Below are 211,877 nucleotides of genomic sequence, written 5' to 3' on the forward strand. Positions count from 1 at the left end.
TTCCATTATATAGGCGTTATATAATGATCCCACATGAGTTCTGAGGGCATTAATAATTCCTTCATAGCAAGAGCATTCACATGAACTGCTTGATGAAGATGAAGTGCATCATCTTCAACTCAAATTCAGTTGATCATGGTTTGTTGGTCATGGTTTATTTCTGGGAAATAAAGCTAGGTAGAGGGCACAGTTCTCCTAGAAATCCTTCTAGTGCCCTCTTCTCAAACTGATTGCAGGATTTTCTAAGGGGAACAAAATACTAAAGAGTCCATTATGTACATGATGCATGTCTTTTATATTTATGCTGTAAGGGTGCTATGTAATCTGGTTAATGAATTAACCGATTTTCTGGGTTTGCAGTATACATTGAACCAAAAACTAACCAAATACGTAGGGTTCAAAAGGTATATTGAGTTACTGGGAAAAAAACATCTAACCAAGATTAAGACTAGCATAATAATAATAAGCATATTATACAAATGTATCTGTGACTTGTTTCAGAGTATTGTGTCAAAATAGCCGAGATAGATCTTCCTTTCTGATAAGTGCTGCAGCTCAAAAAAACCTATGCCTTTTAACAAAATAGGTTAGGTGGAATAGGTTATACCAAATTCATTTTAAATTTTGGCTACCACAAGACAAACGTGGCTTTCCTGCCTTGACACACATTTATTGTGACTTGAGAAAATGACTGATGAAAACCCCTAGCATTCCTGGTCAGGCCAGTTGAACAGGAGGCACAATTAATGTTTGATGTGACTAGCTACAAGTTGTAAAAATTTCACCTCATGTTGAATGGAAAAAAAGGGATTGGGTAACCCTTTTGTCTTTATGATGTTTTGCCAAGATATAAAGAAAATGTCACCACACCTTTGTACCCAGCTATGAAACTGGGAGCAGCAACAGAGTGGGAAAGTGCAACTCCCTGCAACCTTCTTTCTCTCCCTGATTCACTTTTTAACACCCTGCAGTCAAAATCAAGAACATCATTTTTTTGGCTTTAAATGTGGAGATAAATACATTGCAATTCATTAAATTATTCATTGTTCTAATTACAGAATCCTAAATATTATGAATGAATAGCAATATTTGCTACCTAACTCTCAGAAACTCTTGAAATGACTTAAAGATGTCTTGTTTAACTCAATTTAACTCAGTGCCTAACATGCTAAACTGAAATATGTTGGCCAGGTTTTTTTGTTGAGCAACCTTCTACACATTTCTTTCCCCATATCCCCTCCCCAAAGGGAAAATAACTTTCCCTATATTTATTACACTGTATACTTTTTTCTTCTCTTTTGTGGGAAGGAGTGGATTGGGATAATAGGCCAATTCACTTAAAAGCTGTAATCTGAAGAATTCTCTTACCTGGAATATATCCGATCAAAATCTAAGAAAACAAGTTTTGAGTTGAATTCTCAGAGAGTAAACACTTGGATTCCAAATCATTTATTTTGCAGTGGCAATGTTCTGGAGTAAGTAATTATATCATTTTAAGAACACAATGAAAATTATTTAGACACCTGCATCTCCAAAGTGAATGCCTGATATTTCTGGTGTTTCTGTATATTTATTCCACAGAAATCAACAGAGGCTTTATTCTACAATAGTATGGGTGACACCAAAGTTAAACCTTAGGTTTCTACCTTCAGCATCAGAATCTACAAAAAAAAATAAATCTTATTCCTCAAAGTCAGTCCACTGATCTGTTTTTTGTTTTGTTTTTTTAATTTTGACTGCTATCCTTATCTTGACTTGTACAGCTAACTTGCTGGCACACTGAAAAGTACTGGTGACCTCATTCTATTGCCACAGCTTGCTAACCTGGCTTTTCATATAGTGAGAATTGTTTTAGTTTTGATTTAGAATAGCAAAGAGCTGTCGGTAACATGAAATCACATTTTACACATGAAATAAATGACCCTATCTATTCCTTCTATTGGACTTCTCTAACCATTGTGACAGCAATTTATAATGATTAAATTTATTTCCCTGCAGTTATTTTTCTAGTACTGCTTAGTGAACAAAATGCTTTCTATTTCATTTTCTTTATTCGCCTGTCCTATTATTTTTGCTTTCTCTTGTTCTTCAGAACTTGCAGTCATCCTGGGAACTATAAAGTTGCTTTAAAAAAAAAGGTTGAATTTGACATTCTGTTTTTAAATTTTCTAGTTATATTCTTTTTTGTTTATTTGACTCAACATTTTTGAGAGGAGAAGTTATTCAGAAACTATTTCTCTCTTTTTTCTTTCTGTCTCATTCAGACTTTCATTGACTCATGTTCAGGATTGCTGGGGTCCCTGCAGATGGACCTAGACAGGGCCTTTCAGAAAGTGGCTTTAAACCTTCCCTCACCCTTGCAAAAGACAGACTCTTCCTTTAGTGACAGCATTCGAAGTCCGTACCAAGTTCCGTCGTTTTTCTCTCTCGCTTTATTCCCCTTGTCCTAAATCCACAGGGTCACTTCCTTTCCATCCCGCGACGCACAGGCCGTCCGGATCAAGTGGTCCTAAACATTTCACAATTATGCTACAGAACTGTTGAACTGTTAAGAACCACTGCACCCAGCAGGCTGAGAGAGCTCGGAGAGAGCTGGGCTGAAGAAAGGGGGAGCGATCTGCCGCCCGCCGACCCACCCCTCCTCCCGCCGCCAAACAAAAATTCCGCGTCTTTCACTAACCGTGGTTCGCGTTTCTTGTACGACCTGCTAAGCCAGACGAAAAAGAAAGGGGAGGAAAGCAAGCGGGCGGCGTGGAGAAAGGGCGGGTGCATAAAGACACCACAGACAAACCTGCCTAGGACTCAACTCCGCGCAAGCAGCGCCACTTACAAAGTGCCAAGAAAATCTGGGCCAGAGGCGCGCGCGCTCTGCCCCTCTGCCCCATTCCCGCGCCGAGGACCGGCCAGGCAAGCAGGGGGTGCTGGGTGCGAGCCCGGCGGAGCTTCTTTAAATATCCTTGCTAGAGCGTCGAAGGCGAGGCTGGCCGCCCTGTCAGGCAGGGAGAGGTAGGTGCGCGCCCAGTCGGCTCTTCTCGCTCCCTCTTCGCCGTCCCGAGCTGCGCTCGGGGTGCCTCGACCTGCTCCTCCTCTTATATACCCGCCCGACTCCTTCGCCGTCGCCTGCAGGGGCAAGCAAGAATGCGGCCCGCGCCCCTGCCGCGACCAGTTTTTCCAGGCGGCCTTTGCAACGACAGCAAGCGGGGTGGGGGTGGCGGGGAGGTGTGGAAGGGTGCTGACGGGGTGTGTGTGTGTGTGTGTGTGTGTGTGTGTGCGCGCGCGCGCGTGTGGTTTTTTTTTTTTTTTCCCCTCACAGCGCTCATCTGGGTCGGCGTTAAACGTAAGCAGAGAACGGGCCGGAGGCAAACCTGTTCTGTGGCGCGTTTGGGCGCCTCCTGCCCTCACCCAGGTGCGCTCTGAAAAGCCTCGTCATTGGGAAAAGAGCAACAGCGACAAGAACAAACGAAAAACACAAAACCGCTCAACAGGTTGGGCCGAGGCCGCCTGAAATCATAGGGGAAGCAGGGGCGGAACAGCGAGTTTCCAGAAAAGCCGGGCTTCCTCCGCCTTGGCTATCTCGCGCGCGGCAGTGGTGCGCCCTTGCCAGTATGCCGGAGAGCGAGAATCCCGTTTCCAAGTCTGCGAGGAGCGCTCTGGCTGGGTGAAAACGCGATAAATAAAACGCTCAAGCCAGTCGCAGGAGTGTTGGGGGGGGGGGTGAGACACTTAATGGGAAGGTCACAGCAGTTCCACGGAGACTGGCCAATTGATGAAATTTGCAGTTTGGTGGCATGCTGCATTGTGACCTCGGAAAGGGCCTGCCTTGCTCAGTCCAAGTCCCACTGGTAAGTAGAGAAGTCGCAGTTGGCAAATCACTTATGAACGTGGCTTGCACAATTTTCCAGGAGCTGCTTCTCCACCTTAATATAAGAAAATCTTCACCCCACTCTGCCTCCACGCACAGTGATATATGCAGCATGGAGCCTTCTCCATAGGTCCAGTGTTAGCTTCCTTCACAAAGGAGCAGTTTACGTGGAGAATGAGACAGAGTCCTTTTGGAAATGAGTTAATTAATCAAGCCAAAGCTAGCCACCTTTCTGGATCCTTTCTTCTATTGTCAATATGGTGGAAAGGTGAAATTTGTGACATATCACTGATTGGCAACCTTGTATGCCAGAATCCTTTTTTCTGCTATTACATCGCTACAAAAGGACAGGTGGCAGCCCTGAAGATGTTGGAAACAAAATTAGCAGAGTTCTCTAGTATACAAAAATATCCATATCTTACCATCTTGAATCCATACACGTATATAAAAGTCAGGTAGTTAAATAGGGAGAGCCCAGAATAAATCTGTACTTGACCATGGAAATTACTAGGTAACTTCAGGCAAGTCACTGTCTTTTGAAAAATAATGGCAACTTAAGTGCATTCACATCAACACAGAGTGATGACATAGGCTAGATTTTCATAACATACAAGGTTAAAGGTGTTGATTGGTTTGTAATTCAGTATGATGCAGCTAGCCTGAGCCACTCAAGCAGTCTTTCTATTAGTTTCACTGGGCCAGAGAAGGTTGAGAGCATTTCAAGTCATGCAGGCATTTCAACTCTTCTGGAAGTTGACTCAGTGGGTGGAACAAGCATTAAGAGTCATTCAGCCCTTCCTGGGTTCAAAATGTGGCTGGTGTATTAAAAAAAAAAATCACCCTAGCTGTCAAGCCTGGCTATAGTTCATCCTATTAGCCAACACTCAAATAATAACATGCTCTTGCAGAAAATAATACATTCAGCAGCTGAACATGAATTGTCTTCAGTATGAACCACAATTCTATGGAGTCCCTTTCTATCAGAAGCACAAAGACTTTCACACATGTACAATTGTACTGAATGCATGAAAAGGTGGCTGACATAACCTGATTGTGATCAGCAGAGGGCTGATTAGCACATTGGATTTGAGAATGTTCCAATATGGTAAATGAAAGTTCTCTCAATTTCCATATTTTTCTTTGTTCATCCTACATGCAAGCTTTATAAAACATTATCATTCATTTTTAAGCATTTTATGGTTCTTCTTCCTGACACTGAAACTGTTTTGGAGTAATTACTATACTACAGATATAATGATCCAGCATATAGCATGACAATGGAGACATCTCTTTAGGAAATTCCCTATAGGGCAGTGTTTCCCAAACTTGACAATTTTAAGGCATGAGGACTTCAACTCCCAGAATTCCACAGCCAGCAACGCTGGCTGTGGAATTCTGGGAGTTGAAGTCCACATGCCTTAAAATTGTCAAGTTTGGGAAACACTGCTATAGGGCAACACGATCAGACTATGAGTAATGGTTTTTGCCAAAGCTTTTGGTAATCTCATAGGCATATCTTGAATAATTGACCTGTTTCCTGAACACAGATATTAGCTTGATTTGTTTTTGTGTTCACTTTGGTTAGCCTTTGCACTTGCCTGAAACTGGCACTATCCAGACAACTTAAATCCAGAGAAAGGCAGAAGATGTGTGTTATGAAAAGACAAAAGACTCAAGTGTTGTAATCTGTTACTATCATAGAAAAAGGCCTTTAGATTTTTTTTTTTTTTATTCAGCCACCAAACTAATTTAACTACCCTTGGTTATAATGCCCCTTGAAGTGAGAATAAGGATGGAGAGTCATGTGTTCTCCCTTAGGCAGAAAAATTGGCATTTACACAAATCACAAAATTATAAGCAAACAATTGACGGAAAGAGGTAGTTTGTGTTATACAGCATTGCCTGTTTTGCAGATGAAAAGTTTATTCCTGGTACCTCTTAAAAGCACAGCTGGGGAAGATGCACAAGTAGTTTGGGTAAAAGTAAATAAAGTGGAGATGGCAGAGAGCCTCTAACTGGGTTAGAGGAATTATTATGGTTGTGTTCCAAATTGGGCAAAGCATGAATCCAGGACAGGGAGTAAACAGATTTCATTCACCAGAGACAGGATGGGATGGTGGTAACTCACCTTATCCCAGATTAAAACCTTCTATAAGTTTCTGGCCTGGATTTGCCATTCTGCTGAAGTTTTAATACAACTGGCACATTTAAAATGAGAAGTGTAAAACAAGAATTTTTTTAGAGGAATGTTAACGTGCATAAAAATGTCTTGATGGAGAAGTCGGGGGGACGATGGAGGAAGAACATTCAGTTTTAGGGAGGATATTGGATTTAGCAATCAATAGATCTGTCCTGGACTCAGAATAGTTCTTGCAATCTGACCATTGTGAGTATATAGCAACACAGCCCTATGGATGAGTGGGGAGATTATGGGGTCAGTGGTACTCAAGCACTGATCGGGCAGTCAAGGAAAAGATCTGAAATGGGAAGAATGGTGGCAAGTTTCAATCAAATGCAAGCACAAAATATTACTTGGAGTTTTGCTAAGTCCAACAAAGCCTGAGCAGATGGTTGCTATAAAGATAGGATGGGGTGGGGTGGGACAGGATGGAATAGGATAGGATAGTTGCTTATAAAATGTTATGCCAGGCTCAGATTAACAATTCTGATTTGGTTTGGAAGGCAAGGAATCACTGTCCTTAAGGGGATAAATGGGAAAGCGTTAAGATGAGTATTTCATGATAGAATGTAATTCTATTCTCATTTGATAAGCCAGTAGATCAGCCTGTTCCCCATTTCTATAGATGGTTTAAATAAGTCCAGCATGATCATATATTAAAGGTAGTTTATGTCATCTCAGGATGAGTCTGTCTGCATAGAATATTTTCTAGAAAAATTCTGGATAGTTTTTCCCATTTAGTCTACAGTCTTCACTAAATAAACCATAATGGCATTGGTAGAACTGCTGCCCAGTAGGCATACAATGAAAAGGACAAGAATATCATCTGTGTTTTGATTGCAAAATGACATTTGAATAGTAGGCATTGCAGTTATAGAGTTTGGTTGTTACAGTGTATGTTGGATTTTTTAAATACAATTTTGTCTGCAAATGTGCACAGGATTGAATGGACTTGCTTTCAGTATGGCATACCTGATCCAGATTTTAAAAATGAAATTAATAATTTCCCTATTATCAGTTTCTGGGAAGAAGAGATCAACATTTTCATCCTCTTTTGTTAATTCCACTCTAGCTGAGCTCTCTAGTTAATTTGACAGCCCCAAAACATCAGTGAACACAATCTTGTCCAGTTGGTTTCCCTCCATTCCATTTAGTTTTATAGAGGGCTGCTGAGCTTGAATATCCCTATTTATGTAAGCAGGAGCACATTTCTATTGCTTTGGAGCACAAATAAAACTGACAGTATTCCAGATTGGAAGTACCTTATTCTCAGTAATACATGGAGGCATTGTAGGTATACTCAGAGAAAAGATGTTTCTAATGGGAAAGAGGTTCAGGAGGACAGGTTAAAGTACTGTATGCACTGTGAATCTCAGGAGTGTGGTAAGTCATACTGTGATATTATTCTCATTCAGAGAATAATAACCAATTCATGCTTTTAACTATATACCAGCATCATGGTAGATGTAAAAGAAGTTGTCGTCCTGACTCTTTAAGGTCTGCCTTACAGCCATTATAGTGGGAAGAGTCTTATAGCTACCAATTCAGGTCTTCAAGATACCTTTGGAGTTCCAATAGGTCCTATTCAGGCCTGGAAATTCTTAATCTTATTACTTTGTCTGCCCTAGTCTGAAATGCTGTTTTATTCAGGGCACCCTTTGCCAATAAAACTATAGATGCTAATGAAACTTACTACTTCTGGATTTTCTATAGCCTATCATAATTTTTTTTTTAATTTCCTCAACTGTCCAATTCTCAGAGATTGCCTGGACAAGTCCATATTACCCATGCTTTTAATCAACCAATGTGCAAAGTTGCTTTTGAGAATATATTATTGTGGTTGACCATTGCCACTGCCAACAACTATTTGGTGATCTTAAATCCCTACAGGCTCCAACAATAACCTTGAAGTGGAATTGTTGAGTCCCTGAGTCAACGGCGAATGAAGAGCACACATTCTGTAATTCCAACAGCCTTTATTCTCAGTAGTTCTCCCTCCGACACAACTCTGAGGCTCGCAGGCCTCTCTGTCTCCTTTAATAGAATCCCCGGGCAAAAAGGTAACAATCTGGCGCGCTTCCGCGCCTCGCGCATGCGCACACAGCTGGTGCCACTCAGTCTGGTCCCGGGCAGCTTGCAGCAGCTTGGGACCATTGCAACGTCCCGAGCCTGCCTTTGCAGGCTCAGGACACAACTGGAATGGCAACAGAACATAAGATAAATCCTTTGTAAAGTAGTGTGAAAGTACTTTTAGTTTCCCATCTACTCAGACCAAATGGGAAAGAATAGGTTTAAATTAAAGAATGTAGGTATTGGTCATACATCAGGAAAATATTTGTCTTAGATTTATAGCTTTTGGCAGTATATATAGTCTCCCGCCCCCACTTTCCAGACATCACTTTGCCACACAGAATTCACTGTGTCTAATAAACTAAGTTTTACATGCTGTATATCAAAAGACAAAAGAAAATACTGTCTTGGGATTCTCTGGTCCAGAGGGGTGTGTGTGTGTGTGTGTGTGTGTGTTTGTGTGTGTGTGTAGGATGAAGAGTATATTTGCAAGAGGAGTTGTGCAGAATTATCACTCCAGGGCCTTTGGGTTTGCCTGTTGGCTACAGCAGCTCCGGCTTCATAAAGTAAGCTAAGTAACCATTCATCATAGCCAATAGTCCCCTGACTCCTGTGGCTTATCCTTAAAAAATTACTATAGCTCTTTGAACTGATGTCATTTTAAAATAATTGCCCCAATATCTGCTCTTCAGCTTATAAAGATGTGTTGATGGGATGCCTGATATATGCCAAGATAATGTAATAGTGATAGAATTACTTAACTCTTTTAGCCAATAGTCAAATCTGGATTATGGGAGCATTTGGAGGGTGCTCCACCAAAGGGCAATTTATCCGATTAGAAAATGCCAGGGTCATCATTTCAGTCACAAAACACTCTTTCTCCAAAATGCAAGCAATCAAGGTCACGCCCCAATCCACTCTATTTCCCTTGGGAAGTTCTCTTTTCTGTCCTACTTTATATTTGGCTGTTTTCTGAGGTGGGCAAATTTCCTTTTAAAACATTAGGCTGAAGCCATCAAAGTTTATTATTATTATTATTTTCTAAAAATGCATAAGAGACCTAGAGGTATATTGTACTTGTAAATAAAGTTCACGCTAGAAGTTGGCACTTCGTTTGCAGCATGGCCAGATTCCACCTAATTTTATTTTTAATTAAAATAATCTATTTAAAAAGTCAGATGGGAGAAGGAATTTAGGGGATGGCAGAGGATTTGTTGGTGAGGCATTGACTGTCATGGGCACCAGGTGTCCCATCTCTGAATTAGGAAATACTCAGATCTCTTCTTGGATCTCCAAGGTGCTATGATTTTATGACTCTATCAAGCCATTTTTTCCCCAGTTTAGCAAAAAAAATTCTACATCTGGTGCTACTATTAGTTATACTGAGCAGCCAATTAGAGTGGCTGAGTAAGAGAAAAATGACCAAGATTCTTCATGCTAGATTCCCAGACTGCCTTCTTCACTTGATGGCCTTAGATATGCTGAGTTGATAATCCCCATGTTAGCAGAGAATACTGGGAGCTGTAGCTCCAAAACATCTGGAGAGTGTCAAGTAAACAAAAGTGGAATAATAGTTCAAGAAACACATATTAAGAAGAGAAATACAGGTGAGGCACTACCTTATGCAAGCAAAACTATGCACACATTTTCAATAATTGAGTCTGCACCTATATATTGTTTACTTTGCTATTTTCAATTATATACCGTCACTGTCCTGGACAGTTTAAATTGTGTCTTCAAAGACACCTCCTTGTTTGGCTTTCTTTTGAAACTATTTTAAGATTTTATTTTTATTATTTTTTTTTTATTAAAAAGTTTTATAAATTTTACAGAAAATAAAAGACAATACAGAAACAAAAAAACAACATATACAAATAAAAAACAAACATTACCCAACAAAAAACCCCCTTCCCCCACCCCTACCCAAACCCCCCCTTCCCCCCCCCCAGGGCCTCCCAGAGCAGAATATAGGCTTAATTAAAAAAAAATAAAAAAAAATTATATTTAAAAAAAAGAATATAAAATGAAAAATATATGTATATATAATTAAAAATTATGAGAAAACTATATAATATTTTTATATCAAGTTTAAATTGTATGAATTTTATCCATTTATCCCAAACAGCAAGAAATTTCTCTTGCGTTTGTCCCTTTTATTTTAAGATTTTATTTGTATTATTTGCTACATAGAGTATATTATTTATAATACGTATTTTTATATATACATTTTTTTATAAATAACTCAAAGCAGCAAGAATATCCAACACATCTTCTTCCTCATTTTCTCCATAATAGCAAAGACAGGATTTGAACTTACGGTTTCCTGCTTTACTAGCTTGGTGCCTTAACCACTAGACCAAACTGGCCTTTGCTATACTTTCTGGACTAAGACTAGCCAATTAATGGATGTTGAAAATGTAGCAGATCAGGAGGATTTGATACTAAAGTTATCAGAGAGTTGATATCCCAGCTGAACTTAGTTTATTTGTATGGTTTGGAGCGCAAACTATAAGTTATAATGTATGTTCAATAGAGAATATATAGTATGTAGCTCAGGTTGGTACAGGGTTGAATAGGCTGTTTGGAGCAAACCCTACACTCAGTAGCACTGATCATATTATCTAGTCAGGGAATGAAATATCTGTAAGCAAATAAACAAGCTCAAAGAGCAAGCAGGACTTTAATATATGTTCAAACAAAATCATGGAAAAAGCCAAGCCTTATTCAGGATAAAACAAGTCTGTGAAATAAAATTCAGGATTATCAAGTCTGTTAGATTCTTGCATATCAGTAGATTTCTCTGTGAAACCATGTAGTCAATCCAGATTACAGCAAGACTTTGGTTACTGTTTTTTGTTATCACAATCCTTGCAGCATCATTTTACTATTTAGATGATGGGTAGGGAGATCAATTCTAAAGAAAATTTCAAAACCAATCTTTGTTGATAAAACACAAGAAAAAAAACATGTCTGAGTGTATTTTCTTGGTTGAAAGTATGCAGAGAGTTGTTAGTCTTATTTTTAGTTATGCATCTTTTAACATCCTCTTCTGCTGTCTACATGTTCCAATCTCCAAATGCCCAATGAAAAAGTTTCTTTCTTGATATCTTTTGTTTGGCTTGAGTGATCTTGTGAGAAGCCACCAAAATTGCAAAGCACTCAACAAATTATTATTCAACAGAAAACAAGAGATTCAGATGAGTATGTTGCATGAAAAGCCACTGCTCCAGGCAGCATGGTTGCTTTTAAGTAAAATGCCATATTGTCTCAAACGACACACACATACACACACACAAACACTTCCTGCTGAACAGATAATTTCCAAATATTTTATTGAACACCATAGCAGCAAAGTCATGACATTTTAAAGGTAATAAGCACATAGTTTCTACTATATTTGGCCTGTAAGTACTTTACAGACTAAAGCATTTGAAATAGGAACACACAATGCCTACTTGAGAAACATGAAATTTTTTATCAAAAATGTATTAAGTTGTTTTCAAATTCATATAGTTACACCACCATATCAGATTCTCTAGAAGGCTGATTAATTTTTACTTCACTACCTATAGAAACTTGCAAATTTACTCATCTGCTTAACATTCTGATATACTTTTGATTTCTGAATTATCTAGGTTTCCCCTCATCTCCTGCTGTAGAAATCTCTAAATTTATGCTAAGATTTGCTTTACATCAGGGGTGCCAAACTCAATTTCATTGAGGGCTGCATCAGCATTGCGGTTGCCCTCGGGGGGGGGGGGGTGGGTATGGCCAAGGTGGATGTGGCCTGGGTGTGGATGGAGTAGGTGTGGCCTATTGGGTGGGATGGCCAGCTCTACATCGTTTGATTCAAGGGGCCTGGGCAGGAGTGGGACAGATCTGAGGGTCTCTGGCAGAAGGGGGTGGGACCAGGGCAAGTGCCAAGGCATGGTCTACTGGAGGAGCCGAGCTGCCTGTTGAAACCCTTCCGCTGGAGCCCATCAAGCCGGATGTAAAGGGCAATGGTGCATTTCTTTATTCCTCACAAAGGGTGACACCTCCCCAGCATGCACCCAGGAGGCGGGGTTGATGCAGCAGGGGCTGGTTCCTTGCTGTTTCCAGATGGCCTTGTGGAGCTAAGACTGAATGCGCTTCAGCATAGATGGCCACCACAAAATTGTACATTGGCTCCTGGCTGACCTGGGCCAGGGCCAAGGCAGTGGGGGCCATTCCCTCACTGTTTCCAGGATGGCTTTGCAGGCCACATGGAACTACTTCGCGGGCCGCATCCGGCCCCCGGGCCTTGTGTTTTGACATGTCTGCTTTACATGTATCAAACTGAACATGCCGCAAAGCACCACAGAATATCCTTACCGCACAGTACGAGATTTCTTGTGCTGCATTCCAGACAGATCTTTTTTCCAGGATAGGCCATTTCATAGCCAACCAGTTTTTCAATTTTTTTTCAATGTTTCAAAGGTAGTGAGGATGTTCTCAGTTCTTACTCACCTAGGATCTGAATGAAGTTTAGATTCCCCTCTTCCTACCCCGCCCCCATTTTTCCCCCTCTTTGTTAAAACCTCTCAGTTTTTCCACACTTGCTTTTATCTTTCCTCATTATTTCTAGGTGATCTTCACAGAAATTCCAGTCCTCTTGGCACCCATCTTCAGTTCATATATCAAAAAGGTTATTTGTTGAGAAATCTACTATTCAATTTCTAATGCAATGGCAAATACTTGATCATGTGGTTTCCTAGAATGCTAAAGGTGGAGTTATGCACTTTAAGTAATTCTAAATTTTATTAAATAAGGGCTGATCATTGAATTACAGCAAAGAGCTCAAGAGATCTCAGTGGCAAGGAGCATTGCTCTGAGTGCAGAATAGCCCCTCTGAGTCTGGAGTCCTCCCATCATTCCCAGTCGGTACTGCCCATGGTGACTAGGGATTGTGGGAACAATAGCCCTGTATATTGCAGTAATCAAAATTGAACAGCAGCAGCAGCAGCAGCAGCAACAGCAGCAAAGGTTTCAAGTCGTAGTTTTAACAGTGGATACTACAGTTTGATTCATTACATCCTGAAAGCAAAATGCAATCTGACAGGCTACTATGGGAGTACAGATTGGATCTATGATACCCTTGTACATTATAGGCATTATATTTCTTTTAATAAGGATTTGTGTTTTTTTTTAAAAGACAGATATAAAAAAATAAATTTCCATTCTAAGTTAATCCTAAACATTATAAGCATTCAATTGTAGCAGAGTTTGCATGAACAGTGCCTTTCTTTTTCACAGTCATCAAGGAACATCATGTATCTAAAGAAAACAGAGAGAGGGAGAGAAGATTAATTGTCTTGGGTATTACTATAAAACAACACCTCCCTAACCTTAATATCTGCCTAAAAGTAACTACGGATAATCTTTGACTTACAACCATACATTTAATCACTGAAAGAAGTAACACACTTACAACCATTGCTGAATCCCCTGAGTCATGTGATCAAAATTCAGGCGCCTAGCAATTGGCAAGTATTTTTGACAGTTGCACTGTCCCAGGATCAGGTGATCACTATTTGCAACTTTCCCAGTCAGCTTCTGACAAGCAACGTCAATGGCAGAAACCAGATTCACTTAATGAGCACATGATTCATTTAACAATTGCAGTGATTCGCTTTACAACTGTGGCAAGAAAGTTTGTGAAATGGGGCACAACTCAATTAACAACCGCCTTGCTTAGCAATGGAAATTATATATATAAAACCTTCGTTGATTGTTTCATATTCCACAACTGTTGTCAAAATATCTGTGCAAAATAATTCCAGTGTAAAAAATGTTGCTGACAATTTGGTTGCTGGAATAGACAGCTATTAAAATGCTGATATTTATGTATATATCAACATAATATCTTGCACTATGCAAACATATATGCTAGGGACTTTGCGCACGAGGGCTTGAAGACTATTTCGTATCCAGAGAAGATTAGAAAGCATTTCATCATGCCTCTGAAGCAATGTTTAAACTTGTTCCACATTATGGAAGGAGCCATTTTTCTAATAACCTGAAACCCCAATGGGTATTTTGCAGACTTTGTTAAATGGCTATAAAGAAAAAGAGAGTTATCAGCAAGTGTGCCCTGAAGAGGGAGTTTCAGCCAATCACAGATCCACAGCATGAGTACCAGCACAATACACTTTTTAAAATCCCTGTTCATTTCATTTTATTCAGAATTTAAATCTGTTTGGGTACATTATTAGAAAGTTTAACTAATACCTAGGAAAACAAACATGATGCCATGGTTGCCCTTCTAAAAAGCTGATGAGTATAGTTGATTTGATTCTAGGGACCTCCTGTCTGAAACTCATCTCTGAAATTGGTGATTTCCAAACTGACCATCTTGGGCAACTGGGACAATACATATGCTATACTAGGATTCAGAGTTGCAAGTGGGAAAGAAGCTACTTGTATTATTTTGTACAGATTAGAAAAAAGAAGTATCCCAAAGTCTGTTTCAAGAAGGAGAGTAATCTTGCTGAATCTTGTTTTTTTTTTAAAAAAAAAACCTTAGAGAGACACCATCCATGACATAAGAAAGCAAACTAGATTATTCCAAAATGTTTTAAACCCCCACACTATCCCCAAATTGTCTGTTTCCAGATAATGCTCAGAAATAGTTTTTTCCATCCATTATTGTTTGAAGAATACAATGTACAGAATTCCTACCCAACACAGTCAATTCCAATAGCTCTAGTGCCAGCAAATCTGGAGCATACAAATTTGAGCAAGGTTGATTTGGAAACCAACTGACGGACAAATGGATGGATGGATGGATGGATGGATGGATGGATGAATGGGACAGAGAGAGGGGAGGGAGAGAGAGAATCTTGTGATCTTTGGTTGGGAAAATGTTAAAAAAGCAGCAATTTCATATGGGATTTGGGAATGAAGAATAAAAAAGTGTGTGCTTTTATAAAAAAATATGTGGTGCACCCAGTTAAATCCTGGCTACTTAATTTAGGAATCTGTTCTCATTCAAAATTATTCTGCTTATAAATTGACCACAGATACCCATGATTTCTGAGCTCTTACAAAGAAATACATCCTGAAGCATGGTTAACTTTGAAGATCCTACTGCTCAAGTAAAAATCAACTGTTCTTATAAATACTTTGTCTCCTGACTTTGAATTTTTTCAGTCCTTTAATTTGTGTAGATATAAAGAATAATATCTCAGAGCCATAAGACTAGTCTGAAAGCATCCTCATGGAGTTCATTGCAAACATAAATGTCCTTTCTAGAGATGGGCTGTGAAACAGGAGGAAAAAGTAAAGTTGAAGTAAAAAAAAAAAAGTCTGCATTACACTGATTGGTTATTTTCGCACAAAAAACTCTTTCCCTTAATTTCCAGAGCAACTTAAAAATAATTTCATTTCATTTTTTTCAAACTGAGATGATTACTAAGCTCAGAAGAATGGCTGCTATAATTTGTTGTAGAAAAACAAAATAAAGAATCTTTGGGCACCCTAAAGACTAATATTCATTTTGATCTACTTTTTCATGGACCAAAGCTTATAAAGTACTTGAGGATAACAAGGAAACAGATAAAAGTAAAAAGTTATATGAAACTTTTGGAAGTAATAAAACAAAGCCTGAAGATTTGAGAAAGGCAAGACTGAGAAACAAACTAGTTGCTATTAATTCATTCATGCACATGTCTGTAATTGAAACTACGAAGCGCTTGCAGGTTAACCAAATAATGTACTATGAGTGGTATTTATATTACATTTGTCTTTACTGAAACTGAAAGGTGCCTAAAAACATTCTGCTGGTTCAAGTGTTTTTAACTTTCAGCCAGTTCTGCATTCAAATCACTCTTCAAGCAGAGAAACAAGTATATTTGCTGATGGCTACTGTAAAAATCAGTGGCAAAATGACAAACTCAAACCAGAGGACCATGACCTCTCTCATCCCATTTTCCACATCGTGCTGCATGACCAAATGAGGTACAACGATGAATGCACATTTTTAAAAAACTTACCACATTCAGGATGCCAACTTATTGAAAAACTCGATAACTTTTGCATGCCCTGCAGCCTTGGCCTATTAAAAAAAAGATTGCAATGCCAATAAGCACCAACACATTTACATACACTAAGGAGCACAGTGGCTAAAGTGTTTGGAACTTTGGGCAGAAGGTTAGCAAGCCTTCTGCCCAAAGAGCTGCCATGGGGCAGGGTTGAGCTCTTCTTCCTCACTCCAGCTTCTGCTAGGGACATGAAAGTAACCCACAACTGGGTGTCCCCAAGGCAATGGTGATGTCACTGGCTAATCCTTTCCACCCAGAAGCACCAAGTGCAAAATGGATATATACAGTATACCTTCCATACCCATAGCAATAGCAATACCACTTAGACTTATACACTGCCCCATAGTGCTTTACTAGCACTCTCTGGGCAGTGTACAATGTCAGCATATTTCCCCCACCAATCTGCATCCTCATTTTACCAACCTGGGGAGGACGGAAGGCTCAGTCAACCTTGAGCCCTGTCAGGATCAAACTTCAGGCTGTGGGCAGAGTTTGCCTGCTATACTGCATTCTAACTACTGAACCACCAGGGCTCCTCAATATTACAATATGTTCCTATAAGCATCATCCTGTTTTATTGTCCAGTCAAGGCTCTGCTCCAAAATTCTTCAATACTTAATACCTTACCAAGAACAATTTGACATTCTTGAAACTTTAGAAAGATGGGATCAATGTTTCTAAAGTTTAAAATTATACTGTTTATCTATACCATATCCAATATTCAAGGACTGCTTGAAAAATACCCATTGTTTGAAAGAAAAAAAAGTGAGTGGTTTTATTTTTCTTGATAATCTGATTTTCTATTCATGTTTATAGCTGTTTATTTCTTCTGAGACTTTATTACATAATATGCTACTTTTAAATAATGGGCTAGAAGTCTCTTTCAGCTGAGCTGGCAGGAAACACATGAAAAATTGATAAATAAGCTATATATACTACACACGCTTAATTAGAAGTGTTAATTCCATTAATTGCATTAACGCTATGGCTAGACAGCAGTTCTTTCCCTCTACACACATGCACTACACTACACACATACAGAGACATACACTGAAATTGTATAGATATTTGCATAAAATTCGTGGCAATTACCCATTTGAGCAATGTAATTCTTACTTGCTGGCCCAGCTACTTCTCTTTATTTGGAGGCAGCGCTATCAAACTGAATTTGCCAGTCGCCCTTGAGAGTTAACTATGCGGAACAGATGTAACACATGTACAATTGGTTTTGCAAAAACTCTCACAATGTGATTCCCCATTAAAACTTCTGAAAAAGCCTCTTAATAGGCTTTGAGCATGACCTTGCAATATTTCCTGCATCTAGAACTGAAATCTGAATACAATACATACATAGTCTTTCTTACCACGTTAGCTGGAGTGTTTCCATCATAACCAGTTTGATTCAGATCTATCCCAGCTAAATGCCATGCCATCAGACCATCAAGATCTCCATGAAAAGCAAGACTGCAAAAAAAAAATTTACTATTCTAAATATTCTGTGTTCAGAGAAGTACAGCTTACTTTACAAATATACAGCAAAAACCCAAGCTTTTATAGAATGATAGTTCACTTTACATTCAGGTACTCCTAGCCATTCTTGCCTTAGTCCCCAGGGTAGACACGGTAGAAGCCTGGATGCTTTACTAGGATAAAAGGGAATGGAGAGGAGCAGTGAATAAGGTTAGTATAAATTATCTTTACCTTTGAGTATATGATTTTAATTTCTTTAGCATACTATTTCTTACTCCCTTTCTGTGATGATTATGATGATGATATCCATTTAACCAAGTCCAACTCTTGGTCATTCTATGGGCCAGGTCTCTTCACATCTTCCAATCTTGAATTATTTCTTTGCTCTGGCTGGCATTAGCTTTGATAATGCCCAGCCATCCTGTTCTTTGACACCCTGGCTTTCTTTTCCTGCTCATCCTTCCAAACAAACATAATTGCCTTCTCCAGTGAAACCCTTTTCTGTACTTTGCTTAATAATGCTAGTCCTAATAAAGAATAGGGTGATGGGTATGAATGTATTTATATATGACACAGCAATTTTTTTCCTTCTGAGGAGGAACATTATTATCTTCAAAGGAAGCATAAACCTAAAATAGTTCACTCCTGGATGGATTTTAGCAATAGTTTCTTGTGATTGCATCAATTGGGCCCTTCACTCACATATTTTACTATTCATGCTTATCCATCTTGTGCAATATGATAATAGGGTCAAGATATTCTTGTTCCCTGAACCCTATTAAGGCTATAATATCTGAGCTTTAAAAATCTGGACAATCACTAGATGGCAACAAAGAGTTATTTCCATAGACCTACCCCCTTGGCAGCCATCTAGTGAACATCCAAATATGCCCAAATATGAAACCCTATTCCTCAGAATATTAATATTAATAGCTACATTGTTTTTTTTGGAGAACAACACTTTTCTTAAAAGGGTGAGAAACAAAAGATTTGGAAAAGATGCCAGAAAAAGGAAGACAAGATTACAAAAGTCCAAATAGCTGAACAAGCAATGCTGCTTGATGAATCAGCTGCATAAATTAACAAGGGCGTTTGGGAAGAAGTTTTCGACAGGCTGGTTTCACCCAGAAGGTGTGCCCATGACCAAAGGGAAAGAGGCACAGGCAGTTTCATATTTCACAACATCACAGCTATCCCATAAAATGCAGTTTAAAGGGGATGTCCTGCACCGAAGTTGCTTCAAATTTAAGGTTTTTGTTTCAAAATTCAATACTCAAATACAACATGAGAACAAAACTGTCAGATATATTATTATTTAATATTAAAAATGATCATATAATCTCCAGCCTCCTGAAAGACACTTGCCTCAAGTTTCCAAACTAGAGGCTAAGGAGGTGTTGCAAAAGAGCAGGTAGGCAGGACATGTAAAGTGCCTTACGTGCTACACCTCACTTAAGGGCTGCTCCTATTATTAGGCAAAGTGAAGCAGCCACCTATGGCAAGAGATTCTGGAGGACAGGAGAAGCCCTGTCCCCTAGCGAGTTCAGCTAAACCCTTGAATGGAGCTTCATGTACCACATGTCTATCCTGGGTCAAATAAAATAAGAATTTATAGTGGTTACCATAACTAGAAAAATACAATTTCTTTTTGTTTTAAACAATGTATTTTCTACAGACATTGTGGGATCTTTTCTTCAGTCAACATTCAATGGGCAGAGATCTGGTAGTAAGTTGGGGTTCTAGTTTCATGCAGTAGCTTAGAATGCTCTTTTCAAAGATGCAACTAATATAATATTTTAGAAGCTGGACCTTTGAAAAGGTCTGAAGCCCAATTTCATTACTCAATGTGAATTACAAAATTTTTACTTCAATAATGGCAGAGAGACTGAAAAGATAGTTGAGTTTATACATCCAGATCAAAACGGCTTTTTATCGAAGAGACAAATTAAAAATAATTTAAGGGTGATAATGGACGTATTAGAATATTATGAATTACACCCAGGGAAACAATTAGCATTAGTGTTTTTAGACGCCCAAAAAGCGTTTGATAATGTTTCCTGGCAATTTATGGTTCAACAATTACAAATAATGGATTTTGGAAAGAACTTTATAAATATGATAAAAACAATATATAGTAATCAGACAGCAAAAGTGATAGTGAATGGAGATTATACTGAGAGCTTTGAGATAAGAAAAGACACGAGACAAGGGTGTCCATTAGCTCCATTATTATTTATCTTTACTTTGGAAATACTAAATAGAAGGATAAGACAGGATACAGAAATTAAAGGATTGAAAATAAAAGATGAAACATATAAGTTACAAGCATTTGCTGATGATCTAGTGTTTATCTTGGAAGAACCTTTAGAGATGATTCCTAAACTATGGGGAAAGATAGAAGAATATGGAGAAATGGCAGGACTAAAAATAAATAAAGAAAAAACTAAAGTAATAGTAAAGAACCTCACAGATAAACAGAAAAGGCAAATACCAGAGAAAACAGAGGTACAAATAGTGAAAAAAGTTAAATATTTAGGTATTCATCTTTCAGCTAAGTATTCATCAATAAAAGAAGACAATTATATAAAATTATTGAAGCAAATAAAGCTAGACTTGGAAAGATGGAAAAATCTCCAGCTGTCAATATTAGGAAGAATTGCTACAGTAAAAATGAATGTGTTGCCGAAGATTTTATTTCTATTTCAAACAATTCCAATAAAACTTGAGAGAAAATTCTTTCAAGATTTAAATTCGTTGGTTTTGAACTTTATTTGGCAGGGGAAAAAAGCTAGAATTAAGATGAAAACATTACAAGATGCTAAGGAAAATGGAGGTTTTGGGTTGCCGGAATGGACGTTGTATTATCAAGCATCTGTGTTAACATGGGTGAAAGAGTGGATAACACTCAGAAATAAAAGGTTATTGTATTTAGAGGGACATGATTTACAATTGGGGTGGCATGCTTTCTTATGGTACGGGAAAAACAGAGTCCATAAGTACTTTCAAAATCATTTTATAAGAAATGCCTTGTTAACAGTATGGGAAAAAATTAAAGCTAAAATATATTCAAAAATTCCAGAATGGTTATCAACAATGGAGGCATTTATACATCCGAACCTGGTAGACTGTGAAAAGGTCTGAAGCACCAATCCTGTGCAAAGATGCATGGAAACAAATTCCAATGAACACAAAGCAAGAGGCAAAGCAGACTCTACTTCAAGCTACAATCTAATTCCAGACAGAACTTCTCACCAGTCCTCCTTTCCTTCACTTTTCATTCATTACCATATCAACCATATGTTGCCTCCCTGTTGTTTTCTTTCTGCTGGGGGTTTCAGGTATTTTTTTTTTCTCTGTTAGCTTTCATCCACCCTCTTGTCTATTTCCTTCTACAACTTCTGCCTTTGAATTATCCTTACAGTATTTTGGAGGATGATGTCTATGGAGATTCTCAGTCAGTCAGTCATGGTTGTCCCAAAGGTGCTTTTTTCAAGAGGCAACTGGACTTTCTTGTTTTTCTTTGAAGACATTTTGCTTCTCATCCAAGAAGCTTCTTCAGCTCTGACAGGATGGTGGGAATTGCCTCGTGAAAAAAGCACCTTTGGAGGATGATCTTTCACAAAACAAGGAGGGAGTCTCTTTATACTATTTCTTCTGCTGATTTTTCCCCTTTCTCTTTTTATCCTAGGATCCATTTTCAAGTTCTGTATTTCTCAATTGGTTAATTGGTCCTTAACCACCAATAGTTTTCCAAACTCTTAAGGATGCCTTTCTTCATCCATTCTTGTAAATCCCTTGGATCATTTTTATGTTAAAGGTACCAGCCAATGTCTCTGCTTCCTTATTTGTCAAAAATCCTTGACAGAATATCCTCTTACAATCTGTTCTTCATTTGCCTTCTAATATTTTTTTCAAACTATATCCATAAGAATTTTAAGCAGGGCTACAAATAAACCAGAAGTTTCTCACATTATGAACAACATTCTGAATGGCCAGGTCTGGGTGTTTTATATCAGTTTTAGTCCCTTTGGTTCTATGGCAGTATCAGGCACACTTGACCATTAGGGACTATTATCCATATTCTTTGGATATCATTGGCATTGCCTCATGCTTAGATTACCGTGGTAAATTCCTGGCAGTTTTTCTCAATCCCTCTATCTCTCCCTGATCTTCATTCTTAACAATATTGATTGGGATATCTTGATTCTTCCATGTTATTCTCATGTCTTAGTGCAATATAGGATTCTCCACTGGCTCCCTATTCAGGTCAGAGCCCAGTATAAATTATTAGTAATTATGTTTACAGCTTTCCAGGATTATACAGTACAATACAGAATTCACAATACCTGACTCAACAGTAGTACCTGTTAGAGGGTTCTTGGTGTTTTAGTAGATAACCACATAAGTATGAGCCAGCAGTGTGCTGTAGCTGCCAAAAAAGCCAATGCAGTCCTAGGCTGCATCAACAAAGGTATAGCATCAAGATCACAAGAAGTTATAATACCACTCTATATTGTACTAATAAGTCCACACTTGGAATATTGCATCCAGTTCTGGTCAACACAAAGATACTGAGGCCCTAGAAAGAGTGCAGAGAAGAGCAACAAAGATGACAGGGGGTCTGGACGCTAAACCATTCGATGAATGACTAAGGAAACTATGTTTAGCCTAACAAAGAGAAGGCTTAGGAGTGACATGATAGCCATCTTCCAATACTTGAAAGGCTGTCACAGAATAGGAGATTTATTTATTCTCTAAAGCACGTCAGGGTAGGACAAGAAACAATTTGGAACTAAGGAGAAATTTTCTGTCAGTGAAAACAATTAGTCAATGGAACAGCTTGCCTCCCAAAGTTCAGGGATGTCACTGAAAGTTTTCAAGAAAAAAAAGAAAGACAACTATTTGTCTAGGACAGAATACAGAGTCCTGCCTAGAAAGGGGGTTGGACTAGAAAACCTCCAAGATTATTTCTAGCCCTATCATTCTGTATCCTTCAGTATTTACTGCCCTTTTTTCTCCCTACAATTCTGTTTGTTCTTTATATTTCTCTGAGCAGAGCCTTATTGTGATACTTCCATAGAGGGTTATGGTTTCAAGTTATGAGCCTGGCTCTGTAACGCTCGAATCAGCTCCCTTCATCTTTATAGAAATCTGATGGCCTTTAAAATATTTTTTATTTATTTGGTGGATTAGTATAAGGTCTAGTTGTTCCACTTTAACCATTATATAGCTGATAATTCCAGATTAATTCTAGGTTAATTTTAAATTATTATTAGTGTATATATACTCAGGGCATTCATTTAAATATATTTATTGTTATGTTGGTTGTTTTAGTGCTTTTTTTTTTTTGCTTTGTTTTCTTTGCACTGTTCCCTGATAAAGACACATACATTAATATTATGGCTGTTATTTCTAAGTAAAAGAGGTAGGTTTGTAATGGACAAGATTAAACTACAAACCAGAAAGCTGACAGAGTACCATTGCCTCTGCTGAATAGTTTTTTGACCAACTACTTCTCAAAACCATTATGTGCAATATGAGAATAATTCCCAGTAACATATGTGATACAAGAATGCAGGTGAAATATTTTAAACACTTGGACATGTTTTACAGGTACTTAGTATTTACTATAAATGTTTATTAAGATTATTATTACAATTAAACTATAAAGTAGATTTGATTTGTCACAAGTTCTAGGTATATGTAATCACCTAAACTGTTAAACTGTTGATATAACAATTTATCAATCAGTTTATCAATCAGAATAAAAAAGTGTATAAACATGCAAAAGTTCATCAAATTGCCAAATCAATTACAAAGCACCCAATCTGATACATGGAGTTGACTTGGCAATTTAATTCAAAGATTTGATTTTAAGACAATATAACTGAATCACCACTTTAAATTAAATCTTCACATAGCTCTAGAGAATTTTCAGTCTAACTCACCTCACGCTAACATGCTAACCTTGGAAGAAAGATCAAATAAGACAGAAAAAATAAAGTTATTATTTTTTATGTTGAATGTGTCACCTCACCTTAGATTTGAGAAAAGTCAATGACATGTCACAAGAAGCAGCAAGGATTTCCCACAAGAGTTACAGAGAATTGGCAATTTCATATCTTTCCTGCCTCTAAGGTCACTTCTCAATCCAGAACTGTTCATAAAAATATGTAAGCCTTTGGGAGCATCAACCATTGGAAAGTAGTGGAATCAACCTACTGAAACACCCCAGGAATGAAAATAACAGTATATGGAGCCAAGAATAACCCCCATAGTTGGTAAATTTCATGGAAGGATGCCTGCCATTTTTAAAATATATCCTTTTGCACCAGATGAGAAAAGCTACGCTCAACTGGAAAACCAGGACTGAAAAAAAAACCTTTTATTTGCTTTGTTTTATGAGTGAGTGACTGGAAAGCTGTAAAAGAATACCTCTTCTCCATTGTTTGTTCTGAAGCAAATGGAAAGAAAGGCTGATACTTAAAGTGAGCCTCTGAAGAATCTAGTTAAGATAATGGGACTCTTTTGCAGATGCTCCATTATTAAGGAGTGGCCATAGATCAACCATACAATTGCATACTTTGTGTTGGTGAGATTGCAACTTCAATGAGTGAGGAAACAAGGCCAATGTTAGGCTAAGTAAAGCAGCTGCCTTACCTTAGTTAGATATCGAGGGCAGATTGTAGCATGGAGGCAGTGAGGGTAGAGCTACAGCTGTATCATGGAACCTGCATTGTACCTCATTAAGCTAGCCTGCTGCCCTCAAGTGATATTAAAGAGAGAGAGTGTCATCTTGTTTTTTGTCTTGGGCATAAAACGTGTTAGACTTGTAAAATAGCAAATTGCTTTCCAAAGGTCTGAAACTATGTCCTACAGTGGTATCCAGTTTTTGGTTGCTGCCATTTTCATCAACACAACTAAGATTCCATGGTCCCACCAATCTTATTGAATTACAACTCCCAGCAGCCTTCATGACCATCTATGCTGGATAGTCTTTTGGAAGAGATACATCAGTAATATCAAGAGAGACACAAGTTCTGCACTGCTGAGATACAGGATTCTGACATATTCCACTGTCATCAAAAATCCAAAGTCAGTATAGGAACCAAGCAGTTGAAAAAGCAAAACTTACAGAAAGATAGCGAAGAACAGGTAGGTGCAGTCCTAGTGGTTCATGAAGACTTTCAGAATAGGAACTATGTACCATTCACTCCAAAGAAGGAATGCAGAAAAATCTGAGCATTTAATGGAAGGAAACAGAGAGTTTAATATGTCTAGAGACTACTTCCAAATAGAGAATACTTTATGTTCTTCACATTAATTACATCATTAATTACAATGAGTGTTTTACTAGATTTCTATAACGTTCATTCTATGTCTAAAGAAGTTATGGCCCTTCTCAAACTAGGATGCTCTTGCTGCTGTGCCTCCTATCTTCGTCACCTTGTCTTTAGACTCCTTTGATTCACTTTACATGAGGCATCTTTGAAAGCAGCTCAAAAGCTGCAACTGGTTCAATATGCAATAGCTCAGCTACTTGGAGGAAAAAGCACAATGGGTTTAGAAGCATTGCCTCAATCCCTCAGCACTCAACTGCTGACAGATTTCTAGGACTAATCCAAGGTGCTGTTTTAATTTATAAATCCCTACTGATGCCTGTGCTCTCAATTTGTGGGAGGTAAAAGTAGTATCCGAGAGCCACATCTTCACATTAGTGGTCTTCACACTATGACATGCCTTGCCTCTCAGGTGCAAAGAGACTCCCACCTTGCTTGTTTTTCACAAAGCAGCCAAGATTGCCTTCCTCTAAAGGGCTTCTGGTGCAAACAGTGAACCTGAACTATTATGGGAATAATATTTTTATGAGTTTATCATTCTATTTTTGGCCATAATGATATTATTGTAACTTGCCTTGAGTTGTTGGAAGTAGGGGTGTAGAGATATGACTGTATAAATAAATGAATGAATAAATAATAAATAAAATATCCTCATAGAAGGCCATCACCACTTCTAAGGTCAATACGTTAATGGAGCTTATACATTTCCTTCCTGTCCTCCTATCCTGGTTGAAAGCAGGAACAAGAATCCAATTTTGCAGCACAAATATTCTCATGATTCTGTGTGATTTTTTATAACAGTTTCCATACCAAAAGATTACATCATTCACAGTTAAATTGTGGCTTCATAATTTAATTTTTTTCTTATTTTCTTACACATCAAGATATCACCATTAAAAAGAATGGAATTGGTTAGTACAAGTCATTTATTTAACCATTCCAATCTCCTAATGGTTCACATATTGGGTTAATGATGTTTCTGGCATGGAAAAATTGCCTTTTAGATTTCAGCCCTTTCTTTCATTATGAGTCAGGAAATTTACTTAAACTGTTTCATCAGATGCATCACTAATTATGTCCTTTCCACCATTTTAGATATACATAAGATTAGTAATATGCTGAAAGATATAAGTCTTCAACTAAACTTTAGATATCCAACAGACCCATTTTTAAATAAATTTAAGAAAAAGGCTGAGATGGAAGTTTATTAATTCATCTATAAACCTAAGGTCTTTATGGATCAATTTTTCAAAGCAAAAATGGCAAAATGTAAATCATTATTTAAGCTTGATTAAAAGACATAGCATAGCAGCAGCATTAGAGAACTGTATGTTTGATCAAACACAATCTTAAAAACTTGCAGAGACTTAGGGGACTTGGAGAAGTGCTCTATTTAGGTTTTAACACAACCTAGGGAACTAAACCATATGGCGTATCCCAAGGAGCATAGCATTCAGTCCTACAAATACTGCTCCAAATGGTCTTGTTTTATGAGATAAAAGAGAAAAATGTAAACTACATGACTAGAAAATAATATCAAGAGCATTTAACTGTAAGTAAATAAATTTAGTTTTTCTTCTACTCTCACTTCTTACTTTTTGGAGTGCAGTCCTCTACACAATTCAAAGCTAGATAGATGATAGTCTTGGCCAAGAAAAAAATAAGACACACTTTGATCACAAGCCTTTGGGGGGGTTTTTTTGGAGGGGGAGATGTCCATGACAGTTAGAACAATTAAGCAGTGGAACAACCTGCCTCCAGAAGCTGTGAATGCTCCAACACTGAAAGTTTTTAAGAAGAGACTGGACGGCCATTTGTCTGAAATGGTATAGGGTTTCCTACCTGAGCAAAGGGTTGGACTAGATTACCTCCAAGGTCCCTTCCAACTTTATTATTATTATTGATCATCACACAGTCAGCCAGATGTTTAGACTGGATTTGGCATTTTTGTCTACCTATCGAGTCCTTACCAAGGACCTGGGATAGGCAGATGTGGATGTTTGATGGTATTACAGATATCGTCGCAGGATGGAAGCAATTCCTAGTAAGGTCACCTTTTGCAATTGACTAATGGCGAATTTGTTAGTGCCAATGGTGTTCAAATGGTGCTCCAGTTGTTTTGGGATTGCACCCAAGGCGCCTATTACTATTGGCACTATCCTTGCTTGCCTTAACCTGCCTCTAGAATCTGTGAATGCTCCAACACTGAAAGTTTTTAAGAAGAGACTAGACAGCCATTTGTCTGAAATGGTATAGGGTTTCCTGCCTGAGCAAGGGATTGGACTAGATGACCTCCAAGGTCCCTTCCAACTTTATTATTATTGTTGTTGTTGTTGAAATCATGCTTTGATAACTTTGGGATGAAACATCCTAGCCCAATTTGGACAGCGTAACCTCCCAGATTATTGGAGCCAATATGCTGACTCTGTAAACTGCTTAGAGAGGGCTGTAAAGTAGGGATCCCCAACCCCCGGTCGGTGGACCAGTACCGGGCGGCGGCATGCCAGCAACCGGGCCACACAAACAAGCAAAGCTACGAGATACAGGCAGCACACAAAACCACATATCTTCTGGTCCACGGAAAAACCTATCTCCACGGAACCGGTTCCTGGTGCCCAAAAGGTTGGGGACCTCTGCTGTAAAGCACTATGAAGCACTATATAATACTAATTGCTATTGCTATTGATAGCCAGCAAAAATTAAAATAAATAAAAAATTAAAATATTTTTTAAAATAATAAATTAATAAAAAATGACGAAACAAAGAACTCAGAGTTTGAGGCAGACTTGATGAACCACTAGATCTTTTTCTGCCATCAGTTTTCTATGTTTCTATAACATAGATTAACACCATGGACAGCATGGTCATTACTGATAATTCTGGAAGTGGAAGTCCAATCATCTGGAGGCCAGCTAAGTTTAAGAAGCCAACCATGGCTGGTGTCTGTTAAAAGAAGTACAGTTTGTGATCTACCAGTTGAAACATAGCCCATCATTTTTATCACCTGTCCATCAAAAGCTTTGTAATAGGACTTTTTTGCCTACCTAGGCTTGGAAAACCGAGTAGATTTAAACACCTTGCAAGATACTATACCTGGTGGTGGCTTAGTAGTTGAGTCACTTTTTTCAGGAAATCTTGCATACCTTCCCACCTTAAATCCTCCCAACAAGTACATTAAATCTTGATGGGGGATTCAGATGTTTACAGCTGAAAACTATCTCCCAGATATTATCCCTCTGAGTTGGTGAAAAACCTTGATAAGCCAAGTAGAGATTTTACATGCAATTCCACCTGGAGCACATTCATGCAATGAGTCTGCCTGCCTATATCTTTTTATGCATTTCCTATAAAACCTAGTACAGATTCAGACTATAAAAATATACTCCATATTTTATTTTACGAGAAAGATAATCTGGTATAAGAGGCATGGTCAAAGTTCTGTCAGAAGCCTATTTTTTTTCCTAACAGCTATAATCATAAATGAACAGCATTTTAGCCTGGAGAAGGGCTCCATTAAGAGGCTTGGAGTAAAGCATTTTTGGATTTCATTATCCAATTTTTATATATATAGGAGAAACAAGAAGTATGGAAAGGAAAAAAGAATTTGATTACTTCTCTCCATCTAAAAATATTCTTATGTTTTCACATTTTATTCAGAGAAGCAACACAGAGATGAAAAGGTCAAGACTCACCTTCTTTTTTCCTAAGTATGGAAATAAGGATGTCAGTTAAATCTGATCTCTGGTCAAATATGTTATTGCATAATCATTTTTAAAATGGATACTTATGTTCCTGCTATATACTTTCTTTCCCAAAACATGAAATCTGGTTTGGCAGTTGAAATGAGAACAACTGTAAGTCAGCTCACATCACACCTTAGCAATACAATATATTAAGGAGGTCACAAATTTAAGTGATACCCATGCATTCTGTCCAAAGATTTTTTTTCAATACTTGTTTTTCACAAATGGAATCTATAGATATGCAAAATAAATAGGAATAGCCAAATGATGCTTTGGGTCCCAAAACACGCCATGAGAGAATTTCTATTTTTTTTCCTCACACACACTGCAGAAATACCATTTGCAGAATTATCTCTGAATATTCCCTACCATTTTTTAAAAGAAAGATATCTACCATTAATGCTTAATAATGGGAAATATAGAACATCATAGACTAATTAGGATTACTATAGTATTGCTCTTCTGATCTCTGATCCAAACTTTACTGGAAAAGCAGACAAATATGGTGCAATTACTAATGGCAAAGTTCCCCTCTGAGATACTAGTGGAGAATTCCTCCTTTTCCATGAGGAATTAAGTGGCATGGTCCTTCCAATGTGGTTGGGCCCAAATAGGACAGAGAATGTCAAAAGCTGTGTCTGCCAGGCATCTAAAAATTACAGAAATTGAAGTATAAATTTAGAAGGTACCAGATTGTAGAAGTCAGTCTATGGAAGTGTTTGGCTATAAAAGCCACTATAAAAGTTGTAACCAAAATTATTTTTAATGTGAAATCAGGAGAAATTATTAAATGCACAACATATAAACATATTAAATATATTTAAGTAAATGCATATTAAAGTTAATTACATTAAAGTTAATGATCCTGCTTAGTCCAAAAGGAAGAGTTTAAAAGATAAAAAAACTTATATTAGAGATAAGCACCCAATATAAGATCCAACTTCCCTCATCTTTGCATACTAAATTTCCAAGGTTAGTTATAATAAATATGTACACAGATATGTGTGCATATGCACCTGCCAGATATAATCCTTCTGGGACCAGAAGGATGAAGTCACCCGCATATATACAAACACAGAGACACTGTATACTACTCATTAAAATTAATTAAGTACTCCATTTGATAAAATTGATTCCCCCATCTGCACATACCAACTGTTCTCTCACATATAAATAATTTTCAGAAACAGAAGTGTGTATGCGCATACACACGCAGCCAAGAGCATCCATGTAGAGTGAGAGCAGATTTCAAGATGGTGACCTCAACTACATGACTAAGATCCCATATCTTTTCACAAATAGTGCTCAAATGGTGCACATAAATAGGGGTGTGTTTCAATTACATGATTATGGCTGCCATCTTGGTGCTTCTCTGCAGATACCCCTGCTTTTTGTCTATTCTGACAAAAGCAACAAGCACTTATAGATACTAATGCAGTAAACAATATATTAATCACATGACCTGAATTCACACATGGTAAGAACTCTTAACCAATCATATTTAGCATGTTATATGATTGAAACTGATAGATTTTGACTTGATTATGTTTTTTATGAAAATATAGTCAGATACTGTATAGGCAATTTTGGGGACTACTCCTACATATGTATTCAAGTGAAATAGCCACATTTTAACATACGTTTAACATACTTGCCAGGTTATCCCACCTTCCTTACATAGATAAACTGAACTGTATGGAAAAACACCATATGAGATAGAATCACTGCTCAAAATTTTCTGTATATCCAAGATATTTCAGTGGAGTTTGGACTGGACAAATATGTTGCCTTTACCATCAACAGGAGTAAAACAGTGAAAATTGAATGAATATCGATGCCCTTTAGAATAATATATAAAGTCTGGATGAGTAAAATCACTACAAATACCTGGGCATACTTCAAACTGACAACATCACGCATACCAAAGACAAAAAGAAGGTTAGAAGTGAATACATCATGAGAATGAAGAGATCTTAGTACAAACTCAATGAAGGAAATTCCATCAAGGCAATTAACATCTTGGCAATTCTAATCATTAGATAGACAGCTGGAATAGTGGACTAGACTCAAGCAAAACTGGATAGGGAGACCAGAAAAATAATCACGTCATGCCCTTCATCCATGCAGCAATGTCGACAGACTCTACTTACTAAGAAAAACAGGTTACCGTACCATGGAATTTGCAAGTACAGATAAAAGGGCATTAAAAGAATATCTGCAGGACTTTCAGTTCTTCAGTCTTAAATTAAATTTTAAAGTTACCATCGGCATTGACAAAAGCAACATAAATCTATTGCAAAAATCCCTCACTTTCAATTTGGCCTACAAGAAAGACCAAATGAAGAACTGAAAAGATATGACAAAGCAAAATATTACATAGCTAATAGTAGGCAAAGCAAATAACAACAAGTCCTGGCAATAGTTAAGAGAAGGAAAGTTGAAGAAACAGATAAAGGGCTAATTTGGGCAGTATAAAACCAGACCTTAAGAACATATAAAGCCAGAACTGAGAAGACAGCAACAGACAGCAAATTCCACCTCTGCAAAGAAGCTGAAAAAACATTGGGCCACCTAGTTTGCTGCTGTAATAAGATCACATGAACTTACTACAAACAATAGCATAACAAAGTAACAACAATGGTGCATTGGAACATCTGCAAGAAATATCATTTGTTTGCAAGCTGGTGGGATTAAAACTTAGGAAAAGTAATAGAAAATGAAGAAGCTAAAGTGCTGTGTAATTTTAGAATTCAGTCAAATAAGCATCTGCTACATAAGAGTTAAACATTATTAATAACAAAGAAAAAAGTCTGGATAGTGGATGTTGCAATACCTGGAGAGAGCAGGAGAAAAGAGAAAGAAATGGAGAAAATCACAAAATACAAAAATCTGCAAACAGAAGTAGAATGACTGTGGCAAAAGAAAAAGAAAGATAGTATCAAAGCAAGATACAATTCCAAAGCTATAGGAACACAGTTTGAACACCATCAGCATCAATTGCAGAAGGCAGCTTTATTTGGAACAGCTTACTTCCTGCAGTGATACCTTTTGCACCATCCAACTATAACATCTACCTATCGCAGGTCCTTGGGACGAACTTGATAGGAAGATAAAAATGCCAAATCCAGTCTGAACCTCTGGCTGACTGTGCAATGAACCATAATAAATAAAAGCCTTCATGGAGAAATGAAACAATGATTTGCTTAGAAAAGCAATCTAAGCAAACAAAATGTCTCAATAAAATTGTTTTATGCAGTTATCATTTTTCTGATTGTTGAATGCAGCCCCAAAGCACTTTGCTGTCATCTGTGACTAACCTGTTAAACTGGATTTTCCCATGCAGAAAAGGCTAAGTGGGTTAATCTATTTCCTAAAGAATATAAAGTTTTTTTTAAGCCACTCCTCTTAATAATCTTGACAACTAAACAAGATTTTACAAAGCACATTTCAAGCCTGTCATCCTTGGGAATTAATACTACATTAATTGGCTTTATGGAATTGCTGTTTGGAAAGTACAAAACAGAAGTAGTCTTATATTCAAAGATTATGTCACTCCTGTGCCTCAGTATATTTGAAAGTTAACAGTAGCTAATTAGCTTTTCTCTAAGTTCTTTTTCTTATCTTCAGCAACTTGATCATCTAAGTCAGAGATGGCAGAAGGTAACTGGGATCATATGTCATTTTGCAATAGTTCAGACAAAGAATTTTTGACTAATTTAATAGAAGGTAAAAATGAAATTTAAAAGAGTTCTCCTCTTTGGTAGTCCAAATACTGTACAAATTAATTACCTCTAAATATCCTTTTTAACTAGGAGTTAAATCTCTTCTATGGAGATTCTTTGGTTAAATTAATTCTGCTTCCCAATGAATTTGTTGCTTTTGAATACAACTTTGTGTAGGCTTAGAAACCAATTTTAGAAATAATCCTTCCAGAGTACATATAATAATAATAATAATAATAATAATAATAATAATACTCTCCCAGTGAGACACTACCTTGACGTGGTTGTGGGGCTTGTGTACTCTGAGGAAGATGAGAGCTATGCCAGAGGTTCAACCATACTGGACAGGTCCCATCAGAGGAGTCAGACAAAGAGTGTCTCTCCCATAAAAAATATGGTGAGATGTAAATTTCAGAATGCCATACCGGCTCGGATGTTGCCCGGGTTAAGAAGGTCCGCGCTAGATATTGGAGTTCCTGGATAGCTGGTGAAAAATGGGTTACAGGACTCAGGACTGTTGGCTGAGCAACCAGGGCCAGCAGCTGCAGAACTACTGGAAGAAAAGGTGTTTACCCGTCGCAGATACACAGTGATTGAAAACAAAGAAATAATGATCTGTTACTACAGATCAAGTCCAACAAGAAGAGGATATCTAAAACGAATGCACCAGTTCTGGAAAGAACAACATCCTGAATCAGAAATAACAGAACAGAGACTAGCAGATCAATGCCGATTTATAATACGAAATAAAGTATTCAAAGAAACAGAATTGGATGAATTGCAAAGGTTTACCCAGGGCAAAGAAATCAAAGCCTTACAAGAAGTAATTCAGAATGTAGAGGCAAACCAGGGGGAGTTGGCAGTGAAGGAATCCAGCAGAGATATACAACTATTCTCATTTGGAAACCAGGCACCTCTTCCTCAGAAAGAACAAAACCCTCTAACTAAAGAAATAAAAGAATTGAAACAAAGAATAACTGAGCATCTAGAACAGCACAAAAACAACAGAATAAGGCTGCCTGGATTGAAGCTTGTTCCAAAGAAACAGCTAGCACAAGCATTAAAAGATCCAAATACTGCAATATCAAGTATAAGCACCAATTCACTGCAAGAAACAAACCAACTAATGTACAGCACAGCTGCAGTTATAACTGAATACCTGGGATGCAAAATCAACAAAGAAGAAAAGCAAACAAACAGTGCACCACAAAAAATGGAAGGTTAGACTAGAAAATAAGATCAGCAAGTTAAGATCACATGCAAGCAAGCTAGAACAGATGAAAGAAAAGAAGCTGAAGAACAAGAAGACCAAAGAATACCTAATCAAGAAATACCACTTAGAAACAAGGAAGATCAAGGAAGCACTGGAAATAATAAAGCAACAAATAACAGCTATAGCCAGGAAAATCAGTAGATATGAAGCTCGAATTGCAAACTATAGGCAGAACCTCCAATTTCAATCCAATCAGAAACGTTTCTACCAATCCATCAATGGAGAAACTGCAAGGAATCAGTCAGTACCTGACAAGGAAGAAACAGTGCAGTTCTGGAAGCAGATATGGGATAACCCAAAGAAATACAACAAGGATGCGGCTTGGTTAAAAGAGGTGGATGCAAATAAAACAGAAGTTGAAATGAAAGAACTAGTAATAACAACAAAAATGGTAGAAAAAAGAGCAAGGAAAATCAAAAATTGGTCAGCACCAGGTGAAGATGAACTGCATGGGTTTTGGTTGAAACATCTAACTGTTATACACCCACTCATTGCCAAGCAGTTCAACAATATACTACAAGGAGGAGAAATTGAAAAGTGGCTAACAACTGGGAAAACCTACCTAATAATGAAAAATCCAGCAAAAGGGGCAACACCAGGTAACTACAGGCCAATTACCTGCTTACCAACAACTTTCAAATTACTAACTGGTGTGGTAGCTGATGCAGTACAACAGCATCTAGTTGAAAACAATCTCTTTCCACCTGAGCAGAAAGGAAACCGCCCCAATAGCAGAGGAACAAAAGATCAACTCCTAATAGACAAAATGATCTTGGAAAACTGCAAGAGAAGGAAGACCAACCTGAATGTGGCATGGATTGACTACAAAAAGGCATTTGACTCTCTGCCACATGACTGGATAATCAAGTGCCTAGAAATAACAGGAGTCAGTAGAAACATCAGAAAATTTGTGCAAAGATTGATGGCACAATGGAAGACACAGTTGCAGATCAATGGTGAGAGACTGGGAGAGGTTAATATCAAGAGAGGAATATTTCAAGGAGATTCATTATCACCATTACTATTTGTTATTGCACTGTTTCCTCTGTCAACAATACTGAATAACTCAGGACATGGCTATCAAACATCAAAAACATCTGCCAGACTATCCCATCTCCTTTACATGGATGATCTGAAGCTGTATGGAAAAACATCATCTGAAATAGAATCGCTGCTCAACACTGTCCGTACATATAGCCAAGATATTGTAATGGAGTTTGGCTTGGACAAATGTGCCACACTTACTATCAAACAAGGAAAAATAGTGAAAACTGAAGGAATCAAGATGCCCCACGAAAATAACATTAAGAGTCTGGATGAGGAAGAGTACTACAAATACTTGGGTATCCTTCAAGCTGACAACATCAAGCACACTGAAGTCAAGAAAAAGATTAGAGGTGAATACATCAAGAGAGTGAAGAAGATCTTAAAGTCCAAACTCAATGGAGGAAATACCATAAAGGCAATCAACACCTGGGCAATCCCAGTCATTAGGTACACAGCTGGAATAGTGGACTGGACTCAAGCAGAACTAAAAGCAATGGATAGGAAGACCAGAAAAATAATGACAATGAATCATGCCCTTCATCCACGCAGTGATATTGACAGACTTTATCTACCAAGGCAAATAGGTGGGCGTGGAATGCTACAAGTACATCAGATGGTTGAAGAAGAAAAAATGGCTTTGGAAGAATATCTGAAGAACAATGATGAAGATGCACTGAAATTAGTATATCAGGAAGGCTTACTGACTACTGGAGAGACCAAACTGGCCTACAAGAAAGACCAAATGAAGAACAGAATAGAGGCATGGGAAGACAAAGCACTACATGGCCAGTACATTAAAAAAAATAGCTGCGAAAGCAGATAATAACAAGACCTGGCAATGACTAAGAGCAGGAAAATTGAAGAGACCGAGGGACTAATTCTGGCTGCACAAGGCCAAGCCTTAAGGACAAACGCATATAAAGTCAAAATTGAGAAGACAGCAACAGACAGTAAGTGCCGCCTATGCAAAGAAGCTGAAGAAACAGTTGACCACCTGGTAAGCTGTTGCAAGAAGATTACACAGACTGACTACAAGCAGCGGCATGACAAAGTAGCAACAATGGTGCATTGGAAGATCTGCAAAAAATATCATTTGCCTGTAAGCAAAAACTGGTGGGATCATAAAATAGAGAAAGTCATAGAAAATGATAAAATTAAACTGCTCTGGGACTTCAGAATTCAAACAGACAAGCACCTGCAACATAACACCCCAGACTTAACAATTGTCGATAAGAAAGACAAAAAAGTCTGGATAGTGGACGTGGCAGTGCCTGGAGACAGCAGAATAGACAAGAAAGAACTGGAGAAGATAACAAAATACAAAGACCTACAAATAGAAATAGAAAGACTGTGGCAAAAGCAAGCAAGGGTAGTACCAAATACTAATAATACTAATAATAATACTAATAACAATAATAATAATAATAAAGTTGGAAGGGACCTTGGAGGTCATCGAGTCGAACCGCTGCTCAGGCAGGAGCCCTACACCATTTCGGACAAATGGCTGTCCAGTCTCCTCTTAAAACTTCCAGTATTGGAGCATTCACCGCTTCTGAAGGCAGGTTGTTCCATTGGTTAATTGTTCTAACTGTCAGGAAGTTTCTCCTTAGTTCTAAGTTGCTTCTCTCCTTGATCAGTTTCCATCGATTGCTTCTTGTCCTGCCTTCAGGCGCCTTGGAAAATAGCTTGACTCCCTCTTCTTTGTGGCAGCCCCTGAGATATTGGAACACTGCTATCATGTTCCCCCTCGTCCTTCTCTTCGTTAAACTAGACATACCCAATTCCAGCAACCGTTCCTTATATGTTTTAGCCTCCAGTCCCCTAATCATCTTTGTTGCTCTTCTCTGTACTCTTTCTAAAATCTCTAGAATTTTTTACATCGTGGTGAACAAAACTGGATGCAGTATTCCAAGTGTGGCCTTACCAAGGCATTGTACAGTGGTATTAATACTTCACGAGATCTTGATTCTATCCCTCTGTTAATGCAGCCCAGCACTGTGTTGGCTTTTTTGGTAGCTGCAGCACACTGTAATGAGCCACTACAGAGTTCCTCTGCTAAAACATGGGCAGATTTTGGAAACTGCTAGATTATAAGTAAAGTATGTGTTTCTGTGAGCAGAAGATCAGCTGCGTGACACTTGGAAGTTTCCCTGTATTTCAAATTCCCTCAGCTCTGAAGTCAAGGAAATAAGTGGAAGAACTACTAAAGAACTCCTTATCTGCTGGGCTGATCAGTCTTCTTTTAGCACACTGTGCAACCAATCACCTCACAGCATTAACTTAACTGTAACTTACTTGCAAAATACCTGTTTGTCCTTGGCATTTTGATTATCAATATCATATATGGCAAGTTTAAAAAAGGCTGATGCATGACATCTAATAACAAGGTAAGGAAAAAAATTAGGCCAATGAGCACATCAAGAATATTGACAGCACTCTTTTACAAATATTCACAGAAAATGGCTGTCACGAGAAGGGTCATAAGCAGACAGAGAAGTAACCTTTTGAAGTTAGCTTTGTTTACAAGATGTGTGTTTGTAATGCACTTTAAGGCCTTTTTTTAGTGGGCAATGATCTGGTATAAGATAGAGGAGCAAGGAAACAGTGAGGAACACTGGGTATTCTGATGCTAATGAATAAGATTTAGCCATGCAGTAGATATTAGAGATGTGCAACCTACAGGTGAATGCTGCTTTTATTTTTGTCTCAAGCAGCAAAAAGTCTGGAATTAAAGCAGTACATATATTAATGCAGTGATTTTCAAATCTGACAACTTAAAAATGTATGGCCTTCAGCTCCCAGCATTCCCCACCATCCCTCCAACCCTTAAATGTGCAAATTTAATAAGACTCTCTCATTTTTTTTGTCACCAATATTCTCTTTCATGCACACTTGCCTCATCTAATTATTCAGAACCAGATATATGAGGATGTCATTACTCTAATTCAGAGTGTAAGTCTCGCTTTCTGTTATTACTATTAGTTAGCCATTTTAAAAAAATGAGAAACTACTGCCTCTATAATAGCCTCCCCCTGGTGCAGAAAGGCATTAACAGTCTCATGGATCCAGGTGGTCATTTCTCCACCTTTACAGGAAAGGTGGTCAGGGATCCAATCTACACATGTCAGAGGACAATCTAACCCCTTCCTTGGAGGTCATGGGCCAAAAGGAGTCTCAGATAATAGTCTTCTGTCAATATTTTAGCAAATCTGAGCAACTTTGCCAGCAAAAATGCTATGTAATAAGTGGATCACAATGGTTGGGTGGGAGATACAAAGTCACTGGATAACACCTCACGAACACAGTAAGAGAGAAGTGAGCCTGGTTTGCCTCCTGCATCACATAGTGTAGGCTCAAGTATGAGCATATACCTGTGCTTGATTGGATTCATTTTTAGTCTTCTTCCACCAGGGCTCCAGGCATTGTTTCAAGTGTTTCATTTTCCAGTACACCACAATAAAGCATTATGTCAATCTGAACTGTCATCCAAAAATAAAGTTGTATAGAGACAAAAGAGTCCAGTGCCTAACTTGCTTCGAGTTGTCAAGTTCTGAACCAGATCACCTACTAAGGAGCCGGTAAACTCCCCAAGAACTCCAAGCTGTTCCTGCTGTCCTATGGAAGTCATCAGTGACTTTCCCTCAAAACTAAAACAATTTGGGATCTGAACATGACAATAGGGTAGCTTATAAAAGAAATATATCAGTGAATTGGTAAAATGAGAATTAAGAAATTCCTTTACAATATTAATATGAACACTGCACTTGCTACCATTTTATTTATTTATTTTATATAATTTCAAGTAAGTCTTAATTCCTGGCAACTGCCTGAACAAATCCTTGCTGTTTTCTTGTTAAGATTTTCAGAAGTCGTTTGTCACTGTCTTCTTCCTAAAGCTGAGAAAGAGTGACTGTTCCAAGGTCACCCATCTGGCTTTGTACCTAAAGCAGGACTAGAATTCACAGTCTTCTGATTTCTAACCCACTGCCTTTAACTGCTCAGTATCACAAATTTTATTATTTACTATTAAAATAAGATTCTGCCCTTTTTCAGATTGTTTGATTGATAGGAAGTTGGATAGAATTCTGACTCAGGCAAAATAAAGTTGAATCAGAAAAATATGAAACAATAGAAAATGTCAGATCAAGAATGAGAAAACAAATTATATTGGTGCTTAATGCTAAATCCAGCGCATTATTTCTAATTCCTATAATTCTTCCACTATTGGCAGGAAGATCTGAGTCCACAGGAACTGTTTCATTTAAAGTTCTGCAAAACTCATTATTTGTTAGGACTGAACAGGATGAAGATACAGCATTTTGTTTTTCTTTGCCAGCTATTACACAAGAATGAACTATATGTATTTGCCCTAGTTTCTGGATTACTATAGATCTATTACTGATTTAGAGGATAAGTAAATTTATACATCCAGTGACTCTCTTGGCATATCCATCAAAACATTTGAAATGCTCCTAGCTCTCTTCTCTGATCTCAAAGTTTTGACTGGGAGAGAATTCTCTTATACCTCCAATAACTGCACAGTGATTAAATGTATGCCAAAACCTCTGGGAAGACATATCAGGGGTCATAAAAGAACAACCTTACTCATAAAAACCAATATTTTAATTTTTTTAAAAAAAATCACATATTCAGCTGTTAGTTACCAAATGTACAGTTTTTGAATGGAGATAAATCAGTTGATGGAGATATATATTTGCTTAGTTCAGAGTCATACTTGCCTGCAGAGTTCTGTCCCAACATTCACAAGTTCTTGGCTGGAAAGGTGAGCTCCAGTTTTGTGGAGTAACTCAATCACTTTGTGATTCCTTTAGAAAAGAGGGGAAGAAGAAAGTTTTATTCTTCATCCTATTTGTGCTTTAATAAGAGCATCTAAACCACCTTCAATCCGTTGATAAGCAGGATTTCCCACGCTGGATTTCCTTACAATGGGACCCTGCAAATCACATCTAACTAAATATAACTAAAGGGAAAACTAAAGGGAAAAAATTGAAAACTGTGCTGGGAGGGCACCTTCTTGGATTTCTGAAGGTCATGGTGACTAATGGCTGTTTCCCCAACCACCTGGACCAGAAGATCAGATGAGCACTCTTGTGTTGTGATTTTTATGATTGGAATGTATTGTTTACTTATAACTACTGTTTATTTATAACTATTGTTGCTTATAATTATAGGCAACTATTGTTGCTTATAACTATTGTTTTAATCTTTGTTGGCTGCCCTGTTATGACATTAGGAGCCATATCAATCTATATAAATAAAATAAGAATTCTGGGAGTTGCAGTCCCAGTACCACTGGGAGGCTAATTTACATCCATGCCTCCACGTTAAACTGCCACAACCCAACTGAGAATTTTCAACTCAAAATATCCAGGTTTCAATCACCATTAATCTAAAAACAGCATCAAAGTTGCTCACAGAGATACATGACCAGTGCAAACCCAAAACACTTTGCTGAAAGATTATGTGGTATTTAATACCATATTTCCACATATCATCAAGAACAATTCTTCAAAAGATGTTATAGTCCAAACAGGAATCAAGTCCTGTTTTCTTGTATCACCCAGACTTTAGTAGTTTTGCACCCTTTATTCTTCTGGCTACTTCTGTTATGTACTAAAGTCATCTTCATTTTTATCTTCACAGTCTGCCTTATTACACACATCACCATTTCTTCCAACTATAACTTGTTCTCAATTATTTGTTACAGCCTCCCCTGCGGGCTCTGCAACAATTTGGATGCAATTCCTAAAAGATGTACAATCATAGCACCTGTTTGCAAAGCAACCACATCTCTTCCCATGGTCCTGTGACAGTTGCAGAGATCAGGGTATGATCCCAGAAGAACATGTGGATGTTTTAAAGGTTTGGAAACAGATGCTACGTTCCCACTCTTGCATGTTGCAATATCTTTTTTGGTAGCAGTCCAAAGCAATGGATAAGTCACCTCAGACGTTTAAAAAAAAATCACAAAAATTAAATTAGCCCATATAATTGATCAGTGATGTGGGAGAAAAAGCTAGATAAATTAAGAAGCTGGAGGAAGAGAAAGAAAATATAGCAGAGAGCCAACATTAATACAGTAAATATTTGTATGGAAATGCTACCATAATTCAGAGACTATTTCCATGCTCATGAATAAGACTATTTCAACTCAGCTCTTCCTTAGAAACTGCTGAAACAAAGTCATTGCTGCCTGCTTAGACTGCCAGTTGTTTTCCAATGGCTCATGGGCCAAAGCATTTCAGTGCCAATCCTATTTTGAATAGGATTTGAAAGCTGGAGGACACTTCCAGCTTTTGAACTTTTCAATCAATATTAACAAAACTAAAAATAATAAATCACAAATCAAAATAGAGCATCCCTCCCCTCCCCAATTAGGCATCATTGAATATTTTTAATTCTAAAAATTAGCAAGCATTTCATTTTGTTAAAACTACCATTTGTGGCTTGAGAACCATGCTAAGTGATCTCCCATGCATATACCAACTCTCTTTCTTCCACACTTTTCCACTCATCAAAGAGACCCTTGAAAAATACTTCAGACATAGGTTTGGGCTTTTTCGTGAGCAAGGTAATCTAGTGGCCCACTCCTAAAGATGATATAACACCTACATTTCTGTCTAAAAGTAGGACCAAATCTCTGAAGAATGAAACAGGGATTCCTTCTGTATCTCAAGTAGATTAGGAAGCAAATCGCAAGATACCAGTCACATGTTTTCAGGGATAAAAAAGTTTAAAGCACCTTCCACCTAACTTAGGTTATTAGATATGTATCTAAGGCAGGAACTGGATTTTTTTTCTTAAGATTTATTGTTTCTCAATAAGCTACACACATTTTTTTTGAAAAATATTTTTGCATTTCATTTATTGTACTATTAAAATCACACTATCAAAGCAATTGCCCTTCTCCCGCAAAGCAGTATTATTAAGTCCTCATTGCTCAGCACAGATGTATTATTAACTATAGCAATTACAGATTACGTTTGCGTATTATCTTAAACACTTTATTTCAAATATTCCATGAGAAACAAAATATCACCTTAAATATTTTCCCCTTTTTCGGTTAGTAGGTAACTTTTCAAATGTACCATTTATATGAATAAATGTTTGTGGAAATTGAAGATAACCTATGCATGAATTAGGTCATACCATTTTGGGGGAGGGTAGAAGCAAGAGAATTGTGAATCACACTAAACTGCAGGAGTCCTCTTTGTGGGTTCCTAGGTACTTGGAATAAAATTCTCTGAATTTCATCCAGGTGTAAATCCTAGTGAGTGCCACAAGATTTTTTCCTGAGGAAACATCCATATGATTTTTTGCACTGTCAGTTCTTAATGCCTCAAATTGCACAGGCTCATAGGCGCCTTTCTGTACCATCAAGTTACTTTGTAATGCACATGCATAGCTGAAGACAATGTGGAACCGCTGATTACACTCCTTGAGTATCCGAAAACTCTTTTGAAGACATCAAGGGCTACAAATAACTTGTTTAATATTCAAATTAAAATCAGAAGCAGACAGACAACTCACCTGACACAGAAATGTCTAATGACTGGGTGGAATTCTTACTGAGTTGCAGATAATTACTATATACAGGTAAGTCAGTGCCTTGAATAGGTAAACTGCAAGCTCTGTCTCATTCTTTGTAACACAAATGCTGAATTTTCTGAGGTAATCACAATATGTCCCATTGATTTCAGCACGTGTTCTTGGCCTAGATCCTGGATTATTTCAGATGACAACTAGTAGGCAGGGCTTTAGGCAAAATATCAACTTCAGTCTCAGCTTCTCATTTACATTATGGGACTGAACAGAAAAAGTAAAGTAAAAAGTAAAGGCCCACTTGGGTTTAGCCCACAAATGGGAGGTTGTTGGAAGCCCCTGGATGTTGCTCCTCAGAGCAGAATAAAAATAGAACAGAGATACTTTACATTAGTCATAGATTGATCCACTTAAGAAGTGCTATCGGAAATCCTTCTCACTCAGTAAGCCAGAGAATAAATCAGAAATCTTTTACATGCAAAGCTATAACCCCACCTTAAACACTCCAAAGCATTATTATACATGATAAAGATGATTATAGTTATTATGCTGTGAGCAAGTATGAAGATTTCCTAATGCTGACAGCTGACATTCTTATTTTTACATTTTTTTTTTTTTGCAGGCTTACTTGGAAATGCAAGCAAATCTTTATAGGAATGAGAATAGCAAGGATATTTCCTTTCCTTCAGGAATTTAAAGACATGCAAATGTTAAACCGAGGCTTCAACATGATGGACTTTATTTAATTCTTTAATTTTGTTCTCTGGTAAGAAATAATGAATTGACCTTTTACATAGTCTTGACAAAGTTCAAACACAGGAAGCAACAGAGCAAGAAAACTCTGCCCTTAAAAGAGCCAGAACAAGATGCCTATTTGCAGATGACTAATAGCTTTACCATTTTTCTTTGCCCAGTTAGGGTTAAGAAATCATAGAAGGCATAAATATTGTCAGATGTTAACCTGAACTTTTTTTACTAGGTATTATGCCTGAAAAGACTAATAAGCAGAAATTATATTTAATCTTACACATCACCACAGCAGTGAGAATAATATTTGCACAATACTGGAAGAATGAAGGATTGCCATCAGAAGAAGAAATAATCAGGAAAATATTGGAATGTGCAGAGATGGACAGATTAACTATGAGGTTGAAAGATAAAGAAGATACAGACTATTATCAAACTTGGGACCTATTTTATTGTTGGCTAGAGGAAAGAATGAAGCATTAGGAATTGAACATGCATTAGCATAGCAAACTCCAGACAACTCATTGATTGGAAAAATTAACATATGTTTATGGGGAAAAAACCAATAAAATTTTTATAAAAAAATATTGTCAGATGTTTATTTTGCTTCCCCATAAAATATCCAACATTTCAAACAGGAATATTGATGTTTAAGGCCCACACAAGCTGTTTCTATCACACTTATGAACACAAAAAGCAATACATAGTTGTACCTTAAATCTCATGATTCCTTTTTATTACTAAAGTTTATTTATTTACTTATTTGAGACGAAAATGTGGTGGGAAATTGAACACAAAATAAACATGCTTTACGAGTGACTGGGCACATATGTGGGGCTGCATATTAGTATGCAAGTAATTTTCTCTCACATAAAGTCTTAAAACTATCAGAACACTTCTGCTGAATGAAAGCAACATCTCTGTACAACATTATTTTTGCTTCAGTTGCAGTAATAATATGTAATGCTACCAGGTTTAAATCATCCCCTGCCATTTTAAGATTTGCTGCAAAGTCTTCCAGCATAAAGGAGCCTAAAGCAATCATTCCAGACTCTACAAAATGATGACTAGTAAGTCCCTTCTAACAAGAGCATAATCTTGAACCCAAATGCATTCTGTTTTTCCAGTCCCCCTTTTGGCAGCTTTCAAAAGATCAAGCTCCCTTTCTTATGGGAGTGGTAAAGCAAAAGAATCTGAATAACAAACTCATGTGAAATTCCTCAGGCAGCCCTGGGTGTGGTTAAAACACACACATAGGAACATTGCTGTTACTTTAAAGAACATTTTGCACAGGCATGCTGAGCAAGTGCTACCTTTGCTCAGTTGCAAGTGTTTTTCACTTGCACTAGAAATTCTTAGGAAATTCCTCTCCTGTGTTCTGGTATTTGTAGGACCTGATTAGCCATCATATGGTCCCAGATCATTTGGAACAGATGCCAAATATCTTAGGAAAATACTAAGCCAAGAGTGTGAGGTACTGACCAGTTTTAGCCATGTGGACTGGTGATGATGGAAATTGTTATCCAACAATTCTGGAACTCATCAGAAACCTACACTACAGCAGGCATTTTTCTTAATCCTTAAAGAGAAAGCTTTACTAGTGAGTGTTGTACAAGGATGAGCCACGGGGAAAGCTGCTATAAGCAAACATTTAGATCTCTTGCATCAAACTCTTTCCATAGATGTGAAGAGGTATGCTCTGCATACACATACTTAATTTTAATAAATGGTTTATATAGAAATATATACAGTATCTGCAAAAACTAGACTTTCTTGTTCAATTGCTAGGATAGAGACAATGAAATAAATAGTTAAGACAATTAGAATTAAAAGGAGAAAAAATAGATTGTAGTTTACATAGAGGGGCATAACATGTACAGAGTGCTAAAATCCATTAAAATGCTCAGAAAAAGTCCCTTCCTGATTTTGAGTTAGCAAAAATTTGTTGCACCTGTCAAGTAATAGTTGCAGGTGTTAGTCAAGCCAGGAAAAGATATAGTTACTTTAAAGAACAGCATATACATACTATGTTCATTTGCATGCACACTCTAAAATATATTTTTGAAATTGATTTCAAAGTTATAAACAGCTTCTGATGAGTGAAATTCCATACAGCAATGTATTTGCCAAAACATCATCCCAATAGACACTAAACATTTTTTCACCACATAGAAACTAATAATGAACATATGAAGTCTCTTTACTCGTTGTGTTCCTCTCCTCTATAGCAATAGCAATACATACAATGCGTAACAAAACCGAAGAGTAAACAAGAACAATCAGGGCTTTATATTTACTGATCTTTTACTATACTATCCTATTAGAAAGTTTTCCGTCTTTATTGCTTGGGTTACGGCACACGACTAAAAACATCTCTTTCATTTCCAACCATGAAAGTTGATTTGGAAAAGACAAGTTTTGTAAAGGAATAAACTGTGGTTGAGAACAGCCCTTTAGCATTTAATACTTATCTGTCCCCAAACCAGTAAATAACAATAAAACTGGGCTTCAATTCATTCAGCTGGTTATGTCTTAAATTTTTCAGGGTGCTTGATTTAAATTGCATTTTAGTAAGATACCTGAACTTGATAGCATTCATCAGTGGAGTAGCTCCTAATCGGTCTTTTGCATATACAGTTGCACCAGACTTCAACAGATGTCTGACTACCTTCAAATTGCCTTCACAGGATGCAACATGAAGTGGAGTACGACCATCATAATCACCAGAGCTCAAGTTTCCACCCTACAATAAAGTTGTTTAAAATGTATATAAAATTGTATCTGTCTTTAAAGTCTTCTTAAAATATTTACTGTATATCCATATCTTTTTCTGGTTTATCAGGAATTGGACTTATCACAAACAAGAAATGTTTCTATCACTGTATTATTCATTTGTTTAGTATTATTTCATTCATTCTCATGAACTTTAGGACCAATGGAGAAGACTTACCTAAAACTACATTCTGAATATCAATCCAGAACTTGTGTGTGGATCTTTATCCATTAATACAATTTCACGTAACAATCTAATGACTAGAAGTAATATAATATTAACAATTGGGGCAAACTATAACAAAGAGGCAAACTCACTTTTGAATTTTCCAGAACAACTGCATTATTAAGCAAATATGTGGGATGCAGGAAGAATAAGATAAGAATTTCCCATCTGCAATTGTGAAATATTAAGATTACCTGAGGGATGTACTGTTAATGGAATTTTAATTAGACTGCAAGGAGCAAAAGAGGAAGTTTGCTGCTTTCTATTCAAAAATATAAAAGTGTAGCTTTTTCTTAAACAGTTTCCAGTTTTAATCAGCTGTAACTTTGGGGTTCTTTCTAATAAATGCACAAGACTTCCTGAAATTGATTATAGATAATCTAACATGTCTGGATTTTCATTTTCCTTCTGAATCCAAATTCTGGAGACCATAACCTCTTGGGAAAACACAGTTCAAATTAACTGGTAAGCAAAAATTGTTTCACGCTCCAAAACAGTCATATAAAAAGAAATGAAATAAGAGGCAATTACCAAATCCTGTAAGACTTTTAGGGCAGTTAAGTCACCATTTTTTGCAGCCACACATGCCAAAGAAGGAGTCAAAGCATCCCTTACAGCTGTTAGTTCCTGAGAAAAAGAAATAAAAGTATTAGTTACATGTATTTCCTCTAACCACGCTTGCATATAGCTGGACTTTTTTTTATCAGAGATGCTTGTTTGGGGAATCGCTTTCTAAGCAATGCCAGCTTTCTCGCTCTAGTACACAGAGGTCTGGGGTTCAATACTGTCTGTGCAAAATGAGCATATGGACAAGATGACCCTTTTTATTTTTAAAGTTTTATGAAATTGCAGTATCCTCTCCATCAGTTCTGTACTTCAATCACTCCAGCAATCTTCAAACATATTTTTATCAAGCATTATAATTATAATATATATATTTTTAATCTATTAGAGAAGAGTTATAAAAATGAAATTAAATAAAAGACATGAATGAAAGAGCCTAATAAAAATTGCAGATTGTCTTAATGTGCTGAATATACAACTGATTAGAAGAAAACATGATGACCCTCTCTTCTAGTGTCAGAGGCAACGGTTGGTGAGCACAAACAAGAGGGGATGTATTGCACACATAAATAGGTATCTATTTCCATTCAATATCTGGTTGATCCAGTTAGGAAGAGACATCTAGACTAGATAGACTTTTGGTGTGATATAGGTGGGAAATATATCTCTTCTACTTGTTGCGTTCCAAAGCTGAACTGGGCCTGCTTCATTTGACAGTCTCATTTGACACACTTGAGCATTGGATATTGTTATCTAGGATATATTCTTTGGACATCATTGTCAATGCTCTTTATTTGTTTAAAAGGGTTTCATTTTGTTTTGTTTCCTTGTTCTTTGACAGTATTATTCACTGGATTAAAGTCCTAGGAAGGGGTTGTCCCTCAGGGATCAAATATGGGTGCTATTTTGTTTATCTTTCCCTTTGGGTGCCCTAATTATGAATCACGGTTTCCAATATCAATGTTTACATTGATGATACCGAACTCTATCAGTCTTTTATGGCTCTTGATGATGTGTAGTCAACCACCCTGAAATGTTTTATCTTCATAGAGCAGTGGTTCTCAAACTTTCTAATGCCGTGACCCCATAATATAGTTCCCCATGTTGTGGTGACCCCCAAATGGGTGTGGCCACCAATAAGAGGGAGTAGGACAGCTAGGGAAAGAGAAAAAAATGGTGGACAGCGTGGTTTGGCGACCCCCGTGAAATGGTCATTCGACCCCAAATGGGGTCCCGACCCACAGGTTGAGAACCACTGTCATAGAGCATAACAGTGCCATTTGTGCTTGTTCTGAACCTTTTATATTATTCTCACATCTTAGTACCATATAGGGTTCTTCACTGGCTGCCAAGTGAAAGCAGTCTCAAGTTTAAATTAATACTACTTTTATTTAAGGCCCTCCAGTCACAAACTCTCCAGTATCAGTCTGCTTTTATTTCCTCCTACAGTCTTCTTTGTTAGTTATGTTCCAAACAGTAGGGTCTTATTTTGGTTTCTTACTTCAGGGGTGCAGGTTCAGGTTTCGGGATGTGGTCCCATGACTTGGGGCCTGCTTCCTTCATCCCTTTATGTCTGTGGAAATCAGATACTCCTTAAAGAGGTTTAAATATTAAATTATTTCATTTGTGAGTTAATCTGCTTGTTCCACCCTATCTGACAGTTCTAGATTAGTACCTTTTAAAAATGATTATGGATGTACGTACATTCAGCTTTATTCTACGGCATTATTTTAAATCTGCTGTGGTTATATTCATCATTTTAGAGTTAATATTTGTTTATTGTACTGAAGCTAAATTCCAAGATAATGTTATTGGATTGGTTGCTATTACTTTTTAAAATGTGTACTGTTTCTTGGTAAAAGAAAGTAGTAATAGGGAAGAGAATCTTTTCACCATGGTATTTAATTTACAACTGGTTAAACTGTTCTGCAGTGTCCTCTTTGCTTAAACAAGTGCCATTTGAACAAGTACCTCTTTGCAGCTGATCAACAGATATTTTGCAATCTCTTGTATAAACTTGCAATCTTTGAGAGTTATCTGAGTTCCAATGGGCACAACAGTCATTTCTCCTCTCAGATTCTTATTCAGCATCTGCATAAAGAAAAGCAAGTCTGAAATCCAAATAAATAAATCTAAGATAACTGAAGGACCATCTACTCCAATCCGAGTTGACTATTCAGGAAGATCCTTCCAGGAGAAGTTCCTTGTGGTGCCACAGTTTGTGTGGTGATGGTGAGAATGCTGAGACTGAGTTCTAGTCAATCTGTTTGTGTATAATGAATTAAATTACAATCCCTAGATTTTATGTAACAAGGAAACTTTAAGAAATTAAGAAAGAAGAAAAAAGAGATGATGCAAAATCACACTACTCAAACTTATTTCATATTTTATACATAGTATTAAGTATAAGATTATGTGTTACCTGGTTTATTTAATGTGCACAATGTGAACACTCACAACAGCTGTTCACTTTTTATGTGTTAATGCTAATTTGAAAGATTCCTTTGCTCAAATCTTGTAGATACTATTGCCTATCTTATAATCATAAACTCAGTCATAGAAGAATAAAAATCATGTTAAATAGCTTGCTACTATTACGTTAACTAAGGCAGGAGAAGTACTAGTAGAAATATGGGAGAACGTGGGTTAAGCATAGAGAGATGGCATTATGGGCATGAAGGAACTGCCTGAATGTACACTGTGCACTGTGCTCACAACCAAGAAGTTTCAGGGGTATGTTGAAGGAAGACTAATGATACAGAAAAAATCAAATCTCCTTCTTCTGGAAAGATAGAGATAGAAGGGAGAAATGGTTTCCTGAGAAGAGGAGAGGACAACATGTTAAGAGGCCAAGAGGAGGGCTATGAAATATTAGAGATAATAAAGAATGAGACACCAAGGCATAGAAAGCCAAGTTTGCATCACGACAAGTCCTCAGAACCTTACTGAACCTTACAGAAACCTGTAGAAATGTACAAAATTTATAATACATGACAATCCCCAAGTTTCCAAGCAGGTATATAAATCTGAATCCTTAAAAGCACACAAAATGGTAAGTAATTTACATGTGTGCTGGATCTATGGACTGGATCTATCACAGACCACATGAGAAAGATATTTTGGATAGAATAAAAAAGTACTAAGATCTGTGTTTGGATGGAAATTTATGTATGATCAGGGGCCTTGATCAGTACATATATCCTGCTTCCTGACCTGCTCTTAGCAAGGTTAGTAATGTTAGAAAGGTTACTCAATCTCCTTCTTGCTAGTTCTTGCTAAGATAATAGACATGAATTAGTAGTGTTCTGATATGGATTTGGTAAGTGGGGTGTTTTCTCCTAGTTCGCTTATTTGGATTTCAAGTAGTTCTTACTTAATAATCACAATTTGGACCGGCAACTCCATCACTAATCAACATGATAGTTAAGTAAAACATCATGTAACAATGCTAGAATTACAATGTCATTTTGGCTGCAGTTGTTAATCAAATCATTCATGGTCATCAAGTATGACATCAACTTGAGACTAATGCTGGCAACTTAGTGGACCAGAGGAATGCTTTGGATATAATTTACTTGGATTTCAGTAAGGCATTTGATAAAGTAAAGCACAACCTACTACTTTATAAGATAGGAGAATGTGGGTTAAACAGAATCATCACCAGATGGATTAGTAACTGGCTGACCAACTACACTCAAAGTGTAGTCCTCAATGGAACTGCATCTACATGGAGGGAAGTATGCATTGGGGTACTCCCAATACTCTTCAACATCTTCATCAAAGATTTAGATGTGGGGATAGATGGGAAACTCATCAGATTTGCAGATGACACCAATCTGGCAGGAATAGCCAACACTCCAGAAGATAGGCTTAAGATACAGAAGGGTTTTGAAAATTGGGTGCTATCTAATAAAATGAAATTCAATGGTGAAAAAAGTAAAGTTCTACATTTAGGCAAGAAAAACCAAATGCACAGGTACAGTATAGGTGGTACGTGGCTCAACAGTAGTAACTGTGCTAGGGATCTTGGAGTCCTAGTGGACAATTACATAAATATGAGCCAGCAGTGTGCTGCAGCTACCAAAAAAGCCAACACAGTTCTAGGCTGCATTAACAGAGAGATAGAATTAAGATCATGTGAAGTATTAATACCACTTTATAATGCCTTGGTAAGGCCACATTTGGAATACTGCATCCAGTTCTGGTCACCACAATGTAAAAAAGATGTTGAGACTCTGGAAAGAGTACAGAGAAGAGTAACAAAGATGATCAGAGGACTGGAGGCTGAAACATATAAAGAACAGTTGCTGGAATTGGGTATGTCTAGTTTAATGAAGAGAAGGACTAGGGGTAACATGATAGCAGTGTTTCAATATCTCAGGGGTTGCCACAAAGAAGAGAGAATCAACCAAAGCACCTGAAGGCAGGACAAAGAAGAGATGGATCAAAACTAATCAAGGAGAGAAGCAACTTAGAACTAAAAAGAAATTCCCTACTCCAACATTGGAAGTTTTTAAGAGATTGGACAACCACTTGTCTGAAATGGTATAGGTTTCCTGCCTGAGCAGGGGGTTGGACTAGATGACCTCCAAGGTCCCTTCCAACTCTGTTATTCTGTTAACCCAACTGACTAGAGTTAAGTTCAAGGACCAGTTGTAAAACTACTTTTTCAATGCTGTTGGAAGTTCAAATGGTCACTAAACACAGCAGTCGTCAACCGAGGACTACCTGTATTGTATGAAATGACCCAAGTATGTGTGAAGTATACATATTTGTTGTGCGTGAATTAAGGTTCCATGTCAATTTGTCTCAAGAATCTAACCCTAACAAAGACAAAAGGCCACTGTCAACCACTGTGATCTGAGAGCCTTTAACCTGTAAGATGCCATAGCTGAGCCCAGTCTGGTTCTGACAATAACACTGATAATTATTTAGAAACTGAGGAAGAGGAGAGGTTCTGGGATCATATTGGGGAAAGACTTAAAACAAAATTAAAACAGTGCTGCACATACATGCAGAATGCTTGTGTAATGCAGAATTGTTCCCTGATTAGAGAGAATATGGAAATATACATGCCTAGTGATGCCTATCTATCTAGAAGCATGGCTGTACAAAGTTAAAGAAAGCAAGAGTACTGTGGGAAAGACTATCTCACTTTTAATACTGTTTAGGCATGTCTGAAAAAGAATAAAATAAAAAAAACATTGTAGGTGTGGGAATTTTTTAATTCCAAGGAATTAAAGAGAAGTTTAATTCCAGGGAAGTTAGGCCTCAATTTTTTAATATATATAAGGATTCTTCCTAAGCAACAGGATAACTTTTAGCAAGGGACATGTGTAGCTGTTCTCTCTATACCATCTTTCAACTATCATTGAGTTAGCAGCATTCCTAACACTAGTTACTAAAAACATATACATATTTTTCCCACAGTTCACCAAGTATCCATAGGTTATAGGAAACACCTTGCAGTAGAATATGTAGAATTCTATTGTTTCATGGGTAAAAAGTCTGCAGTATTTTCTTGGTTTGCTATTTTTTATGCTAAACTTTGACCTACAAGCATCTATGTACATCATAAACCACACTGTGGGCATACTGAGGAAGATTCTTTATTATAATGGGTCTCTCTCCCATTAGCAGCAGCTAAATTAAGAATAGGTAATATCTTTTTACCTATATTATACTGTACTATATTGTACTATTTTTTCACCCTCTGGGAGTTACAAGAAACATAATGAATGGGCAGCAATTAAATATTAAAGACTTTCTTTCACTATGGGATAGAACTTTTTAAAAAGTTCAGCAGGATTTTTCACTGTTTTGTCTATGAAGTTCAGCAGGCAACAACTGTTTCTGAGGATCACTCAAGAGAATGGAAGTGAACTGCTTCGCTTATTTTTTATTTTGGGGCCAAGGCTAACTTGAGATTTTTGATAGAGAAGGAGAATATTATGTCAATATCATCATCATCATCATATTTGACAGAGGATGAGAATATTATGTCAACATCATGATCATGATGATTATCATCATCGTCATCATCATCAAATTATCAATATTAACCTTGCTGTTGCTATCCAATTCCTATTTATTTTTATTAATATGAATCTTGAATGGACTTACTCATGCACACTGACTCCATTGGGTGTATTTTCACACACATTAATAATCAAACAAATTATCTCTATGTTTTGACCCTGCTTAGAGGGTTTTTTAATTTATTTTTTAAACCAACAAAACAAAACATAACACACATACACACACAGTATCCCCCCCCCCTTTTTTAACAGCGATTTCGTAACGGTAATCTTCTATTATTTACATTCCCCCCCCTTATTTTTCTTTAGGATATTTGTCTTTATTGTCCCATTGTTTCTTATTTGCATTTTTCTTCCTTTATACATATTATTATTATACACACATTTTCCACTTTTGACCTTTCCACATTTATTCTCCTCTATTATTTCTAGTCTCCAACCAATCATACCACTTGTTCCATATTAGATAGTACTCTGTGTCTTCCTTTTCTTTTATCTCTTTTGTTAATTTGTCCATCTCAGCACAGTCCAGGATTTTTCTTATCACTTCTTCCTCTGATGGTATATTCTCATTTTTCCAGAACTGTGCATATGCTATTCTTGCTGCCATTGTTATATGTAAAATTAACTACCGTATTTCTTTACTATATTTTCTGTTTAAAATACCCAGCAAAAAGATCTCTGGTTTCCAGTCTACGGGTTGGTCTATTATTTCTTCGATCCATCCTTTTATTATAGTCCAGTATTTTTTCGCAACTGGGCATGTCCACCATAAATGATAATATGTTCCATGTACTTTTTTACATTTCCAACATGTTGGCGAATTGTTCTGGAACATCTTGGCAAGCTTTGCTGGTGGAAGATGCCATCTGTAAAACATCTTCAACTGGTTTTCCTTGAATGCTGCTGACATAGTCAATTTTATGTTTATTTCCCATATTTTTCCCATTTCTCCAATTCTATATTATATCCAAAAAATTTTCCCCATCTAATCATTGTGTCTTTGACAACCTCGTCTTCCATTTTACATCTCAATAGTATTTGTATAAATTGCTAATTAATTTTATTTCTGTTCCATGTATAATTTTATTCAATTCTTGCGGCTCTTTTTGTATTTCATATAATTTTTGTCCTCTGTATATTTAGATTGAATTTGTGTAAATGTCCACCAGTCAATCTCTCTGCCTATATCTTGTTCCAATTCTTGTTTTGTTTTCAGATTTCCCCGTTCATTTACTAATTACTTGTATCTAATTATCTTATTTATATCCAGTAGGTTTGGGTATTTCAGAGCTTCTGTTGGGGATAACCACATTGGAATTCTTGTATAATGTTTTTGTTTTATTTTTTCCCACGTCTGTAGCAATGCATTCCTAACTATGTGTCTTTGAAAATATCTGTGTATTTTATATTTTTCATCCCATAGGAATGCATGCCAGCTTAGGATGTGTGTGTGTGTGTGTGTGTGTAGCTTATTTTTCTTGTGAGAACTTAGCCAGCACCAGGAGCAGGCTGTTCTTTAAAGAAAACACAGAGACTTCCCTTGGCCACAAGCTACTAGTTATGCAGTTTGTTGGATCCTATGTGCAAGAAAGGTAAGGAAAGTAGACATTTAAAAACTCAAAAGAAAAAGTCATTTTACCTTTTTCTTTTGATCAAAAGTAAGTCCAGGTTTGCTCAGGACATAGGACAACTTGGCAAGAGCAGCTTCTGGTGTCATATCCCCTCCTGGAATTACCCCAGCATCCATGAGAGTCTATATTCAATGGCATGGAAAAAAATGCAACTTGAATTAATGCACTGCTTTCTAATATAACTAGATTGAAAAACAGCTCTGGGGCAAATACAGGTAGACCTTGGCTTGCAACCACAATTGAGCCCAAAATTTCTGTTGCTCAGGAGACATGAGTTAAAGTGAGTTTTGCCCCATTTGATGACTTTTCTGGCTTCTGGCTTCCCCATTGACTTTGCTTGTCAGAAGGTTGCAAAACATGATCACATGATCCTGGGACACTGCAACCTTTATAAATGTGAACCAATTGCGAAGCATCCAAATTTTGATCATGTGATCATGGGAGATGCTGCAACGGTGTGAAAAATGGTCATAACTGACTGCTTTCAGTGCTGTTGTGACTTCAAATGGTCACTAAATGAATGGTTGTAAGTCTACCTGTACTGAGTACAGCCATCTGCTCAACCAATATTCTTCCAATGCTACAAATCTCAGGAAGAATTTTGGGGGGCCAGCTTGTTTGTGAAGGAATTAGTGAACAAAGAACCTCTCTCCATGCATTAATGAACATGCTTTCTGCTATTGCACCAATCAATACAATTTAATATTTGTTATCATTATTTACTAAGTTCTGGTAAATGTGTGAATGCCTAGAGTAAAATTTGAGTATTTAAATAAGATTTTAATTTTATTATTCCTTTGATCTAGATGTCAATATTATTTTGCTGGGTAATGAACTGTTGATAACTTATATCTTATTTTTAAAAAATTGATTTCATTTGCTTACTTCTATAGACATGGCACATTTTAAACCCAGGATTTTAAATAATAATAATAATATCTTAATTCACAATGCAAAGCTAATCAGGAATGGGGTCTGCCTGTTGAAATCATACCAATAACAAACAGGCTTTTTTGCTATAGTATACTATAAAGTAACATATTCTCAGTGTATTTGCCATGCTTTCAGCTGTTAGTTATTTTACATATATTATAGTAATACAGCAATTGGCATGTCCAGAATTGAGTTTTTGTAACAAAAAACTATCCTATTCAATCTTGAAGGAAAGCCATTGAACTTGGAATCTTCTCAAGATACATGCTAAATTAAAATAGATGAGCATGTTTGTAGAACAGTCCCACAGGGTAGTTTCACTCAAACGCAAATTGTATTCAGTATATGTCTTTCATAACCTAAGATCCCTTCTTTTTCATTACCTCAATGACAGTCTCACAACCATTTGCTAATGGCAAGCCTTTGAGCCAAAATATTTCCTGGAAAAGCAAAGCCATTTTAAAACCAAAGAAAAGCAGCTATTATAAGCAGTAAATATACAATCCTAAACCAGGCTTTTTAATTAAATACTAAAAATAAATACATAGGTCTTTGTACATGACAGTCTTTATCTTCTAAGGTGAATTAGGCATAAAAACCACAACCTTAGAAGTGATTGATGCAAGAACTAGTCATCTTTGGAATACAATGGGGGTTATAAAAAAAGAAATTAAAAAGTTCCAAGTGCCAGATCTGACATAATTCTATTAATTGGTACAACCAGTTAAACCTGGTCCTATCCTACTTTTCAAATCACATCTGCCTTGGATACAATCTGCCATCCATGCTATACCTCTTGGAGGCATACTGTCTTGGCTAACCAGGGACAATGAAGGAAAACATCTCCAAAACAAAGTTTTGACTTTCTTTTAGAGTTTACTTTTAATCCTAAAAAACTCCAATATTTTCACTCCAGTGTATTATTCCAAAATGTATATAGTAGTCCCTATAAATGGTTAGATACAAAATAATATTTCCAAATCATGTTCACACATTTCCAAAGCATGGAATTATTTTCAAATAAGGGTTCATCAAATACAAATGTTTGGCCATGTGATGCAAGCAAAAGACATCTCCAGATACTTTTCAAAAGATTAAAAGACAAACTTCAATACTGATCTCTCATTTAAAATAACTTCTTAATGGAAAAAAAAATTGAAACAATCTTTAAGAAGAATCTAATAATAAAAATGTCAAGTTTTGAAAATAATAAATATCCTAACATTCCATACTGTTTCAGAACAGCACATTTCCTTTGCTGAATATGGTCCCCATATTTTTAAAACTATTTCACTAATAATTAAAATATTAAATATTTAAAACATGAGTTAAAATACTTTAATTAAAACCTTCAAATACATTTGTTCAAATATGGGACACTGTTTGAATCAGGAACTTTATCAGTTCAGCTCTTTTTGGAAACACTGCTAAAATATGGTGCTTCAAGTCATTGCTTGGTAATAGTGCGTAAGTGGCAAACTGTAGCCCTAATGGTTCCTTCTGACTTTATTATTCCATTTGTATATTCATATTTTAAAGTCATCAACTTTGGGATTTGAATACCACTTATCAAACCTTCTGGATGGAAAATTAGGGCCTCCACCAATCTTACTAAACATCACTCTGAATAATCTAAATAAAGGTATGCTCCAAACAAGAGAAAAGGACTAGACCATGGGTGTAAAACTTACCGCATCACGTGACATGTCACAACGTATCATGACTTTTTTTGCATTGCTGGAGCTGGGGTGGGATGCGGCCTCCATATGATGCAATCAGCCTGCGGGCTGGCAGTTTGACACCCCTGGACTAGACAAATAGTAATTCCGCCCCCAAACTGATATCTATATATGTTTTTCTGAATCCAGAATGCGCCAATCAGCCCAAACCCAAGTATTATCCTGTAAATTCTGAATAAAGAATTTCCAGACACAATCTACCCTGACTTTCAGTGAGACTGCACTGCTTGGAGCTGGTTTGGACTTGCAGCTCCAGCTTGAATAGCAGGTGATGGTTGTGGCCAATGTACAATGACATCTTGTAGAGCAGTTGCAGTCATTTCTAGAACAGGAAGCTTTGCTCTTGACACTCATGTTCTTGTCACCTTGTGGCTGAAATATTGCAATGTGCTCTAGATAGCACTTCCCTTGAGAATCATTCAGAAGTTTCAGCTGGTTCAGAAGGCAGTGGCCTGAGCTATTGTTGGGAATGCCTAGCTTCAACCATATAATATCTCTACTAAGGGAGCTGTATTGGCTGCCAATCCATTTCTGAAAGCCTGGATATCTCCAAGATCCCATTCCACAAGTTGAATTTGCCCATCCAGTAAAATCCAGTGCTAAGGATGCCAACTTTGAGGAAGTATTACCTACACGGACATCTAACTGATGGCTCCAGACTTCTAGAATAGCATACCCCCAGTTATTTGGACTATGTGACCCATGTTATATTTGAAAGAGCTGTTCAAAGTGAAGATTTTGCTGCCTGATGCATCTGAGCCTTCTTGTCATTATGCTCATGTTAGTGATACTTATGTTTTAATTGTATGGAAGTCATTTGTAATCTTTGGAATGGAATGGTCTGTAAGAGAAGAAAAGCAAGTATATTTGCTAGCTAAGCATATTATTTAAATCTGCCATCTTACAAGTGCATTTAGGATCATGGGAATTATCTGAAAGTCACCAAGTTGGGAAGAGTGATTTAGATTGCAGAATTCCTCTCACCTTTCCTGTGGCATAGACTGATGACACCGATCCTCGCAGACATTGGGTGCAATTCAAAATCACAACATTGGAATCAGTAGCTTTCCTCAGCAAATCTAGTAATTCTGGACAATTATTTGGAGCATTTCCACTCCCATAGGTCTCAAGTACAATGCCTTCCATAGAGCTCTGAAGAAATGCCCTTACCTGCTTGGAAGAGGAAAACTGCATGAGAAATTACAGTGCAAGCATCCAACTCATTTGACTCATGCAATACAATTTTATTTCTTCTCAGATCAATCCAAAATGTATGAATAATCATATTAATTCTGTAATGAGGAAAATAACTAACTCAGTGTTGTCTTTTGACTGGAGTAGCATAGATCCCTTAATAAATAAAATTTCAAAAAGCAACAGAAGTGCTAAATATTAAAGATGGATGTTACAAACACACATGTGTATATAAACGCACACTCTCACATTGATGCAAACCCTTGTACAAGAATCGATGGTTTATAGTATGTCACACTATTGGTATGGCTGGCTAGAGTTTCTGAATGTTTCTAGGCTAATCAAGGGTGGAGAAAAGTATAGCTAATATATACAGCACTGCCCTGTGTACAAAGAAATGTTAAATAAGCAAAGACAGGCTATACTCAAAAATGAGAAAAATATGATGATTCAGAAAGATGCAAGTAATCTGCCTATTTTAATTATGTGTTAAAATAATCTACTTAAATAAGAACATTAATATATGACTCCAGAGTGAACAGCTTGCGTTTACTTTTGCACTTAGAATTATAGATTTCTAATACAGACCTTGAAGGCCATCTGCTAGGATAGCCTGGTTCTAATCACTAAACCTTAATTACACAATGCTGGAAGATATGCTACTTGAAGTCTGACACAGTAGAAGAAGATGAAAGAGTAAAATGTAACAGTGTTATAGCAGAAAATTAGGACACCTTTCCTTTGTTTAATGTACGTTTGCAGACTAGCCTCATTTCCTAGCTAGAGCAGCACAATTGTGAATGGGACTGAAGCTATATGAGGGGCAGTTGGTAGGGTACAAGAACTGTAGCCCTAGTCTTCAGCTGGAGGTGGAGCCAGGTTTAGACATGGTGAGGCCCCAAGCTATGAGAAGTTGTAGAAGTTCTACCTGACAAGTACCAGCAGAGAATAAAGCTGTGTAACAACTGAACTTGGCAAGACTGCTGCCAAGATGCATAACAAACCTGTGGTGGGGTGGGGATGGGTCCTCTTTGAACAAAAGGTGTTAGTGCATGCAGAAACAAAGCATGCATTAATCAATTAGTGAGTGCCATGTGGCCATACTGAAATGCTTAATTTAATTTCCTATATTTAAAAAAAAATCTGAAATTTTAAGAGGCCTCTAAAGACTGTGAAACCTAAGTTACAGCATCTTTGTGTTATGTCTAAATTTTGAACTTTCTGTTCAATGTAAGCCTCTGTTTTCATCATGAAGAAAAAAAGAATTTAACAACCAATTAGCAAGTGAATGGAATCCATTTTATCATTACTGTCATCTAAAAGTTTTCATTCTGCTATATTTGTGAATAAAAAGCATGCATAAATTAATAGATCCTGTGTGCAAAATGGTGGCCCCAATAGATGAAGCAAAAAAAAAATGGCCATTTTTTTCAGGCTCTTTAGGTGTTATTAGGGAGGTTATTAAGGAGCAAAATAGGCACTATAAACCTTGCAAAAATTTAAGGCCCCTATACTCTGTAAAAGCTGCAGTGCTCAAACAATTGCTAGACTTCAAACTGTCTATTTTGATTCCATCTATTTTGCCAATTGCTGTCAATCCCATATTATATTCACTATTTAAGATAAATAGAATATACAGCTTTGTGTTTTTCATTTCCCTATTCATCACCACTCTGTTTCTCCACACCCAGTGCTTGCTATTGCTTCTTGTTCATTGTAAACGTTTCTCAAAAGAACGATCAGTTACCCTTTTAAACCCCAACATATATTAAGACTAATCAATGGTCTTGCTATACAGTAATCAGTGTAGAAATATAGAATTCTTCTTGTATTTTTCTTGTTCAGTCCATTTTTTGTGCTACATTAATAATCTGACCTTGGGTTCTTTCCTGAAACCTGTTTATTTGTCATTCCAGTTTTCATGGACTGTATGGTTCTGTTCTTTGTAGATCCATAAGCTAGACTTTGATTGTGCAAGCAAATAGTGCAATGCTTTAATTTGCATATTCTCTTACATCTCTCTTCTTTGGGATACAATAAGGATATACAGCAAACATTTCCAGTCTCTAGCTTAGCAATCTTGTTTCTTACTTTTTGACATGGAGCTGTTTTGATTTTAACTATATCTTATCCTCTAGCTCAGTGGTTCTCAACCTTTTTAATGCCGCGACCCCCAACCGGTCATAAGTCGAGGACTACTCAACCGGTCGTAAGTCGAGGACTACTCAACTGGTGCAGCACCGTTTGCAGAATGGGACTTTTGGCGGGCTCAGCAGGGCAGAGACAGCCTGGACAATTCCTATTGGCTTTTGAAAGCCAATAGAATTAGACTCTATTCAAGAGAGTCTATTCTATTGGCTTTCAAAAGCCAATAGAATAAAAGGGAGTAGCACAGCCAAGGAAAGGGGGGGAAAAATGGCGGACTGCGTTGTTTGGCGACCCCCATGAAATGGTCGTTCGACCCCAAATGGGGTCCCGACCCACAGGTTGAGAACCACTGCTCTAGCTTTAAACAGTTACATAGATATTTCATATGCATCCAGTGCTTTTCTACCTGACAACTGTTTTATTGTAGCCCACTTTCTAATGGAATTGATTTCTGAACATATATTCTCTCTGCAAATATTATCTCTAAGTCACATCTGTAAAGGGTTTCAATATACTTCGTCTTTTTTTAACCTCATTTACATGAATCAAATCTTTTCCATGATAACTCATGAATGTTGTCGTTGTTGTTAATTGCGAAGTCGTGTCCGACCCATCGCGACCCCATGGACAACCTTCCTCCAGGCCTTCCTGTCCTAACTCATGAATAATCCTATCTTAATATAAATTTTCTTTTCTTCTTCTCTGATCTTCCAAAAGTTTCATTTCTTTCATATCATTTTCTCCAATTCTTAATTAAGACATTTGTCTGTATGATTTCTTACTTTAACAGTGAAAATCTTCATTTAATCATTTCCCAATTGAATCTGTCACATAACTAAATGGGCTTTCATTTCTAGACATTCCTAAAGCTACATTTGGTCCAGAATCCAACAGCGCAAGCATTTATGGATTCCTCTCACTATGCCCATGTGACACCACTACAGTAGTCCTCATTTAAATAGTAATTGGGGCCATATTTCTATCAATAAGAGATATGGTCATAAAGTTCGACACTATGTCACCGTGCCATTTAGCAATGGCAATTTTGGCAGTCCTGGTTTATTAAGAAAGGACCTGATGTAAGTGTAACTTCTGGCTTCCCGCCATCTTCCCCAATGACTTTGCTTGTGGTTGCCAATGTGACTGCAGAATATCCAAAACTTTGAGGATCAATCTTAAGTACCATTCATTCAATTCCATTGCAAGTTTGAATGGTTGTTGAATGAGTATTCTTAACCAAGGACCATATGCACTCTACAAACCACACTGGTTCCCCATTAGATTCTGGCTACAATTCAAGATGCTGCTTATCATCTTTAAAGTTCTTCATGGCATAGGACCAGTATACTTGTGGGGCCATCTTCTAATCAAGGTATATGTCTGCCCCATATGCACTCTGGATCCATTAACTGAAATAATGTTATTGTGTGGGACCCAGGAAATGGACCTTTATAGTGGCAACTCTTATTTTATGGAACAGCCTTTCTCCCACCATATACTTGGCCTTGACTTTGCTGTCAAGACAGGTTGTTTCTCTGGAATCATGATATGTTCGATTAGATGATGGTATTATCATAAAACCATTTTATTGTTTTATTATTGTCAGTTTATAATCTATGGTTTTATGTTCTCCTTATTAGGTTTTGTTGAATTTTGCGAGCTGGACAAAAACACTTTGGTTGAGTTAGATGGCCACATAAATATATTAAATAATTTTTAAGTAGATATGCCCTTTTTCCCAAGGCTTTAATTATCTGTATTTACTAGTTGTTCTGCAAATAATTTTGATCCCTGGCATATTAGAAAATGTATTTAACTAGTCCTGGAAGCCAAATTTAGGCTATGAATTAGCAGCTTTAATTTTATAATTGCCCAGGTAGCATTCTCATATTATTATATATAGCCTAATATCTACTAGGGTCAACTAAGCAAGCAAAACTGGGAGATCTCAATATAGAGCAAGGTAGACAAGCTCCATCTGAACCAAAATGGAACTAGGCTGCTGGCATATTATTAAAAAAAAGCTGTAGAGCAGCTTTTCCACTGATCCCTAAGGAAAAATCAACAGATAGGAAGCAGCATCCAGGGTGGAAGGGTATACAATTTTTAGAAAATAATATAAGGAATAGGGACAGTATTGTGAGTTAATCAGCGGACATGACAGTCAGGAAACAAAAAGGCAAGATATGCAAAGGGATCTAGTGTATAGCATAGGTGTTTCCGTGCCAATGCTAGAAGTGTCCAAGCCAAGAATGGAAAATTAGAGTACTTTGTTGCAAACAAGGTCATAAATACTTATGTATAATATAACATAAACCTGATGGAATGAAGAGAATTAATGGACTAAAATAATTCCTAGCTATAAAACTTATATAAAAAACAAAAGATATGGAACATATATCTGAAGCTGTATTGGCTTTTTCAGGGAAATGATCAGGATAAATAAAGCAAACTGGGGAAAAAAGGGGAAATATTCTAGGATATCTTAAGTGGTTAGAGTAACAAATCTCTGTTGATGGGATCCATCCAAGAATTCTTCTTTACCAATCTTCTAGAGTTCTGTGGGATTGTAAATGGCACATGCAAGGCTCTGTCAACACTGTGTACTTGGATTTTTAAGGAACTCTCAGAATGACCTATACAGTCTATCTTTCTTCACACTGTCAGACAGAGAGATATGTATTTTATATCATGTCCTAATGTGCAGGATTTAATGTGACTTCCACCCTCTATTTTTATTCAGTATATCCTCTATGGTATTTTTCAGTTACATTGACCACCAGTAGGTACAATGTTCCTCACCAAATACTGTTGAGTAAACACAGTGGTCAAGAGATCAGAAGACTTGTCTTTGAATGACTAAAAAACAGAAAGCAAAGCATAGGAATAAGCCATTTTATCAACAAAAAATATCCTGATTTAAGAGTAAGGAATAAACTGGCCAAGTTTGCGGATGATATAAAATTATTCAGAGTAATGACATAGAAAATGATTTTGAAAAGCTTAAAAAGGTTTTTTTTAAAAAAAAAAACCTTGATGAATGATCAACCAAATGACTATAGAGGTTCAGTTTAACTAAGTGTGAAATGTTGCACATTGGGCAACAAGCTGTAATACCTAATTTATGCGCTGATAGGGTTTGAGCTATCTGCAACAAACCAAGGAACGGATCTTAAACACATCTTGTGATTAGCTCAGTGAAGATGCTGACAGTATACAACTATGAAAAAATTAAATTCTATGCTAGAGATCATTAGGAAAGCAATTGAGAATAAGACTACCAAATTTGTAATGGCTTTATACAAATCTATGCTACATCCTCATTTGTACTACTATGTACAATTCTGGTCACCCCATTTGAAAGAGAATACACAGAGTTAGAAAAAGTGCAGAAAATGATTATCAAAACAAATAGCAGACTCAAACATTTTCTTTAGTTTGGAAAACTAGTGAGTGAGACATATAAAACATGCATGGCATGGAGAAATGGGCATGGAGATTTTTTTTCCTCCTTTTTAAAATATGAAAATTGGGGCTTATATAATAATGCTGATCAGGAGGAAATTTAGAAGAGTCAAAAAAAAAAGCTCTTTAAATAGAGCATTTTTATTACCAAAAGATGCACTAATGATTCCTAACGTGGATGTCTTTAAAAGAGAAAAGGATAAACTTGATCAGCTCCTCCACTTTATTAGCTATTTGGAAATTACTTAAAACAAAGTTATTTGAGAGAGCTTTTGAATTACAAATGTCATCATCTCTTTATTGGTTGAGGTTGAGGTGTGGTTTTGCTGATTTTTAAGCTCTTATATCATAGCTTGCCTATTTTTTATTTTGATTTAATTAAATCAAAATGTTTTATCTGATTTTATCCTGTGGTTGTTTTAGAAACATTTGGTGAACCTGCCTAGAGTTTTTTTGATTATTGTGGGAAGAATATGTAAAAATAAATAAATAGGTACATGAAGATCAGGCCCATCTTGAAGATGGAAGCCTGGAAGACCAATTCTGCTTCTGGACCAGAAGAAGCATGCCTCCAAATACATGCCTCAGGCATACAATGGCAGTCAGGGCAGAGATATGTCCAACTTCGGCATCCTCAGTGTCATTTTTGTGAGAGAAAACCACAGTATAAAGGGCTCAGCCTACTTTTCCAATGCAACTTACCCTTTTCATACTTCAACAATCTAAAGCCATAAATAATATAAAAGTGTTTCTCAAGTGTCAAAAATTCAGAAGATTCTTTTGGCCACAGAAGCCCCCAAAATCTGGTAACTTCCTATTACAAATATTAACATAACGGTGTTCTTGGAAGTGTTGACCGCATCTAAGCATGTATTCAAAGATAATTAGTTCAATACTAATTCTCTGAGAGTATTTAAATACCAGCAATGAACCTGGGTAATACCAAGTATCTTTTCTCATTGAATATTAATTATATGGAATCAACACTTCAAACTTGCTCTGAGATGTTCTGAGGAAGTGGGAGGCTGACCGCTGTAGCAGTAATTCCAGGGAAGAGTCTCAATAGTCCAACGTTGCTGTTCATGTTCATATGGATCTCAAATTTCTTCATAGTATTAGCTCTCCATATTGTCTCCCAATTGACTATGGAAAAAACACACCCACAAAAAAAATTCATTCATCCAAGCAATAGTCTTTCCTATTGTGTTCAAAATCTGCCTTACAGGAAATCTGATTAATATCTACACAAAAATAACTAGCACCTTATATATACAAGAGATCATACATAAGACTAGAGTCACTCCAAGAGTGAGATGAGCAGCACATAAATTTAATAAATAATACATAAATAAAATCTAGTATCTTACAATTGAGCTTTCAGTCACACAGCAAGGTATTTTTTTCCCTCTCTTCTGACATTCTCTATGGCCCTGCAAATCTACTTTGCACCCTCCCATTCCCTTCCCATTTTTTTCTCTAGCAAATATTGAGCATTCATCGTAGGTGGGATTTTATCTTCATTCTACCAATGAAACCCATTCCATCAATAAAAGTGGGTAATTTAATACAGTTCAGGCTTCATTCATCTGGAAAAGAAAAGTAAGTGCAACATTCTAAATTTTCTTGCATTCATCTCTTGTAAACCTCCTTTTCTTCTCATAGGTAGGTATCATCTAAAATTTACAGTGTAACCCAATGGGGAGAGAATTTGCCTTATATTATTCTGTAAAGTGCTGTGAATATTAGTAGCACAGCACAACTTTTACATAACGGAAAATAATTTCCTTGTGTTCTGCCCAGTTATACATTAAATCCAATACTGGATCCTGTTCTGGACTTAATTTCTCCTAGGAATTTCAGGTTTCAGAAGGCCAATAAGAGATCATATGTATGCACTTTTTAATAATAACAGCAGCCATAATAATGTGAAATACTACTAATCTTTACTTTATATGTTTTCAAAGAAAAGAGGAGAAAATATTTTAAAGCCCAAGCATGGTATTTTTTATTTATTTAATCATAAATATTAAACGCCATTCTTTATTTCAAAGAATAGTGCAAAATTAAAATGAAGAACTATTTTAAAAGCATAACATACAGTTAGAAGATCCTGTGAAATTTAACATTCTGAATTCTGCAAAAAATAAATAAATAACTGATAAACAGAACAGGAGGGAGCTAACAGAGGTAGTTCATGGATATTAAAGAACAATTTTATCAGTGCAATGATTTAAAATCTTATTCTTTATCTATTTTTGCTCAGTAATCAGGGAAAATAGGCATATTCTGAGTGGTAGAAAGTGGATTGCCATTATCATCCCTGGAAATGAAGTATCCAAAAATTGATCTGGAGAAACACTATGCAATGCATTCTGGTTAATGCACAAAAGTCTCACCCAATTAGAACTGGAGAAGCCATTGGATTTTTGCACCACACCTGTTTATAACAACCCAAGTTGAAAACCAATATGTCAACACATTCCAAATTGTCTGAATAATAATGTTCAAGTGCTCTGTTATTACAAAGATGTGAAGATGCTTAAACTTAATTGATATATTCTGCTTCTCTAATTCCAGTTTCATTTTACATACCCAGGGCAACAATACCAACATGTGCCTGGGGGGAAGAGTGGAGCAAAGCAAGGCCACCTTGCCAGCCGTCTGCGATGTGACACATATTTCACACGTCTTTAAAAGACAGATGTTGTTACTCTTACCACTAAACATCTACAGAGTTTATAATGTAGTTACTAGTGATTAAATAAAATGGCAATGATTCAATTAAGTGTGATTATACATTGCAAGCCAGATGCCAGCTGTTTAACTAATAGTCATGCTTCAATTCCATTGCTGAAATGCCAAAACATTCATTATTAATTCTGAGAATTCTCACTATCCCTGTCTAGCAGACGATGAAATGTAAGCAAGATTTGAAGAAAGCTGCATCCACAAAATGCACATTCGTGGACTATACAAGATAATACTTAGTTAAGAAGTCTGGTGAAGCAGACTTTGTTTGCACTGTATTATATATTTTATGAAGCACCTAGGATGGAAAATTGCATAGGGTCATTACATACCTATAAATAAATGAAAAATTAAATAAAAATGAGCATTAAAAATAAAAAAATAACACAAACAGAGATTGTTGATGGCCAAATCAGAACGTTCCTCTAGAGAACAGAGATGTCCTAAAATGATATTTTCTGTCACAGTTGCACTGGCAGTACCTTATCTATGCAGTGAATATTTAAAAATCTTGTTATCTTTAACTTCAAGGAACTATTTGAATTAGGTCTCTTCAAAAGATTTCAGGTGAGGATACAAGTCTTACAACTGCTGGAATGTGACTCAGAAGAGATACTAAGGCAATTAAAAGTAGCACAGAAGTCTGTATTTCAGCAAGTTTCTGTTATCAAGTTAAGCCCTATAATGGAAAAAACAAGACCTGATTTCAGTTTTGAAAGCACAAGATACAGCATCGTAATTCATGAAAGTATCATTACATCTGACTCAAATGTTTGCAGCAATTGTAGATTAATTTGTCTTCTGGCATTAGTGTGGCTGGCATCAACTTTCCCTGAAAGACTTTCTTTCTCAGAAGATGTGAAAAAAATATTGCCAAGTTCTCCTTCTGAATGTGTCTGATTTAGTGTTAGAAACTGTGTGTGTATTTAATACTTGGAAATAATCAGAAACACCATTTTTGAAATGACATACATTAGCCATATTCACTTCGAATGAAAATACACAAGATGACAAGACGAAGACACACAATTGGGAGAAGCCATGGCAATGAATTTTTTCATATCTGTTTCTGAACTTGAATGTAACCAATTACTTCCATTTCTTTCATTCATTCATTCATCTGCTGAATTTATATCTCATCTTAACTCAAGGGGACTTACAAAGGGGGTCTCATAATTTTATCCTTAAAATAAAGATAAATACATAAATAATACATAATAAAATTTGTGAGGTAGGTTGGCTTGACAGTGAATATAATTCCTTAGTAAATTCAGTGGTTGAGTGGGTTTTTACAACTGGGCTCTCCATCTGGTTGCAATACCTTAACCATTACTTTACATTGGATTCATTCCAGTACAAAAAAGAGAGGGGGATTATACCAGCAATAAAGATTTTTTTAATCCATAGAACAGTACTCTACAGGTTTTGGGCCATCCTACCTCAAAAGCCCCCCCCCCCAATCATGCCACCAAATCTTTGTGGCAATCTACAAAGAAAACATAGTTTTCTTCAAATGGAGAAACAAACCCAGCATATATTCTAGCAATGGCAACTCTACTAACAGGTGCTGTTTCTTCTAGTAGTTGTTGTCAGTGCTTGGACATAAACAAGAGATAATAGTTGAAGCAACTCAAGACATCTTTTCATTAGCAAAAGATATATTTGAAAACAGGAAAAAATGATTCCTTAATATCTATGGATATTTTAAATCATTTGTGTCATGATTGTCTCAAAGGTGCTTTTTCCAAAAAGCAATTGGACTTTCTTGATTCTTTTGTTTGAAAACATTTCGCTTCTCATCCAAGAAGCTTCTTCAGTGCATGATTCCTTACTTCAATCTAAGCTATAAAACTTAGATGAATCCATTCAAAGTTGCAGTGTTCGATTCCAAAATACTAGAGTAAGATCTGGGTAAATGTTCTCCTTAAGAATGATCAATGTGCTTATTATATCTCTTGAGTCCTTTTCAGACTTGGAAGAAGCATTATTGAGTGGTCTAGGCCATACTTGCCTCACCCAGTAACCCGATGGCTAGGGAATGTGGCTGTTGTAGTCCAGCACATTAAGAAGTATCAATTCTGGAAGACTTGTCACTGGCCCAATTGAGCACTCCAAATAAAACTATACTAGTGGGCTGGAATGAACATGGTTTTTTCAAAAGCCAACAAAGGCCCAACATACACCTACACACATTAATGACATGCAATCTGACATCTTAATTATATTGCATTTGAGATAATGTTATAACATCATGGCATTTCTGTTTTGATTTAGATCTGTGATACAAGCCACTTCATGTTGCACTCAACAAATGATGAAATGTAGATGTGGACATTAATACTTACACAAGCTGTTTGCCTTTTAGCTTTTTCTTCTTGTATTTTTTAGTCACCTGAGAATTATTATATAGTACAATAAGGGATTAGAAAGCTGTATCAGGCCTGTAGAGTTTGGGAACATTTTCCATCAAGAATATGCTTCTTCCTTAAATCAACTACCACCATTTGGAGTATAGGATGGCTTAATAACAGAATCATGCTTAGAATATTAACCTTCCAGATGTTAAAATAAACTTTAAATATTATTAAATATAAACATTTTGAAAATATTGTGATATTCTCAGTATCAGATGAGCTGATCTCTCAAGTTTCCATGTCCACAGCCATTTTTAGAAATTCATAGATGTTACTACCTTAAGTAGTAGTAAGTATACTATTGTAGTATATTATTGGCAGCCAGAGTAGTGTTTGAAGAGAAGGAGTAAAATTCTGAGTCCCCATACTACCTTGACTGCCATATATAAGATGGCAGCCGAACATAGAGTACACTGCAACAATCTAATTAAGAGATTGCTAGTGTGTGTATTACTGATGTGCAGCTATCTACACTCAGAAATGGACAAAGTTGACTAGTTGTGCATGCTGGATACTGAGGTCACTGTGCCTCCAGTGAAAATTAGGCTTGCAAAATGTTTTTTATAGGAGAGTATCATCCTATTGGATTTAAAGCCAATTCCTAAAAATAAGAACCAGTTAGCCAGAGAATTTCACTTTTATTCTATCAGTCTTCATCCATTCCATCACAACGTGAAATCACTGATACATAGTTCCAATGCTACTGCTGGTTCCTTCAGGAGAGGCTGGTCGACTATTATCTATTTACTGATGAAACTTCACTCCAAATGCCTGAATGACTTCTACTAGCAGCTTCATATAGATATTCAAGAATACCAGGCAAGATGAACCTTGTGGAAGTACACACCACAACTGTTACAAGGCTTTACAAAAGTCACCCCACCACTAACTATTTAGAAACAGCACCACTGGTAGGAATGGAACCACTATGAAACAATGCCTTCAATTTTCAACTCACAGAGATGCCTCAGTATGATTCTATATCAACAGCATCAAAAACTGCTAAATAGAAGAAACAACAGGATGATACGCCTCTGCCTTACTCCTATATAAGGTTAATTACCAAAGTAACCAAGCTACTTTCTGTGCTAGTCTGTGATAGGTCCAGAAAAATCTGTAACATCTATTATTACCACAATTCACCAGTTATCAGTTCACCAAATCCTGCCCCAAAAGGGAATGTTGACAACAGATATTTCTGGATATCTTCAAATCTGTTGTCATCTTTCCTTCCATTAATGTGACATCCATTACTCTCTTAACCCATTCTCATATTCTTAACCAGCTTGCTTCTGAGACCCACTAAGAACAAAAATCAAAAGGACAGATAATCAAGAAAATATCTTGAAGAACTTTGTCAATCTCCTCAAATCTCACTGGCAAAAGTGATTCTATAGTAAATAATTGGATGGTGTGCTGACAACCTCTCCTAGTTTTGGCAGACTTTAGCAATTTTGCCAATAAAGTGCATGACAAACTTATTGTTTTGCTTCTGCCAGCTAGAACTTGACAAAATGTCACATTGACAATCTTTGGAAAAGTTCAGCTGGGTAATTCAGTGGGGCACAGTGGCTCTTTGACAACATAATTAGTGCTGTAAACACAAGTGTTGTCTTTGCCTTCCTAAGTACCACATAGTAAGTGCATTGACATTTTTAACATCTATGCTTCAATTATATCCCCCTCCCATTTCATTCCTGTATGCTTTTCACTAAACTAAGGAGCCCTGTGAACTCTCACTACTTCATGGTTAAGGTTTCAAGGAGGGATGTGGTAATAGCTTTCAGGAACTGATACAATTTCATAAGTCTTAGTAAGCATAGTAGATCCTTACTCCTGAATAGGAATGGAAATCTATCTAAATCATAACAGGAAGTGATCCAATCATGACAAAGGAGTAACTTTTTCTCTTTAACTATCACTTCACTTTCCAGCAACTCAAAAGAAAAAAACAGATCAACTGCTGCATAGTGTATCTGGCTTCTGATATATTTTTAATGGCCATGAAGTTCTCAGTTAGTCCATTTCCAGGATCACCAGCATGGGCGTTGAGATCCACAAGCACCAAAATCCTAAGATTCTAAGGACCATATTGGAGAGCACCAGTGTAATCAATGAGCTGTTGGACTAGCAACAAAGTACTCTATTCCCCCTTCCTCAACCTACCATAAGTATTGTCCCTGAGGAATCTAATTAATGGAGAGGGAATATATTCCCTATAGATGACTGTAATTCTACCACACAATCTACCTTGATGTTGTACAACATCTCCAAGCAGGCTTATATGGGTTAAATTCAGGCCACCCACCTCTCCTATCCTGGTCTCTACAACACAACCAGACCAGCCTGATCCACAAGAAGATCATGGATATAAAATACTTTTATTGTGAACTAATCTGGCATTCAGCAACTGAAGCAGGAGATGTGCGAGCCAACCGGTTTGACTATTGAATCTTGGTAACCTAAGAGCAGCCCTAAGGATGCTATATCTTCTGTGTCTGGGAAGAATGTTAAAACCCCCCTCTTTTCCCCCCCTGGTCCACAGGTTGCCCATCCATTGACTATTGCAAGAAAACTTAAGTCCAAGATAACCAGCAGGTGCACCCTATTAATGATGGCATCCAAATACACGTTTGTAGATTTGGCTGAGCTCCTAATCCTTTAACAGCAGTCTGATGTGCAATAATTAAGCATGTATAATAATTAAACATGTACTGGGATGAAGAAAAAGTGATGAGGAAAATTTCACTTGCTTCATTTCCTCCCACTCTAGGTGGTGAAGATATATTGCCCATCAGGTTACATAATTGAGTTAGGTTGCTTTTGCAGTCCTTGGGAGTGTATACTTGAGAGGTTTACAAAAGCAGAAGCATTTATGTTGGCTGCCTTCCATTATCCAGTATCTGGAAAGACTTCCATTTCAAAACACACAGAACAAGAAGAAGCAGGTCTCTCTACCGAGATCAAGCAGACAAGGTGCTATTTAAGCTGCGAAAACCCAACACACTATAAGTATTGCCAGCAAGGTCGCGTGCAATAAAAGAAACCCTGTCCGAGAGCTGAAGAGACCAAACTAATCTACTCATACAGTATTCTAGAAAGCAGTAAAGCTGGATTCATGCTGCCATACAGGTTTGAATTCTGTAAGGACCCACCCCACTTTGCATCTTAAGAAGACAGAACTCTTGGAATAGCTCTTCCAACAGGAATCCTTTATTAAGAGAAAATGGTTGCAGGCATGCTAGACAGGACTTGGGGTTCAAGCTCTCCCATTCAAGGTTTTAAGGGGTTCCCCAGTAGTCCCACCCAATCAACCCCCCTTCCAGTGATAGTTTCAAGTATCACAATTCCATCCCCTTTCTTCTTCCGTCTGGATGGAGACTTCAGATAACTACATGAAAGGCAATTACTCTTCTTTGATATGTTAAAGCTTAGAGGCCACAATAAACACACATTCAGTCCTTTGAAGTGTGCTGAAGGAAGTGAGGGCCATAAAGCCCCTTTGCTCTCCCCCTTTTCTCCCTCTTATGGCAGAATCCAGAGAAGGCAGAATTGGGAGTTTCTATGTTTGATAATTAAAGATGAAATATAATTGGATTCTGACATCCGGCCCCTCTTAACAATAAGAGAGATCCACCTGAAAGAAAACACAAGTAAAAAATTTAGTTAGGCTTGTTAGGATACTCTGTGTGAAACTTCTTCAATAGCTTCGGGGCTCTGACGTGACGTTTATGGACCCACTCATTTTGTGAGGCAGGGAGGTGTTTCCAGGCAACTAGGTACTGAGTTGTTCCACGATATCTCCTAGAGTCAAGGATCTCTTTTATTTCGAAGTGTTGTTCCCCCTCCACCATGATTGGAGGTGGTGGGGGGGGGATTTTTGGCCGTAGAGGTGACTGATGCTCTCTTTTCAGCAAGCTGCAATGAAAAATTGGGTGTATTTGCCTGAGGTTTTTGGGTAATTCTAATTCTACTGTTACTGGATTTATGATCCTTTTAATTGGAAAAGGTCCTATATATTTTGGTCCAAGTTTTTTACAGGGCTGTAGGGACTTTAGGTATTTTGTAGATAAGTACACCATTTCTCCTATAATGAATGGTGTAGGCTCAACCCTTTTTTTATCGGCTTGTGCTTTGTATGCCCGCCTAGCTTCATCTAGTGATTTTCTGACTATTGGCCAGGTGTTTTGTAGGTTTTCCATCCATTCTTTCAGTGAAGGGATCGTTGGTTCTTTTGGGGTTAACTCTGGCATAGGGTTGAAACTTTGGCCGTTGGCTATTTGAAAAGGAGTGTAGCCTGTGCTGGAGTGGACTGCATTATTGTAGGCAACTTCTGCAAAAGGAAGTAAGTCCGTCCAATCACTCTGTTGGAAATTTAAAAAACATCTCAAATATTGCTCAAGTACCGACTGGCAGCGTTCCGCTTGTCCATCTGTCTGAGGGTGATGGCTAGATGTCAGTCCCTGAGTGGTCCCTAAGAGGGATAAAAATTCCTTCCAAAATGTAGACGTAAATTGCACTCCCCTATCAGAGATGATGCGTTGGGGTGCCCCGTGCAATCTGTAAATGTGCTGGATAAAAAGTTTTGCTAAGGCCTTTGCAGTGGGAATTTTTTGGCAAGGGATAAAGTGCACCTGTTTGGAAAATAGGTCCGTGACTGTCCAGATAACAGTATTCCCATTGCTTTCAGGCAATTCCACTATAAAATCCATGGCTATTTCCCTCCAGGGGGCTGAGGGACTTGCCACTGGTTGTAACAGCCCTGGCGATTTCCCTTGCAACCTCTTTGCTGATGCACAGGTTGGGCAGCTGGCAACATAACTTTCTATGTCCTTTTTTATTGATGGCCACCAAAATTGCCGTTTAATTAAGTGTAAAGTTTTTACAAATCCAAAATGCCCTGCTGATTTTGTGTCATGGCAAAGTTGCATGAAAGTTAGTCTTTGAGTTGTTGGTATATATAACTTTTCCCCTACCCAAGGCAATCCGTCTCTCATTGTGCACACATGTTTGTTTTTCTGGAACCAATCATCTGTTTCCAAACTTTTTCTGAATTCAATCCCAGTTTGGCTGTCCAGTTGTGGTTTTATTTTGGCTTGGGTTCTTGTGGTTACTGGCGCTGCCAGTTGTGATTCTGCCATTATTGGTCTAGAGTCTGTGGTTCGTGCGCTGTTATATTGGGGCATGCGAGATAGTGCATCTGCCAGGAAGTTCTTTCTTCCTGGTAAATGTTTGAGCTTAAATTGGAATTGGTGAAAATGCTGGGACCAGCGGGCTTGTTTGGGATTGAGTTTCCTGGAAGTTTTCAGGGCTTCTAAATTTTTGTGATCAGTCCACACCTGGAAGGGGATTTTGTTGCCTTCCAGGAACTGTCGCCACGTGAGTAATGCCCAACGTATCCCATAAGCCTCCTTCTCCCATACGGGCCAGCGCTGTTCTGTTTCCGTGAGTTTCTTAGATGTATATGCACAGGGTTGCAATACTGCATCATCATTTTCTTGTAATAGCACAGCCCCCACTGCCACATCACTTGCATCTGCCTGTATTATGAAGGGCTTGTCCATATCTGGGTGCCTTAGTACTGGTTCGGCAGAAAAAAGTCTCTTTAGTCTCTCAAACGCTGCTTGGCACTCCATTGTCCATGTTAGTGGCTGGCTAGGTTTTACTGAGGATGTTCCCTTCGTTTTTAGTAAGTTGTGAGGGGCAAGGCTATCTGTGCAAATGAGGGGATGAATTGGCGGTAAAAATTTGCAAAGCCCAGGAAACTTTGTAGTTGCTTTCTTGTGCGGGGTGGTGCCCATTCTAATACTGCTCTGACCTTCTCTGGGTCCATTTCAATGCCCTGTGGGGATATGCGATAGCCTAGGTAGTCTATCCTTTCCTGGTGGAATTCGCATTTTGAGAGTTTGGCATATAGGTGAGCGGCTCGCAGCTTCTTTAAAACCGCTCTGACAAGTTTGACGTGTTCTTCTTTTGTTTCGGTAAAGATAAGAATGTCGTCCAAGTAAACAAGGACCCCCTTAAACAGGTGCTCCCTTAGAACGTCATTGATTAATTGCATAAAGACTGCAGGGCCCCCTTGTAATCCAAATGGCAAGACTTTGAATTGATAGCACCCCATGGGGCAGTTAAATGCAGTCTTCCATTCGTCCCCTTCCTTGATTCTCACGCGATAGTAAGCTTCCCTTAAGTCTAGTTTAGAAAAAATTTTCCCTTTCGATAGGTGTGACAGCATGTCTTTCATGAGGGGCAGCGGGTATAGGTTGCTTTCACTGATTGTGTTCAGGGCCCTATAATCCACGCATAAACGTAAAGAGCCATCCTTCTTCTCTCTAAAAAGGACCGGGGCAGCCACTTTAGGCTTAGCTGGCTCAATGAAACCTCTCTCCAGGTTTTTTTTTATAAATCTTTCCATTTCCTCCTTCTCCTTTGGGCTCATGGAGTATAATCTGGGCTTCGGGAGTTTTGCCCCAGGCTTGAATTCAATGGTACAGTCTGTGGGTCGGTGGGGGGGAAGCTCATTCGCCCTCTCCTCACTGAAGACTTCAGCAAGGTCCCTATATTCCTCTGGTATTTCTGTTAATCTTTTTTCCTCTCCTATGGATGCTTTTTCTATTCTTGATTCTGGTAGCCTCCCTTGGGGTTTTAAGTCCATAGGGTCCCCCTTCGGGAATTTGATTTCTGTCGTCCTCCAATTTACCCAGGGGTTCCATTTTTTCAACCATTCCATCCCTAGAATCATTGGGCATTCCATGCCTGGGGTCACCACAAACGTTAAGTCCTCTTCATGGTTGCCCAGGGAGAGGTGTATTGGCAGAGTGGCTAGGGTAGCTGGCACCCCCCCTGCTATGGATCCATCTAGCTGGCCAAATGAGATTGGTTGTTCCAGTCTCCTGGATGGGATGCCCAGATTCCCCACTAGTGTTGGGCTAATGAGGCAGCGGGTGCAGCCAGAGTCTATTAAGGCTTTCACCTTCACAGCTTCGGGCATGGGGGGGATTAATATAGTCACTGTTTTGAAGATGGGTGTGATGCGTCCACTTACCAGGGGTTCGCCTTCCGAGCTGTCATCTGAGGCATCCACCGTCCCTGTGGTGTAGGCTGGAGTTCTTTCCCCTTGGTGAGCAGAGGTGGGGGTTTCTGCAATTTCCATCATTTTCATGGCTGTTTCTTTTGGCTTAGCTGAATACCCTCTGGGTTTGTTGATTGGGGATCTGTCTGGGTTGTGCTGGGGGGCCTTTGAGCGGCATTCTACAGCTCGATGCCCTTCTCTTCCGCACTTGAAACACCCCATCTGCTTCTTGGCTGTATCCGATGATTTCACCGGTTGGTGTGTCAGCTCAGGCGGGGGGCGGCTCCATTGTTTTCCTCGGCGATGCCTCTTCAATATGTCGATCTCTGCTTCCTCTGCCAAGACGTACCATTCCTCAAGTCGATGTGGGTCTCCTCGGGGCAGGCAAGCATCATATAGATCATAGTTTAGTCCGTCTTTGAAACGGCCAAGGAGGATGTCTTCTGGCCAATTCAGTTTGCTGGCAATGGCTCGGAATTCTTGTGTATACTCAGCCACTGGGCGTTTGCCCTGCCTCATCGTTGTTATTCTTTCACGGGCTTTGCGATCAGCCAGGGGGTCTTCAAATCGTCTTCTCAACGAGGACATGAAACGGTTGAAGTTACTGAGTTCTGGGGCATTGGAGTCATGCAGGTTCACCACCCAATCTGCAGCTGGTCCATCCAGGGCAGATTGCACGATCCGGATGCGGGCTTTGTCGCTGGGGATGTCCTGCCCATATTCCTCCATGTAGCTGAGGACTTGGGTTAGGAAAAACCCCAAGCGTGTTGGCTCCCCTTTGAATTTCACCTCCAACGGTGGACGTCTTGGAATGGATCGGTGCCTCCATTGTGGGTGGTAGTGTCTTCCGTCCAGATTTCCATCTGTGGTCCGGTAGGGGGTGGGAGCTCCTGGATCAGTAAATGTCCCTGGGGTTGCAGGTTCCACGTCCCCCTCGGTGTCTCTCCCTTTGTGGCTCCAGGAACTGGGGCGGGCGTAGGGCTCAGGAATCTCCTCTCCTAGGGAGCTGAGAGTTCTCTTCATCAGGTCAATAGCTCTCTCTAGGATCCAGTCTGAGTACGGCATACAGCTTCCTCCCTCTTCACTTGCGTGCAGGGATTTCTCCATCTCCTGCTTCCATTCTGGTTGCTTGGTCCCCCGTCTCAGGGTCACTTTTCTTGATTCCTTTCCCCACTCGCTTTTCTTTCCAACGCCCATCGACCAGCGAGGCTTGTGGTCCTGTGTCTCCACCACTTCTTCTTCTGAGAAATCTGGCCTCTCGGATCCCAACATCTGGCAAGGTTCCAACTGGGTCAGCGGCTCTCTTTCCAGGGAGTTTTCTCCCTCTCTTGCTTCGTTGTCTGACATGGTAAATTTTTGCAAAATCCCCCGGCAAGGGTCTACCTTCCAGGTGGATTAATTTTGCAAGTCCTGTCTAATGTAAGGACCCACCCCACTTTGCATCTTAAGAAGACAGAACTCTTGGAATAATTCTTCCAACAGGAATCCTTTATTAAGAGAAAATGGTTGCAGGCATGCTAGACAGGACTTGGGGTTCAAGCTCTCCCATTCAAGGTTTTAAGGGGTTCCCCAGTAGTCCCACCCAATCAACCCCCCTTCCAGTGATAGTTTCAAGTATCACAATTCCATCCCCTTTCTTCTTCCGTCTGGATGGAGACTTCAGATAACTACATGAAAGGCAATTACTCTTCTTTGATATGTTAAAGCTTAGAGGCCACAATAAACACACATTCAGTCCTTTGAAGTGTGCTGAAGGAAGTGAGGGCCATAAAGCCCCTTTGCTCTCCCCCTTTTCTCCCTCTTATGGCAGAATCCAGAGAAGGCAGAATTGGGAGTTTCTATGTTTGATAATTAAAGATGAAATATAATTGGATTCTGACAAATTCTTTCCTTTAAAGGAGTACAATAGCTTTGAGAAGTGACCCCTCCCTAAGAGGGAGGGAGTGGGGAATCCATCTGCAAAATCAAACCTGAAATGCAACTTTCAGCTAGTTCCAATCTGCTGGGAAGACCTGACACCATTTTTTTCATCCCTTCCCTGCTAGGCTGAAAGTAGTTTAACCTCAATTACATAACTTTGCATGTTCATTCTGAGTACAGCAATGAGCTAGAAAACTCTGAACAGCCAATAGTGGAAGTTCTGATCTGGCAAGGCAAGGCACATACAAATAATACAAGACAAAGACACATACAAGAGAAGACACATACAAGACAAATATAGCCACCTTCTCCTGGCCAGAACGAAATTATATATGTGCTATTACTGAAAATAATAGACACAAGTTCTTACAGGCAAAGGTAGCCTAATCCATCCAAACAGTAATGTTATGTATAAATATGCTTGTATTTATTGAGCAGGGGTGGAAATACCCATTGCTTATCTGTTCACAAGGGGCTCGAGATATTTCAGTTGAATAGGACTGCCTAGAACTGGTTCATAAAAATTCTAGTTTAATGGTTCTAAGTTGGATTGTTTAAAATTTATGTTGTTAATGAAACAAATATGTAAATTATAGAAGAATATTAAACAGTGAATTCAGACTGGTCACAATAAGTTGTGTGGTTAAAAAAATCAAGGTGGTGGGCCACAATGCTGCGATCAAACTTTTGCTTTTTTTTGTGATACATAAAAAAGGGATGGGATTTCACCTTGTTTATCACATCCTGTTACTGACTCACAAATCTAGATTTACTATCATGCTAGGCAACATAGTATTCCCTACGGCAGCTGAGCATTAAATAGTTTCTTTAAGGTCATCCAGACTGTTCTATGTAGAAAAGCTAGCATCTCTCACAGATGGATGTCCAGCTTCTGCCAAGAAATAACTGTTCCAACAGAGAACATTTAGCAAGCAGGATTCAAGTTTGCACTTATATTTGGCATATTGAACATAGGGTTAGTTCTGGCTTGGGAATCTCAATGTTCTGTTTACCAAAAAAGTTATTCTCTTTCTGCCTTAATGAAATCTCTGCCAACTGTCTCAGAGAGTGGCAGCATCTGACTGCCCTTGCTTGGTTTGGGCTCCCAAGCAGAGTTGGCCTGGTAATATTTGGATTGGAGACCTCCCGGGACTGCCAGAGTTGTAAATTCAACTGGGAAGTTAAGAAATCATCCTAGAAAAAATGGTAGCAAACCACTTTGTATTGATGCCAAGAAAACTAGATGGATATTTTTGAGAAGCTACCAAAAGTCAAAATAAGTCAAAAGAGACTTTAACTTAAGCTAGGTGATATGGACTTAGCATTGCACTAAGTCATATTTGTTCTAAACCTGGCTCATTGAATAAGTTGGTTCATTTATGCTTAAATCCAAGTAAAGATTATATCTATATCTATCCTATCACTGTCAGTCAAAACTAAACAAGTCAGAGTTGTTTTAGTCCAATATGTGAAATTGATATGTTTGTCCTCCCTCTAATGAATCATTAGCACTTATTTAAAATCAAGGAGCATTTTTGCCAGGAGAACAGGACAGGTAAAATGTTTACCCTTCTATTGGAGATTTAATTTCTAAATATTCACTGTTAGGTTTAAGCACTTTGGTTATAAAATCTTTTAATGCAATAAATCATTTAGACTTAAAATGTAAATTTCATGCATGTCACTTTACTGTATGTGCTACCTAATCCTATTCCTTAGCTGAAGAAGGACCATGGCATCAATACAGAATTACTAAAATTCTGATCTTTAACAGTAACCCTGTTACTGAGGCATGCAGAGATGAATTCAGTTCAGCTTTAAGTAACTTTAACTGAAGTGGGATTCAGTTGTGCTTTTATTCTCCAAGGGCCCTGGGAATATGTTATGTCCTATTCTAACCAATAGAAGTATGCATTTCATCAACAAAAATGAACATTAGTCAATTCTTCTTCAGGGATTATATATGGTACTCTGTTACAAGCAGAACTCACAAGATACTGAAAACACTGCTCTCCAACAACCACACTTGAATTTATCACCTGCCTTCAATTTCTACTTTCATTAACCAGACATTGCTTCAGGTTTGTTTGTCTGGTTGCCAGCAAGTGAAATTGAAAACCAGTGAGTCAAAAATTCCTTGACAATGGCATTTTTAGAGGGACATTTGAAGAGACAATGAGGAGGAATAATTGGACAAGCAGTTGCAAGTACGATAAACTATAAGTTACATCGATCATGTCATTCAAAAGTGATCCATATATGAAATAGGTTTCATACAGTAGTGGGATTCAGCCAGTTCTGGGAGTGGCATCCACACAGAGAACCGGTTGTTCACATATTTAAATCCCACCACTGGTTTCATATCATGTCTGTTCTGAATAAAGAGAGAATTCAGGTGCTTATTTTAGTACTGGCAAACAAACAAACAAAAATAACCTCATAAATAAAAGATAAAGATGCTTGAACAACCTGATCTCATGTGACCACACTCCAGGAAAGGGTTACAGATTAACTACAGCCTGAAAGTTGAAATCACATCATTCCTTACTTATAATATCAACCTCAGCATTTGCAAGCGGAGGCAGGTTAGGTGAAGAAAAGGCACTGAAACTCCCTGCATCCATCTTAGTCACCCGGTTTCCCCTGTACAGTTTATTATCAAAGTACAGGCACACCTACAAGGATGAGAAAAGAAGCATGTCAGTGTGCAAGCCTTGTAATTAAAATATCCAGCAGATTAAAACATACATACACATAAAGTTGACTTTTCTTTCTATACAATGAAAACTACTTTAGAGAGAGTTATAAATATAATTAAAGTTATGTAGGAGGGTTTTATCTCTTGGCAGCTTTGAAAAGTACTGTATCTCGTTTGGATTTTGACAACAAAATACAAATAAACTCCTTGTGAGATTTCCTTCCAAGAACAGGTTTGGCAGCTCTCAAGACTTGTGACAGATCTCTGAAGTTATTTTTAAAGGGGGGTAGAATGGGCTTTTAATAATGTGCAAAATCCCTCCAGAAGTGTTGATATTCTTGACAGAGCAGACAATACTGAGTTACTAGAAAGGCAAGTAGAAAATGAGTTTACCTAGATATCAATCAAGTTTCCGGGTTTCCCTCTGTCCAGATTGTCACAGCCTATTGGTCATTATGCCACTACAGATTAATCCCCATGGAAATTCAGAGTGGGAAACCTTTTACTAAGTAATTCCCAATCACTCGAGACCAAAGTCAATGTTGAGGAATACTAAAAGCTGTATACTAGACACATGTGGAAGGCCATAGATTCATCACAACTGAAATAATCTATGCATTTTCCTATCATATTTAATTCAAATAATTGGTAAGTTTCAAACCTTATGAAGTTGATTTTTGACAGCCATTTATTTTTTGAGGCTGTATATTAAGCAATGTCACACTGAAGTAGAAGGACCTTATAGTAGTAACTTTTGTTTTTTAAAAAACTAATTGCGACAATAGGCAGTACCTATATAACCATTAAAATGATTGGGAAATCCAATATTCTTATGTGTACTGCAGGAAACTACTATTTGTAATATTAGAACTCATCAGCTCTAACATTCAAGCAGAATCTGCTTTCCTGTAATTTATTTAAATGTTTCTTAAAGTGTGGTGCCAAGAGCTGGACAATACCTCTGGGCAACAGAAGTAGGAATCTCACCAATGCAAAACATAGATAAGCTATTATTTCCCATTAGAATTGGCAATGAAGATACTGAAGTGGTGGATAGTTTTTGCCTTTTAGGATCAGGCATCAACAGTGAAAGAATCAGCAGTCAAAACACTCTGCTGAGTGTTGTAGAGTAGCAATGAAGATCTTGGAAAACATATCCTGATGTTGACATATGTTGGTACCTATAAAAAATTTCCATGACATTCTATAAAAGTGAATTAACAAATATTGATGCTTATGAACTTTGGTGTTAGAGATTTCAGAGAGATCATTGATAGCTAAGAAAATGAACAAATGTTCATTTTCAAATCTCACTCAAGGCACAAATGACCAGGCTTAGATTATCATACTCTAAACATATTATGTAAGAGCTAACTTTCAGAAGAAGCTGTATTGATGGGAAAGATGAAAACAAAGAGGATAGCAAATAGTAAGGTGGATAGATTCAATTACAGCACCTTACAGAACTGTTGGAAAACATGAAGGATCAGGTTAGGGACAGAGCATCATGGATAAAATCTATGTATATGATCATTAAGAGTCAAGACCAATTTGATGGCACATAATCAATTACTTCCCATGATTTGAAAAATCCAGCTATACTGAGGCCGCCTAAAAGTGCATTTCTCTTTTTAGCAGTCACATAGAATGGGTGGCGTGGTGGCTCATTGGTTAAAAAGCTGGGTTTGTTGGTTGGAAAGCCATCAGTCCAGGTCTGAGACCTAAGCGCCATGCGATTGGATGAGCTCCCATTCTCACTCTAGCTATTGCCAAGCCGGCAATTTGAAAGCATGTAAAATGCAAATAGATAAATAGGTACCACTTTGGTGGGAAAGTAACAGTGCTCCGTGATGTCATGCTGGCCACATGACTGCAGAAATGTCTTCAGACAGTGCTGGCTCAATGGCCTCGAAACAGAGATGAGCACCATCCCTTGCAGTCAGCAACAACTAGCAGAGTAAAATCTACAGGGAATCCTTTTTTTGTAGAATCATAGGGCTGGAAGGAACCTTGGAGTCCTTATTCCACCTTGGAAACCACCAGCAATGGAGTGCCCACAATTCCAGGAGACAAGCTGCTTCATTAATTTTCACTGTCAGGAAATTTCTCCTTAGTTCCAAGTTGGATCCCTCTGATGAGCTTCCCCCCATTGCTTCTTGTTCTGCTCTCAGGTACTTTGGAGAATAAGTCAACCCCCTCTTCCCTGTGGCGAATAAGTCAACCCCCTCTTCCAATACCCTTCAAGTATTGGAAGACTGCTATTATGATAAGCCTTCTCTTCATCAGGCTAAAGTAAACATATCTAGTTCCCTTAGTCATTCTTCATACAGTTTAGCCTCCGGACCACTTATCTTTGTTGCTCTTCTCTGCACTCTCTTTAGAACCTCAGCCTCTTTTTTGTATCATGGTAAGCAGAACTGGATGCAGCATACCAGGTGTGACCTTACTAGTGCAATATAGAGTGGTACTATCAATTCCTGTGATCTTGATGCTATCCCTGTGATGATGCAGCCTAAGACTACATTGGCCTTTTTGGCAACTACCATGTTTCCCTGAAAATTAGTCCCGGTCCTTTTTTTTTTTGCCTCCAAAAGAGGCACCAGAACTTATTTTCAGGGGGTGTCTTTTCCACAGTCTCACCTTACGGCAGCGGCACTCAGCCAGCCCACTTCTTCTGTGGCAGAAGGAAATGCCTCTGCAGCTGAGAATGGTGCTCCGGATTGACGTGCACGGTATCCCCGGCCTGCATTTTGCTGTCAGAGGCCTTCTGGAAAGGCCGCTGCAGCCAAGAACCTAGCTATGGATTGACAGCAAAATGCAGGCCATGGAGCACCGCAGAAGTGGGCCGGCAAGGCAAGGCAGGTGTCAATTCATGGGAGGCCTGGTTACAATGATAAGCAGGTGTAAGGCATATGGGGCAACTCCACCCCCCGGTCCCGTCCTAGCTTGATTTTTAGGTCTGTGCCTTGCCCCAAAACTAGGGCCTGAATTCCTCTCACTGGTACTACTACTGCCAGGTACTGCCTGTTCCGTACCTGTGTAATTGTTGTTTCTTGTTATATAATAGTATTGAATCAATAGAGGATCAAGTATTTTTAAAATTTATACATTTTTAAAAAATTAAAATATTTCTGAAACTACCTCCCCACCACCCCAGTCATGATCTACAATGCAGCCCTTACAGGGAACAAAGAGTCTAAAAGCAATTAAAAAAAAAAAAAGGAGGAGCAGACCTCAGGAATTACAAACTGTCCAGCAATCAACAACGCCCCCAACAGGTTGGCTCTGCCATCATTCCTCAGTTCATATATTGGTATCTAGAAAAGAGAGAAATAATAGCCAATTGCTGTTAAAAAAGAAATCATGTGCACTCAGCAATAAGAGAGAGCAACTCCAGTCGACACAATACAAAGCGAGTGTAAAGCCATGCATAATTTATGAAGCATTCTCTTAACGTATGATTTATTGGAACATGGTTGTATTTCTTCATCTCAACTATGGCAGATGGTGGAATTTCTCATTTGGAATGTAAAATACTTTCTCCCACACCTCATGACGTTATCCTTGAATTTTACCATACTCTATGTTGGGGTGGGAGAGGGAATAATTCAAAGTGGAAGAGGGATCACTACAATCCTCCCAACATTTAGCCTATTTCTTTGCATTTTTTTTTCAAGTTTTAGCTAATGCAAAAGTCAAATTTCCACCAATGGTTCATGACAATCATGAACAGCCTTGTGGCAAGCAATTAAATAGCAAATAGTCTGTAAAAGTAAGGTATTTTACTGTATCCCCTTTTAATTGTCCTTTCTTCGCAATAACCACCATAAAGAGCTAAGATGATTTGCAGTGGTGATTAAATGGAAGGGATTCATTACTTCTTCCCAAAACATTGTTCCCTGGTAGAAATCATCCCTTTAAAACTGTTGCAAGCTCCAGCAATAATAATGCCAAGGGTAAGGAGGAACAATTTGAATCAGGAAAAGGGAGAAGATTAAAAAATAAAACAACAAACCTTCAGCAGTACCAATATCTCAATCAAACTAGCTGTATTTCAGGATATTTCCAATTTAAAAAAGAACACCATACATGATCATGAATTGTCCACATCATTTCTCATTCACTTTATTCCATGTGCAAGTAGGAGTAGAAAAATTGTAATGAATAAGAATTTTAAAAAAAATGTCTTCTATAGTCAAAACTTATTTTTCAATACAAATATATCGTTTAACTGAAAATTTCTTACCTGAGATCCTGTCAAGATTACGGTTTTACCCAGGTTCTCACACATGAAGGACAATGCTGAAGATGTATAAGCCATTGTATCTGTGCCATGGAGAATCACAAATCCATCATACTTCTCATAGTTTGCCTGCAAATTCAAAACAAATTGTGGTAAGAGAAACAAAGGGACAAAATAATCAGTATTTAAATAATACAAACCTTTTGAGAATTGTTGGATATAAAATGGTGATGGACAGAGATCATGCTTGTTGCATTTATATCAGACATGTCAAACTCGCGACGTTACGTGACATCGTGCAACGTATCGGGACAGTTTTGCCATTGCCTTCAATGGTGTGGGGGTGGCTTCCAGATGACGCGTCCGGCCCACGGGCCGGCAGTTTGACACCCCTGATTTATATCAATAAAATCAACACCAACCAAGCACAAAAGTTAGTAATTTAGAATTAAATAGCAAAGGGCAAGGTAATTTAAAACCAATCTAATTTAGTTTGCTTTCAGTACCACAACAAAATAAAACTGAGCTCTCATTTATAGTAGAGAGGTTCTTTCAGTGCAGATATTAGAATTTGTTTGTCTGATCTCTAAAAAGCGGGTAGAGAGGGAAAAAAATGTCTCTCCAAATGTACATTTAAAAAGTTATCATGACGAATCATTCCAACATGGCATCCACTAGATGAGTTGGATGTGTTGCCTGGGACTAAAGGAGCCCACATCAGTTAGAGAACATTCAAGATGGAGGAATGACTGAATGTTGGAGAATCATGATCTGATCTCTATCAGCCAAGTCTGCCTGTTCCGGCAGAATAGATAAAGATTTTTTTCCCCCATCCTCACACAAATGGATGCTAAAACATAAACTGAAAAATTAAAAACAAAGGAAGGACTTGAAAAATCCCAGCAGAGGACAGCCCTTATATCTGACTAATACAAGAAAATATGATCAATAATCCCTTATTTATTTGAGTATGCCTATCTAGCTTCTAAGAAAAAACCTAATTAATTCTTAAAGAATACAGACAACATAAAATCTAGTGAGAGTTTTTTTTTTTTTCAGTCACTAATTATGACAACATTCAAAGACTTGTTCTTTGGTGTATAAATATTAATGATATGTCCTTAACCAGAGGAAGACTGCTAATTAAGAAAAGCTTAGCAGAAGCTTTAAAACAGGAATGTTAACATATGTAAATGAATCATATGGTCTGATTCCTTGTTCTTACTTTTACTTTGGGGATTATACCATTTATGGGAGCAGACTAAGCAAACTGGAGCTATTGTAATAGTGGATACAGAAAAAATGCCATCCTTACCAGATGCCAAATGCTAATAGAAGACTGCCCTCGTCTGTTCATAAGACAGTACATAAAATACACAGACACACACATATCCACAGAGATTTCTTTAAATAAAATTAGAAATTTACATTGTCAAAGAATGAATAGACACTTGGATATACCTTATCTCCCAGATGGCTAATGGTAAATTCTAAGCTATCATTTGCCAATCTTAAAATAATACAATTAGTGGTACGCAGAATCAGATCATTGATTTTTTTTGGTCCAGGACTAATTGTCTGATAGGCTATAGGTTTCTAAGATTTCAAGCAAGCCCTTCTCATCACCTGACTTCTTTTAAATTAGAGATGCCATGTCCATTGCCATTGTACTACGACATCTGACCTCCCATAATGTGGAAGACAACATTGTTTATATCTAATTATTTTTTTCTGAGTAGAATTGGCAACAATCTTTGTTTTCATGCCTGAAATAATTAAAGTTTTCAATAAAGAGAGAGCAAAGAGAGCAAAGGAAAGTAGATGAAAAGTAGAACAAATTGCAGGAGGCTTTCAAATTAGAAGGATTTCTGGCTTACAATGGCAAGTATATTTGCAAATATTAATTTGCTATTTTTTTATCTGTCCCACAACCAAAGTTCTCTGGGCAGATTACAAAATCATGCAGTCAAAAGTCAGAAACATTAATATAGCAAAAGTTAGATAAAAAGTGACAACCAGTATAATTATTATTTCTTAAAAAAGAACTATCTGCAATAGCCAGCCTGGCATTAATTGCTTAATTTTCTCAGTGTTCCTCTATTGTAAAATGTAAGTATTAAACAGTATCCTTCAAGTGGGCCTTTGTACAGGTCTATGGACTAATTCATTTAATTCAGTAATTGGAATCACACATCCTAATTAGCCATTAGTTTACTTATATTTGGCTTCCTGAATAAGCCACCACTGGTTGCGTTCATACACTACACAGCCTAAATGAGACAACCCACATGATGGCTTAGCAGGATGTGTGAACTCAGCAGTCTGTATACGTTATAATGTAATAATTTGTGACATTCTGTTGAGCTAATCTCTTGGGTATGATTTTACCTCCAGGAGTAACTATTATGCATTTAGCTCCCATTGAAGTTTGCTTATACCACTCTGCATTGTGAAAGAATCAAAATTAACAATCCTTTAAGGAACCTGTCCAAAATGTAACTCACTGGTTAAAGCATGATTTTGAATTAGAAGTGAGCAAACTGAAATTGGGAAGGGAGGGAGGGAGGACTTTAACATGTTTAGTTCTGGAGGGTATTGCATTATCCCAAATAGACCTCAGTCACTCAAGCCCTGATCATCTCACACTTGGACTACTGCAATGCACTCTCCATAGGGCTACCCTTGAAGAGTATCTGGAAGTTACTCTTATATAATATATATTATTGTATTATATAATTTTATATAAAAGTATATTATATATTATATAAGAGTAACTTCCAGATACTTTTCAAGGATAGCCCAATGGAAAGTACATTGCAGTAGTCCAAGAGTGAGATGATCTTTGTATAATATATAAAAAAAATGGTTGCTGGAATTGGGTATGTCTAGTTTAATGAAAAAGGGCTAGGAAGAGGGAGTCAAGCTATTCGCCAAAGTACCTGAAGACAGGACAAGAAGCAATGGATGGAAACTAATCAAGGAGAAAATCAACCTAGAACAAAGGAGAAATATCCTAAGAAAACAATTAATTAGTGGAACAACTTGCCTCCAGACGTTGTAAATGCTCTAACACTGTAAGTTTTAAGAAGAGATTGGATAGACATTTGTTTGAAATTGTATAGAGTTTCCTACCTGAGCAGGGGGTTGGACTAGAAGATCTCCAAGGTCCCTTCCAACTCTGTAATTCTGTTTCAGCTGGTGCAGAATGTAGCTGCGCAGGCAGTTCTTGGGACCCCTAGGATGGCCCATATTACTTCACTATATACACAAGCTGCACTGAAAGCTTGTTCACTCCTGGGTCCAATTCAAGATGTTGGTCCTTATCTTTAAAGCCCTTCATGGCATGAGTCCAAGCTATTTGAGAAACCAGTTCACCCCAATGGAATTAGCTTGCCCTACCTGTGCTGACAGGAGGAATATGTGCAGATCCTATCAACCAATGAATTTCAGTTGATGGGGTCCAGATGAAGAGCTTTTCCGCTTCCACCTTCTGGAACAACTTGCCCCCAAGGTCAGATCCATTCCCACCCTTTTGACCTTCTATAATGTCTTGAAGACATGGCTATGGGGCTCCAATGGGGATGTGGCACATTGGAAGTAGCTGATGGGGTAGAGAATACCCAATCTCCTTCCTGTATGCACTTTGCTCCTTCCCTCTCCCTCCTGCTTAATTTTCATTTTAATTGACTTTTTAAATTTAAGATCTTTATTTATTGATGATGATGATGATGATAGTAGTAGTAGTAATAGAGTTGGAAGGGACTTTGGAGGTCATCTAGTCCAACTCCCTGCTCAGGCAGGAAACCCTATACCACTTCAAACAAATGGCTGTCCAGTCTCTTCTTAAAAACTTGCAGTGTTGGAGCATTCACAATTTCTGGGGGCAGGTTGTTCCACTGGTTAATTGTTCTGGCTGTTAGGAAATTTCTCCTTAGTTCTAGGTTGCTTCTCTCCTTGATTAGTTTCCATCTGTTGCTTCTTGTTCTGCCTTCAGGTACTTTGAAGAATAGCTTGACTCTGTCTTCTTTGTGGCAATCCCTGCAACTGTTCTTTATATGCTTTAGTCTTTTTATATGTTTTAGTCGAGAGGGGGGGAGGCAGGGAGGGAAGGAGAGGGAAAGAGAGCTAAGACTATGACAGGCTCAAAGTTACCTAGTGTCTCTCATGCCTAAGACAGGAATAGAATTCACAGTCTCCTGATGTTTAGTCTAGTGTCTTACTCACTAGAACATTTATGATTAGGGTTATATTTATGATTAGGGATATATTTATGTTTAGGGTTAGGATTCTCATACAAATATTTTATTTATACTGTATGTGTATGTATATATTCTATTGTTTTCTATTGTTGTTTTAAACATATATGTCCATATAGGATTGTAAACCACTCAGAGTGAGTGGACGATTGGAGCAGTATGTAAGCCCAAATAATATAAATATATTGAAGCTTACTTTATTTTTTATATATAAAATATCACATGGCATTTACTAATCAAACAACAATTTCAAACATGGAAAACAGAATCCAATTGTTCACAATGGCCGACTTCTCTAGATCTACTGTGGTCTCTTAAAACTGAGGTGGTTTCACGCATCTTCAGCAGGCGTCCAGATGGAGGTAGCTTACTGGACCCACAACTAGACATCTACACAATAATTTGTAAATGCCAGATTGATAGAATGATCCTATGTAGTTGGGAAAAAAGTTATAGTTGAAAGCCCTTTTAGTTGAGAGAGAAAAATCTGAACAAAGGAAAGGAGGACTGACCCACTGAATATGCAATGGCCACACTTTGTCTTTGTAACCTTTAATATTTAATTTCTCTCCAGTGCCCTTTATCACTTTCACTGATGCTAATCATCAAATAAATAAGTGAATGATCATTTATTTAGATTTGTGACATTGTACAACATCTCAAGTGTGGGCAGTTGAGAGAAAGTCATGTAATCAATCTGCCATAGAGAAGGACCATTCTCGCAAAGGGAACATAGTGAGGTCCCAGAGGAGTAGAGAGTCAGGACTTGGGAGACAAAAACCCAGGATCCCACATGTTGGTCTTTTGGGGAATGTCCTCAAATGCAACAGTAAATAAATAGTGAGCTTCCAGATAATTATGAAATCCAGTATTTAAAATTACCTTGTTGATGCTTTTGAAATAAAATGTTGGAGAAGACTCCTAAGAACACCTTGGACAGCCAAGAAAACAAACCAATAGATCATTAAACAAATCAACCCAAAGTTCTCACTTGAGGCACAAATGACCAGGCTGAAATTAACTTTCAGATATCTTATGCAAAGCAGACCTCTCTGGAGAAGACTCTATTGCTTGGAAAAGGTGGAAGGAAAAGGAAGAAGAAGACAACCAGCCAAAAGATGGGTGGTCTCAGCTACTAGACAACGAGTCACTATTGAAGATCCAAAGACCACGTTAAGAACAGACTATTATGGAGGAAATCTATATATGTAGTCACTAAGAATTTATAGCAACTTGATGATACCTAACCAATGCATCAAAACTGCACTACAGCATAACAGATCTTTGATTTCCAGTAACAAATGAAAATGACTTTTTCTAAGCCACTAATATACTAGCTTCTGGAAGTTTGAACATATACCAGAGAACAGAAATGTCAGTGCAGAACTAATAACCATGTAGCTCAATACAACTCTGTTGTACACCTTATACAAGACATGTCAAACTCATGACGTAACATGACATCACGCAACATATCGGAACTTTTTCCTCATTGCCAGCAATGGGGTGGATGCAGTTTCCTTGTGACGCGTCCGGCCCATGGGCCGGCAGTTTGACACCCCTGCCTTATACAATTCAGATAGAACCAAACTGGCTGGGAATTCTGGGAGCAACAATCCTAACAAAGCAGTTACCAATCTTTAGAACTTTTCTCCCAAACTTGCTACTATTAACTGCATTGAACAGAAACTTCAGTGATTAAATACTTCTGTGTCCAGAGAACAAGTTCTTTATCAACAAAGTTATGGAGTATGACACTCATCATTTCACTGAATTCTATTTTTAAAATGTCATTGTGTTTCAATAATGCCAGATTGCTCTGTAAATTGCTTATTCTTCTGCAAATTCTCCCTGGCATACCATCTGTAAATTTTGCAGAGCAAAAAGCAGCAATATACCACCATCTTGTGGTCATATGAATTTTAGCAGAAAGGTTTTAAAAAACTGATGTGTTCCAGGAAATGCAAGGCAGGCACTAATTAAGTGAGTCATAGAATTATAGAATTATAAAACTGGAAGTCACTTAAAGTTACATCAGCTTTCATTCTCCTCATTCCTTTTCCTAGAACAGTGTTTCTTAAGTGTAATCCTGGAGGTCCTCTAAGACCCTTTCAGGGGTCCATGAAATCACCAATTTTTTGCCAGATATTGGAGATATAGGTAGTCCTCAACTTACAACAGTTCATTTAGTGACTGTTCAAAGTTACAATGGCACTGAAAAAGTGATTTATGACCATTTTCCACACATATTACCATTGCAGCATGCCATGGTCACATGATCAAAATTCAGATGCTTGGCAACTGACTCATATTTGTGACGACTGCAGTGTCCCAGGGTCATGTGATTACCTTTTGTGACCTTCTGACAAGTAAACTCAGTGAATACAGATTCACTTAATAACCATGTTACTAACTTAACAAATGCAATGATTCACTTAACAACTGTGACAAAAAAACTGGTAAAAGGGGCAAACTAACTTAACAACTGTTTCACTTAGCAACATAAATTTTGGGCCCAATTGTGGTCGTAACCTGAGGACTGCCTGCACGTAACTCAATGTTATTCTTTATCATTATTTTTATCTATTAAAAATAAAGTTTTTTCATGAAAAATATTTTATTTAAATCAATATCTAATGAGTTTAATATTGTTATTTTACATGATTCAATATTCTACAAATGCATTCATTTTAATTTTTAATTAGATTAATATAACCCATACAGACCAAAGCTTTTTTGCGGTTGGTCCTCTATAATTTTTAGAAGTGGGAAGGTGTCCCGAGAACAAACCGTTTAAGTAACACTGTCCTAGAACAATCTTAGAAGCAGGATTCTAGTTTTTAGAAGAATATTTGTATATAAAAAAGGATTGTTTAAGAGATCCTGGGCCATCACTATTGTTGTTCCAATGATATTCTCATTAGTTTTCTCCAAGCCATTTCTCAAAAAAGAAATCAATAATGAAGGAAATAGGGAAAATGGAAGATGGCATATATCAGTATGAGTTTAATAGGCAGCCATGTGAATCACACAACTTGCCAATTAAGATAATTGGTTGGTTGTGACTATGTAATCATCTCAGTTAAAATAAACTGAGAATTTGAAAGAACTGAAGTGTTGGTGCTATATTAAGCAACTGATCAGAAATAATAGCTGAGTTACTGATCACAGAGTGATTATGTATCTGTGACCAATAACATATTATTTATTTTTAAAAATTACCTCAAGGCACCTGGCAATTTTGTCCCATTCAGATGGTGTCATATTTGAAGAATCTAGTAGAGGAGAAAGTTCCAGGATGGTGTAGATAATTCTTTTATTCTGGCTGAAAGAACTGTCATAAAAAGAACATTTTGTGAAATAAGGTGTTTCAACGATACTGCTTTTCAGATCACTCTGGACAAAGGTATCAAGTTATAGCTGATGAGAAAATCTACAAATAGAATGGCTTTCATGCAAGATATTCCTGGCAACTTGTGAGGGGTTGACATGATACAGATGCAAATTAGCATCAACACCCACAGTCATTCTGAAGTTGGGCAGCACCTAAACTGAATAAATAAATTAAATTAAACCCCCATGCCTCTACTTGTGCAAATTTATTTTCCCTCACTCTCAGCCTCCTGAGGCTCCACTACTACACATTATTCTAGTATATTTTAATTCTCTAGTGAGGTTTTCCTTATAAAAATCAGCACTAATATAAACAAATTCAACCATTTTCCATCTATTTGAGAGTTCTCTATTCTATAACGATCTGGTTTGGTACAGCAACCAAACAGGACAGGTACAAATTCCAACGGATAGTTAAGACTGCAGAAAAAACCACTGCAACCAGCCTGCCTTCCATAGAAAGCCTGTACATCGAGCAGGTCAGAAGTAGGGCTGGGAAGATGTCATATCCTGATCATAAACTGTTTCAACTCCTTCCCTCAGGACAGTATTATAGGATATTGTATGACAAAACAACTAGACATAGGGGCAATTTTTATCCTCGTGCCATCATTCTACTGAACACTTAATTCTCTCAGTGCTAACTAACATCTGCTACCACATGTAGTGTGCTGTAGTATTATTTATTCTTATTATCTTCTTTACTCCCCCTTTTATTGATAATATTATTATTATTATTATTATTATTATTATTATTATTATTATTATTATTATTATGTTGCTTTGCATGTACACTGAGTGCTTATGTATGGAGAAATTCCTTGGGTGTCTAATCACACCTGGTCAAATAAAGTATTCAATTCAATTTAATTTTAATTAATTTACATAATTGGCCAGGTATTGCAATTTTATTTTTTCGAACTGCAAGGGGATTAGCTCAGTATTTGGGCAGCCAATCCCAATATATCAGAAGAGTCCCAGGTTGGAAAGGGTTATTCTAGACACAATCTTAAATATTTTTTAAAAAAATATCCAGGATGCTTCATAGGAAATTCAAAAGGTCATTAAGCAAAAATATTCCAGTACTCCAAATACATACGGAAGTACCAAAGTGTCAGCTCCAAGGCGGTTATATAGTTGGGTTTCCTTGACATATGTTGCATCATGAAGTATGGTCATCTTCTTTAGAGCCTCTGCAAGCTTCTTGGCTTCAGGGACAAGACCTGAGAAACAAAAGAAATCATGAATAAAACAATGTTCTCAAACTGTTCATCTGAACTTTGAGAGTGAGATATACTGTAGGTCAGTAGTAGAAACATGGTTAGCATGAAGAGAATTCCAGGTTCATTCCTTGCATCTCCAGTTAAAGCTAAACATATTCTTGCCTAAAACCCTAAATTGTCATTGCAATGATAAGAAGCGAAAGTGGATCAATTGCAAAGGTTTACTGTGCTGTTCCACCAGATCAAAAAAAAAAAAAATCCATATAAACTGTTATCTGAAATCATAAAACTCTGCTCATGCATTCTGCTTGTCTAACACTCAAAACAGGCAAGAAGTGAAATAAAATAGGGAAGGCTATCATCTGCGACAGATTATTGCTTAGTGCACATCACATTATTGCTTAGTGCACATGTGAATGCCATTCTTGTACCTTTGGTCCCTCCCAACTGAATCAACACAGAGGATCAGGCTCATACTTAAATTACTTCAGAAAAATCCTGAAATGTTTAGAATCAGCCCATTTTATTGTCAGATTACTGTGAGCATTCAGCTTAATCTACTGCACATTCCTTGTTGACAGTATGGCCCAGGTTAATACAGGTAGTCCTCGACTTACGATCATAATTCAGCTTGGCAATTACGGCCATAAGTCACGATAGTCGTAAAGTGGGTCACCATATAACCAGACATGTTTTTGTGATCTTTTTTTGTGGTAGTCATTAAGCGAATACAGCAGTCATTAAGTGAATATTGTGATTGTTAAGTGAGCCATTGTTCACTGTGGATCAGTTTTTATAAATAAATAAATAAATATAAATCACATAAATAAATATAAGTCACATCTACATGACCACGGGCTGCTAGAAATGGTCTAAATCATGGGCTGGTTGCAATCATGTGACCGTGAGGGGGAATGACATTGGAATTTCATAAATCCCTTTTGAGGGGTCAGTAATAAATATAGGACTACCTATCTTGTTCTTAAACAGTTTTAATTTGCCCATATGATCAGAAAAAGAAACTAGGTCTTCCAGTTCCTAAAAAAATTAGCCCTGTTTAAATGAAATAAAACATTGCATATTATATAGTACAAATCTTGTTTCAAAAATTAGGTTTTCAGGTATGCGAGTATTTATCAAGAATAAACATTTTTCCATGTTAGCCCTTTCCATGGAGGCAGTGCCCTTTACGTGATGTCATGTTCAGGAACACATTACTCACTTAGAATAGGGCTCCCTTTCACTATTACTCAGGCAGCTGTTGCAATAGGCTAGTCGAATTGCATTGTTGCAATAAATTAGTCAAACTGCAGAGCTACATTAAAGCTTCCAAAATTAAACCTCCAAGTTTTCTTCCTTGTGTCTATAAGAAAAAAAGAAAAATCTAAAACATCAACTAAGATTTCTTGTTATCATTTTATTTGGATGTATCTAATACTTGAGCCAAAGAATGCTTCTGCAAGCTGCCCTGTATTTCCAAAAAGTTAGGAGAGAAAATGAAAGTTGGACCAAGAAGAAAATTGTGTATTAATAATTGACACACATCCCTAGGCAAAAGCACATAAATATCCAAAGTTATTCATGGAGGGTGAGATAATGTGAAGGTATATCAAAGATTCATGCTGAAAAGGGACTTATTTTGGTGTTATTTACTTCCAACTAGTTTGGAACAATCCTGAGCATAACAAGTCAGGGAAAAGCATGGAATGGTTTCTGGCATTCTTTCCAAACTTTTTAACAACTTTTGGCTACAGGAAACATCCGTTTTACAGTTATCTCTTTGTGTTATAATAATTAATTCTGCATAACAGTTATATCTATCTGCACCATGAGTTCTAGTCCTACCTTAGGCATGAAAGCCAGCCAACTGATTTGGAGTCTGTCATTCTCTCTCAGCCCAACTCACCTTACAGGGTTGTTGATATGGGGAAAATAGGAGGAGAAAGGAATATTAGGTATGTTCACCACCTTGAGTTATTTATAAAAATAATAAAGGTAGGAAATAAATAAAAATATGTCTGCTTTCTTGTTTTGCACTTATGTCTAGTATGCAAAGTATGAGGCAGGCTGCATTCCCTCAGCTCTGGGTCATGCATTTGGGAAGGATGGAGAAGGAGTGGAGATTTCCAACCCTTGGATCGTGTGACCCTAAAGGAAGGGCCTGGTAGGCTTAGAATAGAAGTGCCAGCAGCATTCTGAGCCAATGTGCAAGTGCTTCTCCCATAGGGATACCTTGGAGAATATTTTGGGAAAAGATTTCTCCATTGCCTCAACCTAGACCCCACTCATTTGCAGACCTGGTCCTTCTTTTGTTGCTTTGTCCCATTAAATCAAACTTTATATCATTTTTTAGAATTATCTTGCTGACAGTGGAGTCCCAGTCTCCTTTACATTACAGTATTCTGTTTCAACAAAGAATTAAAAACCTCCTTCAAATCATGTTCAACTCCTGGTGGATTCATCTTTCAACCATCCTAATCACACTTAGCCCCCCCCCCTTCACCCAATGAACTCATGAGACCTATTTCCCTATGAATGTACCTAATTAAGCTAAGATCAGCTTCAAGGTGGCAGATCAGCTTCAAGGTGGCAGCCATAGGCTAAGATCTCAGGAACAGTCAGGTAGAAGACATTCAATAAATGAGATCAAAACTCTTGAGGTGCCTTCTCCAGTGCAGTCAAGCAACCGCGGAATCACAAATCTCTCCCAAACTACTTTTGGCCAATAGGAACTGTGGCTGGGAGAGAAGGAAGCTGTACTCTAGCACATCTGAAGAGCACCAGATTGGACCCCCGTTGTATAGGAGTTGCCTCAATCGGGCTGGAACTCAATAAGCGCTTTATCCATGGGGGGGGGATTGAATTTCCGTCCGCCCGAGAGGCGCGTGGCAAGGGAGGATCCGTGGGAAGATCGCTCCTCTCTTTCAGGTGCTCGGCTCGTTACTCAGCCTCACCAAGCGCCTTCTTACTCACTCACCCTGGGACTGGGGCACCATCCCGATAGTCCCCCCGGTGTTGATCACCAGCACCCACACTTCGGCCATGGGTCTGCATCTAATGTCCAGGGCCGGAGCGGGCTCGGTGTACGAGAGAGCTCTGCCCAGCTCGCCGTTCTCCTCCTCTGTCATGAGGGCTCCCGGTAGGAGATAAAGGGCCGGCGGTATGGATACCCCACTCGGGCAAGCTGGGCATCCAAATACCGGCTTAGCTCCGCCCCTTTCCGGGCTCGCCCTCTCTCATTGGCCAGGCCTCGTCCTACCTCCCGATTGGGGGGGGAAAGAGAGCGGGACGACCCTCTCCAGCTTCCTCCCGTTGAGCCAGTTGGTTGTGCGGCGGTGACCAGGGAGGGCAGGTCAGGGCCCCTGATTTGGGGAGGTTGCATTGCCTTCCGGCGGTTCCACTTCCCTCCGACCCTGAACTTTTCTCTAAGAACGGAAAACAAAGTGCCCCCCTCCGCCCCGAGAAACAAGCAGGGGCGCCAGAAAGCTGGTTTCTCTCTCAAAACTTTCCTGAGCCGCCTCAAAAACAAACACCCGCTTGGGTTTTTTTTTTGTTTTTTTTGGGTCGATGATTCAATTATTAATGTTTTCGAAATCAACATACAGGATGAAGAAGTTCAAAACAAAGGGGAGGGGGAAGTATCTTGCTGGGTCAGACCAAGAGAACACCGAGTTCAACATCTGTTTCGACAATGAGAGAAGAGATGGCTCAAAGCCAGAGCTTTTCTGAAACGCACGTGTGAAAACCTCCGCGCTTGGCTGTTATGTGCTCTTATATTGATGGAACAGCATAAAAAAATTCAGTGAACATTTATGGCGATCTCTTAAATGCCGTAATTAAAAAGTCTAATCTTGTAATAACGGAAAAGTAATTTTCCAATTTTCTACAGCACGTTGAAATTCAAGCAAATACATCGTGTGCCCTGTATCAAAATAAAAAAATGCATTTGGCTCTCTAAAGGGCTCTGGGATTTTGTGTTGTTTTTTTTAACATAGAAAGACCTAGTAGTCCATATGTTCCAATAACATTCAAAATATATATCATTACTTTTGTATTTTTTAAGAGCTCTCCTTCTGCTCTGGGGTGTTGTTTTCTTTTCCATAACAGAGCCACCTTTGACCTACCCTTCCTTTGTAATAACTACAGAATAACCATGGTTTGTACACCTTTTGTCTTTTTTACTTCCATATATTTTTCAGGGAACAATTTAAGATGTTTTAGTGCCTGAGGTGGGATATATGTACTCTAGCTATGTAAGTATCTAATGGATTTATAGGGCTGCCCAAGTCAAACAAAGTAGCTCTGGACAGCATGTGAGCAAACGGACAAAGAATAATCTCAGATTTCTCCAGGGTAGAAAAAATTCTCCTACAGCTATTTAACGTTCACATTTATCAGTATTAAGTGAACTTGCCATCTTTGTTGGAAAGGCTTTTAGTTTGCTTTCATTTTTGTTTTCATTTGCCACAATTGCTCCCTAGAGGCTTGGACCATTTTCTGGAATATTATAGAATCATAGAATCAGAACCGGAAGGGACCTGAGAGGTCTTCTAATCCAATTCCCTGCTCAAGGCAGGAGTCCTTATTCTACCTTGGACAAATGAAAACCACTAAGAATAAAGCACCCACAGTTCCAGGAGGCCAGCTGTTCCATTGACTAATTGTTCTAATTATCAAGAAGTTTCTCCTTAGTTCAAGGTTGGATCTTGGACTAGCTTCCATCTATTGCTTCTCATCATGCTCTTAGGTGCTTATGAAGAGGCAGAACAGTTCCAACTGCCCCAAACCATGTAATTTTTGGTGACTGAGCCTGAATGGCTCCGTTTATTTTACAAAAAGAATTCCAGGAGACGAAATTGTAGAATATCTAGAACAGGGGGTCCCCAGTCCCTGGTCTGTGGACCAGCACCAGCTCACAGCATGCAAGAAACTGGCCCATGCAAACAAGCAAAGCCCCATCCGCAGGATACAGGCAACACACAAAACCATGTACCCTCCAGTCCGTGAAAAAACCTCTCTACACGGAACCGGTCCCTGGTGCCCAAAAGGTTGGGACCTCTGATCTAGAGTGCCAGTGAAGATGAAAAGCCAGTTTGAGTTATATATACAGGTAGTTGTTACAACTACAACTGGGACCAGAATTTCTAATAATAATGATGATGATGATGTTGGGAGGGACCTTGGAGGTCATCTAGTCCAACCCCCTGCTCAGGCAAGAAACCCTATACCATTTCAGACAAATGGCTGTCTAGTCTCTTCTTAAAAAGTTCCAGTGTTGGAGCATTCACAGCTTCTGGAGGCAGGTTGTTCCACTGGTTAATTGTTCTGTCAGGAAATTTCTCCTTAGTTCTAAGTTGCTTCTCTCTTTGGTTAGTTTGTTAAGCAAGATAGTTGTTTAAAAGAGTTGCATCTGATTTTACACCATTTTTTTTTGCCATGGTTGTTAAGTGAATCACATGAACATTGAGCAGATCCAACTTCCCCCTTTGACTTTTCTTGTCGAGAGCAGGCTGGGAAAGTCGCAAATAGTGATTACATGACCCAGGATGCTGTAACCACTGTAAATATATGACAGTTGCCAAGCATCTCAATTTTGATCACATAACCATAGGGGATGCTAATGACAATCATAAGCACAAGGACCGATCAAGTCATGTTTTTCAGTGCTGTTGTAAGGTTGAACAGTGGCTAAACAATTGGTTGTAAGTTGAGGATGACGTGTAATGGTCACAAGGGTGAAACACTGCTACTTTTCCTCTTACTGGAACAGCAGGCCGCTCTCCAATAGCTTTGTTTATCTGCCAAACTACTGCGAACAATTTGTACTGCACTTTAACGTTAGTCAGTCAGATTTTAATGAGCAGCTATACGTGGCAACTGGGACAAAGTCTGACTGTGTCATCTGTACCCCTTTTTAGCCTTCTGCTCCATAGGCTCAATCCAATGCTCTCTTGGAGGGCAAGGAGGACATGGTCATCTCAAAGTTAGCCTCACCTTACTTTGGGAGAAGGGTTTATGGTAGCCTTCAAAGGAACAGTGGGTCAGCATTTCCTAAGAAGGATTTCCTTGGATCTGGTTAATTTCAGCAATTTGCTCTAGAAAGAGAATACTGGAGATTCTGCAAGTTACCCAGTTAATTTTGATAACTGTTGCCGTCTCCGTTTTTCCCTTTCTGGAGAAAGTGGTTCAAATGGTGTTGGGGGATCTGTGAAAGCAACCTAGAAAATACAGAATATCTGAACCCTTTTATTCAAACATGAAATGGAAACAGCACTGGTCACTCCAATAGACAACCTTGGTTGGAACTGAGTAAGAGAAGTATGTCCTTCTTGATAATTCTAGACCTCTCATGGTATGTTTCAAAACTGCCTCAAGGGCTGGGGACTGGAAGCACTTATTTGAAATTTATTTTACAAAATGTATTACCTACTCCAGTTCTAATGAACTCTGGGCAGAGTACAACAAAATCAAGTGTAACAGAGAGAAACAAAAGTAAATGTTTAAGTTTAAACAATTAAAGTTAATGACCTGTCAACAGTCATAGAGGAGGAGGCAGCAGCAGCACCCACTGGGTTTCCTGGACTCGCTAGCCTCTAGCATTGCAGTATTGAAAATATTCTTCCAGCCCTTCCTTGAAAGTTCAACATAGCTCTAAATAGCAGAACAGCAGCAACATAGCCTGTTCCTCACTTGGCAGAAGAGTGAGAATAAATAACTTCTTAGATATGAAAGAACTCACTGGGATGGTTGTGAGGATGGACATTTCTAACCTCAAAAAAAAAACCCTAGAGTTTAGAACAGGCATGTCAAACTCGTGACGTCACATGATATCATGCAATGTATCGTGACTTTTCCCCCATTGTCGGCAATGGGGTGGGTGCGGTTTCGGTGTGACGCATCTGGCCTGTGGGCTAGCAGCTTGACATGCCTGGTTTAGAAGATCACTGGAGGTGATCTATTCAAATAAGGACAGGGGTTGTAGAACATAACTACAGCATCATTAACAAATGGCTATCTAATTTATATAGCACATACCAACCTTTAGGCAGAAGATTCTATAACATACGGTTCTTACAATCTGGCAATTTGATGTAAATATTTAGCTTGAAAACAGTTTCCCTGCAACTGCCACTTTGGTACTTCAGCTCCTGTTCTCTTAAGTGAGAGAAAAACTCAGTGCCATCAGTCATGTTGACCAGTCATGATTCCTTACTATGGATGCTATTTCTACATTTTCAGCCAGCAGTGTACCAATTGTGAAGCATGTTGGGTACTTGGTTCAAGTGCATTTGGATGCACCAAAGACTTCCACAAAATATTCCATGCGTAGTAGTTAAGGTAACATAAGGTAAGGAAGCAATAGTGTACAAATTTGGTGCAGAACATGTCATTCATTGCTACGTTTAAGAACAAACACAACAGAACAAAAAGGGGATAGGGATTTTCATTACAATGGTGTGGCAATGGATGAAGCTCAGTAACCTTTCCCTCCAATACTGAAGACTTTGAGGAAAATTGCTTAGTTTCATGGTTGCACAACATCAAGAAAAGACCTACATCCATTTGTACTAGAAACAGGTGGTATCTTAAATTTGGCAGTTCTTATACAAACAGAACCTTTGTCAGCTGTGCAAAGTAGAGAAAACATCCAGATGAGCTAATTCTACTTTATTGTAAGATAATTGTCAGGATCTTGCAAGTCAGAAAGTATACCTCTCCTCTTCCATCCCATCTCCTTTACACCCAAGAACTTGGGAGGGTTTCTTCTGAGCCTCCTGTGCTGCCAACGTTCTTGCTGTGGTCAGCTGCCTTTAACCTCACCATTCCTTTGGCTGCTGTCTCTTTCAAATACCATTACAATTTTTTACAGCAAGACTCTTGCGGGAAAAGAAACCCTAAAACGTTAGTGGTGTGTGACTATCAACTTGTCCTCTTACATAAAGTCTTGATAAGTGCTTGTTTGAAGAAGAAGAAAAAAACAGATCCAATATGTAGAAGCTTTAGGATCAGGATGGGTTAAATCAAGTTCAGATTAAATCCTATCAAGATAAGGTATCAAGGTAAATAAGAGCTGGAAAAACAGGATATTGATTTAACAAGGGGACTTTAATTGCAAATACAACTAAGACATGAGTGGGTTAGAAGAGATGTTACAAACTGATACTATTTTTATTATGTATAATGCTATAAAATTATGACGAGCATGTGTATACTTAACTTTGCACGTATTAATAGTAAGATTTGTATTTGCTCATTGTTGGGAAAACGAGAATACCATTGGAAGAAGAGAGGATCAAGAAAACACTGGACTGTGTAGTATTGGACAGATCTATGTTGAGGAAGTTAATATGTATTAATGAATAACAAATGGACCCAGACAACATGTTTACTATAAGCACGTATGACTTGTAATAACAGAAAATTAATTTTTAAAAATTGTTTAAAAAAAGATGGGGTTGATGGTCATTGGTGATAATCCAGTAATATTTGTCGTAGTAGTTATTCTGGCACAGATCATGCTCCCCCTAGAAGTGATTCAAACCTACACATCTTGATTCCTACTCAAACAGCAAGTGGAAGCTGAGGACAGAGGGATCTTTGCACAATTGAGGCTGTACACCAGTTAACCCAATCACCAACTGGACCACTATGACATGCTCTCTACATGGCTTCTTTTGAAGATGACTTAGAAGCTACAGCTGGTACAAAATTCAGCAGTTAGACTGTTAGTGGGACATAGCCAGTAATACAGAATACTTTTATTAAGGTACTTCTCCACCCCCCCCCCAAATCCTAATCATTAACTTTAAAGTTACCAAGAGTTTGAAATTAAATGCATGGAAGCATACTTTTTTCAAATAAAAATAAAGCCTATGTAACATATTACCAAGGAATATCCGGTAATGCCTTGTCAGAACAGAATCTGCCTATTGCTGGGCCAAAGCATCATTCACTTAAACCAGTGGTTCTCAACCTTTTCAATGCCGCGACCCCCAACCGGTTGTAAGTCGAGGACTACCCAATCGGTCATAAGTCGAGGACTACCTGACCGGTCGTAAGTCGAGGACTACCTGACCGGTCGTAAGTCAACTACCCAACCGGTCGTAAGTCAAGGACTTTCCCTGCCCGGGAGCGCCGCGCATGCGTGGTATCGCCCCCTGCGCCGGCCAAGGTGTAGCTGGCAAGGGGCAGCGATGGCGCAGGGCAACCACCGGCTGGGCCACCAGCTGGCCCAGCCCAAGGGAAGTAAGGCACCCACCGGGCCCCACCCACGCCAGCAATCCTCCCTGCGCCCGCCGGCCTCCCTCCTCCCACCCCTGGCTCTCTTTTACTTACATTTTTAGTAGTTGCTCAGCAGGGAGGGGTGGAAACTTCCAGACAGCTCGCCTTCGCTGCAGACAACTTGCAGCACCGTTTGCAGAATGGGACTTTTGGCGGGCTCAGCAGGGCAGAGACAGCCTGGACAATTCCTATTGGCTTTTGAAAGCCAATAGAATTAGACTCTATTCAAGAGAGTCTATTCTATTGGCTTTCAAAAGCCAATAGAATAAAAGGGAGTAGCACAGCTAAGGAAAAGGGGGAAAAATGCGTTGTTTGGCGACCCCCGTGAAATGGTCATTCGACCCCAGATGGGGTCACGACCCACAGGTTGAGAACCGCTGACTTAAACTAATCAAAACCCTTTGAAAATACAATATAAGTTTAATAAGCACGCAACCAACTACTGTGATCACTGAGTTCCAGTAAAGCATTGGCAGCTTGCTGAGCAGAACCACAGCTTAATATATCTTTGGCCTACTAGACTTTAAAAATAAGACAAAAGAAAAGGCAGACCCAATGTAAATTATAGCATGATATTGGAATATTTTTGATCAAGCCATCTTGATGGCCTTATTATTTATCGCTTCCTACTAGGTCAGCGTGCTAGCTATATGGCCAATAAGTATCAACAATTTAAGTTATAAGACCACTGATTCGAGATTGATTTTTCTTTCTGGTGTTACTCAGGGTCAATTCAGCTTGCTGTAAATTATTTCTTACAAGGGCACTTCAGGGAGTTCACATGTATTGGAAAGGGGGAGAGGAGACTTTCATAGATTTGCAAGTGAATGCAGTTAACGTGTGAGTTGCACACTTATCACCACACTATGCATTTCAATCCTTTAGAAATAGCCTGTTGAGGTCCCCCAGTTTTGTGAGACATTGGCTAAATGACAGACCTTTTCTGCAGCAGCCCCCACTTTCTGGAGCTCTCTTCCCCAGAGACACGTGCAGCTTCTCCCTTCTTAATATTTCATAAGCAAGGCAGGGTTGTGTTGCACCAGTAAGGAATCAGCTTTTAGTGGTTTTTATTGGGAACGTGCATCTTGTATATGTATGTTTGGTTGTATAGCTGTGTATTTTTTATTATATTGCCATATACTGCACAGAGTCTTTCAGGACTGGGTGGAAAATAAATACATACAAATTGTAAAATATGGTGCATTCAAAACACATTAAAAATAAATCAATTTTCCTTTTTGGTAAAAAAGAATTGTTTGAAATAATAAAGATGTTTTTTATGCTCGCTTGCTATTTTTTTAATTCTCTTTGCAAAAAGTGCTTTATGCTCAATAATTTTAGTTTTATTTTTCAAGTATATTAGAAATTTAACACAGAATAACTGAAAACAAGTACTAAAACAGGACATATTAATTTTTCAGAATCTTTTGAAGGCAAAACTAAAAACATTTTTTAAAAAAACTTTAAGATACTGTAAATAATTAACTTCTTTCATAAAGGCTTTTTATGAGAACAAGCAACTTTTAAAATCTTAAATACACTTCTTTCTGAAATAAAGGCTAAACAAAGGCATCAACAACAGAACTTCTTCCAGGATGAATTTAGACATTTAATAACACCAACTTATGCAGCTGGTATAGAGAGGAATTCCTCCTGCTTAGAGCTGGCTGATCAGATTGATCAATAACAAGTGATGATCTCAGCTAAAAGGGGGAAATTAAGAAAGTTAGTAATAAACCACATTTTTATCAGTATGTGTTTTTTTTTTAAGTCAGTAAGTGGGGCACAGCTCCTAGTATGGGCAAACCTATCTGGTGGGCACCAGGCAGGAGGAATGCTAGTTTTTAAAAAGACTTTGTGGTAAGAAAGAGCTTGTAGTGAAGATACGGTAATTCTTGAGACAGCATGAAATTTCCTCATACAATGTAGGCACAATTCTTAGGTTATATAACTGTAGATTGCATATAGGTGTACGTGTCCATCCCTTAAACATTATTTTTAGCATGTAACAGGACAATACAGGAATTTTCAGAGCATTTTCCTCTGAAAAATTCCCATGTCCTCAAGGCTATGTAAGAAACAAGTGTCAATGGCCTTTGGAGGTCAAAAGCTGTGCACTTCCTCTGAATAGCTTTGTGGAGGGAACAGGCAGAACGTAAAGGTATGTCTGTTTGTGTGTGTGTGTGTGTGTATGTTAGGGTTAGATTCAGTTGCCAAGCGTCTGAATTATGATCATACAACCATGGGAAAGCTGCAACAGTCTTAAGTTTAAACAATGGTCGTAAGTTAATTTCTTTTCAGCGCCGTTGTAGGCTTGAACAGTCACTAAATGAACCATTGTAAGTTGAGGACAACCTGTACACTGTACTTCTATGAATCATAAGCAGTTCTAATTAACAAATCCCAAAATTAAAATGTAATTTCTTTAAGTTTCAAGCAAACGTCCAAAAGTTGTCTCCGTGTACAAAGTTAGATTTTTTTTCCCATTTTCAATTCCTTTCTTTTATATATTTTATCTTTTGTAGAAACAGACAAATAGACAGATTTGGCTTTCTATTTTTATCCCCTCATCTCTGTAGTTGAAAATCAAATAGGTTTTGCTTATACATTAAAACAAGATTAAAAACTGGGGACAAAAACTTACCTGGCTCCATTCATATGATTTCTTACACCACATGGGAGGAATAGCTTCACGAGGTTTTGATTTGCAAATTAAGCTGAAAGAGGAATTGCAAATAAAGAAAAATCCATATTTAATAATATCCATTCAGTGGAGAGAAGATTAATAGGGAAACAATAACACTTCAAATGCTGAAAGGATGTCACAACGAAGGCCAAAGCTTTGCTCTGTCTCATTCCAGAAGGCAGAACAAAGCACAAACGTTACAGGAGGGCCGATTCTGATTAATGTTTTGTTTTTTTGTTTTTTTAAAAAAACCCATTAACTGTAAATGAAGTTTAACAGTGGAAAGAATTATTCAGGGAGTGAGGCTGGCCTTCTCTTCACTAGATGTGCTCGAGCCATCTCACTAATTAGATTTCGGCTCCTGGAATAATCGGAGGATTGGATTTCAAAACCTAAAAGGCCATTTCCAACCCTAAGATTCTATTATTCTGTATTTTTGGGGAGCCTAAAGTTAAAAAATAAAAAAGTAAAGGGTAAATGCAAGTTAGACATATCATAAGCTTGGAGCCGATCAAGTGATCAATGATTCAGAACAATTGAGATTTATTTCCCCTGGAGTAGCCTTTTCTATTTGATGGTCTCCATAGGTATTGGGTTGTAATTCTAATATTGCCTAAATATTTCGGAAGCCATTTATAAAAAAAGGAGGAAAAAAAAAGATTTAAAGTTATGAAAAGGAGGGGAATGGCCTTTCATGAAGTCCAGAAGCTCCACTTCTAAATCTATACAACTTAGTCAAATTATCCCACAATCTAAGGTTAATAAAGAAGTTAGAGCAAGGCTAGGCACTTTTATGAATGTTACATTCCTGAGCCAGGAATTCTGGGAGTTGAAGTCCACGAGTCATAAAAGAGCCGAGGTTGCCTACCCAAGCTAGAGCAGTGATCTCGAACCTTTCTGGCTCCATGGACAGGCAATGGTGGCAGCAGCGGGGGAGGGGGGGTAGAGGGGAAAGATGGTTTCACATGCATGTGCCCGCCACTTGCACAAATGGAGCTTCGCCCTCTTGCCCAGCCCAGTTCCAAATAGGTCGCAGACTGGTAGCGGTCTGCAGACTGGAAGTTGGGGAATCCCTGAGCTAAGATGACAGGCACTTATGTGTGTGCCTCTATCTACCGGTATCTGTCTGTTCATCCATTCATAGAAAGAAAAGCTATGCTAGCTATTTTCAGAATGTCTTGTTGTGTACAGCAACTTGATTGCTATAGATTCTTTCTCTGCCAACTCTCCCTCTCTAAACTGTGCAAAGTAACGCAGTATTTGTGTTCTAATTCATTCTGTCTAGACATGTTTTTCAAATACATAACTTCCTCTTACTTAGTGAAGACTCATGAGATATAACAATTAGCCTAAAATGCAGATATATGAACTGCCTATGATTTTATGAACTTACTCCCCTCTTTTTAAAAACTACAGAGCAGGTAAATGGGGAAGGAAAGTAAACCATCCATTCAATTTCTCCTTGAATAGACAGTTTTATCATTATTCTTAGCATTTGAATTGCAGAACTGCAAAGATAAGAAAAAAAATCATTTTTATTGCATGCTTGTATTTTCTTGCACGCTGTTATTGCATGCTTGTATTTTTCATACAGAGGAATCCAACATAATGTGCGACTTTACTCAATCACAGAGATTGTGCTGGGAACAAGGCAACTATGTTTACACTTTTCATATCATAACACCTGAAGTTATTCTTTCAATATTTTCCTATTTGGGGGGAATTTGCACTTCTGATCTGTGATTTTTTTAAGGCATTAGAAGACACGGGCAAGCTATATATAGCTAACTATAACTTCATACAAACCAAGTGAAACCCAAATGAACATTGTATCCAGATGTGAACCTTCTTCCATTATACTTATAATAATAATAATAAGAAGAACTTCTGTCTTTATTGTTTGTGGCACAGTGATGTACAGTCCAAACAACTTGTTTGTATTCTGAGTTTATTTTTAACATTTACATCCCAGTGGATAATGACAGAATATGGTTCTTTGACCCACCTCAGCCTCTTTCCACTCCCACAACACATATAATTATAAGCACAGCTCTTTTACATAGTTGCATGCACATAATCTTTTCCGCTCTATTTCTCCATCCATCCATTTCAGAATCCCAGCACTTCCAACTGCAACAACTGTATATTTGTTCTTTTGAGATTCAAGTGTAGAAAACTAACCTTTCTCCCCCCCCCAATCACACGCAGTGGAATTGCCTATTAGAAGATGGCTGTTTCCCTTCTATCCTCAAAATTTTCTCAATGGTCTTTTTTAAACTCCATATCTTTAGAGATTTCCACTATCAATTTAGGCTTTCACAATTGAATCAATTCAGTCCACTTATAGCTAAAACAGAATTAGGAGAAATAAATCACTGGTTGATACTAAAAATGACAAGATCATCTGGATGCTCAATACAATTGCCATAGAGAACTATGCACAGAGCATATGAAAAGTTCCACTTAGGCCAATTTTATATTATGTGATCTGTAATAATTAGATCTTTCCAAATGTTTTCATGAAAAAATAGCTATGGATTTTAAAAATGCATTGATGAGACTGTACTCTAAAATTTTCCAGGCTTAAATTGGCATCTTTTCTTTAATATATAAAGAAAGAGCAAAAAAAATATTACTGCTTTCATTCCTTCCGTTTCTGGCTTCTTTATATGTATGATAACATCCTACCTTTCACTCAGGAGTTTAAGACAGCATAGATAGCACTTCCTTAAAGAAAAGGTGAAGGTGATGGGGGGGGGGAGAGAACCTTTTAACCAGCTTTCCTCTAGGCTTGATTTAGGCTGACAGGCTCTGACTTCCAGTTGGAAGGACTCAAGTAAGTGTCCTTTCTATTGTAATTACTGAAATGCCCCCTCCAGGGTCATCTGCAGCAAGCCAAGATTTTGTTAAAATGACAAAGCATGTGTCACTCTATCACAATGCAAGCTCTACTCCTTATGTATTTCCATGTGACATCTGAGGCACAAAGGGGCAGAGAGTTTGCATCATGATGTCAGAACTCATTTCATCATTTATCTCTCCTGTGAATGCCCACGGCCTCTTCTCGTACAATACATGGAACGTGGAGCTGGGGTATTTTGGCTCAAGGCTAACATGGGGAAAAAAATGGCTAAATTTCCAAGGAGCTTTCTTTAGACATTACATGAAGATGCAACCTTGTGCATTTTCCTCTGGGATTAGAGAATGGCCAATGAAAGAACACAGGGCCTTTTATAATTATAGCACATTAGACAAATGGAACAGCCACATTTGCTTTTTCACACAACGCAATTATAAAGAATAGAAACACTTAAGGAAAAATAGAGAGTTTACCTTAAAAGCTTTTCGCGAGCTGTATTCTGCAACTGGGCAATTTTCTCAGGACCAAAATGCAGCAGGCTATTTGAGTCATCAGAGGCTAATTTGTTAATACATGTCCTCAGAATGTTTATCTATGAAGATAGTGATATTTTTTTTAACAAGAACAGTGACAGTTGACAATTATGTTTTTAAAAGTTAAATGAATTAAACGTTTTAGCTTCCAACAAAAAGCATTTACTTGATTATATTTAGAAGGATTCGATTCAAGTTTCAGTCTATTAAAATTTGGGATTTCCAGACTCTCTGGACAACCTGCAGCCATTAAATCAAAGGTTGAACTGGAGAAGAATCATAGAAGCTGAACTCCAAGGCATCTGGAATATCCCAGATTCCTCTTAAGAGCAAGAACATAAATTTAATCAACTCATGTTACCGCCTTATAAAGAAAACGCATATGAGCCTGGTTCAGACATAATAATCAGGATTTTTAAAGTCATCGCTGTTGAACAAGTAGCCTAATTTGTGCTTTTTTTCTCCCTTCCATTCAATCATATTCGATTCTCAGAGACTGCCTGGAGAAGTCCTGCAGTCTTCTTGGCAAGGTTTTTCAGAAGTGGTTTGCCATTGTTTCCTTCTCCTAGATCTGAGAGAAAGGTCATCCAGCTGGTTTTGTGCTTCAGGTGGGACACTATACTAAGCCAAAACCTAAACGTATCATATTATAGATTCAGCGACTGTCTAAATCAGGGGTAGGCAACCTTGGCTCTTTTATGACTCGTGGACTTCAACTCCCAGAATTCCTGAGTCAGCTATGCTGGGAGTTGAAGTCCACAAGTCATAAAAGAGCCAAGGTTGCCTACCCCTGGTCTAAATGTTTTCTCTTTGCATGTAGTAAACCTTCAGTCTCTGGTCTCCACTATCCAGTGAACTTTGAAGTCTTTTGTTTCTGTAGCTGAATACCTGACACAATATATATATTTTAAATGTTACATTTACATCATAATTCACAAATTATTTGAACTAATGCAAATAAATGTCCAATGGTTAAGGCGTCAGCCTGGAAAGCAGGAGACAATGAGTTCAAGTGCTGCCTTAGCTATGAAAGCCAGCTGGGTGACCCTGGGCCAGTCTCTCTCTCTCAGCCTAGCCCACCTCAAAGGGCTGTTGTCGTGGGGAAAATAGGAGGAGGAAGGTGTATTGGATATGTGTGCTACCTTGGGTTATTTGTAAAAATAATAAATCAATCAACAGTAAATAAATAAATAAAATACATAATAACACAAATTATCTTACTTTCAACAATTTGCAATATACTGACAACTTTGTTCACAAATGATCCATTAAAATGCAAATAGTCATATTCTCTGGGAAATACGTGAGCTACAGTTCCAATGTATTTCAGGCATTTCAGATTGGTGGTTAAATTACAAACTATTCCAAAATAATAAAATAACAATAAAGCATGGTTTCTGAATGTCAAACATTTCCACTAATAGCAATTTTCACTTTCACAACTGCAGACCCAAGATCTAGTTCTCTGCACTTCTGATGATCCAGATTACAGTGGGGCAAAAAAGTATTTAGTCAGCCACCAATTGTACAAGTTCTCCCACTTAAAAAGATGAGAGAGGCCTGTAATTGTCATCATAGGTAGACCTCAACTATGAGAGACAAAATGAGAAAACAAATCCAGACAATCACATTGTTTGATTTGGAAAGAATTTATTTGCAAATTATGGTGGAAAATAAGTATGTGGTCACCTACAAACAAGCAAGATTTCTGGTTCTCACATACCTGTAACTTCTTCTTTAAGAGGCTCCTCTGTCCTCCACTCATTACCTGTATTAATGGCACCTATTTGAACTTGTTATCAGTATAAAAGACACCTGTCCACAACCTCAAACAGTCACATTCCAAACTCCACTATGGTGAAGACCAAAGAGCTGTCGAAGGACACCAGAAACAAAATTGTAGACCTGCACCAGGCTGGGAAGACTGAATCTGCAATAGGCAAGCAGCTTGGTGTGAAGAAATCAACTGTGGGAGCATTAGAAAATGGAAGACATACGAGACCACTGATAATCTCCCTCGATCTGGGGCTCCACGCAAGATCTCACCCCGTGGGGTCAACATGATCACAAGAAAGGTGAGCTAAAATCCCAGAACGACACGGGGGACCTAGTGAATGACCTGTAGAGAGCTGGGACCAACGTAACAAAGGCAACCATCAGTAACACACTACGCCGCCAGGGACTCAGATCCTACAGTGCCAGACATGTCCCCCTGCTTAAGCCAGTACATGTCTGGGCCCGTCTGAAGTTTGCTAGAGAGCATTTGGATAATCCAGAAGAGGATTGGGAGAATGTCATATGGTCAGATGAAACCAAAATAGAACTGTTTGATAGAAATACAACTCGTCGTGTTTGGAAGAGAGAGAATGCTGAGTTGCATCCAAAGAACACCATACCTACTGTGAAGCATGGGGGTGGCAACATCATGCTTTGGGGCTGTTTCTCTGCAAAGGGACCAGGACGACTGATCCATGTACAGGAAAGAATGAATGGGGCCATGTATCGTGAGATTTTGAGTGCAAACCTCCTTCCATCAGCAAGGGCATTGAAAATGAAATGTGGCTGGGTCTTTCAGCATGACAATGATCCCAAACACCCCGCCCGGGCAACAAGGAGTGGCTTCGTAAGAAGCATTTCAAGGTCCTGGAGTGGCCTAGCCAGTCTCCAGATCTCAACCCCATAGAAAACCTTTGGAGGGAGTTAAAAGTCCGTGTTGTCCAGCGACATCACTGCTCTAGAGGAGATCTGCATGGAGGAATGAGCCAACATGCCAACATACCAGCAAAAGTGTGTGCCAACCTTGTGAAGACTACAGAAAACGTAAGTTGTATATCCATTGCCAGCAAAGGATATATAACAAAGTATTGAGATGAACTTTTGATATTGACCACATACTTGTTTTCCACCATAATTTGCAAATAAATTCTTTCCAAATCAGACAATGTAATTGTCTGGATTTGTTTTCTCATTTTGTCTCTCATAGTTGAGGTCTACCTATGATGACAATTACAGGCCTCTCTCATCTTTTTAAGTGGGAGAACTTGCACAATTGGTGGCTGACTCAATACTTTTTTGCCCCACTGTAAATCCAGTTTTACTGCTCACCAATATTAACAGTACATCAATTAAATGAAACTACTCTTAACTGGTATTTGTAATGGTTTGCCATTAAAAAGTCTTTGGAAATTTGTGATCTCCAAGTGGCCTAGGGCAGAGCTCAAGAATACCCACATTCCTGTTTACATAAAGGCAGGCATCAATTAGATGCAGGCAATCTGCCAAGGAAGCTGTTAAAACATTTGGAAGGCAAACTGTTACTTCCTCTTCAGGCAATGAATGTTAATGTTTTAAAATATAGTATTTTATAAGCTAGCGCATATATGGGGAAAACTGAACAATCAATCAATTTTAAACAGATTTAAATGCCTAGTGTGGACATCCCCAAACAGTTGTTAAGTCTGAGCTGCTTTCCCGATTCAAACTCAAGAAAAAGCAGCTTGAAAGACCAGAATTAGCATCCAGCACTCTCTACTGAGGCCTTGGTATTCTGAATGGGTGAAGTTAAATGTTTGAAACTTAAAAAAAAAACACACACATTAAAATTTAGGGCAATTTTAAGAATCAAAAGAGGTATCTTAAGACTGGCAGAAAGCCATTCTTTTCCCAAAGAGGCAGGCAGAAATTAGGGACAATTCTGTCTCTTAAGCTCCACATGTCCCCCAAAAGAAAAGAAAAAAATGGCAATTATTTCAGCCTTATGCATTTAAGTAACATCACAATATCATTAGTGCATTCCCTTACCAATTACTAAATACATTTGCTTTGCTTCCTCCATGAGTAGCATAGACATTCAAGAGATTTTTCTTTCTCCCATGTCACCATTATTTTTACTAACTTTTTTTAAACTCAAAAAAGAAACCCAAATAAAAACTTATTACAAACTCCTAACTTTTAAAAGCTCAATAATCAAGGATAGATCAACTTCACCCGATTCCCTCAGAACAGAGGCTCATTCATAAAACTCAAAGTGTTTGTAGGTTCTGTAACCCCAACAAAATCTATGAGCTACTTGGGTGAGTCGCTACAGACCTTCAGCCTTAGTATACCACTGTTCTCTCACCACCATTGTTTTGCAAAGCAATTTATATGCAAAATGAATACCCAGATACAATGGCAAATTATTGCAGAAAAATAAAAACATGCTAGTTTGGTTCATGCACTGAATTAGGACACTGGTTAACAATGGCTTTGTACTTTGCCTGTTGGATTTCTATTTGTAAGGAATTTTTAATCCACTTACTATAGGAAGTCTGTTAAGATACCATTGTTATCTTATTCTGCTGTAGATCTAAGATTTAGAAAATAGTCACATAATGCTGTGCCTACAATTGAACAAGCAAAATTATCTATAGGTTACAACCAGGCAATCTTGTTTCACAGAAACCAGACAGTTTCTTAATTCTGAAGAAGCCAGATTCATTCCAAGAAACCTAAGGGAGTAGGTTAAGATTCCAGTTGTGTGCTGTCATAAGACCTGAAAAACTAAAGCACATTTTACCTGTGTTATGTCATCTGCATCAATCTGCACATCAAATGTAAGTTCCATATCATGGTCTTGGAGGACTGGGCTTCCCACAGACTGGTTCCAGCCCAAACCACATAGGACACCCGTGTATCTCTTTCTGCTTTCATCAACCCTGGAATAATAAGATTATTAATAGTAAGTGTAAGAAAATATAGCAACTATGTCTGATACATAATGTCATAACAATCCTATATAGACATAAGAGTATGCATCCTTACATCATTTCCATAAAAGGAAGAACTCTTTCAACTTGCAGAAAGCTTTTTTAAATGGTTCCCGTTAAAATGATAATGAATTGAGACCTTCCTTATCCCATCATCAACCCCACTGCCAGGTCTCCAATGAAGTAGATTTCCAGGGGCTGCAAAGAAAAATGGGAGTAGAAGCAATTTTTCCAGTGATCATCAAGTTCCTCCTTGGAAATATTCACATACCTGAGTTCTATCACAGGAGCAAACAGCATGCTCAGTAATGCTGGGAGACCCGGGATATGAGGCATGAGAGAAGTTTCCCTTAGCATCATTGTTGAGCCTATCCCCATAAAAAGCAAATTAATATGACTTTTCAAAACAAAAAAAATCAAATAGTTATACAGTAGCTTTGATCAGAAATATAGTGTAGGCAGGAGAGTTTATACATACTATAAACCGATAGTGTCCAACCTTCACAACTTTAAAACTTGAAATTTTAAGACTTATAGACTTCAACTCCCAGAATTCCCCAGTCAGCATAAGTACTTTGACAAAGCATTTTTTTTTACCTGTTGCATTTACAGATATGGAAGCAGCAACCAATATTTGTTGAAATGGATTCTCAGGAGCATCAACTACAACCACAGAGTTTACACTCTCCTTCTCTACCAAGATTGTTCTAAAGGATGGGAAAAGATTCAACATGATTATGAGAACTTTTAAAAATTCAATAGTCCAACATTTTATTGACTGTTTATTGAAATTTTTCCAAATGTTTAAAAATATTATTTTTAAATGTTTAAATACTATTAGTATTTAAAAACTCTATATGTACAACTATTACATAAACCGTAATAAGCACAGAATATTCTAGAAATATCGCACAACCATCTCTCTCAAGAGAACAGAAAGCAGAAAATACAAAGGAGAAGCGCTTCCAGGTGTGTGTGCGTGCGTGTGTGTGTGTGTGTGTGTGTGTGTAAAAGATGGATGTGTAGATTATTCTCTCTCTGTTTCCTTATCGGTTAACAAAGAAGGAAAGGTTAGCAAAAAACGGGAATGGTGAAATTAATGGAAGATGTTGACATCTGCGGCCTGTATAACCTCCATAAAATGTTGTGAATGGACAGGGTAATAATAAATGCCAAGAAGTTTGTGCTGCTTTCAGCCTTAGCTCTTGAAGCAGGGTTCTGTAGTCTGCAGTAATCCACCAGATATCTTGGAGATGCTTAAAAGCAAAACATGAAGTTTATAATCTTACACAGTTGTCCCCAAAGCACTGTAGAACAGCATCTTACCTGAATCTGGAAATTCTGGTCATACTGCTGAATTTTAGGTTGTAGGCACTGAAGGGGCCAAATAGTGTGATCTTTTGGAAAGAGAGTGAGAGCGAGAATGGGATTAAGAAGGCACCTGCAACATTTCAGTTTGTTAGCTTTGGGATTTGTCTTTACTATGTTATGTGAAATTCAGTCTTTCATTTTTTTTTGTCTTTGTACAGCTCGTACTAGCATTGTAAACTGGGTTTTATAAGATTAGTGTGCAGCCCAAAAGGAGGCAGAAAGCTCTTGACTTAAATAAAATACAAATAATATAATGCTTGGTCATTCTTTGAAGATACATCTTGCACACATATATCTTCTCTTCTCTTTGGTCATTGCCAAAAAGGGATTGTTTAAATAACATGTGAAACCTAAACTGCAACTAATATTAATCAGGGTATTTTGAAACAAATCTCTTTTAATTCAAAATGTAAAGTTGGTTGTTGCAACAAATTGTAAGATTAAATAGGGAGGAAGGGAGGGAAGGCTCTTGAAACCTCTTCCATAAAATCCCAGAGAGATAAAACTCGCACCTATGACCTGGTCTTGTTCATTTTTCTGAACCAGAAATTATCTAATTCTCTATGAGCAAGAAAGTAACAGCAAAAATGCTTTACAAATTAACTTTTATTAGGTACACATATTTTTGGCTTTTTTTCAGCTGTTTTCACAATGGTTTTGATATGGAATGATGAAGCAATCTTGTTATTCATAGAAACAGGGAAAAAACAGCATTTCATACTTCAGGTGAATCATTCAATGCTCAGCATTAAAATGGGATGGGAGTGGCAAAGATCTTTTAATAGCTTTTAAACTTACTTTGCAGTTTGGGGTACTAATCCTGTTAGCAGAGCAGCTCTCCAGTATTTCAGCCAGGGCGTTCTCTTCTCTTGGGCACTTTGGGAAGGATACCAATTTATTCTCCGCACATACTTCTGGCTTTGAAAACAGTTGTTTGAGAGTTTCATGATTTAGCTATAGAGATTTTGGGGGGGGGGAGATTTTGATAGGTGGGTGAAAAGGTAGGAAGAAAAAATCGTATTATTGCGATTGGTTGAACAGTGAGTCAGTCAGCTTACACTGGAGTTGGCATTTTTATCCAATCGCGTCCTTCCCAAGGGCCTGACATAGGTACTGTAAACATCACAGATTTTAAGCTATTTCAAGTAAAGCTGCTTTTGCAATTGACTGATGGTGATTCTATCAATGCAGATGGTGTTCCGGATATTTTGGAATTACACCTAAGGCACTTGTTACTATTGGTACTATTTTTGCTTTCTTTTGGCATAGTTACCTTGTGAACTTCCATAGGTAAGGGTGAACACAAACCTGATTTTTTCCAGTCACACTCCAACATACTCCCCACTACACTACATTGACTCCTACAATAAACATCTCTTTACTCCAGCCCATTCTCTTCAATGGATGAAAAGCACTACGGACCATTTCCTACTTCTCATTTCAATCACAGGATTCAACAAGCTTACTTTTAATCCTTTGGATGGAAGAAGCCATTTCCTTCCTCACGACAAATGAGAAATTATTCTCACACATAAGAAGTATATGACTCAGTTGTACCAAGGGAAGTTTGGGAACCAAAGTCCAAACAACAAGTAGAATACAAGAAAAAAAATGAACAGAGAAAACAGAAAACTCTTGCAGAGCAAACACAAGGTCATAAGCATTATTCTTCAGATAAGCAGTGAAAATAATTGAAATGGAAACCCACAACTGCAAGCTCAACTGGTTCTAATCTGCCAAAGTATCTATAGCAGATAGAAAAAAGTGCCAGTTCAAGATGTCTGTTTTACAATGTAGTTTACAAAAATAACACATGGCACGGATGTTCTGGTACTCTACCTGTATCTTCTAAATGCATTAGGTGATGGAAAAAACAGAAGTTTAGAGGAAACTAAGATCTATATTGTCTAAGACAGAGGTCTTCAAACTTGGCCCTTTTATGACTTGTGGACTTCAACTCCCAGAATTCCTCAGCCAGCGTGCCTGGCTGAGGAATTCTGGGAGTTGAAGTCCACAAGTCATAAAAGGGCCAAGTTTGAAGACCCCTGGTCTAAGATTTCATGGATCACAGTCCCTTTCACTAGATGTATGGTAGAATTTTACACATGCATATGTAAAACCTACCAGAGAGCTGGGAAAGGAAGGGAGGGGAAGGCAGAATGGGGGGGGGAAGAGCCCAAAGCTGAACTGATATAATAAAAGTATCCTTATTATACGCTGTTGAGCTGTATAGTGTAAGTAACTTTACATTCTGCTTAAATAATGCTAAATCTCCCAATCAATTTCAGCTCAACTGCTTCACAATGAAATCCATCTTTTCTAATGCCCTTTTGTAAGGACATTTGAACATGCCCCAAAGGAGCATATGTTCCTGTGTACAAAAGAGAAGCACAATAATGAAGTGTGTCAGTAACCATCCTCAACTCCTCAGTTTCCTGCATCCACAAGTTCAAGAAACTACCAAAGCCCCTGTATGAGAAAGGTGGACAGTTAAGAAGTTTGATTAGATAGATGGATGGATGGATGGATGGATGGATGGATGGAGTGATGGGATGGAATGGAATGGGATGGGCTAGGACAGGACAGGATAGACATATAGATACATAGACACATAAAACACAAATAGTTTTCCTAACAGAAATAATATAAAGAGAAAAATCTCTTACTTTTGATTCATAAGAGTCATCTGCAGGTTCTGCATAGCCTTCTTCAATAAGTATGGTACAGATGTTCACCATGTTTGTAATGCTAGAGCACTGAAACACATCTACATGCAAGATGCCATGTACAATTGAGAAAATTTTCACCATCAGAACATGGTCACTGACCAAGGAAGCAAATCTTTGGTTTGCTGCATAACTCCACTGTTCTCCACAAACAAGAGATCGTGCAGAGGGATGTATTCTGCGCATCTTGAATTCCAGAGCCTGAACAAAAAATATCAAAACAAATATATATATATTCCAAGAAAATGAAATATTCTGACTGTCCATAACACTGTCCTGTCATTCATTAAAAACTAGAGAAAAGTTTACCTGAAAGGGAAGCTCTCGGAGGTGGCTTGGAATCTCTCGTAACTGGTATAAAGCCACCTTTGATCTATTGCCATAATCTACATAGAACACCTGTACAACAAAAAGCAATTAAAAGCTGGCTTACAAATATATCACATTACATAAACCTAATTGAACAAAACGTGGCTTAACACAAAGTGCAGAGCTGTTGTGAAAGTTGAGGTCTGCTTCATTCAAAATGGGATGCTATTTCCTACTGTTGCTTCAATCAGCTCTTTCCATCATCTCCCCATAAAGTATTGTAACTGACTATTCTTTTCCAAACATTCACTGAAACATGGCCCTGTACTTAAAACTTTTCCAAAAAAAAAACCCCCAAACAAATCAAAGAGCACCCAAAAGAAGCAACCCTGAAAAACAATTTGATCTATGGATACCCCTAGATGCTTCAAGTGCCAGAAAATGCCAGAAATAGATAGTAATAGCAGCAATATATATATTCCAAGTCAATAAAACTGCTGCTGCCCCAAACAGTACAACTTATTGCCCAACATATCTTAAATGGGAAAATAATACTGTAGCGCTATACATGGACTCTTGCTATTCAGAAGTAGGATTTTTTTTTAAAAAAAAAAGTCTTCTATTCCTTTCCAAAAGAAATCCATGCTTTTATTACCTTTACTCCAAGCAATATATAATGTATTTTTAAAATGTAAGCAGAGACCAGTCATTTTTTTCAGGTGCTGCTATCTGTTTAATTGTTATGCTAGCTAGGCCAGTGTTTTTCAACTTTAGTGACTTTAAGATGGGAGGACTCCAGCTTTCATAATTCCCCAACCAGCTTTGCTCTGCTCTGAAGAATTCTGGGAGTTGAAGTCCAACCATCTTAAAGTCATCAAATTTGAGAAACACTGCACTAAACGTATTCTGCATGATTATACTTGAACATGCTCAAGGATTTGAAAAAGAAGCACCTCGGCATGGTCTCCAGATACATACAGGACTTGGACACGGTAGTACGTCTCCTTTTCCCATTCAGTAAAAGGTGCCAAACAAACCAAGTCTGGATAAGGGCGAATAGACAAAGAGGTCAACTCCAGCTGATTGATCTCAGCAGACAGTTTTTGTAGTACAGCCATACTTCTTTCATCTGTTCTGTATCCACAGAAGTGCCCAACCTCTACAATCTGAAAAAGGCAAGATTTTTTGTAGCATTCTCTGACACAACACACACACAAAAACAAGCCTGGGTTTTCAAGCTGTTCTTAATTAACAGAATTTAGTTAACAGTCAGTTAAATGTAGAGTCTGGGAGACAAGTAGGACAAGAGAAAAACAGAAGAAATTTAAATGATTTATCTCAGGATTTACCCTAAATTTTTATATTTTGCAAGTGACTATTTTGAGCTAATTATTTACTGTTTAGTTCTTCTGTAACATTTAAATGTTTTTAGCTAAATTGCAAATCAAGGGTGCTGCTTTTTCTGCAAAATTAACCATGTTTTAAGGCCTTACTCTTCAGGAATGAAGCTACGGGTTGTCTTTGCTAAGTGACCACAACTGTAATTGGCAATTCTGTCTCTAGGCAACATGGTCATTAAGCGAGACAAAACATGAATGCAACAATTTATAACCTCATTTCCGCTACAGTGTTAAACAAATCATGGGAGGTAATTAAGCAAGATATCATATGATCACAACTTGCACTTATGCTGCAAACTTCTTCATTGACTCTGCTTGTCAAAAACTGGCTGGGAAGCACTCAAATGCCAATCACATGACTGTGGGGATGCTGCAATGGTTATAAACAAAAGGATCCGTCTTGAAGTTACTTTTTTAATACTATTTTAACTTCAAACGGCCGCTAATAGGGTAGTCATTAAACAAGGTTTATCTGTACTATGATTCACAAGCTAATGAAGCTGTTTTTTTTAATCAGAAAACTGAGTGCTTTTTAAAGGAAGCAGCCAAATATCCCGACTCTAGAAGGCAGGAGGGAAAAATCCTGGCACACACGAATCTTTGCAGAATAGGCAAATGTGATGTGTATCTGTAGTTTCATTGTTGTTACCGGTAAAAGGACCTATTTTGCCCACTTGTGTCTTGGCAAAAAATCAAGTCTTAAGATATTAAATGACTGGAGAACTGAAATGCATCTGGCGTAAAGTTCGACACAAGTCACTTTAAGATTTAGTTTCCTAAGAAACTGTTTATCTGGATATGAATTTGTCTGGTCACAATAGAGGAGATAGCCTTTTCCTTCACTACTACTATATATGGAAGAAAGTCTCCGGGAAATTTAATTCAACCCCTTCCCCCCCTTTTTTTTTTGCTTAGAAGAAAAGAGCCAGCATCTTCCTCTTCTGTCAGGTGTTTAATTTAATTTGAATTTATTCAATAATTTAAACTCCTTTTACAACATTATAAGTGTTTACATTTCACACTTTTTTGGGGTTGGAACTGTTTTAATTCTATTCATGATTGCTAACTCTACGAGTAGAGCCATCTATTAGAAATAATCCATACTTGTCTACATGCTTCATATACATGGGTAATGCATTGAAAATTTACTCACACCAAAAGTTGATTTCCAATCTCCCCCCTTTCAGAGTTCATCCCACTAAAGTTGATGGACGGTACTGCACATAATGCACACAGACATATTTATCACCTACCTCAGTGACACAGATTGATAAATCAAGACTATTTATATTCTGCAGTTTTTCCACGGTGTTACAAAACTTCTGCATGGGAGTCACACTACGTTTCTGAAAGTCAATGTTCACTCTAAAAACAAATATCAAAATAATAAAAAATAGTTTATATCAACTTATTTAAATAAATCTGTAAGGTGTGCAAATTTTTTTTTATCAGCTTGATGGGGATTGGAGGAGTAAATATGGACAATCCCAATGTATCTAAGGAGAAACTTCCTGACAGTTAGAACAATTAACCAGTGGAACAACCTGCCTCCAGAAGTTGTGAATGCTCCAACACTGGAAGTTTTTAAGAAGAGACTGGACAGCCATTTGTCTGAAATGGTACAGGGTTTCCTGCCTAAGCAGGGGGTTGGACTAGATGACCTCCAAGGTCCCTTCCAACTTTACTACTACTACTACTACTACTACTACTACTACTACTACTACTACTACTATTATTATTATTTCTATCCTGGATGAGGAGCCCTTTTACTTTCTATGCAAAGAATGGATGGTTCTACCACACCTTCCACAGAATTGTTTCTTGCCTATGACTACTGGCAGACATTTGAAAAACAAACAGTGGAACAGGAAGGAGCTGATTAAAGTTATTCTTAATTCATGTCATAAGATGCTAGATTAGGCAAAAAAAAATCATATGCCATATTCTTGGACATTCCAAGCCTCTTCTCCATTTCCGAGCTCCACATCACTCAGTCTTTAGTATTCCAAACTCTGCATTTCATCTCATTTCATATTAGAATCTTGCAAAGTATATTTTGGCTCTCCTGAATCAGAGCAAAACAGCTTTCCTGTCAGATAAGGAACCAAACCTAATTTCATAATAACATACCTCATGTTCCTTAGAATGGTGCTATTTCCACTTGAAATTTTGTCCTCTATCTCGTCTGGGGAATGGATGTTCAGTTCGAATGGAATCCTCATCTGTGCCATTTTAAGAGCAAAATACACTGCAGGAAGTGTTTTAAAACGTTCTGTAGGATTCCGAGTAAATTCTACAAAGGCTCTAGGTTAAAAAAAAATAAAAAGAAATAAAACTGTCTAAGGATTACAATATGTGTATGTGCGTGTGTGCACAAACACAGAGATAGACAGACAGACAGACAGACAGACAGACAGATAAATAGACATACAGACAGACAGACAGACTTGCTTCCCACTTCATTCATAAATGATGAAAGAAAGAAGGGAAGTAAGAAGGGAAGTGAGGTGCAGAGGAGAAAGTGTGCAAAAGAAGAATAGGATATTGTTGGTAAAAGAACTGTCCTAAGAAATGTTGCCTGATGCCATCTGATTCTCCCCCACGGGGACTCCAAGCCAGCTGGCAGAATCAAGTCTTCAGACTTTTGTGGAAGGCCAGGAGGGTGGGAACAGATCTTATCCCAAGAGGCAAACTGTTCCAAAGGGCAGGAGCCACTGCAGAGAAGGCTCTTCTCTACACCCCGCTGGCTGGAATTCCTTGATCAATGGGGTCCACATCATGCCTTCTCTTCTGGCACAGGAAGGGCAGGCCATCCCATTAGGGTGAGACAGTTCCTCAGGTAACATGGGCCCATGCCAAGCAGGGTTTTAAGGGTGGTCACCAATACCTTGAATTGCCCCTGGAAGCAAACCAGTAACCAGTGCAATTCGCAGAACAGTAGTGTAACACAGGCTCCAAAGACTACCTGTGTTGCCACACTCAGTATCAGTTGTACCTTCCAAATGCTCTTCAAGGATACCCTTATGAAGAGCGTATTGCATAGTCCAGGAGTGAGACGACCAGGGCTTGAATGACTGAGTACAGGAACGTGTGCAACTGGCACACAATGCAAAGTTGTGCAAAGACTCTCCTAGCCACAACTGCCACCTGCTCTTCAAGCAGGAGTTGCAAGTTACATCCAAGTTGAGGACCAGGTCTGTCTCAGATAGTGCAATCTCATCCAGAACTAAGGTTGTTAAAGTCCCATATTTTGGAGTTCCTTGCACTCAAAACCATTTGGAATACCAAAGTTCAGTCAAAGCCTATTGTTCCCCAGCCCCCACAGCCTTCAAACACCAAGAGGACAGCCATAGCATTACTTGGACCACCAAGGTAGAGTTATAAAATTGACTATCATCAGCATACTGATGATACTTCAACCCATGGTGACAGACAATCTGACCAGCAGCTTCATGTAGATGTTAAAAAGGAGTGGAGAGAATACCAAGTCCTGCAGCACACAAAGGCTGGATCTCTCACTTTCCTTAACACCAATTGGGACTGGCCTTGGAGAAAGGAGCCAGACCAATGTAAAACTCTACTGCCCAGCCCCAAACCCTGCAGCCGGCCCATAAAGATACCAGTTGATGGTATCAAAGGCTGCTGAGAGGTCAAGGAAAGCAAGGATAGTGGTATTAACCCATCCCACTCTTGCCATAGATCATCAACAAGGGTGACCAGTGCTGTGTCTGTCTCATAATCAGGCTTGAATCCTGATTGAGCAGGATCCAGGTAATACATTTCATTCAAGACCCTTTGAAGCTACCAAACAACCATCTTGTTATGAGCTAGATCGCCTAGGCAGAAGCAGGCATCAATATAGTCCTTTATAGCTCTGAAAAAAAAGGCCACTGCTACAACGGCCCAGGAAGGTTCCACGCCACACTACTCTGAAGGCAGACTCCCTCAGTCTCCAAAAGCCAATAAACAACAAAGGAAGTCCAAAGAGAGGGTCCAAGCTCACAGGGCAAGGTCCAGAGTCCAGGCACAAGTCCACAAGGCAAAAGGCAGTCCGCAAAGCAAAGGCAAGGCACAGGCAAGAGCACGAGTAAAACCCGGGGGAGTGTAAGCCAAAACAAAGACAAACGCCCCTAGGCTTCTACTTAAGTCAGCCCTTGCCAGGTATTCCTGGTGAGGAGGGACAGGGTGACCTTCTCCCAAGTAGCCTCGCAGCCTTCCTTTGAGCTTGTCTCTGCTCTACTCACCCTTGGATTGAGTGGGGAAGGCAGCTGTGCCTCATCAGAAGGAATCTGCTGCCTATCAGCACCACTGCCCATATGCAGCTGATCCTCCCGTGTCTGGGGGCAGGCAGCTCTCTGTCCGGTGGATCACTTCCCCAATGCCAAAGGAGCCCGGGACAGCATTGTCCTCAGCCCCTGGCCTCTCCAAACATGCCATCCCCACCAGACAGTCCTGGTTCCAACTCTGGGCTCCTCTGAGGCCATGACACAGCTTTTCTACCACTTTCTGTAATGACTACTTCAGATGCTGGCTTGGACAAAGAAACACTGTCTGCAGGGACTTCAGAATGGGGAGAGGCCAGGAACCTTAGAAGGGCTGTTGGAGGAGTGACCGAACGAGCCTCTGGCTGAAGAGGACAGAGAAGAGCTGCAGCTGATTACTCAGAAGGTGGTTAACAAAACCAAAACAAACTGCATAAAGTGAAAACATACACATCCACTTACTTGGTTCCATCATAAACAATGGAGGTGACTTGACCACATTGTCTGAAAAGGGATTGCAGCTGCTGATAATACAGGAAGCCATAGGGAGGAATGTTCTTTAACTGTTAGGAAAAATAAGTATGCACCTTCAGAAAGGTTGTATTCTGATATTTTTAAATATGTTCTTTATATTATTTTAATAATAATAATAATAACAACAATAAAATATCATGAATTACTCTCTTAAATCATTATTCAACATTTAAATATTTTAAGACAGATTACCAGGGCAAATACCAGTTGATTATGAAATCCAGCTGTCTTATCTTGAGCAGTCTAACTTCTACTAGTACCCAAGTTCTGCCAAGTGTGACCTTATTTCCTGCTAGAAGAATATAGTGTCTCCTGGCTGCCATGCAGTTTTATTGATTCTGGTTTTTTTTTCTTTGCTCCCAATGTCTATTCTGCCTACATTTTGCTCTTTTCCACATATTCTCCTTTTAATCCACTATAAGTGGACTTGAAATGAACTGGGAAATGGGGCAGCTATGGCTGCTGTAGCCATGAAAACATATGCTATAATAAATACTTAAAAGTGCCACAAAATTCTGTTACGTTGGCCATAAAAGATTAATGCAGCTACCATGTGGAAAATTAAGACCCCGTTGTGAGAGCCACTTAAAACTTAATTTACATACCATCACCGTTGTTTTGGGATCTCTGCCTGACAATTCCCTCACAGCAACTTCTTTATCATGGTGCACAAAGGTAAAATAATTTGGATAGAAAGCTCCAGCCATCACCACCTGAGAAATAAGAGGGAGTCATAGTCATCATCATCATTTTAGCCATTGTCTATCCACTGCAGGATGAAGGCCTCTTCCACATGTTTCCAACCTATATGGTTCTGAGCTTTCTTTTGCCAATTGGGCCCATAATACTTGCTGATGTCAAGAGGGAGTAAGTTGCTGTAAAAAAGACATTTAGCAAATCCCTTCTTCCCTCTGCAGTTACTTGTATATGATCATGTGACCGAAGCTTATTCCTAGTCACATGCTTTTACTCCTCTAACTTACATTAGTTTTATCCCCTTCATTGGAAAGCTGCTTGGCCATGGCATCTCTGTATGGAACAGCACCCTAAAATGGGTGATGATTTCACCATTTGTTACTACACCTATACCTACTGAATGATAAGTATGCATGCATGGAAGTCTTGTAATGGCCCCAACATTCAACTACAGATCAAATATTTTCAAGCAAAAGATGTAGGTATAATGTTTGGACATTTGTAATAAGGAAAGGAAGCTCTTGATTTAGAAACAGGGGAAATCTGGCCCCAAGGAAAATTACTGAAAAAAAATCTATCTATCTATCATCTATCTATCTATCTATCTATCTATCTATCTATCTATCTATCTATCTATCTATCTATCTATCTATCTATCTACATATACACACACACATATATATACATACACATATGTGCATGTGCATATGTGTGTGTGTGTATTTGTTTTCTGAGGTTTTCGCGGATGTTTGTATGTAGGTCTTTGGTTATTCGGGTTTTCTCCCGCGTCAAATTGGAAGTGTCTTGGCGACATTTCGATGAAGTCTCATTCGGCATCTTCAGGCTGGTGTTTTCGGCTTCGTGCTTCTAGGAGCAATGTGTGATCGTAGCTGTTTCTTCCTTTTAACTGCCAGTGGGGGTATGAATATTCAATAACACATACAGTTATCAAGGATATGTATATATGCATTTGAAATAAAAGTGAGCACCAGGGAAGTTAAAACTGTAAAACGTTTAATTAAAAAAATGTATATATATCTCCCTATCATCTATCTATCTGACCCTTTTATTCATGGAGGGAAGTAAGTGGCATACTATATATATACTGTAACACAGAAATAATACCAAACACTAAACTATGTAAATTGATTGGATTTCCATATACTGTATATCTCACATCTAGAGAAATAAAGAGTTCATATTTAGAATCTAAAAACAAGAAAATTATGGTCACATAATCCATGTATCTTTACTATAGTTTTGTCTGTATGCTTCTAAACTGTACCATTAATATAGAAAAGAAGCAATAAAAATATTCAAAGGCACACTCTGAAATTAACCTGTGCTTAAGTCTCAGCAGGTTCATAAATATTTTGAATATCCTTGAAAACATTTCTAATATAACCAACTCTCTCACCTGCAAAATGAAACGCTGCTTATATGCATGTTCTTGATCCATGATGGGAGAATGAGTGTCGACATACATATTGAATATGCCAACTCTTTTTTTCAACTCCTCATACAACTCAGCCACCTAAAAATTGTAAAACTGTTTTAAAGTACATGAGAACCTAAAAAGTAAAGGTGCATAAAGATAAAACTCTTATACAAAATAAATTCTCACATATTTATGTCCTAGGCCTTTGCTGATAATCTACTTATTACCTAAGCAATAGACTGAAGTTATCAAAGGGCAGCCATCCCATAATCTAACACAGTGATGATGAACCTATGACATGTGTGTCAAAACTAAGTTTTGGGTGACATGCCAGTGTTTACCAACTCTCAATAACTATTCTCGAAAGCAATTTTTGGAAACTGCAAAGGTCACGTGAGAATAGGGTATGCTCTTGCGCAGCTTCCAGACCCTCCAGAAGTCACAAAAGAGGTCCATGTGCTCACATGGCCTCCACAGCCTCTGAAAATTGCATGAGAACAGGGCAGGCTTTCATGATGTTTTCAGAGGCCATGGAAGAGCATTTTCCAAATCTGGTACAAGAGCAAAGGCCCCATAGACCCAGAAGAGCCTCAGATACACTACAGGAACCTGTCAACAGAAACAGAACGCTGCCTGACAGAACCTGGAGAGGACTGGGTCATGGGGACATTCATGCTTTAGGGAATGGTGTGACGCAGCCCTAGTAGCAGTAGTAGTAGCAGCAGGAGCAGCAGTGGTGTTTGGGCTGAAGTTGAGGTCTGGGCTTCCACTTCAGGCCCAGTCTGTCACTGCCATCAAATGCTATTATTCAGGTTAGCCTAGATCCTGGGGGGGAGGGATGTTTAAATAGAGAATTGTTTCTCTTTTGTTTGGAGTATGTGTGACACGCCAGCAGACCCATTAGGCATTTCCAAATTTTTGACACGCTGAGCCCAAAAGCTTCATCATCACTGTTCTAGTGCCTCTCAGATGTATTGTGTTAGAGATTTCCTGAATTTCTAGCCATCATGGTGGCTATGAACTCTGAGAATTCTTTCAACAAGATCCTCAATTTTCAGTGTGAATATGATTTGAAAGTTGGCTGCTGTATGCAACATGTGTTTTGTGTGACAGAAATAAAGCAAAGCACCTGTGGAAATTAACTGGCTGTTGAGCAAACAGTTCAACACTGAGCAAGAATAAGTGATGTCCCCTTGGTTGTTTCACGCACTATTTTTTGTATACTGGCTAGAAATGTATTGGTTGAGGATATGAATATGTGTACTTTTGTGTGCATATCATGTGCATTGTTAACTAAGATTGTGAATGCTTTGTAGTTATATAGCTGAATGATTCAGAAAGGAACATAGGTTTGAAAATTCAATAATTACATTTGATCTGAAAAATGGAGTTGAAGATATATGGCAAAAAACTAGAGTCAGTAACTGAATTCGTGCATTTGGCAGAATGTTTATCAAAGATACAGAATGGAGGAGACATTTTATTACATATAAAAGGTGGTAAAAAGAGAGTGGGTAGCATTTGGCCTGTTGCAAGAATTGTCAAAGGAAGCAAAAATATCTGTTTATAACAACATGCTTCTGGCCACTTTCTCATACAGAAATGAGAACAGGACAGGAATATGAAGAGAAATATAGAAGTTGAAAGGGCATATAAACTGTTAGACTACTTCATTATTAGAAGAGAAAGGGGAGATCAGGGGAACGAGAAACAATGAATGTTAGTAGATTAGAATATTAGTCTGTATTTTCTCTTCAATGTGCTGCCATTATAGAACTAATATTAGATGCTAGAGTAACCTTAATGACAGAGGATGATTCAAAAGCAGTCTATTCTAATTGCTTACAGCAGGAACATGCAGTTTTATTAAGCAGTCGTGATTTCAGTGAACAAATTGCAATTTTTTCCTTTTCACTGCACTTTAATACAATTTAACAGATAGTATATGACTGTTTGTCTTATATAAATGTGTTTTTATTTCTCTTGGCCTTGAATAAGTCTACCTTTTCTCAGGAGAAAAGCTATTCTTGGAAGCTAAAGGCAATGGGAAAGTAACTTTCCTTGCAAAGGAACATAGGATCAAATTTACCTTTGGGCACTAGCTTTAAATTTTTATATTCCAGAAAAAGTGAGAAGTTTTATTATATTTTTTATATTATTAAATATGTTACAGACAGCAATGCTAATTATGCTAATCACCGTTTTATTATTTTATACTAATGTTATTTTCCTATGTATTTTTCACCACATACTTGTTTGCATGTGCACAAATAAGTGATTTGTTAAAGGTGATAGGTACTGCAGATTGTAAAAATGTATTCCTTTTTTTAATCTAATCAAACAGCTAAAACACAGAATGCTACTAAGACTTACAAGGCACATAGGACAGCACTCCATGTTTCTCTCTGAACTAATGAAATTATAATGCAGATAGAAGAAAAAAGAATGCAGTCAAATTGGATGGATGAGAGGCAAAACTCCTGATAACACTGCTTTCCATGGAACTCTAAGACCAATGGCCAAACTGCAAGTGACTGGATTTCTTTTAAAGCCTAAATCAGCCCATAGGGGAACAAAGAAAAACAGCTAGAAGTTTTTAATTTCCCATCATTCTCCCTAAAACTGCTTTGTAGGAATGAAAAAAATCATGTGACCTGATCTCTCTTGTATCATTCATAGCTCTCTTAGATCATTCATAGTTTGTTCTCCAAAGTTAATGTAAAAATTCCTACCTCAAATAAAAACTTTAAAAGTACTTTTAATACTTTTCAGTGATACAGACAACATCTTGGGGATTTCAGATCCGATTAATCTGGATTGCCTTTATCGTTCTAAGTCAGATGTGGAGAGACAGGTCTTATAAAGGCCCTGTCTAGCACAATACCAACAAACAGGAAAAATAACAGCTCTCAAAAGAAACCAGCATGGCTGCATAAAGAACTCTCTGATCAATTGAAAGATAAAAAGGACAAGTATAGGAAGTGGAAAGAGGGGCACATAACTAAATCAGAATATCAGCAAATAGCCCGAGCCTCCAAAGATGAAGTGAAGAAAGCCAAGGCTCAAAATGAACTAAGGCTTGCGCCCAAAGTCAAAGGTAACAAAAAAAGCTTCTTTCAACATGTAAAAAAGAAGAAAAAAGTGAAGGAAATGATTGGTCCATTAGTGGGTGAAAGTGGCAAAAGATGACAAGCAACAGGGAGAAAGCAGAACTATTTAACTCGTTTTTTGCATCTGTCTTTACACAAAGGGGAAAAACAGACCAACCTATCAAAAATAGTGCCATAAAAAACAGAATAGAAACGCAAGTTAAGATAGGCAAGAAAATGGTAAGTGAGCACCTGTCCAGCCTAGACGAGTTCAAATCGCCAGGACCAGATGGATTACACCCTAAAGTTCTCAAGGCACTGGCAGATGTGATCTCACAACCACTGAACTATATTTTTCAAAGATCCTGGAGCACTGGGGAACTACCAGAGGACTGGAAAAGAGCTGATGTAGTTCCCATCTTCATAAAAGGAAAAAAAAAAGGATCCAGGAAATTACAGACCTATCAGCCTGATTTCAATACCTGGGAAGATTCTGGAAAAAATAATCTACGGCAAACAAAGTCATTACTAAAAGCCAACACGGGTTTGTCAAAAACAGATCATGCCAGACAAATCTTATTGCATTCTTTGACCAAGTGACAAAATTAGTGGACCACAGGAATGCTGTGGATATAATTTACTTGGACTTCAGTAAGGCATTTGACAAAGTAGATCACAACTTACTACTTGATAAGATAGAAAAATGCAGGTTAGACAGTATCACCACCAGATGGATCCGTAGCTGGCTGACCAGCCGTATTCAGCGTGTGGTCCTCAATGGAACCACATCTACATGGAGGGAAGTAAGTAGTGGGGTGCCCCAGGGCTCTGTTCTAGGCCCAGTGCTCTTCAACATCTTCATCAACGATTTGGATGAGGGGATAGATGGGGAACTCATCAAATTTGCAGACGACACCAAGCTGGCAGGAATAGCCAACACTCCAGAAGACAGGCTTAGGATACAGAAGAATCTGGACAGACTTGAACACTAGGCGCTATCTAACAAAATGAAATTCAATGGTGAAAAAAGTAAGGTTCTACATTTAGGCAAGAAAAACCAAATGCACAGATATACTATAGGGGGTACCTTGCTCAATAGTAGTAACTGTGAGAGGGACCTCGGAGTCCTAGTTGACAATCATTTAAATATGAGCCAGCAGTGTGCTGCAGCTGCCAAAAAGGCCAACACAGTGCTAGGCTGCATTAACAGAGGGATAGAATCAATATCACGTGAAGTATTAATACCACTTTACAATGCCTTGGTAAAGCCACATTTGGAATACTGCAAATGTAAAAAAGATGTTGAGACTCTAGAAAGAGTACAGAGAAGAGCAACAAAGATGATTAGGGGACTGGAGGCTAAAACATATAAGGAACGGTTGCTGGAATTGGGTATGTCTAGTTTAATGAAGAGAAGGACAAGGAGGGACATGATAGCAGTGTTCCAATATCTCAGGGGATGCCACAAAGAAGAGGGAGTCAAGCTATTTTCCAAGGTGCCTGAACGCAGGACAAGAAGCAACGGATGGAAACTAATCAAGGAGAGAAGCAACCTAGAACTAAGGAGAAACTTCCTGACAGTTAGAACAATTAACCAGTGGAACAACCTGCCTCCAGAAGCGGTGACTGCTCCAACACTGGAAGTTTTTAAGAAGAGACTGGACAGCCATTTGTCTGAAATGGTATAGGGTTTCCTGCCTGAGCAGGTGGTTGGACTAGATGACCTTCAAGGTCTCTTCCAACATCATCATTATTATTATTATTATTATTATTATTATTATTATTATTATTATTATTATTATTATTATCGATCATCGCACAGTCAGTCAGATGTTCAGACTGGATTTGGCATTTTGTCTACCTATCGAGTCCTTACCCAGGACCTGGGATAGGCAGATGTGGATGTTTAATGGTATTACAGATATCGTCGCAGGATGGAAGCAGTTCCTAATAAGGCCGCCTTTTGCAATTGACTACTAGCAAATTTGTCAATGCCAATGGTGTTCAAGTGGTGCTTCAGTTGTTTTGGGATTGCACCCAAGGAGCCTATTACTATTGGTACTAACCTTGCTTGCTTTTGCCACAGTCTTTCTATTTCTATTTGTAGGTCTTTGTATTTTGTTATCTTCTCCAGTTCTTTCTCGTCTATTCTGCTGTCTCCAGGCACTGCCACGTCCACTATCCAGACTTTTTGTCTTTCTTATCGACAATTGTTAAGTCTGGGGTGTTATGTTGCAAGTGCTTGTCTGTTTGAATTCTGAAGTCCCAGAGCAGTTTAATTTTATCATTTTCTATGACTTTCTCTATTTTATGATCCCACCATTTTTTGCTTACAGGCAAATGATATTTTTTGCAGATCTTCCAATGCACCATTGTTGCTACTTTGTCATGCCGCTGCTTGTAGTCAGTCTGTGCAATCTTCTTGCAACAGCTTACCAGGTGGTCCACTGTTTCTTCAGCTTCTTTGCATAGGCGGCACTTACTGTCTGTTGTTGTCTTCTCAATTTTGACTTTATATGCATTTGTCCTTAAGGCTTGGTCTTGTGCAGCCAGAATTAGTCCCTCGGTCTCTTTCTTCAATTTTCGTGCTCTTAGTCATTGCCAGGTCTTGTTATTATCTGCTTTCCCAGCTATTTTTTTAATGTATTGGCCATGTAGTGCTTTGTCTTCCCATGCCTCTACTTATTATTATTATGGATCATCGCACAGTCAGCCAGATGTTCAGACTGGATTTGGCATTTTGTCTACCTATCGAGTCCTTACCCAGGACCTGGATAGGCAGATGTGGATGTTTGATGGTATTACAGATATCGTCGCAGGATGGAAGCAGTTCCTAGTAAGGCCGCCTTTTGCAATTGACTAATAGCGAATTTGTCAATGCCAATGGTGTTCAAGTGGTGCTCCAGTTGTTTTGGGATTGCACCCAAGGAGCCTATTACTATTGGTACTACCCTTGTTTGCTTTTGCCACAGTCTTTCTATTTCTATTTGCAGGTCTTTGTATTTTGTTATCTTCTCCAGTTCTTTCTCATCTATTCTGCTGTCTCCAGGCACTGCCACATCCACTATCCAGACTTTTTTGTCTTTCTTATCAACAATTGTTAAGTCTGGGGTGTTATGTTGCAGGTGATATTATTATTATTATTATTATTATTATTATTATTATTATTATTTCCATCTTAAAGGCACCAGGTAGACTCTGCGTCCCAGTCTTGCCTAGGCACGAAAGCTGACTGGATGACTTTGGGTCAGTCACTGTCTCTCAGCACATATTATCTCTCAGGTCTTGTTGTGCGGGAAAAATATGGGGAGGAAGGAGTATTAGGTATGTTGAATTATTTATAAAAAATAATAAATATGGGATATAAATAAAGTGAAGTGGCACCATAGGCAAATGAACTTTAACTAAATTATAACCTATTTGGAGGAGGGCAATGGGGGGTAAGTAGTATTTCTAACCACAGGAAGTAAAATTTTATTACCCTGAAATAAATTGCAAAAATAAAAACCCTATCTAAAATCTGGCACATCTACTACCAAATATTAGCAGTGTAAACTGGAAGCTGCAAAAATACAACTAGGTGGCTGCAAAAAATGTAATGAGATGGCCAAGCAATTATTTTTATTATGGTATGGGGATGGAAGAACAGTGAAACAGGCAAAGAGATTATCAAATTCACCTCTCTAATTCTCTTGATGTGAATGTAGTTGGAACGGCCCCAGTCCACTTCATTCTAGAGGGGGGGGGGGGAAAGAGTTGAAAGTTAACTAAAATTGTAAACAGAAGTTGAAAAGGCAACTTGCATAACCTCAACTCTTTTTGTTTCTGTACCATGCCATATTTTAAATTTACCAAGATTTTGTTCCTGTAGTCATTAGCAACCTGCCAGAACTATTCACGCAGTTGAGCGAAGAGCAAACAATGAAGAATTTTTATTCTAGATATAGGTTCTTCCCTACCCATAGATTGTGTGTCATGTGAGAACACAAACTTCCAAGTTTGTTTCAAGCAACTACCCAATTTTTTAGTTGCAGGATATTTTATGTGTGTAACCAGGATTCCAGAAGCAGGCTAAGTTATGGTGACGGACTCTCTTTAGCTTCCAGTTAAACTCTTCTCTATCTTACAAGCATATCTGCAGGTGGGCCAAATCCAAAAGGGAGAAATCAAGAGAATCCCAGCTCTCTACAATAATTATTGCTAAGTACAAAAAATCTTAGAGGAACCTAGCAACTCAAATTCATGAATATACAGAGTGAAATCAGTACATCAGTACCCCCAAAATAGCTTGGCAGCTTAGAAAAGTTAGAAAAGCTTACCAACCATCTCCTGCCACACGGATTAAGACAGGATAGAAATATTCTAATATTCTAACAAACATTTTAAGGGCTCACATATGATTAGTTGCTTTCCTTAAAACAAATAGTCAAGGTAATCTCAATGCCAAAGCTATACCAATCTGTTCAAATACCAAAGCTCTGGATGAGAAAAAAATCTTGTTAGTCAATATATACCAGATGAAAGGAAACTTTCTACATACAGCTATTAGGATAAATGGTCTATCTAAGTATCAAAATCAGAATACTTAAACTTTATGAGACACAGATTTGTGCATGCTAATCTCTTCTCCTACAATTGGTTATGAGTTTCCCTCAATTTCTCCTCCTTTCTAAATTTAGGATACTAATCCAGCACCTTGAAAGATCAAATCAGCACTATCAAAAGATGCAGAAGGGGAACATCCATCCCATTACAGTGTATAGAGCATTTCATCAATTCAACATCCAAATTAACAAACAGATTACCAGTGGAACTAACCTTTGGATGCCTAAGCTTTCCTTTTTGCCTGTTTTCTTGCCATTCCTAACAATGACAAAAGAAGTTATAATATAATTTGTAACTGATCTTGATGCAGTATATTCCATGCATATTGATCCAAAATCCTAGAGTCAAATAGCTCCAATTTTTATTACATGGAAAACATTTTCTATCGCCCTTTAATTTAAAATGTTAAGGTCAATTTGCAGTAGCTCATTCAATAGTAATAATCACGAAAGAAAACATAAAATAAATAAATGTAGGCAGTAACACAAAGAAATCCCCAATTATGCCAGTAACATAATCTATAAAAGCAGGAACAAGGGAGATTAGTTACCTTAAATGCATTAACAATTGCAATACAATCACTACTGCTGTTCCCAGAAAACTGCAGCTTGTTCCTGTAGTGCAAGAAGAGGTCTAAAATATATATAATCTTTGATATAGTTTTCTCTATACTGTTTCTTTCTCTTTTGGCCAACCCTTTCATTCCACAAATTCAAAAAGAATATGTATGTAGCAAAACATATTTTATTTCTGAAATTATTTGTGGTTATATCAAAAAAGAAAAAAGTCAAGTCAATTAACAGTCACACTTCAGTAATAGTAGAAACAAATAGTCTGCAAAATATTTGGATCTAATATAGAGGGCTTAAGAAGATACAGGAGCAAGAACACAGCACATATCTGAGATCATGGAAACTGATGTGAATGCTTTAAAGAGTAGGAGAAGTCCTATGTTCCATACATTTCTAAGTACTTCTACTAAACTGAATTGCAAGCACTGCACAGCCCTAGGTGCATTATATCAGGGTTTATATTGTGAAGCTCCCATAGCCTAATATGATTCTACTTATAACCAAGCTTAAATACATGTGTCTGTAACAACTGCATAATGCTCCTTGGATTATCCCCCTTATTTATTTGTATCCCTTTATTTTTTACAAATAATTCAAGGCAGGGAATATATCCAATATACCTTCCTCCTCCTATTTTCTCCAAAAGAACAACTCTGTGAGGGAAGCTGGGCTGAGAGAGAGTGACTGGCCCAAGATCGCCCAGTTGGCTTTCATGGCTAAGGCAGGACTAGAACTCACAATCTCTGGCTTTCTAACCTGGTGCCTTAAGCACTAGACCAAACTGGCTCTCTTCTGAAGAAAAAGTGGGGTATAAACTTGCCTTCCACTCCTCGGTTACTTCCCTTTAGGGAATTTTAAGATGTTTAGAACCTTGGAGCAAATTCCAGGAAAAAGAGTAGTATACATACAAAATGAACGATCAAATTTCAATAAATCAGGTGGTAGCTTTAGGGAAAATACCTATACCCATCCAGATGTTGCTTGAAAGGTATCACAAAGAAACTGTTCAAAGAGAGGGCTGCAGCTGTAACAAAGAGGAAAAAAATGACATTTATTGCTAAAAATTGTATTTGCCTTTTTAATCACAAAAAAGCAGCAGACCAAGTTTTATTTCTATGTCCAGAACTTATATAATCTAATTATCAGATGCAGGAGACTAATGGGGAGTGTGTGTGTGTGTGTGTGTGTGAATGTGATGTGGTGTGTGTGTGTGTGTGTATATATATGAATAAAATTTGATCACCAGGAAAAGTTAAAACATTAAAAGTTTTAATATAAAACAAAAGTTTTAAGTATAAAACGTTAAAAGTTTTAAAAAATTAGCAACCTAGCTTTCGTTGGCTCCTGCCAACTTCATCAGGGCGTACATAAATCAATGGGAGTAAACATTTATATGTGAGTTAACGCCTGCGCTTGGCTTCTGGACCACATAATGGGCCCAGGTCGGCCAATCATAGCATTAGTTGTGATTGCTGCATAACTGAGTGACTCATCTACTTGTATCACGCGTCCCTCATCAAAGTTAAAACAAGCTTTACTCCCATTGATTTATGTACGCCCTGATGGTTGGCAGGAGCCAATGAAAGCTAGGTTGCTAATTTTTTAAAACTTTTAACTTTTGTTTTATATTAAAACTTTTAACGTTTTAACTTTTCCTGGTGATCAAATTTTATTCACAATATATATATAACGAATTTCTTTCATCAGTTTCAGTACATTATTTTTATGTTAAGTGGCTCTTTGGCCATAAGGATACATTTCCAAGTTTAAAGATCTGCCTCATTCTTATTTTTCTATTGTGAACAGTTTGTAAGCTATTACTAACCTAAGTTGAGAAATGTCTGTATTTGTCGACTTACCTATTATAAGTGTTTCTTCCAGGCATCCACAGACATGTCCAAGAACTATTAGTTTGCCTAGGTGCTGATTCACAGGTAACTGTGCCAGCACCTTTCCCAGAAAGGTCAACTCACCATCGTAAGGATTTCTTTCTTCAAAATTATCATCAATAGCAAGTGCCCCTAACTATTCCAAAACAAAAACAATAATAATATTAATAGGAGACACAATCATGACTTTTTAAGACTAATCTTTAGTATAAGCTAAAAGATATATTCAAAGGTTGGTAGCAAATAATGTCAGGCTAGCACAATTTGCAGTCCACAATGCTGAATGCATTACTCATATGTATGAGTAATGACAAAACAATAGACTTTTTTGTGAAGCATATGGTATCATTCCCTGATTTCATTTTTAATTATTCAGAGTCACTTTCCAAAACTTAATTCTGGGAATTAGTTATCTATGTTCAGCAGACAGCACCATACTGGTGCAGCTGATTTACAATGATACAACATATACAAACTACAAATATTACGGATTATTTAATTTTTCATCCTCCTATTAAGCAAACAGATGGGCTTGGTTTTGCAAAAAAGCCATCCTTAAAAGTATTACGTACAATTATTTTAACTTAATAAAACACCCACCTCTTTAAGGTGCAGAATTGTGCGTTCAATGTCACTGCTAACAGGAGGAGAGAGCGCTGTGGCTAACAGAGCTCTTGGTTCTCCCATGTCAAGCATCTTCACTTTTAATACAGTAGTTTCCAATGGGCAACGCTAAAAGGATAAATAAAGTCCTGTGTTTAATACTCCCCAATTCTGCAAGAATATTCCTGAGGATTTTTTTAACAGTGGTAGCTGTTAAAGCTATTTGCTTTTATGCTATGTGCAATCTATAGATAACAGAATAACAAAGTTGATAGGGTCCTTGGGGGTCTTCCAGTCCAACCCCCTGCCATGTAGATACATTGTCATATTTTTTATTCAATATGCAGAAATACTATCTTTTTCTAAAAATGAATGTGAAAACTGTGAGAAGCGTATGGGGGAGTTCAGCTGGTGTGAAAGAGGTAGCACACCCAGATGTTTGGGGCAGTCTAAGGAAATGTTTCAAGGAAATACTGCCTTACTTGATTTGCTGTAAAAGGATGCCTGGAAATTTAAAATTTGCAGTTTGCAAAATTTACAGTTTACCCATAAATAGTATTAATTAGCTGAGCAGCAAGTTGGAAGCCGTGTAACTGGCAATACAAGAGGTGAGACTGATACAGCATTCTCTGTTCTTTTGCTCACTTTTTTGCTACTAAATGCAGAAAGTTTGGGGCAAATGTTCAGTCCTCAAACTGCACATTCTAACAGTATGTGGCTTCCATTTGCTGCCCAGGTCCAAATGGACAACCACAACTATCCAAGGCCACACAAGAAAATGATCAAGAGAAAAATGCCACCTGTAAAAAGAATGGATTTTGTGAAGCAAAAGTTCATACAGCCAAATGCAATCCCAAAACATTTAAAGCAGCACTTGAATACCAATAGCATTGACAAAATCATCACCAGTCAATTGCAAAAGGTAGCTTTTCCTGGAACCGCTCACGTCCTGCCCTTGAAATTACAACACACACACAAATCCCACATTCACATGGTCACACTCCAGGCACTTGGCAACTGGCTCACATTTATTTGTTAAATTTATTTGCCGCTTATCTCGCCATGGGACTACTCTAGGTGGTTTGCTCTAAGCGGATTTATGACTGGCTGTAGCGTCTCCTGGTCAAGAGACCACAATTTGCAATACTTTTAGCAGGATTCTGAAAAAAAGTTCTCACTCAGAATAGTGAGAATCATGTGTTTAATGATCACATGATTCACTGAAAGACCACGATGTTTTGCTTTATGACCATTGTAAAAATTGTTGTAAAATTGAGTCAGATCAGGTAGTGCCACACTTAATGAGGGCAATGACAGAACCTCTGGGTTCAATTGTGGTTAAGGGAGGACCGCCTATATAGTTTGCCAGTAGATTAGGGCATCCTGGGTTCTTGGGAAGACCCTTGATATATTTGTAAGCCAACACCAGTTAAACAACTGGTAGCTGTGGTTTTAGAATAATAGAGTAAAGTAGAGTAGAGTAGAGTAGAGTAGAGTAGAGTAGAGCAGAGCTGGAAGGAACCTTGGAGATCTTCTAGTCCAGCGCCCTGCTATATCATCTCAGACAAGTGACTGTCCAGTCTCTTCTTAAAAACCTCCAGTGATGAAATGCACATGATTTCTGGAGGCAAGCTGTTCCACTGGTTAATTGTCCTCACTGTCAGGAAGTTTCTCCTTAATTCCAGGTTGCTTCTCTTTGATCAGTTTCCAACCATTGTTTCTTGTCCTGCCTTCTGGTGCTTTGGAGAATAATTTGACCTCCTTTTCTTTGTGGCAGCCCTTCAAATACTGGAATACTGCTATCATGTCTCCCCTATTTCTTCTTTTCTTTAGACTAGCCAAACCCAAGTCCTACAGCTGTTCTTCGTACGTTTTAGTCTTTTATATTGTTTTGTACATAATAATAATAAATTAAGTTTGTATGGTGTCCAATGACTGTGGATAGCAGAATGGCATGAGATAACTTTGAAGCATTATCTAAAAAATTTTGGAAAACTAATTGGACACTACGTATCTTTTTTCAGTCAATTTGTTACAATGAATGAATTGCAAAGAAAAAAAGAATCAAGTAACAACCAGAAAAATTATTTCTCTTCCAGAATTGTCTATTGAATGTACCACTGATGGCTTCATTATAATTAGTTATCGATTATTCCGAAGAATGTCAGAATCTAAAACTGTCCTTCTATCATCTTTGATGTGTTTATCAGTGAGTTCTCATCACTTCCTGTCATTGTTCTTAAACATAATGGCTATTTTTGGGTGGTTAGCAGAAATATAACTGGTCTTCCCAATATAAAATCAGGCAAATGATGTATGTTGTTCTTACCATCATCTCAGGCATAGTGCTTTCCGGTATATAGTTTGCCCAGAAGTCTTTGTATACTAGTCTGTAGCAGTATCCTTTAGACACACGGCCAGCTCGACCTTTACATTAAAGAAAAAACTTCAGCACTCACAATTCAAAAGCTGCAATATCACTTAGACTTATTAACGGCAGCAGGGACCAGTATTGGAACACCCTGGTTGCCCGTTCACAATCAAAGCCTGAGCAGAACAATGGCTTCTGGAATCATCAAAAGATTATTTTAGTCTAGAGCAACAATGGGGAACCTTTTGGATTCAAGGTTCTCAAAAATTGGGAAAATGCCTAACTTATCTCTGCCTACATGTCATTATTAGCAAAATGTTCCATAATGCAAAGACTGTGAGATAACGATTTAAGATATATTGTTACAAGGAACACCATATTTTTTCTAATTTAATACAGGATAATTTTAATTAACACATTTTATGAATACCATTGCTCTTAATCATAAACCACTCTACTGCAAATGTAGAATTATAGAATCATTGGGTTGGAAAGGACCTTGAAGCTGTTTTTCTAGTCCAGTTCCTGGCCAGTGAATGAATCCTCACACACACCTGGACAAATGGCTGTCCAACCACTTCCAGGAATGGAGCACCCATGATTTCAGGAGGCAGGCTGTTCCATTGTTTAATAGCTTTCACAACAGTTGTCTGAAGTCAAATACTACCACAATAGTGCCAACCTTGGATAAAGATTTAATGATAAGGAAGGAACTTTCCCCCTCAGTCCACCATATGCACACACATATATAGTGAAGTTAAACGGCTTTGTCACTGAAACTGGCTTGGCCATCTAATCATCTGTTTTTATTTCTGAAATACATATGTGGTTACTTAAACCAGTGGTCCCCAAACTTTTTCGCACCAGGGACTGGTTTCTGGAAAAGACCATTTTCCCACAGTCCAGGCGGGGGGGAGGGAGGGAGATGGTCTTGTGTGCTACCTAGATCCTGCACATTTGCAGATGCAGCTTCACTTGCTTCCACAGCCTGGTTTTGCGGAGTAGTAGTAATAGTAGTAAGTAGTAAGAGCAAGCACGCATGTCTTAATGCAAACATTAATTGCAATGAAGTAAATACTTTTACTTCACATATATATATATGACAGACTCCATACATAAAATGTTTTTAGGATTAGGGTCTCCAAAAGACCTGGAATTTTATATAATGAAATCCCCTTACCCCTCCTCTGATCACAGCTGTTCTTAGATGCCCAACAAAGTCTCAAACTCTGATAGTTGGTATCTTCATCACAAACCAGATTTTTAGTCAAACAAAAATCAATGACTGTAGAATAAAAGCAAAAGATAAAAATAGACAGGAAATATATTAGAACATTCTGAAGTACTTTAAAGAGAAAGTACTTCAATTCCTCCTTGTTGGAAACAAAACTTTTATATACAATCTGAAGTAACACAGTTCATGGTTCTCCCAACTCAGTTAAATGAGGGGCAGAATCCTGAAATAATAGCATGGAATTATGAAGTAGCTATGGGGAAAGGACAAGTTCTACCTTATTTTAGAATCTTTTCCTGCTAGAATGACATTGCTCTTCTGGAAGCAGATAAATTAAGATAATAGTTTTAATTATATTACAAAGTTATTTGAAATCCCTTGTGGCTTTCTGTAATTTAACTAAGGAGTATCTCTTGAACTAAGCAAGAGTGTTTTGTCATTTTAATTAGAAGATTCCTTCCTATGACTTCTTTCCATTTAATTCCTTTCTGTGTTTTCTTTTTAGAAAGCAAAATCAATAATGAAAATGTACATAAAGGAAGCAGAAACCAAGTGAAACTAGAACAAGTTAATGTTCTCACTATCCTGTTCCTGGATTACAGAGGAAAAAGGGAGAAGAAACCATTTCATAGAGAAGATATAACACTGCTAGAGATACAATAGGTTTCTGATTTCCACTCAATATTGTCCTAAAATTACAGTATAACTTAAGTGAACAAAACATGACTGAAAGAGTAAAATACTCTGCCAGTTAAGTGCAAAATATGTGCTGAATTTCCCATTTGGAAAAAAAAAGAAAAGTAACAGAGTGAACTAGGCTTGGCAATAACCACTGAACTTTTATTTTCCCAAGTGAATTTTAAAGAAATTGATGGGATTATCCACTCAGATATGTCACTGATTTCCAAGCATACAGAATGCTATGCTTTAACTTCCTGAGTACAATTTCCTGGTGCAAGAGTAAGGAATAACATCCCATCAAACTATTATGGCATACCTGATTAAATGTCATTATTTCTGCACTATTACATTAAACCTATAGTCCTACCTATTACTATGCAACATGCTGATTTTTTTTTCATCAATGTGATTCTGTATGGGCAGGGTTTAATTTTAAAACTTATTTCCCTTTACACAGCCATTATAATATGTGTAGGTTTTTTTATGGGTGTGTGAAAAATTTTCTCTGTATAGTTTTTTTTATTTTATATTTATTTTTAAATTATATCATTTTGCATTTTGTTATTTTTTTCTCTTTTGCATATTATAGTAATAAAATAAAAATACATAAAAATGCAAAGTATTAGAATATTTTAGTTTGTTGTAATTGGTCATTTTCTATTTTAAAAGTTGACTGTGGAAAACTCATCAAACCAAACTGATTTTGAGTAGCTACTATGGGCTGAAAATGGTACAAGAACATTTACCACTCTTCTATATAGCCTTATCCTTTACCTGCATACAAAAAAACTACCCCCATCTCTTCTCCCTGTAATTTCTATCCTTTCTTACTTTCTGTAGTGTTTGCCAAAGATAAACATAAACATTGAACAGGACAGATCAGAATCACATAGCTGGAAGAGACATTGGAGGTCTTCTAATCCAACCCCCTGCTCAAGCAGGAGACCCTACACCATTCCAGACAAGAGGTTGTCCAATCTTTTCTTAAAAGCCTCCAGTGGTGGAGTACCACAACTTCTGAACGCAAGTCATTCCACTGGTTAATTGTTCTTACTATTAGAAAATGTCTCCTTAGTTCCAGGTTGCTTCTCCTTGATTAGTTTCCATCCATTGTTTCTTGTCCTGCCTTCTGGTGCTTTGGAAAATAAGCTGACCCCCTCCTCTGTGTGGCAACCCCTCAAATATTGGAAAACTGCTATCAGGTCACCCCTAATCTTTCTTTTCACTAGACTGCATTGCCCTTGATGCTTCAAAAACAAATGAATCAAAACAAATTAAAATGCTATATTTAATGTAATCCAAAGAGTTACTGGTCATAAATGAATATCCTTTATGAATATCATTATGACTATAATGACATTTTTCACTCTCTTTTTTTGTACAAGTACAAGTTGACATTAACAGAATTTGATTTTTGCACAGAACACTGCTTTTCTGAAAAGCTGCTGTGGGAGAAAGTGTCAACATCCAGCTCATGTATCCAAATAAAGTCCAGGTCATCTTGTCAGAAAGGTTGTAAGAAACCTTCATTTTATAGAAACAGCATTTTCAAAAGTTACTCCTAAGCAAATATTTTTAAAGATTTTAATCACTGTTGAAGCCATATTACAGAATAAAAAAAGAACAAAATATGCACAAACTTCTTTTCCATAACGTAAGAAACATACTTACCATATTTGACATCTGGTACAGTTACAGAGCTCTGTGCTATATTTGTAGACAGAAGGATCTATAAGGGGTTTTTAAAATAAGACATTTTAAAAATCTAATTTTGACCTCATTTACAATAATTTAATACAATCATGTTCTTATATTATTTACGTATTTATTAAATTTATATGCTACCCATCTCACTGTTGCAATTATGCTCGGCGACTTACATACTGCTTCTCCAAATTTAAATGGAAGCCAAATAAAAATAACAACTAATTTCTTCTTTAAAGTATCAACCAAAATTATAGTATTTAAAATGCAAAATGATTGTCATTTTGCACTTGGGGGATCAGGATTAAAATGTTAAATTTTAATGAATTTCATTAATTGTCTGCCATCCTGCCATCCATCAATCAATCGACCTCTTCTTTTCTTCAGCAATATTTTACTGTAAGCATTTTTTATTCAGCTAATTCAGCTAATGCTGCCTACTAATCCCCACCCTCCACCTCCAAAATAAGAAATCACAGTATTAACTCCCTAATTAAAAACTCACTTTTCGATAACCAGGAACTGGAGCCAAAAATACATTATTCTGTTCTTCTAATGTGACGCTGGAGTGGAGTGGATATACTTGTAACCTAAACAATTCATTCGAAAAACTATAAAAGGGAGCATGTAAAAAGATGTACATTTTCCCCAGGCTGGATCCAAAACAACGTATTTGAAATTGTCAACAGATACCTTAAATATACACTGGAAATAACACAGTACTTAAGAAATAAGACAGTTGTGTGAACATAGGTAATTGTGGTTTATTTTTTAAAACATTGTTAAAACTGATGGCATCTCAATGTATTAACTCGGTCAACGAATGTCTAATTCCATCTAAACAGGACAAAAAGAATGTAACCATCTAGCAGAAGGAAAACTGCATTGAGCCAAAGAGATAAGTATTTTTATTCTCCAAACCAGCTCATTCTGGCACTTCAATCCATCATTCTGAAAATTCCTTCCCCTCCTATTTTACTCCATATGCTTAAGAAGAAAAACAAATGGAGAACCCCTGCAAAAAGTTTTCAGTTAGCTACAGAAATGGAGAAAAAAAAAAAAGGCAGGCAGGCAGGAGCAGGAAATTCTAACCACATGGAAAAAGACGAAACATATCAAAGTTGTCCGCAAATAACTAGTTGTGGGTTGCATGAATTGGGGGGGGGGATTGGTAAACCCAATTTGATGAAGGAGTGGGAGACGATGGGGTTGCACACCCAAGGATTGTGTAATACACAGTCCTTTTAGTATTTCAAAGTCCATTCTTCAGGCCTTTGGCCACATCCAATGCTTTAACGGGGCTTCTAATCAATCATCCTTAAAAGAATATGCTCCTTGACAGATAAAAGACCACTATCCTTCCCGTTTCTTGCATCCCATTCCATCTAGCAATGAGATGGCACAATAGCACACTATGCCTCTCATGCTGTTCGCATATCTCAAAATCCTCCCCCTTTTCAAAAACCTATATACACTTTCAGGGATATTCTGTGTTATCACATCAAACTCTGTCTTCATCAGTTACTTCAGCCTTACCCCATTCACAGTACATTGCCACAGAAAAGGCACCTTGCAAGACACCGTGTGACTTTTTAGAACAGTGGTTCTCAACCTTTTTAATGCCACGACCCCCAACCGGTCGTAAGTCGAGGACTACTCAACTATTCAAGAGAGTCTATTCTATTGGCTTTCCAAAGCCAATAGAATAAAAGGGAGTAGCACAGCTAAGGAAAAGGGGGAAAAATGGCAGACTGTGTTGTTTGGCGACACCCGTGAACTGGTCCTTCAACCCCAAATGGGGTCCCGACCCACAGGTTGAGAACCACTGTTTTAGAATGTCTGGCACAGGAAAGAATTTCTCTTACCTCCTGTGAGCCATGTTTGTGAGGAGCTCAAGCAAGTAATTTATTTCTGCCAAACCTAAAGAGTAGAAAATAAAACATAATGATGCTTGTTTCCTTTCAATGAAAAAAATAATGTAAAATTAATAAAAAAAATTGCAAGTTTCTTCAATCGAAAATAGCTAGCTTAGCATCTCTGACTCTAGCTTAAATGATGGTTTAATACTCTCATTTTTAGTCATCATATTTATTAGGTGTGTAATTATTAGTTAATTAATAAGTAATTATTCTTGCAAAGCAAAGGTCACAACCAAGCAAAAGAGATGGCTGGGATTGTGTGAACACAGCTAACTGTAATTAATTTAATTAATTAAACTAGGTTAAATATGTGAACCAAGTTTCATTCTCCAGTTTATCATTAAGCTTGGTAGTAAACATATCACAAATATTCTCAAACCTATAGTCCCTAAATGAAAAAGGCAGTCAGACTTAACTGACCAAGTTCCAATCAAAGACAGATACTTTCCCTAGATCTGGCCAATCTATAAACTTTATAGTACCTGCCAAAGGCAAGGACTGTTCCCCCCAAATGCACTCAATCTATAGTACTACAAATCATCAGGCTAGGCTCCTAATCTAAGGGAAGTCTCCTTAATTCAGTCATAAATTTCCTCAAAGATGGAACACATGGCATGCAAAATGTACCCACCATCTTCAATCACTGGCATCTTCCATGTGTTTTCCTTTAAAAATGTTCACCTAATAATGGTGGGCCTAGCTTTTTCAGACTGGTGGGCACCCTCACCAATGTCCATCTGAAGATAAATGTAGTGGCCACATTCATTTTCATTTACTAAGAAAACTTTTATGGTCTATTTGGGTCATACTTGGAAGTAAAGATGGTATTAGAGATTGGGTATTTTATATCATGCCTGCTTTCCATCCTTTTAATTGAGCAGTTTTAAAATGCAAAAATCAAGAGAGACAGGAACCCTAACAGACTCTAAGAATGGTACTTAGTTGACAGTAGAGATCCCAGATGGAGCAGGAGACAGATGTATACATACGTCCTTGTAAGTCACTGCCAAGTTACTTTAGATGGCTGGTTTAGAATAACAAATAATCTTACTTGCTATAATGCTAATTTCAAGGCCCTCAATCAGTCAACTCATGCCTTGGTGGCAGACCCTTCTCAACCCTGGGAAGAAATGCTATGGACTTTATAGTAGACCTACCTGAAAGTGGAGGAAATACGGTCATCTGGACTGTGATAGACCTGTTTTCAAAACAGGCTCATTTCATCGCCTGCAAAGGACTCCCATCTGCCCAACGACTGACCAAATTGTTCCTGAAACATATCTACAGCTGCATGGCACCCCTAAGCAAATAATCTCAGACAGGGGGGTGCAGTTCACAGCGAAGTTTTGGAGAAGTTTCCTTAAATTAATTGGATCATCTCAAGGTTTATCATCTGCTTTTCATCCGGCCACAAATGGGGCTGCAGAATCCGCTAACAAAATGGTGGAGCAATATGCTAAGTTTCTTACCGGCAGATGAACTGGACCCACCTCCTCCCTTTTGCGGAGGTGGCGTACAATAATTCTGTGCACAGCAGCACCGGCTACACGCCTTTCAGAGTGGCCACAGGAAAAGAGTTCAGCCCAATACCTGCTTGACTTGGCTTGACTACTGCAATGTCTTCCATAGAGGGTTACCCCTGAAAACCACCCAGGAGCTTTAACTGATCCAGTATATAGAAGCACCCACAGTGATGGGTAGGCCTCTGCTTCATCAACCGGTTGCCAGTTTGCTTCCAGGTGTGATTCGAGGTGCTGGTCTCTACCTATAAAACCTTACATGGCATAGAGCCTGGTTAATTAAGGGACCATCTGTCTCCCATAGTGCCCAGTCGATCCAATTTGGCAGGGTTGGCACATTCCGGATTCCTTCACTTAAAGAATGCCATATGGCAGGAATCCAGAAGTGTACCTTCTCTGTAGCAGCGCCTACCATCTGGAATGATGGTAGATTTAAACAATCCTGTTAATGCCTTGAAGGACCCTGAAGACATGGCTCTTAGCCTAAGCATTTGGCAAGTTTGATTGAAGCCCCCTTTTCTTCATTTTCTTTATTCCCATATGGATTTGCTGTATGTGACATCTTTATTCCGTTTTGTTTTCTTTCCCTTTTTTTAAATAGTTTAACAATTTGTTAATTGCCCAGAGTTTCTGGGAATCAGATGACATAATTTGCAAAAGGAAAGGCTGACATTTTTCGCCAGTTAAAAAACAAGTTCTTACTGTATTAAAAAATAACACAAAATGAAACTCACCTGGTAAAAATACTAGCACACTGCCACGTTCTGACACAAACTCCAAATTACGATCCCTAATATTAGAAACAGTTTTTGCCTTAGTTTACATTAAAGCAAATATTATTTTCTCAGAAGACCAGAAGATGAAATTAGAAGCTGATATTTTGCTTTACAGCATGTCAACATCTCATTTAACATTTTTGTAAATTAAAATAATTTTTAAAAATAAAAGCAGGCAGAGTGGGGAATCATCCGTAGGGACATTTGATTGCCTAGCCCAGCCTGAGGAATAGAAGAACTCAGATTACATCTAAATGAGCATTTTCTATAATGGCTTGCCATGTTGTGTTTCATAATATGCAACCTGATTTTTTTTAAACAGGCTATCCACTAAGCAACATTCTTCATATATATTAAGCATTCTTCTATCTATGATCTTCGTCTTAAAACAAGAGACTGATGGTTCCTTAAAAAAAAAACACGGATGAGTTATTAGGAACCATGATTTCCCTGTGTATTTTGAGTTCAAATGGTTTAAATCAGGGGTTCCCAACCAGGGGTGTTCCAGGGCATGTGAAAACTTGGGTTTAGAAGTTTCAAAATTATAGTGTATATGCATAATTCATTTGGAACTTTTGTAAGGGGTGCAAAAATATATCAGAAGTGTTCTAGGGGTGTGGGGTACAGAAAAGGTTGGGAACCATTGGTTTAAATGTTCATAATCATTTTGTGAAATGTGCACATTTTTACATGGTAATCCACTGCAGTTACCAGAACAGCAAGCTAATAAATTAACGGCACTGTACTTTGAGCCTTATTTTAATAACTTCCAAACGCCTTCCTGTGAATTTTATTGAACTTATTCCCTATTGCAATCATGAAACCCTCACCATCAAGCTAACACCACTGAACAATATCTTTTCTTGCTAGGACTTATTTCTTGATTTTCTGAAGTAAAACACTGTCCATGTCTTGATATGTGAACCCAAACTGAATCTCTGTGAGCCCCACAAGAACAAAGAAAGCTAGAACAAAAAGGTGGCCTCATTCATGTGGAGGACATGAGCATACAGCATAAGATTTAGCTAAATGAGCAAATGGTCTAACTTAGCATGAGGTTATTTTCTATAATACCACATATAATCCAAATTTGGTTCGTTTTCATATAACTTCCTTGTAGGAATGAGACTATCAACAAAAAACAAGGTTTTAAGTATTGGGATTAATTAAAGGTGTTGTAATAAGCATTTTATTTTGATAAAGTAAGTCAGAGACCCAACAGAGATAGGAGGATGATTCAGGGAAGACTTATTGTATTTATTTGAAAAAGGTCTTGTATTTTCATGATATGGAGTAATTATCTGTTCAAAAAATTATTTTCTTGCTGCAGTGCAATATAGTTAATGAGGTTTTTAAAAAACACTGTACCAAACTTATCTTTTTAAAAATTACACTTGACTGCAAACCTTATTAACACTACTAAAATCTCAGTTGTATACAAGTTAAAGTACAAAAAGTCCTGATTAAAAATACATATTATAGTTTACATTTCTCCACTTCCTAAGTGCTAAGCTTCAAAATACTTACTAAATTGCTTTAAATCTATTTTGCACTCAGAACATACTTTTGATTTTTAAGTATTAAAACCAGATAAACTGAACAAAATCAGATGCAGTGCTTTCCTTCCTATTTCTCCTTCAAGCACTTCAGTTGTTTACAAAACGGAATCATTTTATACATCTTGCCTGCAGCTAACAAAGCAACCTCCTCATTCAATATTCCTTGGCAACTCATAGTTGTTACTGAGAATATTTTGAACATGTTTTAAGAAAATATAATATGTAAACACTGGTTAATCTGAGCAAAATTCTGCATAATTCTGAAAAAAAGTATAGGAAGTAAAGAAAATAAAATTAAACATCTCTTGGCAATGTTTTCACTAATGTCTCCAGCATGTTTTAATTAGAGTTGACAATGTCTATTTTAGCATAGTAATAATACATAATTATGTCAGTTATGGTGGCGAGAGATGAATATGCTATCCCTTTATAAAGGTTACTTTCAAAAGGGAAAGGAATAGAAATATTCAAAATCAGTAAATGATTTCAAAACAGAATTATCTACAACTTCCACAATAGCCTCACAAAGTCCAAGTGATATTGATAATGTCTTCATGATGCTCTCATGAAGCAGCCAAGATCAACAAGGATTTTTTTTCCCCATCACAGATTTTAATACTACATCACACAAAATTAAACCAGAGAACTCCTTCATACAGGTAGCAATGATCTAATCCAGGGGTGTCAAACTGCCGGCCCGCAGGCCACATGTGTCATGCTGAAACCATGCCCTCCCCATTGCCGGCACTGGAAAAAAAGTCGTCACGTGACGTTGCAAGTTTGACACCCCTGATCTAATCTGAGCCAGTCTCCAGGTATCAATATAGGCAGGATATGTTGATTTTTAAGAAGTAATTAAAAAGCAAACCATGTGTGATAACTCTTTAATAGCTGCCATCTCCTGTTGTGAAAAGAATGCTCTTAAGCCAAAGACGTATTACTTTAAATAACCAACCCATCAAGAAACCAAGCTACAATTTTTCTTCTTGACACCTAATAACAATACTGTCAGAAGTCCTTGCCACACCCCTGGCTCCAACAAGAAACAAGCGGTTGAGTTCACAGGTGGCTGGCTTTAATCACAGAATGTTCTGGCATGCGTTTAGTCACAGAAACAGCAAACACAGCGCTGGGAGCAATCGCTTCCCAGTGCCTTACATATGCATTTCCCAACTGGGCCCCACCCCCACCCACCTAACCAGCATCCAGTGTGTGAATTGGTAAGAGCAGCCAGGCAGGACGCACTGCGGGCTCCTGGCTCCATGTAGCTTCACTGCACCAAACAGCTGTTCGGTGGGCCAGCCATGGAGTCAGTCAGTTGTTCGGGGGGACGACCGCGGAGCCGACAGCCACGCCGCCATGGTCTGCCAGGTTCCCCTTCAATGGTCCAGGTACTGGGGGAGGGAAGGGCTGTCGCCGTTGGTTTTGTCGCTGGCCTCCTCCGCTGTATCTGGATGCCCCCAGGCACTGTCCTTGTCCCCCTCTCCCCTCCCGTCAGTGTCGAGCCCACAGAGGCTTGACAAATACATTAAAACAAAATTCAGGGATACTTCTGTCCACTCTCTGCAACATTGTACAACAGTCTAAGACTTGTTGGATAGAATCAGTCCACTTCATAGAAACTATGAAGAAGAAAATACCTTACCCATTTTCCTTTGTCTCCAGTTCATCAAACCACTGTATTAGAGCAACTGCAGCCTTGTACATTTCTGAGTGTATCAATGGGTCCTCAATAATTTGAGGAGGAATCTAGGGAGAAAAAGGAGGTGAGTAAAATCATTACTGGCATTCTTCCTCTACATAAACCATTCTTTCACTGCAGGCAATGGAACAGAAACAGATATGCAGAGAGCAAATAAAGACAAACTCTGAAAGAATTTGGCTGAGGACAGAGAAGAATAAGATGTTACAACTGATTTGTTAATATTTTCCCATCCGGAATATAGCAGATTGGTGAAGAAGCATACAGAATAATTTCTAAGGGCCCCTTCATGTGATACGCTTTTGCCCCATTAAGGAGTTTGCCACAATACATCAAATGGGTTTATTTTGCATAAATAAACTAGAGATTTCATCTCTAGTAGTCTTGCTGGAATAAAGGATGCAGTTAAAAGGTGTATGCTACTTTAAAGCTTGTTTTAGTTCTGTTAACTATAGCAACACAACTTGCTTTTTGCACTGTTCTTTTCACAGACTCAAGGCCATGAGCACATTTATATAATCAATTGTCCTTAGCTCCAGGTTTTCTGAATTCATTCTGCCTGTTCTGCTGTGATTTGATTTTTATTTTTTAGAATTGCAAAACCATCATTTAATTAAGTTGAAATGCAAAGCCTTCTTTTCCAAGCAAACCTCCTTTAAAATTGCATTGGAGCTGTACAGCAAACCATCATCTATAGCAGTGTTTCTCAACCTTGACAATTTTAAGGCATGTGGACTTCAACTCCCAGAATTCCACAGCCAGCAAGTCCACATGCCTTAAAATTGTCAAGGTTGAGAAACACTGATCTATAGCATCCCAGTTGTCATTCTTAGTTAAGCAAAGAAAAGGTCACTACTAAGGAAACTAATCAGTATGGGGAGGGGGAAAAGAGGAGAAATACTACAGTAACAAGATAAAAAAACATTATGAGGATTAAAGTCACATAATCAAAAGAAAAAGTAAACAGGGAACCCAAAATAACTCCTCCCCCATTCACTAGGATGCCAGGGCTAGAGAATGCCAGTTAATCTACCCTTGAGGCAACTGCACATTTGATAGATCTAACCCAACAGTAAAAGGTCATCCAGTGAACATCCTGGTTATTTTTACAGTTGTCAACCCATCACCAGCAATCTTTTACAAATGTCAGATACTATTAAATCTTCCTTCCTGACACTATCCATTGAAGCTGACACATAATTGACAAAACCCTATCAAAGAGTTTCTATTCTTTTAATGTTCCTGCAAGCCTATTCTCTCTGCCTAGAGCAAAGAGTTGATCATCATCATCTCCCAATGTCTCCTGTAATTCCTAACACATAAGCTTATAACTATTAATCAATTATCTGGTGTGATTTACCATTTCAACTGCATCTTACTAGATGAACCTCTATAGTAGAGTTTAAAAATTAGCCATTGACTTGTAACCAGCTTATCTTGCTCAATGAATTCAGATTTTTTTTCAACTTAAATTGCTATAGTTTGTTTAAAAAAAAAACCTGGTTGAAATAGTGCATGATACATAGCAAGTGTATGAGCTCAGGTACTGATAGTATGGAATCTCATTAGATTTAAAACGAGTATGGAGGTGCAGTGGCTCAGTGACCTAATGACACTTAATTACACTGGAGATGTTCTTTGTTCTGGCAGTTCAAGTCCTAGCACTATGTGGCAGGGTGAGCTTCTCTCCCTTGCCTCAGCTTCTGTCTGTTCTATGCAAATAGATAGACTGGTCCCATTTTGATGGGGAAACCAGTTCATGCTCTGTGCAGGCAGTCAGATTCCTGATGGTTCTGAACCTTCCCAGTTGCAGTGCCTATTTGCCAGGCAGCTCTGGGAAAGAAATGGTCCTTGGGTGAAACTGCAGGAAGAGCCCCTTGTCTTTCTCTCTGGTGCAAGAACAGTTAGCCCTCCTGTGGCGCATCCTGGGAAGCATGCAAGTGTTGGCATCTTGGCAAGCCAAAACTACTACTTTGGCATCTTGCATTGTGGTCTCCTGGCTAATGTAACAAAGCCATGCACTAATAATAATAATAATTTCAAACTGATTGGAAAATTCTCTATTTCAATCATCTCTGCCATCAAAATATTTTAGATAGAAATAGTAATATCACTTAAATTTATACACCATCTGATAGTTCTTTACAGCATTCTCTGGGCAGTTTACATTGGCAGCATATTGCCCCCAACAATCTAGGTCCTCATTTTACTGACCTCAGAAGGATGGAAGGCTGAGTCAACTTTGAGTCCCATCAGGATCAAATTCCAGGCTACAGAAAGTTTGCCTGTAATACTGGATTCTAAGCACTGCACCAGCAGGGCTCCTCCTTCTAGATACCCAGTGACAGATAAATCAAAGTCAGTTATTCCATACCTTAATATAACTAAGGATGGGCTTCAGATCATCCAGGTAATATTCGTCAATTGCATGAGGTTTTCCTTCCACTTGAAATACGTAGGCTGGATACAATTTGTTGCGAACTGGTAGTGCAAAATAGTTGGCAAACTCTTGACAGTCAATAGTTGCAGACATCAGAATCACCTTAAAAAACAACAGCATACAAAGGCATTTAGAAGGTTCAGGCCAGGCATCAGCAAACATTGATTGCCCAGAACATATTTCTCTCTTGGGCAAAAAGTTAGAATCCCATATACAGGGATTGCTTCAGAATAAATTTGGCTGTAACTCTTAGTTTTAAATGTCCTTGACTTATGACCATAATTGTGCCAGTTGAAGGTCACACTGGTTGTTCAGCTGGTCATCATGTGATTGATTTTACATTATTTCTTGTTCCTGTTGTTAATAAATGCCATGATTATTAAATGAACACTGTGATTGTTAAGCAAACCCATTGTTCACAATGGGCATTTGGGTGGAGTTTTTTGCCGGAAACCAAAAGTAAATGCCAATTTCCAGCCCCCCCCCCAAAAAAACCCCATTGTAAATCATAGTCATATGAACACAGGACACTGTAAACAGCTACAAATGTGGGCTGGTTGCAGAGCACCAAAAATGCAATCATGTGACCGAGAAAAGGTGTGTGACATCAGAATCTTGAATCTGGGTTGTATCTTTTTGGGGGTCCATAGTAACTTTGAACAATTGCTAAGCGACTGGTTGTTAAGTGAGGACCAACAGCATTAGTGTTTGTGAATGAGAAAAATAATGAAAGTATTTACGTACATGATCAAAAGCAATGAAGACTTTCTACAAACAGCTGCCTACATCCTATTGGTAAATGTTAATAACAACAGAAACTTAGGAACTTTTCCCATTGAGCTGTGGTAGAATATCACTGCATTACTGAATAATCCTGGAAATTCTCCGTTACCTTCACAAACCGTGAATTTGTGTGGAGCAGTTTACGGATCACCAACAGCAAGAGATCCATGTCTTCGGTACGTTCATGTATCTAAAACATAATATTAAAAAATGAGATAGCTCCACTTGGAATGAGTTTACTATAGATGCACATGGATTCTGAGATGAACCACTAGAAAACAGCAGGCTCTCAATAGCTTTATAAAAGAGGAAAGTACACAGTGAAAGAGCTTTGCTGAGATACAATTAATGACCTAAATTAGAGAATTACAATCGAAAAAGCTAAATCAGACATGTATGTCCTGAGGCCTCAGGGGTACTGTACTATTTTCAAAAGTTTGAATACGGTCCTAAAAACTTCCAACAATGGTTACCAAATTTTAATTTTGAATTTTTGGAGGGGATATAAAATACGTGATTAATGAGTAGTTTTATAAATTTTATTATAACAAATATTAATGTAATTCTAACTAAATCAAACAGATTTTGTCCCGGCTATACACTCTTCTTTTCAGACTAGACTTATACAAGATGACTGTCCTCTGCTCTTGAGATAAGTCACTCCCTGCTGAGCTAATTTATCCATATCCAAACTTAATTGGTCCCATATATTCCAATGACAATTGTGTTGAAATGCTGGATTCAGTCACTGTGATTAATGGTGATCAAGGCCAAGAAAGCCTACGCTTACTTGTCCTTTATACTATGCAATATTATTAATATATTTGTTAAAAAATAAACGCGATAGAGACTTAATTTGATAGAAAAGGGCAACATTACCAATACTCCAAAAACTGTCAGGATGCTTCATCTAGCCACTAAATTTAGCACTGTAATTACTTTAGGGTACTTTGGAAAAGTCAAACAGCCAGGCTCAACTGTTCAAGTGGAATACTAAAACAGGATTATTTACAAAAAAAAAAAAAAAACCCTGGGTTCAGGGCCATTATAAACCATGTATCTTGAGAACTGCCCAAAGATGCCAGACATACATCTCACCTTGAGAAAATTAAAAGACCCATGTATACAGTTAATTCTCAACTTATGATTGTTCATTTAATAACAGTTCAAAGTTATGACAGAAAAAAACATTACAACCTGCCCTTGAAGTTATGATTGTTATGTCTCTACTGTCACACACTCGCAATTCAAGCATTTAGCAACTACTTATGATGGTTGCAGTATCTTGTGTCACGTGACCATGATTTGCAACCTTTCCAGACAGCTTCTGACAAGCAGAATTGGGGAAATCGAATTTACTTAATGATAGCGTGATTCATTAAACAACTGCAGTGATTTGCTTAACAATTGAAGTAAATATGCAGTTAATGTGATGCATCACTTATGACCAAAATTCTGGTCCTAACTGTGGTCAAGGACTAGCCATATTCCAAAAAAAATAGGAACTTATTCCTAATGCATTAGAGTCCAAAGGTGCTTTTTCAAAAGGCAACTGGACTTTCTTTGTTTTTCCTTAAAGGCATTTCGCTTCGCATCCAAGAAGCTTCTTTAGTTCTAGGATGAGAAGCAAAACATCTTCAAGGAAAAACAAAGTTCAGTTGCCTTTTGAAAAAGCACCATAACCTGGATGACTGAGAATCCATATAGACATTAATACATTAATACTTTTACTGTTTAAGCAAATGTTATATACGGTATTGTATATCATCCATAAAAACATCCATAAAAATGATCTGTGATAAAAACAGACTGAATGTAATTTTACATATGTGTAATCCAAAGAAACCAGAAGTGTTCAACATAAACAGGCCAGTTCTAAAGTAATGTTCTACCTTTGTCCGACTTACCTCATCTATATATAATTTTTATTGTTTTATTAATGTATAAAATACAAAGAAAAATAAAAATAGGAAAGGGGGAAAGAAATATGAGGAAGGAAGAAAAAGGCGTTGACTTCCAACTCTTTTTAGCACAATATAACAACATTAGAACCTCACCTTTTTACTTTTACATATTAATATATAACTAGCAATTATTATAACAACAATCTATCTAATCAGCAAAACCAGTCAGTTTCATTTTTTATCACAAGCACAAAATCCAGAAGTGATATTCAAACATAAATATATTCTCCTCTTTGAATAGAACAACCAATGTAACCATTACGGCTTTATCTTCCTTGCTGTTGAAATAATATGTATTTCTATTTGCACTTAATAATCTTTATAAACTATCATTTATATTTTTAAAAAAATCACTGTATTCTTTCAAATTGTTTGACCTTAAAGGGAAAAATATTTTTTCACCCATTTTAAAACACTAAGCTTTTCTTTAAAAACATTTCTAAAATTAAAACATTCTAATGCAGTGGTTCTCAACCTTTTTAATGCCGCGACCCCCAACCGGTCGTAAGTCGAGGACTACTCAACCGGTCGTAAGTCGAGGACTACTCAACTGGTGCAGCACCGTTTGTAGAATGGGACTTTTGGCGGACTCATCAGGGCAGAGACAGCCTGGACAATTCCTATTGGCTTTTGAAAGCCAATAGAATTAGACTCTATTCAACAGAGTCTATCTGTTGGCTTTCCAAAGCCAATAGAATAAAAGGGAGTAGCACAGCTAAGGAAAAGGGGGAAAAAATGGCGGACTGTGTTGTTTGGCGACCCCAGTGAAATGGTCGTTCGACCCCAAATGGGGTCCCGACCCACAGGTTGAGAACCACTGTTCTAATGCATCTTTATTTAAAATATCCTTTTAGCATACATACTTTAAGGTTCACTTTCTGGCCAATAAAATTCTAACTAACTAACTAACTCCAACTTACTTCATCTATGAAGATATGGGTAAACTCCAAAAGACTTTTGGCTCCAACTACTTTCTGCAGGAGGATACCAGTTGTCATATAAATCAGCTTTGTATTCTGTGTTGCAACTTTTTCTAAACCAACCTGGAATATTGGAAAGATACAGCACATGTTGCATTTAGGAGGGCAATTTGGAAATAAACTGCTGTTTGGTTATCAATGATAGACACTCACAGATATAGAACTTTTATTATACACATTAGAAAACTATAACATTACATTACTTTTCAACGTAACTGCCATTCAAATTGAGGCACTTGTCTTACAAGGTTTGAAATCCCTTGGTAGTTCTTGCTGGTACCAAATCTGAGGTATGGGCAGGTAATCAAAAACATTCCAACAGAATTGCTTCAAAAGTTCTTGGGTGCATCTAGCAATGTGCGGGCGAGCATTATCATGAACCAACACCATACCAGAAGTCAGAATGCCCCAACGCTTATTATGGATGACTTGTCTGAGTTTTCGTAACATTTCACAGTAGACTTCTGAATTGATGGTTGAACCACGCTCCATGGTTCTAGCAGTACTCCTTTGACATATTATTTTTTTTAATTTTTTTTTATTAATAAAATTTATATGCCGCCCAATCCCTAGGGACTCGGGGCGGCATACAAAATTAAAACAATAAATATAATAATAAAACAATAAAATAAGTGCATTCATACAGCGTGTCCTGTCGTATCCCGCCCCCCCCCCGGGGACATCAACCCCAGACCTGCCGGAACAGGAGAGTTTTAATGGCTTTCTTAAAGGCTGGCAAGGTGGGAGTAGTTCAAATCTCGGGGGGAAGTTGATTCCACCAGGTCAGAGCCACCACAGAAAAGGCCCTTCCCTGAGGGCCCACCAGCCGACATTGTCTGGCCGACGGGACCTGAAGGAGGCCCAATCTGTGGGCCCTCACCGGTCTCTGGGAACTATGCGGCAGTATGCGGTCCTGTAAGTAACCTGGTCCTAAGCCATGAAGGGCTTTAAAGGTGATAACCAACACCTTGAATTGCATCCGGAGACCCACAGGAAGCCAGTGCAGCTCACGGAGGATAGGTGACACGAGGGTGTACCTTTGTGCACCCACAATCGCTCTCGCGGCTGCATTCTGAACCAACTGCAGCCTCTGAACGCTCTTCAAGCCCCATGTAGAGCGCATTACAGTAATCCAGTCTTGAGGTGACAAGGGCATGAGTGACCGTGAGTAGATCCTCCCGGTCCAAATAAGGCCGCAACTGGTGCACCAGGCGAACCTGGGCAAAGGTCCCCCTGGCCACAGCCGATAGATGTTGTTCCAAATTTAGCTGTGAGTCCAGGAGGACATCCAAGTTGCGTGCCTGCACTGAGGGAGGTAAATTTACCCTCCCCCGGGCTAATGATGGACCATCAGGATGACCCTTGGGGGGCAAGACCCAGAGCCACTCGGTCTTGTCAGGGTTGAGTCTAAGCCTGTTCACCCCCATCCAGACCCTCACATCTTCCAGGCACCGGCACATCACGTCGACTGCTTCACTGAAAGGACACGGGGTGGAGATATACAATTGGGTATCATCCGCATACTGATGATACCTCACCCCGTGTCGCCAAATGATCTCACCCAGCGGTTTCATGTAGATGTTAAAAAGGAGGGGGACAGGACCGAGCCCTGAGGCACCCCATAATCGAGGCGCCTAGGGGTCGATCTCTGTCCACCCACCAACATCGACTGCAACCTGTCAGAGAGGTAGTAGGAGAACCACCGCAATACCGTGCCGCCCACCCCCACTTCTCCGAGACAACGCAGAAGGATACCATGGTCGATGGTATCGAAAGCCGCTGAGAGGTCAAGAAGCACCAGGATAGAGGAAAGACCCCTATCCCGGGCTCGCCAGAGGTCATCGGTCAGTGCGACCAGTCTCAGTGCTGTAGCCGGGCCCGAAACCAGATTGAAAAGGGCCCAGATAATTCGTTTCATCCAAGGATCGCAAGAGTTGGGACGCCACCACCTTCTCTACAACCTTCCCCACAAAAGGGAAGTTGGAGACAGGACGAAAGTTCTTCAAAACAGCTGGGTCCAGGGAAGGCTTCTTGAGGAGGGGCCTCACCACCACTTCCTTCAAAGGTTGCAGGAAAGACCCATCAAGGAGGCATTGATTATCGCCTGGAGCCAGCCTCGTGTCACCTCCCTACTGGCAGAAACCAGCCAGGAGGGGCACGGGTCCAATAAGCAGGTGGCGGCATTCATTGCCCTCACAGCCTTGTCCACTTCATCAGGGGTCACAGGCTCAAACTCGCTCCAGGTAACATGACTAAGACCAGCCCCCGGCATCTCGGCTGGCACTGCCCAGTCGGAGTCCAGGTCTCTCTGAATCTGAGTGATTTTGTCCGAAAGAAACTGAACAAACTCCTCAGCTCTCCCCTGCAAGGGTTCCTCCGCCTCCTCCACTTTAAGAAGGGAGCGGGTCACCCTAAACAAGGTGGCCGGGCGAGATTCTGCAGATGCAATAAGTGCGGAAAAGTGAACACGCTTTGCCGCCCTTATCGCCACTAAATAAGTCCTAAGATAGGCTCTTAATAGTGATCAGTCAGATTCAGAGTTACTGGCCCTCCAACGTTGCTCTAGACGTCTCTTCTGGCGCTTCATCTCCCGGAGCTCCTCAGTAAACCAAGGCGCCCTCCGGGGACCACTACCACAGAGAGGTCGCAAAGGCGCAATTCGATCCAGGGCCCCAGACGCCGCCTCATTCCAGGCCGCAACCAGGGACCCGGACGAGTTGTGGACAAGGGAGTCAGGTATTTCCCCAAGCTCCTCCTAGAACCGATCTGGGTCCATTAGGCGTCTGGGGCGGAACCACCCAATCGGCTCCACCTCCCTGCGGTGGGGGAGTGATGCTCTGAAGTCCAGCCTCAATAGGAAATGATCTGTCCATGACAAGGGAGAGGTCTCTATTCCCCTTAATTCCAGATCATGTCTCCATTGCCCCGAGAGAAACACAAGGTCGAGCGTGTGACCGCCCATACGAGTCGGATCCTGGATTACCTGAGTCAGGTCCATGGTTGCCATGGAAGCCATGAACTCTTGCGCCGCCTCTGAGCGTTCGTCGAGTGATGGCAGATTAAAGTCCCCCAGTACCATAAGTCTGGGGAACTCCAACGCCAACCCGGCTACTGACTCCAGCAGCGCAGGCAGGGCTGTTGCAACGCAGCTGGGAGGTAGGTACGTCAGCAACAAGCCCAACTCAACCTGTGAACCCAACTTCAATAGGAGGGACTCACACCCAACAATCTCCGGGGCAGGAATCCCACGAGGACTCAGGGACCTCCGAGCAATGACTGCCACTCCCCCACCCCTGCCCTGATGTCGAGGCCGATGAAGCACCACAAACCCGTCCGGGCACATCTCCGAGAGGGAAACACCCCCCTCAGGGCCCAGCCAGGTTTCGGTTATACACGCCAGGTCCGCCCCCCTGTCCAATATTAGTTCACGGACAAGAGTGGCTTTGTTGACAATGGACCTGGCATTAAGCAACAGCAGCCTACAACTAGGGCCCTGTACTCCCCTGTCACCAGTACTACAGGCATCTTTGGCATCTTCAAATTTGGTGGGATTTTCTATGGCACCACTTCTGGTGTGGTGTTGGTTCAAGTTAATGCTCGCCAGCATACTGCTAGATGCACCCAAGAACTTTTGAAACAGTTTTTGATCACTCCACCCATAGGTGGATGTTTTTAATCACTCCACCTATAGCCCAGATTTGGCGCCGTGACTACTACTAAGGAATTTCAAACCTTGTAAGACATTATGATAAGTGCCTCAATTTGAATGGCGATTATGTTGAAAAGTAATGTAATGTTGTAGTTTTCTAATGTGTATAATAAAAGTTCTGTATCTGCAAGTGTCTGTCATTGATAACCAAACAGAAGTTTATTTCCAAATTGCCCTCATATTTATAAATCATTAGGAAAACTGTAAGTGTAATAAACTCACCACTGCATTCTAAAATATTGAAGTATTAAATAGAAGCCCCACATTTACCTGAGTGAACAGTATGGGTTGCAGCAAGTACTGCAATCTCACTTGTTAAAATAATTTCATAATTTTTAAGATATTACACACACAAATGATTAAAAGTAAATAAAAGAATACAAAACTTATCATGTGATACAATTTTCTAAAAAAAAATTAAAATTAGCCAGAGCATTAATGTTGCATTGTCCCTTATTTGCAGCTGATATTATCCATGTTTAAGTTGCTGCCACTATGTGCCTTTAAGTTCGTGCCTGAATTCCAATTATTTGTACATGATTTGTACTAATGTACTTCAGTATTGTAAAATCAAAGACATTTTGGTACTTAAGTTAGTGACTTCTGTTCTCTAGATGAAAGGAAAATTTCCCAAAATACCTTATGAAAATTTAAAACAAGATTAAATTATAACAATTTGAAGTCAAAAACAGTAGCAGCTAAGAGTAATTATTTATAATGCATTGATAAAACACTGGAACAACAGCATTTTAAACGTCTGATTAAAGACAAGTTCAGAAGAAACTATACAAACATCTTTACAAAGAAAATATAAAATTCTGAGCTCAGTAATCAAATTGGGGATCTTAATGATAGACTACAAAAATATATTTGAGTCAAAGATAGGACTTATCAGTAGAAAGAATCCAAGGAGCCTCAACGATAAGCTTGCATCCAAAATACCAAAGGTTAGGAATCCAATAGTGATGGTTCAATTGACAAAAGGCTATATAGATTGAATTTCTCATCACTCCTTCAATCTCAAGACCCCCTCCCAAGAGTTGATAACTATTTAGACCAAATTTGGACATAAACAGGCTACAGCTGGAACAATGGGTAAGTAGACTCCTGTTCCACTTATACAACCTTGTATTTTGACCACTGTTTTTTTCTACAAAGCTACATTTCTAATTTTAGTACACCCAGAAGCTATATAAGAAATTAAATTATTTCCCTTACAGCAGAGAATGAATTTTAAAAGGAGGGGGAAAGCAAAACCTGGATGTGATTTCCATTGCAGAGAATAGTAACACACTGTTCTACCTGGTAGCCCACAAGTTCACCCAAGGGCCATGATCTCTGCTTGCTAATCCATCTTGCAATGCTGCTGGCACCAATTCTCCTGGGCTGTGTAACTGCAATGTTACAATAAATAGAGTGCTGTACACAGTGATCCAACACATACTGTGGAAGTTGTGTGCTTTTGCCACTACCAGTAGATCCATGTACAATTACCACCGAGTGGTTTTCTATCAATGAAAGCATCTGAAATTTAAAAAAAATGTATTAAAACAATGAGAGACCTAAATCTTAAAATATTTTTCCAGCTCTGCCTTCTTTGTTACACCTTACCACTTTCTTTCATTCTTAAAAATTCTGAATTTCTCTTTTCTATATTCTCTGTAGAAAATTCTTGTTGGTGTACCATTAGTTTCCAAAATTGCTTTGTCTTACTTTTTAGCCCTCACTCTTCTACTTCTACTATATTTGGCTGCCTACCCAAAAATTATTTTAAATTATCATTTATTTCCTTTTTTGCTGACCCAGCTGCTAGATATTCTCCTCTAGAACATCTACATCAAGAGCAGATATTGTTAAATCCCAACTGTTTTTTTAAAAAACCAACACTTTAAGCCATATTCCATAAAATCTTTGTTTATATATGAATTTATTTTTATTCTCCAATCTTTTTAAATCAACACTTTAGTTCATGAATATTTAATTTATGAAGCATCCCTTAAATTGTTGGAGTACAATCAACAGAAGATTGTTTACTGTATTGTTAAATTCATTTTCCATTAAAACAAACATATACAAAAAAAGGCACCACAGAGCAGAGAGTTGTGTTTAAGTCAAGTAAACACAAGACTGGCAAGTACAAGACAATAGCTTTCCTGCCTTACTTCAAGGACTGCAGTTCTCTTTCCATAGTAACTCCCATGCTTCTAAATAATACCTTTCAGACATTATTGAAGTGTGAATAACTGTAGCAACATCATCCAAAAAAAAAAAAAGATTACCACTGTCACATTAACAGCGCTAAAGAAAAGCACTTCAGGCCACATACATCTCTTCAATTTACAAAGTAAGTGGCATATTTAGCAGCACTTTGGGCTCTCCATATTACTTTATGAGGCAGTGAATTTCCCATTCAAAATAGGGTGAACAACAAACCCAGTTAGCCTAATATAACTTATATCCATGCAGACAAGCTTGAAAGACTGAAAAATAAAGTTAATTCAGGATCACAAAAACTATTAATGGACAAAATCAAAAGCAATCAAAGAAAAGTGATGGGCAGGGTGGAAGAAAGAGGTAACAGTTGTAATTTTTGCTACAATTTAAAAATAAATTGGTAACCTCTTCCTTGTATCTTGAGATGGGCAAATCAGGGTATTTGTAATTGCCACCTGGTATGCAACTCACAAAAGTAGATTCATGCTGAGATGTTCCTGGAGACACAAATTAAGAGATCAGAAATGCAGGTTAATCAAAATACTGTACTCAGAGACCACAATATCCAAGTTTCCACAGATCAGGTCATCAGTAGATACTGAAGACAAATTAGCACAAGAGATTCGTGCAACCACAGTTTGCATCTCTTCTGAATGACTGCATGTTTTCTAATTTTTAATATCTAACTATTCCTTCAACTGTGTACAAGATCTACAGTTGGCTCAGCGTTCAGAAACGTGCAGAAACCTGCTTTTGGCAGGAATCATGTAAAAGGATGAAAAGAAATGAAAGCAAGAACTGGTATCTCAGTGATCTAATTGAAATTTCTTCTCATTCATATGCACCATTCATATTTTGCTATTTCTTTCAAGCATCTGAAATTATGAATTTAAAAAGATAACAGATGCTATAGTTTATACAATACATTAAGCCGTAAGGTTATTTATCCTTAATTTGCTCTGCGGACTTAGTTAATAAAATGTAAAGCCATAATTGCCAGTTCTTTAGCAGGTCTTGGTCCTCATACGTATTGAGTTCTTCCCAAGTACCTAATATGTCATAATGTACCGGCATAGTATATGTGCAGATCCAAGCAGTACGGCCTATTGCAACTGACAGATGAAAATCTTGTCAATGCACAGATTTCTAACTGACGTCCAACACTCTTTGGTATGGCACTTATTATTATCTTCTAAGAGTAACACAGTACAAAGAATAAACAAAGGGATCATATATTTGACTTATGTTCTTTGGTAAGGTGAATACCCTCTGTCCAACATGAAACCATGCTGGCACTTCCCAAATTTTACTCATCATCTCTAAACTCTCTTTTTTACTCCCATAGTCCCTTAATTTGGTGTAGAGTTGGGGTGACTGGGGATGGAGCTGAGCGTTTACTGGCCAGATGCCCTTCCTGATGCCATGCGAAGCTCGCAGCAGATATTTTTTCTTTGCGCCCTAGGAGAGAAACATCTGCTACATCTGCCAACCTTCCAAGTGAGAGGTGAGCAGCTTCACCACTAGGCCACTCCACTGCTCTTTACTCATCACTTCTATGTCCTTTACACCAGAATTCTGCCAAACATCTTTCCAAAACATTTAACAAAATCAATCGTCTTATGTTTTTTTGCATTCACTCTTATCAGGGAAATATTAACATTTTTCCAATCGTCAGGCATATGTGCAGCACCCAAACAAATGTGAAGCAAGTTACACTGCCACTTTATAAACAAACCATGTTAATATTTTAATACAGGTATTTCTTGTTATATTATCTATATCTGCAGCCTTACCATCTTTCCACGTTCTTTCAATCTTTAATGACTTTTTTATCATATTTTCTTGGACTTTATCATTTACAGAATTTATTTCAATACTATTCCTTGACATACAAAATGATTTCCATACAAATTAGCATTCCCATCACAAAATTCTCCTTCTAGTGTTCCACTTCAGTTTCACCAGAAATAATTTCATCATTTTTATTTGTAATTCAATTCATTCTGCTGCAAGGTCTTTGCTTCGTTTTCCATTCACATCTAAAACTACGTTTTATTTTCATCAAAATCATTCTATATGTTTTCTCTTTTAACTTTTCCTTATCTCCTGAATACATTCTTTGCAATTAAGACAGTCCATGTTGACTTACAGCATCGAGACACCATTTTCTATTGCTAAATGACATTTTGTAGTTCATTCAATTTTTTCAAATTTTACTTTCATTCTTTTCATTTTTCCCAAAGTTTTAGTTCTCTACCAAGTGGTCAGTCTCAGGTTCAGAAATCTTGTCATATTTGCATCCTTCACTAATTATTTTCATCTTTAATTGTAAATAATAAATAGTGCTTTAGGTTTATATTCATATAACACTTTCCAGAAAAAGGCACAGATGTTCATCCATGGCACTCTATGTTATATCCTTTGAATCTGGATCTCTGCCTAATCTGGATCTTCCTAAACCAACTGCATAATTACTTTGCATAGTTCTTGATTAGAGACAGTAGAAACAGGGATGTTTTGTCTGCAGAAGCATTAGAATAGCCACAGGCTGTTCACTCTTATTCAACCCTCCCCACCAATCTCCCTCCCCATCTCTGCCATTTTGGTTGCCTGCTTACTTCCTGATGCCAACTGCCCCTGCCGCCTAGCCCTGCCTGCAGCCATGCCCACACAACCTCCAGGATTGTCATTCATACACTTGTCTTCTTTCACTAGCCCATGAAAGATAACCCTGGCTGTGCCAGCACAAACGCACACCCCCAAAAAATCTGGTTAGAAAGATTCTTTTGATCCAGCATAGCTGAGGCCTCCTTTCATGTGGCAAGATTCTTTTGCAAAAGAAGGCCCTAGCTAGCCACAAGACAACCCCAACTGCACTGATGTGAAAGAAGACCATGTAAAGGAAGGTTCTGACAAGTGGCACATAACGAAGTGGGTGCAACAGTGGGGCAGCAAGAGGAACTGGCAGCAGCAGGTAGGCAGGCAAGCAAAAGGCAATCATATATGTGAGTGGGCCAGATCAGGCCTGAATTTTGGACACGTTATCATGGAGGGGCTACAACAGCCAGAAGCTTGAGAACCAGTAGTCTCTTTATTCAGCACCATCGTAACTTGGAACGGTCACTAAACAAATGAAGATTAAGGAAGAACTACTTATAATGCAGTTGGCTGGTTTGTATCTCATTCTGTTATACAAGCCCAGCCAGTATGCTTGTTTTGTGCTTCAGTGTGTTAGGCCCTGGCAACTGAATTCAGTCAATCATGTTAGGGTCTCATGAGAAGAGCAAGAACTGTTTGGAAGGACTTCACACTTTCTCAGTCACATCTGATGTTGAGATTTATTCACATTATGGGAGAGATTGGAATCTGAAAGGATTGGAAGGAAAGCAGGTATCCATTACTGCATAATCTCCAACAAATGCTCGTTTAGCCTCTATTTAAACATCACTAATGAAGAGAGTACACCAGTTACTGAAGGACTATGTTCCAGTATTTTCCAGATATTCAACCAAATATATTTCTTTGTAAATTAAGCCATTATTTTCTTTGTCCTGTCTTCTGAACCAATCTGCCCTGTCTTTCACATGACATCCAGTACCTAAAAAGAGCTATTATGTCTCTCTATTATCTTCTCCAAAATATACCCAATGTTTCTAATGATTCCTCCTAGGCTTATTCTTCCATTTATCATCTAATGGTCCATCTGGACATGCTCCAGTTTGACAATGTCCTTCCTAAAATACAATGCTCAAAACTTGATAAAATATTCAGATATGATCTGACCAACACTAAATATAGAGAAGTTACATAGTCTCAGAGTAACTTGTATTAACCATCTCCATTTTGTTTAAATAGCTAGATGTTTAGAACAAGCCAGAATCTTTACCAAGGTCCAAAACAGACTCAAGATCCTGACTTGTTCTAAATCTCAAAACCCTATCTCTCTGGTTGGGATGCAGTAAATTTAAGTAAAGTGAACTGTTTATATATCTGAGCTTTATAACTAAGATAACTTATTATTCCAGTATGGTAACTAAAAATAAGCTATTCTTTTGTTAAGAGTTATAGTGTTGATAATAAAATGCTACTATTAATATTGGGCTATTTTTAAGTATGCTGTGCTTCTGAAAGACTCATATATACTGTCACAACATTACAAAGCTGGCTGGTATCCACCCCCTGGCAAATTCAAACATGTCAGTATGGAAACATCAAGAGCTTTGTACAATTTGACCAAATGAGCTAGAAGGTATTTCAAGCTGCTAGGAGATGTATTTCAAGTGGTGCTAGGAAAATCCCAGAAGTTCAGTGACAGATGCCTAAAAATGTGTTAGTTAATAACTAGAAAACTTAATTTATTTATTTTTATCCAGTTCCAAACAGGGCTGCAGGAAAACACTACCTTGAATAACATTAATGGAGGAAGTTTTTTATTCCCATCTACTTTCTAGTTAAAGCTAAAACACATTTTAATCTTTAGTTTCTTCAAGAAAGATTTCCAAGACATCACATTACTCTTATAACAAGCACTATAAATAAATGTATTATAATAAGGCTCCATCCCCTATCCAATCCCTCTATTAGAAGACGTAAAAAATATTGCCAAACATTTCCCTTTTTCCTGCTACTCATCACTGGAATTTCCCACTTAAGACATGCCATACTTTATTTCCTTTTCTATACAGTCACTTGTCTGAAATGGTATAGATTCTCCTTCTTGAACAGGAGGCTGGACTAGAAGACCTCCAAGATCCCTTCCAGCTTCTTTTCTATTCTATTCTATTCTATTTCTATTTCTATTCCTATTTCTATTCTATTCGCACATGATCCTTACCTAGCTTTACTCATCAGTAATTCATCTACTTTAGTTCTATATGTAACACCAATGGTCCAAACTATTTAAAATACTAAATGTTTTTATTTGGCATAGTATGCACAACTCTTTGCTTTTTAATTTATTATTCTAGTTTTTTATAGTGCAAAATGTCATTGAGAATCATGCATTTTTTTAATCTATGTATAAATAAATAATTCATGTTGCTGGAAGTACAGCAAATGCATTAATTAACTATCTTAATTAAATGGAGACATATCTGAGACATATCATTCAAGTGTGGCCCCAAAAATATTTGTTATAATTTCCTAACTCTGGTTTATTAAAATAAAGTAAGATTATTTGATTTGTGATTCAGTATGTTGTGTTAATGTAAGCTACAGAAACAAAAAAATAGTAATAAGTTTCATCAGAAAATCAATTTCACATTCTTGTCACCTCTTTGAGATGACTACAATTCACTGTACATTGCACTGTCCTTAAAGAAAATTCCACATTTACAACCTGACACATAATGCAGCTGCCTCTTTGTTGATCAGTGTTAGTTAATTACAGGCAGTCCTCAAGTTACAGCAGCAATTGGGATGACAATTTCCATCACTAAATGATTGTTCATAAAGTGCAATGTCGCATGACTGCATCACTTAGCAATGGCAATCCCTGTTGTTGTTAAGCAAGGATCATGGGCGGCTAAGCAAGCACATTGAACTAAGAGTGGGTATACCCGGATTCTAGTCCATCTTAGATCAATGGGTAACGTTTTGGCCAATCACTCTCTCTCAGTCCAATCTCTCTTCATAGGGTGTTGCTGTGGAGAAAAATAGGAGGAACGAGCATGCTACCTTGTGTGTTCCTGTATAAAGAAGATGGGAGGCAAATCAAATACACAAGAAACTAAGCTTAGGTTATCTACACTTGATCTTAATCAAATAGCCAAGGAATAGTATTATAAAGATCAATAGCTGTCCATAGCTGCCCATTAACTTGAGCCGAGGTGGCGCAGCAGTTAGAGTGCAGTACTGCAGGCCACTTTAGCTGACTGTGTTCAGCAGGTCAGCGGTTCAAATCTCACCAGCTCAAGGTTGACTCAGACTTCCATCCTTCCGGGGTAGGTAAAATGAGGATCCAGATTGTTGGGGGCAATGTAAATATATATATACATTGCTTACTGGTGTACACCGCTTAGAGAGTGCTTGCACTTAAAGCGGTATATAAGTCTCATAAATAAATAAATAAATAAACTTACTCAATTTACTTTTAAAGTTATCCAAGTTAATGGTCACAACTGTGTCTAATATTAATGAATTCAAAGGGCTAGCATAAGGGCTATGTGAAGAAGTGCTTCCTTCCATCTCTTTTCAAATTCCTTCCAGCCAGCTTCACTGGGTGTTCTCTATTCCTGGCATACTCAGTTCTTGCTGCTTAAATTGGTAAAAAACAGAGCCATTCCTTCAAATACAGTATCTTATTCCACTGTTTCCCAAATGCCGCATTTTACTATCCATTTTATGGTCAATGCATGATTGGAGAGGATTTCTAAGATAAGAAGAAAGTAGGGAAAATACCTGGTTTACAGGAAGGCCTGCTATCACCTGCTGTCTCAAGTTCTTTTGTCTCCAATTGCCTATATCTTTTAACATATTCCTCTCCATCACTTTGCAACACAGTTTTCCTAGAAGTAAAAAAAAATGAATTAAAACGGAAACTTATAATAAAAATCTGACTGACAATCCCTGAGTACCGTCACAGAATAATTTTTTGAAGATGCATATTAGTTATGGGCCACAGTTTTCCTATCCACTGATGATAGAGTAGTGTATAAGAACCTATAGAGGGAAGCCAAACAAGTTATTAGTGCTAAGAAAGCACAGAAAGAGGAGGAACTGACTCAATCTATTAAAAAGGAGGATAAAAGGAGGAAAAAAACTGTGCAAACACTAAAAGGGACAACTTTAACCATATAAACAATGGAATTAAATATCTAGAAATGTCACATATGAGGCAAAATTACAGCTGCTGATCATGACACATTGACTAAGTTAACATTCATGCTGAGACATAATGTGGTTACTTTTGGATTAGTGTGTTGTATGAACATAGCCTATTGCAAAATAGTACCTACCCCAAAGCTGCGAATACAGTTCCATCACCAAGCATAGATAAGAATAGACATGTTGCATGAAAATTTAAATCAGAGCTGATAATACTCAGTCTTATAGTTTAAAAAAAATGATAGGGAACTGACTATTTCAGCCTTTTATTAATGTCGTTGTAAGAGAAAGTGACAAGTATAAAAATTTAAATGGAAAAAAATAAAATGGAGCAAAGCCACTGGAAATTGCTCTCTTGAACACAAGCATTTCTGACAGCAGCCCTTTACAAACTTCAATAATTTTAGGCCCTTATTTTCCACTTTAATACCCAATTCTCCATCCCAGCGTCAGTGCTTCCTAAGGAAAGGACTGGAGGTTTCATGTAAAACAGATGCCAACCACGCTTAACCCAAGGTATGCTTTCAGCCATACTGATGCTCTTATGCAACACAAATCTCTTCTTGACCAAGTACCTGTATATCTCTTTTTTATCTCCTGGACTTTATTTTTAAGGGGAAGGATTAAGAACATGCTGCTCAAAATGGTAACAGCACTAAGACTTGTCTTTCCATTCTTTAGATGTCCTTACTTGTATTATCACCCACATTACTATTTGCTAGAAAATGCACAGTTGTGCTATCACAGCAAATATAGATGCACCTAAACATTGTAAGGGAGCACCTAACAAAAGTCTGCTTTGTTGAACAAAGTACACAATTTATCTTAATACTGTATGTAGCACACAACTGAAATTACATCATCAGCAATAGCACACATACAGTAAGTACAGGTAGTCCTCAACTTTCGATTACAATTGAGTCCAAAATTTATGTTGCTAAGTGAGAAATTTATTAAGTGAATTTAACCCACTTTATGACTTTTCTTGCCACATTAAGTGAATCACTGCACTTGTTAAATTAATAACATAGTTGTTAAGTGAATCTGGTTTCTCCACTGACTTTGCTTGTCGGAGGGGGGGGATAAAAGAGGATCGCATGATTCTGGGACATTGCAGCCATCATAATATGTGAGTCAGTTGTCAAGCATCTGAATATAAATCACACGACTATGGGAATGCTGCAATGGTCATAAATATAAAAAGTGGTTATAAGTCACTTTTTTCAGCGCTGTTGTAATGTCAGTCACTAAACAAACGGTTGTAAGTTGAGAACTACCAGTATATCTATTTTATCTGTATTTTAGATTTATCGTGTAAGTTTACCCAAGTCACAGTAATTTTGAACATCAATGAAAAAAGATCTTCTGATCTAAGTGTTACTTATTGTATTATTCCAATGTTTCTTAAATAAATATTCATATTCCAATTTGCAGATTCTCAGGTTAAATTCCTAACACGATAGGCTTTATCAATTCTCCAAAAGAGTGTATTGAAAGTGAAGGATTTCACTTCCTCAGATCATAAGATAAAACAATGATGGGAGATTCAGGGAAGACAAAATACTTCTTCATATATTCTGATCCTACAGAATTTGCCACAAGCTGGTTATGCCCACCAAATTGAATGAAATTTGTGCTGTTTGTGAGCTTCCTATTAATATGTGATAGGTTGCTATGTAACACAACAAAATACTAGGCTAATTCAGCCTACTGCTGCACCATGCAGAAGACCAGAGAGTACTCCTATCACTAAAAAATTTTCACTCTGGTCACATAGTAACATATGCAACACTGTTTACTTTCTGTACCCATAAAGTCATGCATTCCCACCTTCCTACACATATTCTAACTCAAAGTTTTACTAGACTACACTAGGCTTGAACTCCAGAAAAACATGAGGCAAGAATCTCACGTGGAACATTCATTTTATGCAATGGTCCCCAAGGGTTACCAAGGTTTAGCACCTCACAAAAAGTTGACCAATCCCAAGGTGTCCCTTTTCTCACACCTCATGAACCTTTTCCACCAGAATGCCTTTGTCTGATCCAATTCAGATGGGAACCAATTACTGTTTAGGACATTGTCTCTTGCTGTTTTCAGCCTGGTACTTTTTTGTATGTTATGTATGCTGAAATCTTTCTGAGAAAGCCATTCTAGTTTTTTACCTTTCAGAGGATCTTTTTTACTTCATTTTTCCTTCTTGTTCATTCACTCAAAGTATGGCATGAAACTATTGTATATATCATTATATAAAGACATCTAATGATTGCCATGCTCTATTAGTGACAATATACTGCCATATATGTATATATGTACAGCTTTAAAGATCAACACCAGTACTTAAACTGCACGTTGTAATAAACTAGCAATGCAGCTCATGAGTAGAGGTGCATTGTGTGTACTTCTAAGAACACTCCTTACTGTCTCTCTCATCTGCTGCATTTTGCCCCAGCTGAAGGATTCTGGATTCTCTTCAAGGGCAGCCCCACATGCAGCATGTTACACTAGTTCATTTGGAAGAGAAACAAGGCATGAATAACTCTGGGCAGAATTAAACTGATCCATGGTAGTTTTAATATGTATTGATATCTTTACTCAGATTTTCTTTTGTGCTTTTGAATCCATGTTAATTTCTTGTGACTTCCAGGACTAGAAACCTTTACTGCCAAGGTTTTTTCAGAAGTGATTTGCCATTGTCAAGGCTGCACAGCTGGCTTTTTGCCTAAGGTAGGACTAGAACTCATAGCCTCCAATTTCTAGCCTGGTGACTTAACTACACCAAACTGCCTCTCTCTATACAGTATAGCCTCACATATGGATGATACATAGCCCATCAATGCCTGATTAACCCATAAAGCATGCTCTCCAATGTATATGCTATACTTTAGCATACATACATATTATTCTAAAGAAAATTATAACTAACAGGCAGCCATATAGCACAATGCATAACGATATTTTAAAATGCTATGGCGCAGGGAGACCAGCTCTTGGCTAGTTTAATAATAAGATTCATTTCTGAAATTTGGCCAATATGACATGAATCTCTTGAAGACCTATTTCTGAGACAAACATTACAAACAAGTTCCTTTCTCATTCTGAACATTAAACACATCCTGCCAAGAGCATATAAAACTTTGGGCATACTGTACCCTAGTCCTTAATTGTACAGTCTATCATTAAAAACACCTTACTGTTTTGTCCAAAGATGTTATGTTCCACATAATAATATTGTTCGAAACAATATAAACCAGAAGGGTTTTCTTAGAATACAAACATGTTCTCTTAATTACTAGAATCTTACACAATCTTTTCCAAATTGGCTGATCCTTTTAATCCCAGTTAAATCTGGGATTTGTCATAGAAAAAACATACATTGCTTTCCTTTCTCACAACAATTCTTCCACCCAGTTTTATTTCCAACTGAATGAAAAAGTCACAAAGAATGATAATTAAGTACCTTAGTACAGGTAAAAACAAAAGGTTTAAAACTAAGCAACCAGCTACCAAATTAATATAAATACAAATTTACATAATTAATGAAATCAATTTTACACAATGCTCTGGATAAAACAAAACAAAAAAAAATGAGCCTCAAATGTGCCAGCTGAAATCTCTCATATACCGTATAAATCCATGTATAAGATGCTATTTTTTTCCTGCAAACACCCTGTTCAAAAATCAGGTGCGTCTTATACAACTGCAGTGTCTTATACACAGAAAAATAATGGTAACCTCCGCAGCCCAGGGCATGCCTGTGTGTGTTGCCATGCCGCCTGGTACAGGTGTCAAGCCCCTGTGGGCTTGCCACTAACGGGAGAGGGGAGGGGGCAAGATCTCAGCTGTTCGGCACTCCACCGAACAGCTGATTGGCACGGAGAAACTCGCATGCCAGAGCGTCTTATACAAGGTGCGTCTTATAGACAGAAAAATACGGTACCTGTTTCTTATAATGATTAAGTATCAATTTGTATGACACAGGCATGAAATACCAAATACCATAACAGATACAAATGAAAAGCTATGTCATTAATGTCAGTTGTTCCACACTTTAGCAACAACCCAATCCAGTGACAAGTGAAAATGTAATTCTTCTCCAAACTGGTGAATGTAACTCCCGGATTTCTTAGCCAGCAAATATGGAGAACACCAAGACAAAGGCTATTTTAGGCATTTGTCCTTCTATTGAATATTTATTTCAAAATACAATAAATCACTGAAAAACCTAATGTTGTTCTATCATAGGATAGGTTCTATTCTGGTGTCTGGGGGCTGTTGAGGTTTTGGTGGGGAAGAAGAGGCTTCAGTTCAATTTCAATTGGCTCGTTTTAGCTCATCCCACTCATTTACCTCCCACTTCTGGAAAGGGACGTTGTCTTACCTGAACGCCTTTTCTCAGCACGGAGATGGAGAATCCACCAATGGGTTTAGACTGTGTTCCTGCCCAATCAGATCAAGTCAGCCAAAGTTGCAACGCCTGTCCTGGGCTAGAGTGTCCCAGTCTCGATGCAGGCGAAGCCATGATTGACAGCAAGATGTGTTGGCTCATAAATCTAGCCCTAGGCCTAAATCATCTGCGAGAGCGGGAGTGGATTCTCCATCTCCATGCTGAGAAAAGGCGTTCAAGTAAGACAACACCCCTTCTCCAGCACTGGAGATGGAGAATCCACCAATGGGACATACCAAAGCCTACTGTCCCTGAGGGAGGGGAGCAGGCCAGTCCGGAGTGGCACTTTGAGGTACTACCTGTTGGAGAACCATCCTACCAAAGGAGGACTCCGCCGAGGCGAACCTGTCAATCTTATGCCTTATAAAGGGAGATGGTGAAGACCATGTGGCCACTTTGCAAACATCCTCGATAAACGCCTGAGCGGCCCAGGCCACAGAAGTAGCCGCACTACAGGTTGAGTGGGCCGTGACCCATCGTGGAACTGGCGATGACTCAGCCTGATACGCCCCCGCTATACATGCCCTAATCCACCTGCCAATCGTGGAAGAAGACACCTTCCGACCCTTGGAAGAAGGATGGAAGGAGACAAAGAGGACCTCAGAGTTACGGAAGGCAGCTGTCCATGAGATGTAGCAACAGAGCGTTTTGCGGAAGTCCAGAAGGTGCCATTGCCGTTCCAGGGCATGAGATGGGTGAGGACAGAAATCTGGGAGTAGATTTCTTGAGCCCTGTGGAAAAGAGCATTGACCTTAGGAAGGAAGGTAGGATCCAGACGAAGGACCACCCAGTCCTGGTGAAAAAGGCACAAGTCATCTCCGATTGAAAGTGCCGCCAATTCTGATATTCGTCGCGCAGAGGTGATTGCCACCAGGAATGCGACCTTGTGCGATACGTAATGTATATCACATGTCTTGAGGGGATCAAAGGGCAGTCTGGTTAGAACCCGAAGAACTCGCGGCAGGTCCCAAGAGGGATACCTGTGCACTACATGGGGCTTGGTGTTAGTAGCACCCTTGATGAACAAGCGGATCAAGGGATGGTGACCTAGGGAAACCGCGGAGTCACAGGTAAGTACAGTGGAGAGAGCAGTGTCTGCGCAATGTGTTTGGAGCCAAGCCTCTCTCAAGACCCTGTAAAAGGTAATCCAATATATGTGGAATTGTCAAGTCTGGAATGGTCAAGTAGTGGTTCGAGCACCATGAACAGAAGTTCCTCTACGTGGCCTCATAAATACGGTTGGTAGAGGATCGACAGGAGGCCTGGATTATGGTAATGACCCCTGGCGAGCAGGACTCCTGGGACAAGATCGAGCGCTCAAGTGCCAGATGACTAACTGGAGCCATTGGGGATCTGGATGAAGAAGGGTCCCCTGGCTGAGTGAGACCCGATCTGGGGGAATCCTCCATGGGACCGCTAGAGAGAGGTTAACGAGGTCAGTGAACCATGGTCTCCGTGGCCAATACGGGGCCACTAGAAGAACCTCCGCCTTCTCCCGAAGAAGCTTGCGGACAACCGCCGGAAGAAGAGGAAGAGGAGGGAAGGTGTAAAGCAGTCCCTCCGGCTACAGGCTCCAAAGAGCATCCGCCTGTTACGCCCCTGAGACGGAAAGCAGGAAAAGAATCGCTGGAGATGAGTGTTTGTCGGGGAGGCAAAAAGGTCTAGAATTGGCAATCCGAAGCGGTGGCAGATCTCCCTGAAGATCCTTGGGTGCAGCGCCATTCGGAATGGTCCACCGTCGCCCGGCTCAGGAAGTCGGCCTGAGTGTTTGCCTCTCCTGAAATGTAGCCGGCCTTGATGGAGGCCAGGTTGGCTTCTGCCCAGGAGCCAAGGAGTGCCTTGGTCAAGAGTACACAAGATCGGGTGTCCCCTTGCCAGTTCACGTGTGCCTTGGCAGCCACATTGTCCATGAAGACCAGAACGTGACACTTCGCCACTGTGCTGCGGAAGTGGCAGAGGGCCAGGTGTACGGCCCTGAGCTCCAGCCAGTTGATATTGTGCTGAAGGTTGGAGTGAGACCAACGGCCCTGGACCCACTGTGAGCGAAGGTGCGCTCCCCAGCCGAACAGGCTGGCGTCAGCCGTAAAGGTGAGTCAATCGGGCTTCTTGAAGTAAGACCCCTTGAGCATGGCCGACGAGAGCCACCATGTAAAGGATCACGAGATGTGAAGCGGAAGTCTCACCCTTCGATTGGAGGAACTGATGTTCAGTCTCTGGAAGGGAAGCAGGAACCACTGGAGGTTCCTGGAGTGGAGCCTAGCCCAAGGTACAATCGCAATGGCCGAGATCATCTTCCCCAGTAATTGGGAGAGGCTGGCCAACATTACCATTCGACCCCTGCACAATTGGAGAATCGATTCCCTTATGCTGTCCCGGCGTTCTTGGGATAAATAGACCCGGCATTCCACCACGTCTATGATGGCCCCTAGGTGTAATAACCTTGTTGCGGGGATCATATGGTTCTTGGAGAAGTTTACCAAGAACCTGTGATTCGTGGAGCAGCATTATCACCAGTTCGAGATCCGCCTGAGCGAGATCCGCCTGAATGTCATCCAGGTAGCACTGGACTCTGACTGGTACCATTCTCAGGTGAGCTGCTAGAATCGCCATGATCTTGGTAAAGACTCTCGGAGCCGAGGATAGCCCGAACGGGAGTGTCCTGTACTGATAATGGTGTCCCCTGTGAGCAAATCGTAGAACAGGCGGTGGGTGAGAGAGATGAGGATGTGAAGGTATGCTTCTGTGAGGTTGATGGACGTCAGATAGTCCCCCCTTACGCTTCCCAAGATGGACTGGAGCATTTGCATCTTGAATTTGCGGTATGCAAGATGATAGTTTAATCACTTTAGATCAGTGGTCCTCAACCTTCCTAATGCCACGACCCCCAACCATGTGGTCGTAAGTCAAGGACTACCTGTATTTCCCTGCAGCTGGAGCGCACCCTGGGCAGGCCAAGGGTGCACGCAGGCCATCGCCCAGCAACTGCTTCGGCCTGGGAGTGTTGCGCATGCATGTTGCCGCCCCCTGCACCGGCCAAGGCGTGTCTGGCAAGCGGCAGTGACGGCGCAGGGCGACCAAAGGCTGGGCCACCAGCTGGCCCAGCCCAAGGGAGGTAAGCCACCCACCGGGCCCCACGCATGCCAGCAACCCTCCCTGCACCCACCGCTGCCCCGCTAGCCTTACCTTGGCCACCACACGTTCGGTGCTGCGGCAGGCAGGCACAGGCGCTCCTGGGTGGCCATGGTACGCGGCAGCGAGGGCAGAGGGCGACAACCGGCTGGGCCACCAGCTGACCCAGCCCAAGGGAGGTAAGCCACCCGTCGGGCCCCACGTGTGCCAGCAACCCTTCCTGCGCCCGCCGGCCTCCCACCTCCCACCCCTGGCCCTCTTTTACTTACATTTACTAGTTGCTCAGCAGGGAGGGGTGAGAACGTCCAGAAAGCTCGCCTTAGCTGCAGACAACTTGCAGCACCGTTTGCAGACTGGGACTTTTGATGGGCTCAGCAGGGCAGAGACAGCCTGGACAATTCCTATTGGCTTTTGAAAGCCAATAGAATTAAACTCTATTCAAGAGAGTCTATTCTATTGGCTTTCGAAAGCCAATATATTCTATTGGCTTTCGAACGCCAAAAGAATAGAGTCTCTTGAATAGAGTCTATTCTATTGGCTTTCAAAAGCCAATAGAATAAGAGGAAGTAGCACAGCTAAGGAAAAGGGGGAAAAAATGGCAGACTGCGTTGTTTGGTGACCCGTGAAATGGTCGTTCGACCCCAAATGGGGTCGCAACCCACAGGTTGAGAACCGCTGCTTTAGATCTAGGATGGCTCTCCATCCCCGACGCATTGGGGACGACGAAGAGGATGGAGTAAAACTCCCGACCTCTCTGGTCCAATGGCACCAGTTCTATGGCCCTTATGTTTAAGAGGTGACAAATGGCATAAGTCTTTTCTTTGTTGGATTTCTTAGTTGGGGACAAGAAATGAAGCGATTCGGGGGGTTGGAGATGAACTCCAGAGACAGTCCGTGACGCACGGTGTTTAGGACCCATGCATCCGTGGTGGTGGTTTCCCACTGGCGGGCAAAGAGAGAGAGTCTGCCTCCAATGGGAGGATCCTCCTGAGAGTCACCTGGATCGGTGGAATGGGCGGCCACTCCCGTGAAAGGGCCGTTTGCCCTGAAATTGTTGCCTGGGTCTGGAAACCTGTCTGTCCTGTCTGATAGGGAAAGACCGATTGGGCTCGGAATAATTTGACCTGGCTCCTGCGCGAAAGGACTGCCTCCGTGAGTAGGTGTTGGGACGTTTGTCTGATCGTTTAAGGAGGTGATTAAGGACCTTACGTTTATCTTTATTTTTATTGAGGTAAGGATTCAGGGCTTCACCAAACATAAGCGCCATTTGGACTTGGCGTCAGCGTGCCAGTGTTTCAACCAGAGTATACAGCGGCCAGTGACGTTGGATGCCATGGCTCTGGAGGAAAATCTGGCTGCCTGGAGGGTAGCATCGGAAGCATACTCTGTAGCCGCCACCATCTTACTCAGATCTTGATGCATGCAGATATCGTCCGTCGATATCCTGGCCTGAAGCTGTCTAAGCCAGCGAAGAGCAGACCTGTTAAAAAAGGATGCAGAGGTAGCTGCTCTGATAGCCCACACCGCAGCCTGATGTGTTCTGCAGTAAGAGAGCTCACATTTACGGTCCTCAGCCTTGAGGGCCTCAGAAATGTCACCAGGAATGATGGTTGGAGACACAAGGGGACCTAAAGGTTCATCTACCGCGGGCACCTCCAGAGCCTCCTCCAGCTCATAGGTCACATTTTAAAGCCTTTTCTCATTGCTACTTGGAAGGGGAAAAGTGGCCGGGGATACCCACTGCTTTCAAACTGCGTTGAGGAACATGGGTGGGCAAGGAATGCAGTATTGTGTTGTTACTGGTTTGGTGAAATTCAGATCCACCTCCAAGTCTGGAGTAACTGAAGTTGCTGGCGTGGAAGGATCGGTCTGAGATGTGCCATGGAAGTGGCCTTGCGAAGCAGGGGGACAAAAAAAGAAGGGCTAAAGAGACTGCTAAGTGATGGTGTCTCAGGAGGAGGTTCCTCCTCCTCAGACATCGGAATCTCCAGATCAGCCTCGTATTCGCGAGATGACGAGTCCCTGGAATAGGTGGACTGAGAAGGGGAAGAAGGCGCATGATAGGACTCAGTGGCCAGCTGGTGAGTGTGTAGAAAGTTGACTGCGGCTGACCTAGTCGCTTGCGATCTGACCTCAAGGGCACGCTCTACCGCCTGTGCAATCATCTCAGCTAGGCGGTCCTCCGTGGGGAGACCGGTTCACTCGGCCTAAGCCCGGCCGCAGGAGGGGTGAAAGTAGCTTCAGGGGCCACGTGGGGAGACCGGTTCACTCGGCCTAAGCCCGGCCACAGTAGGGGTGAAAGTAGCTTCAGGGGCCACGTGTTGAGACCGTAAAGCAGAGGGCTGAGCAATGGGATGAACCCAGTCCGTGTCCCCCGGTGCAGGAGACAGGAGAGGTTCCTCTGTCGACCATATCCCCAGGGGAGAAGCAGAAGGCCCCAAGGGTAGATCAAAGGAAGGCACTTCGGCCTGTGAGGTCTCCAACCTGGCTAGTTTCTGTGCTTTAGATAATTCCTTCTCTAGGGCTTGGTGTCTCCTGCTGGCCTGTTTTTCAGCTCCCTTGGAGGTCTTTGAGATAGACCTGGCCTTGGCCTTGGCCGAGATCTTACCTGCGGCCTCTTGATTAGAGGATTTGTGGCGTTTTGCACTCAAGGAGGACGGCAAGACGTCCTTTGTGGAGGGTCTAGAATCCTCCATTCTCGGGTAGGAGACAGGAGCACGGTAAGAGACCCCTGGTATCCGGAGACAGCTATTGGTTGGATAAGAACAGACGCACGATAAGGGGCACCTGGAATCCAAATAAAGCTGTTCGTGTGGATAAGAACAGGCGCATGATAGGGGACGCCTGGAACCCAGATAGAGCTGTTAATATGATTAGGCCCAGGATCACAATAGGGTAATCCTGGTTTTCAGGGACACCTGGAGACACCAAAAACCCAGAAATTGAATCCAAGGAGGTTAAATGCACGGGAAAGAAGGAGCAAACCAGATAGAACCAATCCTGTTAAGCAGGCTGTGAAATGGATATATTACAGACCTGAGTGGCTGTGGAGATCAAATACTGACTGAGGTCTGACAGGCCTTGGAATGGTGTGGAGACACCACTGATTAGCCAGGTAAGGTTGTATTTAGAGCAGATGAAGGAAGTAGGCCTGAGGAGTCTAACAGGCCTGTTTTGAGGCAACAGTGGCCGTGCAGGGTCCCTGTGCAAAGTGAGGCTCCAGGGGCCTCAAAAGGTGGTGACAGGGGAGAAAAGGGTGCAGAGCAGGCCCCAAGATGGCAGCCTCAAGAAAGACCCAGTCCAAATAAGGGACACAAAAAGGCCGCCACGCTCAAAAAGGCCACCACACTCAAAATGGCCACCACTCAAAATGGCCACCACAACCAAAATGGCCACCACACTCAAAATGGCGGCCACACGAGGTCTGGGGGTATTGCTGCCGGCATCCCCTTACACCCTCACGAAGAAAGGCTGGAAAAGAGGTAATCAAACTGTGGAGGGCTGAGGAGCAGCACTGAGCCTAGTGCTGTCCAAGAGGAGGAGGAAGGCTGTGTTACAGAGGGGAAGCAAGTCCCCTCAGCCTCAAGCCGTTATGGTTGGAAAGCCTCTGTTCCTAGTTAAAGGCAAACAGTTCTTCAGCCAACTGAGAGGAAAAACACAGTGCTCAATACAGCACTGTCTCAGAATACTGAAGAGAATAGTGAATAAAGAATCCACCAATAGAAACTGTACCTGCCTAAGAGCCAACTTTCTATGTCTGTCTTGGGCAAGATCAAGTCGAGACTGGGACACTCTAGCCCAGGACAGGTGTTGCAACTTTGGCTGACTTGATCTGATTGGGCAGGAACACAGTCTAAACCATTGGTGGATTCTCCATCTCCAGTGCTGGAGAACTTCTCATTTTTTGCTCCAAACAGAACTTATATGCAATTTGGGGTTCTTTGTGGATTCGTGCCTTCTGTTTGAAGAACAATGGGTTCACTTAAAAATCGTGGCATTTACTTAACGATAATGGCATTCACTATGACTGCTGCATTCATTTAATGACCATTGCAACAAAAGTCTTAACATAAAGTTGTTCTCCATATTGTATTTTAAAACACCAACTGATCATTTCCCTATTCTAAAATACAGCACAGTGATATTTACTGATTTATTTTCCCAGTTTCCTTTTATGTGACTTATCCATTTACAGAAAATGGAGAAAAGTTTATAGCCAGTTCTTCTCAGGCATGAAGATCATGTCAGCACCTTGTTGTTGTTGTTGTTGTTAGTTGCGAAGTCGTGTTCGACCCATCACGACTCCATGGATAATGTTCCTTCAGGCCTTCCTGTCCTCTACTATCTTCTGGAGTCCATTTAAGCTCACGCCTACTGCTTCAGTGACTCCATCCAGCCACCTCATTCTCTGTCGTCCCTTCTTCTCTTGCCCTCAATCTTTCCCAGGATTAGGCTCTTCTCCAGTGAGTCCTTCCTTCTCATTAGGTGGCCAAAGTACTTGAGTTTCAACTTCAGGATCTGATGTCAACACCTAGAGGTCTAATTAAACTGATTTATTGTTACTCACGCCTATGAACAGGAATATTCTCAACCAATGGTTAGCATCTGCTAAGAATTAGATAAGGGTCAACAGAATTCAAGGGGGGTGGCCTTAACTTGCTTCTGGTTACATGGAGAGTCTAGGCTGATCCTTCTTTTAACTCCACCCCCAGATTCTGCCATTACTTCCCCTACAGATTTTTCTATCAATATATAAACCAACTCTGAGCTAATGCAGAACTCCTGATTAATTTGGAGAACACTGGCTCAGTACGATAAGTAAAATTGGCCATTTTTATATGTTTAGTAATAGCCTGTTAAAACTGTTCTGCCTACAATTTGAGGAAGATTTTTTTAAAAAAAAAAATTCCCATGAAAAGGTATACTTATGAAAACACATGAAATCTTATGAAGTAATTGTTTACTTTATTTCCAGGCACACAACTCCATGATTCTATTTACATGGGCTGTGAGGATTGAATACTGAATTCTAAAATATATATCATTTTCTGTCCATACTATTTAAGTAATCAAGCATTTCCAACAGATTGTTTTCTGAATCCTTAATCCTACACAATATTAGTTTCTTGATTATTCTGCAGAACAGCTCACATTATACAAAGTATGTTCTTTTTTCTAATGCAACTTATCACCACTATTTAGCTTTCACAATAAAAAAAGAGTTGTTATTGACCTGGCAACTATGCCAGCAAAGAGATGGCAAAAAACATTTTAATTTTGTCTGAAAATTTACAAAGGCATTCTGTCATTCTACATCCAACTCCTTTCTCTACTTTTTATAGCACCACACACAATGCAATGTGAAAACCTTCCAACTGAGGATGATTAGTACTGGCATTTGAATTTTTCTGACATATAAGCAATATCAGTTTTAATAACAGCCACAGATGCCACCCTTTATACAGCATGACATCTAGACCAGATTTTCAGGAATATTTTTCAACAACAGTTCAATTCAACACTTTTGAAAGGGGGTTAACCAGGTGAGACCAATTCTTATAAAAAGAGACTACTGCCAATGAAAAGTATTAAGATGTGTTCCGTATTTGTTCTTGGTATTTATAGCAAGAAATCTACTAAAGGAAATGGGAAAATAGCTGAGATTTTTGTGTGTGCTAAGAAAAGATAAAATATTAAATTGGAAATCACCTACTCAACCTCCTCTCCAGCCTTAACAAAGCACAGGCAAATTAAGCAAGAAAGTAAGAACAAGTATGGAAGGAAAATCTAGGATTAGATATGAACATTTATTTTCTCAACAGAGCTAAAATCTAAATTGCTTGCCAGGATTTCAACTGCATGTTGAAACAACCATTTTGCATTAACAGGACCCCGATGTCCCAGATTCTGATGCAAAGGATGAATTACTGTATTTGCTGTCTTAAAAGAAAGAAATAACAATACACAAAGTCTCATATACCATCTATCTATCTATCTATCTACCTACCTACCAATCACATTGTGGAACTGCCCATCTCCCTCTTAGAGGAACTGTGGGAAGTGGTTGCTTTATAGCTGTATGTTATGTAATTCCAGCAGACTATATTTCATTCAATGAAGCACAATTTAGTGCAATGTATGAATCCTGTTGTAGAATGTGCAATACTGATCTAGATGAAGAAAGAATTGTGATTACATAATGTAAGGCAACTTCTAAGTTCAATGACACTGACATTAGGATATTTTTTTTTTTTAAAAAAAGCACAACTTTCACATCATTTTTCTCAAATTCTAGAGGAACGAGTTGCTTCTTTAAATACGTTAGGTTAGCAAAAAGAATTCACAAACTTGATAACAGCTGTGAACTATAAATAAGAATTTCACTTATTTACTTTAGCAGAGGGATTAATTTAGCCATCGACAGTATACACTAAGAATCTCTCTGTATACTGATTAGTGTAGTCTTAGACTGACATAAATTTACTTGAGATGAGATTACACAAATCGTGTTAATTGTAGTGTATATGCCAGATGTGTATATGCATGTATTGGTATAACAATGATTAGGTAAACTGAGCAGCGCAATAATTTATCTTGTCACTGTAAATTAATACAAACACCCAAAGTACAAATTCAGCCAAAATTGTTTCAAAGTTTAGTCCAATGACAAAAAGCAACTGGGTTATTTTTAGAGCACAACAGGGCATAAAAATACAGCAATGAACTGTGACCTACAGCTATGCACATCCAAGCATCACATCATCCAACCGACAGTTTTACTTTAGCTGGGAGCACATCTGGCTTGGTTTCAGACTATGATTATTCAATATGACTATAGACAATACATTTAGCATCCATAGAAAGCTTTTGAAACTGTTCTCACTGGCTCAGGACAAAGTCTGTATGGAAAGGCAGAAACTCTGAATGGGCTTTGTGGAAAGAATTTCAGAGGAATCCGTGTCAGAGGGTTCTGATTCTCTGCTGATAGAAGGAATTAAGTTATTTTAAAAGCTGGGATAATACATTTTTCTTAAATGAGAAAATGAGGAATACTTGTCTGAGACAGAACATACTGGAATAAACAATCATCACATCAAGCAGAACTCATCTATAATCTTGCTGGTGAAATAAGATTCTTTTCTACAAGTACAGTAAGTATAAGAATAATTTTAATGAAAAAATTTTGATGGACTAAAATAAAAATATAAATCTCTTAAGAGTTACTCAAAATATCCATGGATTTTGGGATTCCATAAAAATTAACACATTTTAATTGCATATATTTGTTAATCTGCAAATATATATAAACTAATCTTTTTCTCTAAAATCTAGAGATTTCTCATAGCAGATGTTATTTTTATAGATATTATCTAGAAGATTTTGAATTGGTTTTTTTTTTTGTTTTGTTTACATTTAGAATGGAGTTCAGAACAAATTATATTTGGACACATACCGAATACTATAGCTTAAATTGTCTTTGTTTTTGAAAACAGAAATATTGAATTGAGATGGACTTAGCCAGTTCCTTCAAAAGCTGCTACAAAGATTAAATATACTCAGACAGAACAAAATAAGATAAAGCTAAAGTAGAATATTTTAAATATCAATCTGGTTTCTAGGAGGGATACAATTACACTTTGATTGCACTATTACTGACAGCACAATCCTATGTACACGGGTATTCAGAAATAAGCTCTACTGAGTCCATTTAAACATGGATAAATATATTAGCAATTTAAAACTGTCCGGCTATGTGCAAATGGGTAACATTACAATATTTGACTATCAAACTGAAGTGAGAAATTCCCGAGAACCAATTTTCCAACTCACCTTTTGGCATTGGTATGTGCATGTCTCCTTTTGTTTCTATTTTTTAAATAGTTGTCAAAATGCCATTCTTTGGCTGGATGAAATGGCCAAAAAGTTATTCTTACAAAAGTGGACAATACTCTGGCTCAGAAGTTGTGACAAAGACACTTCTGAGAGAACTAAAATGGCATTTGAAAGAACGTGAGCAGCTGATACAGGAGATTGAAAGTGGACACAAAATTCAAAATCCTGAAAGTGATTACAATGGAATAAGGAGCTACCAAAATTTTAAAATAACTATCCCAGCTACTGAACAACGACAACTTGAAATTCTTTGCTCTCAAATCCAACCATGTCAAACTGGAATCATACTCAGCAGGTAAATCTATTTTATCTATATAGTTATCACATAAGCTTGAGGAAAAAGGAAAAGGGACCCCATCTTTGTAGCTTCATATTAAATGTTGTTCCTACAAGAAAACAGTTTCAAATTAATTCAAAACTATTATGCTTCAAACTAAAAGAATAATTCTTTGAACTGAGTTCAAAGAAACTTACTTTCTGGCTATATATACAATCTTATTCATAAGACTCTCTGTATTGGTTCTGACATCTCAAAAAGCATTGTTAGGATTTCATTTGTTCAATTAAATAGCAAGCAATGAAGGAATTTCCAAGATTTCCCCACAAAATAGAAAAAGAATAATTTTGAGTTTGGCAAAATGATTAAATGTAACAATTCAGTACATACCACTTAAATGCTTACTACATATTCACAGCTCTAATATTTAGAGCGCTAATTTGTCTGTTTCTTTTGCTAAACATTTGCCTTCATATTCATAGACTAAATTTTTATCCTGTGCCCAGTTTTAAAATCTGCATGGTATGATTTTCATTATAAACTGATTCACATTTGTTTCATGCAATTTTGATGAGAATAAGATTGTTTTGATCACAAAACAAGTTTCTCTACAATTCTCCTACATACACACACATAAACACACACAGGTATGTGTGTGTGATATATATATTTTCAACATATATCAATCATATAGAATTTAAAACAAAACCCTGAACTATTCACTGCTTTCTCTCTGATCCTAGAAAAGGGCTCCAGGGAAATGTCAGTCTGAATCAACTTGCTTGGACAACTTAACACAGAAAAAAAAAATGCTTCAGCTGATTGTATTGCAAACATCATTCTTTCCTATTCCTTGTTATTGTTGTTTTCTTTAGAAAGCGTTGCTAAAAAGGATATTATATCTTCTCTGTCCCTACATTTTTAAGACAAGGTGAATACATGCTAATAAATTTCAAGCTATTTGCCTTTTCTTTCTTCTCTTTCCTTTTCTAGATTTCGAGAGGTTCTAGCAGAAAATGATGTTTTACCCTGGGAAATTGTTTATTTATTCAAACAAGTTTTAAAAGAATTCCTTACTAATCTTGAAAAAGAAGCTCAACAAGATCAACTGACTGATGCTTGGAACCCCAATTGCTCCAGCCAATTCGCAGCATCCAACACCAACTCCAGGAAAATGGACAAAGAGGAAATCCCAACTGTATCCAGCTATGTTGACAAAAATACACAAGGCATCCTTCCAACATTCTCCCACAGAATCCGGAATCTTCCCTATTACTACCCATCAAGTTAATTATTTTCTCTATGCTAATATTCATTCAGCTTGGCTGTAATCATTCTATAATGATTCAATACTCCAAAATTATCTTCCCATCCCACTATCCTCATAAATGCAAATTTAAACTTATTAACTACAGCTGGCATAGTCCTTAAATAAATCGGATGGATGCTTTTATACTAACTAATAGTGTCACATTAATATCTTTCTTATAGCAGACTTTTTTTGTGGAGGTTTTATTGTTTTTCTTAGCATTAATCCTGCATGACTGCAGGATCCCCTTGTTTTCAGTGTATTCACCTAATTATTAGAGCAAAGCTTAACAATGCATGATGCCATGAGGGTTTTTGTTTATCAGCTGTCTTATTTTACAGCCTGATGCTGATGTGGACTGAGAGAGTGATTAGTCCAAGGTCACCCAGCTGACTTCTGGGACCAAGGAAGGATTAGAAGCTGGATATTGTCACTCTGAGTCCACCATCTTGACTATGTTGGCTGTCTTTAATGCCATTTATTTTGCCCCTCTAAATATGCAAGAACAAATTAAAAACTTAGCAATGTTCTGAAAAATAGTCACAATGAAAAATATTGACAGATTTTTATCTTGCGATTTGCTTACAATGCAATATTTTCAAAACAAAGATATTGAACTCAAATCTGAAAACTTAAAAGGAAGAAAATAATCCATTTTGTAAAAGATCCTGTTTTTAATAGACTGGAAACAGGTAGGCTTTACAGAGGCCTAAAGCAGGTCACAACAATAGCACCATCTTTTGCCTTAAAAAAAAAAACCACTAGTAAAAGATGCCAAAGATACACTAGCACCCAAAGGACATTTTTTTTATTTTGACACACCATTGGAAAAAATGTGTACACATTTTAAGTTTTAATCACTGATTTAAGACAAATATATATTTCTCCCTTTGATTATGGCTACGATGTGCTCTCCACAATTCCCTGGCATGAGACTACATCTGGGATACTGTGGAGCAATGTTTTTCAACCTCAGCAGCTGTAAGATATGTTGATTTCAACTCCCAGAATTCTCCAGCCAGCCAATTGTGGGAGTTGAAGTCCTTACATCTTAAACGTCCCACATGAATGAGAAATACTGCTGTGGAGGATGCAAATAGAAGCCAGACTAATGCTGGAGTATTATTTGCACTGGCACAAAATTAAAACCTGAAAGAGAAGGGGAAGATAAATCTCTGCAAAACCTGCATGATAGTTTTATTTAAACCCTGCAGAAATTTAGTAAAAACTTTATCCCTATATAGAATGATTTGAGATGGTATTAATTCACAGGTTCTAAAAAAAGTGGCTATATAAGCCAAAATTCCTTTCTGCAATAGTTTGATAGAAAAGCAGATGCAGTAGTTATATTATAGCTTACAATCCTTTATTACCAAAAAAGAACTCCTTTTTTTCCTTTGCCTCCGATCCACACAATTTAGATTTTATGCTGTAATTTTTTTATGAAAGATGAAATCTAGATTCGCAGAGAACTGGGATTTTTTAAATTGCTAAAAATAGAATTTTTTTTTACCAAATGACATATATGTTTTGAAAAACCATGAATAAGGTTAGTATGAGAGAGACAGAGAGAGAGAGATTTGGATGATGGTTAAAAATCTAACTAAATGAATGATTCTGTCAGTGTCATGTCTGCAGATACAGAACTAGTCAGGCTCCTCAGGGTTAATTTCAAAGAATAGTCATAACTTAAAAATGTTAAGTCAATGGCTAAGTATGTACAACATGCTAAACTAAAAAATATGGTTGGTTAATATATGTTGTATGAATTTACTCAACAGTATTGATTTGGAAACCTCTAGTTAGGCTCTACACTAAAAGCAATTAAACAATTGTGAACATTAAGAAGTAGTAGAAAAAGAGGGCTACAAGGTGTTTCTTTCTCATTAGTATTTTTTTGTTTCACTGTCTGAAAATAATATTATAAAACTGTAAAGTTAAAGTAACAAATAAAAATATTATTTAAAAGCTGGTTAGCATACTCTTACTGTGAATAAATCTCATTTGATCTATGATGTTCTTCTTTGCAAACATGTTGACAAATGTATTATTCTTCAGGACTCAAATCTCAAATTAGAAACAGGCAGCATGAAAAAAGCACAATGTTAATTTATGTAAGATTGAAATGTTTTTCTCACTGTTTCTCCATAAAGAGTTCTCATTTGCTTTATTTACAGTTAAAATACTTATTACACTACTACAACAACACTGTTATCATTTAAACAGGCTAACATTACCAGGATAATATAGCTATTCAATTTATTTTCAATTCTCTCTATAAAGAGACATGAGATTATAACCATGAGTACTCTTAGAATTTAAAATTCTATAAACAGAGTTATAGGCTCAAATGAACTGTGAGAACTGTAGGCACACTGTACAGTAATTTTACATTTACAGAGCAAGAGGTCAATGAAAATGGTTGTTGAGATGGATAGATCAAATCCAAGATCTATCTAGCTCAGGGTTTATTCTCACAATAGACAATTTATTTCTATGAACAGACATGGGTGCAAGAATTCTCTAAGAATTACTAGTATGCTGTATATGGTGCTCATAATGGCTGAATATGCACATTACTGTACTATAAACCCTACTGTGGCTTGGATTTAGTCTGCTGTGCTGTGTGTACATAACCAATTGTATTTTATTAAATAAATCATCAGAAAGTTATGGCTTATCACTATATTATGTGTGAACACAATCAATGTATTTGGTAAAACTGAAGTTCTGGCAAGCTGAGAGTGATAAACTTTAAAAATGTCTAAAACCAAAACCTTAGACAAATATGCTGCTTGAAGTTTATATAATCAGGCCAAGTTGAGCCCAACTCAGAAAGAAGCAATTCCCACTCTTATTTCTCTCTCCTTTAAACAAGAAAACAGCACTATATTATTTGACGTTCTGACCATTTATATAGATTGTTTATAGACATACGTATGCATTTTTTTATACACACACACTTTTCGGGTAGCACAGAGCTTATTTTTTTTAGTTCTGTAGTGCTGTTTGTAGAAGCTAGTTGTAATTCAGAAACAAACGCGTTGCAGCATCTTCAAACTTATGTTTGAAGATGCTAATGTTTGTATATTATACAAACATTCGCAATTTGAGGCAGGCCACGATCAGATTATTACGGGCGGGAAGGGGGGGGGGATATTCTATTTCTAAAAACAAATCGTGCTTAATACTGTTGGTAGAACTTGTGCAGTGGTGAAATCCATCCTATTGATGGATGGGGGCTTTATTTATACCATTAAACAGCAAAGAACCTGGGCAGTTTTGGACTTTTTTAAGCAGCTTATACTATGACCCGTGCGCTCGATGGAGAACTAGTTTTGCTGTGGGTCCCGGCCTACTTACACATTAGCAGCAGGCGCCGTCTCTTTCACAGATTCCTCGAGATGATGAGCAAAGCCAGCAGCCGGGAGTTCGCCCCCCAAGAATTCCACCCCGCTGACCGCTTTGCCAATTGTGAACCAATCGTTGATCTGATCTACGGTGAGTTTTCGCAACATGGCTCAACTTTGAGAACCCGCCAACAAAACTATCCTACCGTTCGGCCAGCCAGCCGACCTGCGCTGAACTAATTAGCGGGCCCCGCCCGGCTACAGCCACGTGCCCAATTAGACTTCGAGATTCTTGCATTTGTTCAATAAACCTGAAACTAGCGTGGTTGCTTTCTACTTAGCTCGATTTCGGGTTCTTAGTTTGGTATTGTATCTCCTAGGCACGCTTACCTGAGAGTAAGATGCACTGAAAATAAGGAGCTTTATTTCTGAGAAGAGCGCAGGATTGAGCTTGGAAGTAATTCCGATTGTATTCAGTGTAGACTACCGCAGTCTTATAGTAAAACCACACGCAAATACGGAGTTAGGTTTGCATGTTCTCCTTGATTATTTTAACCAGTTTCCTTTAATATACTAGATTCGTTGAACCATAGACTATGTGGTTATGTAATGTTCACTCAACACACTATTGTAAAATACAATGGGCTGCTTGGTGATTTAATGTCTTGGGAATTTACGAGTACTCAAAGTTAGTTAGGGTTGCAATCTATATCATACCACTTGGAGATAGATAGATAGATAGATAGATAGATAGATAGATAGATAGATAGATAGATAGATAGATAGATAGATAGAAGCTATCCATAATGTGATCAGTGGTAAGTGAATTCCAATTGCATAAAATTGCAGTTAGATGTGCCTGTGTAACTCATTAATTGGGGTTAACTGGCCTATAGGTTAACCCAAATGGATGCATTTGCACAAATAAACTATAAGTCAACTATTCCAGCTGAGCCATCAACTAACAATCACCTAAATATGAGCCAGCAGTGTGCTGCAGCTGCCAAAAAGGCCAACACAGCGCTAGGCTGCGTTAACAGGGATAGAACCAAGATCATGTGAAGTGTTAATACCACTTTACAATGCCTTGGTAAGGCCACACTTGGAATACTGCATCCAGTTTTGGTCCCCACGATGTAAAAAAGATGTTGAGACTCTAGAAAAGAGTACAGAGAAGAGCAACAAAGATGATTAGGGGACTGGAGGCTAAAGCATATAAGGAAAGGCTGCTGGAATTGGGTATGTCTAGTTTAATGAAGAGAAAGATGATGGGGGACATGATAGCAGTGTTCCAATATCTCAGGGGCTGCCACAAAGAAGAAAGAGTCAAGCTATTTTCCAAAGCGCCTGAAGGCAGGACAAGAAGTAACGGGTGGAAACTAATCAAGGCGAGAAGCAACCTAGAACTAAGGAGAAACTTCCTGACAGAACAATTAACCAGTGGAACAACCTGCCTCCAGAAGCGGTGAATGCTCCAACACTGGAGGTTTTTAAGAAGAGACTGGACAGCCATTTGTTCGAAATGGTATAGGGTTTCCTGCCTGAGCAGGGGGTTGGACTAGATGACCTCCAAGGTCTCTTCCAACTTTACTATTACTACTACTACTACTATTAATTATTATTCACATTTTAGCTTTGTTTTATATCTCCCAGAACTCCTAACCAGGAATTCTGGAATTTGTTATCCCAAGCTACATTACAACTTCTGGCTTTAGCATTTCAAAACTACACTGCATATTTGATAGAGTTAGAAGGAACTTGTGACTAGGGTGGAAGAGATCTTCTGCCAACATCATGCAGTGCAACCTGACAATAGATGAGGGGGAATTTTGCCAGATTCTTGTTCCTGCTGCACCATGCAAGCCAAGGCATATCAGCTGGCTGTTTTTTAACCCCAAATTTAGCCTTTATTTTTTAAAAAAACAGACTTATTATTAAAGGAACCCACATAACATCTAATGGAATTAAATGGCTGTGCTGGGAAGCAGGATTCTGTCTCTTCATCCAACCTCCTGGTAGGCTGATCTCACTTTCAAAGCCTGGTTCACTTTAAAAACCTTATCAGCTTGCAGACATGATGGGGACAGGAGAAGTACAACTTGAAAGAACAGTTTCCCCATGTACCAAGCCAAGCCATCTAAATGATTGTCCAGGGATCACAATGTAAAAATTGCCCAGTAGAGCTTATCTGACCATCCCTCCCCCTCTTCCAGGAATCACCAGAGCATGCTAATGGAATAATTGGTGAAACATGTTAAGATTGCATCAAGCACAAAAAAAAAATGTGTTAGAATAAGAGGAAAAATACACCTGTGCAATTAAGTAGACCTAAGTCTCAGATATGGGAAGGGTATCAGTTGAAGATATTACAGATAAGCCTTGTTTTAACAAACTTTTGTTTCACAACCATTTGAAGTTACATCACTGGAAAAAAAATGATGTAGCATCCCCATAGTCACATGATAAAAATCCAGGAGCTTGGCAACCAGCACATATTTACAACACATTAAGCATCTCAGGATCATGTGATCACCATTTTGCAACCTTCCCAGCTGGCCTCTGATCAGCAATGTCAAAAGGAGAAAGTGGATTTGCTTCATGACTATATGGTTCACTTAACATCTACAGTGATTCAACTTAACAACTACATGGGGAAAAGGTAAAATTGGTTGTGACTCACTTAATCACCACCTTGCTTAACAATGGAAGTTCTGGTCTTAATTGTAGTTGTAAGTTAAGGATCACCTGTAACATGAGAACACAGCAGAAAAGGGTATGTTTGTATTGCACTTAGTGTTTTTTTGATGGGATTCTCAGGCTGCTGATCAAGCAAATTGGTATCTGGTCTTAATAGAAGAAGGTGCAATGTTAGGGAAGTTTGATCTAGCATGTTGTACCCAGTTCCCCTTATTTTTAGAAATCCACAAAGCTGCAAGAAATAATTTAGCTTAATTATTTCAATATATATTTACAATGTTGAGAATGTAGATAGCAATAGCACTTAGATTATATACAGCTTCATAGTGCTTTAGAGCCCTAAGTGGTTTACAAATGTCACCATAGTGTCCTGAACAATCTGGGTCCTCATTTTGCCAACTTCAGAAGGATGGAAGGCTGAATCAACCTTGAACCCCATCAGGATTGAATTCCTGGCAAGAAGGAGAATGAGCCTGCAATACTGCATTCTAACCACTGTGCAACCATGCCTCATGGCTAACAGTCATATGTGTATTCCTACCTCCAAAGATTCACTAGCAAGCTTACCAGTATCAAAAGGCTAGCTGCAGAATTCACCTGGAGTTATTAGGATATAAACAAGGTTGCAGTTTGTTTTGTAACTCTAATTTAGACTTTGTTCATCTATAAACTAGTATTTAACTGCAAAATGTCCTTAATTAGTACTACAGCTGTTCCATTATAATACAGTGGTACCTTGGTACTCAACTGCTTTGAAACTCATCAAATTTGGTACTCAAGGCATCTTGACGTGAAAAATTTATCCCTGTATTGTTTGTTTGGTACTCGATGCATAAGTTAGAACTTGTCAGTGTCGGCTGCCTTGTGACTCATTAAATTATTCCTTATGGGAAAAAATTGTTTGGTATTCATTGTTTTTGATACTCATCGCAGCTCCCTGAACCAATTAAAGATGAGTACCGAGGTACCACTATAATTTGTTCTCTGAAACTTTATACAATTGTTCAGGCATTCCAGCTAGATTTACACAAAATGCTAAAATAAAATGTTAGCTAATTTGCAATTTAGCATGTATATAAATCCAGTTAAAATAATGAACCGTGGTTCAGTTAATTACTAATTAGTGTTCTGCAATGAACACAGCTTAACAGTGCATTTCAAAAATGATAAGTCTATAGAATTTTACAAAACCTTTCAAACTACATTCCATAAACTTCAATAAGATCAAGATTAAAATTTAAAATGGAGTCTTCCTATCTTTTATTGTTAACCATCTGAATTTAATACAAGCCTCAAACTATGTCAGCAACATGTCTCAACAGCTGAAATAAATTCAACAGCCATGTCTCCCCTTCCTCCTATGTAATATTCACCTGCCAAACTAGACATCCTGCAATCTGTCAGATCTATAACTAACCTTCAGATTTATGATAAAGACAAGCTCTTGCATAGGTAAGTTGAAAATATAGGAAGTGAATTTAAGAGATTTATGAATCTGCATTTCATGTTATGCATGCTTAAACAGAGGTAAATCCTATTGAGAGTAAAACTACGTAATATTTTAAAGACGATGTGCATTTCCCCCTAAGAAGTGTTTATTTTAAGCTGTGTTCTCCAACTTGAGGCCTTGCAGAAGTGCTGGATAATCCTAACCACACTAAAACCAGTATAATGACAGTTAACTGGGATGAGTTATTCTGCCATGCCTCAGTATTAAAAATGGTGCAGATCATGGAATAAAAATGGTATTTAGTTTATGAAGGATCTAATTGAGTCTTTCCCAATCTGATACTGGATTGGTCTGAGTTAAGAGTTCTTTTGGAACACACTTGTGGCCTATTATCCAGTAGTTTGCCACAGTGACCAACTACAAGCCTTTGAAAATCCACAAATAGAACATGAAAACCAAAGCCCACCCTTATTAAATATATTTCTCTAGCCTAACAAACAACATCCAGTTTGTAGGATTTTTTATGTGTTAACCATAAACTACATTAAGTGCATCTAGTCACCTCTGAATCTTCCATGAAATTATGGCTGCCTAAGCCATAGCTTAGATCCTAAATATTTACTTAGGAATAAATTCTATTGAAATCAGTAACTTTTGAAGTGAAAAGCACATACTTTAAGCTTTAATTGTAAACCGAAACAATTACAGTTCTACGCATATTTTTGGGAGGATTCACACTGAATTTATATGAGCGTATCATTGAGGAATACATTTTAAACCAGTATGAATTATCCGGGACAGAGCAGACTATGCAAAGCGTTAGTCACGTGGGCAGCCCGATCCTATTCAAGTCGACTTAAAATATAGCGCCAATTAATCAAATAAAACAGAATTAATCCGCCTATTAGCGCCCTTGGTATTTCAACCTCTCTTGGATATACTCTATTGAATTTGGCAGGCTTATTTTCCTCTACGCACTGAATCGAACTGAAATCATAAATGTATTTTCTAAACTCAAGTGGTAGTTAATGCTCCTGCCCGTGGAGAAAGAATAGGGCTTCCTTCCACAACGGTGTCTGTGCCCCGAATTGTCCCTGGTATTCGGAAGAAATGAAATCTGCAGAAAATAAGCCAGACCAAGGTGTCTTTTTCTGCAACGTCCAGCATTTGCGCGGCGGGAAGCGACTCTTTAGCGTAAGCCTCCTGGACAGGGGGTGCTATAGGCGGCCAAAACCGGATGAAGAGCCGTTCTAGGCAGACGCTGCTTCCGTACCCAGTAGGCCTTGCGCCATTCTTACTCTACAATCATCCGTTTGTGACCTTTTATTCTTAGGGTTTCTCTGACTTTGAAGGTGGGTTAGATGTTATCTTTTGGGAATAGCGGGTTGGCTAGGAGATTTTTTTTTTAACTTTTGCTGTCTAGCAACGCCCCATCCTGTGCCTTGGGAGTATCCCCATCGCTTGCGAACGAAATTAACGCTCCGTTGTTGGTGAAGGTTACCGGGATGGGTCTAAGGAGCATAAAGACACAGTAGTCCGAGGATCTCCAACTCCCGGTCCGTGGACCAACACTGGGCCGTGATATGCCAGCAACCGGGCCGCGCAAGCAATCGAAGCCCCATCCACGAGATGCAGGAAGCATACAAAACCTCCTCCCTCCGGGCCGCGGAAAAACTTCTGCCTGCGTAGTCAGAAGCCACTTCCAGCTATTATGACAGAGGACTTACTACCTCACTTTCACTCCTGCCCTACCTTATAGTAGGAGAGCCTTTTAGTCCATGATGGCAAAACTCGAGTCTGGTAGCATTTTACCCAACTAACAAGCTATTTAAAGGAATACGGTTTCCTGAGCTGTAGTTCCCACCTGTGTCTGTTAAAAAGTATATGAGATTCATTGCCACTAGAGATGAAAATTCCTATTTTCTATACCCTTTGTTCTCTTTGGGGAAAAGCTGTACGAATTTATTAGGTGTGATACCTACATGAAGCTATTATAAAAACTGTAGATTGGCGTTGCCAGTGTGGCATACAGCTGTGTTGTATTTTGATTTCTGTCCTGGAGATATTTGTTGTAGGATGGGAAATAATGTATAAAGCTACCTAATTCTGAGCCTTTGCTCATATAGGATCTAAGCTATGGCTTGGGCAGCCATAGTTTCATGGAAGATTTAGAGGTGACTAGATGTGCTTAATGTAGTTTACGGTTAATGCATAAAAAATCCTACAAACTGGATGTTGTTTGTTAGGCTAGAGAAATATATTTAATAAGGGTGGGCTTTGGTTTTCATGTTCTATTTGTGGATTTTCAAAGGCTTGTAGTTGGTCACTGTGACAAACTACTGGATAATAGGCCACAAGTGTGATCCAAAAGAACTCTTACTTTTTTGGGTAAATGAAGAACAAGTTAAATGCATTCTAAATAAAGCCTTCATATTCAAAGTGTTTTTTTTAAATAAGAGTATCTCTGGTCACTAATAAAATACAAGTTTGAATATAAAAGGCATGTAAATTTAATAAATTATTAAGCACTAGTTTACTTTCAAATACTGTTCATTTTGTTCCTACTTACAGATGCTGGCTAATATTTCAAAGTTGTGGGCTATGTATAAACCTTCAAAAGAAATTCAGCCTATTGTGTTTTCTGCAATCTTGACAGGATACCTTTATTACAAAATTGAATTTGGAGGTAAATTTTATATGCTTGTTTTTTTGGAATTTAGTTACATATGCAATTTTGGATTTATTTATTAGATTTTTATCCCATTTTTATTACTTTATAAGTAACTCAAGGTGGTGAACATACCTAATACTCATTCCTTCTTCTATTTTCCCACTAGCAACAATCCTGTGACATGGGCTAGGCTGAGAGAGGGTGACTGACCCAAGGTCACCCAGTTGGTTTACATGCCTAAGGCATGACTAGAACTCACTGTGTCTTGGTTTCTTAGACCAGCACCTTAACTGCTACATTAAACTGTGTGCAGTCATTCATGCCCGTGTCATCTCTCACTTGGATTACTGCGACACACTCTATATGGGGCTATCCTTGAAGACTATTAGGAAGCTACAACTACTACAGAAAGTTGCATAGATAGTTCTGAAGGCTCTTTGGGTGGTATATTTAACACTGCTGTTTTGTGAGCTGCATTAGTTGCCAATCTGCTTTCAAATCTAATTCAAGGTGTTGATTGTCACCTTTGAAGCCCTGCATAATACGGGTGCAGGGTATCTGAAGAACTATCTCACCGTAATAGGATTCACTCCAGCAGAAGAAGCCTACTTCAGATCCCATCTGCCAAAGAATTTCGCCTGGAGGAGTCTGCTGTGGCCCCTCCTTTTGAAATATGCTCCCATTGGAAGTGAAATTGGCCTTCCAGAAGAGCCTTAAAACCTGGCTGTGTCAGCTGGCTTGGGGCCCCAATAGGGGCACTTTATGCTGGGGTAGCTGACAGGGTAGAAAAAAAATCCCCACCCCCTGTCACCTCTTGTTTTTTTTAGTCCCCAAGCCATGTGAATTAATATTTTAATTCCTGAATTGCATTGTTAGTACTGCCTTACAGTGATTTCAACCAATCCTTAATAAAACATTATCTGATGTGTTCAAACAAAAGGGATACCCAATTCATGGATATCAAACTTGTCTGAAATTTTGCAAAAATAATAACTTGATCTTATTTCTTCAAATTCTTATAAAACCAGGTTACTAATTTGGGCCTAATATACATTCTTCAGCAATCTATAATAAATGTGAGATTTCAAGGCATTAGTGACATTAGTGTCAAAATGTCCAAAAAATAAATTGCTAAATTGAATAAATAACCCCAGATCATTGAAAGGTAATCTAAACTTTCAGTGAAATTTCTTGATACAGATTTTAAATTATATTTGACATTCCTATTGACAAACGCTGTGTGACAGCTTTTTTCCCCAATACGGTACAATATAGGCTTAGGCATATTTTTCCTGAAAGTTCCTGTCCCAGGTATTTGTATATCATAAAGTATAATTGTGAATTAAAATAATCAAGATTTTTCATCTATGACTACAACATTTCTGGTATTAATCAAATTTACAGATTTTTTTGTAGTTATATTTGCCTTGACTATTCAGGTTCTTTTATACATTTTTTTCTTGAAATATAGCTTTGTCCTGATATGACTTATGCCTCTAAATATATTAGAAATTATTGTTTGGTCTTTTGATAATGAAATTCTTTTATCCTTAGGTGAACATTCAGCTGAAAGAAGAGCAGCGGAAAACAAAAGGAGGAGTAAGTGCTAGCATAGTTGGACATATATATAGGTCTGTCATAATTACATTTCATTAATTGAGATCTTAACGTAGAACTTGACAGTGGTTCTGCATTAGTCATTAGTACCAAGTGTGTACATAAAGCTCTGAAAGTAATACTTCTTCTGAATCTACAATTTTCTTAATATGTACATCCATTAAATAAGATTAAGATTTTACTTGGCAAGTATCTAGGCTAGCTGGCTCCTTTCCCAATGCTAGAAACTAAAATAGTATAGTACATGGAAATGTAAAGAGTACCTCTAAAAACTGTCAGTGACTTTTATGATTGGGTCTCCTTTCTTTTACTTAATCCATTAAAAAACTCCCTTTTTACAGCCCTGTAATCCCTTAATTTGGGGTAGAGTCAGGGCAACTGGATGGAGTTGAGCATTTACTGACTGGATGCACTTCCTGACACCTCTATTTAACCCATTAAACCGATTAACCAAGCCAGTTTGTTAAATTTATATGCTGTTCATTTCGCTATCGAAAGCAACTCTTAATAAAATATTCAGGGGACAGATAAAAATCATCTCTTGTCAATTTGCTAAGCTGAGTGAATCATGCTATAATAAAAGGAAGCTACTGGTATTTTTTAGGTTTAAAATCTGGATCCAGTCCATTTGGTATTAAATTGTGCTTGTCACCATTTTAGTGTCTTATCTATATAACATTTTAAACTCTCAAAAGCATGTTTTTCCACTTTTGTGATTTTTTTTTTTTGCAGATAGCACTATTTCTGAATATACATTATTTTCATTTGTAATTAATTTAAACTTATTTAAATTAAACTATCATCTTTCACAACATATATACCTGGAAGAGTGTAGCTGCAATTCTAGCTGTTGCCTTGCAGCTGGTGTTCACATTCTTGTGTTGTAAGCAGTCATAACATGCTAGAAAAAGCAAATCTGTTACTTGGTTGAGGCCTGTTAAAACTGCCACTAGATAACAGAAGCATTGATTATAATTAAATAGTTATTGGGTCCTCCATATGCTGGCTCTGACAGCTGTGTATTAAGGAAGGGAATGGATAAAGTGTAAAAATGCTGTAGTTTATAAGTATTACGAAGTGAAACATATTGAACACAGTGTGATTGATTCCCAAGTAAACACGCATAGCATTCTGCTATTTTATTTAGATTGTAGCATTTTATGTATTTGCATAAAATAACACTTAGATTTGCATATCTATCCAGGCTTGAGTTATATTTTCTGTATCAGAATAATTGATAGATGTTATACGTAGTCATACTAAAGGTGTCTAAAATAGTGAGTTGACTGCAACATCATCATATGAATGGGCTAGTTAGGCTGCTCTTCCTTCCCACTTCAATCTCATATGTGTAACCTAGGTCTGCTATGAAGAGTCTACATGGCACTCTGGAGCAGAATTGGGGAGTAAAATTGAGAAACATTTGGTGGAATCTTCTGATGAGAAAATACAATTAGGTAGTGCCCAGTGGAAAATGTAATATTATAATTGATTGGTTGCTGATTTCCCCCATCATTCTAAGTCATATTTTTTCAGTAAAGTAGAAGTATTTTTTTAAAAAATATTTATTGTTGGTCTAATTAAGATTATGTTATTTCAGGAGCCAGGCCTGTGCATCATTAAAACTTGCACTCTTCAGAATGAATTTTTGAACTGTCATCTTAGCTGTAAACAAGTTGAGCTACATCATGGGAAACTACTTATTCTGTAAGCAGTGTGCATCATTAGCACAATGGTAATCTGGCATCTGTCATGGAGTGAATAAATGTGATGTTCAAGAAGTCTGTCGAATATTTTATTAATGAATGTATATTTCCTAGATGTAATTAATATTTCTTATTTATTTATTTATTGGACACTTTCCTTCACTGCTTTTAATTGTTGGTCTTTAATTCTCCAGCTACCAAAGTGGCAAACAGTACAACATAATGACATGGTATAACACAGTTATATAAAATATAACGCTGTATTTAGCACTCCTAGGGTTCAGATTCCAGGATACATGACAGAACTTCAAAACAATGTAGTAGATAAAGCATGTTAAAGACAGCAGGATCTATAATAACATAAGGCCATAAAATCTAGCCAACCAAAACCCACCAAAATAGTTTCTATTTAAAGAACCTAAGGAAAATGTTTGCCAGCTGAGACAGCTACAAAGTCAAGTCCCAAGGGAAAAAAATCTGAAGGCTGATTTCATGCTTTTAGATAGTAGCAGTGGATTGGCTCTTTCTATCCTTTCAGAGAAGTAGTATGTCAGTAAACTATCATATGTGCTAACCCTGGGTGCCTAAAACTGAACATTGATGAAAAGGATAAAACTGTAAAGTTGCATGAAATGTGTAGGTGTGAGGGGAGATAAAACCTGAGGGGAATGGGAGCTATTAGACTATCAATTACATGCTAGATTGCAGATAAAAACGTGTAGCATGCATCCATGTTGGAAAGGCTCTCAGTCACATACATAATCAGGTACTCCCTGGCTTTGTTGGAAAGAAACATTTGTGTATAATTTTTCTTTAGACTTTCACAAGTCTTTCCATATCTCTTCTGAGATTCTAGCAGGCTGCTGCCATTCTTGGTCCACCTAGAACAATCAAACAACAGATGAGATAAAAACAAAATAGCAAAAAGAAAGTTTTCAGTAAAAATGTGATCAAGTTATTTTCTATTTTGTTACCACATCTTAAGATTCTATGATAATGAAGTTAGGCTGAGTTGGCTTTACAGTAGAGTTAATCTTTATTTTTTATGTATTTGTTTATTAAATTTATTTGCGGCCCATCTCAACCACAAGGTGACTCCATCAGTTTGGTATCCATGTTAATAGCACCAATTCTGAAGAAACGTATTTAATGAGTTTTGCATAATCACAATATAAAGTGCACAGTATCTAAATTATATTGTTCATTTACTTAGTAAATATAACTTACAACTCCCAATAAGCACTTCTGCTATGAGAATAAGAATGTCTGGGATGTAATCAATATTTGATTTTTGTATATTTTGTTGAAATAGAGTGGATTAGTTTTAAGAATATTCTTATATGGTAAGTGTCCTTGACCTCTAAACCCTAGATTTAATTTCGCACCATAAGGGAAACATACACAGATATATTTTTGTTTTGTTTTGATTTGTTTAGAGATAAATTTCTGTATCGTTCAAGTTATAAATCTGTTGTACAAATACACTGTGAAAAACAAACCTAATAAGCATTGATGTGTGGTGGACTGAATATTGTGTACAGTACTCTCAGCTGTAAATACAATTCTGCCCCATGGTAGCTTCAATTGGCAGCCCTTAAGAGTCAGTTTTGTCAGTATTAATACCAATATAAAACCATGAAACTGCCTAACTTATTAATTTTGAATTAGCAATTTGATCCAGCAAAATAATGCAGTTTTGTCAATAGAAACATTGTAGTAGCTGCTATAATTAGGACATATCCATATTAACATGCCCATTCTTTTTCCTGGAACCCTCCCGATTTTTGGGGGAAGGGGGCAGGCTCTCAGCTATAACAAACCACAGCCAAGCATTATGAGAAATTCAGCCTAGAGGGCAATGTGTAGTCATGAAAGTAAGATTCTGATCCTGTAAGCTACTTTCATATGTTTTGTAAGGCTAATTTTGTAAGACATCTCTTTCCAGGTTGGGAAAAGGTAAGATTAAATTCATTTTTGTGACCAGTTTGATTTCAACTGCTGCTTTCAGATTTGAAAGCCATTTGTGCCTTTATGTTTATGCTGCTCCATGGCCATTGGATGGAAGGGTTTTGATGTTACATAAACAAGGTCAGTCATCCAAAAGCTCTGCATTTAGCTTTAAAAGAAGTGTAACAATATGCCTTCCTTTAATGTTTCCTACCTGATGGATTTCTGAAGGGCCATATTCTCCCAGGCCTTGGGCTAGGTTAGCTGGAGCCTCTCACAGAATGTCGGTAAATGTGCTGCCAAGTAGATTCATCATCTTGCTCTTTTTATTCTTTTCTAGTTTACCTTTTGATCAATATTCTTACCATATTGCTTTTATTTTGCTTATTGTGAGCTATCCAGAGTCCCTTAGAAGTTAGGCAGTGTCAAATCAAATAAACAATTGGAAAATCTTTTTAAAACTCTTAGGAATATGTTTGTAAGTTGGCTGTTGTTTTAATACTATTCAGATATTGTTTTGCTGGGTTTTTATTATATTTTCTGTAAATGAACAGAAGACATAGATTAGGAAATGGTTGGCAGGTGAATTATTTTAAATTTTACAAATACACAAAATGGTGAGATAAGAAATGCAAATCACCCGTAGATATTAGTAATACTTCGAAAGATGTGATTTTTTTCCAACTTTAGCATTGTATGCACATAATATGTGAAACCACACATACAATTAAAAATAATCAACATCACTTTCTTATTCCCTAATTGTACCTGCAATTAAAATAATTAAATAACATAATTACAATTTTGGCCAAAAGGGCTAAGATCAATAATGCAGTAACTTTGCAGCTTCATCTGCTTGTATGTATTCTGGTAAATTTGAAATACAGAAATCTTATGACTCAAGTAGATTGTTACATATAACAAATACCTTCTGCTGTGTTTGTATCTCTGAAATAAAATAAAAATTCAGAGATACAAAGCACTATATTTTAACAGTAGAAAAAGGCAGGCAGATTATGTTGCCATCCTGTTTATTTAACTAAAAGAAGAGCACACAATCTCTTTAGCAAACTTTCAATCAGTACAATTCTACTGTATAATTCAACAGAAGAAGTTTAGATAAATTGAAGTAAATGGATATTTCCTAAATTACATGTTTTTTAAAATATCCTCTTTAAATATACAAGTAAATTGATACTTTAAACAGTCGTGCATTTAAGCCCAAAAGAGGTAAAAATAGAAGACAAGTACAAAGAAGTTTATGGAAATAAGGTTTATGTGCCAATTCTAATTGTTTTTTCTACTCACCTCATGCTAGGAATTTCAATATTTGTTGAATCAATTATTAATTCATCTAAAGGGATGTCTTAGAGTTTTGAGAAGTTGTTATCTATGTTTCGAAATCCCTCAAAATGTAATCTGAATTGTATTCAACTTTAAAATTACAATATGAGGCAGGAAATTATTACAGTAGCTCATTGTTTATTTTGTGTTTAATCACTGGAAGCTAATTCCCTTTGTAATATTTATGAACATATACATATGTCCTGTCACTGACTACATAGTATAGATTTTTTCCCCCAAAAGTTTCCCATCCAACTTTTGTTTAGCTTTAGCTCTATAGCAGCATCCTGTCCCTCAGGTTATGTTATGTATTACAACAGCCAGGTGTGAGGTTATCTTCACATGGATAACATAACCATGATTTATTTTCAATGTAATTGTTGAGTAAAAAGGCATTGCATAGTTTCTGCTGTTACCATGGATGTCTTAAAATTGTTTCTATTTATAGGTAGGTTGAAAATCATTCTGATTGCAGTAGAATATGCCTGGTTACAATATAGTTGGCAATTTGTGATTTAGAATCTTGTATGACTAAACCCCAGGACTTGATAGTCTCAAAGTACATAATACAACCATTTGGTAAAAGCTAAGGAGGTTTCAATATGATCAGTAATCTTATGGAAGTTCATTTAACCCCCCCCCCCACATCATCTTGAATTTTATAAGAGGAAAAACATGGATATAAATATTTCCATATTTTATGATTTCACTGATCTACAAATTTGGGGAAATTATCGACCTCCGAGATAAACTGTGTTACTGGTAATTCTTACATATTTTGATTAGATGAATTAAAAAAACAGGTGATAAAGGTGCGGTTGGCTAAAGGTTTCAAGATATTTCACAATAAAGATTTATACACAGGCGAGTATATTTGCCTGCAAGGGAGAGAGGTGTCTCATGATCATGTTCATGATGCCTCGTAACTTCTCACCAAAGTACAGTAGAACAATGAAAATGGTACTAAATGGAAGTGTATAAATTTATCTTTACTTTGAGACTAAAGATTATTACCTAATTAATTTATTGTTCTTTTATTGCAAGGTACATTTGTCATGGTCAGATCTACAGATCATACAGTTACATTTGGTGGCTTGTGAAAGTATTGTTGCATAACATTTCCCAGGAACAGTTGTGTGATATTTTCCCTCAGAAGTTAAGATGGCACAAAACTGTGCAAACAATGCAGATAACTTCTGCTACATTTGTGGCGAGGTTACATTTGCATCTCAAAAGTCCAGTATGACGGCATTGGTAAAAAAAAGGCATACCACCTATATTTTGGACACAAAATAGGGGATCAGGACAAGAGTTGGGCCCCTCATTATTGTTGCATTACATGTGCAAATTATCTGCGTCATTGGCTAAACAAGAAGAAAAAGTCCATGCCTTTTGCCATTCCAATGGTGTGGAGGGAACCCACCAATCATAGTAGCAACTGCTATTTTTGCATGGTTCCCCCAATTGCAAAAGGATCTCAGGAAAGAAGTGGATTATGGAATATTGAAACATTCCATCTGCACTATGTCCTGTTCCTCATGGTGAGGACTTGTCAATTCCAGATCCACCAGAATCCTGTACTCCAGACTCAAATGATGAGAAAGATGATGAACAGGATGGAACTGGTCTGAGGCCATTGATGTCAGTGGACCCAAACTTTAGCCCACTGTATGTTCCTCCTGAACCACATCTAATTTCACAGAGTGAACTAAATGACCTGATTAGGTATTTGGAATTGCCTAAGAGTAAGGCAGAGCTATTGGGCTCCAGATTACAACAGTAGAACCATGTATTTTAATCTGATGTTAGAGTCTGTCAGTTTTTCATGCAAAAAGCATGAAAATATTGCATGAAAAACCAATAAATGAATGGAAAGTTATTGGTATCAACAAAAAGATAAACTTATGATGATTGGTGTGGCACCATTCTCATTGCAATATCACATTTTGCAGAAAAGTTATGGAACATGATCGCACACACCCATCGTAATTTTGAATTATTTTGATGCAATTTTGACCTGAAGCTATATCTTGGAAATGAGCCAGTTAATACTCAGGACTTAATTTTCCTTTACTAGTGACTCAATTCTGGTAAAATTAAGCTACTTTAATTTCAGAGGCTTTCTCCTTGTAGTTCAGTAATGTAGATTAAAATTTATATATTTAGTACATTCAAAATCAAATCAATAGTATTATAATTAATTTCTTCCATCATGCAACTCAGGACAATAAAGAAGAAAATATTTCTCAGCTACATATTCTCCAAATCCAGGTCTCCTCAGTTTTGGCAACATTTGGTTTAGGTGCCTTCAGGCAAGATATTAAAATAAATATGGTTTTAGCATAAAAGACTATGTCCAGATTAATTTTCTCCCTTTTCCTCCCTACCATCCCAACACATTCCCCTTCCACTGGGGTGATGTGAGATATTGCTACAAGAAAAGGGGAAGTGCTGAATCAGCACCCTTCTCTTTGTTATGAGAAATCAGCCATTTTGCAAGGGAAAGGAAAGAAAAACTTGAACTGTCACCATTAGCAGTAAGAAACACTGATCTGTTTTCCTTTGATCAATTAGATGATGAAGAACATTGGAATAGCTTCCAGCAGCTTCAGAAACCAAAAAAGGTGTTTAAAAGCAATGATTATCAGACTATGATTTAAATCATTCTATGGAATGCTTTCAAACAGCATCAGTAATTTTACAGGAGACAAGATTAAAACATCAGTACTATAAAATAAGATGTACTATGTTAGAATGCTCTGAACTTTTATAATTGCATTAAGAAAATTGTCTCCATCCTAGGATCCCATTGCAATTGGGAATGAAAAAAATATCAGTTTTTTTTCATTCGTCAGTAATGAACTACTGGAACACACATAAATTACTGTAACTATCACAGTTATGTTCTAGAATAGAATTCTTTTTTTTATTGGCCAAGAGTGGTTGGACACACAAGGAATTTGTCTCCAGTGCATAAGCTCTCAGTGTACATACAAGTAATAGTGATAATCATGAGCATATACAACATGAAAATACATTAATCATAAATCGTGAAATGCAACACTTCATTATAAATCATAAGATGCATCACTTAGCGACAGTTATAGAGCACTAGCTAAGCAAACAACATAAATCATACTAGGGTACAAAAAAACTATAAATTGTAAGATACAAACAGCAAGTTATAGTCATAAGAAGATAAGGATAGGTAATGGGAAAGATGAGGACTATCATAGTAATACAGCTTTACTAGTATTTTGACAGTGTTGTAGAAATTAGTTATTAAGCAGAGTGACGGCATGGGGGGGGGACTGTCCTTATGTCTAGTCGTTCTGGTGTGCAATGCCCTGTAGCGCGTTTTGAGGGAAGAAGTTGAAATAGTTTATGTCCAGGATGTGAGGGGTCTATAGATATTTTCACAGCCCTCTTTCTTGCTTGTGCAGTATACAGGTCCTCAATGGAAGGCAGGCTGGTAGCAATTGCTTTTTCTGCTGTTCTAACTATTCGTTTAAGTTTGTGTCTGCCTTGTTTGGTTGCAGTTCTAAACCAGACAGTTATAGAGGTGCAAATGACAGACTCAGTAATTCTTTTGTAGAACTGTATCAGCAGCTCCTTGGGCAGTCTGAGCTTTCTGAGTTGGTGCAGGAAGAGCATTCTTTGTTGTGCTTTTTTGATTATATTTTTGATGTTAGGTGTCCATATTAAATCTTGAGATATTATAGAACCCAGAAACTTGAAGGTCTCTGCTGTTGATACTGTGTTGTCTAGTATTGCAAGAGGTTGTAGAATAGTAGGGTTTCTCCTAAAGTCTACTGTCATTTGTACAGTTTTGAGTGTGTTCAGTTCAAGATTGTTCTGGCCACACCACAAGGCTAGTTGTAAAAGGCAGAGCTCTCATTGAAGCAGTAAACATAGGTCAGACTGCTGTCATTTTAGGTGGCTCATGACAGAAAATACAATGCAATGCTAGAACCTTGAATTAAGTCAGAAAATGATCCTCTTTAAATTACAAAATTCCTTTTGTATGCAAGCATTTAAACTCAGATGGAGAAGTTAATAGAATCAGTAAAGTGCAAAAGCAATAAATACAATAGGACCAAAAAATATCGAAAAGACTAATAGATCAAAGAAAGGAAGGCTCACTAATTAAGTGGAAACAAGAAATGGCAATAGAATCACATGCATTTTTCCCTAGGATCCGAAGCTATTGTATATAATCTTGCAGATACTTTTTGTATAAATTCAGCTATGAATTAAATGCCATTTGTCTACCCTTCTACTTTTTCCTCCCCTGAAATGTTTCTTTTTACTCCTATTGATCTTTCTTTGGGCTGCTGTGCACACTTCCAAACAAAGCACTAGGCAATTCCACCATTTACATTTTCTAAAAATGTTTATAGAGTCCATTTGATTGCCAGAGGCATTCTGTAAAAAAATATGTTGATACTTTGCAGCTTCCCATTTAAAATACATGCATATAAAATTCAAGAGCCTAGTAAATACCAGGTACACTCTGAGATGATACCTTGAATGTCACATGATGGACCACATCTAACGTAAACTCAATCTGTGTGCTTAATTAAAGGTTCTGGAGGTTGAGTATACGCAGTTAACTGAGGATGTCATTGTCAAGCAATAGATGAGAGCAGTGTTTCTCAACCTTGACAACTTGAAGATGTCAAGACTTCAACTTCCAGAATTCCCCAGCTACCATGGCTGGCTGGAAAGTTTTAGGAGTTGAAGTCCATATATCTTAATGTTGCCAATGTTGAGAAACACGGGATTAGAATGTTGTGCAAACAGCTGAGTTGGCATATATAAGAATACATCTAAAAATATAATGAGGTTAATAATTGATAAGCAGTACTGGGAAGGGCTGAGATGTCATCAACTTTAGCCAGTCAGAGTTAGGTATATGCAATTTCTGCCACAAAGAAGCTGAACAGGTTTCCCCTAAGAAGAAGCAGGAGGTGAAACACAGGCTACTTTAGAAGTAAGGCTCAAACTCTCATATAACTAATTAATATTCATAGGCTGGCAGGGGAAAGAGACAAGAACAAATTGACACAAAGCTGTTGTGATGTCAAGGTTACATCTCATCATTGCCAAAAGGTTCATTAGATTTCACACTTAAAAATCCAAGGATTTTTATTTTTATTCTTTCCAATGTGCTAGAACTTCGACAGAACTCACACTAAGCAGGTCATGATTCTGTCCATTTGTCAGCACAATTAGTCCTTGAATTGAATACAACAGGACCAAATGTGGTGTGGCAGAGGAAGGTAGCAAAGAAAGATAGATTTTGAAAATCAGGCACGAGCTGCAGAGAAAAAGAAAAATTCTCTAAAGCATCACAACAGGAGAAATATGGGTAATATACATTTTAAGCTCTCTTCTCTGGTTATGTAATGTAGAGCAGAGTGTATTTGTTTTATTTATATCCTGCCTTTATGATTTGTATAAACAGCTCAATGCAGTGAACATATCTAATACTCCTTCTTTCTGTTTTTCTCAAACAACCCTGTGAGGTGGGTTGGGCAGAGAAAGAGTATTTTTGTTAAATAGTTTGCAAAAATAAATATATTTTCACTTAATATTTTACTTTCTATAATTTTCCAAAATGTATAGTAGCCAACTACATCTTAGCTTAAAATGTTCTTTGTGACAACCCATGTTAAATTACAGCTCTTTATTTCAGGTAAGCCTAGAAAATTGGTCTAATTCAGTAAAGCATGATTAAGTGAACAGCTTTTAAATATTATCTATCAAGTTTCCTGATCACAGAATCAATTACCATCACAAATAAATTTGACTTGATGTTACTTCCTCTTCATTTTTTAAAATACTAATAAAAAACTAAAATATGCTGAATATATTTTTTCCAAACCTTTTCCAATTCTCCAGTAACAATAATAGGAAATTATGTTCTCCCCCTTCAATTAAAACCATATACAACCCAGTGGGTTTTAAAATATCTGTCTCTACCTCAACCTCTCACTTTCAGAAAAGCCTTGTCCCAGGGCCTTGCCTTGATGGAGAAGCGGAAGGAGGGGGTGTGGTCTCTGCCATCTGCATTCCTTGCATACCTCAATTCTTGTAATAAGGGACTGTCAACTTTTAAAGTACATTGTGCCTTTAGCCCATAGGGTGTAACATAGAGGAAGAAGACAGGAAGAATTACTCTTGCTCGAGTCATTCTACCATATGTTTAAAACTGCTATTAAGACTAAGCAAAGCTGCAGAAAGAAACCGGATTTGATTTTTCATCTATGTACAGTATAGCACTATAGCTGTGGTCACACATCTGAAGCACAAAAAAAGTCAACCATATTCTAGCATACAGAGTTTTATGAACCCAATCTATCAATTTATGTACAGTGAGTTGTGCGAACGTACAAAATTAGAATAATTTGAGTAGACTCTGGTTAACAGCAAGTAAACATAACATCCAACTAGAGCCAATGCCAGTTACTGTTAACAGATCTTAGAGGGCCCTTAGAAAATTTCAGATGGGAATTCTAGTTCCTGTTGATGTATTTTTTCCAACACAGAATTTGCACTTCCATATAGCATCTGTGGTTTGTATAGATCAGTGTTTTTCAACCTCAGCACTATTATCTATGGACTTCAACTCCCAACCAACATGCTTAAAATTCAGAGGTTGAGAAACACTGGGTTATATGAAAGAAGAAATATTTACCAGTTATGCAGTGGCATTAAAATTGGGCTGCATCCCTTTTTTTGTATTATTTAGGAAACGTGGTTTTAAACTGTCATTGTCTCTCTACTGGGTACAAAAAGATGGTGTAGTGAAGGCAGCCACATGGAGGCATTTTCTGCATCTCTGTTGGTGGCTGAAAAGAAGGCGTACTCTCAATGTCATTACAGGATTCAGACAAAATAAGAAGCCCTAATAAAATAAAGATAAGCTATAGGCATGTTGAGTAGGCCAATATTATGTGGTTTGGTTAAGGTTTCATCATTGCCTAATAAAGTGCGTTTATAAAGGTAACATGATGTCATTGACAAGCTTCCTAAGTCTTTGTAGTGGCTTACCATGCCATGTAAACACAGCCAAAATGAACTAACTTTACCAGTTAGGCCTCTGTTATACCATAGAAATATTTGCTGAGCATCCAAATTCTAATCCAAAATATTAAGACTGGAACAATATCACTAGTGTTAGAAACAATGTAGTATCTTAAAAGATTAACGAGCTTCTTATCATAAAGCACCCTAATCCTCAAAGTTGTAAATCCTTAATATGTGAGCCTTTGTTAAAAGTTAAAGATAATATTCTGAATGTGCTATCTATATGCATAGTGTACTGAATCCCAAATGAGCCTATCATATTTTCAACTAGATTACTTTGAAAACCAACCCAATGTGGTTAGTTTAAAAGTGACCTACGTAGATTTGGAAAATTGAATTGATAAATACATTTAGCTGTGGTGTACTCAGTATTTGCTGAGTGTGGATTATTACTAAAATAACCCACATTCTAAGAAACTGATTAAGTCTGATATGTGAAAATATGAATCAAGTCAATATTTGAAAGTCCATAAATTTAGGCCTCTTCTAAAGAAAAATAAGGGGAGCCCCATGTGACTCCTGAATTTCAAGATACATCTATTTCAAAACATTTGTTCTGTTTCTATTTGTTCTGTTTTATTCTATTTAATAAAATTAAAATATTTTCCTAGGGAATGATCATATGTGCTATTATGCAGAGCCAAGTTTTATGTTGCCTGTGAAAGAAGTCTGGTTCTATGCCTTAGTAATTCACATGTGGTTTTTTGCTCACCACATAATCTACTTTTCTTCAAGATTTTAGCTTTTACTCCAGCCATTGCCCAGATCAAGGACTAAAAAACCAAACAAATTATACAATACAGCGGAAAAAGGAAACCACAGTAGAAACACTTGGAAGCCTTTGATATGCCAGGGTTTGGGGGAAGGGGGGTATAACAAAAAGAAATACATTTGTATCAGATTCCTACTGTTTATTAGGAAGAAATCTAATTAATTTTGTTATGGTTCAGTCTCATGTGTGATGCAAATGTTATGTGAACACAATTAGTGAAAAACTTGATTTTACTTTCAGCTAAATACTGGAAGAGATAATGTTTAGAATCATGATTGATCAGTAGTAGAACGGATCTCAACTTATGAATTTAGAGATTTATGATATTTGCAATTATAGTTATCAACCCCAATGCAGAAAGCAAATTAGGGAGGCAGAATTCTAGAGAAAATAAGGGTGTGTCCACATTTAAAAATAGTACGATTTGACATAGTAT

General features: G+C 38.2%; 3 protein-coding genes and 1 long non-coding RNA gene across 5 annotated transcripts; 2 read left to right on the plus strand and 2 right to left on the minus strand.

The window, feature by feature from the left end:
- Nucleotides 1-12,296: 12,296 nt before the first annotated feature.
- ASPG (asparaginase) lies at nt 12,297-97,085 on the minus strand. Its single transcript, XM_039368909.1, has 16 exons — nt 96,734-97,085; nt 93,633-93,756; nt 92,363-92,474; nt 84,888-85,013; nt 83,875-83,958; nt 80,492-80,618; nt 64,820-64,932; nt 57,967-58,152; nt 54,319-54,432; nt 48,610-48,729; nt 46,606-46,701; nt 45,656-45,819; nt 39,506-39,592; nt 17,536-17,635; nt 16,124-16,185; nt 12,297-13,406 (listed from the first exon to the last, which is right to left on the minus strand). The coding sequence occupies exons 1-15, from the start codon at nt 96,882-96,884 to the stop codon at nt 16,129-16,131; spliced, it is 1,761 nt and encodes a 586-aa protein (XP_039224843.1). The 5' UTR covers nt 96,885-97,085; the 3' UTR covers nt 12,297-13,406; nt 16,124-16,128.
- A 7,246-nt stretch (nt 97,086-104,331) lies between these two features.
- TDRD9 (tudor domain containing 9) lies at nt 104,332-190,370 on the minus strand. Of its 2 annotated transcripts, XM_039368939.1 has the most exons (36): nt 190,159-190,370; nt 169,315-169,421; nt 163,321-163,412; nt 162,004-162,225; nt 156,933-157,055; nt 154,158-154,238; nt 153,200-153,367; nt 150,769-150,872; nt 147,523-147,578; nt 145,215-145,269; nt 143,855-143,939; nt 143,317-143,374; nt 140,911-141,015; nt 139,689-139,786; nt 137,357-137,488; nt 136,727-136,892; nt 135,828-135,891; nt 134,846-134,909; nt 134,509-134,553; nt 133,370-133,423; nt 126,581-126,697; nt 125,073-125,180; nt 124,396-124,496; nt 121,802-121,975; nt 120,925-121,036; nt 119,225-119,437; nt 118,272-118,361; nt 117,903-118,163; nt 116,035-116,190; nt 115,192-115,262; nt 114,463-114,572; nt 114,137-114,233; nt 113,676-113,814; nt 109,058-109,176; nt 105,683-105,755; nt 104,332-104,741 (listed from the first exon to the last, which is right to left on the minus strand). In XM_039368939.1, the coding sequence occupies exons 1-36, from the start codon at nt 190,311-190,313 to the stop codon at nt 104,640-104,642; spliced, it is 4,077 nt and encodes a 1,358-aa protein (XP_039224873.1). In that variant the 5' UTR covers nt 190,314-190,370; the 3' UTR covers nt 104,332-104,639. The 2 variants fall into 2 exon arrangements, with proteins under 2 accessions (XP_039224873.1, XP_039224874.1); XM_039368940.1 differs by lacking the exon at nt 133,370-133,423.
- RD3L (RD3 like) lies at nt 184,139-189,582 on the plus strand. Its single transcript, XM_039368941.1, has 3 exons — nt 184,139-184,467; nt 185,198-185,504; nt 186,480-189,582. The coding sequence occupies exons 2-3, from the start codon at nt 185,206-185,208 to the stop codon at nt 186,775-186,777; spliced, it is 597 nt and encodes a 198-aa protein (XP_039224875.1). The 5' UTR covers nt 184,139-184,467; nt 185,198-185,205; the 3' UTR covers nt 186,778-189,582.
- A 5,139-nt stretch (nt 190,371-195,509) lies between the features above and the next one.
- LOC120319754 lies at nt 195,510-200,361 on the plus strand. Its single transcript, XR_005559824.1, has 4 exons — nt 195,510-195,644; nt 196,864-196,978; nt 198,518-198,562; nt 200,181-200,361. It is a non-coding gene; the product is annotated as an uncharacterized LOC120319754 (long non-coding RNA).
- Nucleotides 200,362-211,877: the final 11,516 nt, after the last annotated feature.

This window comes from Crotalus tigris, unplaced genomic scaffold (assembly GCF_016545835.1).
Source record: "Crotalus tigris isolate CLP2741 ecotype Arizona unplaced genomic scaffold, ASM1654583v1 scf7180000020955.813331, whole genome shotgun sequence".
In the NCBI taxonomy this organism is placed as follows: domain Eukaryota; kingdom Metazoa; phylum Chordata; class Lepidosauria; order Squamata; family Viperidae; genus Crotalus; species Crotalus tigris.

Coding starts and splice junctions, on each gene's coding strand:
- ASPG (XM_039368909.1), bottom strand. CDS start 96,884: ATGACAGAGGAGGAGAACGGCGAGCTGGGCAGAGCTCTCTCGTACACC. Junction 85,014..92,362: donor AAATTGCCAGGTGCCTTGAG/GTAATTTTTAAA, acceptor TTGAATTTGCAG/GCAAACTATGAGAAGTATGA. Junction 54,433..57,966: donor CAGTCTATGCCACAGGAAAG/GTGAGAGGAATT, acceptor CATTGAATATAG/ACTCTCATGGATGCTGGGGT.
- RD3L (XM_039368941.1), top strand. CDS start 185,206: ATGCCATTCTTTGGCTGGATGAAATGGCCAAAAAGTTATTCTTACAAA. Junction 185,505..186,479: donor ACTGGAATCATACTCAGCAG/GTAAATCTATTT, acceptor TTCCTTTTCTAG/ATTTCGAGAGGTTCTAGCAG.
- TDRD9 (XM_039368939.1), bottom strand. CDS start 190,313: ATGTTGCGAAAACTCACCGTAGATCAGATCAACGATTGGTTCACAATT. Junction 150,873..153,199: donor CCATCCTTAGTTATATTAAG/GTATGGAATAAC, acceptor TTTTCTCCCTAG/ATTCCTCCTCAAATTATTGA. Junction 147,579..150,768: donor CTGGAGACAAAGGAAAATGG/GTAAGGTATTTT, acceptor TTCTAATATTAG/GGATCGTAATTTGGAGTTTG.